The sequence below is a fragment of the Glycine max genome, chromosome 2, assembly GCF_000004515.6.
Source record: "Glycine max cultivar Williams 82 chromosome 2, Glycine_max_v4.0, whole genome shotgun sequence".
Taxonomy (NCBI): Eukaryota; Viridiplantae; Streptophyta; class Magnoliopsida; order Fabales; family Fabaceae; genus Glycine; species Glycine max.
The window spans coordinates 48,267,660-48,509,516 of NC_016089.4; the positions used below are offsets into that span (position 1 = coordinate 48,267,660).

General features: G+C 32.8%; 26 protein-coding genes, 1 long non-coding RNA gene, 1 other non-coding gene and 6 pseudogenes across 46 annotated transcripts; 21 read left to right on the forward strand and 13 right to left on the reverse strand.

Moving 5' to 3' along the window:
- Nucleotides 1-3,353: 3,353 nt before the first annotated feature.
- On the forward strand, nucleotides 3,354-6,498 carry LOC100781653 (uncharacterized; annotated as a pseudogene).
- A 5,621-nt stretch (nucleotides 6,499-12,119) lies between these two features.
- LOC100500122 (reticulon-like protein B8) lies at nucleotides 12,120-15,863 on the reverse strand. 2 transcript variants are annotated; one of them, XM_003519477.4, is made up of 6 exons: nucleotides 15,724-15,863; nucleotides 14,574-14,753; nucleotides 14,303-14,483; nucleotides 14,063-14,204; nucleotides 13,184-13,253; nucleotides 12,120-12,554 (listed from the first exon to the last, which is right to left on the reverse strand). In XM_003519477.4, the coding sequence occupies exons 2-6, from the start codon at nucleotides 14,746-14,748 to the stop codon at nucleotides 12,385-12,387; spliced, it is 738 nt and encodes a 245-aa protein (XP_003519525.1). In that variant the 5' UTR covers nucleotides 14,749-14,753; nucleotides 15,724-15,863; the 3' UTR covers nucleotides 12,120-12,384. The 2 variants fall into 2 exon arrangements, with proteins under 2 accessions (XP_003519525.1, XP_006575635.1); XM_006575572.3 differs by having other exon boundaries at nucleotides 14,574-14,761.
- A 2,927-nt stretch (nucleotides 15,864-18,790) lies between these two features.
- Nucleotides 18,791-21,154, forward strand: LOC100813388 (oxygen-evolving enhancer protein 2, chloroplastic). Its single transcript, XM_003519479.5, has 4 exons — nucleotides 18,791-19,226; nucleotides 20,101-20,333; nucleotides 20,675-20,725; nucleotides 20,813-21,154. The coding sequence occupies exons 1-4, from the start codon at nucleotides 18,995-18,997 to the stop codon at nucleotides 21,071-21,073; spliced, it is 777 nt and encodes a 258-aa protein (XP_003519527.1). The 5' UTR covers nucleotides 18,791-18,994; the 3' UTR covers nucleotides 21,074-21,154.
- A 2,518-nt stretch (nucleotides 21,155-23,672) lies between these two features.
- Nucleotides 23,673-27,859, forward strand: LOC100813925 (WD repeat-containing protein 26 homolog). The gene is made up of 5 exons (XM_003519480.5): nucleotides 23,673-23,850; nucleotides 24,464-25,350; nucleotides 25,774-25,875; nucleotides 26,217-26,846; nucleotides 27,548-27,859. The coding sequence occupies exons 2-5, from the start codon at nucleotides 24,577-24,579 to the stop codon at nucleotides 27,761-27,763; spliced, it is 1,722 nt and encodes a 573-aa protein (XP_003519528.1). The 5' UTR covers nucleotides 23,673-23,850; nucleotides 24,464-24,576; the 3' UTR covers nucleotides 27,764-27,859.
- A 2,812-nt stretch (nucleotides 27,860-30,671) lies between these two features.
- On the forward strand, nucleotides 30,672-39,055 carry LOC100782189 (DExH-box ATP-dependent RNA helicase DExH6). Its single transcript, XM_003518447.5, has 14 exons — nucleotides 30,672-30,911; nucleotides 31,212-31,302; nucleotides 31,454-31,766; nucleotides 32,587-32,661; nucleotides 32,908-32,952; nucleotides 33,378-33,468; nucleotides 33,595-33,653; nucleotides 34,109-34,258; nucleotides 34,917-34,969; nucleotides 35,313-35,346; nucleotides 35,444-35,533; nucleotides 35,618-36,622; nucleotides 37,421-38,506; nucleotides 38,611-39,055. The coding sequence occupies exons 1-14, from the start codon at nucleotides 30,776-30,778 to the stop codon at nucleotides 38,869-38,871; spliced, it is 3,489 nt and encodes a 1,162-aa protein (XP_003518495.1). The 5' UTR covers nucleotides 30,672-30,775; the 3' UTR covers nucleotides 38,872-39,055.
- An 87-nt stretch (nucleotides 39,056-39,142) lies between these two features.
- On the reverse strand, nucleotides 39,143-41,086 carry LOC100814992 (membrin-11-like; annotated as a pseudogene).
- A 5,239-nt stretch (nucleotides 41,087-46,325) lies between these two features.
- LOC102661690 (putative Myb family transcription factor At1g14600) lies at nucleotides 46,326-49,948 on the forward strand. Its single transcript, XM_006575573.3, has 5 exons — nucleotides 46,326-46,570; nucleotides 47,184-47,260; nucleotides 48,531-48,637; nucleotides 48,959-49,043; nucleotides 49,428-49,948. The coding sequence occupies exons 1-5, from the start codon at nucleotides 46,447-46,449 to the stop codon at nucleotides 49,674-49,676; spliced, it is 642 nt and encodes a 213-aa protein (XP_006575636.1). The 5' UTR covers nucleotides 46,326-46,446; the 3' UTR covers nucleotides 49,677-49,948.
- Nucleotides 49,949-52,232: 2,284 nt separating this feature from the next.
- Nucleotides 52,233-58,283, reverse strand: LOC100815525 (TLC domain-containing protein 4-B). 5 transcript variants are annotated; one of them, XM_014770394.3, is made up of 10 exons: nucleotides 58,003-58,282; nucleotides 56,536-56,739; nucleotides 56,320-56,408; nucleotides 56,090-56,228; nucleotides 54,637-54,711; nucleotides 54,339-54,460; nucleotides 54,189-54,264; nucleotides 53,982-54,041; nucleotides 52,909-52,991; nucleotides 52,383-52,601 (listed from the first exon to the last, which is right to left on the reverse strand). In XM_014770394.3, the coding sequence occupies exons 2-9, from the start codon at nucleotides 56,650-56,652 to the stop codon at nucleotides 52,941-52,943; spliced, it is 729 nt and encodes a 242-aa protein (XP_014625880.1). In that variant the 5' UTR covers nucleotides 56,653-56,739; nucleotides 58,003-58,282; the 3' UTR covers nucleotides 52,383-52,601; nucleotides 52,909-52,940. The 5 variants fall into 5 exon arrangements, with proteins under 5 accessions (XP_006575637.1, XP_040865344.1, XP_014625880.1 ...); XM_006575575.4 differs by having other exon boundaries at nucleotides 52,475-52,617; nucleotides 58,003-58,283; XM_006575574.4 differs by lacking the exon at nucleotides 52,909-52,991 and having other exon boundaries at nucleotides 52,233-52,601; nucleotides 58,003-58,283.
- A 10,798-nt stretch (nucleotides 58,284-69,081) lies between these two features.
- On the forward strand, nucleotides 69,082-73,483 carry LOC100816582 (BTB/POZ domain and ankyrin repeat-containing protein NPR1). Of its 3 annotated transcripts, none has more exons than XM_006575576.4 (5): nucleotides 69,082-69,495; nucleotides 69,587-70,416; nucleotides 70,952-71,705; nucleotides 72,011-72,208; nucleotides 72,937-73,483. In XM_006575576.4, exons 2-5 carry the CDS (start codon nucleotides 69,871-69,873, stop codon nucleotides 73,209-73,211), a joined length of 1,773 nt encoding a protein of 590 aa, XP_006575639.1. In that variant the 5' UTR covers nucleotides 69,082-69,495; nucleotides 69,587-69,870; the 3' UTR covers nucleotides 73,212-73,483. The 3 variants fall into 3 exon arrangements, with proteins under 3 accessions (XP_006575639.1, XP_003519533.1, XP_006575640.1); XM_006575577.4 differs by having other exon boundaries at nucleotides 69,091-69,480; XM_003519485.5 differs by having other exon boundaries at nucleotides 69,082-70,416.
- Nucleotides 73,484-77,545: 4,062 nt separating this feature from the next.
- Nucleotides 77,546-80,469, reverse strand: LOC100817119 (phytoene synthase 2, chloroplastic). The gene is made up of 5 exons (XM_003519486.5): nucleotides 79,833-80,469; nucleotides 79,268-79,318; nucleotides 78,999-79,171; nucleotides 78,360-78,595; nucleotides 77,546-77,969 (listed from the first exon to the last, which is right to left on the reverse strand). Exons 1-5 carry the CDS (start codon nucleotides 80,200-80,202, stop codon nucleotides 77,600-77,602), a joined length of 1,200 nt encoding a protein of 399 aa, XP_003519534.1. The 5' UTR covers nucleotides 80,203-80,469; the 3' UTR covers nucleotides 77,546-77,599.
- Nucleotides 80,470-85,773: 5,304 nt separating this feature from the next.
- LOC100817652 (coniferyl alcohol acyltransferase) lies at nucleotides 85,774-91,093 on the reverse strand. The gene is made up of 2 exons (XM_003519487.5): nucleotides 90,587-91,093; nucleotides 85,774-86,899 (listed from the first exon to the last, which is right to left on the reverse strand). Exons 1-2 carry the CDS (start codon nucleotides 91,013-91,015, stop codon nucleotides 85,913-85,915), a joined length of 1,416 nt encoding a protein of 471 aa, XP_003519535.1. The 5' UTR covers nucleotides 91,016-91,093; the 3' UTR covers nucleotides 85,774-85,912.
- A 5,905-nt stretch (nucleotides 91,094-96,998) lies between these two features.
- On the forward strand, nucleotides 96,999-102,083 carry LOC100818713 (protein JASON). 3 transcript variants are annotated; one of them, XM_014770412.3, is made up of 9 exons: nucleotides 97,000-97,344; nucleotides 97,833-97,868; nucleotides 97,946-98,801; nucleotides 98,892-98,937; nucleotides 99,027-99,097; nucleotides 99,727-99,974; nucleotides 100,361-101,027; nucleotides 101,113-101,195; nucleotides 101,638-102,083. In XM_014770412.3, exons 3-9 carry the CDS (start codon nucleotides 98,631-98,633, stop codon nucleotides 101,708-101,710), a joined length of 1,359 nt encoding a protein of 452 aa, XP_014625898.1. In that variant the 5' UTR covers nucleotides 97,000-97,344; nucleotides 97,833-97,868; nucleotides 97,946-98,630; the 3' UTR covers nucleotides 101,711-102,083. The 3 variants fall into 3 exon arrangements, with proteins under 3 accessions (XP_006575641.1, XP_014625898.1, XP_003519537.1); XM_006575578.4 differs by lacking the exon at nucleotides 97,833-97,868 and having other exon boundaries at nucleotides 96,999-97,344; nucleotides 99,030-99,097; XM_003519489.5 differs by lacking the exon at nucleotides 97,833-97,868.
- Nucleotides 102,084-103,242: 1,159 nt separating this feature from the next.
- Nucleotides 103,243-104,095, forward strand: LOC102666847 (glutathione S-transferase F9; annotated as a pseudogene).
- A 3,104-nt stretch (nucleotides 104,096-107,199) lies between these two features.
- On the forward strand, nucleotides 107,200-108,208 carry LOC100819783 (glutathione S-transferase F9-like). The gene is made up of 3 exons (NM_001317500.1): nucleotides 107,200-107,343; nucleotides 107,450-107,498; nucleotides 107,754-108,208. The coding sequence occupies exons 1-3, from the start codon at nucleotides 107,200-107,202 to the stop codon at nucleotides 108,206-108,208; spliced, it is 648 nt and encodes a 215-aa protein (NP_001304429.1).
- A 7,265-nt stretch (nucleotides 108,209-115,473) lies between these two features.
- On the forward strand, nucleotides 115,474-123,202 carry LOC121173506 (disease resistance protein RUN1). Its single transcript, XM_041009418.1, has 5 exons — nucleotides 115,474-116,088; nucleotides 116,625-117,729; nucleotides 117,841-118,113; nucleotides 118,541-119,404; nucleotides 120,999-123,202. The coding sequence occupies exons 1-5, from the start codon at nucleotides 115,592-115,594 to the stop codon at nucleotides 122,904-122,906; spliced, it is 4,647 nt and encodes a 1,548-aa protein (XP_040865352.1). The 5' UTR covers nucleotides 115,474-115,591; the 3' UTR covers nucleotides 122,907-123,202.
- A 2,701-nt stretch (nucleotides 123,203-125,903) lies between these two features.
- On the forward strand, nucleotides 125,904-140,831 carry LOC100783795 (TMV resistance protein N). 5 transcript variants are annotated; one of them, XM_041009426.1, is made up of 8 exons: nucleotides 125,904-126,496; nucleotides 127,450-128,557; nucleotides 128,662-128,934; nucleotides 129,076-129,936; nucleotides 130,380-133,024; nucleotides 133,587-133,785; nucleotides 133,864-133,942; nucleotides 140,021-140,831. In XM_041009426.1, exons 1-5 carry the CDS (start codon nucleotides 126,003-126,005, stop codon nucleotides 132,816-132,818), a joined length of 5,175 nt encoding a protein of 1,724 aa, XP_040865360.1. In that variant the 5' UTR covers nucleotides 125,904-126,002; the 3' UTR covers nucleotides 132,819-133,024; nucleotides 133,587-133,785; nucleotides 133,864-133,942; nucleotides 140,021-140,831. The 5 variants fall into 5 exon arrangements, with proteins under 5 accessions (XP_040865360.1, XP_040865357.1, XP_040865359.1 ...); XM_041009423.1 differs by having other exon boundaries at nucleotides 133,881-133,942; XM_041009425.1 differs by lacking the exon at nucleotides 140,021-140,831 and adding an exon at nucleotides 138,581-138,715.
- Nucleotides 140,832-142,809: 1,978 nt separating this feature from the next.
- NAC42-1 (transcription factor JUNGBRUNNEN 1) lies at nucleotides 142,810-146,257 on the forward strand. Of its 2 annotated transcripts, none has more exons than XM_006575583.4 (3): nucleotides 142,810-143,142; nucleotides 143,732-144,027; nucleotides 145,590-146,257. In XM_006575583.4, exons 1-3 carry the CDS (start codon nucleotides 142,941-142,943, stop codon nucleotides 146,049-146,051), a joined length of 960 nt encoding a protein of 319 aa, XP_006575646.1. In that variant the 5' UTR covers nucleotides 142,810-142,940; the 3' UTR covers nucleotides 146,052-146,257. The 2 variants fall into 2 exon arrangements, with proteins under 2 accessions (XP_006575646.1, XP_003518499.1); XM_003518451.5 differs by having other exon boundaries at nucleotides 142,813-143,142; nucleotides 143,729-144,027.
- Nucleotides 146,258-148,359: 2,102 nt separating this feature from the next.
- Nucleotides 148,360-152,801, reverse strand: LOC100820315 (switch-associated protein 70). The gene is made up of 10 exons (XM_003519492.4): nucleotides 152,642-152,801; nucleotides 152,438-152,545; nucleotides 152,117-152,178; nucleotides 151,935-152,018; nucleotides 151,782-151,813; nucleotides 151,590-151,671; nucleotides 150,768-150,996; nucleotides 149,643-149,870; nucleotides 149,180-149,472; nucleotides 148,360-148,921 (listed from the first exon to the last, which is right to left on the reverse strand). Exons 1-10 carry the CDS (start codon nucleotides 152,651-152,653, stop codon nucleotides 148,579-148,581), a joined length of 1,473 nt encoding a protein of 490 aa, XP_003519540.1. The 5' UTR covers nucleotides 152,654-152,801; the 3' UTR covers nucleotides 148,360-148,578.
- Nucleotides 152,802-154,593: 1,792 nt separating this feature from the next.
- On the forward strand, nucleotides 154,594-158,665 carry LOC100775410 (anaphase-promoting complex subunit 5). Its single transcript, XM_041013439.1, has 10 exons — nucleotides 154,594-154,644; nucleotides 154,754-154,764; nucleotides 155,332-155,391; nucleotides 155,526-155,593; nucleotides 155,930-156,035; nucleotides 156,129-156,270; nucleotides 156,631-156,729; nucleotides 157,025-157,289; nucleotides 157,544-157,611; nucleotides 158,276-158,665. Exons 1-10 carry the CDS (start codon nucleotides 154,594-154,596, stop codon nucleotides 158,435-158,437), a joined length of 1,032 nt encoding a protein of 343 aa, XP_040869373.1. The 3' UTR covers nucleotides 158,438-158,665.
- A 1,940-nt stretch (nucleotides 158,666-160,605) lies between these two features.
- On the forward strand, nucleotides 160,606-162,028 carry LOC100784856 (4-hydroxyphenylpyruvate dioxygenase-like; annotated as a pseudogene).
- On the reverse strand, nucleotides 161,818-161,889 carry TRNAE-UUC (transfer RNA glutamic acid (anticodon UUC)). Its single transcript has one exon. It is a non-coding gene; the product is annotated as a tRNA-Glu (tRNA).
- A 4,289-nt stretch (nucleotides 162,029-166,317) lies between the features above and the next one.
- Nucleotides 166,318-169,298, reverse strand: LOC100785386 (pentatricopeptide repeat-containing protein At3g29230-like; annotated as a pseudogene).
- A 192-nt stretch (nucleotides 169,299-169,490) lies between these two features.
- LOC121173507 (uncharacterized) lies at nucleotides 169,491-170,302 on the reverse strand. The gene is made up of 2 exons (XR_005888538.1): nucleotides 169,871-170,302; nucleotides 169,491-169,770 (listed from the first exon to the last, which is right to left on the reverse strand). It is a non-coding gene; the product is annotated as an uncharacterized lncRNA (long non-coding RNA).
- A 9,386-nt stretch (nucleotides 170,303-179,688) lies between these two features.
- On the forward strand, nucleotides 179,689-181,430 carry LOC100527007 (60S ribosomal protein L18a). The gene is made up of 4 exons (NM_001250278.2): nucleotides 179,689-179,754; nucleotides 179,845-179,960; nucleotides 180,115-180,178; nucleotides 180,875-181,430. The coding sequence occupies exons 1-4, from the start codon at nucleotides 179,740-179,742 to the stop codon at nucleotides 181,214-181,216; spliced, it is 537 nt and encodes a 178-aa protein (NP_001237207.2). The 5' UTR covers nucleotides 179,689-179,739; the 3' UTR covers nucleotides 181,217-181,430.
- Nucleotides 181,431-184,995: 3,565 nt separating this feature from the next.
- On the forward strand, nucleotides 184,996-187,376 carry LOC100786976 (cytochrome b561 domain-containing protein At4g18260). Its single transcript, XM_014770427.3, has 5 exons — nucleotides 184,996-185,374; nucleotides 185,493-185,700; nucleotides 185,835-185,996; nucleotides 186,479-186,627; nucleotides 186,858-187,376. Exons 2-5 carry the CDS (start codon nucleotides 185,563-185,565, stop codon nucleotides 187,093-187,095), a joined length of 687 nt encoding a protein of 228 aa, XP_014625913.1. The 5' UTR covers nucleotides 184,996-185,374; nucleotides 185,493-185,562; the 3' UTR covers nucleotides 187,096-187,376.
- Nucleotides 187,377-187,543: 167 nt separating this feature from the next.
- On the reverse strand, nucleotides 187,544-189,702 carry LOC100776849 (uncharacterized). The gene is made up of 3 exons (XM_003519495.5): nucleotides 189,447-189,702; nucleotides 188,936-189,007; nucleotides 187,544-187,903 (listed from the first exon to the last, which is right to left on the reverse strand). The coding sequence occupies exons 1-3, from the start codon at nucleotides 189,652-189,654 to the stop codon at nucleotides 187,608-187,610; spliced, it is 576 nt and encodes a 191-aa protein (XP_003519543.1). The 5' UTR covers nucleotides 189,655-189,702; the 3' UTR covers nucleotides 187,544-187,607.
- A 1,256-nt stretch (nucleotides 189,703-190,958) lies between these two features.
- On the forward strand, nucleotides 190,959-193,509 carry LOC100787518 (GDSL esterase/lipase At4g10955). The gene is made up of 2 exons (XM_003518456.5): nucleotides 190,959-191,240; nucleotides 192,383-193,509. The coding sequence occupies exons 1-2, from the start codon at nucleotides 191,134-191,136 to the stop codon at nucleotides 193,389-193,391; spliced, it is 1,116 nt and encodes a 371-aa protein (XP_003518504.1). The 5' UTR covers nucleotides 190,959-191,133; the 3' UTR covers nucleotides 193,392-193,509.
- A 6,899-nt stretch (nucleotides 193,510-200,408) lies between these two features.
- On the reverse strand, nucleotides 200,409-204,365 carry LOC100788044 (PLASMODESMATA CALLOSE-BINDING PROTEIN 5). Its single transcript, XM_006575586.4, has 4 exons — nucleotides 203,735-204,365; nucleotides 202,205-202,711; nucleotides 201,006-201,036; nucleotides 200,409-200,871 (listed from the first exon to the last, which is right to left on the reverse strand). Exons 1-4 carry the CDS (start codon nucleotides 203,793-203,795, stop codon nucleotides 200,694-200,696), a joined length of 777 nt encoding a protein of 258 aa, XP_006575649.1. The 5' UTR covers nucleotides 203,796-204,365; the 3' UTR covers nucleotides 200,409-200,693.
- Nucleotides 204,366-205,277: 912 nt separating this feature from the next.
- Nucleotides 205,278-207,439, forward strand: LOC102664830 (pentatricopeptide repeat-containing protein At2g42920, chloroplastic-like; annotated as a pseudogene).
- Nucleotides 207,440-207,591: 152 nt separating this feature from the next.
- Nucleotides 207,592-208,352, reverse strand: LOC100788581 (AT-hook motif nuclear-localized protein 16). Its single transcript, XM_041013445.1, has one exon. It carries the CDS (start codon nucleotides 208,350-208,352, stop codon nucleotides 207,606-207,608), a length of 747 nt encoding a protein of 248 aa, XP_040869379.1. The 3' UTR covers nucleotides 207,592-207,605.
- A 3,692-nt stretch (nucleotides 208,353-212,044) lies between these two features.
- LOC100789115 (uncharacterized) lies at nucleotides 212,045-217,235 on the forward strand. 4 transcript variants are annotated; one of them, XM_006575587.3, is made up of 8 exons: nucleotides 212,045-212,161; nucleotides 212,487-213,119; nucleotides 213,317-213,505; nucleotides 213,770-213,861; nucleotides 215,384-215,443; nucleotides 215,599-215,668; nucleotides 215,925-216,128; nucleotides 216,686-217,235. In XM_006575587.3, exons 2-8 carry the CDS (start codon nucleotides 212,505-212,507, stop codon nucleotides 217,082-217,084), a joined length of 1,629 nt encoding a protein of 542 aa, XP_006575650.1. In that variant the 5' UTR covers nucleotides 212,045-212,161; nucleotides 212,487-212,504; the 3' UTR covers nucleotides 217,085-217,235. The 4 variants fall into 4 exon arrangements, with proteins under 4 accessions (XP_006575650.1, XP_006575652.1, XP_014625935.1 ...); XM_006575589.4 differs by having other exon boundaries at nucleotides 216,849-216,998; XM_014770449.2 differs by lacking the exon at nucleotides 215,384-215,443.
- Nucleotides 217,236-217,823: 588 nt separating this feature from the next.
- LOC100777386 (uncharacterized) lies at nucleotides 217,824-223,681 on the reverse strand. Of its 2 annotated transcripts, XM_006575590.4 has the most exons (5): nucleotides 223,419-223,681; nucleotides 222,955-223,154; nucleotides 221,257-221,729; nucleotides 221,003-221,076; nucleotides 217,824-219,133 (listed from the first exon to the last, which is right to left on the reverse strand). In XM_006575590.4, the coding sequence occupies exons 1-4, from the start codon at nucleotides 223,588-223,590 to the stop codon at nucleotides 221,040-221,042; spliced, it is 882 nt and encodes a 293-aa protein (XP_006575653.1). In that variant the 5' UTR covers nucleotides 223,591-223,681; the 3' UTR covers nucleotides 217,824-219,133; nucleotides 221,003-221,039. The 2 variants fall into 2 exon arrangements, with proteins under 2 accessions (XP_006575653.1, XP_003519544.1); XM_003519496.5 differs by lacking the exon at nucleotides 217,824-219,133 and having other exon boundaries at nucleotides 220,601-221,076.
- Nucleotides 218,080-220,045, forward strand: LOC100789639 (two-pore potassium channel 3). Its single transcript, XM_003518460.5, has 2 exons — nucleotides 218,080-219,080; nucleotides 219,637-220,045. Exons 1-2 carry the CDS (start codon nucleotides 218,080-218,082, stop codon nucleotides 219,779-219,781), a joined length of 1,146 nt encoding a protein of 381 aa, XP_003518508.1. The 3' UTR covers nucleotides 219,782-220,045.
- Nucleotides 223,682-230,984: 7,303 nt separating the features above from the next.
- On the forward strand, nucleotides 230,985-233,680 carry LOC100790175 (WRKY transcription factor 71). Its single transcript, XM_003518461.5, has 3 exons — nucleotides 230,985-231,696; nucleotides 232,191-232,331; nucleotides 232,804-233,680. The coding sequence occupies exons 1-3, from the start codon at nucleotides 231,212-231,214 to the stop codon at nucleotides 233,189-233,191; spliced, it is 1,014 nt and encodes a 337-aa protein (XP_003518509.1). The 5' UTR covers nucleotides 230,985-231,211; the 3' UTR covers nucleotides 233,192-233,680.
- The last annotated feature ends 8,177 nt before the right edge of the window (nucleotides 233,681-241,857 follow it).

The window sequence follows — 241,857 nt, forward strand, 5'->3', positions numbered from 1 at the left end:
GGTTACAACAATGGTCCAAGAAGAAAACCGACCAACTCAGAAATTTTCATTATTAGTTCAAACGAGTGGAAGGATAATATAGAATCTGAATTCTCTCTTGATCTTAACTAGTATGACATAATAAGAGAAAGATATTTCTGTGTCTGTGTGTGAACTTGAATATATTTTGTGGCTAAAAGTTAGAGACCAATCTTTGGATCCGTTCAAGAGATTGAATTTTTTCGATAAATGGTTTTCTATACAAATGAACCTAAAGATTGAATTCTTAAGAATGCAGATGATACCAGATTTTTATATATGACTCATTATGTACTAGAAAGTATCCTTTTATGAGAGAGAATAGGATTACACTGAAAGCAAATAGCCTTTAGAAATTTTGTACCCAAAACCAAGTATTTCTAAAGAAATTTGGCAAGTCTTGAGTTAAGCTCATGATCAAAGTGTATAATTTAAACTTGTGAACTTTGGATAATATCATGCATGTGAATGATGTAATTATTTGGTTTTATCAGCAGGTCATTAGCATCACTTTCAAAAAAATCTAAAATAAGGTGGAATATAAAGATGAAAATAATTTGAACTTTTGATAATATTATGCATGTAAATGATATAATTATTTGGTTTTCTCCGCAAGTTGTTAGCATCACTACCAAAAAGAAATCTAAAATAACGATGGAATATAGAGATGAAAATAATTTGAACTTGTGAACTTTAGATAATATTATGCATGTGAATAATGTATATATTTGATTTTATCAATAGGTCCTTAGTATCACTATAAAAAAAATCTAAAATAACAACAGAATATAAAGACGGAAATTAGTCCGTCTATGACAAAGATGAAACTAACGAAGACAAAAGAAAAAATTAGTATTTTAGAGAAAATATTTAGAGATGGAATGATTTATTATGTCTCTAGATTCGTCTCAATATTATTTAGTTGTTGTCATGGACGGGTTTTGGAGACGGAGTTGGTCCGTGACAATAATGTTCAACTCTAAATTTGTCTTTGATAAAAATTATACACAATGTTAAATTTTATGTTCAGACTTGAGAAAATGGAGATGTTAGTAAAGTTGCATAACCTAAATTTGGTGAGGGACAGAAAATGGGGGTGAAACCTTGAGATCCAAATGACAAAGATAGTTCATAGCAAAGCAACCAGCCAACTTCTTCACCGCACCAAATAGGATAGGAACTGCTCTATTCACACGATCCAACCAACTCGAAATCAAATAGCAATTTAATGCCGACATTCAATGTTATTTGGCCTTTTTGGATATATACATGCAAATCACTCCCTTCATCCTTCACACTTGAATTTAATTAGTAGTAAAAATTAATTTTTTAGATAATTTTTTATTTATTTTTCAAAAATTAATAAAGTAAAGTATTATTTTTAAGAATAAGTAGGAATTATAAAATTGATTTAGTGGTGAAGGGAGAAGAGAGACCATGGGTTCACTCCTTCACTAACAATCAACAATTAGTATTTGTCTAATAAAAATAAATTTAATTAAATACACATTGAGTTTTATCAAAGTACTTATCAGCCCAAGGCCAAGTTCCAACTGGAAAGTCTTTTCACCTTCGAATCAAAATCACCCAACTTTACTTTAGTCTTTAGTGTAGCAGAATCCTGAAGTTATTTTTTTAACCCTGATTGAAAGTTTATATTTGAAAGGAAAACAAAGATAAAAACGAAAAAGTGTGAAGAATAATATAACAAAAATAATATGAATGTAATAATTAGAGCGGTTGAAAAAAGAAGATCAACCTTCAAGCATTCTTATCATATGAACTCTCGTGTTACTCACCACACTGAAAGGTGCTTATTACTTATAAGAAGATGAATAAAAAGAAAAAGACAAAGAAAAAGATAACCACACTAAGGGAGTAAATGTGTGTACGCGCATAATAGTAAAGGCCATGGGTAGAAAAACCACGACAAATAATGTTGCTATTAAAGTAAAACACAAATTCAAGGGAAGGACAAGTTCATGAAACAATTTTGAACATAAGTATAACGTGGAAAGGGTGAGGTAAGAACTAAGATCGAAGAAGTAGGAATCATATTCATAATTTAGTTAAATATTCTTTTAGTTTTCGTAGAATAAGCAAATTTTGATTTTGATCATGTATTTTTTTATCTCTCTTTTTTTTTCTTTTTCATCTTTTTAAAATCACTTTTAAAATTAAATTAAATTCTAAAAAATAATGAGTGGTATCATTGAAGAAAGACTTATAAATATATTTTTTGTCCCTATAAATAATATTTTTTTCATTTTCATCCTCACAAAATTATTATTTTTATTTTATTCATTACAAAATGTATTTATTTTATTTTTTATCCATAAAATACTTTAGATAACATTTTTCACTTTTTTAAAATATTTTTTTATTGTTGAAAGCGTTATCTAAAACGTCTTAAGGATGAAAAATAAAATGTACATTTTGTAAGGACTAAAATAAAAAAAAATAAGTTTGTTGGGACAAAAATGAAAAAAGTATTAAATCACAGGAATAAAAAATGTATTTAAACCTTAAAGAAAAAAACTAAGATGTGATACAAAAAGGAGCAAGCTGTTAGACATTGGGCTTGTGATATTCACAGGATTTGAATCCTACACTCCTATATGTGTATCCTACACTCTCATTTTAGTCTCAAAATACTAAACTACCTTAATGAGTTAGCACCTCTTTTCCCAACCCTAATACCTCCCTCATTCATAAACCATTCAATTTGTGACGACAACTCCCACCCGATGATGACTCTTCTCCCTGTCATGACAACTCATGTTCTTCTTGTGATGGCTCATCCTTATCTCGCGCTACCTCCTTCCCTTGACACCCTCCTTACTACGTCACAACTCCTATTCTTCTGCCTTTTAGAATAGTTGTTCCAGAAGAGTAAAAAAATTAGATTTCAGAATATGTGTTTCATAATAGTAAAATAGCTTTTAAAATAAGTGTTTCATAACAACAGAAAATAACTTTTATCTTCCAAAATAGGTGTTTCATAATTGTAAAAAAATAATTTGAAATAAATGTTTCATAACAGTAAACAATAGCTTCCGAAATAAATGTTGCATAAAAGTAAAAAATAGCTTTTGTCTTTCAGAATAAGTATTCTATAATAATAAAAAATAAGTGTTCCATGACAGAAAAAAAATAGCTTCCGAAATATTTGTTCCATAACAGTAAAAAATAGCTTCCGTAATGCTTATTCCAAAACTGTAAAAAATAATGGTTGAAAATAAAAAATATTTTATGTATTATGGAAAACTTATTCTCAAACTATATTTCAGAATGAATATTTCATAAGATTATTATATAGCTTTTAGAATGTGTCTTCAGAACAATAGTTGAAAATAAAAAAAATTATGGAATTATTCTTCCGGGATACAAAAGATTATGTTTTGAATTGCATTGTTACTTTCAATGGCGACAGGCAAAGGAAGGAGGTGGAGGAGGATGTTTTGTGGTGGTGCGACTGGTGAGGAGGAGGTCGTGTGACTGCTGTGAAGAAGGTGAAGTCATGGGAGAAGAAGTTGCCATGGCGGGAGTGGTTTGTACAAAGAGAAAGGTGTTAGGGTCGGAGAAGGATAGTTTGGTATTTTCAAGCAAAATGAGAGGTGTAAGATACACATATGAGAGTGCTCCATTCAAATCCGTTATTCACCTACTATCAATCCAGGCCCATAAAAAGAAGCAGTTCAGTTTTTCGGATTCGGATTCGGGTTGCGTTCTCATTTTGGATCTGAACTGAACCTCTCTCCGTTGCGTACGACGCATCATAGGCATAGCAATAGCATTGAAGCAACGGCGGCGGCAACCACCGTTCAACGCCGGAGATACCATCTATTTCTACTGTATTCTTCTCACTCTGATTTATTCTCTTCAGGTAATTAAGAACACTTTTCTTTCTCCGCTGTAAGGGGTTGAATTTTTAGAAACGGTTCTGGGAACTCTGTTTGATATATGTTAGCATTTACACTATAGTGTTGGAATTTGCGATTGTTCACTTCACAAACATGTACATGGCTAGGAAATAAAATGTCAAGGTAACTTTAGTCGAGAACAATATCTATACTGTTTTTCAGGTTCTGAATTGGAACTCTATTATTATCATTATTATTATTACCGGTAAAATTTGTTTTAGGTTCCTCAGTTTTCAATTAAAATTGGTCATGATTCTGGTATGGTATTTTTTATAATTTCTGAATTCTGGTAAATTTTCAACTTTAAAACTGGTTGAAATAGTTTCATTGATATTTTGGGTGTTTGATTGTGTTTATAATTGGGTTAGCTTGATCGGATAAGCTTTACTGATAATTTTTTTTTTCAGTTTGATACATAGTTACCTCTGTTTCTTTGCCTGATGAAGTTTGATTTATATATAATTTGTATAATTAGTGAACACTGTAGCTATGGGAATCAGTAAAACAGAAGTGAACTTAAGGAGGTTGCTTGGAGCTGCTCCTCAGCAGCAAAACCAGGCAAAACTTGTGCATGTGAGTCTGAAGATAAATCTTTTCTAATTTTATCGAAATATATGTTTTTATTAATTTAGTCATTTGTTAACTCTGGAAAACACGCACTTAATCATTTGTAGATTTTTGGATTTTGCAGTATGTTGCGTGAACAATTGGAACAATTGGCTGAAGAAAGGACACTGGAAGGCTTACCAAGGTATTGTGCGTTTCTTTATTTACCATCTGATACACATAGGTGTCATGCAATTATAAGTGAAACTACATAAGTGCATTCACTTGTGTGTGTATATATGCCCTACTCTGGTTATGCAGGATTTCAAAGGCTATGTTGAATGATTATTCAGAGAAGATTGAAGCCATTGCTTCCAAATTGGTTAATCATGTGGTGTGTATTTGTTACTCGTTTCTCTCTATTTCTCAGCTCTTCTGCTTGTGGGCTCATAACACATTTTCACTTTGGATCATAACTTTTGTTCAAAATCATTTTAATCTTTTAACACTGTCCTCTTTTTCCCACCTAATTAACCAAACTTTTAGGATTTATTACCACTGGAGATAATCATAATACATTCACTATATTTTTGTTATACAATGACAGTAATGAGATTGTAACCTAAGACATCATGCAAACTGTCTAAACTGTCACCAAGTGGTTTATAATATGTTCACTATAGCATGTGAAAAGTGTATGTAAACTATAAACATTTGATGGCTGTATTTTGTTGACTTGGTTGGAAATTTGGAATGCATGAAGTTGTAAGCTCCTTTTTGGTTTTTTCTTGCTATGTATTTTAGTTTTGGCCAAATCATTTAACCACAATTTTTTTAACCCAGATTGACGCACGAGTACCTGAGAAGGACTTCTAAAGGAATTTTGTTAAAGAAAACCATTCTGAAATTGAGGAAAGAAAGCAGATACTTGAGAAGAAGGCCTGTGTAAGCTAAAGTTAGCCTTTCTTACTACTGTGTATTTTGTAGGCTGTTTTACTGTTGCTCATCTGATTCATTGGACAGACCTGCCTCAAGTACGGAAGATAAAGCGCATGAGCTTGCTGAGACTGACCACACATCACCTATTAAACTGGATGCAACAGCACATGCACACATTGAAAAGCACAGGTACTGTTTACTTGATTTGTTATTTGAAGTTTATGTAATGGTGGGTCAATAGACTCAGTACTGCTTTGGTGAAGAGTCCATAACCTTCAGGCTATAATCCTTATGTTCGTGTACAAATTTGTCTAAAACAACAAAGTATATTTTTCTTCAGTACAAAGAAGCACTGATGCATTAAGGTTAATTGTTCATTGATACATACCTTACCAGTTACCATATTTTACTACTAGCTTTAATATGATTAGGATCATATATATTTGGAAGTTTATTCAGTCTTCATTGACTAGTCCTCAGGATGTTTCTGAATACCAATCATTTCTATTAAATTATGTGTGCAAATGTATTAGATCAATAATTTTTATAGTCATTTACTGTACTCTCTATATACTCTGCATTTATTGTGTATCACTATCACTTGTGTTTTCATTGTTCACTCAGTTGTTAAATTCTTTTAATTTAGAAAGCTTCAAGAAGATTTGACTGATGAGATGGTGGTTTTGGCAAAACAACTCAAAGAGAGTAGTCTCACGATGAGCCAGTCCCTGCAAAATACTGAAAAGGACTCGTCTCGAATCTCATATTTTCATTCAATCCTGCTTGTCTTACTGCTAAATGGTTATATGAATTGATTGTGGGTGGCTATGGCTTGCTTTGCAGATACTTGTTTCTACAGAGAAGGCTATTGAGCATAGCTTGGCAAGCACCGGTCGTGCCAACGTGCGAGCAACGGCAACTACTCGGATAGTTCTAAGACTTCTTGTTTAACATGGCTTGTCATGTTTGTCATGACATATGTATTTGTCATGGTTATTCTTCTAATCCGTGTCACAGTGTAAAAGAAATGACTTTCAATATAACTTATCCCATTAATAAGCTTTTACCATAATTTCTAATGAAGTTTATTAACTGTAATTTCTAATAAAAAGTTTCTATTTTTTCATTTCTTAATGAGTGTTCTTAGAGCACTCAATAAAAAGATCATCCTTCTCTACATATAAATGAAAAACTATCTGCTTGTTTAGGCTTTCTCACTTCTCTACTCACTCAACTTCATTTTTATTTGAATATTCTTCCTTTATGAAGCGGTGGATTTCACCCTAACATATGATATATTCTTTTATACTTTTAACTTCAATTTAACGATTTTACAAATTGTAACTGAATATTAAAAATCAATTTTAAATACATGTTATATTTGGCATATATTTAATTAAATCATTCCTATTATAGCAAAGCTTATATTATTTACTGATAGTTTGTTTGGTATCATTAAAATAATGGTTGGATTGTGTTAGATTAAAAAATAAAATAAAAGTGAAAGCTTTTGAATTAAAATTAAAAAATCTTAACTAATATTAAGGTTATGTTTCACCCAATTTTTTAAAATTCAAATTAAGGTTTAAAAATAAATTAAAAGTTGTATGAAAATTTTATTTTTTTGTTTTAAAATTCATTTTAAGTTAAAACTGTTTGGTAATTTTTTTAAAAAAAAGTTTAAATTTATTTAAAACTAACTGCCTTACTCAACAAAAGAACATATTGATAAAATAACAACGTTACCTATTTTTTTTTATCAAATTATGAAAAATTAACTAGTAATTTAGTTGTACAATCCACAAGGTAAATATTTATTTTATAAATTAAACATTGTAATTAAAAGGTGAAAAATTTCACAGTATTTTCTTCTCAATTTTATTATCCGGTTATACCACATCTAAATAAAAGGTTAAAAAGTATACTAATATATATCTTTAGATTTTCTTTCCATCCAGCATGAGCATGAATCTATAGGTTCATTGCTTATAGATAAGCAAATGGAAGATGATCTTCCTGAAAAGGTTGTTATGGACAAATTTGGTCTGGTTTCACAGTCAGAGATGAAGCTGATAAAACAGGAAACACGTATAATTACTATCTATATTAATTAATCCAATTTATTGTGAGAAGATATATTTGTGGAAGAATTATGTGGACTCAATTCCAAAGTGAATGAAGAAATTAAGACAAATAGCTTTTATGAGAGGTTGGAAATCATGATATATATATACCATTCATAAATTTAGAAACAGATTCAAATAGTGTTATGTTTTTATTTTTTATTTTTATGGAAACTCTATTATTACATTTGCTGTTACTATACAACTGTAACTTGGTTACTTTGTTGTTTTGGTGGACGGTGGACCCTTTTGCTTCTGCTGGAAATATATATATATATATATATATATATATATATATATATATCCTTTTGTGAATAACGCCAAATAATTCTATGGTGTCTCTTTGACCTTTTCAAGCAATACATAGCTTTTGGTGTAATGCGCTGATGAGGAGAAAATCCAGAAAACAATGAATTAATTAATTATATGATTAGAGAAAGCATATATGACGAGGATACTCTGAATCTCAAGATAGATCAATCACATTTGAAATATTTTATGTAAAAATTGCCATGCAAAGTGTAAAAAGGGCTTAGCTAGCGTCGCAATAAGTTGATTAAAGGAAACCATTTATAATTAGTTTATGCCAAATATATCAAATTTGCTTGCACCTCATTACAAGTACATTGCCAATTGCCATCAACACTATATATACAAAAACTATGATCAGATAATAGATTGTCAAAGACGATCGACAAGAAAATTATTGGGTCCGAGAGAGAGGAACTAAGCCATAATTACTAATATAAATTCTATTATGTCACACAAGCATAACACTATAACCTATATATTCCAAGAGTAAACACAAATGTAACTAAGCAAGACGACAGAATGAAGCTTACAGTGACTACTAAGCTAGCTACTATATCCCTCCTCCTCATCTATGCATGTTTTTCTGCCAAATTCTTCTATGCAGCTGGGGCCACATCGATGACGCCATTATCATCATCGTCATCATCACCTTCATTTGAGATGCAAAACTTGTGGCCAAATTCATGTGTTGCAGCCCAGCCATTGCTCAAGGGAACACCATATTCTTCCTTGCAAATAAAGACCACCATTGTTACACACACAGATATATATGACAGAATGAATTATACTATATAAAATAAAAGACTGCCTCGGTTGTGGCCTAGCTTGTGTTGTTGACTCAATGAGCTCATGAGTCTTCACATTTATATACACACACTAGAAATTTGTATTTTTTTTTAAATAAAATAAAATAAATGGTCCAACATAGGGTGGCTAGCTTTTAATATATTCCGAAATCCGAATGGGATAATTCTACACTTTACAACACATTTTTTTAATAACACTTTTCATAATTTATTTATTTATTTCTTAGCTCTTTCCATACCATTATAAATTTTATTTTGAATAATGATTGGTAGATATTTTTATTTATCTCTCTTTTTTTTACATCATATTTTTCTCATTTTCTTTCTTTAAGCTAAAGGTGTCTGCTAATTATTTTTGTATTATTTTATACTTTTTTATCTTTTCTTTCTCTCTCTCTTAAATTCCTGAAAAAAATGTGTGAGAATGGCATTAATTTCTCTTGGAGATTTTCTGAAAGATAAGTTTGCTTTCTTTGTTAACGAGGCACACTTTTGATTTTGTTTTCTCGTTAGAACCCATCGTTCTTTATGAGTGCAAAGGAGGCAATGGCTGAGGTGGTGAAGCTTCAGACCATACAAATTTCCATGGTGGACAAAACTTGAGGCAAGCTCATGGCTTCATGTTGCAAAATACATTCAACATGTGGAGTTAAGTGCTGCACACACGCTTGAGCTTCAGCGTCACATGCACTTGGATGACATGTATATGCCAAAAACAGCTCACAAAAGAAAGAAAAGGTGAATGTAAATGCCAAAGGGTAAGTAAGAACCTTTATAGGTTTTGGCTAAACGTGGTCTATGACAGAGGAAAAGGGACTTTTCAAACACATGTGTGCTTCATCATTCATTTCTCCCTCGTGACTTCTCAAATACATCACATTTGTGGCTTAAAGCCGATTGGGTTAGGTGCATATATTTTTATTTTTTATGAGTAGTAGTGGACATTTCTTCCCTCTAAATACATTGTTAACATTTATTATTTTTTTCTTTATATAACATTACATTATACTACATGCTATTTATGTTTTTCTTTTGTGAAGTGGAGATCCATATTAAATTTGAGTCATTTTTTTATTAAATTGAACTAAATTAAACTCATTAAAGTTGATTTTTTTTCTAACCTTATGAACAATATAAGTAATTCCAATTTGTTTGAATTTGATATAAACTTATATTTAAATGAGTATATATTCAACAGACTTGTAATTGAACAAATTTAAATATTATTAATAATACTAATATATTTCAAGTTATTTAAATGATAAATATTAAATAATATTTTATATTTTAAATTAATTTGGCATAAATTTAATTTAGTGTAAAAATAATATAAAATTGAAATTAATAAGAGTGTTCCATTTTTTAAAAATGAAAAACAGAAAAATTATAATTATTTATATTATGTAAGCAAGTTATATTTTATAATTTATAATATAGGAGTAAATAATAAATATTTTAAACATAAAAATATAGATGTATGATTAAATATATATTGAGGTGTATTAGGATGCAAAGATTTGAAAAATATATTTAATTTGTATTTTTTTATTTGAAATAAACATTAAAATAATTAATAAATTATTAATTAGTTAATAGTTTTAATTTATATAAATATAAATAAGTTATTCAAAAAATAAATTTAATTTACAAGTTAAGTAATCCGGAGGATGATGAGCTTGTGTGGGTGAATTCAAATAACAGAACCTTTAAAATGAAGTTGACATATACAACTATAGAAGTATGCTTGATCAATTAGGATATATATATATATATATATATATATATATATATATATATATATATATATATATATATATATATATATATATATATATATATATTTCAAACTCATTGCTCTTTTTTTTTTTTTTATGGAAATGTTAGGCCCATGAGAATGATTTTTTAGGCCGATCTTATTTCCACTCTTGTTATGAAGGTTTAATTGTAAATTTTACCATTAAACTTTTATTATTTATGAATTTTACCACTAAATTTTTTTCACGAATTTTACCATCAAACTTTCAATATTTCACAAATTGTACCCTCAAAATCTTCAACTTTTATACATTTTACCATTACATTCATAGCAAAATAATATAAGAAATCGTTTTTCTAGATTTTTATATATCGATTGTAGTTATAATTGATATAGAAATACAACTTTCTACATTAGTTGTGATTATAACTAATATAAAAAATCATTTTTATTGGTGATAATTACCGCCAATGTCAAAAGTTAAAATCATTCATCTTTCATCAATTGTGATGAAATATGCAAAAATTAAAAACTTGAGTGATAAAATTTACAAAAATAAAACTTGGGTGGTAAAATTTATAAAATAATAAAAGGTGGATGGTAAAATTTGTAATTAAGCCTATTACTAATACACTCCCATTTGTAATTTGTTTTACCAAAATACCATGTGCCCTAGAAACTAATATAATCCCCTTTTACCGAACGGTGCTTCTGTAAACCGTGTTGACATGGTTCATATGGTTAAAGTACGTGGTTGGGGTGATTTAATGATGGGGTGTCTCATATTATGATGTGTGGGATATGGCTTGTAGTATATATGTTAGTGAATTCTAAAAGGATGATTTATGCTAGATTTTTGCTACAGTGATTCGAGTTGATCGATTTGTAATTGTAGGACTCTTATTGTTGTGATCAATGGTTATGTTTATTATCAATAGGAGGTATTATCTATTCTTATGTAGTTAGTGGTTGTATGTTCTGTGTAAAACGAGGAAAAGGGGAAGAATTTTTTTTTTTTTTGTCTTGCTTTAATAAATCAAGTTTTTATATTCCCTTACTCCAATTTTGCTACCGAGTGGTAATGTGATATGCAGGTTTCAAATGGGGACACATAATTCAGTATGTTGACATGTCCATTTCGCAGAATCCTGTACCTAGAGGGAGGAGGCATAAGGGGAGTGTATTAGTTTTCAGAATTAAGGGTATTTTGGAGAATTTTTTATAGAAAAAAAAGAGTGTATTAGTAAAAGTATGGAGTGGATATAGAAAAAGCCTGAAAGTTGCTATTTCCACTCTTCCTTATTACTAATCCTCTCCCTTTTTTGGGTGGAAAATAGATAGAGGTGTACAGCCAACCAATATTAGTAAAAGTATGGAGTGGATATAGAAAAAGCCTGAAAGTTGCTATTTCCACTCTTCCTTATTACTAATCCTCTCCCTTTTTTGTGTGGAAAATAGATAGAGGTGTACAGCCAACCAATAGTTGTGCAAATATTGAGGTCTAGTCATGAACTAATACTCCATGTTTTAAGGGATTGTATCCTTGCATCTGAATTAAAAGGGATTTAGCGAAATTTTTTTTACACTAATTAATCCAAATTATCCTTAAAAATAACTTTATTTGATCATTTTAAACAAATAATAATAAATTTGTTTATTTCCCCTCCCCTTTTGAATCAAACAAAATACTTTCCTCTGTTAAAATAATAAATCTACTGTTGTAGTACCAAACGCCTTGTAAGTGGCTTCACAAGCCTGCAACAGTCATTAATGAAGTCTTGATGCCCAGTCAAATAATGAGATAAAACTTTTTTTTTTTTTGACAGAAGAGATACAACAAATTTTAAAGACCCCAACATAGATTTGTTCCCTAGTTACATCACATCCTTCAGCCTTTCCCAATTCCATCACAAGTGAGAGAAAGAGATATTGAAAATCAAACCATTTACAAAAGGAAGAGTCTATTCATACTTCTTTCCTTTGAGCTTTCCCTTGGGGATTTTGCTGAGCAAACCAGTATCCAGCTTCTGATAGTGATTTTGCATCTGATCAAAGACCTTGTACACAAAGTTGTCAACTTGATCCTCATACCTTTCATAGAGAACTGGGAGTGTATGTGCAGCAACAAAACCTTAAACATAACATAATAGAAGTTTTAGCAAATCAAGTATGACATAAAAAAGTCAAACTAGAAGGAAAAACATCATCGTTGAACTTCTAACAGTACCATATCATCCATTTGAACTTCAAGAAGAAAAAGATCCAGTATCCCACAAAATAATATACATCAACATACACTAATATTTGATTTCAAATAAGATTTGGTAATTGTGGAGGCATATTATCAGAAAACACTTAACAAGGTGTACATTTGTGTATGTGGATTGTGTTACACCATCCAAACTCCTGACTCCAGCATCTTAACAGGAATTTAAAATCTTTCAAATTGTTTCCTATGCTACACAGTTATGGCATAGACAGACAAATAACAAGCTTTTTAAAGTTAATATGCTGTTTTAATCATCCTTCATATCCATCATAGAAGCACAACATAAGGTTGGCTTTACCATCCCATAAATGCTAATATAATACAATTTCCATAATTTCAATAATTAACATTTTTCAGAGCAGACATTTGCAGGATTAGTTGGAATTTTGAATTATATTTTCAAACTTTGTCTGACTTACTAATTCAAGTAGATACTCTGATCAACACATTCTAATCTATATCAACAGATGAAACGAAAGCAGGTCTCTCACCAATATACATGACAGTCAAAAAATTGCACCAGCTCCCAATCACAGCACCAGCCCATAAGCTTACTACAACCTGGGGATGTTATAACCATTATGACAAATTCCACAAAAAGCATATATTTTTTCTTTGCAACAAAATATATAAATAAATATAATTTATCATATATAGTTAAAAACAAGTTATAAAATAACTGATCGCAAAGTAGGAAGTGCATCATCATGGTTGTGCATTTACAGATACTAAATACAACCACCCACGTTGATTATTTGTCATATAATACTACTCCAAATCATGTAAAACAACCTATATTGACCCAGGAAGCTTACAATTTAAAATCCTTGTTTCCCCAATTCAATTATATCATACCTCCTGCTGGATGTCAGTCTCCCCCACCCCACCCCCCACCAACCTACCCACACCCTTCCTGGGTGCCAACTCCTTATGTTTTTTACTCAGTAACGTTCAAATCTTTAGCAACAACAAAGTAATAAAATCAGGAATAACCACACAAGTAATTGACTGATTATTGCCATAACAAACAACTCAAGACCAAACGACTAGATAATGTTACATAAGGTTTAGTTGACTTGACAAGTTCCCACAAACTCAAGAAACTTATCCCTTACTACTTTTGAGTAGAAATTCAAAGAAGAAAAAAAGCAGTTGATAATTTCGATGAGAAATATCAATAACATGTCGCAAACCGAAGATGTTGTAGCAAACAAAGATAAATGGAATTGATTGAATAAAAAGTACTAAAGCAAATGCTGGCGTCAGAAACTGAAGAATGGTTTAACCTGGAAACTATGTTCTAACTTCTAAGCATGAACCTGGGTTGTAAATAACAATTACAATGAAAGCAAACATAAGAGTAAACGTACAATAAGAAATTGTTTTAGGCTTCCTCCACAAGAAACATCTTGGAGAAACCTCAAACCACGGTTAACCTCAGCACCAACTACAGTTGCAATATTCACGAAGATATCATCTGGGAGGACAAAACGGGGAACTTTAGATGGCTTCCTGTCACCCACAGAAAACAAAGCAGGTTTAAGCTGTAAAGTAGCATAATTTATTTACATAAAGTAAGACATCAAAAGAAGAGAAGATGCTTGGATAACCTGCTAAACAAGCCAGAAACATTTGTCCAAAGAAACTGTCCAAGCATACCAAGAGCCACAACAAAGAATAAAATAGTTATGAAATTATAATTAAGCCATTCAAAAAGCACCCATATAGCTGTTGCTGCCGATAAAACGCTAGCAGAGATCTTCTTGTTCCTCCATAACAAGACATCAGCAGCTACATCATTCAATGGAAACCCAAATAAAAAGTTTAAAAGTCAGGGCCAATATGGTAGATTTTACAGGAAATTATCTAGAACAACCATACATTTTCCACCCCCTAAAATATGGTGCACAGGTTTCTGGCGTCCAAACAGTCTGTTGAATTGGTAGCTCACTGAGCTTGACTTGTCTTCTTCAAAAAATGATCCAGATTTTTGCTTCTCAGTAAGTGTTTCCACAAGGGTGTTTAAAAGGTTTTCAGCTGTGATTTTCTCAGACATTGTTCCTGCACTTCTATAAGAAAAAGAACATCACAAAATGTTGCATGAAAGTAGCTATCATGCCTAAAACCACTGCAGCATCAATCACACCATTAATGACAATCACATATGAAATGAATATAAGGTACAATTTTCTTTTTCCCGTACCATTGACAAAAGAGAAGAACATACCACAGACATCAAGTCATACATTCACAAAGACAAAAACTTATCTCATCTAAAATGGAATAAATCTAATTGGTCTATGGTCATTAGAAGAAACATCTCTGGCAATTAATTAACTTATCCTGTCTGTATTTAAACTTCATCAAGTTTACTACTTCAACCGCATTAAGTCTTTTTAGTGTCTGTTGCTTTAGATTGTTATTGCTGCAAATTGGTCTTAACTTCATAGTGTCTTCAGTGAACTAATAGCTTTCTCGATCATTTTAATTATTATTTTTATGCCTTTTTCCATTACTGTCATAGTCATTACAAGGCCTGAATATGGGGTTGAAATTTAAAGGATTATATGGAGAGCACGGTGAGTCAGTGCACAATACTCTATAAAATATGTTATAATGAGTCTCTGAGTGATTGGGACACAACACAGACTAACACCTCAATTTACTATGTTTGTTAGGGTGGAAAAAAGCGACCAAAGAGAGAATTATTTGGATTTTTTTTCTTTCTAAAATGTAACTTTCTTTTCTCTTATGTTAAAAAATATAAACTGGGAAAGCAGAAAAGAAAAAAGGGGTAGCGCAAGTTTTTTTCAACCCAACTGAGAAGCATAAAAGACGCGCATTTGACATGCGAAGAAATTCAAAAGTTTAAGCACACGTGCAAATCCCTAACTAGTACAGAACTGTTCAGTGAATTCACCAAAACAGAGTAGAGAAACGAAAACAAGAAAAGCAAAACAGCCAGCATCAAAGCAGAAGCAGAAACATGAATTAATTAAAACAGAAAAAGGAATGGTTTTCGTGCACAAACCAGAGAATGGAATGGAGGGTAGAAGCGAAGTAGCTACCGAACAAAGTAGTAGTGAAAAGGCACAACACAGAGAGAGAGAGAGAGATGCTTATACGTTGGTATAATGAATGGCAGAAAGAAAGAAAGAAAGAAAGAGGAGAATGCAAAAGTTACTACTATAAATATTATTAAAAAAGCTACAATAAATAAAGTATTTGAAAAGAGTTTAATTTCTTTTATTTTAATTAATAAAAGTAGGAGCCAAGATAAATTTTATTATAAATATTTATTAAAAAAATTATAAGTTATAATTAATTTATATATAAATTAATTTTGACTTACAACAAAAGCTTGTTTCATTTTTTAAGAATTTTCTAAAAATATTTATAGTAAAATTTATCTAAGTAGACTTATATATAAGTAGCTACGTATTAATTGATTTTATTAACTATGTAATGTATGGTTAATATAATTTTTTTTATATTTTCAATCAGTTAAAATATTATTTGTATAACTTTTAATATAATCATTAAAAAAAATTATTGATGATAAATTGAATAACAATATAAATTTGATTAATAATATTATCGTATAGACTATTTTTTTCTTATTATTTTTATACTAGTTTAAATGGATTTTATGTTAATAAAATAATGATTTTTTTTTATTTCTTAAAGTAATGATTTAAAGATAGAAATGTAGTATCTGAATAAAGAATTAGTGATAATTGAGCAACCACTCTTGCTCAGCAGTGTTCTGAAAATCAAAAGAAAAAACACGTGAAGCTCCACTCCACGTCATTTCCCATTTCGGATTTTTGTAGTCTGAGCCACGGCGTAAAGAACAATGCACTTCACGTATATTACTAGTCTAATAGTCTTGACTTGAGCAATGAGCAATTCAGCACGCATCTCTAATCTTTGAATTTTGATCAATCCACTCATTACGTTTTTTAAATAAAGAATTATCTTCGTGGGTTCTACAATACTAGTACTGTATTATGTTAAATTTAAAATTTTTAACAAAAATCATTTTAATATTTAAAATTTTAACTGCATTTTTAATTCAACTTGGGTTTTATATATAATTAATCTCATACATTAATACTTCTATTTATATATTTTAGCTTCAACGACTATTGTTTTTATTTGCATTATAAATTTGAAATAATAAATATGTAAAAATAGAAAAATTAAATTATTTCCAAATTATTTTACTTATGATAATAAGTTAAAATAAAAAATGCATGAGTGTATTAATAAAAAAACAATTTTTGTTGTTCTTACATAAAAAAAAATATTTCATCAAATTATGCTTCACTGCTTAAAGGTGTCCATGAATTTGTTTTTCGCAAATATGGGCTCTCCTTGTATGTTGAAAAGTCAAGACGAGGATCAATCAATACTTGCATTGTTAAAATATCATTGTTTGTATGATCATATTCAAAATAACCAACATTAGCAATCATATTGCTGTATATGCATATATATGCTTAAGTGTATCCATGTGTTAAGAATACGTTGGACCATATATAAAATTGAAAATAAAATTGAAGTACTTCCGATACTTGTTACATATTCTTTTTTGTTGATTTTTAATCTTAGACCAAATAATTTTTTCTTTTCTCCTTACAACATTGGAATGATCTTAGACAAATTTATAAGTTCACTTGAGACAATTAACATACCTTAGATAATACCTCATATTATATGGGTTCTACTGTCCCAAGAAGTGGGAAATCAAAATGGCCTATTTTCAGTTTTTTTTAAACTGCTGCAAATTAATTAAATGGTTTTCTTATATATGGTTAGCATGAGTTCAGAGTTTAGAGAACCAAGTGTAAGATGGCAAGCTCATGCATCTAACAGATATGGAAGTGAAACATAAATGTAATCAAGCACTGGAACTTGGCGTTCCATTTGGCGAACTTTGTCAAGCTCTTGCATTGCTCGAATGATGTTATTATATGCCTTCAACTCTGCTCAAGTAAGTGCCCAACAACAATTAGTCAACACATAAGAATCATCATCCTGCGCATTAGGACCATAAATAAATCAAAGGATGTTCAAATTAATTATTGCATATGTGCCTATAATTAAATTGATAGTATAGCTTTGACGCCCATCACTTAGGGCTTAAATTAAAGGAATTCATGATCAAGAGTTTTATCCTATTAATTCCTCGATTAGTTAATTGTAACTTTATATTGGAAATAGTGTTTCAGATAAGCTAGTATATATGATTGTAAACATTAACAGAAATGAATTGCACAAACTTGACTACTTGAGTAAAGCAAAAGAATATTATAAGGATCGAGTTGATTACAGAATTGAAGAAGTGCTAATTTACAAAATTAGAACTAAAAAGATAATTGAAGTTACAGAAATATTAGTAACATATTTTCTAAGACATTTTTTTTACACTCTAAATAATAATAAATTTTGATGAATTTTACTTTTGATTTCAGGAATCTCTCTTTATTTTATAATTTAGAGTAAATTTTTATGAGGTTTTGAACTTTATAGAAAATTTAGAGTAAATTATACTCAATACTCCTTCATTTTTGAACTTTATAGAAAACTTCTTAATATTTTTACTTTCGTTACACTTTCTCTTTAAATTATAAACGTCGACCATCTTTTTAGGTGTAATAACGTTACACCAACTAGGGAAGCTCAATAATATAAAAAAAATAAAGGAATATCAAGTGTAATAAAAACAAATTTCAGAAAAATCAGTATAATTTTGTTTCTAATTTTTAATAAATAATATAACGAAGAACAGAAAAATAAAATATATTATTAGTAACTGTACCTATGTTCTTATACCTAATATCTAAAAAAAGTAACAAAATACTGATGCACCAGTGAAGTTACAACCTTTCAAAAGTATGTTAGACTTGCTTGTTCATCGGCACATCAATGTTTTATTACTTCATCCTAGTCAGACTCATATCTAAAGCACACAAAACGTTGGAAGTTAGTCTTTAATTTCTTGAACAAAAATATTAAAAACAAGTACTTGAACGGATACAAGACTATATACAATACAAGTTAATGAATATGACAGTCTCTTGCCAAAATGGGTGTGGCATGAGAATATGCATGTGATACGACGTGGCACCAATGAGAGTCTCTATTACCTTATCCCACATCGAGAATCTAATCCAGTTTTCCCAATCATCCTCTTCCAAATCCAAAATCATCTTTGCCACATAACACATTGAAACTAAACTCCAAGTTCCTACCATAGTGCTAGGAAAGTGAGTGAGAGAAAGAGATCACATAGCAGAATGGCTTCTACTCAATGTTTCTTGCACCACCATGCTCTTACCACCCCTGCCAGATCCCCATCACAACGCATCATGGTTAGCACCAAGCCTAACCAGCTTGTTTGCAAGGCACAGAAGCAAGAGGATATTGATGTCAGCCCAATCTCTCGCCGGTTAGCTCTAACCGTGCTCATTGGTGCTGCTGCTGTTGGCTCCAAAGTCCAACCTGCTGATGCAGCTTATGGGGAAGCTGGTATTTTACTCTCTCTCTTTATGATCATGTAATATAAAACTCAAATGATGGTAACAGCTCATTAGTCTTTGGATTTGAAGATGAAATACTCATTTGCATGATTATGATTTTTTTATACTGTCCACTGGTTGCAAAGATCATGCGATGCTTCAGGAAAAATATGTTATTTTTGGTGCCGTGAAACTCATGGACCACCCATATATGGCTGCAAATTGCTTTTCTTTGAACTGAATTTCAACATGCATAGTAACTAACGTGTATAATCTACTTTTGATTTTGTGGTTTTTGTGAATTTTCCACTCTTTACTACTTGGTAGAGTTTAAGATGAAATAAATTGAGTGATCATAAACCACCAATTATATGGATCAACTAAACTAGCAAGGGATTTTTCCAGATTAACTAGTGATCTAAAGTTCAAGGTCTGGGTGTGCAGTTGAGTTGAATATGCTAATTAAAAGAAAGCTTTACTGCTGATAATAGTCTTACCTCGCTTGAGCAGGATTGCCTTCTGCCGTAGATACCTGTTGTTTATACTAAAAAAATTGAGTGATCATAAGGGCACAATGCAAGCATAGGAATTTACATAGGTCTTGATGGTGGATGTTGATGACCAAATCAACTCAGATGCTTAGGCAATAGAAGTACACCCTTGCTCAAACCTTGTGCAGAAGTTATGATTGAAAGAACGGAATTGGCAAAGATTAGACTCTTAATTAAACTAACCATTTGGTGATAAAGTCTTGAATACCATGTCAAGGATCACCTTATCTCAAAAAGTTGTAGTATTCAGCTGAGGGCCCATAAATGAATTTGATCCCTCTAATAATGGAGATGACATGATTTATTTGAGCAACTTGGTTGTTTTGCTTGCAGCCAATGTGTTTGGAAAGCCAAAGACAGACACAGATTTCCTGCCATACAATGGAGATGGATTCAAACTATCGATTCCCTCAAAGTGGAACCCAAGCAAAGAGGTTGAGTACACAGGTCAGGTTGTTAGATATGAGGATAACTTTGATTCAACCACCAACGTGGTTGTCACCATCACTCCGACTGATAAGAAGTCTATCACTGACTATGGTTCACCCGAAGAGTTCCTCTCTAAGGTAAACCTGTTTTAAACTAGTAGTTCTGTTTTTTTTCTTATTAATATGGAACACTTGTAGCCCCATTAATGTACAGTTTTTATGTTTCAAGTTCCAACAAAATCAATGAAATAGTGACCAAATTTAGTTACTAAAAATTGTTGTTCTCTTGCTAATTCTGGCATCATAAGTTTTAGTGACAATTTTCTTATAAATTGCATAAAGATTATTCCTTTACTAATTTTAACATTTTTTAGTAAACATTCAAAAAGAAAAATGGTAATATATGAAAATTTTGAAGACAGTGACACCAGTTTCTACTTGCTGGCTGAAATTCAAGATTTGGTTTTTCCTCATTGCAGGTGGATTATTTACTAGGAAAACAGGCCTTCTTCGGCGAAACACAAGCCGAGGTAAGTGATTGACGATCAAAACACGAATGAATGCGCCAAATATCATCATTGCATGTCCTAACTAAAGTCTGAACTTGAATTTCTCAGGGTGGTTTTGATCCAAATGCGGTGGCCACGGCTAACATCTTAGAGACGGCAACACCTGTGATTGATGGGAAGCCGTACTATTTTCTGTCTGTGTTGACAAGGACTGCTGATGGAGATGAAGGTGGCAAGCACCACATAATTAGAGCAACTGTAAAAGATGGAAAACTGTTCATTTGCAAGGCTCAAGCTGGAGACAAGAGGTGGTTCAAGGGAGCAAGAAGATTTGTGGAGAGTGCAGCAAGTTCTTTCAGTGTTGCTTAAAAATCTTCAATAATAGCTGGTTATATATATCTGCTATGTGTAAATCTACCTTAAGTGCTATCTATGTTTGAAGTTGTCTAACCTCCCTTTTGTCCACGAGTTTCATAATTTTAAGGGACTTGGTTGGATTAAGTATCTGAATACTTGGTGCGCATGTTTGGATGGGTATTAAATACACTAATCGCGAATCAAGTTGAGGCAAAAAACAAAGTTGCTTTGCGTCACTGCATGGTTTTTGGACGTGGAAATATTAGAAAACATGGATAACAAACCCAGATCCAAACACACTATTAATGTTCCTGGCGTTGTAAACACAGCCATCCATCCCCTTTTCTTTCTGTGCTTAAGCTAGCATTTTAACTTGTCTCCTTTGGTAAGCTGCTACACAAGCCGCGCCATTTATAGGCATTATGCTTGACAGAAGGTTCAAGGAGCATGCATGTTCGTAAAATGGCTTAAATTTTGAAGAGAAACAATTATCTCAAATAGTGTAAAAAGTTGATTTTGAAACTTAGTTAATAGAAAGAGACCAAAGAAGAAAAAGAATAAGCATGAAGAACAATGGAGTCTTCTAACGTGGAGGGATTTCCGGATTTAGGTAAGCCATGGACTGCATAGGACAAAATAGAAATTGATTATTTATAAGGACAAAACTTTCTTAAGGGTGGTTGTAGCTGTTTTTCATTCAGAATTGGAGTTTTACATTAGTAATCTGCATTAAAGATCAATGCAGATTACTACGGTGAAACTGAAATTATGATTAGACAACCTAATGAACTGCATCTAAGTTTTTGTCTGTTATTATTCTGTGGTCAAATTGTGTTTTGCCCATTCCAATACCATGATTTGATCATTAGTCTTTCTACGGCATGGTCTAATGGTTTGATTATTGGGAGCCACTGAGCCAGTTTCGAGACAAGGCAAAATAGCTAAAAGTAGCCTCCAAACTAAAAATAGTTGTACAAAATAGCTAAAAGTAGCCTCCAAACTAAAATAGTTGTGCTCTCTTGCCATATCAGTGACCTCCATAAAACTTTTTTTTTTCTGGGTCTGAGATTAAGGATATTTTTTAATTCATTGATCAAAGATTAATCTGCCTGCAGCTCTCGTGACTGATACAAGAAAAGAAAATTTTGGATACTGTGATAATTAAACATAAATTCTACCGTTAAATTCATTGTTTTCACCATGTGTGCTTCCATGCATAAAACTTTAAAAAATTGTTTACAGAAAAATGTTAAATATATCTAAATATGATTGTTAATATTCATTCTAATTAATGATGACACTGAGGTGTAAGGAATTCAAATAAAGGAACAACAGAATTGAGAACATTATCCAAAATTTTAAATATTAATACAAGTGAGAAATTTTAAGAGATGCATAGACTTGACAAAATGGGTCCAACATGAACCGTCTATACATAAGACTGGGTCTGGTTCTTCAATTTAGTCCGAAGAGAATTGAGCCAATTTGATCTAGTTTGATGAATTAGATCAGATCTATGAAGTGTATGCTTGGAAATTACTGACTTATTTATAAAAGTTATGTAAATCAATTTCATTGGTTATAATGAATGCCACCTTACTGTTTGTATTGCATCCAACCTAACCTATCTGCGCAGTTGTTATTTTTCTTGTAAATTATCAGCCGACGAGTTTATATGAACTACATTGACGTAAAATGAGTAAAAAAAAAGTGTAAAAAACGAATGAGGTTATGCTGATTAATATTGTTATTATAGAGTTATAAACTATGTTATAGATTAAATATATATATATATATATATATATATATATATTTAAAAAAAGTTAATGTAATGTAAATTAGTAAACCTTTAGAATATCCATTTTATTATAACTAGTTATTTAAGTCAGTGGAAATGTCTGACATGACCATGACTCAATAATTTAAAATGTCCACGATTCTGATCCTCTTTACTGAATATAGATACATATATACATGATACACGTACGACTAAACGTGCCTTAATTATCCCAGTTACGTTTTCCCATTGTTTAGACACAGCAGGAAGATTATAATACTGAAATGAAATGAAGTTAGTTCCGTATGGAAAGAGAACTGGGAAGGGAAACGCGTGATGATTTAAGAAACAAGCAAGGTATATACCAATTACCAAACCATACAAGAGTTTATCTAGCTAAGGGTAGTGATTGTCATTTCACCAAACACAAGGGAAAGCTATAAAAGAGAAGACTAGAAAAAGAAAAAGAAAAAAAAAAAAAACAGAAATCAAGTAGAATTGGGTGTAAAATGTTATAAGTGCCAATTATTTGTCAATTTTATTAATTATTAATTTTTATCACATAAGTTTGGCTAATTATATTTCACTAATCAACATTTATTTTTTCATTAACTTGAATTCAAGACCCTCAAATTCATTCCGGACAACATATATATTAATATACTGGTTATGTAATCTCAGTACAAAATAACTGTATTTTATCATTAAAAATCAATAAATTTATCATTGTATAACTTATTTTCCCTATAGTAAAATAATCAATAATTTCTAAATCAATACAAATATTCATAGTTATAAAAAAAAATATAGTAATATTATATTTTACGTATATATGTTATCATTCTTTGCAGCACAAGTAGAAAAGGAGAAGGTTTGGGACTTAGAGCGTGTGTGGTTTTGGTTGGTAACTGAAGAGTGTGTGGAAGCAGAAGAAGAAGGAAGAAGGAATCGGCGGTGTTCGACTGACGATCGCATCTCAAAATTGGGTTCGGATCATTCCTTTGCTTGTTCGGTAAGTCGGTGGATGGATCATCACCGTCTTTATCTTCTTCTCAACTTATTGGATCTGCCACTTCTGATGCCGATTGTTCTATCTTATGTTATTTCTGTTACACTTCCAATTTTCTCTGTTTGTTTCCTCGGAAAATGCATATGTAGTTTGTTTGTTTATTTATTTATTTTGCAATTTTATCTGCTAGGCGTCACGCAATCACTCTTGTTTCGGTAGATGATTATAAATTTGGTAGAAACATTGTGCTTTCAAGTAGCTATTCTTGGATTCTTGCATTATTGTTATTATTTTTATTGTTGTTGTTTCAATTTGAGAAATCTGTTTTCTGTTTTAGCTTCTGTTTTTTCAGGACTCAGTTTTATTGTACTTACTGTTGTGGTTTCTGTTTTCTATGCATACATTTTTTTTAATCTGTTGTTTCAATTTGTTTGCTTGTGTTAATTAAGCTTGTATTACTTTCTATGCAGACAGTTTTAATTTCTACACACATTTTCTAAGCTTATGTTAATTTGTTGTTTCAATTTGAGGAATTTGTTTGCTGTTTTTAGCTTTTCTGTTTTTCAGGTCTCGGTTTTATTGTATTTACTGTTGTTGTTTGTGTTTTTCTATGCAGACAATTTTTTTTCGCTTGCGGTTTTTCGGAGGCATTTTCTTAGTTGAATTGTATGGTTGTTTGTGTTGTTTTCTCGCTGCTGAAATTATATATGGGCTGAGGGCACACTTTTCATGGGAGGTGTGGAAGATGAAGAACCATCCATGAAGCGAATGAAATTATCCTCTAAAGGATTAGTTGGCTTGTCTAACGGTTCTTCTAAAGAACCTGTTAGAGGCTTGTCCAGTGACTTGATGGCTCAGCCCCTACTATCCAAAGAGGACGAACATGTTGTTGGTTCCAAAGGGGTTATAAAGAAAGAGGAATTTGTAAGGATAATTGCAAAGGCATTATACTCTCTTGGTTATGGAAAGAGTGGAGCACATCTAGAGGAGGAGTCTGGAATACCTTTACAATCACCTGGGGTAAATCTGTTTAGGCAACAAATACTTGATGGAAATTGGGATGACAGTGTAGCCACATTGTATAAAATTGGTCTGGCAGATGAAAGTATGGTCAGGTCAGCCTCATTCTTAATATTGGAGCAGAAATTCTTTGAACTTCTAAATGGTGAAAAGGTCATGGAAGCATTGAAGACCTTGAGGACAGAGATTGCTCCACTTTGCATTAATAATAGTAGAATTCGGGAACTTTCTTCCTGCTTAGTTTCACCATCTCCTAGGCTAGATATTCTAAGGGTGAGGTCTCGATCAAAGCTTCTGGAGGAATTGCAGAAACTTCTTCCCCCTACAGTAATGATACCTGAAAAGAGGTTGGAGCATCTAGTTGAACAAGCCCTTATCTTGCAACATGAGGCATGCCCATTTCATAATTCATTGGATAAGGAGATGTCATTATATTCAGATCATCATTGTGGAAAAGATCAGATACCTTCCAGTACATTACAGGTTAGAAATGATGTGTCTAATAGAACTCTGTTTGTTAGCTTTTCTTTTGTGTTTTACTTTTTCTTGATTATAAAGTTATGTTTACTAGATTTGCGAATGCTAAATTGTGGCATCTTGGAAATGGATGTGAATCTCATGTGATTATTGTTAAAATGCAATTCCTTTCTTGTAAATGAGATTTATGTATCATTAGTTGGATTCAAGAGTAAATTTTGTACATAGGTTTAATATTTATAATCTGATTTCTTTCCAAAAAACAACCCCCAAAGCCAGGGAGGAAAATGAGAAAAGGTATAGAATTTGTCTTCAGTTTCGTTGGTACATTCTTTTGCTATTTCTTTACAATGACCACCCAGCCTTTACTTTCTATAGCATGAGTGGCATCTATATTCTGATGTTATTTTCTTATTAATATTGCAACAGATATTAGAAGCACATGATGATGAAGTCTGGTTTGTACAATTCTCGCATAATGGGAAATATTTAGCTTCAGCATCAAATGATCGAACTGCAATAATTTGGGTGGTAATATTTGATACTGATCTGAGAATTTACATTTTGTCTTCTGTTCTCTTTCATATATATATATATATATATATATATATATATATATATATATATATATATATATATTTTATTTTATTTTTTTTAAAATTTGCTGATAAATGTGTTTTCATAGCTTGTGCTTTGATTTTGTCATCATACCACCAATCCAGATCCTAGTTGTAATATTTTACTTCAGATATCAGACCCCTCCCCCCAACCCAATTGATCAAGACACAAGAATTGCACTCTTAACACACACAAATAAAATATAGCTTAATGCTATGAAATTAGGCCTCACTTTTTAATTTTTGTTTAAATAGGTTGGCATAAATGGTAGACTGACTGTTAAGCATAGATTATCTGGTCACCAGAAGCCTGTTTCTTCCGTTTCATGGAGTCCTAATGACCAAGAGATCCTCACATGTGGAGTGGATGAGGCTATTAGGCGTTGGGATGTCTCTACTGGCAAATGCCTCCAAATTTATGAAAAAGCTGGGGCCGGTCTAGTCTCCTGTTCATGGTTTCCATGTGGGAAATATATACTCTGTGGCTTAAGTGACAAGAGCATTTGCATGTGGGAATTAGATGGGAAAGAAGTGGAGTCTTGGAAAGGACAAAAAACCCTTAAGATATCTGATTTGGAAATAACAGATGACGGGGAAGAGATTCTAAGTATTTGTAAAGCCAATGTGGTACTGTTGTTCAATAGAGAAACAAAGGATGAGAGATTTATTGAAGAGTATGAAACAATAACCTCCTTTTCTTTATCAAAGGATAACAAATTCTTGTTGGTTAATCTTTTGAACCAAGAAATTCATCTATGGAACATTGAAGGTGATCCTAAGCTTGTTGGCAAGTACAAAGGTCATAAACGCGCCCGTTTTATTATCAGGTCTTGCTTTGGTGGCCTTAAGCAAGCTTTTATTGCTAGTGGAAGTGAGGATTCACAGGTATGAATCTTCAATCATCATTGATCAAAATGGGAAAATATTCGCCTGTGTAATTTTTTATAATTTGCAAATTGAAAGCCTTGATGTTTATATGTCTCTGTTAAATGTTTTTTATTTGCTAATTTTTTATTGCTGTCTCAATAATTTGTTAAAATAAGTTCAACATGCACTTGATGCATGCTATCGAGGATCACTAAAATATTGGCATAAAAGACCCATGAAATGGTTCTTTGTGGTCTGATTTACTGGACTTGAATGAATTGAACTACAAATTGTTATAATGTTCAAGAGTTACGGGCTTCTGCAATATTATTCTAGTTTATCTTGATAAAACTAGGAACATCTTGATTGATAATGCTGGAAGTCTGCTTGATATGGGACGTAGTTAAATCAGTTGGGGTTCCCTTTTGTATTCTTCTTGGCCATCAGTTTGTCAATATAACACCAAAGAAAATCCACACTAGTTTCTAGTTGTGGTGTTTAGTAGATTTTCCATGAGGAATATAGATACAAGATGTATCTTACATTGATAGAAATTTAGCAGCCGCTAAGCCTCTTTCTTTTGAATGTGAAACAATAATACTATACAGCATGTATGACCCCTGCAATGTTATTGGCACTAGTTACCAAACCTCTTATGATAGTAAATTCTATTGGATAAATTTGGACGACTATTAAACTTGCATTGGGTATCTTTGTAGGTTTACATATGGCACAGAAGCTCAGGGGAGCTAATAGAAGCATTGACTGGTCATTCAGGATCTGTTAATTGTGTGAGCTGGAATCCAGCAAACCCCCACATGTTAGCCTCGGCCAGTGATGACCGGACAATTAGGGTATGGGGCCTAAATTGTATGCACAACAAGTACCAAAATGTTCACAGCAATGGCATCCATTACTGCAATGGAGGAACTTAGCATGACAAACTCATTCCAATTGATTTCTCTTTCTTCTTATCATTGCAATTTTGTAAATACCATTACTATTACCACAAGTGAACCATTCATGTCAAACATGCATGTGACTTTTCATATATCTCATAATAAATCCGTTTTCCATTAATGTCAAACTGCGATGAGAATTTTGTCTTGTTTTAACAAGTATCACTGGCATACGAGGGTTTGCTATAATACCTTAGTGAGGATTTCTAGACAATGGGTGGTGGATAAATATGACAATTAAATCTAAATTCATAAATTCAACTAAATTCTGACAGAAAAAACTCCATATGACTGAGTTTGGGTTCTCTGTTTTCCGAGATTTGTAAAAGTGAACTCTTCTGGTTCAGATTCAAGTTTGCATTTGGGGTTGTAAGTACCTAGCCTCAAATTGGCCATTGTTTATATTAGAGAGAGGATTTTATTCTCACACTCTCATTTCCGAGTTTGATTAAAAGAAATATTGAAAGCAACAAGTAGATATATACTCTTATGTTTTCACTATTTTACATTTAGAAAAAGTTAGAATGTTAGATACTAAAAATAAGCATCCATACAAACACTCGGGAGGGTTTAAACCATTTGATCCTTCAAACAAAAAGTTTCAAATTCTTTTGTGCATTTTAACGAACTGGAATGGTTATAACTTTTCATGAACATGTTATAACAATTAAAGTAAAACTAGCAAACATCTACGATATTATAAGGATTTTTTTTAAAACTTTAAGTGAAAATATAAAAGTAATACCACTGTAAATTAAAGGAAAAAAAAAAGAACAAATTTCTTTAAAAAAATGAAAGAAAAAATCACTTGACATTAGGGGTGAGCATAAAATTGTGGACCGACCGCCTGAAGCTAAAAAATGAAAAACGGATAGTTTCGGTTGGATACTCGGATATGAACGGGTTAAAAATTTGATTTATTTTAATTACAACGGTTGATCTCCATTTTGAAAAATGAAACCCATTCTTAACCAAACAAACCGACTAAGTAAGTGACATAAAAAATTTAAGGGTAAATAATTATTTTTGTTTCTTAGCGTGAAGAGTAGTGAAAAATTTGTTTTTGAAATATGGAAATTCAAATTTTAGCATCCTCAAGTGAAAAAAGTGCGACAAATTTATTCATTCGTTATCTTCTGTCCGTTATCATTAATTAAAGAGTTTACCTGACACTGAGGAACAAAAATATCACAAAAATGATTGATTGCTAACATGATTGTTGAATAGATTGGACCAAAATGTCGGTAAGTTCCTATTAAATCAAATTGTCAGTGAGTTCCCATTGGACTAATTTGTCAGACCCTAATTTTTATTTCATTTAAGGGTAAAATATAATTTAATTTTTATCTTTTTATGATTATGTTTGTTCTAACTTATCTCTGCTTCCCTATTTTTTAAGTGTTTATTGTAATGTTATGCTTGTAATGATAAAAAAAGAAGGAAAAAGAGATGAAGATTAAATTATATTTTACCTTTAAATGAAACAAATTGTGGGGTCTGACAAATTAGTCCAATGGAAATTTACTGACACTTTGGTCCAATCTATTTAGCAGCCATGTTGACAATTATTTTTGTGACATTTTCGTTCCTATGTGTCACATAGGTTTTTTCATTAATGGTAACAAATAGAAGTTAACATATAGATGAATTTGTCGCACTTTTTTCACGGTAGATGACTAAAATTTGAATTTTTATCTTTCTGAAATAAATTTGTTAGTGCTCTACACATTTAAGGACGAAAATGACTATTTAGCCAATATATAAATTTGTCACACTTTTTTTATTTTTGAGGACTAAAATTTGAATTTTCATCTTTCAAAAATGAATTTATTAGCAGTCGGACGAAATGACTATTTATCATATATTAAATTAAAAGTCACTATTGTCTCTCAAAGGTCCATTCCTTTCTTTATGTCCTTTATTCCACCGTCATATCCTCCATTGAAGATTACTCCTCTGTCAAAGGGGGTTGTGGATAGGAACACTAGAGTGTAGGAAGTGTTGAAAAAAGCCTTCGTCATAGACGTAATTGTCTCCTAACTCAAGACAACTTGCATGCTTAGATATCAGAGTCGAGCTTCTACTAAGGAAGACGACTACTTCTTTGGTTTTCCTCTCTTGTAACAAGGTGTTACCACGCCAGTATCTACTTTCTTTTCATCTCAACTACCCGCATAATCCATCATCCGAAACATTATCAGTCAGCAGGTTTAAATGGATGTGGTATTTTGGGCCCGCTGCTTAGTCCTATTTGACATCTATCAAAGTTTAAAACTAATTTTTTTCTTCTTAATATCAAAGATTAAGTAAATTAGTAGTGTCTTTCAAACATTTTACTCGTTTACTTCCAGTTAAAAATTAAAATAGTTGCAAAAAGAACAAATACATATAAACAAGAAGGCATTTACCTAGCTTCCAAAAAGAAAAAATAGGCATTTACCTAAAATGGAAAACAAAAACAGAAAAATGGAACAGCTGAGAAAACACAAGTACTAGGTAGGGCATAACTTTTTGTTTGAATAACGGAAGTTTTTTTTTTTTTTTCCACAGTTAAATATTAATCTTTCGCTATATTATTTCTTTTATGAACTAAGGTTATTTTTTCCGGCCCAAAATTATATATTAATGCTAATACTATATACTATTAACATATAATTTTTTGACAGGAAGTATTAGTATATAATTTATAAATCATTAAAGAAGTTAATTTATTTTTAGAATGCATGTATTTTTTTATTGAAAATAATTTTATTCGAATATGATTATTATAAATAATACTTCTTTTCAAATATTTTAGGAGTTATTTTTATTTTTTGTTTTTTTTTTAAATTTTTTTAAGGAGTTAATATTTTTCGATAATCTTTATTTCATTCACACGAACGAACCTGGTTGCAATGCAAAGTGTATAAGGTTTAAAAATTGACGATTTAACAGAGCAAACAAAACACAGAAACAATAGCAGTAGCTGCACCCAGTTGGATTTGTTCAATGGAAACGACGACGAAGAACAAAAGAGAGAAGAAGAAAGGAGAGCCACTTTTCCGTCAAAACCCCAACGTTGATGAAGTCACCAGGATTCGCATTTCCCAGATTCTAGAACACTTCCGAGCTTCCAATGATGAAGGTTATTCAGTGCCCCCTTTTTTGATTTTTTCTTTCTTCTTCACCGTGTCATGCACAAAAAACACCACTTTAAGCATGTTTGATTTGCGGTTGCAAAATCACGTTTGACGCAAAAATAATTTCGCCAGGGATCAGGACCCTTGCTTTTGCGTTCATTTTACTTTTATCCATTGAGTTTACATTGGAATGCGTGCCATAATATTTCCAACTGCAAACCAAAGTTGGAAGGATTATGATTATTGCATATTTATATCCATTCATGAAATCTGATTTTTTTCTTAAAAAAATTGTTTTTGTGCAGTCTACAAGTTTGATGCTGATTTGTCCAACCAAGAGCGTGCTTTGGTGCATCAAATGGCCCTCAAAATGGGGTTTAGATCTAAAAGTTACGGGTGAGTGTTAAGGGCAGCACATGTAAATTTGCACTTTTAGTTGAATCTTTAAGAATTATTATTGTCACAATTCTTAAATGGAATAGTTGGTGATGGAATGAATGCTTTTGATTTGTGTTATTATTGATATTGGACATGTATTTTTGTGTAGGCTAGGGAAGGAAAGGAGAGTGTGTGTTCAAAAAATGAAAAAGAAGGTTGACACGGATAACGGGTTTGGAAGTCTTCCTCAATTCACATTTTCTGGAGAGGCAAAGTGGGTGCTGGGTGATTTGTTTGCTCATTATCCGCCTGGCGATGGAAACTCATGGGAGATGGTCGGAGAAAATAGTGACACTGCTACTGACAGAACAAAACAGAGGCCGGATGATATTTTCAGCAGGCCCTCTATGACCAAAGCTGAAATTGCTAGGAGATTGGAAGCTCTTACTTCTAGAATGAACAATGTCTCTAACTTGAAACAGGTCCACTTTCTGTCCCTCTCCTTTCAACTTCAGAAACCTACATGTATGATTTTTGTTGGTTATAGTTGACTTCAGAATAAGGGAACTGAATCTTATTTCACTAGCAATAAAATGGTGCAATGGCTAGTGTGTGTGTGTGTGTGTGTGTCTATATATATATATATATATATATGTATATATATATATATATAAAGAGAGAGAGAGAGAGAGAAACAAATTAGGTTGTGTCCTGTGCTAATGGCTGATTTATTGTCACATGACTTCATTGGAGTTTCATATTTTATTTTGAGTTCATCAAGTACAATTTTCATCCGTAATAACTCACAAACCCTTTGTCCATAGCTCAGAATTTTGCCTCAGCACTTAACCTTGCAACAATATTTTGCTTTTTTGCTTCTCCATATGACCAAATTACCATCCAAGACCATGCAATGCCCTGAGGTGGACCTTTTATCAATAGTGGATACTGGATACTACATAGTCTGCATCTGTGCACATCGCCATGAACAACTTTCCCTCTTTTATGATTAATCGGCCATTCCTGAACTATTCTTCAAATACTATAGAATTTTATTCATTGCCTATAAATGTTTGTCATGATTCATGAAGATCCATAGTTATCAATCTTGGATAGCGGCATGTAGTGGTTGTTTGCTGTATGTATGGCAAATCATTTGTCTGTACAAAGAATGAAAGCAATTTGTTAATCCTGCTACACATCAGAATGATGTTTTCTTATTATTCCTCTTCTGCCGTATTATAGAATTTGCAAAAGAATAGTCTTGTTATTGAATTATTTGTCTGATTCCCATTCTTCCAGATCATTGAAGGGAGATCTAAGCTTCCAATTGTGTCTTACAAGGATTCAATTACATCAACTGTTGAATCTCACCAGGTTAATTTAAAATTTTGCTTTGTAAAATAGCCTTTGGATATGCTTCTACTTGGTAGCTTGGGTGCTGATGATTGCACTATAATTAAGCTTATATGATTTACATTGACATGTTAAATATATCAAATAACATAGTTGAGTAAGATTTTAGTTTTAGTGCATTTCAACATGGCAATTAAATTGAATTTGCAGATTAAATTTTTTGCATGTGTTTTGGTCTTAATATTCCTTTCACTTGTTTCAAAGCAGGTTGTTCTAATATCTGGTGAGACTGGTTGTGGAAAGACCACGCAGGTCACTAATTCTTTGCTTTATCTTTATTATGGTACAGCTATATTTACGTATAATTTGTTTGTGACTGTTTCAAGATGATCATATTTTGGTTGTATGTTGATATTTTTATAATTGGTCCATTTAGTATGTATGCTTGTGATATTAATTTGCATCCGTATTTGATCTTTGTATTAATGCACTTGCTCTTTTTACCCTCAATATATAATAATTGGCTCAAGCTTTAATAATTGTGGACACTGATAATTTTTTGATGCTGTGATTTTGGGTTTCACGTTTTACTCATCTATACTTCCATCATTGTATGTGGACCAAGGCCTTTTAGTAATCTTTCTATGCTATGCAAAATTCTTATCTTTCTCTCTCTCTGTCTCTTTTTTTTTTTTTTTTATATTGTCCTGTTTAATTTTATATTAAACATGGTTCAGGTCCCACAATTTATTTTGGATCATATGTGGGGTAAGGGAGAGGTATGTAAAATAGTTTGCACTCAGCCTCGGCGGATCTCTGCAACTTCAGGCATGTAACTCTTTTGGACTTAATTATCAATGTTCCTTTTTTATTCTTAATTGGAATGTGTTTCTTGCAATGTTCCTTGTTTAGTCTTGATTGAAATTTCTTTCCTTTTGCCATTTCTATGTTTAGTTTCCGAGAGAATTGCTAGTGAGAGAGGAGAGACTATTGGAGAAAATGTGGGATATAAGGTAATTTTGTTTATGTATCTTTGGTGTAGTAATGGTACTGTGATCCTTTATTTGAATTTATTTTGTATAGAAATATTTATTTGCACATTGAGCATTGTTATCACACTCACACTAGTTTTTTTGCATTCGTGTGTTACACTCTCACAACACACCATGTTTTTATTGATACTGAGGAGGAGATCTATAAGATGTCATTAGTAACGAAGAAGCATGATTTTTCTCCTGTCATTGCTTCAATCCAAAAATATCTTTTCTATTTTCCCATATCACTTTCTTTCTTACATAGAATGATGACTTTTTGCCCTTCAACATCCAATATCCTATGTTGATTATGCCAGTCCCTTCCAAAGCACTGGTTTCCTTGCTTCTTATAGTAGCACATTGCTAGTTTTCCTAGTGGTTTACGTGTCATGAACATATAATTCTGTGGCTTACGTTTTAAACCAAAAATCCAGATACGGTTAGAAAGCAGAGGTGGAAGGCAATCATCAATTGTGCTATGTACTACTGGAGTGCTATTAAGGGTGCTGGTTTCCAAAGGTTCTCATTCGTCAAAGATTGGGCGTGTGAAGGATGAGATTTCTGGCATCACTCACATAATTATGGTACTTCTTGTAAATTATTTTTTATCTTCAGCTAGAGCATAAACTATGGTACTTAATATTTGTTAAATACTTTATGTTTTTGCTTATACTATACCTTATTTTTTTGAATTATTTGGATGGTAAAAAAAATTGGTTATTAGGTATGACTAGTAAATTCTCAGATAAATTGGTTAATTGAAAATTCAAATTGACTAGGAAAATCTTTTAGAATCTGAGACATTATTTTTTGAAACTGTTGTAAAATTAGGAGCTGTTTGGTTTCAGAAAATATTTTTGTTTTTACTTTTAATTACAAAAGTAGCACTTGTTTTACTTTGTTTCCTATTTTCAAAAGTTTGTATAGGAAACTGTGAAAACAGAACATAATAATTGGTTTTCAGATGGGTCTCTCCTGCAATATGGGTATTTGTAATACTTTGAGGGGAAGTGTACTTTGAAACTTTCATATTATTATTCTCTTAAGAGACTTTGGTGTGATGATTGAGAAGTGAATACAAATGTCTTCATATATTCCCTCTTCATGAATCTTGGAATATGAGGCATATCCTGCATATACTTTCCTTCGAAAGTATGCCTTGGCATTGTGAAGCATATCCTGTGCATCCTTTCCTTGGACAGTATGCATTGCAAACTAAGGTGACATTCATTTTTTGTTCAGGATGAAATTCATGAAAGGGATCGATACTCAGACTTCATGTTGGCAATCATCAGGTATACCATTGAAAGGAATCTATTGGCCTTTACTCTCTAGTGTGGTATAGTTAAATACAAATGTATAAATGCCTGTTGCATAAGTGAGGAGAACATTGGGCTGTAGGTTAAGCTTGCTCAAGATATTTTGCACCTAATAGCATAAGCTTTTTGGGTAGAGTTGAGTTGGTCCTTGATGAGTGCAAATGCCTCTTTTTTTTTTAACCTCAAGTATGTGGTAATAACTTCCTGTTATATTTAATCATCCCTCCCTAAGAAGAAATATTATACATAAGATTACTTGCGTAAGAGGTTTGTCTGGTTTTTGGACTAATATCTCTGATTTTTGGTAACTTATATGCAGAGACATGCTCCCTTTATATCCTCACCTATGTCTGGTCAGTTCAAACTTATTACATTTTGTATTTTTTTGTCTCTATTTCTCTATCCATTTTTAACCAATATTTTTAACCTTCTGGTGCTCTAATATTACAGATATTAATGAGTGCTACCATTGATGCTGCTAGATTTTCTCAATATTTTGGGGGCTGCCCAATCATCCATGTTCCGGGCTTCACATATCCGGTACCTATATAGTAGTAGATTGTAAATTAGCTAATACTTTGTCACATGTTACTTACGACCATTGTCTACCCAACCTTTCTTCAGGTCAAAACTTTCTATTTGGAGGATGTACTTTCTATTGTAAAATCCAGGCCTGATAATCATCTTGATAGTACCACATGTAGTATTCCAAAAACCACTTGTGAGCTAAGTGAAGAAGAGAAGCTTTCCATTGATGAAGCTATTAATTTGGCTTGGTCTAATGATGAGTGGGACCTGCTGTTAGAATTGGTTTCTTCGGAAGGAACCCCAGATCTATTTCATTACCAACATTCTTTAACTGGCCTTACTCCATTAATGGTGTTTGCTGGAAAAGGTAGAGTGGGTGATATGTGCATGCTCTTATCTTGTGGGGCAGATTGCCATTTAAGGGCCAAAGATGGAATGACTGCATTGGAGATTGCTGAAAGGGAAAACCAACCAGAAGCAGCCGAAATATTGAAGAAGCACATGGATAATGATTTTTCCAACTCCATAGAAGAGAAGAAATTACTTGATAAATACCTGGCAACAGTCAACCCAGAACTTGTTGATGATGTTTTGATAGAGCAGCTGATAAGAAAAATATGTATTGATTCAACAGATGGAGGGATCCTTGTTTTTCTTCCGGGCTGGGATGATATAAATAGAACACGTGAGAGATTGCTTGCATCACCTTTTTTCAAGAATTCCTCAATGTTTATGCTCATATCTCTGCATTCAATGGTTCCAAGCATGGAACAAAAGAAGGTTTTTAGGCACCCACCTCATGGTTGTCGCAAAATTGTACTATCTACCAATATTGCTGAAACAGCTATCACCATTGATGATATAGTGTATGTCATAGACACCGGACGAATGAAGGAAAAAAGTTATGATCCTTATAACAATGTGTCAACTCTTCAGTCATCTTGGATTTCAAAAGCAAGTGCTAAGCAGCGAGAGGGACGTGCTGGCCGTTGTCAACCTGGTATATGCTATCATCTATATTCAAGGACTCGAGCAGCTTCCTTGCCAGATTTTCAGATTCCGGAAATTAGGAGAATGCCTATTGAGGAGCTTTGTCTGCAGGTATTTGATCTTTCCTGATTGGTGACTCAGAATCTTGCTGCTTATTATATACTCAATATTCAAATGGTAAAAGCGTTCTCTAGCATCCCATTAGAGTGTAAATGTTAAAAGTTAGAAAATGGCAAAAGTTAATTACTTTGTAATGCTAAAATCAAACTTATAATTTTTTGATGAACTAATTTGCGTGATGCTATGTAATGTGGTTGATTATTGGTTTGTGCAAAGGAAACAACTTTCTTGTCAGGTTTTGGGAAGAGCAAATAGGGAAGGGCCTTATTGCATTGTTTGATGAAATTGGTGTCTATGATATTTGGTGCCTAAGGTTGAAAAGATACGTCTCAAGTTTTAAGAACAATTCTCCTCTGCATCATATATGATTTGGTTGTTACTTGTCAGATTAGATAAAGCAGTTCCGCTCATATATCTGAAGGTCAATAAGTACACTAACTCGATATTTCTGATATTAGAATCAGTTTGAATAATTTTTAAACCACACTGAACTTAATTTTGAACTAGTTTATTTTTATATAGGTTTGTGTTACCAGTTTCATCTTGTATCAATTTTTTTTTTTTTTGTATTATCATGTAATTTAAATTAGTTTTGAAAGTAGACAAACACCCTCATAATGCAATTTCTTATTCTATGCAATAAAAAACCAGCAGGGTGTTAATGTGTTTTTTTGGGGGATATACGCAGGGTATCAATGGACTGATTCTATATGATAATGAAAGTGATGAAACAAGACAATAATTTCCCCCTCATGTTAGATTTGGTTCTTACTCTCTCTCATGTGACAGGTAAAGTTGCTTGATCCAAGTTGCAAAGTAGAAGAATTTCTACGCAAGACATTAGATCCTCCAGTTTTTGAGTCCATAAGCAATGCTATTTTAGTTCTTCAAGATATTGGGGCTTTTTCAAATGATGAAAAACTCACCCATCTAGGGGAGAAGCTTGGTTCTCTTCCTGTTCACCCATTAATATGCAGGATGCTTTTTTTTGCTATATTGATGAACTGCCTTGATCCAGCTTTAACTCTTGCATGCGCATCTGATTATAGAGATCCATTTACACTTCCAATGTTACCTGAAGAAAAGAAGAGAGCTTCAGCTGCCAAATCTGAGCTTGCTTCTTTATATGGGGGTTGTAGTGATCAGTTTGCCGTATTGGCTGCATTTGAATGCTGGAATAATGCAAAGAAAATGGGTCTAGAAGCACGGTTTTGTTCTCAGTATTTTGTGTCTTCAAGCGCCATGAATATGTTATCAGGCATGCGCAGGCAACTCCAAGCAGAATTAATTCGAATTGGGTTTATTCATGAAGACGTGTCAGGTTACAGTGTGAATACACATGACCCTGGTGTGCTCCATGCGGTTTTGGTAGCAGGTTTGTATCCAAGGGTTGGGAGATTTCTAACAAATAAAGGTGGAAAAAGGGTTATAGTTGAAACAACAAGTGGAGATAAAGTTCGCCTGCACAATCATTCCACAAATTTTAAGTTGTCATTCAAGAAAAATTTAGATAACACTTTAATTGTGTACGATGAGATTACTCGCGGTGACGGGGGTATGAACATAAGGAACTGCACAGTTGTTGGACCACTTCCACTTTTGCTGCTTTCAACTGAGATTGCCGTTGCTCCAGCAGAAGAAAATGACGAGGGGGATGTGGATGATGCAGTAGGTAGTGAAGATGAAGCTGGAAGTGAAGATGGGATGGAGTTTGATGCCGAGTCCAGTGGAGGCCGTGAGGATAAGTTGATGTCTTCTCCTGATAATATGGTTAAAGTAATCATGGACCGTTGGCTTTATTTTCGTTCAACAGCAATTGATGTTGCTCAGCTATACTGCTTGAGAGAGCGATTATCAGCAGCAATTTTATACAAAGTAAATAACCAAATTTTACTTGTTTAGTTTTTCTAGTACCTTTCACTTTTGTGATTTATCCATGTCCTTCCTGTTATTCTTGACACATTGGTTTACATTTTTAGGTCACACATCCAAGGAATACACTTCCTCCCATCATGGCGGCATCTGTGCATGCTATAGCTTGTATTCTGTCATGTGATGGGTGCATTGGTGTGTCAGCAATGTTAGAAGGTGTGGACACACTAACCACTATGGTAAACGCAACGTCTTTGGGCAAGCCAGCAACAGGTACTAGGCGTTTTGGTAAGAGACCAAAAGGATCCCTTGCAGAGCTTTTAAATTACGACGGGCGCCAAAACTCTGGGCCTCATTTCAAAGCATAGGAAGTTCAAGTGGGATCAACCCCAAACCTGACCCTGCTTTCTCACCATAATGGTCTAAACGGAAGTTGATTGTATGCTCAGTTTTGAAAGAAGCTTATATAGAATACAAATCCTAACAGTGAAAGTTAAACTTGCGTTCAGCTTATATAGAGAACAAAATTCTGACAGTGAAAATTTTCAGTCAGAAGATTGCCTTTTTGTTCATTGTGCAAACAATGCCTTCTTGTTCTTGGTCAGCAGATGTTTGTGCCACAACTTCCAGGTGTGTGCGCGGTGAGATGAGATGATGGATTCTGGACACAATTGAGGGATCATTTAAGTGTGAACGTTTAATATGAAGAGTAGAATGTAGAATAGTTAATGAAATCTCATATTATAAAATCAGAAGAGGAATGAAATCTATGTGCTGTAGGCTTTGAGCTGATCATAATATAATATTTAGAGCGTCAACGATAACATGAGATTTATGAGCATCTTTCTGTCATGTCACAAGTCAAGATTTTTATTCTGGAAAAATTGCTCTGCTGGTCAGCCTGATAGACCCAAAATCTAATTTTATATACTTTCCACACTGGAACTTTTGAACAACTGGCCGTGTTAATGTCTCCACAAAACAAAAGCAATTAAGAAAATGATGGTCAATAGCTTCCCTGCATATTTGATCCATTGATCACCGCGGTTACGTCTTTCAATTAGCCTCAAAACAGAGTTTGATATCCCAACTGTGTTGAGGACATCCAATGCTTTCCTATGAGCACTCTGCACCAAGATATGAATAAAATAAAAAAAGTTATATCAGCAACAACACAAAGTGATATCGATAAACTGCTAATTATTACTAAATTAATTATTTTAAAAAATGATCTGTTATATGTGGAATGTACTCGAGAATTTTAAGAGTGAATAGTGGCAAGAATTATTTCAGTTAAGATGTCTATTATGGAACAGACCAAAATAGAATAAAAAGAACATCAGAGAGACAGGAAGCTGAGATATCACACCAGAACCATTAAATTGTCATTTTATAAATGCTCAGATTCTGAAACCTAACTATTTAAGCAATCACCATATACATTTTCAGGAAAAAGAAACCATTAACCCCCCAACCCCCAACATAAAATAGATATAATATATTGATAGAAATCAGGACCATGCTGAAGTAGATGCAGCAGTCCAGGAAGGAGATGCAACAGCCCAAGAAGGCAGGCCCAAGAGGAGCACTACCAGACCTGCATATCTCGTTGATTTTGTGTATTATATGCAGGAAGCACTAGCAGTGGTTATGTCTCAGGATAATGCCAAATTCTATTATAGGTTGTTAGTAGTGTTAGTGGAATATGAAAGCTGTTGTTAGTGGAGAATCAATTCGGTTAGGAGAAACTTGTTATCTCTATATAAACATGAGTGAATAAATAAATCAGGCAAGATGAATTTGAGTAAAAATAATTAGTGTAGTAAGGAGGCATCTTGTCCTCGAAATCAAGGACCCTTCCCTTTCCTTCTCCCTGTCTCTATCATATATGATCCACCATTCTCAACAGAAAAGTGATGACATAAAAGCTAAACCTAAAGGTTTGATTTTTTTTTTTTTTTTTGGATTGAAAAATGTTAGTTTGGTTAGAAATGTCAATTGGTGGATTCAAACCTGCAACCTCTCCCCCTTGTCTTCTTCCTTCTCCAATCACTGGACCAACCTTATATCTTCTACCTAAAGTGTTGATGACTGAAGGCAGAAGGGAAGATATACCTTCAAGCGGTCCCTTTGTCCATGTATTGTAGAGAGGATGGCTTCCCCAAGTGCATTAGCATTTTCCAGCTCCTCATCATATATAAATTCTCAAAACATGACTTGAATCCCCATTCTGCAACATGCAAGTTAGCAAAGCCAATGAAACAGTGAATCACTAAACCAAAATGTGAAAGCCAACAATGACACACAGCTCGTCCCAGAAGTTCCGCTCTCTCTTTCGCTTCCATCATCCGGAATTTCGAGTAGTGAATTTGATAATGTTGATTATTAACCTCTTCCAGAGATCGCGTTGGGATTTGGCAGCGACGGAGCCGCAGAGGGATTGGATCTGAGTGATGTCGTTTTTCACGGCCAACGAGAGATCGGAGGAGGACTGCTCCGACCGTTCCACGCGCTCGAGGTCGTCGCGTGTCGCTTCTTCGCGCTTTGGTAAACCTCCGATAACGTTGCTCCGCCTCTTTGCATGGCGGTAACAGAGAAAGAAACTGAAATGCTCACTCAACCTCAATTTCGAACACGTAAAGATGAAAAAAACCGGGTGCAAGGAAAAAGAATTAAAATTTGGAGATATTTTGTATAGGATAAAATATGTTTTACTTTATAGTCCTTCTAAAATTCTCTAAATTTAGTTTTAGCTTTTTTCTTAAAACAATATTCTATTTTAAATTTTTAATTTAAAAATATTTTACTTTGATTTTTGAAGTGGTTATAATTCATATTTAATGACAGTACAATAAAAGTATTTTGAAAACTAAAAATGAAGTATTTGTAAATTAAAAAGAATAAAATAGAAAAAAAGTATTATAAAAAACTAAAACCTAATTTAAAAATTCTTAGAAGGATAAAAATATATTTTACGTTGGAGATAGAGATAGTGAATTGGGTTAAGCTTTTCTGTCCACATTATTCTACCCGTATAAATTTTTTTACAGCACAGAATATAAGAAAAGTTGTATTTAAATTATCGTAGAAATGCATTATTGTTCCAGAATATAAAAAAAGTTTCATGTTGTTTAAGACTTGAGATGAAAAATAATTTATAAATAATTTATATTTGAGGTTCTTAATAAAAAATTGAATTGTATGCTGAGTTTTTTATACTTAAGTCTATTAAAATTTTTATTTTAAATTTTTATCATCGATTCATGATGATGTGTCACCATTCAGAATCATTGATATTATGATAGTGATATATTATCACTTAATTGAAGAAAGAAAATTTAAAATAACAAAAAATTCTTAATATATTGAAAATTTAACATAACAAAAAAAATTCTTGGAGACACAAAATAAAATTTTATCATTTACCAGAAATTTAAAGATATCTAATCCATAATTTTATTTTTTAACTCATTCGAACAGAGACAAGACGGTAAGATTCATACCTCATGAAGCATTAAAGGAACAATATTTCAATGCAAAAATCCTAATGATACAAACAAAGTTGAAATTTGGAATAATTAATTTTTAATATCAACTGTTTGTTTTTTATTTGTTAAAAAAACTGTTAGTTTTTTATTATAATGAATGATAAATATATAATAATAGCATAGTTTTTTAATTTCCACAATCATTTAATCATAATTTTTTATGAATTATAAATTTAATAACTTTTATAATAATTATTTTTAGTTGATAATATAATAACTTTCACATGAATTATAAGTTAAACTCTATTTTTTTTTAATTATTGGACAACAATTAGCTAGTAAGAGTATAAAACCAATTGAAAAAAATAGATGCATGCAGTCGTATTTAAAAGAACATAAGACAAACAAACAACATAGAACAAAGAAAGATGAAGGATCGAACCAACTCCAATTCCCCATTGGCCGTGTCTTGGAGCTGAAGAAAGTTCCAGAACACAAATCAACGACGTGCTTGATCGGTGTAAGATCGATGTTATATCGTCTTTGTTTAGGGTTTTAATTAGATATAAAGTTTATTGCCACGAGTATCAAAACATGAGTCAACAAGAAGCTTTACATAAAATGATACCTTCTTCTAATTCTAACCCCCAAAACAAAAACAGAAGACGCGGATATACAATTTGAAACTATTCATAAGGACCTAATAATCCACCTAATCATTCCTGAATCTACATTTTTAATTGAAGATTATTGGATTCAACTTTACCATATCAGTTGGTGCATGTGAAAAATACTTGATATATAAGATAAGAGTGAAGAGTGCAATTTTAATAATCACATTTAGGACCACTACACATAACGAATTACGACAATAATGACCGACTACTTTATATTGTTTTGGTAAACTACTCTAATATATATGGAACCATGGAATGATAAGTTATATATCCCTCTTTACGTTCCCTAAACTAAGGGCCTTGAATTAAAAGTTAACCTTGCTGGACCGAAAGCGATCGATGGTAGAAATCTATGCAATGCCGAAGGAAGTACATGCATAAGTCAAAACATTAATTGATGATGATGACCCATATCATTTGTGTTATATCTCAAACCACATCTTACCTATTTTCCATTCTAACATTCACACGCTATATGTCAGAGAAGCTGGGAATATGAAATGATTTTCGCCTGTGATTTACTCAATTTTATAATTTTTTTTCCGAACCTTCATAACATGATTTCAAAATTTTGACTAGCTAGCAATTAATATTGTAATATTAATGGTTCTGCAATTTATTCACGACAGTACAAATTAAACGAAATATTCATGGAATTGAAGCAGTTTGATGAGGAAGTTGAAAAATGGTTACTTGCTAGCTCATGGTAGGGTTCGCGGAAATGGAGCCATAAGAAACACAAAATCAAATAATGGCTTTCAGATTTGAGGATTAAAATTCCATTTGACTGAGCAGCAAGGAAAGTCCGTGTGCGTACGTGGTAGTACACAACGCCCACACGCTGTCGTTTAACAAAATTCATACTATTTTTGTTACTTTAAATTCTCAACCGAATAAGCAAAGGGAAACTTCCATTATTCTATTGATTCGTTCGTGTTGATTGTTTAGCTGATTTTCGTTTGGACATGAACTTAAGAAAACCGTAAATATTACTAAAAGCATTATGGAACACCAGTAGTAGTGTGAATGAAGAAAACGTACTTTCTCTTGCATGCACTATTTTCTACGATTTACGTGCATGGAATTGTACGTTGAACCGGGACCACCTTGAGATTAATCAAAGGGATATTTAAAGCATCGTGGGAATATAAAACCACGTGTGTGCATGGTGATCTATGACGGTCCATATTATGCCATGGACAGAGGTCCAGAGGAACTTGGTCGCATATATATATATATCATAAACCTTTTTAAGGAAATTCTTAATTGTAGTTCTAGATTCTCTTTCCATGATGTTTGAATTTTGAGGAAAGAGTAGTGTTGAACACGGCATAAGGAAGACATACAGATGGGTCCAAAAGTAGGCACCGTCTATTATTGACATGAAATTGATTGGCCAAAGGGAATTGAAGATTTGAAGACATTTTTTCTCCCTCTATTAACAACTATAAGTTATTTATAACTTCTCTTTTGGCAAAATCATTTTAAAATGTGTATCGTGCATATATTATAGCATAATACACAATTTAAATGTTCTTTTTTTTTTGACAAAAAATGTTCTTTTTTATTTAATTTGTTTTGGGGCGGATGCTAATCAAACACTATATATTAAGTACTAAATTAAATTCTCTTTTCATGAGAACATGTTGTATTATTAATTAAATAGAAAGAAAATGTTATATCGGTCGATCATGAAACATGACATTGATACGACTTGGCCAATCATATAGACCACCTAACATTGGGACAGCGTAAGCCGTGAACAACAGCCATAGCCTTTGTATTTGTTTTGACACTGTAAATACTTAATGGATTAATATTGTGATTGTTTTTCTTCTTGTGCATACTTTTTTGGTATGTGTGTTATAAAAGTAGAAAGAAAATGAATGTAAGACGAAATTCATCCAAGTTTGGCAGCACTTTAGTAATATACTGAAAATTTTGTGAAGATACAATTGGTTATCCCCTTTTGATTATTTTGATGGAGACAAGTTAAGGAAAGCATGGTATGTAATTCGCACACCAAGCAACATCTTATATTTCCATTTGGGGAATAAAATGATGTACCTTTTGATTTGAGATGTGCTTGTTAATTTATTATACGTGGATGAAAAAAAAAACATTAAAACCAAGAGAAAAATAAATATAGTAAATGTATGCGGTATATATGACATATATGTCATTTTTAGATGCTCAAATAGTATAACTTTTTTTCTGAATAAATAAAAAAGTTATAACATATAACATGAATCTAAAAAATGTTTTTAGATGCTCAAATAATATAACTCTTCTCGCCTTTTCATTTTTTTTAGTAAAATCAAACAAAGGAGGGTAAAAATCAACTTATAACATTTTTTTTATTTGTGAAAATAAAAAAGTATTAAAAAATTTACAAGAACTCACATCTTTACTCAACTAATTGAACAAGATCTCCTGACAATTAGCCTATAACATGAATTCGTGTCTTTATTAAAAATTATGCAATTATGTATTTTTTTATTATGTGGCATATGTATCCTAAAAAATTGATCTATATTCAACCAAATCAATATTTTTTACTTTTAATTAACTATTCAATCAAATAAAAGCTCTTTTTATCATTTTAATTGGTATTTGATTTTTTTAAACAACATTAATTAAGTATAATAACATATTTATAAATTTTTATCAAAATAATATTGCATTAATTAAAATAGATTTTAAGTCTTTTCAAAATTTAAAATTAGCTAGAATAATGTAAATAGATGAGTTGAGATGAAATAAAAATTAAAAAAGAAATTTATTAAGGTTTAAATTTGTAAAAGAAATCTTAGCATAAAAGAAAATCAATATGAATATCCTAATTAATTTGTGTTGAAAAATAAATACAGTACTTTTAAGTCTCATTTATCTTAATTAACGCGTGTCTTCATTCAGATAATAAGATCTACATATGCTTAGCTTTCTTATTTACATAATTGATTTTTGTTTTTCAAGTCATATGTTTTGAAAACTATAAATAAAGAAATGTGAAAGGAACAATTGCTGTCGGTGAATGCTAGCTAGTATTTTTTGGACCAATAATGCTATGCAAAGAAACATATTAACGAGTATTTACCTACCCAAAAAAGAAATGATGAACCTACCAAAAAATATTAACGAATATTTTAAGGATACTAAAATTTAAAAATAAATAAAATTTATTAAAAACTATGATAGAGTTACATTAAAAATGACTATATGTAGTTGATACCTTTTTAGTTTAATTTTAACACATTGTTAACGTAATTTTTTTATACTGTACGTCAACCGTTAAAAATGATTTTAAATTAATTATTATAAAAATAATAATTTTTAATTAATTGAAAATTCATAATTAGATTGTTAGTATATTACATTTAAATTCATAATTTTTAATCAATTCTTTGAGAATATTTAATTTGTCCTTTCCTATATTAAATAGGAACCGTGAAACGAGCCATTGGTCGAATCCAACAAATATCATCTTTTTAAAACACATTCCATCTCTTGTACTGTCAATTTTAAATGGAATGATCAATTGGAGAAGAAAAGCGATTTTGTTTTCTTTGAAAAATAGACAAAAAAAAAAAATATGCAATATACGCTTCAGCTTTTAAGAATCCATTTAATTCAATTTCTTGAAAAGTCATTGGCCTTGGACTTTTGGAGGTTGCTGCAGCATTCATATTGAAATATTGTGTATGCATGTGAGACCAGTCTTATTATTTGCGTTGAGGTAATTCACTAGTTGTACGTCACAATTGTGAAGCACAGAAAAATGAAAAATTCTGAGAGAAGCAGTGTAAGAAAGTACAACAAATCTGAACTTCCACGCCTGCGGTGGACACCTGAACTTCATCAACACTTTGTTGAAGCTATTCAAAGTCTAGGTGGATCACACAGTAAGTTTAATTTAATTTCCTTCATGTAGAGAAATATATAACATATTGTAATTCTAGCTAGGGTTTATAGCAAATTTTATGCATAGGATATTAAACATCCCAAAATCAGTTAATGAAAGCATATGTTAGATAGAAAAGTCACCGTTTGAACGAAGGAGTCCAGTGTTGATGCTTTCGATCAAATTCTTCCAATTTGATTTCTTCTAATCCAATCTTACTACCTTAAAATTGTCCTTGAGTACTCCTTAACTTGGTGCTTAATTTGTTGACTGACTTTTTTGCATGTCTGAGTTTCATTTCTAGATTTCTTTAATTTGATTTTGCTTGTCTTCTAATTCTTATTCCATAACCTCACACCGGGAGAAGATATCTGAGAAGAGGAAAATTAGTTTGTGCTTGCAATATGATTTATCTCATAGCCCGTATCAGAATTTTTTGTGTGCAAAATACAACATAGATATGTTTACTTCTCGTATCATGTCTTTCTTCTCTCTCTCTCTCGTGAGTGTGTGTGCCCCTGAAACATCAAAAATCAAATTAAGGTGGGAAGGAACTTTTTGTAAATCACTGAATTGGGAACTGCAAATAAAAATACAGCAAAATGGTTTTGCAGAGGCAACTCCAAAGCGAATTTTGCAGCAGATGCGTGTGAAAGGACTGAGGATCGCTCACATCAAAAGCCATCTTCAGGTATATACAGTTCACCCATGTGGTCTTTTTTTTTTAATTTTCCAATGAAATCTCAACGTGATATGATGGAAGGTGCAATATTAATATATATCAATAGTAGCGAATTAGGCATCAATTTCTTTTCTTTGAAAAGTAAAATAGATCTAAAAATATTCATATATGAAAAACATTCCTGATATGATATATTGTCCTACTTGTGCTTATAGATTAGCTCTCCTTTTTTTAGTCCTAAGGTCGCATCTCTCTTCCTTTAGTTTATATTAAATGGGACAATAAATAACTTAGACCTAATACATTGCCCGTTACTTCAATTATATATTTCTGAAAAACAAAACAATAAATATTTGAGCAGATAGAGCCTACTTTCTAAAAGATCATAATTGATGGAAAAGATGATAAGTCACTGCACAGTGCACTATATATATAGCTAGTATTACGCTGTTTATAAATATGCCTACGTTGATCACCAATTCACCATCAGGTAAACCAAAATTATGCAATATTAATTCACCCTATTTAATTTATGTAATTAAAATTTAAATAACTCAAAAGTTAAATATCTATCTTTAGGCAAACTAGTACTTTTTGCTGTGCAATTTTAAAACGTGTTTTATATTATACATGTGCAAGATAAATATATACGTAGCAATAAAAATTTTGATATACAACTATATATCTAGGTTAGGTTCATATCTACGAAAAGGAATATATAAAGAAAAGAGATGAATTCCTCTCCCTTCATTCCCGTCTCTGGTAAATTATAGAAGAAAATTTTTGTTTCATCGCGTAACAATTAATATATCAAAACAGCCAAATATGCAGTCTTATAAAGTTGTCAAATTCAATTCTCTCTTTCTCGTCTTGACAACAAAACGCACAATGTGTGTTCCAATATTCAAGTCATACTTAGTTACCTAATTAAAGACATAAATATAATAATCAAGCAGCCTCACTAGCTATCTTGATAAGCTCGATCAGAGACATTAGGCTGGCTAGTTATGTGTGTTTAATTTGGTTTCTATATATACATTATCTTGTTAATTATTTGAGAAGTGAGAAATTAAACAGATCGAAATCCTTTAAAAAAATATTTTTTATTGAGATCAAACACAAGACTAGCTACTGCTGGGGAATTATAATGTTATTTACGTGCATATTATATATTGATTTCCTTTCTTCTATATTATATAAATTAATTTTTGAATTAGTATAATTAATTCATGATTGAGTTTTCCTACATCCATCCAAGAGAAATTTTGGGTTTTGTTAGATGTACAGAAACATGAAAGGACATGCCATTGTTGCACCAGTGGATCAGTTGCTGGAAGGAAAGGCAAAAGATTTCAAAATATGCTCCAATATTTGTCCAACCGAAAGGTAACCCATTACTGATTTTCAAAGGATTTTCGGTTAAGATGTCTTAGCTTAGTTATGAGTATTGTCAAAATATTCTTTGTAGGATTTGGACAATTTTCTTGTTCTGAACTAGCTATTCAAAGTAAATATTGGCATGGTGTCCGATACTAATTTTCTATTTTTAACTTTTAACATAAATTTTAGTCTTCAGCCAATACAAAAAAAATGTCATTTGTATATGTTACAAGGCTTCAATAGGAAGCTGGGAACAACTTTTAAGATTTTTTTAAATATATATAAGAACTGCTTTATGACTATGATTTTATGAAAATATGAAAACAGGAATCTCAAGCGGGAACTTCATTTGTTAGACTACAAAGATGGGCTTTCACAAACCAGTGAAGAAACTGATTATGATCTAAACCAGGTACGACTATTTTAACTAATATTGATATCACTTGGCGTCTCCTTATTTTTTTGGGACTTTTCATTGATCAATGATCATCTTATGCTGTAAAAGCATCAAGCAATGTTTCAGAAAATGTGCATTTATTAGTTTATATTCCATGCGTGGCACAAAATTTTAAATTAAAAACTTAGTTTACTTCAAATTGGTAGCTATATAGGGCAGGCAGAATGTTTTTCGCTTGGCACATAAAATTTTAGTCCCAACGTAAAAATATAAGACTAATTTTAATACAGTGTATTAAATTTAGCATTTTTATTTAAAAAAAAAAACTAAAGACGCAGAATAGATGTTCATATTCATTACATACATGATAATTCATATATATATACTGGAACCTTGCAGGAACCACAGTCAAGTGCAGTACTCTTGCTTAGTGATGATGTGTCAAATGAAGAAGAAAATTTTGCTGATCTATCATTGATCTCCTTTAGCATGCCTCTAATTTCCATGATGCAAAGTGAGAATAACAAAGAGATAATGCGTTTTTCGTCATCGACTGCAGCTGCAGCTGCTAATCATTCCGTCGTTGATTCCAGTTCTTCTACGCCGTCTTTTGCAAACAATTACATAAACTTAGATCTAACAATCTGAATATGTTTATTAATTAGTAATTCTTTTTATTTACTTACACGTGCGCAACACTATAATTACATGTTAACTTTTTAGGCAAAGACTTATAATTATTAGTTAGCTAATTATTGTATTCTTTATTACAGTGTTAGGCTTGTTAGCAGTAATAAATGGTTCTCTTTCTTTTTTCTGTTTTTTGTTTTTATCGAAAAAAAAGTATATTCATATATATGTAATAGGTATAAGCTATACCCAAGGTCTACACAATCACAGTAGAAACCGTAACTGGAGCAATTTTCTTCTTCCTGATGATGATTGATCACTTGCACAAAGTTTATAAATGAAATATCATATTATGCATCTTTTCAATCATATTATGCATCTTAATTTACTGTAAACAACTCAGCACCATCATGATCATATGAATCTATTCACACGTCTTTTTTTTTTTTAAAGAACTATTCACACATGTCTTATTCTTAAAGATAAATGCATAATTCCTTTCTAGGAGTTTTCACACGCAGATTGTGGTCAATTTCAATACTAGACAACACGTTTGAAATTATTGATATACTTTGACGAAGTCTCAATTGTAGCAACTCCTTTACCCTACCTTGGTACCTTATTAATAAAGTCTCCGTTTGCAATTTTAATTATAGTTTTTTTAACTAATTATATATCCAGCTCTCTAAATTATGTACTTTCATCGATGGTCATGTGATGAGTATAATTAACCACCATGGCACTATCAATCATAACTCTGTGCTTATTATTGACTATAGAGCAACCAAAACCACTAGCAAAGGATCTTCTTTTTATTGTGTTATAGGGTTAGATTAGCTTATAAGGTGGAACGTTGTATTCTTGTTCAATAATTTTCTAAATAGCATCAAGATAAACTTCTATCGATCTGGCTATAACATTGACACATGATAAACTTTTTTTTTAAATATAATATCAGAAATTGTACGTAAGAGCTTGTAAGGAGTATATATATATATATGTGTATATATATGTATGTATGTTGGACACGTGCAGGAAAAAAATGTGGAATGATCCTTTGAACTGCATATTGTTTGACCTTTGTCTCCATTGAATCAATGTTAAATTGTTTAACCAAAGCTTTAGTTACCATTTATAACATGATTCAACCTATCATATTTAACTAGTATTTCAGCATGTGAATGATACAAGATAATAATCAAAATTTATAGTAAATATTTTTTTTGGTAAATAAATTATATTTTAAATTTATAAGGAATAACTTAAATTATGATATAAAATTATATTTAATAATTGATAATTTCTAAACAAATATTATAAAATAAAATAGACTGAAAATGATAGATAGTTAAAAAAGATTAAGTATGCAAATAAAAACAAAAAGAAAGATGGTTTAAGATAATTGAGAAAAAAATATTGAGTAGTTGCAGAGATAATAAGTGAAATACACATTTAAAAGATAGAAGAAAAAATATTTAAAATATTTAATTAAAAATTAAAGAAAATAAGAATTTCACTTTTTAAATTGTGTATTGTAATTTGTACTGATAGTAAATTATGTAAGACACAATAATGCTAAGTGCTAACTATCTAAAAAACTAAGATCCGTTTGTTGAAACTTAAAAAACAGTAATTTTAAAATTGTGTAAAAATTAATTTATTTTTAAAAATCTGATGTAACCATTTATTTTTAAAAAATGATTATAAAAACATTTTATTTTATAAATAGTTATAATTTTAAATTTTTCTAAAAAATACTAAACCTTTCTAAATAATCAAAAATATATTTTTCATATATAATTTTTTGAAAAATAACTTAAACAAACATACTAAAAATTTATAGAAATAATTTATTTTAAAAATAAAAGCAAATTTTTCATGAAAAAAAACTGACCCATTCCGATTTTAAAAGTAAAAGTGTGCAACTCATATTTGAAAATAATTGTTTAAATCATGTGTTTTAACTCCGAAAGCCATTCCTTAAAATAAAAATTCATTTATCAAGATCATTTCTTAAAATCAGGTGTAAAGTTCATTTTACCCCCCAAAAAAAACATTTTATTAATTGATCCTTTAAAAAGCAAACGAGTGTCTTCCTGCTCCTAAATCCTAATTATGCTAGGGAGAAAGAGGTCAAGTGTACTGCTAAGCAATGATGCATAAATGTAAATTCAACATAAATTAAAATACGAAGCAAAGCATATACAAGAGAGAACACAAACACGAAGAGGTGATTTGTTAGTGGATACAGAGTTACAGCTGGAAACTACTCTTGATGCAAATAAAGATTTTTCATTGTTTAACATTATTTCAATTGTTATCTTTATTCACTAACCTATTCTAATCATGATTCCTCATACGAAAAAATTTAATTTCACTCCTAATTACATCAAATAATTTGCTTTAAGAATAAAGATACATAATTAAGCTAAATAACACCATTATATCCCTAGACATTGATTACCTAAAAGCTCTTTTCAACTTCTTAAGGTGCAAACATTTTTCAATGAATAAATCCTATAACATACATGTGCATGATCAAACTATAAATAAGACAATAACTTAGAAAAGAAATAATAATATTGAAATAACATTGAATGGATAGTAAGAATCATTACATCAAGAGTGTTTGATTGTCAAACTCTTAACAACGGGTAAAACGTAATGGCACAATGGTCCCACTCTTTTTATCTTCAAAACGTTACACAATCATGTTTTTTGACATTGACTGTGTGCCAAGTCGACATGTGCGCACTCAACGCATATACAAAGTCCAGTTAACTTAGGTGACCACACACTAAGCCGCCAAATGTAGGCTCAGAGCGCCTGCATGTGACAGTTGGCTTCCAAGTTGACTTCTTGCACTGAGTGGGTGCTGTCACGTTGAACGTGCTGTTCCAGTTCTTCAACCATCTTCCAGGCCTTTTGCTGCTGTGTCACTTTCTACAAAAAAATATAACTAAAACACTATAAATTAACTAACTTTAACATCCATTGAATAAAAACTCGGCAAAATCTAAATTCCTAACTTTTTAACTAAAAAAGAAGCGTTAAAAGAGAAGAAAGTAAAAAATTAGGTGATTTAAATATACAAATTACATATACATAACAATTATCATGTACTTATTTGAATATTCATTATCCATCATTGCATAGTACACTTGCTAGTTGCTATCACATAGTATAATACTACATTTGTTCAAATTCCTCGACAAATTAGAAATTAAATTATTGTATGGTCTAAATTTACCGTGGTGTCCATGATCTTGCGTGACGTGAAGATTAGTTATATATCCCATGAAGATTGACCGCAATCATGGACACATCATATTCCTGAAACATATAATAATTTCTCTTGCCAAACAGATGGAACAAAATACTTTGCATTGAGCAATATATTAAAATTAAACTAATAAATGGCCAGGAAGAAAAAAGGCAGAATAAACATCTTTGTACAAGTTCGGATCCACAGGGGATCCAAACAATTTGTTTCTGTTCTGTTACATCTTTCACTACACATCATTGACCTGTAAATCATTTTTTCTAAATGAATATCACTAAGCAGAATTTTCACTGTCTCTTCGCCAACGTCTTCCTCAACCCTTTGATGATTTTGGAAAACCAAATCAAGTTCATAACTGATAGCGCCAGTGGCACAACAATGACTAGCATTTGTCCAAACACGTGCATCTGTTCAATCTGTTGAATAATTGAACAATGACGTGAGATCCTAAGCTTTATGAAGTAGACTTTGCTTGACCAGAAATTAGAAAGAAATAAACCATTTTTCAGATTGCCAAGCAAGACTTAAACATTTATTACAAAAGAGAAGACATTACAGTCCTCTTGACTATGCACGTAAATGCAACAGCCATTATTCACGACTCTCATACCCCATAATAAACCACTCCCTAATCCCTATCACATATAGGTGTATTTTTAACAATCTTCATATATGAACATTTCATGACTAAGTAGTTGACATGATGGATCTACTATGACAACATTTAGCTTAGCAAACAAGGGTGTCAAATTGTAAATTTATTGGAACAAGTTCTACCAATTCAGTCTTATTATGTAGAGGTAATGGTATGTATGTATGTACAAGTGTAAATGGACAGACTACCACACTAAACGCTGATCCTTGCACACAAAAACTCCCCTCCCCCTCCCACCCAAACACATACATGCAAGTTCAGAAAGTGATCTTGTTGGAAACAAAACATTATTACATCTTAAAAGGCCAAAAATTCAATATTAAGATCTGCTTGCAGCAAAGCACCACATACCAGACAATTCTTAAATTCAGTCAGTAGCTATTACCTGGTCAAAGTGCAGGTAGACATGGTAAAACATGTAAACGAACAAAAGTATTCTGGCAACCTGGAGAAAGACCATTTCAGTTAGCATGTCTAAGATGGCAAGGATGAGATTTCTATATGGTCAACATGATATGCAATTCACAATGATTCCACAAATAACACAATAAATGAGTGACAATATATTTCAAACTGCAATGACTTGACCCACCAGCCAAGCAATGAATATTACAACCCCATTGATGAGATAAGCATTTGACTTCTTCATTCCAGCTGCATCAAGATACCTTCACAAACACAATATGTGCATTAATAAATAAATTACATGACCTATAGAGTGCATATTTAAGTGCAAGATTACCATCTCAAGTTGATCCCAGGAGTAGTTGTCTCAGAGATCAGGACCATGTATGTGTATAGCTGACCCTCCCCAGTCAACATTGAAAATGATACTGCTACTAAAGAAAGCAAATGATGAATCACCTAAATCAATGTTATTATGAAGTCATGTTAAATCCATATTTACAACCAAATAGAGTGAACAAGGAAGGAAATCAAACTCTTGCCATAATCAAGTGGAATATCTAAAAATTGAATGAGTTCAGATGAACAAGGTTAGGTTGGTTTAAACTATGCAAGTCAAAAGATATGATCCTTACATACTCATATCCACCAAGAGAAGGAAAAAACCAAAATATCATCCCAAGGTCAGCGATGAAGTAACCGACAGACACCTGTCACATTGAAATTAAAACATAATACAAATTTCATGACCAGATAAAAACAAAAATGTGTTGCAGCTCATAATATGATCTATAAACATAAGATATATATTCTTTGTTATCATTGGATGCATCAGGGAAATTAAGGCAATACAAAGTTCAAATTTGATGTAAATCATTACTAGCAACATAAAGAATGAATTACTAAATAGAGATTGGCAGAAGATATAGATAGTAGATACTAAGAAAAATGAGAAGAGCGATTTAGTTAATATATTATGTCAATATTATTTGTTAACATGCTCAGACAACATAGTTACGCACACATAAAGAAATGTTGATAACATTTCGGTCTAACTTATTCAATCCAGGATCCAACCATTATGCCAATTGCATTAATCAAACATTCTCAATCAACATGTGGTTCACGCTAGTAAAAAAATGTCATTTATGTATTTTAGTTATCAAACAGTTTACATTACTCAAGGAAGTATACAGATCTGAAGAGCAATTGCAGCATGCTTTAAAGTTAAAAAGGTGGACAATGTAAAACATGGGATTATCTTGTTTTTCTTTCTTCAGCAAATCTTTCAGAATAAAAAAACAAATTATGAAAATCAAGCAGCAAGTTAAATGCAGCTGAAGGCAAATAGCATTTCATCACCAGTATCCTACTGATCAAGTCTTGGGTGTTTGCATACTTGATCATTATACAAAAAACCTTCCTAGTTGTGGCTTCTTAGAAACATTCTTAAAACCTTAAATTCCCATGCTGGATTCCATTATCACTTCATGCACTACAAAAGACAATCCTCTACTTCATGCAAGTTAACATTACCTACTGGCTTATCGTATATGCTTACTCATCAATGATTTTCTGAAAATATAATTTCTCTTTTACCCTGGCAGCCTATGTTTTCCTCTAGGTCTGTCTGTCTTGCTTTCATAACAAGGCACGGGTGTCCTCCAAATTTAACTTCCGGTATATCTAGGGATTCAGACTCAACGTACAACATCTTCATCATTAAAATGTCAAAACATGAAAAGCCCACCAAAATCTTCAAAATAAATCTTACATATATTACCTCATACTTTTTGGAACTCCACTACATCATGGCATTCACGATAATATCAATGGCAAAAAGTCAGTGATCAAGATGATGCTATGTTGCTAATAATAACTAACCCCACTTGGCAGAGTCATAGATTGAAATAAAAATGAACTCAATGATCCATCCCTTCATTCTATTGGTTAGATGACCAGATTTAATGACATGTCCTCCACGGTGAAGAGAGACAACTATATGTGGTTATTCATTATTGTTTATCATAAAGGTGACCTAGGAAGACAAAAGGGAAACAAATTGAAAAGAGTTCACATCATTCTTACCCCCAGAGCAAAGGTAGATGATGAAGAGCTTCGAAATGTAATAAGTTCGGACAACTGGTTGTCAGAATATAGATTTGAGCAAAACACCAAGTACAACGATATAGTTGTTATGAAAATAGCATGAATTGTTGACATAGAACTGCATAAATAATAGGAAAAAAATCATAAACATACTTATCTTGTCAGAAACAAATTAAGAAACATTCCACCAAATGAAAACATCGACTCACCGGTTATTCCACTCAACGCGTTGGATTCTAGTGAGGCTGGAATAGCTCTTAAAGTGAACAGTGCTAAAAAGCTGAGTAAGATCATAGACCTGGAAAACAGGAAATATTTAGAGATAAATGTAAAATAAAAATAATAAATAGCAGTAACCTTAAAGCTCTCAAGTCAGGTGAAATACTTTAGAAAATAGAATGACAATAAAATTTAATACAACATACCATCTTGCAAGCAAAAATACCACCAATTATAGAAGTATATGGAATCAAAGGGTCTGCTAACAAATATTCCTTCAAGAACAAATTAGCCTGGTTCTGGTAAGATTTGAATTTCACCATTTCTTTAGAAGCCAACTTTGCAACACCACCCCTTGAATGAGAAATCCTTCGAAGATTTTACAGCCTTTCAGCCTTTACACTTGTCTCCTGTTATATGAATAAATACAAGTTTTATGACAAGATGTTTCAAAAACTAAAAGCCAAAGATGAATCCTAATTTGGTTTCTCTATGAATATGACTCATGAGTTAAGGATAACAATAACTATAAAAGAAGTTACATGAATTGAGGGGAAGAACATAACATCAGTAAATGTCTATTGTGTGCCAAAAGGGACAAGGACATTAGATAACTAATCAAAACTTTCTTATGGACAAGCCAAAATGTTCATATATAAGGAAAGAAGAAATACGAGGAATTTGGAGGATAGAGTATCCTCCTTGCAGAAAAGGATAGTCACATCCAGAATTAAATAAAACTGTGCTAATATCTCTAATTGAAAGCAATCTTATGCCAAATCAACTCTAAAAGGTAAGAACATCCAACAGAAAATCCAAACATTCAGAATCCAACAAAGACACCAAAACATTTGTTCGCATACAAATCGAATTGCCATAACACTCCTCTTTACTCCATCCAAAACCTCTGAAATCAATCAACAAGACAAGAAATGCTTCATATCCTTGCACATACATACCCAAGTTTCACCCAAAACTCCCAAAGGTCCATTCCAATTTCCAAATGTTTCTGTCAAGCAATGTTAATAGCAACAACTAACAACATTACCCCAGATCCACCAACCAAACCAACATATGCTAAATTCAATTATTAATACTTACAGGACATAAATTATCAATCCGGAGAGGGTAAGAGAAAAATGATATACAAATACTCTTTAGACCTAAATACCACTAATCAACGGTTTATTCATTAATACCAACCTAACCAGTTACCACTCTAAATATCACTCGCCTGAAAATCAAATAAGTTACTACTCTTGAATATTCGTAACTACTAAAATTAATGTGAAGCTGACAAAAGACAGTAAAAAATAAAAAATGGGGAGAATCTTAAATCATTTAAGAGTTGAACTTCAACAACATGCAGTTCAGATAGGGTTCTAATTTCCCCACCAACCAGCACCCAACGGTTAATATAATTGCAACCACTTGATCAAGTGGGATTTGAAATCCTAGCAGGATCTTCAAAGAACCAACTATTTGTACTTTTTCCACACATAGAAATCACTGGCGTAAGTTCAGCAACAGCAACAAACAAATAAAAAAAAAAAATCACACCACACTTCAGAGAGTAAAATCTCTTCACGAACTAAAAATATAATAAAATAAAAAATAGCCGAATCGTTTAAGCTTTAGCAGCAGTGAAGACAAAAAGGAACGGAGTGAAGTACCGAAGAAGGGCGAACTGGCGTGTCTTTGGCGAAGGGAAGAAACGCGATCGGCTGGTTGGTGAGTGCGTTTGGAAGGAAATTTGGAGTCGAGAACGGTGAAGGTAGTGGAATCATGCTGCATGAGTTGCGTTGATTGAACAAATGGGAAGGAGACATTGGAACACTGAAAACCCTAACATGTTTGGATTGGATTTGGATTGGGATTGGAAGGGGTGAGGCTAAGGAGGAAGATGGCAGATAGGAAGAAAAAATATGGTTGGCACCCCGCGTCTTTTATACACTTTCTCAATTCTTCTTCTCCTTCTTTTTTTAAAAAAAATAATAATAAACAAAATGAAAAGAAAAATAGTTCCAACTAGTTGCTAACCCATTATCCAATCGCTTTCCTTAATCATTTCAATTATTATGTGTCAAATGGACTAGATCTTTTTTCAATTAAAGTAAATCCATCTCATTTATTATGCTGGTTCCAACTTTCAATTCCATGTTTTTAGCTTTCAATAAATAAAAACAAATGTGAGAAGTCCAGGTCAGAAAATTAGTATCCATATCCAAAAGAATTAAATTTGTGAAAATATATCAGGGTTGGAAAATTAAGGGTCATAATTTTGGTGATTATCAATAAATAAAAATATTTTTAAAATTTTAAAAATTGATAATTATTCAATCATTTATTTAATGAAGAAAACATTAAATATTTTTTTAGGTGTTAAACACATTTATTTTTCACACAAAGAAAGAGAAAAAAGATTACGCGCTAGTAGTGCAGCGCATCTGATTCAGGTTAAGGGGCGATGAGGGCAGGTCAGGGGTGAGTCGACCATAGGTATCATCCCGATGTTCATTGCTATATCATCATTTGCTCTGTTATACTCAATGGACGAGATACTAGTAGATCCCGTCATTCCTATCAAAGCTATTGGACATCAATGGTATCCGACTTATGAGTATTCAAATTATAACATTTTCGATGAATCGTCACTCTCCCTTACCTTCTGCCTGAACTAATAGAAGTTGGCTTGAATTTTATTTATCAAAATGGTATTGTTTTGTAAGTTTTTTCATATTGAATTGAGGTTGAAAAATCATTTTTGATTTGTCCATGAAAGCGTCTATTCAGGAAAGGATCATATGTTTTTGTTCATTTTTTAAATCATGACATGAATTTTATTTCCATAAATATGGATATAAAACAAAAAAAAAAAAAATCACTTTTTTTTTCTTCTTACCCTAGTGTATAAAGTTTTACACATTTATTTAATCATAATTTTTATCATATATGATAAGTTTGTTAATTTTTAAAATAATTATTTTAAAGTAATTTAAACAATAATATGAGATTCTCGTTGCATAAGCATTTAACTTTAAAAAAATACATTTAGCATTTAATAAAATGTGGGGAGAATTAATAAGAAGATATTGGGTACAAAATTAGTCTTATTTATAATAGGGCTGGTTTGGAGATATTTTCATTTTTTAAATAATAAAACGAAATATGATAGATTCGCTTCAAAGATTTTTCGAGTTTAATATCAACTTAAATTAAGAAGCCAGTTCTTGATTAATTGAATAAACTGACAGCTACTGATCTGTTTTAAGGTACGTACTACTATAAGAATTTAATTTTGATCAATTATCAGTATAAAATTACAATTTTTCCAGTCTAGCACTGAATTATTGGTTAAAGATTTTATTTACTATTCAGTAACCAACCGTTGTTGAAAGTGAGATATGTGTGACTGAAACTAAAAAAACTAGAGTTATGCTGGCATTGGTTAATGATATGGAAACGGATGCAACAGGGTGCTGAGTGCAGAAAACTCTTGAAAGTTGCGGAAAATGGGGGAATCTGTTGTTGCTGTTGGAAGAAAACGAGGGTTGTGAAGGGACAGGAGTTAATTTCATGCTTCCAAGGTGACAATACGTCGTGCTTATGCAAGGTATTTGCTATTGCTATACATAATAAAATGATAAATCAATTACCTTATCATGTGAACCAAGGAATAATGATCGATGCTCATGGTAATTTAGTCTACACGACATAAAAAAAAAACCCTCATGTCACGCTTTTTATTATTATTTGTACACAAAGTTTGCATGAATAAAGTTAATTTCACGTTGACATTGTAAAGTCATCATTCTATTCTATATATATGTGATATAAAAGAATGTTTCAAATCTGCCACTTCAAGCGGAACCCCGGTCTTCAAAACTACAAGCTTATCACCTAAAGTCAAAGTTAGCAATGAAATGAAGTCAAAAAAATTGGTGTTATAAACAACAGCCTGCATGCGATACTTCCTGTATATCATGAAGGAACTCATACATTAACCATTCTTGAACAGACTCTTTCAAAATTTCGTCACTGCGAATCTAAGAAAAATTATATTTTTATTCTTCTGATATTCTGATTGTGTAATTTTAGATTTTTAATTCTAATTGCGCTAATTAGGATCTTCAAGTTTTGTCCCATTCATAATCGGGTCCTTTTAAAGAATGCTTGATGGAAGGTTGAGGCACTCCAAGATTGTTCCTCAAAACCTTTGTTTGGAGTCAAAACCAACTCAAAAATCCATTTCAGAAACAAAAATTGTAACTAAACAAAGTGAAGACCAGTCCATTAGTCAGTCGCTTAGCATCAAGTCCAAGAGGCACCAAGACAATGTTGTAATTTTAATATTTATTTAAAAAGAATCTTTTTAAAAGATTTAATTAAATATACAATAAAAGTTATGATATTTAAATTTCAAAATTTGAAATTCAAATCTTTTACAATTAAGCAATCAATTATATTTCCTATTAATGTCAATAAAAGTGAAAATTAAGAGAGAGACAATCACAATTATAGACTTATAATTGGTGATAAAAAAGATTGGCTAACTGTATTTGAAAGTGATTTTAAAAGGTGATGAAACAATTGTTTTGTCTTTTCTCTTTGTTTCTATTAATCTCTTTCTTTCTTTACTCTTGGTTTTTCTTTGCTAGTTCCCCGTTAAGGTGTTCTTGTTGCATCATAGGAGGTGTGGGTTAAGACGTTCTTGTTGCATCTTGGGAGGTGTGAAATACTGTAGATAAACCTTATTAATCAGTGACCGTCATGCCTCAGAGAATTCAATCACGTACTCCACTTAATTTTTTTACTTCAGCAACAACATACAATAGTATCCAAGTCATTAATGTACATCATCAGCATTAATTAATCAAATCAAGGTTTTCTCCTATTTGGAGCTTGGGGAGCATATATTCCTGTTAATTATATATGAAGGATGGGCAAGAACAGTTTCACATTTGCTATAGAACAACAATCCAATACAGATAACATTCTCTCTAATAATAATTAATAAAGATCAAATTAACGCGAGGCACATAATCCATAAAATGTCTAAACCTCAAATATATTTGTTATTGCTTATTCAATGATTTTTCATTAGTTTCAATTTTGGTAGTATCAGCCATATGGTAAGGTAAACTTGAACAACATAATTATATACCAGAAGAGCTTAATTAAATGCTAACACAATTCAATGAAATTTGATTTGATAGAAATATACTACAGTAATTAGTCCCCTGCACATGCTTTAGCATGCCACAGAAGATGCTTGCAAACAACATTAAAGCTGGACATTTTACAAGCACTGAAAAAGAGATTTCGTGAGATCAATCTCACTTCTTGCCAGCCTCTATTCTGGATTCCCACTTTGCTCTCTTGAAATTGATAAGCACATGGGTAGCGAAGACAAAAGATGCTTTCACATGATCAAGCCCCATATCCTTTTAGCCAACTTGACATTTTCCACAAAATTTGAATGTTTCTTAAATGGGAACCCGGAGATGGAAGTTTGAGGCACACCAGAGTCTCCCAAAACATTAATGTTAGGAACCAAATTATCTATAACATTTAACATATTTCGAAGTTTAGACTTTAGAATACAAATACTTCTCCAACAACAGACTAAAGAGCACAAGTAGATATTCACTCTGCATTTTATTAGCTGGCTGCCTTATACCAACAAAAAAATTTATGATTTATTTATGGCATCAGATAAAATATTGTGCCCTGCACTATACCAACTTAGACTACTATAGTACACGTGCTTTAACGCATGTCATGTTTGTTGTTGTGAACATTTGAAAAACACTCTTACATACACAATTAATTAAAGTTATATACTAAGTTTGTTAGAGTTTGAAAAACACTCGTAGGACCCTAACTCAAGTAAAAATCTATTTTAAAAAATAAAATTAATAATTACTATCATAAAAGAAGTTAAAAGACTTAAAGATGATATGGGATTCCAAACAAACGATATTTGTTTTTAACTATTTATTTAATATTATTTTGATATTATTGTTTATCTCCTAAGAACGTGAAATGAACATCTAAATAATTCATGTCTAGAAATATAATGATATCATTTAGTCTTGTTTATGCATTTTTATTCTTAAAAAAGCAAATTATTTGATGTAGCTCTTAAGGGATTAAATGTGAAATGAGGTAATTTAGACTCTTTCAAATGAGGGATTATGGTTAGGGTAAGTTAGTGGATAAAGGTAATAATCAAAATAACTTTAAATAGTGGAAGATTCTTAATGTTGCATTAAGAGTAGTTTCAGTAAGCTTAGTCCCAACACATTCTGTAATAGTGCTTCAACCGACAGCTCATCCCGAGTGTGTGTGTTCTATCTCTTTGATGTTGTGTTCTGCTTAATTATTTTTATTTATGTTAAATTTTACATTTTCGTATCATTATTCGACCAATATCGAATTTAATTAATCAATTCTTTAAAATTAGACATATACAAACTCTGAGAACAATCAAAGTTTTTATGAACTCGATATTCGATCATATCATTTTAAAATATTACTTGGATGAATTAGTAGATTTGTCAAAGAGTTAACAAAAACTTATTTAAAAATAAAATTAATAATTATCATCATAAAAGAAGTAAAGACGGTATGAGAATTCAATCGAACGATATTTGTTTCTAAGAGACAAATGATATAAAGTGTAATTATAAAAAACTTTGCCAGCACAATATATTTAGTCTTGTATTTGGAAAGTATTTCTATCAAATTTATAATTAATCTATTATTTATTATTGTGATAACTTCTAATATTTTTTTATTCATAAAAATAGAAGATAATATTAAAAATTTATACAGAAATCACTCGGACACCTTAGTTTACCAACTAAGTTAAAAAAAAACTAAGTTAAATTCCTTTTACTTCCAACTTCTACCTAATACTAGGAAAAGAGAATAATGCAATTCCCAAATTTATAGCAATGCTGACTTTCTAATGACTATTAATAGAAGTGTTATCATCACATTTTTTTTTCTTTAGAATTACACTTGTAAACATATCTTAGCTTTTTTAATTCTAAGCTCTCAATATAGGTAGGTAGATAGCATATGGCTTTAGTATTTTACCATGAACATGGTATCATACAAAAAGTGTAATGACATGTACAAGAAGAATTTAAGTCAAAATAGCAGAAATTTTGCACTTCCAAAATCACGAAACTTAACTAGGTGAGTGAGATGATAGACCTATGGAACAAACATAAAACAGGTTTAGGTAAGATACTTTAATTAGTTAGTTTCTTTCAAAGCTGGAATGCATAAATTAATTTTAAGAGAAAAAACTCGATTTAATTTATTTTTATTTTGTTTTTTAGAAGAGATGTTTAGGAGGAGGTTAAATAGTTATCTTAAATTGTAGATCGTAAGACGGAGGAAATCTAAGTCTACTTATCTTTAATTTAATTTCTAGGGATTAAAAAATTAAAACTTGTTTACTTACCAAGTGAATCCCTTCCCCTTGATTAGCTAGCTAATTCTTAGGTACAAAATAGAAGAAATAGAAAGAGGAGGATAAGCATAAAAATGATGGAATTGGTGTGTGTGAAGGAAGAAATGGCAAAATTAGAGTCAGCAGTGATAATAGCGATGAAGGGACACCCAGGCAGCGGGAAAAGCACGTTGGCAAAGTCCATAGCCTCATCTCTCCGAATCCCTCTGTTAGACAAAGACGATGTCAAAGATTGCACCCAACCCTTGCTGCTAACCTCACCCGCCACACTCCTCAACGACCTCTCATACGACGCCATCTGGCACATCGCCTCCACGCAGCTCCGCCTCGGCCTCAGCGTCCTCCTCGACTCCCCGCTCTCCCGCCGCGCCCACCTCGATCGCCTCCTTCACCTCGCCGCCTCCGCCTCCGCCCGCCTCCTCGTCATCGAGTGCAGGCCCGGCAACCACCGCGAGTGGCGTCGGAGGCTGGAGGCGCGCGGTGGAGGTGGAGGTGGACACAAGCCTGGCACGTGGGAGGAACTGGAGACCCTTCTGGAAGGGTACGGAGGGTGCACGGAGTACGACGTGGGTGACGTGCCCAAGCTCGTGGTGGATACAACCGCCAATCTTCCTTTGGAAGAGATGTGTTCCGCTGCGCTGGACTTCATCTTCGCTCACGCTGCTAAGCCAACTCTGATTTAGCCACGTGGCTTTCATCGTTCCTTCTGATAATATCTTCTTTCTTCTAAGATCGCTCTGCTAGCATATATATACGATAGGATTGTAAACATAAATTCTGCTTGTTAAATTCTACTCCCTTATACTATTTGTTTATTGTTTTTTTACCATTTTTTATACAAAATATTTGATTGGTCGGTCACTTGCTAGATATCTTGTTGAGATTAAAACTTATTCTTTAGGAACTAATTATCTTTAGCACATGTTTAGTCCATAGAAGAAACAAAAGAAAATGAAATCAAATACGAAAGTGAGGGAAGAAAAAAAAATTTGGAAAATTTATGATTTTGTAAATTATTTGATAGGAAAGAAGTTAAAAGATGATTTTTTTTCTCTTCCTTAATTATGTAAAAAGTAAAGAAAAAAATAAAATGAATATATAAATGTTCTTAATAAAGAAAATAAATATAAAAAGTAAAAAGAATTTTAGTTATCCTTTTTCTCCTCCTTCCTCTCTTCCAAAATGGACAGATTATTATAACAGATTAACAGTGAATTTCACGTTCTTTTTATTCATCATTTCCTCTAAATACCAAACAAAAGAACAATTGAAATTGATGTCTTCTTTCACCATACCCGCATTTGTTTCTCTGGTTTTCACTTTATGCATCTATTCCAATTAATTTCTATCATTAGTTTAATTTTTTATTTATTTGTGATGAAATTATAAGAACTCATATACCACATATTTTAAGTTATCAAAATACTAAATGTGCTTTTATTTGTTTCAAATGATAATTAAGAAAACTTGAGGATGATGGTGCGCCATTTCTTTTTTATTCTTCAGAAAAATCCATACCAACCACCTTAATTATATTAGTGGTATGAAAAGTGACAGCAGCGACAGAAAATTTATGAAAAATAAGTACTTTACGCGTTACATGAATGTTCATAAACGTAGGAAAACTATATATAAAAGGAAGAATAAAACAATATTCATAAAAAAACTAAACTTAGAAATTATCTCAATTTTAAGAACCAAGATTCGAATTTAGTTAAAGCCTTCAAGGATATATCAAATATGTTTGACATATGTCTAGATTTTGTACGATCAATAATGATTAAATATTGTAAAAAAAAAAAAAGTTAATGTGAAAACTGAAATAATGCTCCTAGAATATGATACACCTAAATTCCAATCGATCGAACGATGGCATCTGCAAGGAATTAAATGTGTTCCTTGTGTGTTGGAGAATCTGCAATTTTTAATATTCATTTTTGAAATTGTTATTAGCAATTTAGCACGTTCATTTTAGGATGATCTGGAACGTAGAACTGCACCGAAATCTTTATCCGTCATAAAACAAACAAATTTACGTTGGACCCACTTGCTTTGAGAAAGTTGATAATGCCTACATGACTACAAATACTATGCCAAGTGAAAAACGTCAATACGTGTAGCAGTAACTAAAATTTTACTATCCCTTTAGCAGAGCGATTTCCTATTTTGGCCAATACAATATTAATTTCAAGCCCAAGCTAGGGTGCTTAATGAATGAAATTTGCGTCTATATCAATATTTCAAACAATAACAAATGAAAAAAAGGGAAAATCATAAGGAAGATGCAATTAGCACAAGATGCAATTAGCACATAGGAGACCCAAAGGCCAAAGTACATGCTTTTACTATCCAAGGCTTTCGACCACCACACACAATCAACCAACACCGAAACTCACCCTTTCAAATCCATGGTATCTGTCGATCTTAAATGTCATTAATTCAGAATGATTCTATTTCAAAGTGAACAAAACAGTCATCAAGTAAAATAAAGGATAATAACATCTTTTCAATTGGTTAATGGCAAAACAGTCACTCTCTGTTGAATCATTAAAATATTTAGCATTAAATAATTATTAATACCCAAAAAACTTACAACAACATGTAAATTTTCTTTTGTGCATTATACACAACGAAAAAAACCTTCTGCACCCAATATTTCAATATTCTGTCGCATCTTTCTTTTCAAACTTTGTTTCTATAATTTCGCACTCTCATACCTCGGAATATAGCACCATTTGCCGAAAGGAGAAAAAAGATAAATGCCGTTTATGTTCAACCCAATCCTTTGCGTCTGGTTGCAGGTGTACTGCATTAGAAAATTGGTAAAAAAAAACAAAGAAACTATCACAACATTTTCATCTTATTAAGAGGAGGCGGAGTAGCATCTTGAATATGATAAAATTCAAATGCAGTTTAATAAATAATTAGACATACTAAACTTGATGAACTTTTAAAATCCAACTCACATGTATTTTTATGAAAAACATACTTAAGTGTTGTTTTCAATTAAAATTTCATTATAAATAAATTTTTCATTAAATAAGATTATAAATGATTGAAATAAAACTTCAATTTTAAAAAATGTTAACACATGCTAACATAAATGATTGAAATAAAACTCCAATTCTAATAAATAAATAACACAAAAAATACATAAATTTGTCGTTTTGAATATGAACTACTTGAACAAACAAAGATATGTGAGAGATTAATAGAAAGAGAGTCAAGTCATTCACTAATGTACTAACTTTTTATGCTTAAATTTCCTAGCCACTTTTTCCTCCTCTTTTTTTTGGGAAAAATGTAAATTATATTAAACCCAAAATGATACAACAATAAACGGGACATAACCCGCAGTTAGAGAAAATCAAAAGTCTCCCTAATATAAGAAGGTCTATATCAAGATGTTAAAACAAATGCAACAGGTGCGTTTGTCTATACATAAGAAACTTAATCTTGCTAATAACATCTATTATAAAAAATTGATCATTTTCAAAAATCAGCTTGTTCCTAGACAGCTAGATGCAGTAAACTGTAATTGCTATAGCCAGACAACGAAATTTTCCTTGAACACCTGATGTGGATCTGCCCCTAATTAAAGAGTCAGTAATGCGCTGCAAATAAGTGAAACGCATGCGGAAATGAGCCAAATCACGAATGTGAGCCCAAACTTGGAGAGATTTCCTGCAAGAAAAGAACAAATGAGCATTTGACTCAGCCTCATTTGAACATAAAGGGCAGAGGGAACCCTTGTTAAAAAAAGTAGCTTTGTCAAGAGTAAGCAACCGGTTCCTTTTAGCAAGCCATATAATGAAAGACATCTTAGGGGAAATTGTTGGATTCCATATAACAGAACACCAACTAACAGTAGGCTTGACACCTCTAATGTATTAATAGACTTTACCAATAAACAATTGTTCATTGGTGCTCTAAGATTGAATCCTTTTTTTGACCTCTTCCGTACTTAGCTCTTTGGAAATAATAAAGTCCCTTATCTGAATGATTTTCTTTATCAGAACTGAATCTGATGAAGAAATATTGTAATTTCACACATCGCTCCCTCTGAAATAGTAATGGTGAACCCACCGAACTCATAGAGAATCTTTCTTACAATGAAAGTCTCACAGGATACGGGAAAGAAACGCAAGGTTGAGGCAAAGGAAAAATCTCCATCCAGAAATTCACAATTCCTTGAATAACTACTCTGATCAACTCTAGCTTACCTGCATAAGATAAAGACTTCCTGCTCCATCCCTGAATCAGGCCAGTAATCTTGGAAAGCAAGGGAGTATAGTGACATACATTTAATCTAGATGATAAAAGGGGAGCACCCAAGTATCTAAAAGGGAAGCCACCCAAGCTAAATCCAGTAAGCTGCTGAATATGAGAAAGCTCATGAGACCTAATATCGGCTGAGGATATGACAGATTTATCAGAGCTGATGGAAAGCCTTGAAACCCTACAGAAGTGCTGAAGCTTGGCAAACATAGTTGACACAGAAGGGATATCTCCTCTAGATAGAAACATAATATCATCTGCAAAAGCCAAATGAGATAGTTGAATACCTACATAGTTGGGATGAAATTTAAAATTGACATTATCCTTGAGGCTGCTCATATCTCTGGAAAAGTACTCCAAACAAAGCACAAACAGATAAGGGGAGAGATGATCCCCTTGTTTAAGACCCCGCTGCCCTTTGAAGTGGCCATAAATGGATCCATTGACTGCCACACTAAAGGAAGTGGAAGAAACACATTCCATGATCCAAGTACAAAACTGAGCTGGGAAGCCAATGGACTTAAGCATCCAATCCAAGAATTCCCAGGAAATGAAATCATAAGCTTTATGCAAGTCAATTTTCAGGAGACATATCGGAGAGGATCTTTTCCGTGCATATTTGCACAAAATCTCTTGAACTAGAAAGATGTTGTCCATCATCTTTCTGTTCTTAATGAAGACAGTTTGAGTTTCCTCAATATTAGTCTCAAGCATTAGGGCTATGCGGTTGACCAGAATTTTAGACATAATCTTGTATAACAAATTACAACAAGATATGGGTCTAAAATAATTAATCTGGGAGGCCTGATCATACTTAAGAATAAGCACAATAATAGCATGATTGATCTATTTTAAAATTTTAATCACATGTTTTTATATGCATTTATAGTCCTGCTAATAAACATGAAAACTAGCACTGTATACTAGTACTTGACATGGTCACAATATTTATTTATATATTAAAACCTTGGGTCATGCTAACCAGACAAGAGAAATTTGAGAGAGAATAATAAAAAGACAGAACAATCAACGTGTAGTTCGCGTTTTCTTTCCCTTTCAGGAACACAGGTAGTCTCGGTTACCGAGCATCATCTCTCTCTGTTTTTATCCCTATTATCTTCTCTTCCCATTTTTTGGTCAACCTTTGGTCGTTGGTTTTTTTCTCTCTTTCCATTCCATGTCTTCCTTTCTCTGGTTCAAATGACTTAGAGACCCTTAAGCACTCTAGAATATATGGCAAACTAGCCATCTTCTTCAGTTTTCTGTTTCTTTCTCTCTTTTTTTTGCAGCGTTTTGAAGCCTCTTCCAAGTGTCTCTTACTCAAGATTTCCCTCTGGTTCATTCTCTCAAGCTGCTGTTGAGTTCATCTTCCCTCTTAACTCAAAGGGTAACATAACACCCTGTATGTAATATTTATTCTTCTTTTGCTCTTCACGTCTTTCCCATGTTAGTTAAGTGCTAAAAGTTCAAACTTTTTTGTTCTCATGCCTCAGTTTATTTGATGGGCCATCCCCAGATGAAAAATCATCTCAGTTTTTGCTTCTGGGAATCTGAGTTTTGTTGCTTGACTTGCAAGTGACTTTGGTCTTGTGGTTGGGGAAACAGTGACCTTTCTCAATTTTGCTTATTTAATTTGGGCTTAGTTTGTTTAGTAATCGATTATGTCAGCTAGCTTTTCAATTGAGATGGGTACTTAAAGGGGTTTAATTTCTTCTTTTGCTTCTAAATTAAGTCAAACAGTCGTTTGACTCAATTGGAATCTTGTATATTTGGGGTCATGGATAACTCAAATGATTCATCATCATCCTTGAGTTTTGTATCATCTCGCCTTTCACATGGTTCTAGTAATCACAACGTGTCTTCCTCCACCAGCAATGAGCATGGGGCAAATATTGAAATTTTGAGTCTGAATAAGCTCAGTGGAAGCCTTGAGAAGCTATTGATTGAGACTGAGTATGATTATAGTGATGCTGAGATTCTTGTTGAAGACATCCCTGTGGGTATTCATCGCTGTATATTGGCGTCGCGTAGTCTGTTTTTCCATGAGCTTTTTAAGAAAGGGACTGATGGATCAGGCAAGGAAGGAAAGCCAAGGTATCTCATGTCAGATTTGGTGCCTTATGGCACAGTTGGATATGAAGCTTTCCAAGTGTTCTTGTACTATTTGTATACTGGAAGGTTAAAGGCTTCACCAACAGAAGTGACAACATGTGTCGATGAAACATGTACCCATGATGCATGCCGCCCTGCTATCAATTATGCCTTAGAGCTGATGTATGCTTCTGCCACTTTTCAGATGAAAGAGCTGGTTTTACTTTTTCAGGTATATTGTGTTTTTTATTGTGTCATTTCTAGTTCTTCTTCCTTTATCTTATTACTATTTTTGCATGTAAAGAGGAAATGTGACAAATTCCGAGCAATTCCACACAATCATTCTGGTCTGAATAACATAGAAATACTACCAGTTATCCCAATGTTTACCTAAGACTAAAAGCAGATAATTGTTGTACTTTTGGCAAGTTTTTGGAAATTATTTCCAATTTACATGTGTGCCTTTTGGAATGTGTTCAACACTTTATCTATGCTCCTAGTGAACAAATTTTGAAATAGATGTACACCTAGCCTACCTGCACACACACATGCACACTTGTGACTACACTATGTACCTTTGTCCACTAAGCTCTTCTGATTTTCCACTGCTGCTTTTAACTTCTAACATATATCTTGAAGATGATATTTAGTCATCCTATATTACATTCTCCGTTACTTCTATGCTTCTCTATTATTACAAAAAAAAAAAAAAAGACAGCTATCTTTTGCTTAACAAATCTAATGTAAATATCTCTTCACTGATGCAGCGGCATCTCCTAAATTTTGTTGAGAAGGCTCTTGTGGAAGATGTCATTCCTATTCTTATGGCTGCTTTCAACTGCCAACTAGACCAGCTTCTCTCTCAGTGCATTCGTAGAGTAGCAAGGTCTGACTTTGACAACACATCTTTGGAAAAAGAGCTCCCTCGTGAAGTTGTGACTGAAATCAAATTGCTCCGACTCCCATTTCAGCCAGAATCCACACCTAATGCAATGGAAGTGGAGTCCTTGAATGAAAAGAGTATAAGGAGAATCCACAAGGCATTGGACTCTGATGATGTTGAGCTACTGAAGCTTCTTCTAAATGAGTCTAGTGTCACTCTAGATGATGCACATGCCCTGCACTATGCTTGTGCCTATAGCGATTCTAAGGTTATTCAAGAAGTTCTTAGTCTAGGCATGGCTGATATTCTTCGTAGAAATTCCCGAGGATACACAGTTCTTCATGTGGCTGCAAGGCGAAAGGATCCATCCATTTTGGTAGCACTACTGAATAAAGGGGCGTGTGCATCAGATACCACTCCAGATGGACAAACTGCTCTTGCAATTTGTCAGAGGTTGACGAGATACAAGGATTATCAAGAGCAAACAGTCCAGTGTAAGGAATCTAACAAGGACAGGCTCTGTGTTGATGTCCTGGAGAGGGAGATGAGAAGAAATTCTATGACTGTGAATATGTCTGTTTCATCACAGCTAACAGCCAATGATTTGCACATGAGACTGGATTACCTTGAAGATAGAGGTAGGGCTTTCTCTTGTCTAGGTCACTTTGTTTCTATGCATATTGGGTTTTGGACCTTTTACTGGTTGAGCTGGAAAGTTGAAAGGGTAAAAATCTGCAATAAATATCTGTGCACAATCAAATCCTCCTAATTACTGTTATAATGGTAACTTATTAATTACAAATACATAGTTAATGCCAACAAGCTGTTATTTTACTTTAGGAATATGCATGCATCATAATCCCAACAAAACTATAGTTGCATGATGCTTTTAAATTTGGAAGTCTATGGACATCATCTAATTAAAATGCTCCATATGTTGCAGTTGCATTTGCTCGGCTGTTTTTTCCTGCTGAGGCTAGGGTAGCCATTGAGAATGCTGAAGCAGATTCATCGTCGATGTACGCAAACTCATCGGCTTTGAAGGGCACAAATGGCAACCTGAAACAAGTAGATCTAAATGAATCTCCCTCTGCTCATACCAGAAAACTTCAGTTAAGATTACATGCCCTTATGAAAACAGGTATGTCCAAGACAATTTTGAAATAGCATCCTATAGAGGTTATGCATCTGTGGAATGTGGATATGACTTGTTCTATTAACACCAAATCAAGCTTGCTTGTATGTTGCCTTGGTTGGAACATTCCAAAATTGTGAAAATCTCAGAATTACCCGATGCCAAGAAAAAAAGAAAAAATAAAAGTGACCACTTACACAGATGGAGTGTAGTAACTACTAATTAATAAAGAAACTTTTTATCACTTGTAGTACTCTTATTTTATTTTATATAAGCAAAGTTTATTTAAAAACAGGGTACAAGGGATACTCTAACTCATGTACAAGAGTCTTATAAGACCAAATCAGACGGATAAGAGACAAGTTATACTGTTATAGGATTAGTTGTCCAATCAGAAAAAGGAGCATTGAACACTACTTATTTTTCCTTAAAAGCATGTCTAGGATCTAAACTTAATGAATTCTAGTGTGCTAGTGAAGTTAAAAGGAAAAACCCGAAACAAAATATTGTTTCTCATAATCTAAGTAGACCATATCATAGCGTACCAAATAAGATATCAAATGGAACTCATTTTTTTCCTTCTTATGATAGAGTTAACCATGCAATTGTAGTACTTTATAACTTAACACAAATGGAAATGAATTTAGTGTAACTTGCAATTGTAGAGGAAAAAGAATGATGGTGGTTTAATGTTGTTACTAAAACTCTGTGAATGCTTTCTGAATTGTGTACAGTTGAGAATGGTAGGCGCTTCTTTCCCCATTGCTCTGAAGTGCTTGATAAGTTTCTGGAAGATGACGATATGCCAGATGTTTTCTTCCTAGAGAAGGGCAGTGAAGACGAGCAGAGAATCAAGAAAGCACGCTTCATGGAACTTAAAGATGATGTGCAGAAGGCATTTCACAAGGATATGGCTGAAAATAACCATTCTGGTTTTTCATCTACGGTGTCTTCCTCATCTTCCTCAACTCGTAGGGAAGGTCTTAACCATAGAGTGAGGAGAAAATGAAGCCCATGTTCTTCTAGAGTAGAGTGTTGCAACTTGCAAGTAGAAGCAGTGACATATTTGGCAAATAAGATGTTCTGTTAAATTAGGGGTTTTTGCTGATGAACATGGGAGATTTTTACTAGCTTGATTTAGTTTCTTATAGTTGTTGGACCAAGAGAAGAGAAGAAGGAAAGAATGGAAGACGAATTGGCTTAGTAATATCTTTGTTCCTTTTCCAAGACCCAAAAGTGTGTATTTTTTACTTTGTTATATGATCCTAGATTGTTATATAATTGAAAATCTCACCTCCTGTAATAATTACTTTAAAGATGACATGCAAGACTATTTAAAAGTCATTTCTAATTGATTATCCTTGCAAAATTGTATGTCCGTTGTACACCAAAATAATTGTATATATTGAAAACATATAAATACTAAACTCTTGTTTCAGTTGCAAGGAGTCACCCTTGTCTTCAACAAAGTAATGGAAGGTTTGATGTGGACTTATTGCTATAGTGAAGCTGGTTGAGTGTTGTTTAGATTTTTTATTTATTTTTAGAATTGATATATTACTATAAAACAAAATAATATATCGGGCATCTAAAAGGATTAGTGGGATGAATATCACCTTTACTGTTAAAGTCATTATTTGTAAATTGTAATGAAATGATAACTGTGATGTTACTCGTCAACCAACCAATTTAGAAGGTGAAATTACATTTTTTGCCTTTTCAACAAGACACGTGGGATTATGTTATCAGACATCAAGCCATAAACTATTTATATATTAAAGGATTAATGGATTCCAGCACAACTCACGGAGGGTGTCTCAATATTTTTAATTTTTTTTCCCTTATTTTAATCCTCTGAGTCACTTTCTTCATTTTTTTTTCTTCCTTTTCTTAACTTTTTTATTCGTATTGCTACTGGGCTACGGTCAAGAATCAAGAAACTTGTTGGTAGAAAGCCCAACAAAATAGATGTAGACATGGCAAGAAAATCGGTACCCGTCTAAATCAGTCCCGACCTTGACGGGTAATACCCGAGTTGACCAGTTATGGATTCAGGTTTGAATTTTCCCCGATAATCAAAAGTCGGGTATGGGTTCCACCCCGACCCCGAACCTGGACCCGCCCCGCCACTTAATTTTTAGAATTTTTGCATAATTTAATCAAAAGGCCTATAATTTTTATTACTAGTTAATTTTATTTTAGAATTTTTACATAATTTAACATTTTTTTCTTAACGATTTTTGTAGACACATGTGTTATAATAAATTTACTGATATATAAGTAATTAAAAATAAATGTTTAACAATCAATTTATTTTTTCTAAAATCAAATTTTTAATATTTTCTTTACAAAAAAAATTATTTTTCTAATTTGAATCGGGTACGGGACGGGGTCGGGGATATTTGATACCCAACGGGTACGGGGATGAGATAATAAATTTTAACCCTCAGGGTACGGGTATGGGGACATGTTAGGGAGTTGGGATCAGGGATTGGGGAGACAATACCCGTCCTCGTTCCGCCCCATTGCCATGTCTAAGCAAAAGTAAGTGGTAGAAAGCCCCCCAAAAAAAGGATGTCCTCTTAAGCTCACCACGCACATTAACTTGAGGGAGATACTATTGGCCCTTTCCCAATTTGCTCCTGGCTCCTACCCAATTGTGAAAAATCCCTTTTGCCCCCATTTCAAAAAAATCCCCCCACCCCATCACCCACCCACTTCATTTCTCTTTTCTTCTTCTTCTTCCCCAACCCTTCATCTCCTTCTTCTCCATAGTTCCTCTTCCTCCTCCCACCCCCTAACCCTTCCTTCTCCATAACCTCAACCCTTGTGGGGTTGACATGTGGCCTTATCTTCCGAAGAGGGTGTTGATGCTATGCCACCTAGGGGTCCTTAAGCTTGCACCCCTAACTAGCTATATTAGGTTTACAAGGTTTTTCACCCCTATGTCATTCTGCTAGTGGACAGATAACCATCATGTTTTCTTATGCATTTATCGCCTATCTCAGTATAGCTATTGTTTGGCTAACCACTAACAAACTATGTACTAGGTCGAAACTATTTTTGCTAGGTAAATCAAAATTGATTTTGTTCATTTTTTCCCCTAAATTGTCACTTCACAAATAGTAAATAAGTAAAATTGCTCTTGTAGGATCGATTCTAGATGATGTCAAACATTCGACAGAGCTTGCTGGATCTCAGAACTATGCCAAAAGGCATGAGTCATCATTAGACCATACAACAAGCTTTGTAATTGTTGCAAGAGAGCTTCAAAGTTGGGTTCAACCTAGATAAGCAAAGGAAGAAGGCAGCCTCAAGAAGGGTGACAAAAGCAGATGATTTTTTTTGTATTATTATAATTATTATTAACTTTTGATGTAGCATGCACAATTTTTTTTGTTTTGACATATTTATATTATGCTTAATTTACTTTTTTTGTGTTGGTCAATTGTTTAAACAACACACACCTAATAGTAACAACAACGGTCTCTTTAATTGATTAATAAAATAAGCATCAACAACTAAACAAACACAGATAATACAAACTTTTCTTAAAATAAAATAAAAAAACATCATATGATTTTTATAAAAATAAAGATATGACTACACAGATTTATCATGCATTAGAGCAATGATCTTATCAGCAAATCTTGGTTTCTTTAGTTTGCGCGATAGGATAAGGATTTCATCTAGAAATCGGTCAGAAGTTACATTCAACTCAATCAAACCTTTGTTCCGAAATTTTGAAAAGATAAAAAAAAAAAACATTTTTTCCACATCATTAGTGTATTTAAGCTTCACACCGACAATAAAAAAAGATCAAGTAAAATTCTACAACCTCCGATGGTTTTCCGTAAGGCATCGAGCGACATGTCCTCACTTATTGTGACGACTTTAGGACCAAAAAGACATTCAAACAATATCCCTTTAGTTGATGAAATAATATCACCATCGCAAAATACAACAACAGATACATTCTCCATGATTTAAACAATATGGTGAATATTAAGCAAGTATTGAGTTGCATCAAACTCCTACTGTTATTTGCATTATGAATTTATTGTTCTCTTGTGACCCATACCAAACCAACGTTTAAGATCGCATCAACAATATAAACGGTTGAGAACACATCTATATTTAATACAGTTGGTATACGTATTAGAAAAAAGTTACACAATAGAATCAAGATTTTGTTTTGATGTTGAAAAGTTACATAACAAAATCTTGATTTTGTTGTGTTAAGGGAGGTGCCAAAAGATATAACAACGGAATCATAATTCCATTGTTATATATGAAGCGGAAAAAAAATACAACGAAATCGTGATTCCGTTGAATACATATACAACAGAATTGTGATTTTGTTGTGATGTAGGGGGTGCGAAAACCATTTTACAATGAAATTATTGCATTTTGTTCAATGAAATCATGATTTAGTGGAAAAGGTATTTTTGAAATAAAAAAAATCCTAACCCCTTAGTAGGGGCCAAGAGCAATGAGAGTGGGGCCAATAGTAACTCCCTTAACTTGATAATAGAATTATTTAGGCAAAGGCACTTTCACTTTTAACATTGGTTAATTAATTACCAAATATTTTTGCATGTTTGAAATGTTTATCAAATGAGTTTAATAGTCATCCACTAACATACTAACATTTATACTGTCATTCAATCATAGTTCATCATTAATACAACTTTTAAAATAATTATTATAAAAGTTAACAAATTTATCATACATTGTGAGTTATTGTGAATTGTTATTAAATGACAATGTAAATTTTTTTTACATGTATAATATTTTTCTCTTATCAAATTAGCAAGCTTTTTTTGTTTTCCTCATTGCATGGGACCTTTTGCATACAAATAAAATATAAAAGTAGAGAATAAAAAAAATACTCATTCAATAATTTAAGGGGTTTTCTTAGTAATGAAAATAAAATAAAAAACATTTGTTTAAAACTTTTAGTTTAGAAAACTCTCAAAAGTATCTAATGTCAATTGAAGATTGTTTTCCAGGTAACTTGTAAATATCTAATGTCAATTAATTTGATTTAAACATTGATTAAGAAATTAAATATCATATTTATTGAGCAATTAATTAATTAAGGGCGGTTAACTTTTGATTTGATAAGAAATCTCTACGTCATATAACAGAAAATTAAAATAAGAAATGTAATTCAAAAGTAAAATGTTGTATCCCTTTGAAGAATGATATCTGAAATTTATGGTATACAAATGGATTGATACATTCTTCCTTCTTCTTTTTTACACATTTTAAAACTGATTACTAAGATATCTTGCAAATTGATTAAATGAATTGAATGGGTTGCTCATGCGCTTCAACACATGGTAAATTGAGATGTATACAACTCTAACTGAAAAGTATCACACATTGTAACAGTTATCTCCTAACCATTTTGGCAAACTTCTGAGGGCCTAGAAGTGAAAAACCATAGGCAGTAGGTAGTGATAATAGCTTCTTTACTTTTCCTACATATGCCCTTTTTGTGAAGTTATTATAATCATTGGCTTCAATGGAATCTAATATTTGCCTATACAACAACAATGATGCCCACACAGGCCACCTGCTAGCTGAGTTGAGGTCTGCAACTCCCCTCTCTGCTTCATCAAAAAACATCCTCGCCCTCTTTATTTGTCCCTTCATGAATTTCCGCCATTTGTCTGTAACTCTTCCGCTGAAAATGTCTTCATCTGAAAGGCCAGCTAGTGCCAATTCATCTTGTGGGAGATATACTCTTCCTCTTCTAGCACTATAATGATCAAGAACCATACCAAATTAGGCAAAACATAATTTGAATGACATGGAGACAGTTAAACTTAAGAGTTTAATTTTCAAGTATGTACATTAAAGGTTATACACTGTCAACTGATTGATTAAAAAAGTAACTATTACAAAAACCAGCAATCCTACCATACATGAGAATCTATAATTAAATTCTAAAATTGAATGTTATGGAGCATGGGCTTAGTTGATTGTATAAAACTAGAGTTAATTTTTTGTTTGTTGTTAATGTTGTTACTTTTGTCCATTCCTTGGAATGTTATGGGGTGAGATACCCTTGAGTGGCATGATTTCAAATGTCATTTCTTTACTTTTTTTGGTTTAATTGCATGACATTGAAGTGTTCAAAGAAACTTACTCCTCTCCAACATCTCTGAGTATGTTAGTAAGTTGATTTGCAATGCCTAGAGCCAATGCAGCATTATAAATGCTCTCTGTTGAAGCATTTGCTTCTGGTGCTATCCCCATTACTGGGACACTCATAAGGCCTACTGTCCCAGCAACATAGTAGCAATAAAGGTAGAGCTCATCAAAGTTATCGTATCTTGACTTTCTCAGGTCCATCCTCATCCCTTCGATCATGTCCTTGAATGGCTGTTCCAAAGAGACAATTCAATAGCATTAGCTTCAGTTTTAGCACATAAAAAGAAGGTTCAATCTAGTTTCATAATTTTGTTTCGTTAGAACTAATTAGTCCTCTATTTCGTATAAAATGACCAATTTAATTCTAGTTACTAATTTTAACATGTTATATCTAAAGGATAAATAAAACTTACATAAAGTTGCATAGGCGTTATCTGCATTGTTTTCGAATCAGAATTGAAGTTTTATTTTGACAATATGCGTAACAAAGGTTAGCATTAAATGCCAACATAGATTATAAAGGTGATACTCCAATTTTGATCAGAGATTAACATCAAAACCAACTAAAGAACTTCATGTAAGTTTGTTCTAAAAAGATGTAATTCTCAATCTTAGATTTGGCTATGTAAAGTACCTGAATATCAACTGGGTACTTTGAGACAGTATGTGAGAGGGCAGCATCATACATATCATAGGGTCGACCTTCAAAAACATCACTCAGTCGTTGCTCCCACCTGTCCAAGGCCCCGGGGGTGATGTGCGAAGCATTTGGGCCATCCACTAGCTCATCAGTTCTTCTGCACCACACTGCAATGCACAATGAATAATTGTCAATTCCAAAACAAGTCTCACTGGAGAAGCTGAAATAGCAGTGAGTGTGTAATCTAATCTAATCACACATACCATAAATTGCCCAAATAGCTTTTCGGCGCTCTGCAGTCATCAATTGTGTGCCTAAAATTTACAGTTTTCAAGATGAGTCAATTCAACAGCAAAATATACTATTAACAATTAGAATTTTAAAATCCATTAAAAATAGTAAAAATATTTTAATCTAGCTGCTAAGTAGCTTGCCTGTAGCACAACAAAACATAAGGCATATATAAGATGAATTGAACTTTGTAATTTGACTCCATAAGGTTTAGGAACAAAGAAACATTTCAATTAAAATAACATTGTAGTGGGTCAGGAGAAATTATTGCGTGGTCTGAGATGTCATTATTTCCAACCATCTCTGCATAACTCAAAATTGAATTTTATTAACTTTTTTTCGTAAATTGAAAAACTTGATTACATGTCATGGAAAGATTAACTAAGATCATGAACACGTAACTTGAACTAGTAATTTTTTTTTTTGACACGTAGAGACATTATTTAGTTATGATGTGGTAAAAGAAGAGGACAAAAATTCAATTTGAAACAGAAATAATGAATGAGATAAGGCTCAAATCAAAAGATAAACAAGTACCTAAGTAAAATGTCTTGGCATACTCAGCACAGACTTCACCACACCGATCATAAGCTGCATTCAACAGATCCACATTGGTGAAATCACCTTCAACGTCTTTGTCCAAATCTAGAGCTATCTTTGTACCCCTTTTGTTTTCTTTTACCAGAGCTGCTTGCTTCAGCACCACTTCATAGACCCTCTCCTCTGAGGATCTTAAAGTCTCAGCTGCCACTGCACTTGAAAAAGCAGAGGCACCACTTGCAAAACTGATTCCAGAAAACCTCTTTTGTGTTCTTTCACCACCACCACCACTCCTGCATGAAAAACTCACCAAGGAGTTGATGTTCTCTTTGGGTCCAGAACTCACCCAAAGAAGAACACCAGACATCTCAAGAACAAGGCAATTTCCACTGCTGTTGGTGCAGCTAGCTCCACAAGTGAAAGTGCACACCAATGAAAAGAGAGGGAAAGAAAGGATGAAATTAAACCTTTTGAGAATGAATGTACTTGTGTTAGCAAAACTATGATGAGGTCTGATTTTGTTTCTGAGGCTATCAAAAACTTTAGAACCTGTCCAAAGATATAGAGGAAATTGTGAATGTAATCCTATAGCCAACACATGTCGAAATGTATGGACAGTGGCCTTGTAATCCTTAACGTGATCAACTTGGGATCAACATGTTTGTCTTTAGTGCACGACCCTCTTCACTCTCAGCCACTATTTTATTTTTAGGCAGAATTTTGTGTGTTTTTTTTTTTTTTTATAGTGGCCCCAGAAAAAGGGCAACCTTACATTATATTTTACGTATTTGGTCCTATCTTTTGGTTTTGCTTGCGTAGTTGTTGAATGGATGGCTTAAATGTCTTTGAAATTGTTTTTGTATACTTTACGTTTGTCCAGATTCATAGTCATAGTCTTCCGTTTTTTTATTATGGTATTGGTTTCAATATGGTTTATTCCATATTCAAAAATTAATCAAAATTCAAACCACTTAATTAAGAAACACAAGTCATGATATTAATTGTCAACTATTGTTGGTTCTGTTAAGTCTTCATCACACATCTAAATGTCTTATCAAGTAGACTTTATTTTAATTGATATATATTATTTTCATGAAAGAAAAAAAAATGAAACATTTTATTTTACAATAATAGAGAAATTTTACTTATTATATTTTAATTACTTAGTACACTCACTTCCGTACGAATGAGAAAGTAGAAAGGGTCGAGAATGGAATCAATGCATCCAACACTAAAAAGAATTGATCCTCATACGAGATATGATAGACTAATAAAGTGAGTATAATTGATGGAATTGAATTACAAAGTATGGTTTGTAGTGCTTACATACAAGGTCAAACTAACTAACTTCATGCCCAAGCTAACTACTATAACTAACATAACATAATACTCAATTAACTTTTACATTATCTAATACTCTCTCATGTTGGAGAATAAATGTCTATGATTCCAAACTTGGGAATGAAATTGGTGAAAGGGGAAGTAGGAAGAGGCTTGGTGAATATGTTAGCTATTTGATGCTGAGTCTTGACATGAATCAACTTGAAGATGTTTGACTAAACAAGTTCTCGAATAAAGTAGCAATGTATGTCAATGTGTTTCGATCTCTCATGATGGGAAGGGTTGGAAGCCAAATGGATTGTTGACTTGTTATCACAAAATAGCATGGTTGATCTAATATCAACTTCAAAATGTCCTAGCAAACACTTGAGAAATACAACTTCACTAGCCATTGATGATAATGCTCACTAGCCATTTAAGATAGTACCTTGCTTCACAGACTTCCATGAAATCAGTGCATCACCAAGAAATACATAGAATCTAGTTGTAGACTTGCGAGTATTTAGACAGCTACCATAGTCTGCATCAGCATATGCTAGCAAGTGTATGGAATTCTGAGCAGGAAAGAAAAGGCCCTGTCCTAGAGCATATTTGAGGTATTGAAGCAAGTGGTAAACAACAGCCAAGTGAGTTGTCAAAGGGGTCTTCATGTATTGACTTAGCTTGTGTACTACAAAATTAATGTTTTAGGCCACGAAATGGTCAAGTACATGAGCCTACCAATGAATCTCCTACACAGAGAAGGATCAGGGATTAGATCACCATCAGTCAAGGTCGATTTCAGATTTGGATCCATAGGTAGTTGTGTTGGCTTACTACCAAGGTATCTTATATCATCTAGCAATGATAGTGTGTACTTTCTCTGAGAATCTGAAATTCCTTTACTAGATTTGGCAATTTCAATGCCTAAGAAATATTTCAAAGAGCCTAAAATCTTCAACTTGAACATGGATTGTAACTTGATTTGGATCTCAACAATACATGAAGAACTTGGGCAAACGAGTATAATGTCATCAACATCTACAAGAAGCACTACTAATGAGGATCCAGAGCCATAAGTGAAAAGAGAATAATCATTTTTGGATTAATGAAACCCTATTGTAATAGGGTAGAAGAAAACTTGCAAAACCATTGCCTTAAGGCTTGCCTAAGGCCATATAAGGACTTATTGAGTTTGCATACAAGACCAGAAGTAGTGGTTTTGTATCCTTGAGGCAAGTCCATATAAACTTCCTCAAAAAGATCTCCATTGAGGAAAGCATTGTTAACATCCAGTTGTTGTAAACACCAATTCCTAGCTACTACTACTATGGCTAGAAGTACTCTCACTGAGGTAAGCTTGGCAACAAGTGAAAAAATGTCTGAAAAATCTATTCCAACTTGTTGTGTGTAGCCTTTAGCTACTAACTGAGTGTTGTATATGTCCATTGTTCCATCAAGTTTATATTTGAGCTTTTGAGCTTGTAGACCCATCTACAGCCAATACACTACTTGTTAGCAGGTAAAGGGACTAGAGACCAAGTGTTATTTGCTTCTAATGTTTGAATTTCTTCAATCATAGTTTGTCTCCACTTAGAGTATGGAACTGCTTGATGATAATACTTTGGTTCATAAGTAGTGGAGATTTGATTGATGAAGTTGTGATAAGATAAGCTAAGTCGAGCCATGGAACAATAATGTTGTATTGGATATTGTTGAGAATATCTGAAGCATATTAAATCAGACAAGTAAACAGGTCTTTTTTTATGCTCTCTGGATGACCTTCTAGGAAGTTATTGTATTTGCTAGTGAAGTTGTATGGGTCAAGTGTTTGCTAGAACATTTTGAAGTTGATATTAGATCAATTATGTTGTTTTGTGATAACAAGTCATCAATCCATTCGCCTTCCAACCTTTCCCATCATGAAAGATCAAAACCCATTAACATAGATTGTCACTTTATTCAAGAACTTGTTTAGTCAAACATCTTTAAGTTGATTCATGTCAAGACTCAACATCAAATAGTTGACATATTCATCCAACCTCTTCTTGCTTTGTGTTTCCCCAATTTCATTCACAAGTTGGGAATCATAAATATTTATTCTTCAACTTGAGGGAAATATTAGAGAATGTAAAAGTTAGTTGAGTATTTTATTGTGTAAGTTAAAGTAGTTAACTTGGGCATGAAGTTAGTTAGTTAGTTTGGCCTTGCATATAAGCATCACAAATGATACTTTATAATTCTTTATAATTCAATTTCATCAATTATATATTCACTCTATCAGCTTATCATGGTATCAAAGAAAATGCAAAATAAAATTGATGGAATTGAATTACAAAATATAATTTATGATGGTTATATGCAAAATCAAACTAACTTTATTTCCAAACTAAGTACTTTAACTCATATAAAAAAGAATATTCAATTAACTTTTATATTCAATGATAAAATATCAAGTTAGATCGATCTAAATATATCATTATGAGGGTAAAGGGACAGCAACATATGCATGTAATAATTAATGTTATGGTTCATTATCAATTCCTCCAAGAATTGAAACCTAGCTTATTTAAATAGATCGAAGCAATGCTACTTGTAGATTATTTTATTCAATCTTTTACGTTTATAGTCCACCCCGGTTAACTATTTTGACTAAAGACACTATATATCTTAACATTTAACCAAAGCCAAGATAACAGGCTTAACACCACCTCATCACATGCATCCATCACATAACACATTAATTAAACTCTAAAACCGTAAAACGACAGCCGAAGGCATACAATTGGGGATTATTGATTTGAATTATTTGTAAAAGTTAATTATAACTAGAAATTTATTTTATGGACAAACTTAACCAAACAGATGATAATATCTGCCTCATTAATTGCTGAAAATAATGATAAATTAAAATAAACAAAAGCTTCAAATTCGTTTTTGTCATGAAACGCGAGACACGAAGACGTCACAGGAATATTCGACTTTCCAGCATCAATTAAGTTTCTACCTTGGCATGCAATATGAGTTGGGGCCTCATGTGTATGCGATAACATATTGAATCACACCACGTGCACTTCGTGTCAACATCATGGAGTTTATCTCCATAACGTACGAACGCTTCTGTTCTCTATCGTGGCAGAAATTGAACCAAACCTTAAACTTCCTAACAGTCTATCAAATGTAAAATATTTCTTAATTCTCATACCACATTTTTTTATTTATATATTTTTTCTTATTTATTAAATAAAGAAAAAACCAAATATATTTTGTATTTTAAAGACATCAAATATATTAATTTTTTATTTAATATTTGCTTTATAAAATACTAGTAATATACTAATAAGAGGTGCATGTGGCTGTGATGCTGCTCTTTCCTAAGAGGGTGCATGTGGCTGTGATGCTTCTCTTTCCTACCACAATTAACCTTAATGCCAATTCAGATGCATCAAATATTCTACATCGAATACGACAAGTTTGGAAGTTCACACGGTTGGTTTCTTCTTTTAATACCATCAACTCATCAAGTAAAACCAAACATAAAAAAAATGCTGACTATGTTGCACCTTAATTAAATGGAACTTGTAATTTTCCTTTGTTAATGATAAATAACTAATTCACGTAAGGATTGCAGTCAAAAATTAAATATATATGCCAAGACTTGAAATGTCCCTTTAACAAGCAAAGCAATGCAACTGCTATAATAATAATAATAATAATAATAATAAATAATCAACAGAATAAGATCCATAACTCAATCATGCATACTGCTGGCTAGGTAATTGCAGTAGATAAGAAATCAAATCGTAAGTCGGCACTTTCAAGTTTCTAGGTGTTCTCAGGAGCGTCTAGATTATTGGAGATGGTTTCATACGCTTCCTTAAAAAAAATTGAGCGTTAATTAAATAACTCTTTTTAAGTATTTATGAGGGATGGAATTTAGCGTAGTTTAATATTTTGAACGTTGGCGTCACATTGTCAACAAATTAAGCTGTTCTCTTCCTCCATGTTAAAGCTTCAAAGGGATATGCTATCATGAACTTTTCAAATCCCAAAAGGACTTTGTCTTTTTCTCACCATTTTTTTGGTGAATGTATGTGGACAACTAGCTAGCTAGGTGATCAAGAAAGGGCCACGCAAACCAATCAGAACCAGTTAATGGTGAGCTGTTAATATTGTCAAGCAATAAACAATAAGGAACTTGGTCAGAAAAAAAAACATTTTACATAGAGAACCCAATATAATGCTATAGATTTGTGGATAATATTGTCATGAGATTATTGAAATGGCTAATGATGATTAATTAGCTTTATCTTACAAAAAGTTATAATAGTGTGACAAGTTTATTGAAAATGTTTAATAAATATTAATTGTGCCTCAAAAGTAAATATAGTCACATAGCAATAATTATATATTCATTTATTAATTCTTAACTATTTGTGAAGTAAAATTAATTATATATTTACCCATATAATTAATCACATATGCTTCCAATGAATACGTTGATAATTACTTGTAATAACAAGAGCATTCATACAAAAATGACAAAAATGAATTTGGAATTAATTATTGGATGATAGAATAGATACATATACTGCAATGGCCACAATTCCACAAATACATGCAAAAATAAATACTAGCTAGCGTCACACCACTTCATACTATTTGTATGCATAAAATTCACACTAGAAATGATTTCCCGTAATACAAATCAACAAGTTGCATGACCGATGAAGAACAACACAAATAAACAAGCAAAGTCAATGACGATTGAAATGATAATCCCGAGAGAATGGCCAAAAAATTTGAGGAGCCCTAACCTCCATGAAATTCAAATGAGCCTCGAGAAGGTGCATGTAGACCAACCAATCACCATTCCCAGTAGAAGAAGGCATTGGCATGACATAGCCAGAATCTCCACCCCAAGGAAAATGGTACGATGCAAACACGGGCTTCCCCCACCCAAAATCAACCTTTGACTCCGGAAACCTTTGACCAGAAGAAACCACAAAACTTGGTCCTTCTTCCTTGCCATGCCCACAATAAATCCTAGACAAACCAGGAGCTGGTCGATGTACCTCAACCCAATCAACAAGTCCCAAAAAATGCTCTTCTGTCAGACCAATCTCCAAAAACTCATGAACTTTCTCCGCCACCCAACTCAATGGCTTTTCCATAAGCTCCTCCACCGGTTTCCCACCATAGGGAATAGAAACTACGTTACCAAAATACGAACCCATGATTGCTTCTTTGTTCTTGTCACCGTTACTTAACCTCTTCCTTCCATCAACCACAACACCCATCTTCGCAACGAGGTTTTTCTTACCCTTAACCTTAGCCGCTGCAGCTTCAGCAACCATCTTCCACAAGAAAGCAGAGAAAGACTCGAGCTTTGTGCGCTTCACACCGTTTGAGCTTGCCAGTTCCTGCATAAGGTTGAGGTTTTCACCTGTGACGTAGTATATGCGGTTAATGAGTGGCTCAGATTGGAACCCGGGTTTTGGATCTGACGGTCGAGGTAACGCCGAGATGGAGACGTACAAGTCGTGAAGTGAAGAATGGAAGGAAGGTGGATTTCGTGGGATGAAAAGGGACCGAGCAAAAGAGGGCTGGATTGAGATTATGGGCTTGTTGGACTGGGCTATCTCGGCCCATGACACCAGGAACATGTTTGCAGAGTAGGCATCTGCTATGCGATGGTCGAAAGTGCATGCCACTACTAAACTCCCACACTTAAGCTCAGTTGCCTGCAAAACTCACTTGTCTTATGACACAAATAAGACCAATTCAATTCTCAAAATCGTCTTACATGTAATAATATGTTTTCCCGCACTTAAAATTAATCCAAAAGTCACTCTCTATTCTCTTTTAAATTAGGTAAAATATTACTCTGATTCTTATTTATATTCTTTGTGGTTCTCTGTTCATGCATATTATTTCTTTCTTTTTTTTTTATTTGATTAGGTATGATTATTTTTTTTTTCAATATTTCTTATTTTACTTTTGATATGTGATTTGATTTTACTATTCTGATTCACATGTAAGATATTATACATGTTATTTTAATAATTCTTTTATCCATTTGACTAAATCATTTGAATTCTTTATGTTTTTTTTGTTTTTTGAAATACGATTGTAATTTTTATAATTTTCTTATAATCCAGTTTTGGTATTATTTTTGTATAATTGTTTGAAATTCTAAAATATTTTTGTTTTATATTTATTAGTTACAAAGTTCAAAGAGCATTGCAGTGAAGTACCTCAACTCAAATAAGTATATAAAATAATCCAAGTTGATAATCGAGTTTTATTATTCTAACATTTTTTTTTCATAATCTTGATTTATAGTTTTATTTATTTTTTATACATTAATTGTTTTATTTCAAAATGTCAACTCGAAAATTTAAATCTGCTTATTCAAAACTTAAAAAAAAAGAGTTTATGCTTTAATTGAACCACAAAAAGGTGCTCTAAATAGATTTATCAAAACAGATAAAATATAAATATAAAAATATAGGTGATTGCTCGTTAAATGAACAAGTTAACAATGTAGAAATTGATGAAAATGAAAATAAAGAAGAAGTATTAGTTAATAAACAACTTAATAATGTAGTAGTTAATGAAAATGAAGATAGTGAATAAGTATTATTTGTTAATGAACAATATTGTATTGATTCTCATACTTAAAATGAAAAAGAAGTAGAAATTAATAAATTAAAAAAATAACTATTAAAAATATATATGATCCAAGTCAATGGACAAATATTAGTACAAGTTTGAGAGATTTATTAGTAGAAAAAAGTCCTTTTAAAATTATTAATATAGATTTTCCTAAGGATGAATTCTTAAGACATTTTTCTTCATCATTTTACATTCAAAAGTTGTCTTATGGTGAATATCGTGAAAAAAATGACTAATTTATTCTTAAGTTTTAGATAAAGTCTTTTGTTTCTGTTGCAAATTGTTTAATATTTTTTCTAGTACAACTAAATTAGCTAGTGAAGGTAGTAGGGATTGGAGAAATATTAGTCATAAGTTGATGAATCATGAGATAAGTAATTAGCACATTGCCAATATGAGTTTGTGGATTGACTTAGAAACAAGATGACTAAAAAATAAAATAATTGACAAACATGTTCAAGAATAAATAAATAGAGATAGAGAACATTGGAGACATATTTTATTTAGAATTATTGCGGTTGTTAAAACTCTTGAAAAAAATAACTTAGCATTTCGTGGAATAGATGAAAGAATTGGCAAAGAAAGTAATGAAAACTTTTTAAGTATAATTAAAATGATTGCATAATTTGATCCTATAATGCAAGAACATATTTGTCAAATTAAAGATAATAAAATTCATAACCATTACCTTGGACATAGGATACAAGATAGATGAATTGATAAATTTGTTAGCAAGTGAAATTAAAACAAATATTATAAAAAATATTAAGAATGCAAAAATAGTTTTCAATCATACTCGATTGTACTCATGATATAAGTTATCAAGAACAAATGTCTTTTGTTATTGTGTGTACATATTTCTTCAACCCAAATACAAGTTTTTGAATATTTTTTAGAATTTTTAAAAATAGATGATACAATTGAAAAAGTCTATTTTGATGTGTTATTATGAATGAAACAATTAATATTGGACTTGATATTAGTAACTTAAGAGTACAAGATTATAATAAGGGATTAAATATGAAAGGAAAACATCAAGGGATGCAAAAAAAGAATTTTAAACATTAACTCTCGATCATTTTATACTCCATGTGATTGTCATAGTCTAAATTTGGTACTTCGTGATATGATTAACTCTTATCATAAAGTTACATCTTTTTTTTGGAATACTACAACACATATTTACAATATTTTCTTCTTCAACAAACACATGAAAATTTTTACAAGATCATATTCTTAACTTAACTCTCAAACCATTGTCACAACACGATAGGAAAATTGTATTGAAAATATAAAAGCTTTAAGATTTTAAACTCCACAAATAAGAGACGTTTTGTTAAAATTAGGTGAAATTAAAGATGATCTTAAAATAAAAAGTGAAGTTGATTTTTTAGCAACTTATTAGCTTGAAAATTTTGAGTTTTTGTTAAGTATGACTATTTGGTATCACATATTAATTGTTGTAAACTCTATTAGTAAAAAGTTACAATAAAAAGATATGGGTATGGATGTTGCTATAGAACAATTGAAAGGTATTATTTTTTTTTTTTGAAAAGTAGAGATGGATTTGAAAATAATATAATTTATGTCGAAGAAATTGTTAGTGTAATGGATGTAGAACCTAAGTTCGTGAAAAATGTGTTATGTGTAAAAAAATAATTTGATGAGAATATTGATAATGAAGTTGTAAAATCACCTAAATAATCATTTAAAATTGATTATTTCTTGTACATAATAGATCAAACAATTAATGCATTGAGAAATATATTTGAAAAATTTAAAATATATGAAAATATTTTTGGTTTTCTATTTAACATTAAGAAATTGAAGTCTTTGAATAGTAATAATTTAAAAGAATATTATTTTAACCATGAACGTTCATTAAAACACAATAATCACTGAGATATTGATGGATTAGATTCATTTAGAGAACTAGAAATTGTAAGAGAGATTATACAATAGGAAAATGATATATTGATTGACATAATTATATAAAAAAATGATTCTTTTTTGAATGCTTTTGTTACCTATAAAATAATGTTAATAATTATGGTAAGTGTTACTTTCACAGAAAAAAAAATTTCAAAATTAAAATTAATTAAATCTTATTTAAGATCAATAATGTCTCAAGAAAAATTAAATGAATTATCTTTAATATCAATTGAAAAAAAATTGTTAAAGAAAATCGATTATAATAAATTAATAAATAACTTTGCCTCCTTAAAAAATTCAAAAATAAATTTTCAAAAAAAATATTAATTTTTGTTCAAAAAAGTTATTAGACTAAAAAAGATATTTTTTTAAAATTCCCTTTAGGCCTCTAAATATGTTGAGCCGACCTTGTAGCTACCGGAGTGTACATGCCGAACCGGCATTCATCAATGAAGGAAATTTTTTTTTTATCACTATATTTTTGTTTTTAATATGTAATTTTTGCTTGACATGCATCATTCTTTTTCATATCCTTCATTGTGCAAAACGAGGTGTATATTTTACCTCTAAAATTTGTTAATCCAAGAAAAATGATATTTTTTAATGTTATTTTTGAGATCTTTATGATTCTTATGGAAAAATTGATCTTTCAATACAAAGATCTTTCATTTTTCCGTAGATCTTCACTAAAATTTGAGATGAAAATCCTACCATAAAGTTGCTCAAACAAAATATAAGAATTCTTCTGCTCTTGCACGGCCTACAGGCATGGCAAAGGAAGTAAAAAAAAAAAACAGTGGACCCATGGTTGTTAGTAGCACCTGAACAGCAAGCAAACCATGCTTCTTCCTTGGTACAAACTTCCCTTGAACAGTGTCATCAGGGTTGTACAAGTTGAGGCACTGGAGTTCAACCTCTGCCACAGCTTCAACAAAATCCGCCCCACGATTACTGCAAAAGAGCTCAGGCTCACCCATGGTGTTGGCCACCATTTCACCTGCAAAAGGGTAATAGTAAACCAGTGCCTGTGCTAGGGCATTTTTCAGTGACCCCACCATGGTTCCGAAGCAATAATATTTTTCAGGCAAAGGTTTTTTGTAGCAGAAGAATACACTAACATCCATTGGGGGAATGAGTAGATCAAGGTTAGATAGTGGCAGCCAGTGCTCATGCATTGGAATCTCTGGTACCACCACCTCCTCCTTGCTCACACTCACAATGAATTCTCCTTCTCCAACCTTAAAACTCATTTTAATTTCAGAAATATTAAAACTGTGTATCTAAGCTTCTTCACAAGTGCTTGATTAGCTTATTGATGCACAAGCTGCAAGGGTCGCATGAATTTATAGGCAGTACTGGCCTAGACAGATGCGAATTGAATGTGCAATGTTTGATAATAGGGAGTTGTTTGAGGCACCAGCTTTCTTTTGTCGTGCACTCAGCAACTTTCCAAAATACTGAAAATATCTTTAAAGATATTTTTGAAAATATCTTTAAAGATATTTTTGAAAATATCTTTAAAGATATTTTTGGTTACAAATAGTAGTTTTATTTTTTCATTTCTGTAATGCTATTTTTTCCCCGTAAATTTTTCCTAACTTAATGTCAGTTGCTTTCTTTAAGTGCGGTTTGGAAGTGTATTTGGTCTCCAATGATATGTGTGTATGTGAGGAGTATACGGTGAATTTTGATCGATTTCCGTCATTGGAAAATGAGAGGAGTTTCCAAAAAATATTAACGTAAGTACGGATTGACAATCCGTATGTACATAATTTTTTTTTTGCTTAATCCGGCCATTTTTTTTCTTTTAAATTATACAATGATAAAACAAATCAATTAAATTTTGCAATGATAAAAGAAAAACAATTTAAAAAATATTTTAATGATTAATTTTAATTCAGTTGTTACTTAAATTTAGTTATTAAATTTACTATAATAATTGGATAAATTTAACAATGATAAAAAATTCATTTATTCATTAATTAAAAATACTTATTTTCAAAAACATGACCATATTTTTTCAAAAATAATGGGATAATATTATACATGACAAAAAAACTATTAATGATAAGAATATTATTGCAACAAATTTAAAATCAACACATTATAAAACAATTATTATAAAACAACTAATATATAAATAAATTGTTCACAGTTAATTAAAATATGCATAAGATTAATTAAAAATACTTATTTTCAAAAACATGACCAAATTTTTTCAAAAATAATGGGATAATATTATACATGACAAAACAACTATTATGTATAAGAACATTGTTACAACAAATTTAAAATCAACACGTTATAAATAGATAATTATAAAACAACTAATATATAAATAAATTGTTCACAGTCAATTGAAATGTGCATAATAACAAAATTGTTCAAAGTAATAAAAATGTTCACAATCCTAAGGCATTCACAAACACGGCCAATAAAGAACGCGGTTAACATCGGGATTAATAAATTCGAAAACCATTTCCATGTCACGGGTGAGCGACAAGGTCTCGCATAAATGTTTCCATCTGACTTCAATTTTTAGTGTCTTCCTCCAATGATTGAACACGAGCCGGCATTCTGCAACGTCCTCCAAGTACAAATGAGTACAACCTTTGTCTTTTAAAAAATAATACATGATACTTGAAACGTCCTGACATATAAAGAAATGTTATGTCAATAATTTATGTTATGAAATTTAAAACTTGAAAAATAAAGAAATGAAATTAGGAAGTTGCTTACTAGACTGCTATAGGAAACTTTCTGCTCAGTGAGATAAACCTTAAAGGTCACAGAACATGACATTTGGTGATATAAAGAGTATCATCTTGGGAATGATATAGACAGACAAGAGGTCTTGAATATAGTAAGAAAAAAAATACACTCTTACCATAATGATGCAAGGATACTAGATGATCTCCGGTGAGCTGGTAAAAATCGCGCAGTGCTGTCCACCCTACTACAATGACTGGTTGGTCCAAATCTTGATTATATACAACGTTATGATAATTTCCGTCTTTATCAACCAAATGTCATACACTGTCAAGTACGTCCTTCCACTTGACAGCATATACCTTACCAACTTCACCGAAAAATCTACATGTCATATTACAAAATAAGGTTGGTTAGTTACACGAAATAACAGAAAAATCAAATGTTAATTAAATCAAAATGAACATGACCTGGTCCCTAGCGTTAGCAGTATGGAATAAAGCCTCTGGTGGAGCCATGACATCCTGCATCATCTTTGCCAATTCCTTCCATTCCCCATGCTCTTCAATTGTTAATTCTTACATGATTAACATTCAAGCAATTAACAGGCATTCAAGCACAAAACAAAATTAACATTCAAGTAATTATATGTTAATTCTTACTGGGCATATTGACAACAAGGTGTTCGAGTTCCTCATTCACGTTGGTCCAACGTGATGACGATGCACAAGAGCACGACATTATGAAATATATTTGACAAAAGAATATTTTAATTTTTTTATTCTACTTTTCCTGTTTCTAATCTAATGTTTGTGTTAAAAAACTAATATAATCTAATGTAAATTGTAATCTAATCCTACTAACATTTTCCTATTTCTAATTTAATGTTGTTTGTGTTAAAAAACTAATCTAATCTAAATTGTAATGTAATCCTACAAACATTTCTTAGATAACCTGACTAATAAATAAATCATTCATAAAATCAATAATAAACAAACTAAAATCAATATAAATATCCTTCATTTTTTCCTATTTTTTTCTAATAAAAAAATTTTAAAAATTAAAAAAAAAATTTAAAAAAAAGTCATATAGATTGACAATCTATATGACATAAAAATAGTTTTTTTTTAAAAAAAGCCAATCCGTATGTCGTAAAAAACATTTTTTTTTAAAGTCATAAGGATTGTCAACCCGTATGGTGTAAATTTTTTTTAAAAAAAGGCCATATGGATTGGTAATTCGTATGACGTAAACAACATTTTTTTTTTCAAAAGTCATACGAATTGCTAATATGTATGGCTGTTTTCCTTCAAATATATATTTTTTTAAAAATCATACGGATTAACAATCTGTAAGACTTAAAAATGTTTTTTTTAAAAAAAAAACCATTCGAATTGGCAATCCGTATGGCTTAAAACAGTTTTAAAAAAAAAACCATACGGATTGCCAATCCATATGACTATTTCAGTAAAAGAAAAATATTTTTTGAAAAAACCCATACGGATTGGCGGTTCATTTTCGCAGAACACCAAGAAAAAATGCACTGAAGGAGAAGACAAACACAATGAACACCAATAAATTTACCATCAATAAGGAAAACAAGCAATAACAACCACAAACAAACAACAACAACAAAAGAAGAAGGATAACTAACCTCGAAGGGGAAGAAGGAAGAAGCAGCTACAACACAACACTGTCACGGTCACGACGACAACAGCAGAACCACGAATGGCACGGACGACACAGTCACGAAGGAATGAGGAAGGAGAACGAAGGAAGGAGAGTGCAGAAAAAAAAATGAATAATGACTCATCCGTACGAGTCGTTATTTGGCTTTTATAGGAAAGGGTGAAGAGCATTTCCGCCCTTTCACCTGGATTGTTGGGTACTCCAGTAAAAAATGTTGAGTGTCAATGTTTTGACAAAAATGTTAGGTACCCCAACAAAAATGTTGACTTTTATAAGAAATGGCTAAAGACATTTTTATCCGTACCAATCACTATCAACCTTTTTTGTAACCGAAGAATACAATAACATCCATTGGGGGAATGAGTAGATCAAGGTTAGATAGTGGCAGCCAGTGCTCTTGCATTGGAATCTCTGGTACCACCACCTCCTCCTTGCTCACACTCACAATGAATTCTCCTTCTCCAACCTTAACACTCATTTTAATTTCAGAAATATTAAAACTGTGCATCTAAGCTTCTTCACAAGTGCTTGATTAGCTTATTGATGCACAAGCTGCAAGGGTTTGATTAGCTTATTGATGCACAAGCTGCAAGGGTTGCATGAATTTAAAGGCAGTGGCCGTACTGGCCTAGATAGACATGCGAATTGAATGTGCAATATAATGTTTGATAATAGTGGGGTCCTCTTCGAGTACCAGTGTACCATAAAGTCTCATCCCATAAAAATAAAAAAATTAAATATTATATAAATAAAAATAAAATTCATAAATTAAAATTTTTAAATTTTAAGTTAAAAGTGTAATATGAAGTTAGTGTTCATGATGATATAATTTTTTTATATTTAGCCCCGAGATTCCACAATTACATTGTCAATGTCTAGTTTTAGCTGAATCTCATATACCACAAAATTTGCATCATTAATTCAAAGCATCTGGTACATCCCGAACAATATAAACACGTTTCTTGTGTGCAAATATTACTGTATTTCTCATAAGAATATAACATTGTAAACTGGCCAATTAATTAAGTGTGGCGGTTGTTGATAACAGCCCACGTGCAGATATGTTTTGGGACTTTCTCAATTTAGTGGTTTTATATCCTCGAGAGGTATTTCACGATGGCCGAAAAGGACCTGTACGTGATGATATATCACATCACGAATATGACATCAATAAATTTGCACTCAATAATAGGGGTGAATAAGCATGTTCGATCCGTGTAAGCTTCGTCTGCATAAGTTCATATTAATAGTGAATTAGACCAGTCTATCCTGTTTTTTATACGGACTAAATAAATTGGTCTGTCCCCACCCGCTGATCCTGCGAGTCAAACGGGCCGGTTCGCGAGCCTAGTTTTAAAAGAATTTTAATTTTAATAAAAATATAACATAATCAAATTTAGTTCAATACAAATATAAATAAAATATTAATAATTAGTCAATTACATCAATAAAATAAATAATATCTTAACAAAAAAAAATCTAAGTAATAAATCTAAAACATGAAATTTAAACATCTCCAACAAATTACATATCTGAAGTAGCTTGAGTTTTCTCCATGTGAGTCACGTTTTGTTTTCCTTGTAAGGGAAAAAGTCGTATGACTTGTGCGATGTGCGTCACTCCGTGGTGGAGAAAAATCGTGAGAAGAAAAAGTGTTCTTAGTCTACTATAATGATAACGGCTAAATATGATTGAGTTATTTTTTATAATAAAAATATATTGAAATATCTTTAAAAATATTTATTTAACAATTATTTTTAGCTTAAATGATAAGAACTGATATTTTTATTATTTATGACTTACCGATACGAAAATGATAGATTAAAAGAAAAAAAGATCGAGAAAATATCAAAAAGAAATATTTTTAACATGTTATCACTTATCTTTTTTTTATCTTAATCTTTTATTTTTCTTATCTTATCCTTTTATCTTTATCATCTTTTAATTTAAATTTTTTATTTTTATCTTTAAATCTTTATCTTATCTAATATATTTTTTATCTGTTATTTAAAAAAAATTAAGTGAAAAAGAGAAAATCAAACCTAATATAACTAGGTCAGGGTCACACAAATCTAATGCGTGTTGCTGGCAACCCCCGGACCCTGCGGGCCAAACCCGTAATCCGTAATCCGTGCGAACCGCGGGTCTTGCGATTCAGTCCATGAACCTGAACCCGTTTATCCACCCCTATTTAATAGTGTTGGCGATTAATTATGTCACATATATTACTTCTTTATTTTCTAACTCTAAAAAATCATTGGACTAATAAATTAAAAAGCAATATATAAAACCGTCAATTTTTTTATTAGAAATAAAAGATAGTAGTACATGGGATCTTACCATATTTTCAACTCAAATTCAAAATTTTGAATAAACTAGAATAGCCTGGGAAGTTAATTTATATGTTTGGTGATTATATATATACATATATATTAAGTTACAAATTCTAAAAATGATAAAAATAAATGAATTCTTCATTTATTTTAAATAAACTAGAATAGTCTGAAAAGTTATTGTTTGTTTTTATCATTTATTTTTTTGTTTTTTCGATTTTTAAGATTAATTTTTGGTTATCATCATTAGTCATTAAATTTCAAAAAAATAAATAATAAAGATGAAGAGTAATTTTTCTTAGAACAACTTAGAATTATTTTTTATGTAAGTTAATGATTCCTCCTATATAATTCATTACGTTATATAGGGTGAGTATGGATAAATTTATTTTTAAAAATAAGTATGTATTGTAAAATTTAGTTTGTTTGTTTAAATTTTTTTTATAAAAATCAGAAGCTGAAAACTGCTTATTTTGAAAGCAAGAATTGAAAAAACACAGAAATGGGTTTATGAAAATTTTGAACGAGATTAGCCCTCCTTTTAAGAGAGGAAGCTTAGTTTACATATGGGTATAATGGTCATCCTCGTCCTCAGCCTTGGCTTCAAGTGGAGGTGCTCCTGCAAAGCTTCCAACACTGGTGGACATGCCAGCCAATGTCTCTGGCTGCGGCGACGGTGCTGGGAACCAGAGAAAATTTGATTTCAAATTCATTCGCATTTCCCTCTAAATTTCAGAGATTATCGTCCTCGTTATGGCTGAACATTGAAAGCCCTCATTTCATGACCTATCTCCTTTCTCATCATGACCTAGCTCCAGGCTTTGCTCCACGAAAGTGTTGTTGTTCAGGTGAGGTTTATGTTGTATCAAGTGATGGCAATTTCTCCTCTCCTTTCAATTTCAATTGTATGATTATGGGTCTTTGGGTTTATGTGTAAGGCATTAATTGGAGATTGTTTGGGTTTAGTTAGAAGAAAAGTATTTGAAATTGTGAGATGTTGTTGTTTCTTGCATAATTGACTTGCTCTGCGAGACGTTGTTGTGTGGATTTTAATCAAATTACTGTGAGTTTGTGCTTTCTTTTGTGCTCTTAGGTGGTTTGGAGTAAGGCACATGTGCTTCATTCTTAACTACTGGTTTTTAATAAATTTCATTTTGACTTCTCAAGTAAAAATAAAAAATCAAGATTCTGTGACTGAAATTAGAATTGAAAACAAAAAAGGATGGGTGACTGATATGAATTGTAGAACACCCCATCCAATCGCCTACGTTGAGACAATCATATGTATCTTTTGTTGTGCTAATTTGATCTAATAATGTTTTTGCTCTTAATGAAGTACCGTTAAAGACTCAAATATGAGGATGACTTCTTTGTAAGCTTCCCATTTGTTAGCTAAATTGAATTGTAAATATGAATTCATTGCTCTAACATTTTGTGTGAATGTTGCAGAAGCAAAAGAGAGTGACGGTCTAGATGTGCTTTCAATATGTCATTTTTGGAATTGATAATTTGCAAGTGTTCAATGAATGGAAACAAGGAGTTGGGAGTGCTGCACTTATATACTTCAAATGCTTGCTGGAAGATTGCAAAGCTCAATGTCAATTTTTTTTGTAGATAGTCAAGTAACTTTTATTAAAAGTGCTGGGAACATAGTAGCGGATTAGCAAAGCATGCTTTGGGTGAAAGATTATCCCATCAAATTGAATCTTCTATTCTATTGGATGTACAATGTATTGGATTATATGCAAATTTGTGATAAAAAAATCACTTATAAAATTGTCACACACAAACAAGTTAAAAATCACTTTTAATTAAAAAATTGTTATTTATAATTGTAACCAAACATGAAACAATTTTTGCTCATATATTAAAAATAAATCACTTTTTTTTTTTATAAGTACTTGTTTTAATCTTAAACGAATTTACCCACATAATCTTACCCAACGGGTTAGAAGAAAGACACCGTGGATATTTATCCAATTAATAATTCTAATTTAATTTCCCTCGCCGGGAGCCAATTCAAAATTCGAATTTGACTCTTCAGGGACGGAGGCACCTCACCGCGCACACACAGTTCACGACCTTTCTCTGTCTCTCTTTGTTCTCAATTGAATTCCAAGTTGGGGTTTCTGAAATGGGTTTTATAAATTTTCCTGATATGCTGAGGAGCGTGTTAGGGTTCATGATCCGTTTCTTCTTCCGAACCTTCACCAAAGCCATGGGCTGCTTCTTCGCGTGCTTCAGGATCAGAGAGAATCGCCGCACAAACACATCGCATTTGATTACCTCCTCCACTCGATCCACCGTAACATTTCGCATTTGTCTTTGCTGTTTTCACAAATTACTTTTTCTTTTTGTTTATAGTAAATATAATTTTCGCTGTGTGTAAACCCAGGGTGTTGTGGTGTCTCGAAATCGCTTGTCTTCTTTATTATCTGAAGGTATTTTTCTTTGTTTCTTCATTTTCTTTCTTTTCGCTTTTACATTTTCTTTTTATTTTTCCCGCTAATTTTGTGTTCTAGCCTTTTAGAAGAGAGAGATGATTCTGCGAGGATTGATGGTGTTGGGTTTCAGGGAGATTTCCAGGGGCTTAAGGATGAGGTATTTTCATAGTGCTATTAATATTGGTATTACACTATTACTGCAGCTGAAATGATTTTTCTCAGGTGTTTGGTTGTTTTAATTTTTGAATTTTTTGTTTGAACTAGTTAGGGCATTGAGTAGAATAAGGTTTAATTTTTATCTTCTAAATTCGCGTTAAGCTGGGCAAAATGGAATCTGCAAACTGACTTTGTTTAGGTTTCTTAGTTAATCTTGGACAGTTGTGAACTGTAAATTTTACGAACCTTCATGAATGTAGTATAAAGAAAAAATGTGGAACGCAACGGAGTGATTTCATAAACCTTTTCTGTAAAACATACTGGAATTGGAATCAATTGAATAATGACCACAATTAGGACCATTAGTTAGCTTTTTTCAATTTAGGCTTGTGAAAAATCAGTCATCTATCACTCTTTCTATGATCTGCTGTGTCCTCACGTTTTTCCTGTTTTGTATCCAATGCCTAGAGGATTATACATGCACCATGGTACATATCAAATTTCAAATACTTTCAAGTTACTCTTAGAATTTGTTTATTATTTTTTCTTCTCGCACTTTTTATGGGTTGTATTCATTTTGTTATTATCAATTGAATTTTGATGATCTCAATATATAAACTCTTTCTACAGGCTAAGTTTCTTAAAGCTTGTGGGACCTTAACAGGAACACCCGTTGAAATTCGTAAAGCATCTGAGAAATTGAAAGCATCACCCGCTCCTGATAAAGATTCAGAACATTCAAGATTTCATTGTTGGCTTCCTAACACGTCTGTGGAGAAACTGCAGCTGGATGTACAACCATTTGATCCACCAACTCCCATAAATCTTTGCCAAAAATTGGGAAATAGTATGGATTCATTTGAGCACACGCCAATCAGGTTATTCATGACTTGGATTTTTTTTTTTTTGGTTAATGTTCATATTGAATGATAATGAATTTAAACAAGTGATATTTTAGTCAATTTGCATGGTAGGTGAATCTTCGATTTTTACTCTCAATCTTTATAGTAAGCTTTAGATACATCCTCAATAGTTAGAGCTCTTGGTAGAGCAACTGCATTTTAACTAATATAGAATCAGACAATTTGCTTGGCTTTTAAAAAAGTGCCTTTCAAATGGTTCCTGCATCCTTTCTTTCATATTTTGTATTTTAGATAATTACTTAATTGTAGGATTGTTGGTTGGAACTTAGAATTGCCCATTGATAATTATATAGGAGGGAGGACCGGAACCTGATCAGATGTTAATTTCATTTCTTTTGCAGCTTTATCTCCAAAGCGCAAGATACTGAAGAAGACTCTGTTGACTATATGGAAAAAAGTTGGTCAGGGAACCTTCATACGGCAGATAGGTCTGAAAGGAATGCAGCTTTGGTTTCAGCTTTGCTAGCCACAAATACTCAGAGAAAGAACAAGTCTGTTCGTTTTGAAAGTGAAACTGACTTGGCAACCTATGGAAGCTCATCAGATAATCGGCATATGAAGGAAAACAAGTCACCAAATAACCAAAGTGCATATAAACCGTCTCCTTATCCTACCCCGTTGAAGTTATTTGATGAGATGCAAACACCAGGAACTGTGTATCCTGCATCATTAGAAGAGTTACATACAGGTAGGGCTCAAGTTCGGTCCCAGTTTGTCTATCCAACTAACAAACCAGGTGATAATGTCCTCCGGTGCAAAATACTCAAGGAGAGAGATTTTAACCCTGAAGAAGATTCAAGTGAGCTGAGTGATTTGGTTGAGAAAGCTCAAAATGGAACTCCTACCCCAGAAAAAGGGTCCAAGAGATTTTCAAATGAAAATGATGAGATCAAATCAAATTTGTCTTCTAGAATAAGTCCTGTATCAACCATCGAGGAGCATTCGCCTATGTCATTTAAGTGGTGGTATGACAATGGCATCCCGAATTCAACAACTAAGTACAAAGAGGTATGACCTGTAATCATTATCATTATTTGTTATAATAAGGTTTTTAAACGTATATACAGCATCTGATTAGTGTTCATTGTCCCAGGACCAGAAAGTAAAATGGCATGCAACCCCATTTGAAGAGAGGCTGGATAAGGCACTGTCTGAGGAGAATTTTATATCTCAAAGGTATCTCTAGTTAACAATTGATTGTAATTTGTTTACCTGATAAGAAGGATTAAATGAGCAAAAGAAGAAGAAATCTTTAAACTTGCAAAATTTCTGTTTACCTTGACAAAAGTGACAATTTCAGTTAGTGCACGTTATGCCTTTACATATATATAATGTGCTGAATGTTAGTAATGGTTCATTTTTGTTGACCATAGAAATTTCACTCGAGTTTAGCACATTTGAAGGATAAAAAATATTCCAAATGGTTGAAGAACACCCATTTGTTCGGCATGTCTAGTTGCATCTAATCTACTGTTTTTATAAATTATTTGTTTCATTTTGTTGGGGAATTTGCTGTTTTTATTTTGAAATAGCTGTGTTTTGTTGTTTTATTTCTAACTGATTGATTCTTAATATATGAATGTATAAATGTCCTTATAATTTGATATTTGATTTACAGGAAGCTTGTTTGTGGGAAACCAGTGGAATTTGATGAGATTGAAGAAAGTGATACTGCATCATCTCAGCTATAGTCAGAGACTCATTTGCTGTCTGTGGTGCCATTTTGATATCCGTATAATGTCCATCCCATCCCGTTGTAGTCACTTATATGGGAAGTAATTCAATATTCTAGAAACTAAGTACGAATAAGCATCATTCAGCATGCCGGTTGCTTTGTATCAGCAGTTGATTATACAAATTTTGCAGTACCATAGAACTATCTAGCTGTCCGTGATAATATAGAGTTTCATCCCTGCGTAAGCAGTGAGGAAAATTTTCATTCACCGGAGGAAAGTGATAGAACTGAATGGTTTGGTTAAGAACGTTGGAAGCTTAGATCTGTCCAGTCAGATTTCTTCTCTTGCGTAGCTGCTGATAATTCGGTGAATAAATTGATATTTGTTAGTCATGGATATAAAAAGGTGACATTGTTTTTTTGGGGTGAAAAAGTGTCTATATTTTTTTTTAAAATTAAGTTGAAAGACTTAAAGAACAATTGGCCAGTCTTTTGAGCGGTCAGTCTATATTGTTTCTCATTTTAATAAAGAGAAGATCATTATTCTTTCCTAGTGCATTTACAATGACAAGATTTCTTTCACAAATAGTGGTGCTGCAAGAGATCTTACCTAATTTCAGATTGAGTTGCATTTTTTTTAAATTTTGTAAAAACATAATCATTTTTAAATTTTTTGTATGTATATACATGTGTGTGTGTGTGTTAAAATTTGATTCAATAGACACATCTGATTTTCTTTAATCAAAGGCTTGGTTGAAGTTCTGTATACATATATAAAATGTTTCCAGTGAATGAGTTAATTCAGCATACTAAACGACAGTGACTCAAATAATATGAATTATAATTTGACATGTAAATTTATATAACTAAAAGAGATAGTGCTTGAGTTTGAGACGATAACTTCAATTCAATTAATGTCCTAAAATAAGATCGAATAACAAGAATTGCTGAAATGAAAGCACTGTTATTATCAAACTGAATTTCTCTTCATTCCCTATTTTGTCATCTGTGTCATTTAGTCATTAATGGCAGTAATAGTCGATTACTACCACTTTTATTTAAGACCACATGTGTGTTAGAAACACTAACACGCAGGAAAAGTTCCCAATGAAAAATATAGTTATGTACGTATTTTGAGTGCATGCATATCCTATCAATTAGTAACGTACACGAAGGGAAACTTGGCAATGACATGTTCTCGTTTCACACAAACCTGAAACCTCGCTATACTACCACAGGCTGCATTTCTTACACAAATTATTAATCCACTAACTAATGTTGTCGACGTTCAACGGTAATTGATTTAGAAATTATGCAAGTAAAATTAGACATTAATCCCCCTCCTCCATCTCACGTGGTGTCCCCTGATCTCACCCATCAACCTCAGTTTTGTTTGTGTTGATGTAGACTTTGTTTGACTATTTCGCATGCATGCATGTGGAGGCACCATAAGAAGTGTTACTAAGCAACAATGCACCCATCTAACCCAAATAAAAAGTGGTTCTTTCAATTCACTCTTGTTGAAGGATTTTTCAAGAGAAACAAACCATGGTAGTGAAGGTGTACGGTCCCAGCTGTGCTTCCACAAAACGGGTGCTAGTTTGTCTGGTTGAGAAGGAAATCGAATTTGAGGATATCCCTGTTGATATCTTCAAGGTGGAACAGAAAAATCCTGAGTTCCTCAAATTACAGGTTCAGCTCCTGCTCTTCTTTTTTCCTTTTCATTCTTGTTGAATATGATCGGAGTCTTCAAGATTATTTGATTCTGTATTTTCTGATTATAATGTTTCTTTATTCGTAATATCTGCGGCCCTTTGGATGTGTTCCTGTCATTAAAGATGGAGATTACACCTTATATGGCTACACTTTGAACTCATATTTTGTTGCTTCATGATTAATGTTTCCCCAGTTTAATTTTGTTTCTTCTCTTACTGGTACCAGCTAATTCGAGTGTTTTCATGTTTTTCTGCAGAATCTCGTGCTATAATGAGGTATTATGCAGAAAAATACAGATCTCAAGTGGTTGAGTTGCTGGGAAAGACAATAGAAGAGAGGGGTGTTGTGGAGCAATGGCTAGAAGTTGAGCACACAACTTTCACCCACCAGCCTACAACTCTTCATGTTTTGTTCAGATCCAAAGGTGATAGAGGAGAGTGAAGCAAAGCTGGTGCGGGTGTTGAACATTTATGAGGAGAGGCTATCAAAGACTAAGTATTTGGCTGGAGATTTCTTCAGCCTTGCTGACATGAGCCACCTTCCTTTTCTTGAGTATAATGTGAACAAACTTGAGAAAGCGTATTTGATAAAGGAGAGGAAGCATGTGACTGCATGGTGAAATGACATTAGCAATAGACCATCTTCCGGACTTCATGCATGGAAACTGAATTTTATATATATATAAGAGGTTAACAAGTTATGCGTCTCACGTTAATTAAAATAAAAAGCTTTAAAAAAAAGTAGAAGTTCTTCATTTAAAACATTTTATCCTGTTTAATAAAAGAATATTTATAAAACAAAATATTTTTTTAAAAAATGATAAAATTTACATATAATTATTTTGATAATAATAATATAAATATTTAAGACAATAATTTTAAAAAGTATAACACATAATTTAGGTATTACTTTTAAAATAAAATTTAATTACACTTTTAGATATTACGGCTGTGCAAGTTTAATATCTCATTTTAATTTAATTATGTTAATTGAGTATCTAAATTATCTTTAATTTTACAGTCAAATTTCTTCATTAAATATTAAATACTGTTATATATTTAATAGGTTTTATTAACATGACATATGATATTTTAATGTTAATATGATGTGATAATATTGATGATCGTGGACACATAGTGACATGCTATTGATAAAATAATGTATAGCTTACATGGTGATTAACATGACGTGATGATGTGATTGTTTAAATCTCATTTCCAACATTAAATTTGTTCCTCACTTCAGCATCCAACGTAAGCATCACGTTGTAGCATGTAAATGTCAATATCAAGTCAATATATATGTCAACAACAATATAAATAAAATATATTATATATGATGAATGATAGAGAGACTTGATTGGATAATTGAGAATAGTTGAGAGACTTAATTAGAGCAACAACACCATGAAAAAAAAATCCAAATCACATGATTGGGATACTTGAAGTTAATACAGAGAATTGGTTAGTTTCTTTACCTATTTATTTACTCGTGGATATTAAAAGGTGGCATTGAGTTTTTGACGAAAAGGTGTCTATATTTAGAAATTTTCAGTTGAGAGACTATAAAAGAAAATTTTGGTAAGTCTTTGGGCGGCTATTTTATTGTTTGTCTCATTTTAATAAAGAGAAGATCATCATTCTTTCTTAGTACGTACATTTACAATGACAACATTTCATACACAAATTGTGGTGGTGCAAGAGTCCTTCTAATTTCGGTTGGTGTTGCATGTTAGTTTGTTTGAATTTTTAAATTTTTCACCTAAAATTTCAACTATAAAAAATATAATTAAACATTTTACTACTTTATATCTTTATTTATACACTAACATTTATTGATTCAATTGATACATTTTGATTTTCTTTAATCATAAAAGGTTTGGTTGAAGTTTTGCATATAAAAAAGATTTCCACTAAGTTAGTTTCGTGTGCATTGGGATCTGTTTCATTACAAGATCATAGTCAACAAAGTAAACCAAATGTCACCACAAGGAGTAAGGTCTTGCTGTGTCATACATAGGAAAAATCCATGTCGCATATCCTTTACGACCGTGTATTAATTGGCTGCTGAAAAGGCAAAAGAAGAAGAAAAAATGAACATCTAATTGCTTGGAACCAAATAGAGATTGTACGGGCCGGTAAAATTTAATGCGAAACTTCAATTTTTGCAATTGCATCATTCTCTGTTATGTTGCAAGAGAAAGAGAAAAAAAGGGAGAAAGAAGAGAGTGGAGCTGAACATAGGGTGGAGCTGTTCGGTTTGACCATGGATTTTTTCTCTAAGTAAAAACCCATCAATAAAATATAATTTTAAACAAACTTCGAATGCATGTTATTGAGTTTTAAACGGTTAACAAATGTATTTTAGATTCTCACAAATTGAAAAGTTTATGGATGTCTTATTCAAACGAGCTAGAAAAATCTATTATTAGTATAATTTTCTAATGTATTTTAGATGTCACAAAATGAAAAACTTATAGATGTTGTATCCAATAAGTTAAAAAATCTGATATTTTTTTTTCAAGACTTATTTTGTACAATTTTTATTATATTTAAGTCTTTTTTATTTGAATGTCTGTTACATAATCATTATGAAAGTGAATTCAATCATATATTAAATTAATAAAAAACAATTCAAAATAGTACTCAAAACTAAAAAATAAAATGTATTCTTTGTCAAAAGAATCAATTTAATATCTCATTACATTTATACTTGAGAAACAATATTTAAAGAATTCATAATTTATGATCGATTTCTTTTAGATGTAAAATTCTTTTGCATTAGCGACCATTAATTATCATGAACGAAATTAATCTGATTCAATAACTTGATGAACATCCGTAGTCTCGAAAAAAAAAAAAAACTTAACTCCTTCCTTAGCAGTGACCCGGTGGAAACCATGAGTTACTTCCATTCTTATTTAAGACAACATGTAAGGTAGCAAATACTCATTAACACGTAAGAAAACTTCCCAATGAGAAAAGGATAATAGCATATTTATGATGAAACAACCAAATATTTTGCCAAAATAAGCGACCTGAATTATTGACCCAAGGGAGGAAATAAGATTACGACTTAGGACCGCCAAGAATTATTGACCCAAGGTCAGGAGAGAGGGAGGAGAAGAAAAAGAAAGAAAAAAAGAAAAAGAAAAAGAAAGTGTGACGATGGGAAAAGAAAGAAACAAGAAGAAAAAGGAAGAATGAAAGTTGGAGGAAGGAAGGCAGGAACCATGTACACATGTACACGATACACGATACACGATACAGTAACATTCAAAAAATTGAAAACGTTACGATCTTGATTTTTTTTTTGTATTAATGTTTTTATTACCTAATTTATGTATTTTTAATTTATTTAACATTTAGTCATAAATAAAAATTAAATTTATGTTTATTTTTATATTTTTTAGTATTTATAAATTTTTTTCTTTCATGATTCATTAAATTTAATTATTTAATTAAATAAATAATTAAATAAAATAATAAGTTCATCTGAGACCTACATAAAGTTATATAAGATAATGAGATTTATCTTTAAAGAAAAAAAATCTTTAGTGATACGTGAAACCATAAAATCCATGATCTAAGATTTCAAGTTACATTTATGAGGGACTTTCTTTCTCCCACGCTGCATTTCTGGTACATGTACTTTTGTATATGTTTGGTTTCTGCTTTGACTACTTCACATGTAGAGGCAAGCACTATAAGTGTGCTGATCAAACCTGAATAATATAAGTGGCTCTTCCATTTTCACTCTTGTTTAGAGATTGTTCAAGAGAAACAAACCATGGTAGTGAAGGTTTACGGTCCCCACTGTGCTTCCACAAAGCGGGTGCTGGTTTGTCTGGTTGAGAAGGAAGTCGAATTTGATGTTGTCCCTGTTGATGTCACTAAGGGGGAGCAGAAGGATCCTGAGTACCTCAAATTACAGGTTCTCCTCTTCTATTTTCCTTTCATTATTGTTGATTAAGATTAGTCTTCAACATTATTTTTTTCTTTATCTTCTCATTCATGTTCTTTATTCTTAATATCTGCAGCCCTTTGGAGTTGTTCCTGTCATCAAAGATGGAGACTATACCTTATATGGTTACACTTTGAACTCCTTCTTTTGCTTTTTCTACTCATATGTTAGTTCTTTTATGGCCACCAAATGTTAGTTATTATTAATTTGTTAGTGAAAGAGATTTGAACTCACGAACTCTTCTCGATCCTTTCAACCATCACACCAACAACTCAGATTCATATGTTATTGCTGTTTCTATTAGGCTTGTTTATCCAGTTTTTGTTACTTTTCTTACTGGTACCTGCTGCTAATTTGAGTGCTTTCATCTGTTTCTGCAGAATCTCGTGCTATAATAAGGTATTATGCAGAAAAATACAGATCTCAAGGGGCTGAGTTGCTGGGGAAGACAATAGAAGAAAGGGGTCTTGTGGAGCAATGGCTAGAAGTTGAAGCACACAACTTTCACCCACCAGCCTACAACTTGTGTCTTCATGGTTTGTTTGGTTCACTATTTGGTGTGACTCCAGATCCCAAGGTGATTGAGGAGAGTGAAGCAAAGCTGGTGCAGGTGTTGAACATTTATGAGGAGAGGCTGTCAAAGACTAAGTATTTGGCTGGGGATTTCTTCAGCATTGCTGATATTAGCCACCTTCCATTTCTTGATTATGTTGTGAACAATATGGAGAAAAAGTATTTGTTAAAGGAGAGGAAGCATGTGGGTGCCTGGTGGGATGACATAAGCAGTAGACCATCATGGAACAAGGTTCTCCAGCTTTACCGAGCCCCAATCTAGCTAATTGCTGAATGAATTTCAGGGAAACTGCTATTAGTATCATCTTTGAATATGTTAGTCAAGAATAAAATTACTTTCACCAAATTCCAATTAAAGGGAGGGATTGAGGAAGAAAGTGGGTAGTGTTCAACCTAATGGAATGTGTTGAATTTGTGCTTTCTTTCATTTTCAGTTGTTTGCTTGTTTTTAATTTGGATATTCCTTGTGGTCATGCTCTTAGCTTTCCTGTTGTTTATCCTCTAATTTTCTTTTTCTACTGAATAAAAGTTATATGTTTACTTCAATGTTTTTTGTTAGTGAAAAATTCAGGGAGCATTTATTTTTGGTATCTAGGGAACAAAGAAATTGCTCCTTTCCTTTTTGGTATCTTTTGAAGGGAGTATTCATTTTTATTGTTGACTCAAGGGCACTGATTGCCTCTTTATTTCTGCATTAATTTCTTGATTGTTGTTGGTTGGTGCCTTTGATTAGCCAATATTTACAAAACTCTCGTTAATACTTTTTTTTTTTACTGCACCTCTTGTTAATACCGGATAATCGTAGTGCTATAATTTAGCACTCTTCTCTTTTGACTTTGTAATGGTTTTGGACACCCTTTTGTGTTCTCTTTTCTTAGTAATATATTTCTTTTGCTAATTTTAAAAAACTAGTTTGTCAAATTCTCTGGTAATGGTTTTGGACACCCATTTGTGTTCTCTTAGTAATATATTTCTTTTGCTAATTTAAAAAAATAGTTTGTCAAATTCTCTAATATTATCAGGAAGGTGATAAATATTATATATTAATGTTATGGTCCCAAAAAACACAACACACTGCATGTGATTTTCATCGGTCCCGTACCCGAGAATGCATCAACGAGATAATAGATTATCATTACAAAAAAATTCGCGTTTGTAAAAAAAAAAAAAAAAGCTAGCTTGTGAGATTTAAGGGCAGAGCTTAATATTAATAAGCCATTGAAAAGCTATTCAAAGACCCTAAAAAAAAGACGCAAAGAGAACTATTTTGGAAGCCTTATTTTTTTTTATTATAAATTATAAATAAACTCATTTTTTTACTTAAGAACAAATGTTGTCCATGCTGCTTTTCTTATATCATTTTTATTAGAGAAATTATACTGTCCAAATTATATAACAAAATATACCAGAGAGAAAAAGAGAAAAAAAGACTTTGTTTGTACTTATATTAATGCAAATCCAGTTTAAAAGCAAAAGATAATAAATTTAAAATAACAGATAAATAAAATTAGAAGATAAAAGAATTAAAGATAAAATTAAAAGATAAAGAAAAAGATGAAAGATAAGAAAGATAAAAGGTTTAGATAAAAGATAAATTCAAGATAAGATAATGTTGGGAACTGACTTGCCTAGCCTACCTAGGATGTATGAGTTTATGATTTTTTTCTTTACCAATCCAGGTAATTCTATCCCACCCACATCTATTCATTTACTTGCCCTTGATGCCTCACGATGACAAGCCTATTTTACCTATCTATCCCCCAAATGTCTTTGCAAAGACTCAATAGATAAAATGCATCAATTCTAATTCTAAATGTTTGCTTTGACGCATGGGCATAATGCAATCACTCTATGCCTAGCAATGATTTTATTATGATATCTTTTCTTCTTGTTCTATTAGAAGTTATCCTCTCCCGAGCGTCTAACCCCTAGAACTAATGCATGCATATCTTCTTTAAATCTTATTTAGAAGTTACCCTCACCCGAGCATCTAACCCCTAACAAAATATAAAGATGATTATGCAAGGTAAAAACAGAAAAGAAAATAGCAAAGAAAAACCTGGTATTGCATTGATAAATAGTGAAGAGTACATCATACATCACATTGGCTTCTAGGCTTGCCAGACCCTAACTAGGGGTTTAGCCACTCATGACCATTGAGGGCTTTACAATGAGAAGGGGTGAAAGAAAGGGAGTAAATGAAACCCCTAGGAGAGGGGTTCTGTCGTGTTGTGTTCTTTCCTTTGGATTGACTCTCTATTTATAGCTGTTGAAGTGGGCTTTGGGCCTTCGTAGGCGCGCTCAGCGCGACACACCCTCACTCAGCGCGTGTAGATTGCGGGCTTAGCGCGCGTGTTGCAGGCTTAGCGCGTTCTTCTGTTGGATTGCAGGCTTAGCGCACATGTTGTAGGCTTAGCGCGCGCTTCTGTTGGATCACGGGCTTATCGCGTGACACGCGCTCAATGCGCGTATTGGGCTGGGCCTGCTTCAGATTTTCTTCTTTTTTTCAACTTTCTGGCTTTTTTGCTTGTTACATCTCCAATTTTTATATCTGCAGCCAAAATTCAACAAAACATCAATTATTTAATATTTAAGCGCAAATAACTGCTAAATAATTATTTTTAAAGATAATTTTACCTTATTTTCTATTATCAAAATACAATTATTTAGCAGTTATCAGCATAGCTTAATATTAATAAGCCATTGAAAAGCTATTCAAAGACCCTAAAAAAAAGACGCAAAGAGAACTATTTTGGAAGCCTTATTTTTTTTATTATAAATTATAAATAAACTCATTTTTTTACTTAAGAACAAATGTTGTCCATGCTGCTTTTCTTATATAATTTTTATTAGAGAAATTATACTGTCCAAATTATATAACAAAATATACCAGAGAGAAAAAGAGAAAAAAGGAAGATAAGTTTAAATTTAAAATGTAACAAATTATAGGATAAAAGAAAGAGATGAATATAAAATATAATATTATATAAATTGTATAATATATAAATGGTTGTATAATTTATTGTCCATGTATTACTTCTTTTTACTAATTTAAGAATTGTGAGTTAATTCTAGAACCTATTCCAAAATTTTAAAGATCACACTATTAAAGAGGAAACTTGATAAAGTTCTTAATTAAGTTTTACATAGAATTTTAGGACTAAAAAAATGAGTTAATTTCGGTCATAATTTTTAAAAATTAGACAGGTTGTTGACTTTGTCAATATACTACTATAAATGGATCACTCAAATCATTAAATCAATAGTTGAACCGCCCAAACTACTATAAATAAAATAAAATAAAGTAAAAGTATATAACTATATATAAACTAGTTGGATATCTCATATCTCCAACATCCTCTTCGGTACTTCATGGGAATTCAGTTGGTCATTTCTGACAGATTTCAGGTTTTGCTAGATGCAGGTCTAAGGCTGGTCTGTGGCAAATAATTTGGTGTGTCGTGTTATTCAGCATTTGGAAAAACAGGAATGATAATTAAGGTCTTCTTCAACAAGTGTAGTGGACTCATCTAAACTGGTGGAGGAGATTAAATTCCTGTCATGGTCTTGGCTTCATAATAAGCATTCAGGTTTCAACTTCCCTTTTGTGCTATGGTCGAGCTACCCAGAAGCTTGCATTCGAGGATGTTAATATAGTTTGTTGGTCGTGCTAATGTGTGGGATCAAAGCTTCAAATCATAGATAGCACTGGCAGAGTCCGAATTATAGGTGGGACAGTTGTTTTGTGGACTTTTTTTTTTTTATCAAAATGAGTTGAAAATGAAAATTAGGTAACACCTAGATGACATCCTATACTTTTGTTTGTCCTTTAACAATAGACATGATGCTAAAAAATTCAATGTTATTAAGTATTTAGCATCATCTTAACAAAGACTAACAAAACTCCATGTGAGTATGTGGAAGATTAGTAATAAGTGGGATATACAGTATGTTAGTTGGAAACAAAATTTTGGTAATTTTTCATACAAATATTGACGGTTCAAAGCAGTCAATATTATTTTAAAATTAAAATTATAACAAAAAACCCTAAGCAGAGGGTCATCTGCCACCCCTTTCTCAACTCTCTTTTTCCTCTTCGTCCTCAACTCTCTGTCTCTCTTCTTCCACTTCACCCATGGCACCAAACCCTCTCCTTCTACACACCCCAAACCTGACCCTCCTACGAAGCCTAGGCTTTGGGAACGACGTCACGCGCAGCCACAACCTTCTTTGTCTGCGAGAGCGGAGGAGGAGGAGGGTGGTTTTGGTGCTGGTGGCACTGCGAGACTCTCTGGAGCTCCATCTGCGAGGGAAGGAGTGTGCCAATGGTACTGGAGAGGATTGCCATGGCCACTGGGGATGAGGAGCTGCCTACGTGTCTTTGGGTTTTTGAATTGGATGTGTTCTGTCAAATACTATGGTGCAGGAGATTTTTAAATAATAATAATAAGTGACGGTTAAAAATCGTTATTATTTATAAATTAAAAATCCTGAAATTTATAAATCTCAGTGTGTCAAATATGTTTGAAGTCCTATTTTAATGATGAATATGCTTGAAGTCCTATTTGACTTTACCATAAAAAGTATGTCTTTTGTTAGTTTTGGAAACTTAAGCTGGATTGGCGTTGGGGACTTATGACAATCCAAACATATCTAAGCAAGACTAGTGAATTTTGTCAACAAAAGTTTGAACTAGAAAAAAAATATTTTCAATGCCTTTAAAAATTATCCGCATCCCTAGCTACATATCTAAGTAAGGCCAGTGAAGTTTTTTCAAAGAAGCATGCAGTAAATTAAATGCACCGTGATTGTTTTTGGCTGGCCCCTACAATCAGGCCATCATGTTGGACTAATTGAGCAGCATAATAAATCACAGAGGACCTTCCAATAAGCTTAATTGATGGTTTTAGTTTCTTGGTTCATTGATACTGGATAGTGTCCTTCCCGGTAATAAATGTATTTAAGTACAACACACTAACTCATCTACAGTTTTGTACCACTAATTAGGGTTTACTTCAATGCAAAATTGTTACGAACAGAAGTGATAATGTTGGGTTCGAGGCCAGCACCTCCAGAAATAAGGGGGGAGAAGAACAGAGAAAAGCAGAAAGGAGAGGAACTTTGCTATTTTCATTCATGCCTGATTTGGTTATTTACATAGGTATTTATAGAATTCTTGCTAACAGAATAGGATTGGATTACTTGCAAGAATATTCTGCACTAACAGAATTTGTCGTATTTGTCTAGCTATCGGGAACAATCCCAAATCAAGCTATATACGATATTGGTGGTGCTGCATATGCTGAAGATGAAATCCCCGAGCTGCCCTCAAGCATAGTCTCGAAGGTAAGCTGGTCTTGTGACTCTCCTATTGGGCTTTTCCTTGATCTGCACCCTTGTATGCTCTGCTTGGACCTCTGCTGATTGTTCTGTTTGCACCCTATCACTTTCCCTATCAAAAGTATTCTCACCTCTTGAACAAACTGATACCATCTATAGATTAATATGGAAAATGACATGCTGCAATATTAGTCTATACCGCCGGCTGTAGCCACCTTAACCATTTAGTATAATTGTTAATTTTATTGCTTACAATATTCTAGACCTAGTATAACTCATCATATACCTACTTGCATCTTGATTCCTTGGTATAGTTGTTTAATTTGTACGATGGCAAAACATGAGGAAGAGTCCCTTGGTTTCACCTATGATGTTTTCCTCTGTTTTAGAGGCGAAGATGTAAGGTACTTATTTATAGGACATCTTCGTAAAGAGTTGTGCAGCAAGAATATAAACACTTTCTGTGATGATGAGGACCTGAGGATGGGAGAAGGTATTGCACCTTCTCTATCCAAGGCCATTGAAGAATCTAAGATTTTAATCATTGTGTTTTCTGAGAACTACGCATCGCCCCCATGGTGCCTTGATGAACTTGTTAAGATCCTAGAAAGTGCAGGCTTGGAGGTCAGCTTTGTCTGAAGCATGTAACTTGCCAGGACAGCATATTATTACCGCTGGGTATGTACAAACAATTCCATATATATATATATATATATATATATATATATATATATATATATATATATATATATATATATTGTCAATCATATCGAATAAAAAGATTTTATTTAGCTTCTTTTATATGTTTCTAATTAATTAATTAACTTTTTTTATGATTAACATCTATTCCACCGATTATATTATTAACCTGAACATAATTTTGATTTTTTTATTTTACTTAATTTTTATTTTTTTTAATTTTAAAATAAAACTATTTGATCCTCTTATTTAAAAAAATTCATAATTTTTATTTAATTTTTAATTTTATCTATGTTTTATTTCTTTTATTTTGGTCTAATTGATTCTTAATCTTAATATGTTCATTAATTCAAGTAATATGCAATAAATGTTTTAGTTAATTAACATGATAAAAAAAATGTAAAAAAATTAAGCATCAGACCAAATTTGTGAATTTTGTTATTAGAGAAATTAAAATTATAGATTTAACAAAGTATGAAGAATAAAGTTATATTTAAACTTAATTAAATATATATGAAGTGTAAACAAGTATAATATATTAAATAAATATAATGACAAAAAAGTAATCGAACCATTTTGTAATATTTATTTGAAATAAAATTGATTTTGATTAATGTTTGTATGTTTTTATTCTAAAAGCTAATTAATTAGTGACAAAACATCCCTAGCTATCTATATGCTATTAGTCTATTACTAAAATGAATTTTGGACTTAGAGTTAAGTTTTTAACGTGAGATTAAATTGTGAATATTTACTTAGAATCATGTTTGACGATATATGTGTGAATCCAAACACATACTTAATAAATGTTGGGAACTGCATGCATCCAACTCAACGTTACATGCATATTGTAACTTATGCTTCAAGGTGAGTCAACACAGTTCTTTAACGCAACTCCAAACACTAATGTTAATTTTACTTCGTATCGTGGCACTTACCCCTCCGGATTTTAGGGTGATCATGTTGCTCAAATGTCCAGCTTTGGGTCAGGTTTTCTATAACTTTTCCTTCGTTTTTTTATGTCACGGGGGCTTACCATACTAAAGTAGTTTTCTTTTACTTATCTTACACTAAAAAAATGGGAGGGCAATATTATTAAAAAGTAAAGGGTAGGCAACATCGTGCAACCTTCATTTAGCGGTATAATCGAAATGAATCAGTAGAAAATGAATATGTATTAACTAGATATATACCAAACCCCACTTATATGAATTATGGCATTGGTTCATCATGTTTAATTGTTTATTCTCTCGATCGATGCACTCCGGCAGGCAGGAATTTTTTTTTAAAAAAAGTACGAGAGGAAGGCAATAAAAAAAAAATTGATCACCGTGTAGATTTTCTTGTAGAGCCTCATCCTAGGTATTATAATTATAATTTATAACAAATATCAAAGGACCATCCAAGAAACATCAATCATGGTATCTAGCTGTTGGTCACTGATACTTGATAGTAATAGTGTCTATCCGCGTAAGATATTGTATTTAAGTACAACGCATGATATTGAACATGGTAAATTCACTATTCCTCTTCTCTCCTTGTACTATAGTTAGCATACCCTCCACTTTCGTTCAGTAAACATTTCTCCACTGTAGTTGTTTTCCCCATGGCAAACCATAAGGATGAGTCCCTTGGTTTCACTTTCACCTATGATGTTTTCCTGAGTTTTAGAGGCGAAGATACAAGGCACAAATTTATAGGACATCTCCGTAAAGAGTTGTGCCAAAAGGGGATAAAGGTTTTCTCTGATGATAAGGACCTGAGGATAGGAGAAGGTATTTCACCTGCTCTATCCAGTGCCATTGAAAAATCTAAGATTTTAATCGTTGTGTTTTCTGAGAACTACGCAGAGTCCACATGGTGCCTTGATGAACTCGTTAAGATCCTAGAATGTACCAAGATCATCATCAGGGACAAGAAACAACTTGTTTTCCCAATATTTTACCATGTAGACCCCTCAGATATACGGCATCAGAAAAAAAGTTACGGTGAGCACATGCTGGAACACCAAAAAAGGTTTGGCAAAGACTCCCAGAGAGTGCAGGCATGGAGGTCAGCTTTGTCTGAAGCAAGTAACTTCCCTGGCCACCATATTAGCACAGGGTACGTACCAACAATTCCTTTCATGTATATATATATATATATATATACATACTTCGGCTGTTGAGTTTCCAGAACATTGATCTTCCTCACTTGCACTCCAATGAAATAGTAGTAATATGTTTTAGGTTTTTAGCAGTGCACCGCTACGTACAAAACATTAAAAACCTCTATATTCAAATTCTAATTTAACACAGACTAATTAAGCATCTCTTACCTTTTTAATGTTACAGAGCATTCTAAGAAGATTTCCAAAGCAAAAAAAAAAAAAAAATTGGAGACATTTTCAATGGTTGTTTCATCAAAACGAAAAGTTTAGAATTTGTTGAGATCGTTTCTTTAGGTTTTGGTGGGAAACACCGAGAGATTCCACGGTTAGCATGATTAGAGGGATAGAATCAAAGTTTACTATTTTTTTTTTCTTAACATTTTAATTTATTATTTTTTATGAGAAATAACACTTGTTTGGTGTGTGAGAAATAATCCTTCATATAATATAGTACTGTTGATAAAACAAATAATGTGTTGTGCTCCTACAGGTACGAAACCGAATTTATTGAAAAGATAGCTGACAAGGTCTATAAACACATAGCTCCTAATCCTTTACATACTGGTCAGAACCCTATTGGACTTTGGCCCCGCATGGAAGAGGTAATGTCACTCCTAGACATGAAGCCTTATGATGAAACTGTACGCATGTTGGGTGTATGGGGACTCCCTGGAGTCGGAAAAACAGAACTTGCCACAGCTTTGTATAACAACATTGTGAACCACTTTGATGCCGCAAGTTTTCTTTCCAATGTTAGAGAAAAATCAAACAAAATCAATGGCCTGGAAGATCTACAGAAGACACTTCTATCAGAGATGCGAGAGGAGCTAGATACTGACTTGGGCTGCGCAAATAAAGGAATGTCTGAAATAAAACGCAAGCTTGAAGGAAAGAAGGTTCTTTTGGTTCTTGATGATGTTGATGACAAAGACAAGTTAGAAAAGTTGGCAGGAGGACGTGATTGGTTTGGTTCTGGTAGTAGGATCATTATAACAACAAGGGACAAAGATGTGCTAATTGCTCATCAAGTTGATAACATTTATCAAATGGAAGAGCTCGATAAACACCATTCTCTTGAGCTCTTTTGTTGGAATGCCTTCAAACAAAGCCATCCTAAAACAGGCTTTGAAGACGTGTCTTTGCGTGCTATAGATGTTGCCAAGGGTCTTCCACTGGCTTTAAAAGTAATAGGCTCTGATTTGGCTACACTTGATGAAGAAAGTTTAGAAGATTGGAAATGTGCATTGGAAGAATACGAGAGGACTCCTCCTGAAAGAATTCTAGAGGTGCTCAAAAAAAGCTACGATAGATTGGGTAGCAAACCAAAACAGGTTTTCCTGGACATAGCTTGCTTCTTCAAAGGGGAGAAAAAAGAATATGTTGAAAATGTACTTGATGAGGACTTTGGTGCAAAATCCAACATCAAAGTACTTGTCAATAAATCTCTCCTAACAATTGAGGATGGGTGCTTGAAGATGCATGATCTAATACAAGATATGGGTAGAGATATTGTCAGGCAGGAGGCACCAAATCCAGGGGAATGCAGCAGAGTATGGTATCATGAGGATGTTATTGACATACTAACTGATGATTTGGTAAGAATCATCTACTTTTTTTGTTTTGTTTTTTCAATTTATACATTCTAGTAGTCTATTATATTAATGACAATATGCAATTGATGTTACTTGTTTGTACTTGTTTTAAAGGGAAGTGATAAAATTCAAGGGATAATGCTTGATCCCCCCCAACGAGAAGAAGTCGATTGGAATGGTACTGCCTTTGACAAAATGAAACGACTCAGAATTCTCATTGTTCGAAACACATCTTTTTTGTCTGAGCCTCAACATTTGCCAAATCATTTGAGGGTGCTCGACTGGGAAGAGTATCCTTCAAAATCTTTCCCATCAAAATTTCATCCGAAGAAAATCATTGTCATCAATTTACGTAGAAGCCATTTAACATTGGAAGAGCCATTTAAGGTACAAATTCAATAGCATGTTTCCTTTTTCTATTAACAAACACTTGCATAAATTAATTGTTACATTTAAAAAGATCAGTAAATAGATTATTCTCTTTTTAAACTGTCATGATGCAATAAAAAATTGTTATGTGCATGATAAGTTTATTCATTTTTAAATAGTTTTGTTCAAACTCATGCATACCTTAATTTTTCTGATTGGTTGATGATTCGATCACTTTGCCAAACAATCACAAATTGATATCTATTTTACAAAAGTTAACAGACTTTTATAGCAATTACTTTAAAAAGTCATATATGCCATCGTTTTTTTATTGGTTGACAGAATAAAACTTTTTATATTGATAATGCATAGAAACTAAACTTTTAAAAAAGATAACATAACTCAAACATTGCTAATCATTTTGTTGACCTTTTCTTTTTGGCAGAAATTTGCATGCTTGACTAACATGGATTTCTCATATAACCAATCTATCACTGAAATGCCTGATGCGTCAGAAGTTCAAAATCTTAGAGAACTGAGACTTGATCATTGTAGAAATCTAATAGCAATTCACCAAACCGTTGGATTTCTCAAAAGGCTTGCTCATTTAAGCGCTTCAAATTGCACCAAACTCAGAAATTTCCTGCAAACAATGTTTCTACCATCTCTAGAAGTCCTTGACCTTAACTTATGTGTAAGGCTTGAACACTTCCCAGAGATAATGAAGGAAATGAATAAGCCATTGAAGATTTATATGATAAATACTGCTATTAAGGAGCTGCCAGAATCCATTGGTAATCTTACTGGGCTTGTTTGTATAGAGATACCAAGTAGCAGGAAACTTAAATATCTACCAAGTAGCTTATTCATGTTGCCAAATGTTGTTGCCTTCAAAATTGGAGGATGTTCTCAACTTCGGGAATCCTTCAGAGGTTTCGTTCAGAGCCCTTCAGCAGCCAATGTTCGTCCAACATTACGAACATTGTATTTTGGAAATGGTGGTTTGTCAGATGAAGATCTTCTCGCAATTCTCTATTGTTTCCCAAAATTAGAAGAGTTAATTGCATCAGAGAACAATTTTGTATCTCTCCCTGAATGCATTAAAGAATGTGATCACTTAACAAGTCTCGATGTGAGCCTTTGCGGGGAGCTTCAAAAGATTCCTAAATGTACAAAATTGAGAATTCTTAATGTTCATCATTGTGTGAAACTTGAGCAAATCTCGGACTTGCCATCTACTGTCCAGAAAGTAGATGCAAGATATTGCTTCTCTTTAACTAGAGAGACGTCCGACATGTTATGGCTTCAGGTATCACTACTTATTTTAGCTAAATCTTATAGCTTTATTTTAGGAAAAATAGTATGAGTAAATTATACTGACCACTATTGAGATTTCATGAATTTATATAAACTTTTCCTATTTATTCTATCTCTACACTAATATTCCTTAATTGTTTTTTAAAAAAAACATTACACAAATATCTCTTATACAACATTATATTGATCCTCTTAGTTAGTGGCTGATCCAAAATCCTGGGTTAGTGGGGACAAAGAAGCTGACTTGCAGCTAGTGTTATTCGAGAGTGAGAAATAATAAAATAATGAGTTCTAATATAATAAATTAGAGGAAGCAAAATACAAAAATTTAAGCCATTTAGATGTAACTTATCAAATTCAGGGGTGCATTTGCACATCTTTAGATATAGTTAGAATTAGTGTTTATAAAAAATTCGTCAATGCTCTTAATTATTTGAAAAATATTATGTAAAGAAATGAGTGTTTATGCAATTTTGCACAACTTTAGATATAGTTAGAATTATCTACTCAAATAATATTTCACATATTGTTTTTTGTACTTCTCTTGTACGAGAGGAAAAAAGAGAGGAAAGCAAATGTTTTGAAATTAGGGGTTAAGAAAGGAGGCATTCAATTTGCGAACCCAATTTAATTATATTTTTGTAGGTTAGAGTCATTGGATTGAATTAGATTTTTTAATACATTTTAGTCTAAAAATGTATGTTAGGCTAAAAACATAAAAGATTAAACGTGTTTTACAGCTCACAATTAGTATTCATAAAACTTCTTTTGCAATTCATAATACTGAAAAGTCAAAACCGTAATTAATCATAAACAGTAGTCATAACAATATAGTCCCAAATACTTAATACATTTCCCAAACAGATAAACAACACTTCCTATTAAAAAAAAACAGATAAACAACACTAACAATTAAATACTTAAAGTCTAAAATAACATAACAAAGATGAAAAAACTAAAATAGTAAAACTTAATAAGTTTCAAACTCAATCAATATTATTTTTTATATATATTTATCTGTTGAGTTGGGTTGGGCTCATCTTATTTGAATCTCAAGAACTCATTATCCAATTCAATTTTAATTTGGTGTACTTAAAAAGGTTAAAAACACATTTTTAATTCTTTATGTTTTTTATTATATTTAATTTAGTTATTCATCTTCTAAAAAATTTAATTTAGTCCATTATGTTTTCAAAGTGATTTTGTTTGAATATCAGTTGTGTTCTATAAATTTTGTTGGGAACATGGGATAAAACTCCTAGAAGATCACGACTAAGTAGGTTACAAGCACACCACACTCAACCCAAGATCTTGAAGCATTATTAAGTTTGTGACTTTTTTTTACTTATATATTGTTTAACTTGTTCACCTTTATCTAATGTGAGATTTTATTTTCACACTTAAACTTCAATAATACTCTCAAGCGAGAGTTTCTTTCACATGTATCATTTCCCTAAACGAAAGTCTTTTTTCATAAGTATTACTTACCCTGTTGGTAACCCTTAGAGCTTAGACATTGGTGCCAATATATGTTCAAGATATACTTGCACCACCATATATACTGATGCGTTTATTATTTATGATAGGTGGCAAAAGGGATACGTGGATTAGAAGTGGTGATGCCCCAAACCGAGATTCCAGAATGGTTTGACTTGGTTGATAATATTAATGGAGGAAATCCTCGTTTCTGGGCCCGTGGCAAGTTTCCTATCATTGCACTAGCATTGGCCTTCCAAGATGTGAGTGAAAGGGCGAGACAATCTCGCCGTCAACTTGTTGAGCTACACCTACTTATCAACGGTCGATGTGTTCCTCGCAAAGGGTATTACAACTTCAAAATTGCAGCAGATCACGTCTTAATTTGTGACCTACGACTTCTATTCAGTGATAAGGAATGGCTTGGCCTTGATGCGTTTCTCGAGCACGAGTGGAACCTGGTGCGGGTTTCATACGAAGCCCCGTCCACCTTGACGCTAAGTGGTTGGGGAGTCTTTGTGTACGAAGAAGGAGCCAACATGGAAGATGTCCAATTCATGTGTCCCGATCCCAAGTATTCGGACATGTCTCCGACAAAATTAGTTCCAACGACGAAAGATCCTAGGCAGGAACGAAAAAAGATGATAGACAATTTATGCCTAGACGAAATGTTTGATGGGATGTTGATGGAAACCATGGACTACGAAGAAAGAGACGATTTTGCTGATAAAGATTTTGCAATAGAGCAAATGCATATTCTAATGGGAGGATTAAAGGACTTATCCACGCAAGCTAAGGATGAATTGGAATCCAATGGCTCAGCTTTACAAGATAATAATAAAAACTCCACCCTAACTTGGTTGCTAGATACAATCAAGAAAATAGATAATGGAGAAGCTGAGCCTCAAAGCTTTTACCATAAGGATCTCGCATTGATTGAACTAAAGGATAAAGTGAAGCCACCTATGGATGCAGCAGAAGAAGCTTCAACCTCTGGTCATCAGTTGCAAGAAATGATGAGAGAAATATTCTATGATGGAATAACTGATGGACTTCTTGAAGCACAGAATATATTTCCTTCTCTAGATATTGTTAAAATCAGAAGTGCTGCCATGAACAAGGGCAATAGGGTTGCATGGTCAGCCGAAGGGAATGTGATACTACCCACGGTTGAAATGAGGACATACACGAGTGGAGTTCTCGGTGGACTCGTTGAAGCAAAGGAGGTATGCTTTCCTGATTTGGACATATGGGCAACACTAAATACTGTGGTAAGTAGGAGAGGCATTCAAGCATCTTTCGCAGCACCACCTACGGTTCCACAATTGGATTGGACCACAATCGTACCTCCTTCGTCACGCTCTCAGGATCCTTTGTTGGAAGCATTCCTGATGATGAAGCCTGAAAGCTCAGAGTCTGAGGCCAAGAGTAAACTCTTCTGGAAGTTCAATGAGGAACACCAAGCTCTACGGAACAAATATGTACAACTTGAAAATGAAAATGCTGCTCCGGATAAAGATATAAGTGACACAGCCAGCAGCCCTTGGAAAAATCAATATGAAGAATTGATTCAGAAATTCAACACTCAATCCGATGATGAGTTTATTGCAAAGAAGCATGACATTATTGCCTGCAAATGTGACACAGAGTATGAGAAGGTGTGTGCTGTTTTGAAAGGAAGAGCTGAAGAATTAGGGAAGCTATACAATGCTGGGATTGAAGGCTTCCAGAACTCACAGGAGTTTCAGGATCTGATAAGTGCAATATACTTGAGTGGACTTAGGGATGGACTCCTTGAAGCACAAGCCGTCTTACTTGCTCTCAACATGGACAGAAAAACTCCAGTGTTTAAGGAGAAAGAGGAGGAACATGTTATTGATCATGATGTTGCCGTTAATGAAAGCGCCATTGTAGCGGATATTCCAATCCCTATAGGTCCAGATGTTGACAATCCCATTCGTGACACTGATAACCCTTCCAGCTCAAAGGATTTTTTCAATTGGCAGGAATTTATTTAAGAGATGTGGCAGATATAAAATGATGCTGTTAGATTGTACTATCTGTGTCACTTTCATAAGATTCGTGCCACCATTTGTTTTTAGTACTGTAATAATCCTTCACTGTACATTTAGTCTTTTCTAGTGTTATTATATAATAGTTAGTGTATGTTTCATGGTTTAAAATTGTGACTGCATCAAGGTATTTTGACACTCCACAATCACATCACGACCACAATTACGATTGCATCGCATTTTCCCGCAATTTAAACCATTATGTTTACTGTGGAATTTAATTGTTTCCATTATTTTTTTTAGTTTTGATTTGATTTCACATTTGAGAACTTAGAACCAAAATCTATTTGGATTCTAGTAAGCTAGTAGCGTTAAGTTTTCACTGATATGTATGAGTCAGAATTTAATATTTCAATTAAGACCTTGATGTGAAAATAAGTTATTATTATATGGGCTTACTGCAAGTATCCGCGCCATGTGTTCACATGGTTTGCACTTGTTTTAAAGTGAAGTGATAAGATTCAAGGGATAATGTTTGATCCCCCTCACCGAGAAGAAGTGAACTGGAGTGGTACTGAGTTTGAGAAAATGAAATGGCTAATCATTATTAACACCAGGTAGTCATCACATAATTGCAATTAATATAACTCTTGTTAACTATTTTTATTTAAGTAACCAGTTTCTATCATGGTGAATTCAATTCTTAATAACACCAGGTAGTCATCACATAATTAGAAACTCTTGAAAGTTTAATAATGTGTTGTTTTGGTTTTCTACTGAATTATTGGTTGGTTTTTAGGGAGGAAAATCATCTAGGATTTTCAATTGCGTCTAAGCCTTGAAATACTATAGTGAATGGAAAATGACCGGTGCAAATGGTGTGTAGAAATTTGGCATAAATCTCAAATCCACTGTCTCTGCAATGAGGAAAAACTCAGAGCCATTTACTAATTCCTTGTGATGGAATTCATTGATCAATGATAAATGTCCCACTTTTGCTCTTAATTCTGACGTTGAGTCTAATAAAATGGCAGGAAAACTTGGTTTATTTGCTTAGCTAAAAATAAAAGGAAAACTTGGTTTATTTTGACTTTTATACCTGCATTGGACTTGTCTAGTTGAACAGAAAGAATAAGTGATGAAATATTTTATTTCTATAATTGCAGTGCGGTTCCCATTCTTTGAGTATGCTTGTTCGTACAATTCTATCAGATAAGATGCCAGAAGTTCCAACGGTATGGGAATATGTAGTTCTATGTGTTTCGCAACTGAATTTCATCACACCATTAGAAATCAAGTTACACCTTATAGATTTTAAGTCTGATAGGTTACTTGAGACTCTCTGTATCTATTATGATAAAAAGCTTTTCAAAATTGTAGCATTATAATGAACGTCGGTATGAGCTGCTTCCACGCTGCTTAAATTAATGGGTGTAAGAAATTGTTGCTTCATGTAACTTTGGAAGGTGTGTCCATTCATTTAAACGGTAAACGAAACACACTATATAAGTCTGTTATGTTACTTCAGAGTCTGCCTCTATTATGATAGAAAGCTTTTGAAAATTATAGCATGGTCATGAAAGTTGCGGAATGTGCTTGTTTCCACGATGCTTAAACTTTAATGGGGGTAAGGATCAGAAAGTCAGCCCAGTCTTGGTGCATTCCTACTGGTTATGGACTAACATTACTAAAACAAAATACTTTTAACATAGATTATTTTAAATATTTAATTTTAATTTTAAATCGATATAAAAATTACTGACATTTAAAGTATCAACACTGTAATGAAAAAATTGATGTTAAAATATATAACATCTATTTTTACAAAAAAAAAATATCGATATTATATAATAAGAAATTTTTAAAAAAATGCAAAAATTACATAATGGTATATCATCCTAAAGAAAAACTGAGCATATGTCATGTGCCCTTGCTTTTGATTTGATCTGTGTCACGAAATGTCAAAACATCAATTCTATACTCTTCCAAATCTTGACTCTAGTTGTTTCTTTATTTATTTACTAGTTTTTTTTTTAATAATATGAACAATACTCGAGACTACCGGTATAAATTGACTTTATACTAATTATGGTCAATGCGCTTGTATTCTTTATAGTTTTAAACTAAATTGAATGAAATACAATTTATTTGCATATATATTTCTTTCTCGAACTTTTCTTTTAATTCAAGTTCTTTAATTTCGATGCGAATTTTACAGTTCTTTTAAATGCTTTTGAATGAAATGTTGTTTTTCTTTAAATTTCTGTATTTAGCTTAATTTTCAAGTTTCTTTTACGTTAATGAAGTTGCATGTTCTGATAAAAAAACATTAATGAAGTTACATTCTTTATTTGCGTTTACTATTTAATGTCTCATTGCATTCTTTTCAAGTTGATTAAATTTTCCATTTCTGCATATTTAGTTTTTTTTATATAAAAAAATGCGCATTTTTTACATTTTATTTTTAAATTGTTTCGTCCATCGATCCATTTAATCAAGTTGAATTCTATTATACTTTTCTTTCAAGTAGTATTTATGTTTTTTTGTTAAACACGTACTGCAAGGTGGTTTGCTTCATTGAAGCGATTACACAATGTACGGCATATTTGATTATTTATACTTGTTTGCAAAGACTTAGCACTTTGTTGATTCTTTCTTCCCCTTCAATGGTTACTCGTCGATTATCTTGTGTTGTGAATCTTCAAATTTCTTTGAATAGTTCTCAACTTGAAAAAGCCTTCTTAATTAGAACCATGGAAATATCTTAGAATCTTCTCACATAAAAATCAAATCAGCACTTGGAAAATTCCCAGCTAACACCACTATTCAACAGGGAGGTCCACATAATTAAAAGGAGTTATTAGGCTAGCTGCCAATTAAGCTGCTTTGGTCGTAGAAAGTGATAGTGTCTATCCGCGTTGATGTTCCGTTCAACATAAGAGACATTTTACTTGTAGGTTCATGCACTAAGACGCTATATTTAACACAACGCAACGCACTTATACCCCGTTTCTTCTTGTACCAGTTAATTAGCATCCATTCACTATTGTTCCGTAACACTTTTTCCGGCTCTCCGTATCCTTAAGTGTAGTTGTTTTACCCATGGCAAAACAACATGAGGAAGAGACCTTCGGTTTCACCTACGATGTTTTCATCAGTTTTAGAGGAGAGGATACAAGGAACAATTTTATAGGACATCTTCGTAAAGAGTTGTCCCGGAAAGGGATGAAAATTTTCTTTGATGATAGGGACCTGCCGGTGGGGAATGTTATTTCACCTTCTCTATCCAAGGCCATTGAAGAATCTAAGATTTTAATCATTGTGTTTTCTAAGAACTACGCATCCTCCACATGGTGCCTTGATGAACTTGTTAAGATCCTGGAGCAGTCCAAGATCAGTGAGATGAAACAACTTGTTTTCCCAGTTTTTTACCATGTAGATCCCTCAGATGTACGGAAGCAAACAGAGAGTTATGGTGAGCACATGACCAAACACGAAGAAAACTTTGGCAAAGCCTCCCAGAAACTGCAAGCTTGGAGGACAGCTTTGTTTGAAGCAAGTAACTTCCCTGGCCACCATATTACCACTCGCTCCGGGTATGTACCAACAATTCCTTTCATATTTTTTACTTGTTTTTTTTTTCTTGTTGAGTTTCTAAAACGTTTCGATCCATTGCTATAGAATGATTTCTTATTTTTATTTAAAATTGACTTAAATATGTTTTTGAGATTTATTATTCTTAATCTGATCTCCAAGATAAAATTTATATGTTTTTAGTCCCTCAAATTTTAAACATGTTATTTCTAGTGGTTCAATAATAAAAAAATATAAAAAAAAGTCAAGTTTAAACCATAAAAAAAAGTCAAAAAGAAACTTAAAAAGTATTTTACAAATTTAAGACCTCAAACTTGAGAAATTAAAAATATACTTAAGTCTTTAAAACTTAATGACCATGCATGGACCCTCTACAATGTTAAACAATAAAAAACTATTGTTGATATAATTTTTAAATTAAAATAATTATTATAAAAGAAAAAAACCTCCCTTGTATCTAAAAAAAAGAGTAAAAGAAATGATCATAGATTAGATAACTTGTGATTGGGAGTGTAAAAATATTTTATATTATTTATGCATAATCTATTTTTTATTTTATTTATTGATATACTGTATTTTTATTAGATGAATATTTTATTATATATATTTTTTATTTTTAGGATTAATACTTGTAATCTATATTTATAAATAATAAATGCATATAGTCAATTTATCTAATATTCTTAAATTGAATGAAATATCATTTTAGTTCTTCATGATCAAGGTGTATAATATTGTCTTATTAATCTTTGAAACTAAAATTTTCAAATAATTCCTTAATAATGTAATTTCTAAATCACTCGGTTATAGTAATTTGTTAATAAGGTATTTATAGTTGAAAGTGATTGATATATTATTATTCAATTTTTTTTTGTAATAACGGTTATTTCAGTGCTTAAAACTATAATGAAATAAATTATGCTATCGATCGAACAATGTGTTGTGCACCTTGCAGGTATGAGATCGATTTTATTGAGAAGATTGTTGAGAAGGTCCAGAAAAATATAGCTCCTAAACCATTATATACTGGTCAAAACCCTGTTGGACTTGGACCCCGCGTAGAAGAGGTAATGTCACTCCTAGACATGAAGCCTTATGATGAAACTGTACGCATGTTGGGTGTATGGGGACTTGGTGGAGTCGGAAAAACAGAACTTGCCAAAGCTTTGTATGACAACATTGTGCAAAGCTTTGATGCCGCAAGTTTTCTTGCCGATGTTAGAGAGAAGTTAAACAAAATCAATGGCCTGGAAGATCTACAGAAGACACTTCTATCAGAGATGCGAGAGGAGCTAGATACTGAATTGGGCAGTGCAATTAAAGGAATGTTTGAAATAAAACGCAAGCTTAAAGGAAAGAAAGTTCTTTTGGTTCTTGATGATGTTGATGACAAAGACAAGTTAGAAAAGTTGGCAGGAGGACGTGATTGGTTTGGTTCAGGTAGTAGGATCATTATAACAACAAGAGACAAAGATGTGCTAATTGCTCATCAAGTTGATAACATTTATCAAATGGAAGAGCTCGATAAACACCATTCTCTTGAGCTCTTTTGTTGGAATGCCTTCAAACAAAGCCATCCTAAAACAGGCTTTGAAGACGTGTCTTTGCGTGCTATATATGTTGCCAAGGGTCTTCCACTGGCTTTAAAAGTAATAGGCTCTGATTTGGCTACACTTGATGAAGAAAGTTTAGAAGATTGGAAATGTGCATTGGAAGAATACGAGAGGACTCCTCCTGAAAGAATTCTAGACGTGCTCAAAAAAAGCTACGATAGATTGGGTAGCAAACCAAAACAGGTTTTCCTGGACATAGCTTGCTTCTTCAAAGGGGAGAAAAAAGAATATGTTGAAAATATACTTGATGACATTGGTGCAATTACTTACAACATTAATGTACTTGTTAAAAAATCTCTCCTAACTATTGAGGATGGGTGCTTGAAGATGCATGATCTAATACAAGATATGGGTAGAGTGATTGTTAGGCAGGAAGAACCAGATAATCCTGGCGAACGTAGCAGACTATGGTACTATGAAGATGTTATTGAAATACTAACTGATGATTTGGTATGAATCCTCATCTACTCTTTTGTTTTCCAATTTATGCATTATAGTCTATCATATTAATGACAATATGCAATTGATGTTACTTGTTTGTACTTGTTTTAAAGGGAAGTAATAAGATTCAAGGAATAATGCTTGATCCACCCCAACGAGAAGAAGTAGATTGGAGTGGTACAGCCTTTGAGAAAATGAAACGACTCAGAATTCTTATTGTTCGAAACACATCTTTTTCATCTGAGCCTGAACATCTGCCAAATCATTTGAGGGTGCTTGACTGGATTGAGTATCCTTCAAAGTCTTTCCCATCAAAATTCTATCCAAAGAAAATTGTTGTCTTTAATTTTCCTAGAAGCCATTTAACATTGGAAGAGCCATTTAAGGTACAATTCTATACCATGTTTTCCTATTCTTTACGTATAGTTTTTTTCATTATCAAAAACTTCCATTGTTACATTAAAAAATCTCATATATATCTCAAACATGCTGCTAATCATTTTATTGACCATATTACCTTTTGGCAGAAATTTCCATGCCTGACTAACATGGATTTCTCGTATAACCAATCTATCACTGAAGTGCCTGATGTGTCCGGAGTTGAAAATCTAAGACAACTGAGACTTGATCAATGTAAAAACCTAACTACTGTTCATGAATCCGTTGGATTTCTCAAAAAGCTTGCCCATTTAAGCGCATCAGGATGCACCAATCTCAGAAATTTCCTGCTAAAGATGTTTCTACCATCTCTGAAAGTTCTTGACCTTAATCTATGCATAATGCTGGAACACTTCCCAGATATAATGAAAGAAATGAAAGAGCCATTGAAGATTTATATGATAAATACTGCTATTAAGGAGATGCCAGAATCCATAGGCAATCTTACTGGGCTTGTTTGCCTAGACATATCAAATAGCAAGGAACTTAAATATCTGCCAAGTAGCGTATTCATGTTGCCAAATGTTGTTGCCTTTAAAATTGGAGGATGTTCTCAACTTAAAAAATCCTTCAAAAGTTTGCAGAGCCCTTCAACGGCCAATGTTCGTCCAACATTACGAACATTACATATCGAGAATGGTGGTTTGTTAGATGAAGATCTTCTCGCAATTCTCAACTGTTTTCCGAAATTAGAGGTGTTAATTGCTTCAAAGAACAATTTTGTCTCTCTCCCTGCATGCATTAAGGAATGTGTTCACTTAACAAGTCTTGATGTAAGCGCTTGCTGGAAGCTCCAAAAGATTCCTGAGTGCACTAACTTGAGAATTCTTAATGTTAATGGTTGTAAGGGTCTTGAGCAAATTTCAGAGTTGCCATCTGCTATTCAAAAAGTAGATGCAAGATATTGCTTCAGCTTAACTAGAGAGACATCAGACATGTTATGCTTTCAGGTATTACTGCTCCAACATGTGGTGATCCCAAACTACGCATATAATTTCTACTCCATCAATGCCTATTATTCTCCTCTCTTTCAATCACATCATATTATCACTTATTGTGCTTACATTTAATGTCCACATTTGTTTTTTTCGTCATAAGAAAAAAGAAATGATACTAACTAGTGACAAGTAAGAAGTGTTTATTATCAATTTTACATTATGAGAAATGCTAAGAACACACTCGATCTTTCAACCACTCATTCTCTTATTGGTTGAAATTTATCAAAAATGATAAAATTTTATATGTTTCACATCATATTTAATGATTCTCTTTACTGATTTTATATTCATTACATATTTATATATATATATATTTTTTTTTGGTTACTTATCTTTTAAAATTTCAGTTTTAGTCTTTTATCTTTTTGAATGAACTCAAAATGATATTTTAACAGGCAAAGAAAGGTATTTGTGGATTAGAAGTGGTGATGCCTATGCCAAAAAAACAAGTGGTGATTCCAGAATGGTTTGACTTGGTTGGACATGGAGGGAATCCTCATTTCTGGGCTCGTGGCAAGTTCCCTATCTTATCTCTAGCGTTGCTCTTCCAGGATGTGAGAACAGGGCCAATAAAACGCTATGATGACCTTATTGAGCTGCAACTAGTTATCAACTGTCAATGTGTTCCTCGCAAAGGCTATTACAACTTCAGAGTTCCTCCAGATCACATCTTAATTTGTGATCTACGACTTTTATTCAGTGACAAGGAGTGGATTGGCCTTGATGCATTTCTCGACCGTGACTGGAATGAAGTACAGGTTGCTTATGTTGCTGCATCCACCATGACACTAAGTTGTTGGGGTGTTTATGTGTACGAAGGAGGAGCAAACAAGAAAGATGTCCAATTCGAGTGTCCCGATGCCAAGTATTCAGACATGTCACGGGCAGTAGTTCCTACAAAAGATACTAAGCTGGAACGAAGAAAGATGATAGAGAGGTATGGCGCAGGCCAAGCGTTTGATGCAATATCGACTACTTTGTTGGAGGTCTACGAAAATGTAAAGGATTTGCCAGAATATTCTCACCTTCCGTTGAAAGAGAAGTTGAGTACTATACTAGGATTTTATAAGGAGGTATCGAGGCAGGCTGAGGCTGAATTAGAATCCGGACGCTCAGATTTACAAGATAAACACTCTTTCCTCACGGCTTACCTAGAATATGAAATGAATGTCAAAGCATTGGAAGAAGAAGAAGCTTCAACCTCTGTCCATCAGGGCAGTAAGGAGGAGCTACTACACTCCATGCAACATGAATTCTATGATGGAGTGACGGATGGACTTGTTGAAGCACGGAAAAGGTTTCCTTCTCTGGATATTATTAAAATCAGAGGAGCTACCTTAAAGAAGAGGCCGGAGGGTACTTGTGTTGAATGGTTATTCGAAGTACTATTCCATGAAAGAAAGGCATACACTGAAGGAATAGTGAATGGACTCCTTGAAGCAAAGTTGAGCTTTCCAGAGCTGGACATGTGGGCAACAATACATATCGTATTATGTGCAAGAGGCATAGAAGGCTTTCGTGAGGGAATTCGCCCATCGATACAAGTAATTGATGAAGTGGAGGCAGCACCCGTGGATGTAGGAGAAGCTTCAACCTCTGGCCATCAGGGAAGTCAGAAGGAACAAGGCTACGATCCTCAGCAGCAAAAAAAAATATGGGAAATATTCTATTATGGAATTGTGGATGGACTTTTTCAGGCACAAAATAGCTTTCCCTATTTAGATGTTTTTAAAACTGCAAATGCTGCCTTCGACAAGAGGTTTGCATGGTCACCTGAAGGGAATCTCCAAGTACACACGTTGGAAATGAGGACGTACACGAATGGAATCATCAATGGACTCCATGAAGCAAAGCTGAGCTTTCCTGATTTAGACATTTGGGCAACACTAAATGTTGTGTTAAATAGGATAGGCATATATGAAACACCGGCACTTGAATTTGCTTCAAGGATCCTGGATGCAATCAATATAATGGAAGTAGGAGAAGCTCCAACCTCTGGCCTTCAGGAAAGTGATCAGGAGGAGAAGCAAGAAATAATGAGGAAAATAGAATGTGATGGAATGAAGGATGGACTTGTCGAAGCAAAGAAAATGTTTCCTTCTCTAGATGTTATTAAAACCAGAGCTGCTGCCTTCAACAATGGGACTAGGGTTGCATGGTTATTCGTACTACCTCAGGTTGAAATGAAGTTACACATTGAAGGAATTATGAATGGACTTCTTGAAGCAAAGTTGAGATTTCCTGATTTGGACATATGGACAACACTAAATATTGTGTTATGTAGGAGAGGCATGGAAGGCCTCCATGAGAGAATTCGCCCATTGATACGAGTAATGGATGTAGGAGAAGCTTCAACCTCTGGCCATCAAGGAAGTGAGGATGAAGAACAAGGCTACAATGCTAAGCTACAAAAACTAATGGAGACAATATTGTATCAAGGAATGATGGATGCACTTTATGCAGCTCACAATAACTGTCCTTCTCTGAATATTTTTACAACCAAAAGTGCAGCCTTACGTGCCTCAAAAAACCTTAAGTACTTGATTGGAGTTATAACCGATGATAATCCAGCATTACCCATGGTTATGGAGATCATGTACATAAATGGAATTATGAATGGACTCCGTGAAGCAAAGCTGAGCTTTCCTGATTTGGACATGTGGGCAACACTAACAACCGTGTTAAGTAAGATAGGCGTCTGTGAAACATCAATACTTCAATATGCTTCATGTTTCCTGGATACAAACAATACAAAAGAAGTAGGAGAAGCTTCAACCTCAAGCCATCAGGGAAGTGAGGAGGAACAATGCTGCGATTACTCAATCAAGGAATGAAGGATGCACTTTACGAAGCTCAGAATAGTTTTCCTTCTCTATATGTTTTTAAAACCTTATGTGTGGAAACCTCTCACTCTCTCCCTCTCCAAACATTTAATCCCTCCAGATCAGTCGGTGTAGCCACAAGAGGAATCTTCAACCTCTCATCACAACAAAATCGTCAAACCTGCGGAAGCCTGGAACCACAACTTGTGTCTTCCAAGGTATTTAGGCTTTTTCCTAATTTTTAAAACTTTGTTAGTTTAATCTGCCGCCCCAATCATGTTTCTTGTCTGCATTTTCTTAAACCACCTAGAGTTGTTTTGGATGAGAAATTTGAAGAATGCAATGATTCATTTTTCTAGTGAAATTAAAATGCTGTATAGTAAAATACTTTTCTTGGATAGTGTATTCAGAAAGAATTTAACATTCTAATATTTTGTACAGACCACCAACGTTGCATTGTACTTGTCTGCAACAGAAATTTAATATCTTAACCATTCGTGGCATTTGTGTAACAGTAAACTCTTCATGCCATCCTAATTTTCTGTGTTTTTTGTGTGTGTGGGAATGGCCTCTGTTTTGGAATTTTGGATGATAATAATAATAATAATAATAATAATAATAATAATAATAATAATAATAATAATAATAATAATAATAATAATAATAATAATAATAATGTGTAAAAATTCATCTTTTAACATGAAGTGTTTGTTTATCATATCTTTTTGTCTATAGTGGTTGCTTTGACTGAAATTTAATGAGTTTCAATTTGTTCTCAAGGAATAGGTATCTGGATTTGATCAGAAATCCAGAAATGGAAAAATCTTTACTATGCAGCATGATATGAAGCAGCGGGGTGGTTCTAAAGATTTGCTGGCGTAGCCCTGAGGGCACAGAGGAAGAGTTTTGGCTTGGTTTGAGAAGTAGGGTTATTCTCTGTAATGTTATTAATAAATTTGAATCTGGAGCTGTACCCAAGGTGAGTTAGATCATAATTTAGTTTAACTTGCAATTTTACAGGCTCAGGTTTTGGTTTTTCCGTTATTGTATGTTACAGTGTATTCTTCTTTCAAGGTCGTTGATAGCTCTGGATTTCGAGGTCCAGACCCTCCACAGAAGAGATGAGAAAGAAGAAGGTAATTAAGGGAAAATATCTTCTCATTCCTTATGCTTTATTTACATGATATTATATAGATGGTCTAGTAACAGAATTATGCTGAGCTGTCTTTCTGGAATAATTCTAGAATATGCATATAACAGAATTGCTTGTCATTATCCTTTGAATGAGTATATATATTCGTAATTTTCCTATTTGTTAGGCATAAGGCTGAGTATGATGAAGTATATTGTTCTGTTTCCCTCTTAAACATAATCTTTTAGATAATTGGGCTTGGTAACCTTCCTTTTGGGCTTTCCTTCTCTTTGCACCCCTCTATCCTCTTCTACCCTCTTACTCAGATCATCTTCTTCCTCCGTGTCTTCCTTCCCAAGCTCTGTGTCCTCTGTACTCGTATCATCCCTCGGCCCTTGCAGGATCACCTTGTCCTCAAGGTGATAATCCTGGCAAAGCTGATGCCAATCTTCCCATGACGTTTCCTCCGGTGGAAGACCCTGCCACTGGACCAAGACTTGCCACGGACTCTGGGGATCAGAGGTTTCCCGACGAAAATCCAGGATAGAGAGGGGAGAGACGAGTGGTTGATTTTCATGGAAAGTGGCTGGTAAAGGCAGAGGGGATGAGGAGTCTGGATCCCCGCGAAAGGGCTTAAGCTTCGAGCAATGAAACACGGGGTGGAGCCGGACCCCCTCTGGTAGCGCTAGACGATATGCCACGGGTCCGAGCTTAGCAACAACTTGAAAGGGACCATAGTAGCGACGGGCTAGTTTCTCATTCGTGTGGTGCGTATCTTTTGCAGAAAATTGTCGGTAAGGACGAAGGCGGACCAAGACCCAATCACCAACGGCGAACTGTACATCCCGACGATGTTGATCCGCATAAAGTTTCATCTTGCTCTGAGCTTTCAGCAACTTTTTGCGAACCAACTGGAAGGTATTGTCTCTATCAGTTAAGATGTCCTCCACTGCCTCAATTTTAGAAGAACCCGCAAGATAATCGGGAAAATTGAAGGGCCTCCGGCCGAAAGTAATCTCATAAGGGGTGGTGCCTGTGCTGGCCATCCAGGAGGTATTGTGCGACCACTCAACCCATGGTAATAATTTTCCCCAGCTTGACGGTTTCCTGTGGACAAACGCACGCAGATACTGCTCTACTACTCTATTTAAGACCTCCGTCTGCCCATCGCTTTGTGGATGATATGCCGAACTCATCCGAAGCTGGGTACCACTGGATTTAAATAATTCTTGCCATAGCTGACTAATGAAGAGAGGGTCACGGTCCGAAACGAGGCTCCGAGGAAAGCCGTGTATCTTCACCACTAAGTCCAAAAAGAGCCGAGCGACAGCAAGAGCGGTGTGGCTTTGAGGAAGCATGCCCAAGTGGATGCCTTTCGAGAAGCGATCCACGACAACGAGGATCGTCGTGTTGCCCCGATACGGTGGTAACCCACATATGAAATCCAAGGATAGGTCCGACCAAGGTTGAGTAGGGACAGGGAGAGGGCAGAGAAGTCCAGCTGTTTTCTTAGTCTCATATTTGGTGACCTGGCAGTCAACGCAGGTTGCAATGAAGCTCATGACGTCATCTCGTAGACCAGTCCAATAGAAATTGGTGGTGAGACGAGCTACCGTTTTCGCGACGCCGGCATGGCCCCCCGTAGGGGTGGCGTGGTACTCTGTGAGCAAGGTCTTAATGATTGGTATGTCCGACGGCAACCAGATGCGACCCTTATATAGCAAAAGCTTGTTGGCAATGGAGAAATCGGGGTGTTTGTCGGGGGTATCCCGTACCTCTTGGAAGAGATGTTGGAAAGAAGAATTCGCAGCAAGCTGGGTATGAAGCTCCTCCAGAAAGGTGAGACATGGAACAGAGAGGATGAGGAGGGCCTGAGAGGGGTTTTCCGGCAAACGGGATAGTGCGTCTGCGGCCTGATTGTGACTGCCGGAGCGGCATTGGATCTGGTAGTCGTAGCCCATTAACCTTGCAAGGTAAGTATGCTGTTCAGGTGTTTGAACAACCTGACTCATCAATTCTTTTAAGCTCCGATGGTCTGTTAAAATAATGAAGCTATGGCCAAGGAGGTATTGCCGCCACTTCTTCACGGCGGCCGTGATGGCAAACAGTTCCCTAACATAAGTTGAGGCTCGAAGCAACTTTGGACTAAAAGGCTTGCTAAAGTAAGCTATGGGATGGCCCCGTTGGGACAATACAGCCCCCATTCCGATTGCAGACGCATCAGTTTCAATTGTAAAAGGCAATTGAAAATCAGGGAGAGAAAGGACCGGAGCGGAGGTCAGAGCTTGTTTCAAAGTGTCAAAAGCTGCCTGAGTGGATGAGTTCCACTGGAGAGGTTCAACCGTGGTGGCCTTTACAAGCGGGGCGACAAGGGTGGCATAACCCCGAATGAACCTGCGGTAGAATCCGGCGAGGCCAAGAAAGCTCCGTAGAGCACGGACTAAACGTGGTATTGGCCACTGAGCAATGGCATCAAGCTTCGAAGTGACAGGTTGAACACCCCTGTGTGAAACCAGATGACCCAAATATTCGACTTCTGACTGTGCAAAGAGGCATTTGGAGAGCTTAAGCACAAAATGATTCTCATAGAGTATCTGAAATGTGGCCTGAAGATGACGTAAGTGATCGCTGAGGGAACCACTATAGATGAGAATGTCATCAAAGAACACGATGATGAATCGCCGGAGATACGGCCGGAAAAGAGTGTTCATGGTTGCCTGGAATGAAGAAGGCGCATTACATAAACCGAAGGGCATCACTTTGAATTCAAAGTGGCCGTGATGCGTCCTGAAGGCAGTTTTCAGAATGTCTTCCGGTTGCATGCGTATCTGGTGATACCCCTGCAACAAATCCAATTTGGAAAAGCAAGACGCACCGCCGAGTTCATCCAGAAGCTCATCGATCGTCGGAATCGGAAAACGATCTTTGACGGTCAGGGCATTCAATGCGCGATAGTCCACGCAGAAGCGCCATGTGTTATCAGACTTCTTTACCAATAATACCGGCGACGAGAAAGGGCTCTTGCTGGGTTGAATTAAGCCCCGTTGAAGCATAGTTTCCACCTGAGCTTCGATTTCGCGTTTCTGGTAATATGGGTACTTGTATGGTCGGACATTCACTGGGGTCGCATGTGGAAGAAGGTGAATTTGATGGTCCGTGTCTCTTGCCGGCGGAAGAGTGGTGGGGTCTTGAAAGAGAATGGCGAATTGATGAAGAAGATGTTGAACCTGAGGGTCAACGGGCTTGGTCAATGTTTGGGCGGAATCCTCCGGAAGCACTGTGATGTGGAAGTAGAGGCTCTGCGGTTGATGGCGGCAGACACGCCGGAATTGTGGGGATGATAAGAGTTCCCTGTGGGCGTCGGGGTCGCCGCGGAGCTCCACGAACCTGTCATCATGAAAGAATTGCATGGTGAGCTTTGTATAATCAGTTAAAACTGGGCCCAAGGACTGTAACCACTGGACACCCAATATAATGTTAGCGCCGGCAATGGGTAGGACATATAAGTCCATGGTGAACGAATGATGTTGAAGGACGAGGGTGGTGGAACTGCAAATCGTATGGCATTGCAGATGTTGCCCATTTCCTACCATGACCTTTAATGGGCTGGTTGATTGACAAGGAAGGCCCAATTGGTGAACGAGTGGCTCCTGGATGAAGTTGTGGGTGCTCCCACCGTCAATGAGCACCAGGACGGGAACGCCGGAGATGGTTCCGAGGAGTCTCAAGGTCTCGGGTGCAAGATGACCCGCCAAGGAGTTGATGCTGAGGTGGGCCGGTGAGTCGGGTCTATCCAATGGGCCGGGTAGCGGGTCGGGAGGGTCTGGGGGATTTAAATTAGAACCCGCGGGGTCAAGGGGGTCTTCATCATCGGCTATCAGGAGATGAACCCTAGGGGCGCATCTATGGCCCTTGTGAAATTTCTCATCACATGAGAAACACAGGCCGCGCTCACGGCGCGACGCCAGTTCCTCCGAGGTCAGGCGACGAAACATCGGTGGCGGTGGCGGGTTAGGACGTGACGGCAGAGGAAGCAAAGGGGGAAGGGTGGATGCGCGCGGAGGTGTGTAGGTTGGGAGCGGCGAAGTCGGCGGTGGGGTTACAGGGGGTAGCTGAAGAGGGCGAGGTCTGTTGGGCTGGCGGAAATCGAAGCGGAGGTCGCGCAACTTCTCCTCGTGGAGACGCGCAAGACCCGCCGCTTGGGCCACCGTAAGCGGTTGGTTGATCATCACCTCGCGACGAATCTCCGGCGCAAGGCCAGAAACGAAGCAGCTTAAAAGGAACGGAGCAGGGAGGCCGACGACCCTGTTCGCGAGCTCCTCGAACTCAGATAAGTATTCTGCAACTGTGGTCTTCTGAATGAGCTTGAATAGGGATCCTGAAGGATCCTCGTAATTGGACGGAGCAAACCTGGTCTGTAAGGCCTGTAGAAATACGGGCCAAGAGGTGAATTGGTCGTTGCTTGACATCCATTGGAACCAAGCAAGGGCCCTTCCCTCCATATAAAACGCAGCAATGGTAATACGATCAGAATCGGGTGTGCCGTGATACTCAAAGAATTGTGTAATTTTAAAAATCCAGCCCATAGGATCAGTTCCATCGAATCTCGGAACGTCTAATTTCATTCGATGTGTGTGTGCAGGAATCAGACTGCGAGGAGGAAAAGGGGGAGAAGCGGATGGAGTCACATGCTGCAAGAGGTCCTCAATGCGGGAAGTGAGGCGGTCTAAGGCGGCCTCAACTCGATCAGTACCGGAATCAGCCATGAAAGCGGAAGGTCAATGAAAGCACCAGTGATAGCTCTGGATTTCGAGGTCCAGACCCTCCACAGAAGAGATGAGAAAGAAGAAGGTAATTAAGGGAAAATATCTTCTCATTCCTTATGCTTTATTTACATGATATTATATAGATGGTCTAGTAACAGAATTATGCTGAGCTGTCTTTCTGGAATAATTCTAGAATATGCATATAACAGAATTGCTTGTCATTATCCTTTGAATGAGTATATATATTCGTAATTTTCCTATTTGTTAGGCATAAGGCTGAGTATGATGAAGTATATTGTTCTGTTTCCCTCTTAAACATAATCTTTTAGATAATTGGGCTTGGTAACCTTCCTTTTGGGCTTTCCTTCTCTTTGCACCCCTCTATCCTCTTCTACCCTCTTACTCAGATCATCTTCTTCCTCCGTGTCTTCCTTCCCAAGCTCTGTGTCCTCTGTACTCGTATCAGTCGTGGAGAGTCCTGTTGATTCTGCATTGAACCCTGATGGGTCACCATTAACGGCATATCAGTATTTTGAAAATATGAGGAATTTCCTGGTGCGCCTGTCCAAGAATTTGGACTTCCTTCCTTCCTTTGAGGCATCTGATCCGGAGCAAAGTAAATATAAATAAAGCATTAGATACTTGTTACTGTTTTTATTTAAGTTACCAATTTGTATCATGGTGAATTCAATTGTTAATAACACCCGGTAGTCAGCACTTAATTGTAAACTCTAAAGTTTAATAATATGTTGTTTGGTTTTCTACTAAATTATTGGTTATATTTTAGGGAGGAATATAGGATTGTCAATTGCATCTTGGCATTGAAATACTATAGTAAATGGAAAATGACCGGTGCAAATGGTGCGTAGAAATTTGGCAGAAATCTCAAATCCACTGTCTCTGCAATGAGTAAAAACTCAGAACCATTCTAGGACAAATTTTCAACGTGCTTGGAGAGTCCATTGATAATTTAGGTCCCGTAGATACTGGCCCAACATCTCCCATTCATAGATATGTGCCTGCCTTTATACAATTAGATACAAAATTAGCCATTTTTGAAACAGGAATAAAAGTAGTAGATGTTTTAGCTCCTTATAGTCGTGGAGGAAAAATAGGACATTTTACTAATTCCTTGTGATGGAATTCATCGATCAATGATAAATGTCTCACTTTTGCTCTTAATTCTGACGTTGAGTCTAATAAAATGGTAGGAAAACTTGGTTTATTTTGACTTTGATACTTGCTTTGGACTTGTCTAGTTGAACAGAAAGAATAAGTGATGATTTTTTTTTTATTTTATATTTCTATAATTTCAGTCTGGTTCCCATTCTTTGAGTACGCTTGTTTGTGCAATTCTATCAGATAAGAAGCCAGAAGAAGTTTCAACGGTATGGGAATATGTACCTCTATGTGTTTCACAGCTGAATTTCATCAAAACTTTAGTAATCAAGTTACACCTTATAGATTATAAGTCTGTTACATTACTTAAGAGTTGAGACTCTCTGCCTCTATTATGATAAAAAGCTTTTCAAAATTGTAGCGTTATCATGAAAGTTGGTATGGGCTCTTTTCAACGCTGCTTAAATTAATGGGTGTAAGGTTTGCTTATTGATGTCATGTGCCCCTTGCTTATGATTTGATTTGCATCACAAAATGTCAAAGATCAGTTCTATCACTCTTTCAAATCTTGGCTCTAGTTTTTCTTTCTTTATTTATGATGTCAAGTCATTGTCTAATTATGAAAAACGAGACAACAGATAATAGCTTATAGGATGTTGATTACTAACTAAATTAAGATATGTTAATATCCTATAGTTTAGCAGATTTAAAAGTGATAAAGCTTAACAGAGAGATCGGATTCGACCACAGAGAGAGGTCATCATCCAGACTTAGTTAGATGATTCTTTATTCCTGTTCAAAGCAGGCCAATTTATCCAAAAGTTGGAAACTCAGGACTAGGAGGACCAAACTTTCGGCAGTTGGACCACTTAAGAATTTTATCAATTTGCTTTAAATATTAGGATGCAATTATAATTTAGATATTCTAGTTCAGTTTAGCTCTATTGGTAGAGCACAGCAATAAAAAAACTTTAGTGATATTTGTGTAACATTTTTCTTTGTTCTCATATTAAGCTTTTTGCTCTTGGAAAAAACAATAGCTCCAAGCATTCATCATGATGAAGCAAGAAAGACTGGAATTTAAAACCAAGAGTAAACTCTTCTGGAAGTTTAAGGATGAACACAAAGCTATGTGCAACAAATTTGTACAAGAAGAAAATGAAAATGTTGCTCGGATAAAGATAGTGACACAACCAGCTCTTGGAAAAATTAATGTGATGAAATTGATTAAGAAATTCAACATTCAATCTGATGAGTTTATTTCAAAGAAAGCATCACGACCTTGATTGTACTAATGACTTAAACTCTGTTTCAAGTAGCACAAAGATATCTGCCTGCATATGATATGATACATTATTAAATTCTATACATACAATAGACAACAATTCTTGCCAGGATAAATTTCTTGATTACTAGGTAACACCCCAATCTTCGTTACTACATAACATAAAAAGGAAGAGCCTAAGCCACTAAATTGGACCCTAGTGATAAAGGAGTTTAGCGAATAGGTTATTATATTGTTATTAAACCAAAGAAGATAAAAAGGAGAACAAAAAGATTTAATATGTGTACTGAATTCGCTTTAATTAATTCAAATGTTGAAGAATTAGATAAGAGTGGTTTTAAGTCTCGTCTCAATGAATTGCAGAAACTAGAAGATAGATTGTTAATCTGAAGGCGCGTGATTCTATGATAAAGTCATGAGTTAGAGTTAAGCCAAAATTCCAAAAAAATTAAAGTGAATATTTGATTTGCAGTTAAAATTGTTGCGGTATACATTTTTATATAAATCCAATGGATAAAAATAAAAACAAGAATTCTGATCCACTTTTGTCTCGAAAATAATTTTTCACCTAATTTTCAATAAAACATTTTCAAAATTGGCCACTCCTTCTAGGGGTAATAGCAGAGAATATAAAAAAAAAATTACAAACCAACCATGCATATGCACAGGTTACTTTTTAGTTTCCGATTTTAATTATTATTACTATTCCTGTCTTGTGCTTATAGTTTGTTCCAGAACTTGAACAATCGTTTGTATTGACCTGGAAGATATTTTTTTCTTCATTACCAGTCTTCTACGCTGAACTAGAAAGATGGATATATATTATTGTAGGTTTTCGACTTTTCAGAAACAACTGTCTTCGGTTCTTCAGATCAATTACATATGTATAAAGACCTAATTAAAATTAAAAGTGACATCACCCAGGAGTCACTCCAGATAAAAGTTTTGAGGGACCTCATGTATTGTCACCTACGAATTATTGAGGATCAAAGCAAACATTTAAAACGAGAAGGGACGAAGAAAATTCATGCTTGCATATTTCTAATTTCTTGTTATCGTATGTATAAAAAGAATAATACTTCAAATTAGAATTAATTGGTTCAGGAAAAATATGAAAGTAATGCCATCATCCTTTGCAAATTGCTGGGCCGTGGATTGAATTTTATGACATTTATGAGAAATTGTCTTTTAGAAAGGCATAAATCATGCATATTTAGAGAGGGTCATTACTTTTTGAAGATATTGAGTACTAGACAGTGATTTTGGTGGATCTTAATTCCAGGCGCGAATCATCTTTTTTGTTAAAATTAGCTTTCGAAAATTCTCTTAAAAAATTATGTCTTTGAAATCTCTTTTGACCTTTTCCCTTCTTATATAATTGCAAATATCTGTCCCATTCCAATCCATATATGTATATAATAGTCAAAGTTGTGCCCACTCTGGTAGACTTTTACTCCGTTAATTGTTGCCCAAAAAGCTAACATCGATTCAAAATTCTTGTCATTGGCATTTCACCTTCCTCGATTAATTAATCTTTGTCCTTTGGAGGCCCCTAAATAAATTGATATGTATCATCAGGTCAAAAACTTGTAAGCTTTAATTTTATTTTTAATTAAGACATATTACATATATATATATATATATATATATATACACACACTTCATAATGGAAATATTAATTTGACTTGACTCTGGCAGCGAATGTTCAATTTACACAATGAGCTAGGTCACAGAAATTAATATAAATATATACATGGAAAGGAGGAAAATAATAATTTACACGCTATAAGAAGGTACCCAAAAGTTTTCGAAGTGTTTTACACAGACTAATAATGGATGTGGCCAAGTTACATAACTCTGATGATGATGATGACAAGAAAGAAGATGAAGATGTGCTTCCTGGGTTTAGATTCCATCCAACAGATGAAGAGCTTGTGGGGTTTTATCTGAGACGAAAGGTGGAGAATAAGCCTCTGAGAATTGAACTCATCAAACAGATTGACATCTACAAATATGATCCATGGGATCTTCCAAGTAAGATCACCTTCCTCTTGTAATCTATATATAATTACTGAAAGTGAAAACTACTTTTTAATTTGTTTTTGCTGCAGCAGATAAATTTCATGAATTTTGTTATGATTCTTTTCTTCATATATATTTCAATAATTAAGGACTAGAGTGTTTGATATATATAAATTGAACCAAACAGCAAGCTAGGATAATTAAGCTTAGTTAAAGAAAGCATATATTGTGTTGGAGAATATATAAACTTAATTAATTAGCAATTTTAATTATTAAATGGATAACAAAAGAGTAATTAAATGGTTTAATTGATACTTAACATTTTGCAAAGTTTTCATGTGAAGATGTGGAAACTCAAGCTTCAATAATGTGTAATTGGATAAAATATAAATTGAAAAGAAGATAGGGATTTGGTGTATATACTCATGATATGTAATGTGATTTTCAATTCTAGCTAGGCTAGCTAGCTAGGTGTGCAAGTAGCCACACGCCCACACCATTTTGATTTTATGATTTTATAGATTTATTGTATGGATTAACTCATGATCAATTTCTAATCTCAAGTCCTTTTTTGTATGCTGGTAATTAATGTATGAAGAAGTGAGTTCAGTGGGGGAGAAGGAATGGTACTTCTTTTGCATAAGAGGGAGAAAATACAGGAACAGCATAAGGCCTAATAGAGTGACAGGTTCTGGATTTTGGAAAGCCACAGGGATTGATAAACCTATATACTGTGTTAAAGAACCCCACGAATGCATTGGTCTAAAGAAATCATTGGTCTACTATCGTGGAAGTGCTGGTAAAGGCACCAAAACTGATTGGATGATGCACGAGTTTCGCCTCCCACCCAATGGAAAAACTAGCAATAATCCACAAGCTAATGATGCTCAAGAAGCTGTAAGTCAATTATATATGTTACTTCTTGTTTTGTTAATATCTATGCTTGTTAGTATAAAAATTTTATTCAGTTAATCAATTAAAAATATGGTGGATGACTTTTACAATATTATAAAAATAATTTATAACTCAACTGTTTACAAGACAGTGTCTTAATTATTATTTTTTTGGAAAGATAATTATATACTGATAGTATAAAAATAATGTTATATAATTATTTAATTATAATTTATTATTTATGATTAATTTGTTAACTTTTATAATAATTATATTAAAAATCGTATAAATAATTATTTATAATGAAATAATAATATAAAACTGTTTTACTGTATATAAGCCATCTAGAACCGTACCACATGGAAAGACAAATCTGAGATATCATAGTCAAACGACCACACCAGTTTCTAAGATTCGGGGTTAAAAGCTTGTTCATACTCAAGAGAAGACCGCAAGCAAACAACTGTACTTATAAATTATTCTAAAGTCAGAAGCACTTTTATTAGACCCCAAAAAGGAGAATTACATAGTATAGATTAAGACACACGAACCAATTTATTTACTAAATAATCACATTAACTCATCTAGGCTGAAATAATTTAGCTAAGAATGACAGACACTTTCAAATAAATAATTGTGTTGTATTGTAACTGTATATGTAACCATGTCGAATATTGTATAAATATTTTTAATTGCAATATTATAAATTTTATATAAAAAAATAAAATTAAACTTGTGTACTTACAACAACAATTAGATGATTTTTTGTATTGAAATATTTTTTTAATAATATATTATAAAGGAGTTTTAATTAAGCTAAAATTGTTAAACTTTCATTTATAGAATTTTTTTTGTTTGATAAATGTTAGTTATTAATTGTTAATTTTTTTTTGGCGAAGAAATCAAATGCATGAACTTTTATTTATAGAATTAAATAAATACAATTAACATATTAAAATACATAACATATATGTTGGTTGGTTTTAATATGTTCAGTCTAGTCTAATTTGTGTTTGATGACACCTTTCTTAGGACATTGGCTCGTGAGGATCTTTGGAATTGAACGAATGGGATTTAATAGTAATTAAAGAAAGGAGAAAACAGTGAAGTTAGTGTTACACTACCATTTAACCATATAACTTAAATTAATAAAAAAATGTAATTATCAGAACAACTTTTTGTAGAAAAATTAATAATCGTGTGTAAAAACCTTTATTATGAACTAGGGAACTACATATCAAATTAGTAATTTACATTATTGGTTTCCCACTCAACTATACCAAACATTGTATTAATGGAATTTGCTTCCTTGCCTTGCTTACCAACAGTACTTAAGTTAATTAACGATGGTTTACGAAACAAGAAATCTCGCAACTAATTAATTGTATACACCTCGAGAATTTTGTGGCTCTCATATCAGCGTTACATAAATTGCATTTATTTCAATTTGTGGCACTCACTTAATGCGACCGACCAAGTCAACTCTAGCATTATGTCCCTTTATTTGCAAGTTTTGAGGTGTCTTAATTTTTTTTTTTCTGTCTTTTTATTTATGGGATTCGCAGGAAGTGTGGACGCTATGCCGAATATTGAAACGATTCCCCTCTTACAAGAAGTACACACCAAATTTGAAAGACTCAGCAGCAGCACCAATAATGACGAAGCCAAATTACCCCACAAACTCTTCAAGTACTTCCAAAACATGCAGCTTAGAATCTGACAACGGCAAGCCATACTTGACTTTCACAAACTCATTATCACCATTACTCATTCAACAAAATGAAAGGAAACCGGCTATTAATGGACATGTTGACGTTGAACGTAACCACTTATTTCTAGGTCAATTAGGCATTAATGTAGCTCAGGCTCCAACATCCTTGTCTTACTCAAGTTTTTGGAATCGTCATCATCAGAATAATGTGGAATTTGCTAATGAGAATTGGGATGATCTCACGTCTGTGGTTCAGTTTGCTAATATTGATCCATCCCGGGTTTCTGATCATTGTAAAGAATTTAATAGATTTTAAGAGCATTTTGATGCTTAAACTATACTAATAACAGTAACATAGTTTCAATATCTCTCACCCTACTCTTTTCTTGGGTGCATGCGAGACAGTTTGACCAAATATATTATTTTTTCTTTGCTCCATTTGACAAAATATATTGTTGTATGAATAAGTTATAGTTTTGATAATATTTGTCATACACATGGTATACTCTATTTTTTTTTTTCATCAATCTCATTAGCGGACCATTCTTGCTCCTTTTTATTTGTGTGTCCAAATATAATTAATAAAGTACTGATTATTTGATTTAATTAACTTTACCCGTTGTGCATAATAACAACTGACAGTAGATATTAATAAAGTGATGCTTTAAATATTTCGATTATCCGTAAAAAAAAATTGATTAAGGGAATAAATCAAAAGATTTTATAATTAATACTAGTTAAAAAAAAACTTGAACTTTTTAAGATAATATACAACATAAAATTGGGTTGAAATAACACAAACTTGTCACAGAATTCATTGGGTATAATTTAACTTTTTTAGATATATAATGACAGAATAAAACAAAATTTTATTTTATTTTATTTCTCTCAAATTAATTAAAAAAAATGTAATAAAATTCACTAGTTTTCGTAATATTTCTTCCACATTTTACCAATTCTAAACGATATCCTTATATTTCATTTTCATCTAGATGCATACATAACTTCGACGTCAATACTTTTAACAACGCTCCGATAAATTCGGATTGGAAATCGGAAATGATGTGAACACTTAGGTGTGTTTGGTTTGCATTTTCATTTTCTGTTTTCATTTTCTGTTTCCATTTTCTGAAAACTGTTTTCATTTTCAAAAAATTTGAATTCTGAAAACATGTTTGGTTTGATTTCTTATTTTCTGTTTTCATGAAATAAAAATACTGAAAATTTATGATATATTGATTTATTGTCTTTTTGTATTTTTAGATTTGCTTAAAACTACATTCATTGTCACCACAATTTCATTTTAACCAAAATGAGGTTTCTGTACTCAACTGAAAACACTGAAAACGAAAATTTATTGTTTTCATTTTCTAGTTATTTCCTGTTTTCATTTTCACTGAAAATGTTTTCAGAAATCAAACCAAACACATTTTCATCACCGTTTTCTGTTTTCAGTGAAAATGAAAATAGAAAACAACCAAACCAAACACCCCCTTAGCTGTCCCATCAATGCATGTTAATACTTCCTTAACACAGAATAGCTGTCGATACAATAGTTATCCCATTAAAGGGCACAACTTGAGGAGGAGGTGAAAAGAGGGAGAGTCCGGTACTTAGATTGCCATGATCCTGAAGAAAGTCACGCACTGAAGTCCTACTTCGAAGTTATTCGCAAAACAGTACTTTTTACAACTAGTCAATTCTCAATATTTATGATACTCCATGAGGATTTGAATTCTGCATTCTCGTATGTAATCTTGTATCCTTCAATTTTTGTTTGAAAATATCAAATTATCCTTCTCCAATCTTAATATACTTTTTTTTCTCACGACTTCACTTTCTTTGAGTCACGAGTCAGGACATCCTAAAATATCCTTTTATTCCACTCGTCTTTGAAAGTAAGAATGTGGTATAGAACATGTCTTCTCGAACGACAATTTCGGATTATTTTTTTATTTTCAACCATTATTCTGGAAATCCGATTTCAAAAACTATATAATAGCCTTATAGGATGATTATTCTGAAATATAGATAAAGTTTCAAAATAGACTTTCTGAAATACATAAAATGTTTTTTTTTTATTTTCAATCTTTATTATTTACTATTATGAAAAAGACATTTCAGAAGCTATTTTTAATGTTATGGAACACCTAATTCAAAAATTATTTTTTACTGTTATAAAATATTTATTCCAAAAGCTATTTTTTACTATTATGAAATATCTAATTCTAAAGTTATTTTTTACTATTATGAAATACTTATTCTAAAAGGCGAAAGAAATGAAGTCATTGCATTGTGAGGAAGGTGTTGAGAAAAGGAGGTGGAACGGGACAAGGAGAAGCCACCGTGGGAAAGCAGAAGCTGTCACAGGTGGGAGGTGCATCATGAGTTGAATTATTTTTGAAGGAGAGAGGTGTTAGAGTTGAGAAAAAGAGATGCTATCATGCTAACTCATTAAGGGTAGTTTAACATTTTTGAAACTAAAATGGAGATACAAGATACGCAAATGAGAATACAGGATTCAAATCCCTACTACATCCCATGGGGCTCGAGAAGCTCGGTTGAGTTTAATTGTTGTTAAAGGTCCTCAATTCATTGTGGATAAAAAAAAAGGGCTCTATTGGTTGATCAAATGCTACATATCACATATGATTTACCGGTCAGCTCGTGTTGTATTACATTACATTTACATCAGAAAAAGGTATTCACTATCAGGGCAGGTCATAACACAGCGTGTTAAGGCAATGATAAAATGAAAACAATAAGGTTTACACGCGCATCCAACAAAATGGATGATTACATTGCCTAAAGTTGAAATTTGCTATATGTCGTGTACTTGTGAATCAGGGTTGATGGAAAGAGTTAGCTCCTTGTTCATGGTGATGATTGGTTCCCGGCTGGTTAACCACTGGAATATCCAAGCTGCTTCCATCAGTTTCAGGTGCTACTTCCCTTACATCAGCTATCCGTGCCTCCGTAGCCTGAATATCACTCCATTCGTTGTCTCCAACTGGCTGAATGTTCACCTGATCCGTTGCCATGTGGACTACATTCTCTGCAGGGACGGGGATGGCTCTAGAAACACTCAAGCATGCTTTATCAACATTTTCTTCAGTGGGGTCAACATGCTTTGTATCTGAGCATGACTCTGTCTTCTCAAAAACTTGAGTTGTATCAATGTGTTGCCTGTTGAAAAGAAAAATATCTGCTATGTCAACTTTGGTTTTATGAAGCTCCACATTTCGTAGCTGATATACATATTCAAACTCAATAAACTGGTAAAAAGACAAATAAACCATCAAAAGTCTCCTTCCATTTCCCTGTTTCACTAGGTATTGATATATATTTTTTCCATCTTTATGTTTAGGTGGGAAAACAGAAGTAGCCAACAAATCTAATTTAACAAAATAAAAAGCAAGGGAAAAAGAAAATAAGACGCTAGACCTTTGAAGTTGGGCTTTTAGTACATTCACATATGCAAGAAGCTCTTCCTTCTCTTTTAATGCTGCGGATTCTCTCTGAACAGCCTCCCTTATCCTAGTTTCAGCATTTGCTTCTGCAACCCTAACCTTTTCTTCTGCTCTTACTACAGCTGCTTCTAAGATCACATCATGCTCTCTAGCTTTTGCCAGTTCAGAACGCCACATATTTGCTTCCTGAATAGCAGCATCTCTCTGCCTGATTAATTGCTCTCTTTCTTTGCTTAAGCCCCCAATCTTTTCTTCAGACTCCTTCAGCTACAAAAAAAACAATTTAAGACAATATGAACATTCAAGATAATTTCATTGCAAGTAACACCAATACATAGTAATGGCTAAGGGTCAATTGTCGAAAGAAGTTTAATGACAATCACATGAATTTCCATCAGCCAAAAAATATTTACAAATGAACCAGAACAATGGCATACCTTCTGTGTAAACAGCTCTTGCTGCTTCTCAGAATCTTTATTCAAACGCTCAATTTCTGCACAAGCAATTCTCCGATGCTCATCCATAGTATAAGCAGCAGATGCTGCAGCCTCAGCAGCTTCAGCAGTCTCAGAGAGTTTATCTGCTATATCTTTTATAGTTGAATCACGTGCCCGAAGGTCTCGAGACAAATTCTGTAGCTCCTCATCCTTCACTCTTAGTGTTTCCTGTAGAGTGGAGTAGCATCTTCAGAACCGAAAATCCAAAGCTATAAAGAACCATAAAGGCCCAAGAAAACAATAAATACCTACATAAAAACATTCCTTGTCTAATTAAAAAACAAATCCTTTCTCTATTTATATCCACCATCCTCATTTCCTCTTCAAAATCTTGGCCACTACACCCCCACCCCCTTTAATAGATACTATAAGAGAAAAGTGATATCCCCCAATTTACTTTTTCTTTTTTTTTTTTTTGCTTTCGTTCCTTTTCCTTCTTTTTCTAAGCAAGTGAACATAAATCATAAGTCTGCAAATGTCAGTTAGCGAAGTAAACAGTGATGAAAAGGGTAGACCTCCCCTAACCCCAAAATTGAAAGATGTATTTCTTTGTTTAATACATGACAATTGCGTACAGAGAAGCCTTATCATAATTCAATTTAAGCCATATTGCGTATCTTGCCACAACCAGTATTGAATGCATTATATACAAAAGTATGACAATTAATTCATAGCATCACACAATCAAAATTCATAAAAAAAAAATGAAAATGTTCTAGCTAGTAACTATCTAGTTAAGGGTACATTAGGTTAAGCTTTGACAAAAAAAAAAACACTTTTATGATATCACTTTTCTTTTTACCTTCTAAGGATAGTACTAAAAAAAATTTCCTCGGAGTTTTAGCTTATTTTAAAAAAAATTAATTAAACTTTTTATCACTGTACATGACACACATGTTTAATCTAGTCCTTGCACAAAAAGAAAAGATTTCCAAATCAGTCCTTGTATATTAAGGCTACCAAAACAAATTAGTAGCTACAACTCTGCAGTTCTCTGCTGCACCATCACAAATGCTGAATTACAAATTTGAGCACAAGACAGAATGAACCAGAACTAGATTGTACCTTCATTATTGTTAAATCATCCATAGGACCATCAGTAGTCCTATTATTCATCATTCCCAGAGCATTTCGCAAAGAAATCTGCATTGCTGCTTCAATTTCTTTTGAACATTCCAAGGCTGTTGAATTGGCTGCAGCAACAACTGTTGCAACAGTTCCTAATTTTGTAGAGCCATTCCCACTTAAGGAATTCACAGCTTCTTTATGGGCTTTTAGAACCAACTGAGTTGCACTAATGTCAGATGATAAAATAAATCAGACAACAAAATAATTACAGCTATTAGATAGGAAATTAGAAATAGAAATGATCCGGCAATCATTCAAATTGATCCAGCGTAGCAGAAAGCAAGAACACCAGACAAATAATAATATAATAAATAATAAGATAAGGAACATAAATATAAAGGCTGAACTATGACATGGCATTAGTATTCTGCGGGTCTCCCTTTCCAAGCAAAAATGTCTATACCAATGATTATAAAAACACACTGCTCAAAAGAGTTAGAAAATTGTGAAGGACTGCAGTCATGACTCATGACTTATGAATCCTTAATAATTTGAAACATGACAAAGTAAACAAAGTTTTGTAAGGAACTAAAAAATAAATGATAAAACTCAAAGCAAATGCATTAGTACATTTGGGCTCAAGCATGCAGTATCTAATTTGCAAGCTACACCTCTATACATTTTGGAAATACAAAGGGATTATAACATTCATACTAATACATTCAACAACATAAAATAAAAAAAAAGGATAACATTATATTTCATGGAACTTGGATCATAGGGGAAAGGGAGAAAGAGGTGTGGGATTATAAAACTTACTGTAACGTTGACACCCACGCTCTAGCTGCACCAGGAGTCTCGGCACAGAGGAAGTAATCCTTTTTCTGTGGTGTCCCAATATCTAAAGAAGGCGATTAAGGTAACAAGCAGAGTGATTTTCATCAATTTGCTACCAACTGATGACTGATGATTCATAAGTACTAAATGTGATAAAAATGACAAAAAGGATACAGAAGCAGCACCCATCATACTTTGGAAGCCCGCTGTAATACACAGAAGTAAATAAACATCCATGTCATGCATAAAAAATTCATCCAACAAAACTTCATAAAACATATATGGAAACTAGGCAAAATAGGCTTGTGTTAAAAACACCATTCTTACTGGAAATTCACAGGAGATATGGTGATCGTGCTATTGGCGTCAAATATAATCGTTCCTTTAACAGAAGGTTCGTTTCTTCTTATCCTAAAGAAAGGAAAGCATTCAAAACAACACAGAAGATCAGTAATCAAAGTGATTTTCCGTTTCCCCACACAAACAGAAACCAATATGCATACACATACTTGTATTCCATTCTCCCCGTTGTCGGGTCCAAGATCACCCAACGCTCGTTCCATTTTCTCAGCTGTGAACACAAAAGCGACTCTTACATGAACTAGTTTTTTTTTTTTTCTAAAAGCATCAATCAATAATTGGCTATTCAAACGATTATAAAACACACAACAAAACAGAACGCATTTGAATTATAAGACGATCAGAACATCGAATATGAAATTAACAATTGGAAATTCGGAAAAGTAAAGAGAGTAAAGGCGAAAATAAAGTGAAATTGAAGTGAGAAATAGGAAATAGGTATTTGAGATAAAGGGGAGTGCGTGAATTACGGTTTCAGATCTCTTGAGAAGCGGTCCCTGCAACAGGTTTCTACCGGAAGCGGAAGCGAGCTGGCGCTTGATCTTCTCCAAGCTATTCTCTGTGTTTTCTGCAGCTCGCTGTGTCATTGCAAATTCAGCTCAGTGTTACCAACAACGTCTCAAAAAACACATAACGAGAGAAAGAGAGAGAGAAGGTGGCGATTGATGAGTTACCGGAGAAGCCATGAGCGTAGATCAAGACTTGTCGGAAGCTCAAACACAAGAAGGGTTTTTGGTGATATTCCCCCAGATTTGCGTTTTCGAGTGTTTTTTAGTTTTTTGAAGAATATTGAAAAGAAGAAAAAAAAATGTTTAGAAAATTAAATTATTTAATGGGAAAGACCGGTAGGTTATTTGGCATACTGACTTGCAGTTGTGCAGTTAGCTTGACTTTTCTTTTGTGTTGGTTAGGATTAATTTTAATAAAGATTAAAAATAATTTTTAAGAGGATTAAAATTAATTTTGAATTATGAAATACATTTAAGAATTTAATTACAGTGCTACCACAGTGTAAAGATTTCTTATACTTATATCCCATCATATTTTGTTGTATATTAGTTAAATTGGTTGATTTTTATAATAATTAATTTAAATTTTTACTTAAAATGATTTATAATGGAAAACTAAAAAAGGAATAAAGAAGTTTATAATGTAAGAAGCCTTTAACTAACCGTGTATCAAAATTAAACACAAATTTTATATTAAAACATAACTTTAAGTTTTTAAACATTTTCAATTACCCTGTTAATTAAAGTAAGAGTTTATAGTGACAATATCCATATTTTTACATCACTTGACACTTATTGTTCTCATTTTTGCATTCTACTTTATTTATAAAAAAAAATATAAAGATTTTTATATTATCAATAAACTAGTATTTTAACATGTGTGGAAAAAATGCCATTTCATACAACTAGTTTATAATAAATAATAGCTTTTAAATGTATAAATTATGTTATGTTATATGTTATAATTAAAATTCATAATTAATAAATAGTTTTAAACATATAAAGTATATTTTAAATTTATAATAAATGATTTACTTTTATGATATAGAGATATTTTTAATTATTAATAATCTGAAAAATTATTGAAGAAAAACTCCTAGAAACACTTTCAGAGAATTTGAAGAATAGAGCTTCCACCCATCATCCCCTTCACTTCCCACCAACCAAAGCATATTTTGGTTTTGGTAAAATTAAATTTTAGGAGAAGGAAAATGATGCTCCAATACAAGACACGAAATAGTTTTGTGCAGAAATAGAGAAAGAGAAGGAAAAAAATAGGGCATACACCTTTTAATGAATAAACAATCAATTTAGTTAAAAAAAACATTATTAACAATTTAACATTAAGGAACTAATTTGAAGAAATTTTCAATACACAAAGGACTATATAGGAACGAGCTCATCTGGAAAAACAAGTGTCCAAAAGCTTCCCAGCAAATTTTCAATGCTAAACAGTATTTGTGTGATTGGACTCAAGCAAAAGGTCACCATAATTCTGCAAATACTAATCAAGAGATTTAAACTCCCCAGGTCTATAGTATGACCCAAGATGTTTCTGATCCTGGTGCCAGTATTCGAGAGTGTAGATACATACTCCTGTTATTAAAACTATTTGATCAATAACATTGTGGTCGCTCATTCCCTTGCAAGGGTGGCAACTGATTAGCCTAGTCTCTCAAGTTTTGAAAGTATAGATCAATTACCTGTTATATTCAACAGTTGATCATTAATGAAAGTTCTTAACTTTGCTTTCGTAAGACTAATTGTATAATTTCATTAGTTTAAACACTATATAAGAGAGAGAGGATGATGTTTCAAAACACAAGTTAATAATTCATTGTGTTTTTATTTTCTTAATTTATCATGTGTACTTTTGAATTTAAAAATACAGAGTAGCATTTTTCAGTTGGCGCTTTTTCATTGTGCAAAACAAAATTCAAACCCTAGGCAAACACCCACTTCCAGTTTCAAATTCATTGACAGCAATACTGATCCAAGTCCTGCATTTTCATCCTTCGCTTCGCTAATCAGGCATCGAATCGAAGTGAACATCAGCGTACTCAAGTTACACAGTCAGCTAAGCATTTTGTCAAACAGAAAGCAGGCGAAGATAACTGATGGGTGGGATATTGAAGCAGCCAGGCGCGTTTGCAATCACGCCGCACAAAGTATCACTCTGCATACTTCTTAAGATCTACGCTCCGCCGGCTCAGATATCGGTCCCCTTCCCTTTCTCTTCCGTTGCACAGCACAATCGCCTTGGCTTGTTCTTGTTAGCCCTCACCAAGGTCTTTCTTTCATTCTGGATAAATGAAATTGCATTTCAATCAATTCTACCATTTTGAATTTGAATTTGAACTTTTCACTCTCTGGAAGGAGAAATTTTTGGCTTAGTTTGTATCGCAAGCAGGTTGTGCTAAACAGTGCTCGTTTTTTTATGCTTAGCTTCCCGCCTTGTCTGTTGTCTCTTACTGGGTTCTCAGTAAATACTTGTTGGAGAAGAAATTAAGAAAGTAAAATGAATTAAACTTTTCCCATGAGTTTAAATTATTATGCATGGGCTAAAGTTATAAAAGCTCTCCCATTTAGCTTCTCCAAAGTCCAAAAGCTAATAATTTTAACTTACGGATAAGCTAATTTTTATGGGAGAAGCTCTATTCATCTTACCTTCTTATTTTCTGATTATGGAAGAATCTAATTTTAATAGGGCCAAAACTTGGAATAAATATATAATAAAGTATGGATAAGTACAAGTGTTTCATATGCATATAATGCTAATTTTAGTGTTTTTTTAATATCTTGAAAGCTTGCTGTATGTATTTCACAATTTTGATTTTTTTTCCAATTGTTATTAGCTCACCGCTGTCTCGCATAAATGCGCTGGTGCATGCAACTTGCTTTGCTGATGCATCAAGGTAGAGCTTCTGAGCTGAACATATTAAAGAGATCACATTCCAAGTTGATATTATCACCTTTGTTTATTATGAAAAATTACTGTATCACCACCATTTTGTTAAATTTTTGTTGAATTATCTTTTGGTTTCCCCAGCTCATCAGATGCAGCATTAGCATATGTAAAGCTCATTCAACATTTAGCAGTATTTAAAGGATACAAAGGTCAGATTGGTTGCATAAAATTGAATAGAATTCCACCATTTTTGTAAATATTGTATGTTATTGTTTTCACATTTGCATTTGTTTTATCTTGTTTTTGTACTTTTGCTAACAGTTTGTAAGTTACCAGAGTAACCTTTTATGAAAAATAATATGATAAATTCAACTTAATGGCAATTATTTGCTGTGCAAATTGCCTTTTGTTAATACAGAGTTGTCTTTTTCTTCATCATGATTGTAGATAGTGGATAGAAATGTCCACTATCACCCATTCAAGTTCCTTCTCTTACCTTTTATCCTTCTTATTGTTCTGACATCTTCCTTTTTCTCTGTTTCTAGAGGCCTTTTTTGCCCTTAAAATAGCAGAAGAGAAGTTTCTATCTGTCTCAAAATCACAAATCTTACTGCTAAAGTTGCTGCTGCTTCATGAGCATGCTTTACATCGGTAAGTGGCCTAGTTCATTTGTTGTATTAAGAATCTTGAATTGTGTTAGCATTTGAGATGTCAGCTCACTTAACTTAATTGAGCATCATGTAGTGGACAATTAAAGCTAGCCCAGAAACTGTGTGATGAACTTGGTGTTTTGGCATCAAGAGTAACTCGTGTAGATATGGAACTAAAGACAGAAGCAAGCCTTCGCCATGCTCGTACATTGCTTGCTGCAAATCAATTCCGAGAGGTTTTTTTATTCTTCTATGTACTAAATATTAAACTATATACAGAAAATCAACCACGTTATTCACAGTTTGATTCTTGAATTTATAGTTCATATGTTACTATTGTTCTTTTGTTGGAAACATGGGATCGTACTCTTTAAATATATTCTGTTTTACAAGTGTCCTTGTACTGTATCATTTGACAACAGCATAGGATTTGTATTATGTATTAAAGTACAGTATGTGGGGATCTTAGCTTCCTTGCCCCATAAGGAGACAAAAAGGTGAAAAAATTAATGTTAACTAACAGTTGAGCAATTAAAAATTGACTGTTTTAAATCTGTATAGATTGTTTTTAATTTTCATATAAATGATTCTTTTAGGCAGCTGCTGTGGCACACTCCCTCTTCTGTATGTGCTACAAATACAATCTTCAAGTTGAGAATGCTTCGGTTCTTCTTTTACTTGCTGAGATTCACAAGGTAAATTATCATATTGTCTGACACACTTGTTAGTTTCATGTGGTGTGGATCAGCTATCAAACACTTTTTTGTTCTGATAATAAAAAATATGGATGAAGCCATCTTGACTCATTCTTTTTTATTTCATTCTGATTTATCTGCATAATCATTTTTTTTCTTTTCTTTTTAATGCTTGATCTATGTCTCATCCTAAATAACTGGCAATCTACTACATTGTCCCTACCCTAGCTTTCACATTGTTGTGTTCTCTACTGTTTGTTTACTTTTAAAGCCTTCATTCATTTGTTTTTACCAGAAATCAGGCAATGCCCATCTTGGTCTTCCATATGCTTTAGCAAGCCTCTCATTTTGCCTCTCATTTAACTTGGACCTTCTAAAAGCTTCAGCTACACTTACTCTAGCTGAGTTGTGGCTCTCTCTTGGATCAAGCCATGCAACAAGGGCTCTAAACCTTATCCATGGAGTTTTCCCAATGATTCTTGGTCATGGTGGTTTGGAACTCCGCTCACGTGCCTATATTGTTGAAGCAAAATGCTATCTGTGTGATTCAAACTTCAATGGTATGTCACTGTAAATAGTTGATGTTAGACTTTGCTCTTCAAATTTGTTGTCTATCTAGAAATATTTAAACATATGCTGTTTTTGCAAGTATTCCAATACCAATAGCCGAATTTCTGATTCTGTAAAAGATAATAATCAAATAGGGGGAAACTAGATTTTCCTCAATGGTTTTCTGAGGGTGTTGATCCTTTTTCTCTCCCTGTGTTGGGGCTTTAACTGAATCTTACTTTACTGATTTGAATTTCTTTTTCAGTCTTTGAAAATTATGAGATCGTGGTAGATTCATTGAGTCAAGCATCTGAAGAACTCCAACTTTTGGAGGTAAGCAAACTTTCTGCGTTTTAATCTTTTGTGTAATCCCTTGTGAGAGGGAGAAAAATGAGAGGTCATGTGAATGAATCCGTGTGTCTTGACTACACAGTGGAGGCTCTTATTTATAATTAGAACCGCAAATACAGTAGATAATGGTCATATAATTATACAACTCATAATATCCCTAATTTACAATACTTCTTTTACACAATATACTACAGAATTACAAGCTTCCAAGCGGTTTCATTGGTCCTTTTTCATTTGTAAGCCTTTTTGCTGCATCTCTGCTTCCCGTCAAAGTTCACTTGGACACATGATTGCATGCATGTGATAGATACTAGAATATTGTTTATGCGTAAAGCGTAAAATGAAGTAGGGATGACTGTTACAATGAAAAACCAGTACAAGCCAAAAGCAGAGGCATACATTATATTCGTGCATATAGATACTAGACAAATGTTTATCAAATTAATTTTATGGGGTCTTAATACATGCAAGATTCATATTTTGTGATGGTGAAAGCTCACTAGTCAACTAGTAAAAACATTTCATAGTAAAATTGACTTGTTTAACCCATTATTTTCCTGTTCCATCCTATTTTAAACAACTCTTCAACATCCAAATCTCTTTCTATTGCTTTTTATTTAAGATTTGATTTTCTTGTGCCCTGCAGTTTCATGAACTGGCATCTGAAGCTTTCTATCTGATGGCCATGGTATATGACAAACTAGGGCAATTAGAAGAAAGGGAAGAAGCCGCAGCTTCATTTCAGAAACATATTTTGGCTCTCCGCAATCCTCAAGATGAGGATGATCCTCTTGTTAGTGTATTTTGATTGTTTGTTATACCCAATTTTATCTACATAAGCTTATTAAATTAAATTTATGTACAATAGTGACCCCTGATCTTCTGTAGTTATCATTCAATAGTTGTTTATAGCTGTAGTCATCAAGATGTACAGTGGCATAAACCTTGGAGATATTTTGTTCTCTCTTCCCTTTATAGAGGACAACCGTTCATGTAATGGACACACTAATGACAATTAAATTATTTTTCATTTTAAAAGATTAGACATTTTTTTCTTAAATGTATTCCCTTGTTTTGAAATCCCCGCTACATGGAATGAAAATATTAATAGTGAAATCATAATATAGTTAATTAAATTTATATTTCTTTGAAATTAAGAGTATCTAATGATTTATTTTAAAATTCTTACAGAAAATTTCAAATAATTTATATTGAAAGGGAGAAACGATCCTGATCAATAATGTTAAGTTGCAAACACTTCTCAATAATTTTCAGTTGTTTTACTGTACGCTAGAGACATTTCACTGTTAAATTCAGTATTTAAATTGTTTTACTTGTATTTTTAAATTTTAAGTGCCTTGTTATTTTTTTTTACTGCAAGTGCCTTGCTGTAACGAATAGTTAGGGACTTGATATGAAATCTCAAAAGTGTTTGCGTTTTATACGAAAGCCAGATTAAAGTAAGCTACAGATCTGCATACTTTACGAGAATTTTATACATTTTAAAGTTTTAAACTATGGTCTTGATAGTTTCAGAAAGTCTTTCGTTTCGTTCCCAGAATTCAGGTTACCATCACGATCAATTGATCATACAGAGATTTACTTAGTAATATATAAATAAAAAATTACAAGGTTCTATTTATTTGTCATAGAAATCATTTAAATTTTTTCAAACGGAACTTGGAGTTATGGATTGATTAAACAAAAAATATTATTTCGTAAAGCTCTCCAACGAACGTTACCCACAATATACGACCAATTGTCACTTACTTTTAAGGATCTCATCTTGACTGTATTGTCCATTTGTCCTTCAAAGAAAAGTTTAGTAGGCATCTCTAATGGGAGTTTTATATTGATTTGAACAGTATTAGCATTTCAGTTTACAAATTTGTACCTTTAGAGAAAAACTGAGAGTCATTTGTTTATTATATTATTTATGCCAACTCTTTTAAATGTGGACTATGTTTCATGTAATAATAATAATATAAAATTACTTTGTTTTTTGTTTTTAATCACTGTTTCCTTTTTATTACCTTAGATTGCAATATATGTAAATATATATATATATATATATATATATATATATATATATATATATATATATATATATATATATATATATATATATCCCTTTGATTGCAATATCTTAATACACTTCATTATGCATTATTAACTGTAGATTGCATCACTTAAAAAAATAAATTAGATTGCAGTATTGCTTTGGGAATATGGAATTATAATGTTAAAATATATTTAACGATTTTTTTTCTGAATGCAATAATTTTAACTATGTGTAGCTTCAAGTTCAAGACAAAATTTTAACGTTATACGGTGCATTAATGTTTAAAATTTTAGTATATAAATAACGTATTTTGATAATATTTTTTACACAACAATCCTTTTAATTTTTCTAATCTTATTTCATTTAATTGTTCTCTTAAATTTTCTAATCTGTATTTCCTTTCTTTTAACACACAAATGAATCCCAATAAACATTGTTGAGATTTATTTTAGTTCTTAATTTTAGAAATAAAGTGACAGCAATATTATGTAAATTTAAAGAATCAATTGACTACTAAATTTGGTACTTACTAATAATAGTAATAAAACTAAACAATACAATTTTAACTAGTAGGAGTGAATCTTTATTTGCTGAAAAGAACATCAACACATTATTATTATTTTTTTCCTTAAAATGGCTCTCTTTCTATAAAGAGAATATATACTAATTCATTACATCTGTATATATTAATATACTTCAAAAAAATATAAATATAATTCATATTTCTTAATTTATTAATATTAAAAAAATTACAATGCTAAAGTGTTCTTTTTTTATGCATAATACTAAAGAGTTTAATAGATATGATGATATAGCAATGAAGCATTTGTCCGTATATGATTAAAACAAATGTGAACTCATAGGATTATAAAGATAAATTTGTTGATACGTGGTAGTAATTTTGGAAAAAGATAATGCAGGAAGAGGAGCGTGAGAGAAGAGAGTCCAGCAATGTCCAAACCGGGTTTAAGCTCGTTGGTTTCACAAACTTCGTCCGAACCAACCCTAAATCGGACCGCTTTCAAGTTAACCGCTTCCACCACATCGGCTTCTGGTGCACCGATGCTACCAACTCTTCCCGCCGATTCTCTTGGGGACTTGGAATGCCTATTGTGGCAAAATCCGATCTCTCCACCGGAAACCAAATCCACGCCTCCTACCTCCTCCGCTCCGGTGACCTCTCCTTCCTCTTCTCCGCTGCCACCGGAGGCGCCTCCACCGCCTCCCTTCCAACCTTCGACGCCGCCACCTGCCTCGCCTTCGCCGCCAAGCACGGCTTCGGCGTCCGTGCCATCGCTTTGGAGGTAGCCGACGCGGAAGCCGCCTTCAACGCCAGCGTCGCCAACGGCGCCGAGCCGGCGTCTCCACCGGCTCTCCTCGACGGCCGCACCGGCTTCGCGGAGGTACGCCTCTACGGCGACGTCGTGCTCCGCTACGTAAGCCACAAGGACGCCGCGCCGCGGGCGGATCCGTCGCGGTGGTTCCTGCCGGGATTCGAGGCCGCGTCGTGGTCGTTTCCGGAGCTGGACTACGGGATTCGGCGGCTGGACCACGCCGTCGGGAACGTGCCCGAACTGGCGCCGGCGGTCAGGTACCTGAAAGGCTTCAGCGGATTCCACGAGTTCGCGGAGTTCACCGCGGAGGACGTGGGAACGAGCGAGAGCGGGTTGAACTCGGTGTTTCTGGCGAACAACTCGGAGACGGTGTTGCTGGCGCTGAACGAGCCTGTTTACGGAACGAAACGGAAGAGCCAGATTGAGACTTATTTGGAACACAACGAAGGTGCTGGTGTGCAGCATCTTGCGCTTGTTACTCACGACATTTTCACCACTCTGAGAGAGATGAGGAAGCGAAGTTTCCTTGGTGGATTTGAGTTCACGCCTTCGCCTACTCCCACCTATTACGCCAACCTTCACAAGCGTGCCGGTGATGTGTTGACCACAGAGATGATCAGGGCACTCTGCTTCAGAGGATTGGGTGCATGGTGGAGGATGAGGAAGGGAAGGCGTACCAGAAGGGTGCATGTGGGGGTTTTGGGAAAGGCAATATTTCCCAACTTGAAGAATATGAGAAGACTTTGGAAGCTAAAAGAACTCAGAGTGATCTCAGCTCTCTGCTTAAAAAAGTTCCGTTGCCGGGAATCGAACCCGGGTCTCCTGGGTGAAAGCCAGATATCCTAACCGCTGGACGACAACGGATTTTTGAGACTTGTAGGTGAACTAAATCATAGATATTTTGTTATGTCTCATAAGCTAGTAGTCTATGACAGTGCAGCAGTATTTTCATAATCTTTTCCTCTTTCACGATAAATTATTTTATCGTTCATGACTAAATTTTTGTATTTATCTGCATAATTTTACCTCCTAGTCACTTGAATTCGCTTTTAAGATTTTTACTGCTTCTTTTAGAGAATATTAATATTGCAACCCAATAGAAAGGATTAGATTTGAAAATACGCTCATAAATATAAAATTTTAATCAGACATTTTTGTAATTTACCCAAAAATAATATCTTTACTTATACTACTGATATGTCAATTTATTGTGTATATTTAAATTATGTTTTTTTTTGTATATCAAAAGTACATCACCGTAATAATAATTTGTTTATGTTATCTATCCAAAAATGTTTTAATTAATCTTGCTAATATATAATAACAAATTATTATTTATAGTCAAGCTAATACTCAATCAAATTTAGTATTATCTTTGGTCTTTTATATAAGAAATAAATATAAGAAAGGGAAAAAGTTATGGATTTGAATTCTTTTTGTTAACAAGAATTAATAATATTAACGATTAAAATTTGTCATAAAAAAATAAAAATATAAACAAATAAGTACTATGCTTTAAGATATAATAATTGCTAGTTATGCCGTTTATTTTGTCAAATGGATCTACTAAAGAGACACTTACTCATGATGTATTTATTGGTCTATTAATATTATAAGTCATATTTATTGGTGAAAAATATCTCTACAATTAGGTGTAACCATCATGAAATATAACTACTACTTAAAGTCAATTAATTCAAAATGTATTTTTGGAATATATAAAATTTAAATTTATGATATTAATTAAAATTAATTAACTAGTTTAACTATTTTTATTGGTGTTAATAAATTGATTATTTATTTCTTATATAAAGTACAAAAGGAGTATTTTATATGCCGTTCATAAGGTTATCCTTTAAATAAGGTGTGGATTGGCATAGACTGTGGTAAGAAACTCGGTACTAGCTAGACTTGATGTTTACTCCCATATGCACATATTAGTTACTAGTACAAGAATATCCATGTCCTCCTAATCCTAGAGGCACCAAATTCCTTCTACTTAGCCCTAGGAGCCAGTCAACAACAAAAGACTTGTCAAGGTTTTTCCTTCGAATAGTTTTCTTAGCCTTCTCACCAATTGCATGTGTCTTAAGAAGACACAAAATGCCAACATTATATTTTCCTTCAGAACACCTGTCCTTAGACTAAAAAGCTTTATACCTCATGTACCATTACAATTCCAATGAAGGACCTTCATTGAGAAAAAAATGGTTACTAGAGGGTTTTAAACAATAAAGGAAGACTGAATAATATAGTACTGTTAAGGGCTTAAGGTCATGTGCCTACCCTTGTGTCTCTGGAATAGGAGGTTGCATGCCTTACGACAAATGAGTTCTCTTGGGATAAGCTGGAAGTACCCTAATGACCATTCTTGAGTTTCCTTGCTTTAATGAAAGCCCTTGTCTTTGCATGGTAAACACCACGTGAGTGATAAGATTTTGGTCCAATTTCTTGTTCCCACTTTTTTGGCTTTCGCGGATCCATTTTGTTGCATGCAATACACCAATAGCTTGCTCGTTTTCCTTTCTCACACACATGCAAGACATCAATAGTTTTCCACCGCGTTTTGTTTTGATTTCAATGTGGCCCCATTTTAGTCGTTACCTTTGGATCATAATTTTTTTAACACCCAACTGTTACCTAAGTAATCCTTTCCACGCGGCATTTGGGGGATGCTCCTCTATGACTGTTTCAAACTTTACCCACCATATGTGAATTAATTGTGGAATTATTCTGGCTATTATTTGCCATGAATACAAAATTATTATAGCTATCATTTGCAAAAAAAAATATTACATATTGTTTTCGATTCAATTTTGAATTTGGATCTAGTTCCCCATTTCGATATGTTTTTGTCAGGAACTTTCACATTAATGGCTTTAAAAACTTCAACATTGATTTTTGTATGGCCCTTGGCGTCTTAGACACATTTTTACCCTTTTTAACTATCATCCATGGACTGCATAATCTCAACTTATCTCGAACGAATTGATTAGCCACAATTTACGACTAATTAATTTGTTTAGGGCTAACATCAGCATGACTTTCCTTTTCTCCACCTTTCACAGCTTTCATGTTAACTTTCTGTTGGTGATTATGCGTTGGGGCATTTAATTTGTTTGCTCAATCCCTAACGTTGCTTCACTTCGTTGTGATTGTTTATGAGCGTACTTGCCATAATTAAAACATATTGAGTGAAGCCCTTCGTATTTCAATTTGAGAATCTAACCCAAGACATGGATTCACGATACTAGCTTTCTTCCTAGGTCAATTTCAACACTACAGATTCTGGCAAAACGCCTCCCTCTGGAGTGTATTAAAGTTAATTCAATGGAAAGACTTGGAATGTATATATATAAACATCTATTTTTTGCACCTCATTTGCCAACATTGAGAAGAAATTAAGGTCCCCAACTTTGGACCACACATAACGATCCATTATCATCCATGGTCCTTCAAATAGGGCATGCCACTAATCCTCCTTTACCAAGAACTGAACTTGGCAGTAGTCTTGTGACATATCAATTAATAATGCGTAAAGTTCACATTTTAGCCCGTTCCTTGTGTAGCTTGTGTTCAATCATAATTAAAACTAACTTTCTTCCCAACACATCAACAATATGAGCATTCTTCCAGGGGTCACACCATTCTTCAATTTTTTCCTTCGAGATAGGAATTGTTGGACATAGTTCTAGCTTTGTAGCATCATTATTATTGTCATATAAACCTTGTAACATCTATCCTATGAGTGTTCCATATCCTCTTCTGACTTCTGAGCAGTGGAAGTTTGCCACAGTCTCTTTTTCAGCCTCTATCAAGGTATCAAATAGGACTTTGGAACCCTACATATTGTCTTTGTCTCCCTCAGTAATAACCTCATCCATCATAATCAAACCTTTCTTAGTTTTAACCTTTTCGGTACTACAGTTAAAAGAGTCTTCCTCTTCCTGCTTAGAACTCTTAGCAAGAACCTTAGCAGAGCTCTTCACCTCCCTCAGTCTTATGCCTTATCTTTATGGTCTGTTTGATTTGAGAAAAATAGGGTGGGTGAAAAAAGAAATTAAGTAAAAATTATGTGAGACTCGTACCTTTCATACTTTACTTTAATTCAAAAATCTATATTCTATTTTCATCTTCACCATTTTTATGTTTTCTATCAAACGGGACCTAATATATATAGTTTGTATTGATGTTTTCTTGGCTTTCTTCTCTTTTTTAGATGTTTTATATAACCATATTCATGGCATAATTAAGATAAAAATCATTCTAACCATTTGATCATATATATTCCTTTTTAATGTGATATGGCTATTCCTCTAAAAAATGTGATGTGGCTATTAAAATTTTTTAGCAACAGTGCAACACATATTAATCACTGAGAGGAGGCGACACAAAAGGAAGAAAATTCATTGGTTAAGTTAGGGGAAACTGATGACTAAACAAAAGAAGATTGGTGACCTTGGTTTTAGATATGTTTGAGCCTTATTCTGAATGGTTTGTGAACCGAAAACTGCAGATTCACTATGCTAGTTCAGATGAGCCATTCAGCTTGCAGCAGAATTTTGTTTCACCAATGTGATTTTTGAATTTCATTGCCTTCAGCTTGTGAATAACAGGAATAGTTCAAATACAAATCACAAAAGTTATTTTGCAGGAATTGTTGCTGATTGCAAGTATTTTAGTAATAGTGTCTTCGCACAAACAGGATTAGTCATGGGATTTTTTTTATTTTGGAACTAGAGTTATTCTTAACATTTAGTTTACTATTTACATATTTTCGTATCGTATAATATATTAATATATAAAAAAAAAACAAGTTAAGTACAAAATTTAATTGATATAAAAGAACTATATATTACATGATACAAGAAAATATATATTAAAAATTTAAATAATAAAAATCCATATCTAAATATTATATATGAGTATTAATTTATTAATTTTAAAATATTTTAAGAACAAAAATTAAAAAAAAAAAGCATTAATAAAAGGTTCAAACTGATTTTCTTTATTTTTTTTAAAATAGATAATGTGAGCATTTAAAAATGTACTTCAAAATGTTAGTATAATTTTTTTTAATTGCATCAATCATCTTATGAGGTTACTTAACCCAATTTTACTTGAAATAAGTTATAATTCCCATTAAAATATAATCATGAAAGACAGTGAGATCTTCACTAAATAGGAGAAAGAAAAACATTCACGATAAACTTATCTACCATTATTAATGGTTGTTATTAAACAGAACTTTTATATTAGAATAGGAAGCCACACAAGTCATGAGGTGGGATATATTGCTGGAAAATCACATCCATATATAGACATACGTTGCACCAAACTAAGATGCCCAAAGAAACATGATATTCTAGTAAATGGGGCAATCAAACTCCCACCATGGCATAACAATTAGCAAGAAGACAACGACCACCACTCTCTATATGTATACCTATATTTTAGATATTGTTGGCCATATATTATTATTAGAGGCATCCTTTGCTTACCGTTAACAACGATACATGATCCAATCGAATACCCATTTAGAACTTCACGTAGACAATTTCAAGTCATGTAGGCCGAGACAACAGCTAATTGATAATGATGAATGTCAAGATGCTGTTGCCAATCTGGGACGCTACTAGTTCTTGTACAAGAGATTAACAGTAAAATTTTAAACCAGAAAACGTTACTCATCTCATCACAACATCAGTAAAAAAGAAAAAAAAAAATAAGCACCAATTGCTACTCAAGGAATCAGGAGTTTATTAGTCATCAATTGCGTAGCGGCAGAAAAACAAAAAATGACATTTGAAACTACTCTTAAAGATAATGCCGTGAAAGGCAAATGTTTATTTGCAGAGCAGTTAGTTCAGCATCTTATTCGGTATAATCTATCAATTCACAGCTTTGTATTCTTTTCTGAATCAAAACAAGGACTGTGTAACTAATACATTCTTCCAACGATAGCAAATGGCATGACTGTTAAATAGGAAAACGATGCAGTTCCCTAGTCTCAAGTTCAGGAGAACTCGTGAAGCCAAATGCTAATAATGGAGACATGGGAATGGAGAAGTGACCGTTGCCACATTGCCAGTTTAACTACTAAGTAATTGACATTTGATATATACCATAACTGATTCTGATCGAAAGCCGATGCAGGATAAAAGACTTGTTGATTTTGCCATTTCATTATTTCAAAGGCCTTAGAATTGATTTTCAAAACAGACCCAGAATTTAAAGAATTGATTTTGGCCTGTGGAATTGATCGGGTCTTTCGGATGGTGAGCCAGATCACAAAGAATTGATGACTATACTCACAATGCCTCCCACCTCATTCAGTTTGCATGAGCAACATCCACAAGATTTGGAACGTATCCATGCGATCTTAACAAAATAGTCAATCCCTGCAATGCCCTATATATACTATCTGTCTCAGGATGTCTCTCATCCAAGGAGTAGAACTCCACCACACTATCATTGCACCCAATAACACTACATCCCGGCACTTTCCTGAACCCGGTATCTCTCATCGCGACCTTCAACCGGGCAACATCTTGTGATCTTCCAAGATCCTTGTAAATGTTCGAGAGCATGACAAAGTTTCCGGGGTTATTGGGTTCAAGTTCAATGAGCCGCTGAAGTGCCAGCTCTGCCATTTCCACATTCTTGTACATCTACAGGCCCCAAGCAGTGCTGCCCAAATAACCACATCTGGCTCCATAGGCATCTTCCTCACGATATCCACAGCCTGGTTTATAAGACCAGCTCTTCCCAACAAATCCACCATGCATCCATAATGCTCAATCTGAGGCACAATCAAGTAATCATCAACCATTGATTGGAAATGCAAAAACCCGTTTCTCACCAACCCCATATGTGTGCAGGCCGACAAAATCCCAACAAAAGTAACACCGTCCGGCCTCTCTCCCGCCCTCTTCATCCCTTCAAACAAACTCAAAGCATCAGCCGCGTGCCATGCATGGCAAGGCTGTTAATTATAGTGTTCCAAGTTATTATATCCTTCACATCCAAGCCATCAAACACATCAAGAGCTTTCTCTATAACCCCACATTTCGCATACATGTCAATCAAAGCATTTCCAACAAACAAGTTCCCCTTATACCCAATACTATCCGCATAAACATGCACCCACTTACCTATCTCAAGGTCCCCCAATCTCGAACACGCGGACAAAACCGCCACAACGGTGTAATCATTAGGAACAACCACACCATCACTACCTTCTTTACCTTCACCTTCAACCAACACCAACATCCGTTTAAAACACTCCAAAGCCTCCTTAAATAGTCCATTCCGAACGTACCCTCCAATCAACCCATTCCAAGAATAAACATTCCTCGCAGGCATTTCCTCGAACACCTTCACGAACAATTCAACCTCGCCATTATTCGCGTAACCGCTCAACACGGTGTTCCACGACATCACGTCGCAGTCCGGCATTCTATCAAACAGCTCCCTCGCAGCCACCATGTCCCCCAACTCGATATACCCCGAAACGATCACGTTCCACAGCACCACGTCACACTGCGGCGCGAGGTCGAAGAGTCTCCGGGCGGAAACCATGTCGTGACACGCCACGTGTGCTGCAACAACAGCTGTCCAAGCGAACACATTCTTGTCGCGCATTTCAGCAAACACCTTGTAAGCATCAGCAACGAACACTCCCCCTCTCAATGAATACATGTGAATCAACGTGCACCCACAAACGTGTTCGACTTAAAGCCGCGTTTGGCTACAACGCAATGAACCTGTCGTCCTTCTTTCGCAGCGTTCGCAGTGGCACAAGACTTCACTACCATGGGGAACGTGAAGCAGTTGAGGGAAGCGCCAGCGCGGTGCATTCGCGCGAACAAAACGACGACGTCGAGGTGGCACTTGGCTTGGGCGTACCCTCGGAACATGGCGTTCCACGTGGCGCCGTTTGGTTGCGCCGTTTTGTCGAATTCCACCCAGGCGCGCGCATGCTGTGATGAAACTCGGGGTGACGTAATCGTTTCCCTCGAATCCGTGGGTCACTATCTGGGCTTGGATCTGGTGAAGCCGCACGCAGGTTCCGCATGTCCGTAACAGGGATATGAACTTGTCTTCCACCACTCAGTGCAGTGGCTTCACCGCTAGCTTCCCTATTTTGGTTTGCATGGTTGCATTTGTGGCCGTGGATACAGATCAACGGCTTGTGTAGCACCTGGGTTCTGGTGCGGTTCGACCCGACCTGACCCATGTATTTGTGATATGTGATTATCGTGTTCTTCCATTTGGATTTTCTTCTGGGCGCAGCGCAACGTTGGAACATGGTATGGTATATATATAGAAGGAAGCAAACGTTTGAATCTTCAACCGCAGGTTCTTTTCACATTTACCCTTCTCCTAAATGAGCCATTTTGATTACAAACAAAACATCCTTCACATGATTCCTAAAAAGAAGAATCCACTTATTGTTGTTAATAAAAAAAAATGTTAGCATGTTTATTCGAAAATCAAATTTCATCTCCCGGGTGACTATATCCAATTATCCACCTATCGTTTTTCAGGCAATGCAATTTAGGATAGAGTGCCAAGACAAGTCTACCAAAATATCTACAGAATCCAGACACAAACACACAATTGCTACCTGTCTCTGATCCTTGGAGAACAGTGCCACGCGTCATAGCAATCCCCCATCAGCACCCAGCTTCTCCACAGCAACTGTATCTCCTTTCTCTACATGAGCACTCAAAGCCATTACACCTAAAGCCAAAACCAACAATAGTAAGTAACCAACCAAATTCGTCACCATAAACAGCATAGAATTTGGCAATTGGAAAAGGTATCAGTACTATTCACTAACCTGAGCACCTCAGCACACTTCCTACTAACAATGACCTCCTTGGGAGGCGCATCGCCGTAATCGAACCCCAAACAAACACCACATAATCAAGTCCAGGAATCTCTAACTTGGAAAATGGAGCAGCATAAACCGCCACGCAGCTTTGAGGAAAATGGCAAGAGGGTGCGTAGCGCGTAGGTTAGCGCGGTGGAGATGCGAGAGAAGTAGTCGGCGCCGTAGGCTTTGAGGAAGTACTGGTGAACTTGAGGGTGTAGGAATGCGACATCGTTTGCTCACTGCTAACCAACAATTTCCTCCCTTTCTTCATTCAAAATACCACCGCCACTTAGAGCTTGTTTGATTCTCAGATGATAAAGAAAAAAAAGAGAAATAAGATGAAAATAAAAGTGATTTGATTGATCAGAAATAAATCACAATAGAATAGTTTTTCTTAATTAAAGTTAATTGTCAAATAATAAAATAAATATATCATTAAGTAAATGACTATTTTAACCCCGCTGATTTTCTTGACCAAACTAAGTACATGGATAAGTTATTGACCTTGATATATACTATATTGGATTTCTGTTTTCTTGAAATAGTTTTGAGTACTGACATTCTAATAACTGAAGTTGATGTCTTGATGTTCAAAGACGTCAATTCTCTGGGTCATGTGCCGTATACGAGAGTTAATTGAAACTATAGTCAAAGTTGGGCAATTCAAATTAATGATTGAAAGAAATGGAATCAAACAAGTATTTATCTCGTATTTATAGGATGAAAATGAATGGAAAGATTAAATTTTTTTTAGTTTGTTGACTAAATATAACTGCCCTAACTTTAGGGCATAAAGAGTTGATTGAATAGTAGAGGTAAATTACAATTGTGAAAAATTCGTCAAAAACGGTGAGAAGGGTGATAAATATTGTGTTGTCATGTGTTCTTCTGTTCCAGTTAAGCTGCTAAGCTGATGTATATGTTGATAAATTTTCCATGTATATGTTCAAAACGCCAGTTAATAGCGGATCCATTCAAATACGTGATAAGAATAAGATAGAGTAAAAAAAAAAAGACAGGCATTGATCGTGTTGTCTACACATACCTAAATAGAATGGCGATTTTCATAGTCCAAGCAAGATACAACGTGCTTTGACAAACGAGATCAGGTGATATTCATTATTAAATATTCATGTTGCAGATGTTTGATTCTCGATGAAGTTGGAGAATTAAGAACAAACCTTCTCTACTGTTTGTCAAAGTGTGAGAAGTTAGCATGTTTGTTAAAATTTATTACTCCTAGGTCACAATAAATATGTACTAGCTAGAAATGCACAATAAGTGAAAAGAGCGAATAGGGTTCGGCATGACAAATATATTTTTATCATAGTCAAAAAATAGATTGATATATATATATATATATATATATATATATATATATATATATATATATATATATATATATATATATATATATATATATATATATATATATATATATATATATATATATGTTAGTAGTATTTTTTATAGAAAAAATTTTGTTAAAAAAATATATAATCTAGCCTGCACTATTAATACAACACTACAACATTTAACCAAAAAAATAAAAAATACAACACTACAATTAGTACAAGTAATCTACAACAATAATAATCAACATGAAGTGGAAAGTAATTGGGTTGGGTGTGAACATGGTTTTGGCTAAAGGTTTTGACAAACCACTAATATCAATGCATGTTACAAGTAAAAAATTAGAGAAGACAATGGTCGTACAGTTAGGTTTATTTTGTTTAGTTCTTCACGGAAAGTGTCACTATTCACTAGTGAAATGATTTCGTGCATATTTTTCTTTCATTAAGTTTTTTGACACTCAAACTCACACAAGTCATGTTAGCGCACATCGATCGGATATATATGAAAAAACTTGGAAGTTATACAACATAAATATTTTTTTTCTGTATTCGGAGGGAGAAAGTATTATTAGAGATATAGATTACTAATTACTAGTATTACTAGCATTAGTTACTTTAATTAATTACTTTTGTAACTTATATAATAGTTTAGCGTTAATTATATAAAACTAAATATACTTATGTAAAAAATAGATTTTACTCATTTGAACATCATCCCAATATTAATTACTTTTTTTTCATTTTTTCTTTTTCTTCATTTTCTTTCTTCCAGCTTTCCATGAACTATAACAAATATCACGTAGAAGAAAGATTACAACATGCAAGAATGTATAAATGGAAGAGTTTATCACTTTTCAAAGTACCAAGTACTAACCTCTTTCCACCCCCGGAAAAGGAAAACAGACACTAATTTGATGTTGATTCTATGCACGTACGTAAGTTTGCATCAAATTTTGCACAATCACGTATTCACATGCTCCAACGAGACAACTGCCTCGGTGTGCAGCCACACGCATAGAAATATATATTTTTTCCGTATTTTTATCAATTCTAATTTCTAGACAACTAAAATTAGACACTCACCATCTACTACTCCTTGCTTTTACTTTTTTTTTCTCCTTTCTTTCATATCACATTAATTATTGCATGTGCATCTATATTTCCTTTAAAATTCTCTCTCTCTCTCTCTCTCTCATGATATGTTAGATAGACAACTTGTATAAAATAAAATTTGTAGAATATTTCTTTAAAAAATTTGTAGAATATTTTTTTCAAGTTGTGATAATAAAGATTTTAATAATTTAATGTTACACGAATTGATAATAATATAAAAATGTTAATAGTATATTGAAATTAAACTATATTTTTACCTATCTTTCAACTGATCTTTTTGAGAGAAACTTATTGTTACTAGAAATATTTTATTTTTAAATAAATTTTAATCCCTTTAAAAACTGTAATTATTATTATATATCTCTTACTTTAACTTTTCCTACATCTACCCTCAATAAAATATATTCTTTGGTAACAATAAATTTTCATTAATTTTCTATTTATTTTTCCCTTCAACCTTTTAAATATCACATTTTTCATTTCATTATTTTTAAATAATCAAATAAAAAAATCATGATATTTAAAAGCATTGAATGATAAACTTGCAATTTTTAAAAGAATAAAACAAAAACTATAACTTAATAGAAAATACTAACAAAAAAACAATAAAGGAGTCATTTAGTAAAAATCAATACTTAATTAAACTATTAACTTTTTAAATTGTTAGAATATTGTTGACGCCAGGATGGAGGGAGTGACCTGACAGGGGCCATGGTTACCTGGCCCCAATCTTTAAGTGAAATTAAATTTCCATAAAGAAAATTTTAGTCTTTCTAAAATATATGATAATTTTATCTATCTAATTTATAAACTTAATTTTTATATATTATCAATGTAAAATATTTGTATTGTAAATTAATTAAAAATCACTGTTTTATTATTATTATTTTTATCTATCTTATGTATTTTATTCCAACTGACCATCATAAGGTCAACCTTACTAGGTTATTAGAAATTACTATAAATACATTTTTTAAAGTAATTACTATTATAAAAATAGATAATTTTATCAGTAATTTATAATTGGATATAGTGTAAAAACATTTATATTATTAGTGTATTTAAATCAAATCTCTAGTTTATTGGTTTTCTCATGTATTACCTTTGTACTTCATATAGTTATGTATTTTTTTAATCATAAAAAATTTAGTTTATATCAATTGTTTTATATGTAAAAAAAAAAAAACAACTTAGCTAAGTAATGGTTTTTTTTCTTCCTTTGGGCCCCTCCCCTAATTCGCTTCTAGTTGGCACATTATTACCTATCCTTTTAAAATACAAATTCAAACACTTTCCAGCTCGTAAGTGGGGCTCCCTTCAACAAATTCTTTAGCAATTGTTTTTCATTATTTAAGTCACAAAGGTAGATGTGTCTTTCTCGGTGTTCCGTTCAATATAGCAAGACGACTGGTTCAAAACTCTGACCAGCCACCAGAGACTCTTACCATTGGGTCCCTAACAAACACACAATGTCTTTGACTTTTTCCTAGTTGCAGCCTTGTGAGGCAAGACTAATAATATCTGTGACACAATCACAAGCCAATGAAGCAGAGAGGAAAATCCCATCTAACATCATCATTTGAGACTGAGGATTAAAACTCTTTTAGTTATTTATTTTTAAGAATAGAAAAAAATATCAAAATTTATAACAACTCATTTATCCTATCCAATTAATTAAACACACTTTATTGGATCAATTGAGTTGTATCTCTTGATGTTTTTCTTAATGTATGTTTCACTCTTTTCCTTTTTTTTCAAAAATTACTTTTTAACACAACTTCATACTATTCAATAATAATTAATTTTTCATTCAAAATTTTTTAACTTTTAAAATCGGTTCTGAAAATTAGTATGAAATGAAAAGACACGGAAAAGATTGATGCACTGATGCACATCAGATACCTCTTAGGCCAAATCAAGTACACTGTATGTAGTCCTAACTCAGAAGGTGCAAATAGTTTGAAATTATGCTACAGTGCTACACGGTGATGATACATAGACTTCAAATAAGTATCCGTTTTCTTTAATTTTTAAACTAAGAATCGTTTTCGAAAATAAAAATCATACACAATCTCTTTCATTAGAAACTTTATAATTCATTTTAAGAGGTAACGAAATAGTAACACTTTATTGTGAATATAACCGCGTGGTCGGGCTCAACCTTTGACATTAGGCTTCCAAGTCTTTCTCATTGTTGTTACTAATAAAGTCACACCATTGAAAGCTCAGAGGCACACCACCTTACTTCTCAATCCTTCTTTCTTCCTTCTCTCACCGTCAAAAACAATTCCTCATCTGCCAAATCCAATGTTTTTGCCTCAAAACTCATAAGTTCACATTTTTTAAAATTTCCATTTACTTTGCCTATCCTCATCTTCATTCATTTTCCTCTTGTTTTAAGGTTTTGCTTCTGATTGATTGATTGATTGCCTTTGAGAGAAACTTGTGAACTCAGTTCTTTCTTTCTTTCACCCTCTTGGGTAAGCTCAGAAACTTCCATAAAGAAACAGAGTTTCTCCCTAAAATTCTGTTAGGTGTTTGATCTAGGATTTTCATTGGGTCCAAGAAGGAGGATATCATTGCTATGATTTTGAAGGTTTCTCTCATTGTGGTTCTCCTAGTGATATGCTCCTGTGTTGTGGAAGCCATTTCTAGGAATCACAATCAAAATCCCAACCACAACAATATCAACAAAAATGGATCTTCTCTGGCTGCAATAAAGTTTCCTGATTATCCAAGTTTCAATGATGTCTCTTCTTCAGGGGACGATTGCAGCTTCTCAAATTCTGAGCAACTCGGACATTCTGGACCTACCATGACATCGGGTGAAGAAACTGATGAAGAGAGTGAAGCTTTTCCAGCACAAAAACCACACCAGAATTTGGTGAAATTCCACTTGAAACACAGGTCAGGGAGCAAAGATGCTGAGCCGAAACAATCTGTGGTTGATTTCACACTAAGTGATTTGACCAGAATTCAGAACCTTCACAGAAGGGTCATAGAGAAGAAGAATCAAAACACCATTTCAAGGCTGCAGAAGTCACAGAAGGAGCAACCAAAGCAGTCCTACAAGCCGGTGGTTGCTGCTCCGGCAGCTTCACGGACAACAAGTCCAGTTTCCGGGCAGCTTGTGGCAACCTTGGAATCCGGGGTGAGTCTTGGCTCTGGAGAGTACTTCATGGATGTGTTTGTGGGGACACCCCCAAAGCATTTTTCTCTGATACTTGATACTGGTAGTGACCTTAATTGGATTCAATGTGTTCCATGCATTGCATGTTTTGAGCAAAGTGGGCCATATTATGACCCCAAAGATTCTAGCTCTTTTAGGAATATAAGCTGTCATGATCCCCGGTGCCAATTGGTTTCAGCCCCCGATCCACCTAAGCCTTGCAAGGCTGAGAATCAGAGTTGTCCATACTTTTATTGGTATGGTGATGGTTCCAACACAACTGGGGATTTTGCATTGGAAACTTTCACTGTTAATCTCACCACTCCTAATGGGACTTCCGAGTTGAAGCATGTGGAGAATGTGATGTTTGGATGTGGTCATTGGAATAGAGGCCTATTTCATGGTGCTGCTGGTTTGTTAGGATTAGGGAAAGGACCATTGTCATTTGCTTCTCAGATGCAATCTCTCTATGGTCAATCCTTTTCCTATTGTCTTGTGGATAGGAATAGCAATGCAAGTGTTAGCAGCAAATTGATTTTTGGTGAGGACAAGGAGCTGCTCAGCCACCCCAATTTGAATTTCACTTCTTTTGGTGGTGGGAAAGATGGTTCAGTTGACACATTTTACTATGTCCAGATAAAGTCTGTTATGGTTGATGATGAGGTGCTGAAGATACCTGAGGAGACTTGGCATTTGTCTTCAGAAGGTGCTGGTGGTACCATAATTGATTCTGGCACCACATTAACATATTTTGCAGAGCCTGCTTATGAGATTATCAAGGAGGCTTTTGTGAGGAAAATTAAGGGCTATCAGCTTGTTGAAGGCCTTCCTCCTCTAAAGCCATGTTACAATGTGTCTGGAATTGAAAAGATGGAGCTACCTGACTTTGGAATCTTGTTTGCTGATGAAGCAGTGTGGAATTTTCCAGTGGAGAATTATTTTATCTGGATTGATCCTGAGGTTGTTTGTTTGGCTATTTTGGGGAATCCTCGATCTGCCCTTTCAATAATTGGAAACTATCAGCAGCAGAATTTCCACATACTGTATGATATGAAGAAATCCAGACTTGGCTATGCACCAATGAAGTGTGCTGATGTTTAACATTTTTCTTGGGGTTGAAAGGTGTCTACTGTATAGTCTCATAATTGTAAACATGGTGAGTCAGGGGTAGATTTTTTAGGTTTTCCCTTAGGTGGAAATTGGAAAGTGATATACACAAAAAAATAAAACAAGGTTCCAGGTAATTACAGAAAACTGGATCATTACAAACATAAACATTTGTTTTGTACACATTTTAACTGCTTCAATTTTTCATTTAATTTTAATATTTTGTTCTTTCTATTCTATATATGATGTTCTGTCTTACTATCATTCTGGACATGTTATTGTTTTTTATATTCTCAAAGGAAAATTGCTCCGTGTATATATTATACAAGAAATAAAGAAACTTGGCAATGAAGTTCTGTATCCCGAGTCTCTAAGTCAAGGGCAATAACAGTTCGTGGTTTGCTGCAACATTGATACTATTCTACTTTCTTGTAGACTACATCCTTTAAAATCCATACTTTTTTTTTTTCTTTTAAAATATTTATAAATGAAAAAATAAATCAAATGGCACACGGACATGGTTGTTTCCCAGATGTCGCATCAATGTATTATTCAATGGCTTTTCTGTTAGGTACACTGCCAAATTTTTAAAAGAAAAAATGCATGGACTAAAGAATTGGTCAACTCTATTGTTGGCCTACGTACTTTGGCATTAATCTAAAGAATAATGCTACTTATACGTCAATTTTATATGATAAATTTTACAATTTACAAGAAAAGAGAAAAAGAGAGAAAAGTATTAGGGATCATAAATTCACAATCCTTTCTGTCTCTGCCAAGGATGTTTCTCTGTAACCAGAGTATTAAATAAGACAAGTTATGTGATAAAGAAAAACAAATTATAAAAAGTGTTATAAGCATTTATTGTAAGTGTGTTATTATTCTAATGTAGCTCTCTCTTTTTTTTTTTTTAATTTGTTTTCTTCTTTTTCAAAGGGTTGTCTTTTTTTATCTTTTTTGTTTTTTAACATTGTGAGACGTTTTTTCTTATCATGTCATTATAGTAAACGGTAATATTTATAAGAATTTTCAGTCTCCAAAGGAGGAAATAGATCCGCCAATATGGATTTAATAAGTTTCTCATAAGAAAAAAACATATATTTTATATTAAGCTTCTATTTAATAAGAATGACTACGAGTATTTGACTGTCGTCCTTTGCTGAATTGATCTGTATACTTTAACGTAAAATTTGCAGTTTGCCTATTTCCATAAAAAGTTTTGGTTACATTTTATTTGTTATTTTCATAATTCTGCATCAGCAACCAGTATGAACTATGAAGCCTATATTTAAGTTTTACAGAATAATCATCGTAGACTATTATTTAAGATTTATTTTCTTCCAAATTCCAAGCAACAGGACTATAGTTATTAGTTTATTCTGTTTTTGGTCCATATTCAAACCTAGGGTCGAGATATGAAGTGGATGTTATTTGTCAAGTTGAGAGCCGCGTTTTACCCTGAGCATATTGGTAGAGTGAGACATCAATTAGGTGAAAGAATTTTCAATGAAAATTTATGTACATTGTTAATATAGATTTGCTTAAGGAGTTTATTAGAGATTTAGAGTGGTCATAATATAACTGTAACAATTGTTGATGACAAAAAAAAGTGAGCGAATATATTAGTGTGTGTTTGAGTGAGCTATCTGCGAAAATATTTTTTTAATGAAGTTGATTTTACAAAATTACTTTGATGTCATGTGATTTTTTTTAGTGTTTTAAGTTTAAAAATAAGTTAGTAGTAAAACTTGGGTTGAATTTCTTGTTGATTCTTAAACTATTTGGGATTTTTAAGTAGATCTTTAAAAAATAAAATATTTTTGGTCTTAATCATGCAATTCTTTTAATTGAATCCTTAAGATGTTTAAAACTGTTATACATTATCAATTTTATGTCTGTACACTTTTTTAGTTCAAAGATTTTTTTTAGTTGTGATATACATACAACTCTTTTCATTGACAGATTCAAAAAAAAAATTTCAGCCAAGATAAAAAATAGTTTAATATTTTCTCAAACAAAAAAATATATAAATTTTATTAAAAATGATAAAAAAATTAAAAAACAGTAAAATTTAAAACGATAAAAGTAGGTAAAATTAGTAACAATTTATTTTTCTTTTTGTCTTTTACAATTATTTACACTTATCTTATTAAAAAATCATCTTGGACAAGATCTATTTTTTTATGAGAATAAAAAAAATATTTATTTAATATATTCAAGTAAAAAAATAGTTTGTGGGAACAATTATCCCCATTACCCTCCACATAGATCTGCCATTGACTCTCTCTGTGATATTATTTATTACATTTCACAGTTATTTATTCAATAACATATTTCACAATTCTTTCTCTTTCTCTATTGTATAATTTGTTGTACGAATTTTTGTACAAGTATGATTTCTCAATAAATAATAATGGATGGTGGATGTGACTCATGTGAGGTTGGGTGAGTCCACAAAATAAATTATAGGGGGAGGATTTAAAGTCCAGAGGAGGGAATAGCACCATCAAAAAAGATTTTGTAAGTTTCTCATAAAAAAATTATATTTAGCTTCTATTAAGGTTTAATATGACCTTCATAGTAACTTATTTAGTAACATATGAAGCACATTGTTTGGTTTGGATACTTTTTTAAAAAGAGATAGTATTTTTTTTAGAAATCCTTTATAGAAATTTTGTAAAAGATATGGTTTTATTTTTAAGATAAGCTGAACTTAAAATGACTTCTAATTGGCATAGTACATAAAATAAACGGTCAATCTCACAATGATATTTGTAAATTTAACTTGTGAAAAATATTGGATTGATTTTAGATTATAATTTTGTCTCCAATTTCTACGGATAATGATACATATGCTCCTAGAGACTAAAAAAAAATGCTTGAAATGGTTTGATGAAAGAAAGTAAAAAAAGAAAAAGGTTTACTGTTGAGAGTGTTAGTCAATAGTGAAAATGGGCCTGGGGCTTTTAGTTGGGCCCAGCTAAGGAAGGCACCGGTCCATTAGGGTTTTAGTTTATCATTATGATCCGTTGTTGGTTACTTCTTGGTCGTGTAACAGGAATTGACGGAGGCATTCGAAATCGGTGAAGATGGTTGCTATGAGGGTGAGTAATGTTAATGGTATTTGTGTTTGATTTTGTTTGGAGAGTGAGTTTGTGGATTTTAACGTGTGATTGTGATTATGGTTGAAGCAGTTTCATCAGTACCAGGTGGTGGGAAGGGCTCTTCCTACCGAATCCGATGAGCATCCTAAGATCTACCGCATGAAACTCTGGGCAACTAACGAGGTCCGTGCCAAATCCAAGTTCTGGTATGCTTTCTTCTTCTTCTTCTTCTTTTTTCAAATGTTTTTTATTCGTATTCGTACTGATTCAATAATATTTTTTTTATGATTTGTTCTATTCTGGAGACAAGACGGTTGTTCACTTTATTGTTATTATTATTGATAATTTTAATTTTTACAGGTATTTTTTGAGAAAATTGAAGAAGGTTAAGAAAAGCAATGGGCAAGTGCTAGCCATAAATGAGGTGTGCACTTCTCAATTTCACGAGTATTTTTTTTTTTGTCTCAGGAATATCAATTATTACACTAAAATGAATTAATTTTGAGCGTTAGTTACTTGTTAAAATGATTACAATTAGGCTAGATTTTTACACTGAAGAATTCTAGAGGTTTTTTTTTTTTATAAATATTATACTGCTGAGCTTAACTTGTGCATTTGGATCATCCTGAGAGGGGGAAAATAAATTTGTTAAAGTTATGTAGACATTTGAAGAAGGGAAGGTAAAATGCTATGCAGTCATGTAGAGACCCTGTTAGGTGTGGATTTGACCACGGGAAGTCATTTATGCTTAACTATCTGTTGGGTAGATCACATTATTTCTCCTTTTCCGTTTTTTTTTATTAACTATGGAAGCAAATAGTTTTCTTGTCAATTTTTGCCACGGGTATGACAGAATCTAGTGATGCACAGTTAGGATAAATGGAGTGTACTCGAGTCATATGGTGCATTATTTTTTATTAACAACCCAACATTAGCAGTGGCACACATAGGAAATGGTGAATGAGGTGAAAGGAATTGAAGCTTGGACTTTTGGTGAATTATGGTCTTGTGAAAGCACCTTTAGGAAAGAAATACTAGAACAAATATTTGTATTCTAGGTTCCAATTGCAGTCTTATTGGACAATGAACATGGAGGTTTGATTTTTTGTGCTGATTGCAGATTTTTGAGAGGAATCCTACCAAGATTAAGAATTATGGAATTTGGCTGCGGTATCAGAGTCGTACTGGGTATCACAATATGTACAAGGAATACCGAGATACTACTCTGAACGGTGCAGTTGAGCATATGTACACCGAAATGGCGTCTCGACATAGGGTGAGGCATCCATGCATCCAGATAATCAAGACTGCCACCATCCCAGCTAAGCTGTGCAAAAGGGAGAGCACCAAGCAGTTCCACAATTCTAAAATCAAGTTCCCATTGGTGTTCAAGAAGGTTAGGCCCCCAACTAGGAAGCTGAAGACAACATACAAGGCATCCAGGCCAAACCTGTTTATGTGATTCAGTTAATGGGATTTCCCTGTTTCTTGATTCATTTAAATAGGAAGAGCTTTAGAGGTGATCATGTAGTGACAAACTTTGTTTCCCTGAAGATTTTGTTTTTGAAAGATGGTGTTTTATTTAATTTTATATTTTTGCAGAGTTGTCTATTTTACTTATTCCGATGTATTTGATCAAGGTTGCTTTTGAATTTAGTGATTACTTTTTTTGTTTCGATTCTGGGTTTATCACTTGTTAGTTGATATTTTCTCTCTGATTTTTGGTAATAAATATTTTCCAACAAGCATGGCCAATGAAGGACAAAGAATGTATACAACCTTGAGTGTTTTTTGTGTTGTTTTTAAATCAATATGATCAAAACTGATTTATAAAAATATAAAGGTCAAATATAATTTTTGTCTTCTTATTCTTCTTTTTTTTTTAATTTGTATTTTTTAGTCTTATTATTTTTTAATTAAAATGTTTTATTTTTATCTTTAAAAAAATTACAATTTTAATTTTTTATTTTTTAAATGTGATATCTCTCACTTTTAAAATATAATTAGGGGACCCTGTGCTTTCGAAATCAGAGTCGAGATTGAAGTACTGATTTTGATCAAAGTAACGGTGGACAAAATGGTTGTCATTCAACTGCGCTTCTTTCTCTCTTTTTTCAGTTTTGTTGATCACGTTTTAATCGTTTGGGACATGTGTCCTTCCCAATTATGCTTTGCTTTGTTAGTAAGCAGATGCAAATTTAAATGGACTTCTGATTTTACTTTTTTTTTTTTTTTACTTTTGTATCTTTTTAAATAAATCTTTTTCACTTTGTTATCCTGTATCCAAATTTAAATTTTCAAATTTTTAAGTTTAAATTTATAAAAGTTTAAGAAATAGTATTTGGGACGAGTTAAATATAAAAATAAAAAATAAAATTGGAAAGTTGATAAAAAAGAATATATATTCTTTAAAGATGTTATCATTCAATAGTAGAAACTCAAATTTATAATAGGCTAAACACAACTTTCTGAAAAGGTTTGATTTGATATGGGTTTGATATAGTTAGATCGTAGGTGTTAAGTGATTTGGCCTATTTTTACCTCTAACCAAGAGTTAACTTGAGCAACTAGTAAATTTTAAAATTTATAATTTTATTTTAAAAGCACCGTAAAATTTTGAAAAAAAAATGTTATATTGTAAATTTGTGTGATGAAAAGAGAATTGGATAGCAAACATAAGTTTACCTTTGTTTTGTCTCAGAAGAGCTTTGTTTAAGAAATGGATGCTTGTTACTTGTTAAGTGAGAGCTGACTTTAAGTCAGCATGAAGATATACTAAATTAATTTGCGCGCTCTTGCAAATCCTATTTAAACAGGTTTACCTTCAACACTTTTTCATCGAGTTTCATTCCTATTTATGGAATCGACATTTAAGATCTTGTTAAGATATAAAAAATTATAACTTTTTATAATTTGGTATAAGTTTTTAATATAACAATCATTGTTTACAATTTTGTATAATGAGTTAAACTCCTTGGTAACCAAACTGAACATGCATGATATACGTGATCATTCAATCCAGCATATTCGAATATTTTAGTTTTCACATATGCACATCCTCTGTTTAAATATACCTAGATTCATCACAAAGTGTAGATTCCTGTCAATGTCGTAGAGAGTAAAACAAAGACTTGTCTAGCATGAAAAGAGCCAATCTCATAATAAAAGTTCTGCATAATGTATAGACAATTTCATTAATTGACCTTTCAAATTGATCATCCAAGAGCAAGATGAAGATGCTAGCAAGACTGTTGAGTCTCTTTTGGTCAAGTCAATGCCAGTAACTGGATTAGCAGAAACCACTCTCAGGCACTCATAGGGGTATATTGCCCGGTATTCTCACCATCCACATTTTCTATCCTTCTGAGGGAAACTCGTGATCTCATCAAATGAGTTCAATTCTGTTGCTGGAGAACCAGACTGTGGCATTGTTTTTTTTCTGGGATACAGAACCAACAGTGAGAAAAAATAGCAAGAAAAAGGATGAAAAATTGAATGAATATAAGAGAAATGGCATACTACTATATTATGACACTTCAGTAATCCACGTTCCTTTACATTTTTCAGTGGTTCAAATTTCAGCCTAAACTTTATTGAACAGGACCGAAATCTTCCAGAAAAATCAGTATAATAACTCTAATACTACCAAGGCAGTCACGTACCTCTAGAATTTTTGGTTTTCCTTTCAGAATTGCAAGCTTTCTCTCAAATGAGTTACCAACAATCTGTAACAATCCATTCAAAATAGTTTATAAGATGGGTGGCAAATATAATCAAGGCGTGAAATGCCAAATCCCCCTCAAAATCTCTTGTCATGATTTTATATCTATGTAGTACAGCAGCATGTTGAAAGAAAGGAAGGAGGAGGGAGGAAACAATCTTAAATATTCACATTATATACATTTCCAGCAGAAGAGCACAAATATGTGGTGGAATTTGTAAGAAACAGAAAGGGGAAAGGAAAACAAGATCAACGGGAATAGAGCTGAGTATCTAGCAACACTTGAACAACAGAGTAGGGTCATTTAAACTAATGATTTATTTGCCATCGTAGGATATAAAAAATTGAATTATATATGTGACATTTTCATCAAAAGTTTCCATGTCCTGAGTCAAATTTCAAACTTCCTCTTTTACAGTATATCCAATTCTTTGAATAAAGTTGTACATAATAAATGTAAAATTTTATCTACTTGCCAGAATATAAATTATCTAAGTTTAAAAAACAGGCATGCAGAAGAAAGCATTGTGTACATAAAAGAATAAATGAAAATGAAAACAGAAAACTACATTTATAGGTAAATCAACATCGGTATATATACCAAAAAATTCTTGCAGAGTTCGGCAATCAATCTGTATTTGTATACATTTGCTCACTAGTGTAATGGAAAAAAGCTTTTACTACTATCAGTTTATTTTCGTTTTTATTTTAAATGAAAAAAGCTCACTTGGTAACTTGAACTAAAAATGTTTATTACTTGCTGAGCAGGATTATCCTGTCGCTGGTAAGCAAATTTATATTTACTAAAGAAAGATCACAAACTGAAGAATGGTATTAATAGTAATAATTACTAAACTAATATAAGCTCGTAATAAAAAAAAAGTAAAAATAAACTAATATAATAAGCAACGGTGAAGCGTTAACATGAATGACCACGTGCATCTGCAATGCATTCTTCAACCTACCTTTTACGGTTCAGCATTAGCACTTGCCCATTCTCTACTTAATTATTCTATTCCCAGTGTGCAAGTTCGCATATAATTTTAACTCACAATCACAAATAGGTTGCATCTACTGTGTTTTCCATATCCTATAATCATATTTGTGACCTACCATTGTCACGCAGATGCAAGCATGAAATAAAAATATAGGAAAAAGAATACTGAAAAACTTTTAATATATTGCAGGTCTGGTAATAATTATTAGAGGGACACTACTGAAGTTTTGGCTACAAATTTTAAATAATGGGAAATATTTAGAGTAATCACAAAGAAAGTGATAATGTATAATTTCCTTGAGATGGATTAGTCGTTTAAAAAATCATGGAAAGATATTAACCTTGAAGCTGCATAAAAGAAATGTGATTTGATATGAACAAGTATGCCATGTCTAAAATTGCCAACATTTTTTTTTTCAGAAAGGAAATAAACTTGGTAGAATTTGATTTTATTCACTTACTTTAATTGTTTTGTTCAAGCATGTTATAATAATGTGTGTTGAGCAGTGGGAAACAGAAGATAGTGTTTTACCAGGAAAGTCTACCGTTACCCACTTTGTCTTTTAGAAATCTGACATGCTTTTATCTTTTTTTCTGAAACTCCACATTCTCCACCATAAACTTAAAAAGCTTGTGAAAGTTAACCCCACAACCACAAGTTTGAAATCTCATTTCATTATATATCCCCACACCCCACTTTCATAACCATCATTTTTCATGCAACAATCACTCCTATTAGCCCATTATATTCCAAGAGTTTCACTTTATGCTGAAATATATAATTAAGAAGGTTAAAAATCTATCTATTTTCGGCTCATTGATGAGTTCACTCTTGCTTCAAGTTGATATCATTGTCTCCTGATCTGGACTCAACTGTTTTGTTGTGCTATCTGAGAAGAAAGGTAAGAGTGCTATGAATCCTCAAGCACACATACAAATATAGTCATGTAAGTTACCTTAGCCAGCTTAAGGAGAAACACATAAAAATTTCAAAATCTCAATAGTTTTTCTGCCTTGAAGTCTTCTTCACTATCATTGAGGATAGAGTTTGGCATCAATCATCATCATATTTTCAACAAAAGAAGGAAGAATGGGAGATCAGCAAAAGCTCAGTGCTTTCCTCTTTCACGTAAGTATTGTTTTTGTCATGTTTCTCCTAGTTAGCGCCTCTCAAGAACACAAGAAAGCTAAAGGCGGACATTCAAGCAAAAAAGACCATAACATGAAGGTATTCCATTCTTGTATTGTATTGTTTCTAAATTTTTATCAATTAAGTTGGTATCGTCATTTTGTTTATTCTTCTCCTTGTCTACATTTTGTTTGTGAAGCTACCTTTTTTTTGTGGTTGTTTTATGTATGAAGATGAGTTCTAGACTTCAGTTCGAAATCACATTACATGGGTTTCTCTTGTGGGCTTCAATGGCGTTCTTGATGCCTGTTGGTATACTAGTCATTAGACTGTCCAACAGAGATGAGAATCGAAGAAGACTTAGAATTATATTCTATGTTCATGCAGTTTTGCAGGAAAGTTATCTAAACCTAAAACCTCTGTTACATTATAATTATAATTTTAAATTATAGATCCAAATGAATAGAGAATAGCAAGATTCCAATTTTACAATTAATTTATTTGTCCTAAAGCTTGTTAGTCCCTACATAAGGTCAAGCGAGGGTATTGCTTGCATCTTTGTTTATTGAAAAGGACAATAATGAATGCTTTGAAGACAAGAAATGAGCTTTAAGAAATAATCGTCTTGGTTATTGGAAGTTCCAAACTTTCTTTGTCTCATTTTTTATTAGAGCATGTGAAAAGAACCACGCAATTGTGCTGTTGTCTGTATCATTAACTAAGTTTTAGCTCAAGTTAGAAAAAGGCAAAGTGAATGTAGCTCTACTATTTGCAAAAGCAACTAGTTTTTCTTAATTTTTTTTAAAAGAAGCTTTATTGCATTGATCCGCTTGCCTTTTAATTAATAATATGCACTTTTTGTATTTCTGTTCAACAGAAGCTTGCCGTACTTCTTGCCACTGCAGGAGCAATCATGTCCATAAAAAATTTCAACAACTCCTTCAACAATAATCATCAAAGATTAGGGGTAGCATTATATGGTATTATCTGGCTGCAAGTTCTAGTTGGTATTTTTCGACCACAAAGGTGAACCAATGAATTTCCTTCTGTAGAGAAAATCCATGCAATCCATTATATTAGGCCAATTAGCCATAGCTAAAATACCAAACTTAGACAATACAATCACACTTTTCTTAACTTTTAAATTTATTTTTCATGTTCTATGTTCATATGTTCTAGAAAGCCACCTTTAGTAACTGCTACAATTTTTTGTATGCAAAGCATGATGATTAGAACTATTTTCTTGTTCTTCACAGGGGATCCAAAAGAAGAAGTCTGTGGTTCTTTGCACACTGGATAATGGGAACTGCAGTGTCATTACTGGGTGTGCTGAATGTATTTATTGGCTTACAAGCCTACCAAGAAAAAACATCCAAAAGCATAACAACTTGGAATATACTTTTCACTGTTCAGATATCTTTGATTGTGATCTTCTACCTTCTTCAAGAAAAATGGGTCTACATAAAAAACCAAGGAGTGATTTGGGACAACTAACTACTGATTCCTACTTATCAAGAAAAAAGCTAGTTCAGAGGACAAGAATACAGGCACGAAGGCCGAGTCTTGCTGAGAAAGATTAACCAATGCAATGCCTTGCCATGGATGCAAGTATTTGAAACACTGATGGACCTGAATTTCTTTCCCTGAGATAAAATATGTTTGTGTTGGTTTCTTTTTTCATAGAAGGTACAGTCATTGAAAACTTTGTAATATCTTCCCGCGAGACACATTTTTTGTTGTATTCTTATTTTTTTTTTCATACCTTGAAATGTGGATGCTGGAATACTTCATGGAAATAGATCAACATCTTATCCATGATGTTTTTCTCAATGTTTGAGGACATTGTCTGTCAGTGTTTATAAGCATTTCAAAAAAAAAAAAAAATTGCTAACCAAAGGGGAAAGACAGACACTCTATCCCTAAAACAGGAGAAAACAAATAATAAGGCAAGAAATTCTATTAATATCACATTGATATATCACTTAAGTATGGCTAACTATAGTATTTCAAGGAAAAAGCTGTACATAGCCGGTTAATATAGCTATTCCTAGAATTATAAAAGGTGGAAGAATCACAAATGCTCCAATGGTTGCAAAGAAAACAGAATCATTCCTTTGAGACACTTCATTGAGGTAAGTTTGTCTCCTGATATTTCTCTTTTGTGAAATGGTCAAGAACTTCGCACTCACTTTCTTCAAGTTTTTACCTAGGGGTATGGTGAAATCATCATCCCTTTCTCCAAACAACTGCACGAGCTGCTCTCGGATTGTAAGTTTGCGAGAGCTTCCATCACTTTCATAACCTATAAACCAGAAATGTTCAATCTTTGTAATCCTTTTCCCAATATTAAAGAAAAAAAGAACAAGCAAATACAAGAAAGAGGTTATAAACAGATATGGCTATAAAATTTCTATTCTTTCACATAACTCATGAGACAAACATCCATATCAAGAGTGATTTATAACACAGAGATAAAAGTCATGGGAGAATTTCAAAAGTTAGACAATGCAAGATGGGGAGAAATAGGCATATGATCATACCAAAAATATGGACTTTACTCTTCTAAAATGAGAAATTATATAAGGGTGCATTCACAATCTATGAAGCACGGACACTCCAGTCCCTTGTCGTGTCCGGTGTCCGACACGCATCCGTGTCAGTGTCCGACACCGACACGACACCCGTATTACGTTCTATATTTTGGACATTACAGGTGTCCACGTGTCCGTGTCCGTGTTGGTGTTTCATAGTTCACAATTGATTTGAGTCAAAATAACTTGTAAACATGAGCCACTCCAAACTAAGGATAAATACATCCTTACTTTCCCACTTCACATTTTTTCTCACCTTAGAGGAGTCGAATTTTTAGTCAATTTTCAAACTTTCATGCTAGCTATTTTCCACCCATACAACTACTACTGCTAAACACATTATCTTGGAGAAACAAATCATATTCCAACGTTATTGTTTCTACTCTAAATTTGTATACTGTGCGGTATAAGAGGGAAGGATAAGGTAACATCAAAGGCAAGCTCTTTCATAGTATCATTGGTATTTTAATGATGTGGCAGCAATATAATCACTTTGTAACTTGTGATTTCGAAGGCACTACTCTTGCTTTCAATTTTTTCCTTCAAGATTCTTTTTTTCATTAATAATATTAGAACAAGTACATTCTCCAGTGTATATCTTCGGCATATTTCATTTAAACTAACAAGTTAACAACAAAAACAGAGGAGGAGTTTTTAACAGTGATAAAATTGCACTACAAGGACAGAAGACAACTAATATGTCTCCCCTACACATATCATTGATTTAAAGAAATGTTACGTACCACTATTAGGTGAGCTTGTAGATGTAAGTTGCTCCAAAAGATCCAGCTGTGCACGAGAAGAAGATAAAGATCCTAACAGCAAAGGTTCCCAGAAGCCAAGTCAGACATGAACGAGAACTTCATATTGTAAAATTTGTAAGTATTTTATAGAAATTTAAACTGGCGAGATAAAAAAGAAAATTACAAGAAGGTTTGAAACAGTGAAGAAATTAAACACATAATTTTCCTGCAAATATTTCAAACTTAATAAAAGTTCTGATTCATTTTTTCCGCTTGTAACCACTTGGATGCAACAAATATTAAAATATAACTGACATAATTTCTAACTTTTCTAAATATTTGTGGACTGCCAATCATCAAAGAAAGAATATTTTTGTTTTTAATATATAAAAACCAACAACTAATATAGAAATTCATGGTTATCCCCATAAGGCCATATTTGAATTTAGTAATAATAAAAAGTATTAAAAAAAGAGTGGGTAGGAAATGTTGTTAGCATATATAACATTACCAGCAGAAGCATCATCTTTCTGTGTAACTCCAGTGTCAGTCCCATGTGTTTGAGCACATGTTGTGAGCAAAGAGGAAAAAGGATGATAGAATTTGATGAGGTTGTTGTGTTTATGAGTCAGAAAGGAAGGCTTAGAGTGAAGAGAAGCAGTGCTACTGAGATTGATGGCCATACAGTGAGGATTTTTAGAGTTAGTTGCTAATGCCATTCATTTTGGTTTTAGCTTTAATTTCCATTCTCAGGTCGGTATTTTAATTGGCCAAAGGCAGCACCTCTCTGCCACAAATATTATTTGTGGAGGATTCTAGTTCTATGTAGGACCACAAAAAAATCCCCACCGTTCAAAAATATTTTTCTTTAACTAAATAAAGACACAATGTTAATTAAGTTACTAGAGTCTTTGTAATGGCTTGCGAATCCTAAAGAGCCCACTACGAGAGTCTTCGTCTTATGGAATTATTATTATTTAGTCACTTATGTTTATTTTATATTTTATAAGATATAACATAGTCATTTTATGTATATTTATAGTTTTTTTTACTAATTTATTGCTTAATATGCTGTGCGCGGTTAATATATATATATATATATTGGATAAACCAAAGATATGTATTAATAGGTTACCAGAAGTACCGAATGTTACAATGAAAAACAATCATAATTATTACTAATTGAAGTACAATTTAATCATAATTAAGTTAGTAAATTTTGTATATAAAAAAATGTTAGTAAATTTTGAATCATACATTCTCCATTTTTTTTATAACGTCAAATGTATTTTTTTTATTGGATCATTCTTGTAAAATTTAATATATCTTTTTGAAAGTGATTTATTTAAGAAGTAATTAAATTGACTTTATAAAATAATTTAACATTGAAGATTGTGCTTACTGCTTAAAAAGTGATTGATTTACTTTTATATGGTCAATTTAATTATTCTTGTAGTCATTTTTATAAGATCCAAGTTAAAAAAGTTAAGTTTGATTTTTTTTCTTCATAAAAACCAATATAAAATATCTATTTTATTAAATTTTATAAATATATTTACGACGAAAGAGATTAAACGAATTAAAACTCAACAAAAAAAAAGATCAAAAGAATTAAAAGTAATAAAAATATTTTTAAAAAAATATGTCCCATTAATGTTAGAATAATTTTGAAAAAATATATATTTAAACCAAATTTAATGATAGTATTAATCACATAAATTAATTTTTTTTAATTTTGATGAATTATTTAATTAATTATATCTTAAAAAAAAAATCAAAGGAGTACTTCTTAAATGAATTACTTTTAAAAACTATATTAGTATATTTTTTAAGAATACACCAATAATACAAAAAAATGATGTGGAAGAATACAATGTCAGTGTTTCTTTTGAAGAGCATAAGTTCCAATTCCAGTGAAATAAAACAGCAGCATGTATTCTCTGTCAATTAGTTCCAATTCCAACCGTAAGTACTAAATACCGTATTTTAATTTAGAAAAGAAACAAAAAAGGTACGCGTAAAGTGCATTGAAATGAAAACTGATCGTTGATTGCCCTAGTTGGCACCTTTCCGTAAGAAGCACAAGTTCTCTCTTTTTCTTTCCACCGTCACCACTCACCATGCAATGCAAATAACCCAATTAAGAAACCAACCAACCAACGAGGCTTGTTCTGTTGTGTTGTTTGCTTAGTACGTTAATGGCAAACCAGGTGGTTCCTCGTGAATCTCACCCTTATGCCTTTCATGTCTCTGGCCCTCGCAAGTTCACTTCCCTTAATTGGAGGGACCTTATCATTTCCAGTTGGTCAGTACCTATTTCAATTCTCACTTCAATTTGGTCTTTCTTTCACTCTTGCAATGTTAGAACAAATGGGTTGGGGGTGTAAAGTTGTAAACTTTACCAAATGGGTTTACAAAGTTTATGAATTTACTGTTTGTGATTGAAGCAGCCATCATGAAATGGAAAAAGATAGCAAAATTTATCAAACTGGGTTTCATGTATCGTAATAAATAAGAGATGGGTTGTTTGGATTTTCGAGATTAAATGATAGAATTAACGGATTCCGAAATCTGCATAGGTCAATGATATGTGTTTGTTTTGGTTGCCTTATATATATGCTTATGATTCTCCTCCTTGCGCTGTCAGTCAGAACAGTTATTTTTTTTTCTTTTTAATTTCCAAGTTACAATTTTGGTAATTCTTGATTCAGTATATTTATCTGTTTATTGTTATCTTCATCATCATACCCAATAAAAAGTTACCTTAATTATTAAGCATTTGTAATAAAATTTTGGGGACTTAATATAGTATTCTCATTATGATTATTTTATACAGGGATTTGGCTTCGATAAAGATTGAACTAGATCACTTGATGACGTTATGAATAAGCTTAATTTGCTGTACCTCGGTTTATTCTAGGCTTATTTTAGAGAAATAAGAGCTTATTTTATCAGTTTTCTGAAAGAGACTTTAAAAAATAATAATAATAACTACTTCTCATAGATATAATATTTCATTCCCAAACCAAACATGTACACAACAGGACAAAGAAAGGAAAGCATTTACAGATTTGCATAGTGGATATTTTTTAAAATTAAAATAACTTCTACTGCTTGGATTGCCTTACTGGGTGTTTTGGACCGCAGGAAAAAATGTGTATCAATCCATACTGTAGCTCTGCATTAACGTGATTCCTGATGCAGTTCAAAACACACCTTAGAAGCCTTTTCTTTTTCACTTTTGAATCTGTTCCATGTCATCTTAAATTTGGATCTATACCATGGATCTTTCATTGTATGGATTTTGTTCTTGGCATTAACTTTAGCAAGAGCCATTTATCCTTCATCTGTCAAATCTGATGGAAAGGAAACCCATAGTTTTATTTTCGTTCGCATTTTTTTATTACATTACATGTATGAATGACGATGTTGTTTTTGTTAATACAGGAAGGATGCAAATTATAAGAGAACTGTCATTGCCTGCTTTATACAGGCAGTATACTTGCTTGAACTTGATAGACAGGAGAAGAGAACACAAGGAAATGCTCTTGCCCCAAATTGGTGGATTCCCTTCAAATACAAGCTTAAACAAACACTAATTGATGAAAGAGATGGATCCATTTTTGGCACAATTCTTGAATGGGATAGATCTGCTGCATTGGCTGACTTAATACCAATTAGACCAAGTGGTGCCCCCAGAGCTGTCTTAGCACTCAGAGGAACATTACTCAAAAGCCCTACAATGCGAAGAGATATCGAAGATGACCTACGTTTTGTTGCTTGGGAAAGCTTGAAGGGCTCTGTGAGGTTTAAAGCAGCTTTGGAGGTACTAAAATCGATTTGTGGTAAATACGGAAGCAACAACGTATGCATTGCAGGGCATTCCTTGGGGGCTGGTTTTGCTCTTCAAGTGGGAAAAGAACTAGCAAAAGAAGGGACTTATGTGGAGGCACATTTGTTTAATCCACCTTCTGTTTCACTAGCCATGAGTCTCAAAACTATTGGAGAAAAGGCTGAGTTTGTGTGGAATAGGCTTAAATCCATGCTTCCTTATAGTGGTGAGGCTCAAATCAGCAATGATGTAGACAAAACTTCTTCAAGTGTAGGATTGAAGAGTAGGATGCCTCAACTATCTGGTTCTGGTTTGAAAGATGCAAGTTTGGGGGTAGCAAAATGGGTTCCTTATTTGTATGTTAACAATGGTGACTATATCTGCTGCTATTACAATGATGGTGCTGGCACAAGCACAAAGGTGAATGTAGGAACTACAAATGGACAAGTTTCAGCAAAGTTGTTTGTTGTCTCTAAGGAGAAACAGAAGTTTCTTGAGGCTCATGGCCTGGAACAATGGTGGTCAAGTGATGCAGAACTTCAGCAGGTTATCCATAGTAGCAATCTCATAAGCAGGCAGCTTCGATCTTTGTACACTGCTGCTCCTTCCCAAGTAAACTTATAAGCAGGTGGTGAAATGTAATTTAAAATAAAATAAAAAAAACAAGATTTGTATTCCTACATGTTTTCACTGAAATTTGATATTTGTAGTATGTTGTAATTCATACTATTTTATTTTACCACCGAAGCATCTTATTTATCAACTACTAGTAATGAGTAGGTTATAAAAGTTGTCAAAATTGATGAATTGAAAATAATGCGCTATTTTGACCGATGTGTAAATCCGATCCTACACACTAGAGTTAAAGATGGAAATGGATCAGGTCGTCTATTATGGACTTTTAGCCTTTACTATTTAAGGTCTGACTTGTTTATTATAAAGATCATACTCGAATTTTTTGAAAAGTCTATTTAAATAAAAAGATCAGGCTTAAGTTAAAAAAAAAAACTGTTAGGTCTGTCACATTGATCTGTTTGATAAATCAATCTTTTAAAAAAAGAAATAAAATAAAATAAGACAAAATCTAAATAGCTTAGTCTAATTAAAGTGTTTTGGTTATAATTCTTACTTAAATCAATGTGATTAATGAATTTTAATCTTATAATAGAGTATTCTAATTAACTTTAACTTTTCTTTTTGTGCATAAATTAAAAGGGAAATATGTGTTTTTTTTATATTAAATTTAAAAAATACTATACAAATTTTCAAAGTTTAATCATTAAATTTTCTTCATATATAATATTTATTATAAAATAGATTTTTTAATAGGCTTACAAGGCAAGTCAAACTTTTAAATAAGCCAAGTCAATTCTATAACAAAAGCCTATGCGGCATTGCTACGTGCACTCAGAAAAATTACTGATACACCCAACAATTGCATGATTTTTCCATTTTATCCTTCCGTAAAAGGGATACAGATGGATTAATTCGTATGAGAATTAATTTGTTAATAAATTAAAAAAAACATATGAATTAATTAATCATATGAGTTATATTAAAATTAATTGTCACAAAATTTATTATTTAAATTTACATCCTCATCTTGTGTTAGGTATATGAGCAATTTCACTGGTGCGCAACACAATTACCTTATCATTATTATCATCGCAAAACACACAAACAAAATAAATATGTATACGATGTTGATAGATAGGTAGACACATTTATTTTATTGATTCAAGGATTTAATGAGCCATGGGCAGGATTTATGTAATTAGCCTTGTCTGCTGCAATTTGAGATAGTATTTGGATAGGGGTTTAATGTTGAGATATTAATTCTCTCTGCATAGTTTTTGTATTTTGTTATGTGAGAATAATTTTTGTAGACACTAGACAGTCTTTTAATTTTTTGTTGATACGGATTTAATTAATTTAACACTTATTATGTGGTGAATATTGCAAGACTTTTTTTTAATATTGAAAAATAGTCAAAATTAATTACTGAATATCTCTTTATGAAAAAATTGATTAATTATTTTTGGTACATAAACAAATTTGATTAATTTAACTCACCATAAATTTTTTCATGGTGTAAATTAAATTTTAAAAAGTTAAAAACGGTTTTTTATCAATATATGATGAAGGAATATTTATAAAATAGAAGAATTAAGAATTTAGTTTTTGTAAGACAGTTTTGTTATCGTTATTAGTTTGTTTTATCATCTTTAGGCATATTCAAGCATTGCGCTAGGTTTTGGGAAACTACCAACTAACCTAACAAGACTACCTAACTGAATCAATGTGAAGACAACGTTGCTTCCATGGGCCAAACTGAATCAATGTTCTAGTCAAAGTCAAGACTGTACTTGGGCTAAAAGATCTTACAAAAACCATGAAACAACCACACATTTTATGATGCAGTTATAAACTTTGTTAGTGAAGCATTTTTCTACTATGAAATAGAAAATAATTATGTATTTTTTTCTATAAAATTATTGTAAATAGGAAATCATAAATGGCGTTTTGATAATATTGGAGTACACGCACACACAATTGTCTTTTTCTCATTTATGAGATTAGTTTTATGCTATTAGCTAGTTAGTAGATCAAACAATTAGTTGTATGTTTAACTATCAAGTAGTCTATTATGTTGAGTGTGGTTGAGGGACCGGGTGAAATGAGATCTTTTAGTTTTCTTCCTTTCTCTTTTTAGCTTTAGTATATATATCATCCATTGATCCAATACTGTTTTCGTTATAAATTTTTTGTCACTTCATTTTTCAGATGTATGCAAAATGATTATTCAACTGATACTGGATGTTAATTTTAACAATGAAATTATATTTTTAAAATTTTTAGGATAAAATATGTTTGAGTCTCTCTAAAATTTAAAAAATATTAATTTTATTCTCATAAAATTTTTCTTATTAATTTTGTCCTTGTAAAAAAAATATTTTTTTTTACTTTCATTGATAACTCAGTTAGATGATTTCGTCATGTGACTAACAAACTTGTTTTTTTTTTCCTACCTTTCCAAGCATACTCATAAGACACCATAACCTATTTTTTTTTTATCTTTCCCCCTTAATCTCATAAAAAAGTGCAAGAAAATCATCTAGAAAGTGACGGAAAATTTCAATTAATGGGAGTGTTTAATTTATTTGTAATCTAATTACATGTGTAAATATAGTAGTCACGCTAGATTACCGTCCAATGAAATTATCATCGAGAACTAGAAAAAAATATATTTCATTTTTATAAGGATCAAATTAATACAAATTTTTTTATGAAGATGAAATTAATAATTTTTAAATTTTACGGTGATCCCAAACATATTTTATTCTAAATTTTATTATCAACATTTTAATTGTTATCAATTTTTAGAATTTTCTTATTCGTCTAATATTCAAATTATATTTTTTTCTCTTGCCTTTTCTTCTTTTCCCTTCTTATTTTATGTTAATTACTAATAAGTCAAAATTGCTATTCTCCTAAATTTATTTAGCCATGACCACTTGGATATTGATAGTTATGATATATTTCATGTTTGAATGTATTGAAAGAAGTGCTAAAAAATAATTTTCCATTACAAGTATTGAAATTTCTTTAAAAAATTAAGTTTTTTTTAAAATAATGCATTAGTTATAGAATATGGTTAACAATACTTAAAACTAATACATGCACTTAAAGATTTATTTTTCAAAATTAGAAATGTTGAAATCCTATTTGAGATTAATAATATTACAAGATGGATTCAATGAATTATCATACTAGCTTTTGAGAGTCAAATATCAAAATTAATTTACTGTAAAAGTTTAATTAATAATTTTGCAATTCAAAAAATAAAAAGTTGATGTTATATTAAGGCTCATACATAAACTTTGCACTAAGGTCTTGAATTATCTAAACACAATCTTACAAATGCCAAACTATATACAAACATTAAGAATTGAAAACAAATAAAATTGTTAAACCCTTAAATTCCAATTCATGTAGTTAATTTTTAACTGCTCTGTACTTTTTTTTAAAGGCTCTATACATCACTTTAGTTATTTTGGAAAATTTAGATCAATTTATTTTGTCCATTAAATTAATATAATTTGTAGAAGATCAAAATAATAATTTGATATTACTCGTGTCTCAAGGAGATTAAAATAAGTATTTTATTTTCTTAGTTTGAAAACTATTTTTGAAATTGAACAATCCTTTGATTTGGTTATCAAAGATGGAAAATAATATCTCAGCAGCATAGAAAAAAATGATACAATCACAATTTTTTGGTCATGAAATGGCGCTATTGTAACATCCCAATTTTTCGTAAATAAATTTAAAAAGCTTTTTAGTAAAAATAAATAAATAAATAAATATAGAGCAAATAATAGGCTGACGGTATAAATAGTTATGTTAAGTCAGCTGCCTACTTTTGGCCTCATTTTCGTTTTTCCTCTTCTCCTCTCAAAACCCTTTCTTCTTCCCGCAGCCCACCAAACCTGTCTTAGTTAAACGACGATCTCGAACTCGTTCACCGTTGGATCATCGTGAAATTTGAGTATCATGTTTGCAACCCAATTCCGAACATTCTCACAGTTGGTAATTTCAAAATCATATCTAAGCTTAGAGAAAAGCCCTTCGCATTGTAGCATTTTAATTTTCCGCAGAAACCCAAAACTGTCTCGGTAAAACCATGATCCCGGTTTCGTTAGCCGTTGGATTTTCATGAAATTTGGATATGTTGTTCGAAATTCAATTCCGCACGCTTCCACCGTTGGGATTTGCGAGAAAATATTCGTGGAGGAAGAAAAAGGAATCGCATGAAGACAGTACAAGTGGAGGTTTCAATCTCTTCTCCGTCTCTCTGACGTTTGGGAATTCTATCGGAGCAGTTAGAGGAATAATTGAAAGAATTTCAGGGAACCGCTAGAGATGTTGCTATCGCTGGCTGAAGACACGTGAGTCCGCTCAGAGGTAAGGGATGAGTTATTCACAATTGGGGATTAGTGAGAACATGTGTAGGGATCCTTAGAGGATTAAATTGAGGTTTTATTTTGAGATGTTTATTAAATTACAATTTTTCCTTTATGATTATAAATAAAATATTGATGTCCTAATGAAGATTGCTTGATAAATTGTGCTCTTGATATTTGTATGTTTCGACCTATGATTTTGATATAATTGTGTAATATTATTTGAGGGGTTTTAGTCCTCATGTTGTGATGATCTTTTATATAAATTGTTATATTGAGGATATGAAATGATGATTCAAATTGTGAGTATGTGATGAATTGTAGAATAACATGTTGCTTTGAGATTATAATATTGTTATTGAGGTTGAGTATAAGTGTAAAGTTGAACATGTGTTAATTTGTGAGATACGTGTAAACATGTGATGGTGGATTGTCACACTATGAGATGTGAAATTGTGAATGAGTTCTAGTTGTGGATAAGTGTGTAGTTAACACTTGATGTAAAATTACTTGTGTTGTAAGCTATGAATTATACAATAACCCGACCAGTGTTATCTTGAGAAAAGTGTAAATGCGCAGTGTTAAAGAGAAAATGTAGGTTTCCTATTTAGGAACCCGTGTTAAAGAGAAAGTGTAGGTTCCTATTTAGGAACCAGTGTTAAATTGTAGCGCAATATGTTGTACGTGCTTAAGACACGAGTGTGAGGTCGTGAGTATTGTATAATTCACTAGCAGTGTCTGTGTGCTAAAATGATTTTAGGGGTTGGACCTGAATCAGGAGGGAGAGACCCTGACGGACTCTTCGGAGTGTAGGCCTTGGGGGTCACCGGGTTTAAGTGCTCCTTTAAGCCTATGCTGATCCCATATGGTTGGAGCATTCTCGCAAAACATCGTGACCCTGACTGGTCTCCCTATGATCTTACTTAGTGAGAGTGACCTGACAAACCCATGGTGTGGTGTGTCTTGTTATGTACTCCTAAGCGCCCCATGGTGGTTTTTCACTGACATGGTACCACATTGCATATAGGATTGAGTCTTAGCATAACTATTGCATATGCTTGCTAATTGATGTGTTATTATATCTTAATCGAAGTGTGGGATTCTTGTGTAATGTGATTGATAATTGAAAAGTGAATTTTGAATGACGAAGTGATGAAGTTACGTGAGCTATGTTTAAGCAAGTGGTATCTCATTTATATAATATGTATATTTAATTGTCTTGTTTCTCTATTAGCTAGGAATGTGATAACTCACTCCCTGTGTGTTGTTGTGTTTGGATCCTGTGATGATCTTGAACTTGTGTTCGGGGGAGCAGATGAATAGGTGGATGACTATGAAGAACCTCATGCTAGAGGACACGGAAACACAACGCTCTGATAGGATGTGACATTAGGATATAGGTTCTATATTAATTGTATGAAGCTTAGACGACCTTGTTGAGTCGAGAATACTTTATTATTTATTTGGACAAGTTTGAATATGATGTAGAAGAAAATGAATGTGAGCCTTTTTCTCCTTTGAAAAACTTGTTTAAAAAAAAATGTTTTAAAAATACTTTTAATTAATATTTGAATTTTTTTTTATTCCTTATTAGTATATATGTGAGGGGTAGAGGATGTCACAGCTATCATGAATCCACATTTGGTCACCCAAAAAGAGAAGCCCAAATGAGAATTTCTGAGTCCACTCCTTCGTTTACCGTTTGATAGTGCAACCACAGAGAACCAACAAACCAGAGAGAGATACCAACTAAAGGGCTCATTATTTTCTTCAAAATTAACTAGGGGAAAACAGGCAGTGTCTAACTGTTTTTCCATGTTTTTTTAAATAAAAAAAATTAGTGGGTGATAGTAGAAAGTAGTTATATAAATAAAATAATAACTTATGAATATACTAATAGGAATAAAATACATATAAAAATATGTATACCAAAATATTTTGTTTTCTTTATATATAATCATCCCATATAAATTAAAGTTGTTGGTTTTTATAATAATTATTTAAAAAATTAAAATAATTTTTAATTAATTGACAATATAAAGTTATATATATATATATATATATATATATATATATATATATATATATATATATATATATATATATATCAGAGGGTTAGATTTTTTAAAATAAGTTAAAATGTATTTACTCTCCATTTGATTTAAAATGTACAATTATCTTTACTAGAAGGTGGTGAGTGACATGTTTCTAGGAGGTAGTGCAGTGCAGGTTATTGCGTGTGAAGGTAAAGTTGTTGGTTGTGTAGTGTAGTGACTGAAAAAGGTAACCCTAACCCCAGTGGTTGGAGGATGGCATGGGACATTGGTACTGTTTATCCTCTTCCTGCTCTCTGCATATGCATGCAGTTGAAGTTGAAGTTGAAGAAGATGTGGGAATTTACCAAACTCCAGCAAATCAATTTCAATTATTACTATGGCTACAAACACAATGAGTAGGGGACCTGTGCCCTGTGGCATATCAGTACATGCCATGTGAAAAAATTCCAATGGTTAAACGTACGGAAAAAATGTTTGTCTATGAGTTGGTCATTATATATCTATAAGAAATTTACATTTTTTAGTGTAATCCATTCTGTTAAAGATTAGATTAGATGTTAGAGCCTTAGCTTACACAACAAAATTGATCCTAGTTTATATAACTAAACAGATAAAGGGCATAAGGCAACTTTAAAGATATATTTATTTTTCCAAGTTCTAACAATTCAACAGAAAAAAAATGTGAGCAACACAAAGAAAATTAAATAAAAAAGGTATGTACAGTATATATATATATATATCTTTGCAAAATGTCCATCATCTTAAATTGCCTTTTCTTTCTACCATGTGTTTCTACCATTTATGTACTGTTGATGGTCATGTAGCTGTTGGCTTTTGTGTCTCTCAAAAAGTTTAAAGGGGCAAAAAAATTTGCTCAGAGCAGCAACTTCCAACTCTCAACCATTTTAGAGATAATTTCTTTGCAAAGTTGAAATTATCCACAAAATGACACAAATATCTGCAAAGCTATTTAGTGTGTCAGGTGCAGCAGCAGAGGAGGGAGAGGGGTTTGTGGGCACTGGCACTGAACCAAAAACGTTGGCACCGTTTGAGTTTGTTGTGTTCAAAACTGATGTACTAGTGCTGCAATTTTAGATACCAAGTAAGTTAATATGATATTTTCTGTTCCAATTGTTGCAACATGTAACAAATAAAAGCATAGTATATGTATATTAAAAAAAATGAAAGCATATATATGGTCAAGAAAGGGTTATTACCTAGTGGATGGATATTGGCATGCCCCAGTGCCTGCAAAACACGTAAATGCATTCATCATATGTTCTCAACCAAAAAATTATTAATAATGGAAGAGCATAGCGTGCTGTGCCCTGGAAATAAAACAAAATGTACCTCTAATCTTAATGTCCATGTTTGTACAACATAAAGGTGTTGTTGTGTTAAGCGATAAAAATTGTTATAAAAATGGACACGTGAGAGGTGATAGTGAATATTACAAATATATAATTGGTTAAATAAGCACGTCATTCAACTATGAGAAAAATAAACTAAAATAAGCATATATATATATCATTATTTTTTTATATAGTTTTTTAAGATATTTTTTAAAATAATTATTTTTCTGTGAATAATCCTAATCGACGAGTTCATAAATTTTGTACAAAAGAATTATGCATTTTGAATTCAAGTGGCTAATATTATTTTCCTCCATATATTCTTATGCTAGGTATATAAGCACAAGTAATGAAATTTTTTTGATGAATACCGATACTTATAGATACATTTGTTATAATAGATAAAGGAGGCTTTGGAGATGCTACTTCCAAAAAAGTTAAAAAAAGTTTGACTTTTGCATCACTTGGATGGCAGTTTTGTGGCTCCTGCATCCCCAACCCCAAGTCACAGTCTATAATCAATTCAAATATGCAATAAAAGTTTCTTCCTTTTCTAGTCTTTTTAAAATGGAAGGAACCCAACAATCATGCACAGGGATGTGTCTGATTACCAACCCAAGGGACCCTACCTTTGTGTATCAACTTGGCACACACTTCTACTACTAGTTTTGCAGACTCCTTTCCTTTTAGAATATCATCATCTACTAAACTTCAACTTCTATGTTTTGAGTTTAATTATATTTTTGTCCTATTTTTTAGTTTTACAAATTTTTTATTTTATTTTTTGTTTATTAGTGAATTTGACCTCTATTATTTTAATTATGCATTAGTTTATTTGTTAACTTAACAACTAATATTTAATAAAAATACTATGTGACAGTATAATAATAGAATGTTATGTCAATATGATAATATTAATGTGAGAATGTATTAGAGTGACATGTTAATATTTCTATTAAATATTAGATGTTAAGTAAACAGATAAATTAAAATGCCACAACTAAAATAATGGACTCAAATTCAAATAAAGAAAAAAAATTGAAGGATGACAGCAAAGGCCTTACTTGGGTTAGTGCTAATGATGACAGCAGTTCCACCAAAATTGCAGCTATTTGGAACAGGATTCTTTTGATAATACTTATTAAAGGCATAAGAAGCATGGTTCCTGATGGAATTTGGGTTGTAACAGCTTCCACCAGGTTGAATTGCTGAGCAATCAGCACCACCAAAGCCACAAGCATAGTCCAATGCAACTTGTAGAGTAGTCTGTGAGGCAGTTGGACTTGCAATACACCAACTTGCACCTGAGAACATTGGGGAATTCACAGTGGTTGGAGTGCTAAATGGGATTGTGGAGGCTGGAGAGACCGTGTCAGGGTTGGAATTAGGATTCAGGAATGGAGATGTTGAAATGGTGGGAGTGGTGGGAACTAAGTTTGGAATGGTGGTGATGGGAGTGGTAATATCCCTTTGGACTGTAGAAATTGAGGCAGTTAATTCTTGTTTCCTTTGATCATGTCCTAGTAGTACATTCACATGTCCAGGTACTTCCTTTTGTGTCCTAATTGAACCTGTGTTTGAAATGACAACTGAATTACTTTGTTCTGTACTATATGTCCAAAGTGAAGAGAGAAATAAAAAATATACATTTGAAATCAATTCAATGCATGACTTTTTCTTTTTCGAAGGGGGGCAAAAAAAGTGTAACTGGGTTCAAATTTTGCCTATAAGGCTATAACATTCAACCTGGTATGTAAAACAAAATCTGTTTTGCTATTCATTAAAAAAGTTGTAGAAATTTTGATTCAAACTAATTACTATAATTAAGCCCTTAGACCTCTCCATTATTTTAAAAGGCAACAACTTGGAATAGTGCATCTAGAAGGGAAGTTACGGACAGGTAGGGTATCCTATGCAGAGAGAGGCATATATGAGTCAAAGAAGTTGGGCCCTTTGTATCTTTTCAAGAAACGGTGGAATTGGAGAAAGGTTGGATGCAACCGTCCTATGCGAAACCCCATAAAAATTTGCAAGAAAAGGACTTGTTTAAATTTTTATATGGTGTGGCTCTATGATTGCTGGAACAAGTATTTAATGGAATAATATAAGAGACAATTTTTTTATCTAGGAAAATTATTATCCATAAACAAAAAAAGTGAAAAGCTTCTCAATTAGTAACCTATGTTCCAACAGAAAGAAGCCAGGATGGACTATCAAACTTTAAAAAAAAAAAAGTGATTTTCTCCCTATGAGTCCAACATGTATATCCATACTGATACTAGTAGAACTAAAAAACTAGAAGAGGATAAAGCAATTGAGATGCCAAACTTGAGAGAAGGAAAGATCTTTTTGTGATTTCAGAATTCAAAACATATTCAAGGGGTCCAAAAGAATATTAGTTAAAGAGAAAAGCACAAAATATGTGCAAAAGATAAAGAATAAGCACTTAAAAATTTGAAAACAGAAGGAAAATGAGAACCAAAGACAGTGAGAATTAAGAAACAATATCAGAATAGAACCATCAGAGCTAAACCAAAGATAAAAAAAAGGGGAAGATAGAAGAACTATAGAATAAACTAGAGAAAAGGGATTACCTGAACAGAGGAAATGACACATTAGGAGAAATATTACATAGTAAAATACACTCCTTTTCATCTTTAATCTCACTATTCAGCTTCTTCTTCTGTGGCACTTGCTTCTCCTCTCTCACTTCTTTTTCAATGTGGTTCCCCAGTAATAGTAGTTCTTCCTTTGATTCAATGAAAGAGAAAGGAAGATATGATGAACTAGAGAGGAAAAAAGGGAAGATGGTTGTTTTGTGGGCTAATCATGCAACTAAAAGTATATATAGTGGTAGTGGAAGACTATGTGCGGTTGTGAGAGACAAAGGAGAGGGTTTTAAGAAAGAAAAAAATGGGGTGTGGTGTGGGATAGTGCTGGAGGCAAGCAAGAGAAGGATCAAAAAGGAGGAAAAAGGTGGGGAAGAAGAAGGTTGAAAACGAAGTAAAGGAAGAATTGTTTGGAATATAGACTCGGTTTGTGGGCTTGTAAGTGATGATTGTAGTGATGGTGCTTATGTGTACATTTTGCCTTGCTCTTTTCTTTTTCTATTCTTCTTTTACTGTTGTTGACTTATTCTAATTCTTCTTCTTCTCTTCTTTTTCTCCTTTATTCTTAGCAGGATATAAAATGTATTGCAAATTTGCAATATGACAGTACTTTGTTGTGGAAGTCTTAATTTGATTATGTTCAAATGCCTAGTGGTTTATTTGCATTATGCCAATGGGAGAAAAGAAACATTGTATTCAATCTTCTTCCGAATATATCCTCTATATGAAAATTGTGTTTCTCATTTTCTCTGCTGTCTTTACACTGCTGTTATTATGTTCCTAAATCAATGGAAAATTAAAAGTATTCTTTTTAGTTAATGATATTTTTTTGTTTTCAATCAAGGTGTGACACGGTTGGGTTGTTATTTGACTGTGACTTCTACGTGCAGGAGCAAAAGTGTCATTACCTATTGCTGCCATTTGATTGTACTACCAGCTTTTTTCATAATTTTAACTTTAACAGATTCCATGTTTTTGCTGTAAAAGAACGGTGGTCATGATATTGCAGCCCAACCCATGTCCCATGTTTGTTCATCTGCATAAAGGTCAAACTTTATTGAAGTGAACTAACTAATTGTATCAAAGTCATTAATTCCCACTGTAAATTACTTAGATCATGTAATACAAGACCTTGCCAAGATTTCACAATTTCATATTGCTTTTAAGTAAAATAATGTGATTTGTTATCTGTTGAGTAACTTGTGCTTCTTGATTGGCATAATAATATATATATATATAATGATGATAGTAAAATTCTAACCTTTACCAGCATTCGAACCGGTGCAATATGAAATTGCATGCAACAATTGCCATGCACACCAGGAATGCCAGTCTATAAAATTATAACTTAAAATCTTTTATTACTTAAAATAATATACGTTGGCCAAAAAAATTTCTCCCGAAAACTAAAGTTATTGTTATAATTATACAATTAATTCGGAAAATAATTTATTGTCAAGAATTAATAACTCAATTATTTAAAATGCAAACAATCATAATTGATTTTTTTTAATTTGATTAACACCAACCTTAGATTTGAACGGTCATCATCATCATCACCCTCCGTATCAAAGTTCATCTCCGACCAACCATGTCTCACCATGCTCCAAACCCAATGCACCAACATGAAAGACCTCCAAAAGATCCACGCCCACATCATCAAAACTGGCCTTGCTCACCACACCGTCGCTGCTAGCCGCGTCCTCACTTTCTGCGCCTCTCCATCCGGTGACATCAACTATGCCTACTTGCTCTTCACCACTATTCCAACCCCAAATCTTTATTGCTGGAACAACATCATAAGAGGCTTCTCTCGTAGCTCAACTCCACACTTTGCAATTTCTCTTTTTGTTGATGTGTTGTGCTCTGAAGTTCAGCCACAACGCTTGACTTACCCTTCTGTTTTCAAGGCTTATGCTCAATTGGGTTCTGGCTATCATGGAGCTCAGCTTCATGGGAGGGTTGTTAAGTTGGGTCTTGAAAAAGATCAGTTTATTCAAAATACTATCATTTACATCTATGCTAATAGTGGGTTATTGAGTGAGGCTAGGAGACTGTTTGATGAACTTGTGGAACTTGATGTGGTGGCTTGCAATTCTATGATCATGGGGCTTGCTAAGTGTGGGGAGGTTGATAAATCTAGGAGGTTATTTGATAACATGCTTACAAGAACTAAAGTTACTTGGAATTCTATGATTAGTGGATATGTTAGGAATAAGAGGCTCATGGAGCATTGGAGCTTTTCCGCAAGATGCAGAGAGAAAGGGTTCAGCCTAGAGAATTTACAATGGTGAGTCTGTTAAGTGCTTGTGCTCACTTAGGAGCACTTCAACATTTTGAGTTGAATGTCATTGTTCTCACAGCAATTATTGACATGTACTGCAAGTGTGGAGCTATTTTAAAGGCTATTGAAGTGTTTGAGGCATCACCCACAACAAGAGGATTATCATGTTGGAACTCCATTATAATAGGACTTGCCATGAATGGCTATGAAAGAAAAGCGATCGAGTACTTCTCAAAGCTTGAAGCCTCAGACTTAAAGCCAGACCATGTAAGTTTCATTGGTGTTTTAACTTCTTGTAAATATATAGGAGCAGTAGAAAAAGCAAGGGATTATTTTGCACTGATGATGGATAAGTATGAGATCGAGCCATGGATAAAACACTATACTTGCATGGTTGAAGTGCTAGGTCAAGCTGGGCTCCTAGAAGAGGCAGAAGAACTAATAAATGGTATGCCTATAAGAGCAGATTTTATTATATGGGGATCTTTGCTCTCATCTTGTAGGAAGCATGGGAATGTAGAAATTGCGAAACGAGCTGCACAAAGAGTTTGTGAGTTAAATCCGAGTGATGTGCCAGTGGTTATTTACTTATGTCTAATGTTCAGGCTGCTTCCAACCAATTTGAAGAGGCAATGGAGCATAGAATCTTGATGAGACAAAGATTGGCAGAGAAGGAACCAGGATGCAGTTCAATAGAACTATAGGAAGAGGTTCATGAGTTCTTGGCAGGGGGGAGGATACATCTTAAAGCTCGAGAGATTTACTCTTTACTGAATGACTCCAGTTTTGCACTTCAAGATTGATTATCTCCGAAGTGATGAACTTGTGAAATTTAAAAATCAATCTGTATGTAAGGAAGTAGCTTTAATACATAGAAGAGTTACAATATATGAGGATCTCACAATTGAACCGAATATCCAATTTGCTTGTACATTGGAATTTATAGTCTGATTAGGGGAAAAAAGTACCTAAAGTAGAAAGAGAAAGATAGGGGCATAGGGCAACGACATGAAATTCAAATATGCAAAAATCCATTTCATTATTGTTATATTATGTCTTCCCAAATTATTCCAGTCATATTGGTAATTTAATTAGAAAATGTGGTATCTGTTAAATCTTGTATTAATTTGAATCTAGGTCTGTCTGCAGGGCTAACCCAAGTATAAGGTGACTCAAACCCTTGCTTTAGGCCTCCAGAAAAAAGCTATTTAGTATTAATATTTATACAACCTTTACTATTAGCTGGTTTAGTGTAGTGATAACTAAAGTATGCTTTTTTGTTAGTGAAAGTAGTTCAAACATTGCTAGACTTACTAATCTTAACTTCTGTGCTTCATGCATGTTTTGCTTTGAAGTTCTAATACCAAATGCTGCAATACGCAATATTAACTCTGAAAAGTAGATCTTATTGTATTGAAAATCAGTACACCTATTAGTTTGCTAAAATAATTCTTAATACATCAGAATAAGCATATCATCTTGTTTTGCAATGTCAACCTTGGAAGACCCCTGATAGCTACACTGCAGTGCATTTTGTGGATGTGAGACAACTAACAAATAGTATGCTAAGTTTCAGGTTTTTGACAAGTTCTGCCCTGGTGCCCAAGAGTATATCTCTGGGGGCATTGTACCATTCATGAGCAGGTTCTGTGGCATTGCATACAAGTCAGAAATATCAAGATGGTGGGTGCGTCCATTTTGGTAATGCTGATTCTGCATTGCAGCAGCAAGTTCATCATCTTCCAATGGAAGGCGATCAAAAGTAGCATGCATGAATGATGCAGCCATGATTACAAGAGGGCCTGAAGCAATCAAAGCACCAACCACAGCACCCCCCACAACTTGCCCTTGAGCACCTGCCAAGTAAATTGTGAGGCCTGTGATCCCTGGAGGGGCTGGTGGGGGAAGGATTGACCCCAGCAGTGAAAGAATCTCGAATCGACCGTGAAGTGTCACAATGGCACCAGATGAGCCTGGCTGGCACAACGTTACATTCGTTACACAGCCTGTTCCATTGAATATGTAAAGGCCACGTTGCTTTCTCCTTGCAAAGTTAGACAAACTTTCATTCACATCACAGCCAGAGCTCACTTCCATGGCATGAGCCTTCAGTGCATTAGCACTATCTCTGGTGACAATTATTGGTGGCTTAGGTTTGTTTTTGGAGCCGGCCGGCCGGCCACGTGGTCGCCTTAAGGTGTCCCCTTCTGCTGCAGAAGAAACTGGTGAAACTGCTTTTGGGACTTTGGGAGATATTAGAGCTACATCCGTGCCAGACATGTTTGAGTTTCCCTTGTCTTGTTCTTGTTTTCTATCCATTTCACCAAACATAAGACACTTTGAGGAAAATGTGCAGTAACAAAGGGCCAATCGCTCTCTTCGTCTTCATAGAAAAGCTTAAGTAGTTGAATTATGACAAAAAAATTTATAGGACCCAAAAGAATGATTGTTTTGTAGGATGGAGTTAAGTAATACCAACCAACCACAAATTATTGTTTTTTGCATTACTCTGCCTAACTCTGACTAACTTGGCTCATGTCAATTGCCTTCTCCAACAGATATCTCATGGCATATAATTATTACGCTTTACTTCACAATCTTAGCCACCTACACTTCCTTTCTCACATTATAATAATATAGAATTGCATGTCCCTATGTTCCTAACATGATATGCCTGTTCAGTTCTGCCTGATGCATTAACAATTGAACGCTCGCCCTCATATGAATGATAAAAAAGAAATCAAGTTAGTGCAGAGAAAGAAGAGCCAGGGAGAGGGAAAGAGAGGGAATTTTAAGGGAACATTGAGTGTGTAATTCTGTTCTGCCCAGTAACACTGCAATTATTCTGTTAGCTCTGCAACTAACACTACAAACAGCTTTTGCCACACAAGCAACTGGCATCTAATTATAAAAAATGACAGAAGAGTGATATGTAGAAAATAGAAGTAAACTGCTAGTGATTTCTTGACCGGTTTTGATGCTCAAGTCTTGCACTCTACCAGTCTTCCACTAGGGAACTTTGGATTAATGGACTTATTTGTGCTTTTGTATTCATGAGGGGACAAAGAGGAAGGGTGACCGAGAAGAATGTCTTCCAAGGCAATCAAGTTCTTCCTGGCCTCTGTTGGATGACAAATCTTGAAACTCTCCTTGCTGCTCGAGGTCTTGTTCCGTGTCTGCTGAGTCCTGAGATTTAAAGAACGTGGATGGAGAATGCAGGTTGAGGAACCATGCAAACTACCGGCTTTCATCAAGACCAGGGTAGGTTTTGAGACTCAAAAAACGCCTACAGAGATACTAACAGATTATCTCTCACCAAAGTTCTCACATCGACAATAGAATGAACTTATATATCCTAATGGAATATGAACTCAGTCCTTACCAACTGTACTAACCTTTGTTGGCATTCCCGACATGGTCTGAAGCCTTTTGTTTTACACTATTTCTAACAAACTCTCTGCACCTTTCTTATGTTATGCATAACTGTAGAAGACTGGGAGAATTGAAAGGCTCTGGTGCTTTTGGAATCTTGATATGATCCAAGTCTGGTCTTGTATTCCACAGTCTTACCTTTTTATTGTTTGTTAACTGTTTTTCAGCAACTGAAACAATGGTCTATGATCAATGGTCATATTGTTTACCGAAATGCTCCGGTGGTCTTATTTTGTTCATCTACCCTGTAGCTACTAGTCTAAGAAAACTAAACAAGTTATTGGTGCATTGCACAAATATTTTCAAAGTATAAGTAATTTTTTTTAAGAAAAATTAAAACATATAAGGTAAATATCATGTTAGTAAATGTGATAAATTTACACGTATGAAGAAGAAAAATATTAAAAGTGCCTTTAGTATTAAAATAGGTACTTCATTAATATATAGTAAATAAATTAAAGATATAAGATTATTAAATTTGAAGAAGGAATTATGGAAATAAATAATTTGTAACAATATCTCTGTGTATATTAATTTAATATGATATACACAAATTACATGTAAATTCAATTTTAATAAGGTGATAATAATCTTAGAAAAAAAAAATAAATCTAATCAATTCGATATATCTAGATTGTAGTTTTAAAATGCAAGTCAAATTTTTAATTAAAATTAAGTAAAAGTATTTCAAAGAATCCACGTTGGCTGATTTCCATTTGGAAGGTCTCCCTTAGAGATGCTAGAAAGGAATCCACGTTGAATGCTAGGTCACACGCTTTTTACTGTGTATTCAACATTTGAGATGCTATACTAGCATCTAATTTTGAGGTCTTCCCATATACTTTTAGTCTACTGTCTAAGACACCTGATTAGTGTTGGGTCCTAACATTTACATCAAGATTGCTTTTTCTAGTGTCAACAAAATTGGACTTTTTATGGTTGCAACCTGAAAAAAAAAAATTGAGAATTAAAACTAATGAAAATTGCATAAAAAATAATTTTTATGAACAATACAAAAAGAATATAATTATTAGATTTTAATTTTCTTATGACTAATAGCGAGACTTAATTTTCATGTAATTTTTATATTTTTTTATTCAAACTTAGTCGTTTCTAATAATTTTGTACATGAATCTAATAAGACATATTTTATGTATTGAATCAATAAAAAAAGATTCAAAATCATATAAGAAGATTCAAAATCGTATAAGAAAATAGTTTAAACTAATAAATATTAATTACTATTTATTAATTTTTATTAGTGAAAATAATCAAAATTGTTGAAACTATTTTAAGGGTTTACTTGAGAATAAATTAAATTGTTGAAGAAGGATCACATGTATATGACATGGCATGATCAAAATTAAATAAAAAACATGATTCTTTTGCCAAAACATTCTTAAATTTTATATAAAGCAAACAACAAACAAACTATATAGAATAAACTGGTATCACGTGACACCAGATTGCTTGAAAAACTCACCTATTTGTATGTTCCCCCATAACAGTGGCTTCTCCAGGTTCTGACATAAACTTTAAGTATTTGACAATATTGAAAGATAAAGCTACAGTGAAACCTACGTCAATATACATGTAACATTAAATAGAAAGGGGTGATATTAACTATTAAGGAATAAAATAAGATTACCATTAGAAGTTGCACGTAATGTGATCCTTTCTGCACAACACCAGCTTGTTCACTCTCAGTCTTGCCTTCTCCACTTGACCAAAGATCGTATTCCTTACCACTTGAAGTTAAACTTAAAACATTATTCTCATCGAATCATAAAAAGGCTTTTTCCATCAAATTGTTGTACGTAGTTTGCTTTTAGAACCACTATTTTAAATTAATTATGCGAGTTATTATTTGAATTATTTAAGTTATTTAATTATTTGAGTTACTATATTTACATTATTTCAGTTTCCAACCTAACTCACCATAGCTAACAAAAAATAGTAGAACAAGTACGAAAGAAAACATCAAATTAAAGATAAAAGAATTCTTATCTCTATCCACCGTAATCATTTTTAGCAAAATAAAATCAATCACAATCACTATTGTAAATCTTGACAATCTCTACTAATTAATTACTAGAATTTATTTTCAGCTTATTAACTAAATAGTTCGTTTGATTGTCAGTATAATAAGATAAAATATAATATGAGAGTAGAATAAGAATAAAATATGATAACGTAAAAAAGAAATATATGATAAGAGTACAATAAATTTTAATCTAATCAAATATTTGGTTTGCGACAGGCAACAAATCAATAATAAAGTAATATAGAAAAGATAAAATTATTGTTTCATTAAAATTACATATATTATGGAATATGAAATTATTAAAAAAATTATAACTAAATTATAGAAAATATATTTTGTTGGAGTAATATTCTTCAAAATATAAACAAATTATATAAGTTTTTAAAATTATAATTATTATTCAAATAATTTTCTTTAAAAATATTTGAATAAGTAATGATTTAATTTTTAATATTTTAATTAAGAATATAATTTAATTATTTTTCAAAATTATTCTCTCCCTATATATAAATTATTTTTCGTATATCAATGGCAATGGCACGTTGGCGTTACATGCAAAGAGGTTGAGTTGGTGACCATGACCATCATAGCGGTTCTTCTCGTCTTCTTCTCCTATAAACAAAATGCCTAGCTTCTCTTCTCTTTGCTTCCAGTATGCCTCTTTTTTCTCAATTCCCTCTCCATTTCAACTTTATTCAACAGTTAATTTGTGTTAATTGTTGCATGCGGTTTTTATTTTTGTGCTTTGCATGATTGCATCCAAATTGAAATCATCATCATCATAATAATACTAATACTTCTATTTGCATACATTGCATTAATGCTTGTGGCAAGGTAATAGTAAGTTAGGAACCTTGTGATTGATATATTGATTCAATTTGTCTAGTTTCTGGGGTTTTATGTTGTGAATCATCATCGTGATCAAGCTGACATTAATTGTTCATTTCTTGTGATGACGATGCTTTGATTTTAATTAGCATTTGACTCTCTCGTCAATGGTTGTGGAGGCTCTAGTTCCTCTTCTTGAGAGCAACATGCAAGCTATGAATGAAGACTATTCAGCTTCATTTACCAGTAAAATGAAGAAGGAGGGGAATCACAAAACCTATTCTTCCACCAGAGATAGTAACAATAACATGCAGCAGGGTGGGGAACTTTGGACTAATGGACTTATTTGTGCTTTTGAATTCATGAGGGGAAATGGACCTACCAAGAAGAAGGATTATTGCTTAGGGAGAATTGGAAACAGTTTGAATGAATCAGATTCACATGGAGATGATTTTCATTTGTATTGCAAAGAGGATCTTCCAAGGAGATACTGGAGACCAATTGGTTGGGATAGAATTTCTGAACTTGTTCAGGCAGTGCATAGTGGTGATGCACAGCCGTTTGATTTCACGGATGATGAGAGTGATGTTCCTGTTGCAGATGTAGCGACTCCTTACTGGGAACGCCCGGTGGGGCCCACGTGGTGGTGTCATTTGGATGCTGCTGATCCTTTTGTTACTGCCTGGTTTGGTAGTTCTCGCTGGTTGCATCCTGCCATCAGCATCGCTTTGCAAGAAGAAAGTAGATTAATAAGTGATAGAATGAAACACCTTCTGTACGAGGTAATTGAGACTGAAAGTCGAATTTGCTAATTTTTTTTATTTTTAAAAAATTCAATTTGCTGCAAATCGGGTGTCTTTAGAAAATGTCTTATTGGTTGTTGTGCTTCTTTCAGTAAAATCAATGACTCAATGAATAGGTGAAAAGGCTTTTTGATTTTATAAAATAAGCTTTTAATTATTAGTGTTTATTTTGATAGGTTCCAGTTCGAGTTGCTGGAGGATTATTATTTGAACTTCTAGGGCAGTCTGCTGGTGATCCATTTGCTGAGGAAGATGACATTCCCGTTGTCTTACGGGCATGGCAGGCACAAAACTTTTTGGTGACTGCTTTGCATGTTAAGGGCTCTGCTTCAAATATCAATGTGTTAGGTATTTTAGAAGTTCAGGTCAGTTAGTCTTTTTGCCCCCTCATTCATCACAAACAGATATGGATCCTCTGCTGTTGTGGATCTAATCTAACCATTGAAGTTTATTAAATTTAATTGGAAGATGTTAATTTATTATATAATGAAATAAATTGAATGAATGGGATTTATGCAGTTCTGAGAGTAATTCTAGAGGATTGAAATACTTAATCAAAGAATTATTCTGCCAGAAGCATAATTCTTTTATTATTTTTGTCCTTGGTTGCCTTCAACTATGTTATACAGGAACTGCTGGCTGCAGGAGGTGCTAAAAATCCATGCAGCATTCATGAGGTTGTAGCACACCTAGCTAGCCGACTTGCACGATGGGATGATAGGTCAATACTATTTACATCTTGTTACCATTTAGATTTGTATTGGTTTTGCTGTTGATGATTACTGTTTTCCCTTTAATTTATATTTTTTTTTTCTTCCACTGGTAATTCTATATATAACCTCCAAATATAAGATAAACATAATCTTGATTGAATCTGTTGGAGATGGTGTAATTAAATTCACACCTGAACTATGAATATCCAAATTGCTAAGAGGGTGTGTTTATTAGACAATGCTTTTTTTTTTATCAAGGTAAAGTGTAAACAAATTGCGATTCTTCAAATTAAATCTGCTATGTGGATACAATCTCATAAATACAAGCATATATGCATAGGTATACTATTTCTAGATTCTATTGCTAGTTAGATATGATTAAATTACACACAGAATGGAGAAAAAAAAATTGTAATGAATATTCGAGTAAAAGAGTATGTACAAAATTTGGGAGAATATATGAAATTGCTTTATCTCCTTGTCGTCAGAATTTTAAGGAACATGATAAAGGAATCTGGCGGATAACACATTAAGACCAAATGTATGAAGTTCAAAATATGATTTAGGTCTATTTGGGTTGTCTGATTGTTGCAACTGGGGCTTCAACAACTACTGTTTGCAGTTGGCTATTCCTTTCCATAGTCAGCAATCATATGCATATATGCTAAAGAGAAACATACCGCATGATGCAAGCCGCCATGTTCCATGTGAAGTGGAAATTCATGGTGTATGATAGTCATATATGGTTTTTTTCATCCTCTTCATGAAAGTGAAGATTATGAATACTGGAAGTCTTCATCATATTTTATATGACTTAAAAAAAATTAATCTCGTAGTAGATTTATTTATTCTTGGTTTTTGTTATCCAAGAAAAAATAATAAAGAGAAAATGAGTTACTTTTGATTGGAAGGAACACATTGCCCTCTTGAAAAACATGAATAGAGAGTGAAACTAGGTTTAAGAAATCCATGACTTTCAATAGAAAGAATAAAAAGAAAGGCATTGAACAGAGAAAGATAGAAACCCCCTTTTTGTTTTTTCTTATTACTGTCAAAAAGGTTCTGTTCAGTCACAAGGTTCAGTCACATGGCTATAGTTTAGTTCTTGTAACTCAATTAGAATTTCCCTCATAGATCCTGCTTTTACGGGAATCAAATTGGGTAGTGAGCGTAATGGCTTTAGCTCCAGTATTAATTAATGGACGTGTTTTGTTTTGTTTTTTATTTTTTATTTTGATATATCTAGACTGAATTTGGTTGTAATATCACCCTGTTTCCTTCTTTCTCTTGAATTTGTTGTTAACAATATTCTCTGAAACTGATAAATTTTCTATTCTTAAAATCTGATGCTGTTATTAGCATAGGCTATATTAATCAGTTTTCTTGGTGATAATTATAGAAGTTTTGGATCTTTGTGAATGGTTTACTTTTTAACATTCTATCGCAATCTAAAATCATACTTAGTTGGGATCACAATCTAATATGCAGTGTCATCATAATTATTTCTTACTAATGAACAAGATATCATAGGTTGTTTCGTAAACACATCTTTGGGGCTGCAGATGAAGTTGAATTGATGTTTATGAACAGGTGATTGCATGTGCTTTGGACCACTACATATAAGAACTTTTGTTTTTTTGAAAGAATATACAAGAACTTAAGAAGTGTAGCATTACTAGCATAGGTGCGCATTTTATCTTTTTTGTTTGTAACTTGGTTACACAATGTTCTTTCCTTCCTGGTAGGAGGAGCCATGAGGATCTGCATCTGTTCACTATAATACTGAACCAAGAAATTAGAAGATTATCAACCCAGGTAATTATGCAGATTACAACATGACTAATACTTTACTGGTAGAGTCTGCTATAAACTTGTAACTTTGTTAAATAAAAATAAGAAATGTTGTAGAGAGTGAAACTTTTACATATCGCACAATTTCATTGATTGCACTGCTCTAATCATTTATTTAAATAAGTAATTATGTAAAAATAAAATAAAATTTGGTACATAGGTAATTATGTAAATTGTGTACCCAAAATTTTATATCCTTATCTCTTGTATGACCTTACAGGTTATAAGAGTGAAATGGTCACTCCATGCAAGAGAGGAAATTGTTTTTGAACTTCTTAAACAGTTGAGAGGAAATGCAGCAAGAGCATTGCTGGAAGGAGTAATGAAGAGTACAAGGCAAATGATTGGGGAGCAAGAAGCAGTTCGAGGTCGCTTATTCATAATCCAGGATGTGACGCAAAGCACAGTCCGGGCATGGTTGCAGGTTTTTAATTTTTTACCAACTACTGTGCCATAATCTATAAATTAGTAAGCTACAAATGTTTCATTGAATTCATTTATGTACCTGAGTTCATACAGTAGCTCTATAACTATAAGTATGCAAAGAATTTATTTGGCATTATTACTGGTGCACGATATTTTGTATCCAATAAGATGAAAATGATAATGCACTTGAATTGGCCATTTATCTTTGGAGGACTATAGTAAGACTTTAATTTTTTAATCGAGTTAAAAAGTAATTCTTTTAATATATTCATTTAATTGGCTTTTATATCTCTGTAGCATTCATAATGCAAACTAAAATTTGTAGTACACTAGAAGAGTGTGTGTGCGCATACGTGTATCAGTTAGTTAGTGTATACAGGATACTTGATGAAATTGTATAATTATATATAGTACTATAGTCTTGATATATATATGTATTCCTCTGCATGTTGGTGTCAATCCAGTTTTTCATTTTATTTTTATTCAAATAAAGAAAATAGAGAGAATAGGGGACTTCATTATGTTAGTTAATTTCACTCTTCCTACTTATTTTAGGACAGAAGCCTCACAGTTACCCATAACTTGGGAATATTCGGGGGTTGTGGCCTTGTTCTTTCCATCATAACTGGACTATTTGGCATAAATGTGGATGGAATACCTGGATCTTCAGGAACTCCTTATGCCTTTCTTCTATTCACCATGATCCTCTTTGTGCTAGGGGTCGTGCTAATTGGAATTGGATTGCTTTACCTTGGCCTGAAAAAACCCATCATTGAAGAAAATGTTGCACTGAGAAAGCAAGAGCTTCAAGAGCTAGTCAGGATGTTTCAACATGAAGCAGAAACTCATGCACAAGTACGGAAAACGGTGCCTCACAAGGCTCAAACTGCAGCAGTTCGGCCACCAAATGGTGCAAATCATCGTTTCATAATGTCAAAGTTGTGCAGTCACTAGATTTTTGTAGGGCTATGGATATATGGCTCAAAAAATTATCATGCTGTCTTTGTTGTTAGCCTATTAGGTGATACCAATAAAAGATATGTTGAAATGTAAAACATATTTGTTTCCAAGGTTGATTTGGCTTAAGGAATTATTTATCTCTTGACATCTTTGGGTAATAACTTTTAGGTGGTTGGATGAAAATGATTACAAATGAATCTATAATGACCCTTTCTGTGTTTAATAATAATAATGATTTAATCACTGAAGTAACTAGTTTAAAAAAGAAACGGTAACATGGGTATTTCATGAGTTGTTTGTTGTCCTTTGATGAAGTCTATTATCAGCCACCTTACTGGAACTGATCCCAACTGTATCTGTTAACTTGGTTAAATATAAGGCAGCTATCCTCTGCAATCGGACGTACTCATTCCATGTACACCTTTATTGTACTACTTTACAGAGATATGAAATCAGTTTTTTCTCCTCATTCATAATCTATATAATCAATCAATCATTTACAGCATTACAATATCAGTACCACCAAGGAAAAGTAGATGTAACTAACTTTTTTCTCCGTTAGTGTCCACTGTAGCTTGTCATGGCTCAGTCCTGGACACAAAATGTTGGGGCATACAATCAAGGGGTTCGTGTTCCACGTAGTTGGGATCAATTGGAATATTTAATGGCAGCTATATGGAATTTAGTGATTCGGTTCTAGTTGGGGCATATAATACAACAAGACACTTCAATATTAGTAGTCCGTTAATTTAAATTAAAATTAAAAATGTTCACTTGCTCTCCTTATTAGAATAAAATTTGTGCAAGGAAACATATATTATTAAATAAACCTATGCATGAGCTCTCAGTTGAGAGAAGCTATATGAGTTATGACTCTCAGCTACAACATACATGTATCCCCCATTCCTCTCTGTGGTTTGACTAGTAGTTGAAAGAAGCTGTGATACTAGCTTGTAATCACCAGTCCTCAACTGCAATTTGAATGCACCATGCAGGAGTCCCTCCTGAGATCTTGCTCTAGGAAAGCAGACTCACCAAACAGATCATCACCTGGGGAACTATCTATCCATGATCTTGCTCTTGCCCTTGCCCCATCCCTGTTCCAATCTAGTTCTCATCATGTCACCAATGAAGCCAAGACTTCTATGCACCTCATAGCCAACTTGGCCTTCAAGAAAGGAAAGTTTATCCATCGCTCTCGCTCTGCACCATCTTTATTATTCACTGACATGGGATTAGATTTTCAAGAACCATCTGAACCACACAAGTCATCAACTTCAATAGTGAGGCTATCTTTTCTTGGTGTTTTCTTGTATGTGGCAATTGGGGTGACAGTGTACATGACTAGTGGGAGTTTCAGGGGCACTACCACTTTCAGGCCTGTAGATGCTGTGTACTTTACAATGGTAACTCTGTGCACTATTGGATATGGAGATATTGTTCCTGACTCCACGTTTACCAAGATCTTTACATGTGGTTTCATTTTGGTGGGTTTTGGATTTCTTGGTTTTCTGCTCAATGGATTGGTTGCATACATTTGTGATACACAAGAGGCATTCTTGTTGAGCATGATGGATGAGAATAGATATAAGAAAATTCTCAGGACTTATATGGTTGATGAAGAGAAAGGAAGAATGAGAATAAGAACCAAAGTTTGTCTGGCTTTGGCTGTTGTGATTGGCTGCATTGCTATAGGAACAGTCACAGTGCACTTAGTTGAGGACCTGAATTGGGATGACAGTATTTATCTCTCCATTACTTCGGTTACAACGGTTGGTTATGGGGATTTTTCTCTCAGAACAGTAACCGGAAGATGCTTTGCAATTATATGGCTTTTGGTAAGCACACTGGCAGTTGCCAGGGCCTTTATATACCTTACTGAATATAGTATTCACAAGAGAAATCGTAAGATGGCACAATGGGTTCTTCAGAAGAAGATAACCTTATCAGATTTAGCAGCTGCAGACCTTGATAATGATGGATCAATCAGGTATGCCTGAATGTTTGTAGTCTCATATAATATCTTTCCTTGTTGTTTTGTCGCTTGTATAATAAATGGATTAAAGCAGAATCAGTGCATTGGTTACAAAGAGAGTTATAAGAAGTCAAGGCCTAATTAAAAGCAAGAGTAAACAGAATATTACTAGAAGTTCGTGGCTAAAGCCTGTTTTAGTCACTTTGAAAATAAGAAATTGTAGGATAAATTAGCAAAGGGGAATCCCTGAGTATATCAGGTTCCTAGAACATTTCCTAGTTGTTTTAGCTTCACAAATCACAGTTAAAGAAGCAAGATGGGGACAGAAATCAAAAGACCATCATCATCTCAGACCAACCTTAAATCAAGAAATTATCATGTTTTGAAGAGGATAAATAATATATTTCACTCTTGTCCCAATGCTCTACTGTAAATTTGTAACTTCTTAATTAAAAGTCCTTGCACATCTCTCTTATGGCCATATGATTTCAGTTCAGTATAGAATACTGACTACTGAGTTATATTACTTTCATTCATTTTTTGTAACCATTTTTTAGTTTTGTTGGTGCAGCAAGTCTGACTTTGTCATATACAAGCTTAAGCAAATGGGGAAGATTACTGAGATAGACATTCTGCAAATAAGCAAACAATTTGATTCCTTGGAACATGGCATGTATGGCAAGATTACTCTTGCTGACCTCATGGATACTGTCTAATAAATCCAAACATATCTTCTAAAAGGGCAGAGCAGTAGTACACGAGACTGCCACTATTGTAGAGTGTCTCATGTTTGCAATCTTATCCCATGAATAGAGTGACTATTTCTTCTACTAAAACTAGAGACTATCATTCAGGCCACAAAGATAACCTTAGTGTTATCTCATCCTTTATTCTTTTTTTTGGGTCAAACGTTATAAGTGTATTGCACATCATTACCAAGCATTTGCCCATACGCATGAAATACGGATATTCAGTGAACAGAACTATAGAAGCATTGGCCTTTACTTGCACCAATACTTGTGAAAATTGAAAAGCATAAGGTCACGGGTGCCCATTATTATTTGTACTTCTTAGTGCTAGTTCTATTTGTTTCTTGATGTGATGTCATACTAATGTAAAAATAATACACAATATGGATTTTTGTGGTACTCTATTTTGAAAATCAGCAGCTAAAATAATAGCTATAATACTGAAACAAATTGTTTAGTCAGTCACTGATTAATAAATGAGTTAAACTGTAAACACTTATCATGGCTACTGTTAACAAAATTTACACGAGTCCAGAAACAGAAAATTTTCATCCGCAGTGGCAGAAGCTCCTGATATCATATAACGTGTGCATCATGGATTGTGTAAACTCAAACACATGATGGGGATTTATGGTATTGCATGAAACAAATATATTAAATACGTGAATCATGGAAGCCATATTTAAAACTAAAAAAAAAAAAACCCACACCTTTTAGCCTGCCTGATACAAAGTAGATGCATGATTTAATATCTAATTTCTTATGAGTCATGACAACAATAAGAACTTTAGGCGGTAACCTGCAGGGTAATTGACGCAACAGTACCTTACACACAAAGGACATCTCATGCAATCCTCCAAAAAAACTTCACTACTACGTACATTTATGAGACAGAATAAGGTAAAAAAAAAAACTTTGGAATGCAAGTTGAAGACAGGGACAAAGACAAGCAACTTCACTTGGCTATCCTTATTCCTTGGTCAAATTTCTCAATCTGTTGCTCCTCCATCACCAAACAGATGATTGTGGGTTGGAAAGAATAGTGGTACATCAACACCTCTTTTCATTTTAATAAACTAATAATAAGCATCTCAAATGTGTCTTTCCTGTTTCCACATTAAGTGATTAAGGGATACAAGAAAATTGTGGCATAGTTTTTTTTTTTTTACAAATGGTGTTAGTTCTCACCTGGAAGCAGAAGATGAGTTGAGCAAAACAAAATTGATTAGATCCTCAATTTTGCCTCCTTGGTACTTCTAATTCTGTAAATTTGGAAATTTGAAAGTGTTGCATTATTTTTCTTTATTATTTTCTCTTAATATGAATATATTCATAACAATAATTCAAAATCACTAGAGAGCACCTACTCTAAATTGATTTTTATAGCTAAATCTTCAAAGGAGGCAATAAGAATTATGCTTTAATAGATCGAAGGGCTATACCTCTGTCTAATGCCATGGATGCTCTCAAGGAGTTCAATTGTTTGTTGCAACCTAGAATTCTTTGGTCTCTCTTCATTATCCAGTACCAAGGTTGAGACATTCAAAACAGTAACTAGTTCGGCTTCAATTTCACTGAGTTTTTTATCTATATGTTCCATGAAATCCTCATAAGAGGATATTTCTGACAAGTTTCTGGCTATATATTCTTCATTTGAAGTGCTGATACTAAGGGATTCCAGAAGATTCTGAGTCTCCTTATCATCCAGTGGACTTCCTTCACTTTCGATAGAAAGTTGCACATCCTGAATATCACTAAATTCCATCGTATCAGGATCTGAGTCATCCTTAGTGACATCATTTTGAACTTCCTCCTTTGGAGAAATAATTCGAACTGGACTTGAAGCATCTTCTGTTGAGTCTTCAATGTTCACAGTAACATTTCCAATTAGCTGACTTTCTTTCAAAGATATTGCCTGAACCCACCATACGTTTCTTTCATTATACAGTTACTAAAATATGAACATTTTGAGTAAAAGCAACAGTAGCATACAGAGTGTGGGATACACATAGATGCAAAACAAACAAATCTTTTAAAATACATGAGACATTCAACACTAACAGTCTAGGTTGACAGGCATAGTTATGCCATCAGTCAGTGGAATATACCGAAATACAGATTTAAGAGAGAAAAATTGAGACAATCATTGCAGGTAGTCATTATTTATTTTTGAATCTCTAACATAAAGGTTATATACGGTTAAGTGGCCTACGTATTAACAGTATACTTTTAGAACTACAAGTTACATTGGTCTAAGAAGCTTGATTACCAAATGAGGATATATGAAATCCTAGTACATAATTTAACTTCTTATATGAGTTTTGCAGCAAATCCCAATTGTCTAATGTAAGCAGTGTATGCTTTTATGTATTTTGAACTAGTTAATAAATGCCATTGTACAAACTATTTAAGTCCATACAAACATTATATTGGAGTTTGACTATGAGACTCTCCATTTTCAGACTAAGCAGAACCAAGGAAAATTGATGCCTTTCAAATAATTTGTGACAGGTAAATTCAAAAGCAGTTTGGTTTTTTGCAATGTTGAAGTTAATGCCACCACATCCATCAATTGATTTCCCAGAGACTGATATTTAAACAATTTCGCGTGGTGCATACTATATATAACAGGATAGCAACAAATAAGGCTGAGGACATACACTGAATTGAAGGAAGGAACCCACTTTTCATCATCACTTTCTACAAAAGATGTTGATTGCAATTCTTTGACAGCAAATCTTTCTATTGAGATACAACCAATTCCAAAACAATTTTATACAAGAAAGGAAGAGTTTATATAGAAATAACTTATACAAACCAAATGAGAATCAGGAATCCTCCTCAAATGAGCATAGAGAACAAATTGATATATGCAGAGAGAAGAAAGCAATAGCTTGAGAGGGATACACAGTTCCTTCTGAAGGTGAGCATGCCTCTACTAGCAAATAAATCACGACTTATTCACAAACACTTAAAATAAATCCCTTCCTCAAACATATTTGCCATACATTACATTAAGAATCTAACAGAGCTGTTCTCCCTAAATGTATTAATATTGCCATAATTACAATAGAAATTAAAACTGAACAACAAGATACTACTATAGTACTGATGAATTCAATAATGAATATACACTTTACCTCACTTAGCTTGGTGGAAAGCTCATCGAGCAATTCAATGCGTCTTTTAGACTTGTCTAAAGCCTGCAACACTTTCTTCCTCTGAAAAAGCATTTCCCTTGCATAATTTTCCTGCCCCTTTTGAATGCTTATAGCTGCTTGTTTTTTAAGCTTCTCTGCAGCCTCTGACAGTCGCAGAAGCCTCAATCTAGCATTAGTTGCTGTTAACCATCACATACAATTATTTCACTATAAGCCTCAATCCTCAATCTTTACCTAACAAACCCTTTAGACAGCAGTCCAATTTCAATTCTTTTGGTGAGAATTGTAGTGGAAAAGTAAAAAAATTAAAACTTTAATCATATTCATGAGACTGGCTGTAATGGGTGTTGTCTAGGAAACATTGGTTGATTCAGATAGAGAAAGTAACTCAGAATGAAATAAGCATGAGCAAGAAGAATAAGAGAGATGGGTAAGAAGGGTACCCTTGGTTCTGGTGGCATCAGCTTCTGCATGAAGTTGATCAAGTTGAGAACGAAGTTGGTCTGTGTTGATGGTTGAAACTGAAGACGAAGAAGAAGCGCAGCAGCAGGTGGATCTCCACCTAGGAACAGCCATCATAGGCATAGCTGTCACTCTGACACAGTTCAATATCATCTCTTTCTCTTCTATGCTCCACAACGTTAGACTTAGACTGTTAGACACAACGCACAGACAACGCGCACAATTTCTGTTTCTCTTACATTGGCTAAGAATTTAGATACGAGGTTAATCTTTTTTTTTTTTTTAGAGGAGGTTAATAAACCTTAACATTTCTCTTATTAACTTATTATTGTTAGGGTCGAGACTGACTATTAATGAATTAATAAATAAATAAGTTCTTATTAAAAAAGTAATTGAATGTAATAAAAATCATAATAAGAATATGGTAAAATAAGTTTTTTTTCTGATTTATTATATAGATTTAATTTATTCTTTTAATTTTTTAAATTTATTTAGTCATTTAATTTTTAAAATTAATTTATTTTGATTTTTTAATTATTTTTTTTCAATTTGTTCTTTTAATTTTTTAAACTAATTCATTCCAGTGAAAAATATATATTTTGTAACGATTTAAAATAATTTTATAGTAATTTTAAACTGTAACAAAATATGATTTTTTATAATTTAGACTGAAAAATCAAATTAAATTAATTTAAAAATTAGATAATTAAATTAAATTTAAAAAAATTATATGACAAAATTAAATGTAAAAAATAAATTAAAAAACTAAAAAATTAATTCAACCAAAAAAATATGTCAATACTATTTTAAACAAAATACTTCCTTTTTTTTTCTTGTCACAGATCTTATTAATCATTGTCCGTAAAAAAAATTAAAAATATAACATTAAATGTTATAAATGCACTTTTAATGAGAGTTTTAATTAAAAATTCTGTTTACATATTTCTCAATCACTTCCCTTGGGTAACGATTGTATGGAGAATCTTTTGTTATGAACTAAATAACTTTTTTAAGATTTAAATTGTTAAAAATAGGATTCATGGAAATTTTATATAATATTTGTTGCTATTATCTAAATTTTTTGTGAATAATATGTTTATAATCAACTATCAGAAGAAAGTTAATAACTATATAATAAATTATTACAAAGTTTTTATTTTCATTTATTCATATTTTGAACTCATAGTCTATGTTTATAGTGACACGTTAAGCGCATTTACTAAAAGAGCTTAATCACACATTACATGTAGGGTAACAACACTACACCAATACTTACATAACTAACTACACATGATATCTTTCGGAGAATCTTTGAATCAGTGTCATTATCAATATTTAACTAATTTTATCGCTAATGATAAGTTCAAAAATACTATAAATACCTTGGGTCACCCTATGCAAAGTAAGTTATCACCTGATCTCTCCTCTCTTGATTCTAACCCACGCTAACTTGAGTGTTAGAATAATTATAGGTGACATTCAAAACACCACAAACTCACAGAAAACCAACATATTCCTACGAGGTTGTAAGGCTTGTGATTACTTTCCCTTAAGCAAAGCAATTTCATCATTTCCTCGGGACATATCGCACCACCCCTTAATCCGCAACAAATGAAAGTCCTTTTACAATCATATATAGGATAGAATTATATATCCCTGTGGATATATGAGTGCCTAACTTCATGACAAGCTATGTACATCCTTTATTCATAATGACTAGCTCTAGAAGAGAGAAAAAAATGAACTTGTTAGAAGAAAGGAGAAGGGTGGTTGCCATCAAGGAAGACACGATGACATAAATTAAAGGTCAAGCTTTAAATACAATTCACATATGATTTTATGAAAATTTCACACGATAGACTTTGTATTTAGAAGTAGAGGTGACCACAAATTCAAACCAATCTAATAATTTAGTAAACTCAATCAATTCAAACCAAAAAAATTTGATTGGTTTAGACCATTGGTTTAAATTGGATTGAAGATGCAAATTTGATTATTTTGGGTAGGATCTCAAATTTTGATTTTGATAATCCAATCTATTTCGTATTTAATCCACCCAATTACTTATCATATTTTATTATATATATATATATTAAAACTTTTAGAGTTCGGGCCTTTTGGCCTAGCTAGTCCAATTTTTTTTACCCTAAATTCAAGATAAAATAACATTAAAATAATCAAATAAAATATAATAATCAAACCACAATCTTAAAGAAGAAGAAAAAAAAACTAGGTAACTTAATTATGTAATTTTTTAATTACAAACGTAAGAGTGGTATTACCCTTTGCGAAGCTCAAATTTTTTCAAAGTTAACCATTTTATATTCAAAAAAAAAAAAAAACTTCCCTTTTTAAAGAAATAAAAATCATACAAGATTCTAAACTAGAATTATACATCCTTTTTCTTAAATAAATAGATAAACTTTCTTCTTTATTCTTTTCACATGCAAAAACAAAATCATAATTATTTTACACATTTGGTTAAGAGTAACTATTCTTTTAAAACGTCCATCATAGGATATTATCACTTTACTTGTGTATTTAGCTCATAAATCCAAACTTCAATTCTGAAGACATTTTTTTTTCTTTTAAAAGGGGCTTCATCAATGTTATTTCTAAATTAAATAAATTTTGGTGATAAGTCTCATTTGTTATTATCTCATTTTAAAGTTTTATTCGCCTCCATCATGCTCCTGATTACGATAAATAACATTTTAAAAAAAATACCTAATACCTTCTTGTTGACATGAATTTTTTACATTTTTCATTGAAAACTTAGATTATAAATCTAGATACAGAGAAGAGAATCACATCCTCGATCTGAATTTTTTTGCTTTTAGCATTGAAATTAACATATATTGTACGGGGGGATGAATGTCACAAGTCGGGTTGAAGTTACCAAGTCTAATCCAACATAAAAGCACTCAAATATGTTAACAATTTCATGCTCCTCGTAAAGAGTTTTCCATTCTCAAAGAAAGAAGGATAATGATGAACCCAGGAAATCTTGCTTGCCATCCATTTCTTTTGATTTTTTTGGTCAACACAACATATATATTAAAGAAAATTAACTTTGATATAATGTAAGATTATTTAATAAATAATCACAACAAAACAAAAAAATCACTTTAATTAAAATTTTAATTTTTTTAACATAAGTGAATAGAATATAATTTATTGATAATTTAAAATTATATGTTTTAAACAATTTAATCTAGTATTCTTATTTGAGCTTAATTAACTCATGTAGTTAAACTAAAAATTTCAGCTTGTAATAAAATCATGTGGTTCGTGGTCAGGCGAAGTCAAGGGACAGGCAATGCAATGATGCTACGACCTCTAAATCCTCTAAATTTTAGTTTTTTTTTTCTTTATCTCTAATATATATGAATACTTTATATTGACTTTGTACCAAAAATACTTAATAAATACTTGACTAATAAAAATATATTTATTGATTATTCATAAAATTCCGACTCTTCTTATTAATGATATAATTATAAATTACTATATATTATGATATCATCATACTCTAGAGACTATGCTATCACGTAAATAAAATTCTCGCTAACTATTTTATGCTTTAAAATACTTCATCATTTATGTTTTTGTTCAATTAATATAAAAATCTATAAAACTCGATCGACGAGAAATGAAATCAACCGCTAAATATAAATATTTGAAACTCCCGCGTCAAATATTCTTAAAAGAATTAATTGGACACCACGAAAATATAAATATTTGAAACTCCCGCTAAATATAAAAATCATGAACTATGTTTTTTCATTTTTGTCATAATAAACCTTATGTAATATGACTCTCATACGTTGATTAGCCAAAATATAAAAATTATATCAGGCGTGACACGTTCTAATATACTAGTAACATGTAAAATTAAAAAATAAATAAATAAATAAATACATGAATCCTAATTCTCTGAAACAATGAAAACAATAATTAAAAGGCGTTGATCCTCGTTTTATCAACGTTCCTTTCAGCTTGGTTTGGTGGGGTCATTTAGGATGTGTTGAATGGGCGGTGCTCTGATTGTTGGGTTTGCATCCACCAAACAGAAGAAAAGTCTTTTCTTCTCAGAATTAACTGTGATGGAAATTGGGAATTGAGAAGGAGCAGACATATTATTCAACGGTTTGTCTACAAAAGGGAACCTTTTCAATTAAAAATAGCTCTCAACTCTCATGTTTGTAACAAACAGCTTTAGCTTTAGGTTGAGGGTCTGTTCATCAGTGAACATCCCAGGATTCAATCGAGGTTTTTGTTTTCAGCTTTACTATACATGCGAAAGAATGGATGTCAGAAAGTTGAATTATATTCAACGATTGAATTTGACTTATTTACCTGTAAAAAGCTAAAACTTTGTTATGTTAATTTTTTTTTTCCGATTATATTTTGCTACTGTCACTTGTTAACAATTTAAGAAGTAAGTATTTTGGTTTGTTTTGTAAAAATATTCGCTTTTAAAATGAGTCTATTATATTTTAATCAGATTAATTAACTTATATTCAAATATATATATATATATATATATATATATATATATATATATATATTACAATCAAAATCTAATCAAATAATCTATTTTTTTAGTTTAAGTTATATGTTATTGTAAAATATTTTTACACAAATATACAATAGGAATTTACCCAATCACCACATATATTAATTAAAAGAATGGTGTGGTAAAATTAACGCTAACAATATATATATATATATATATATATATATATATATATATATATATATATATATATATATATATATATATATATATATATATATATATATATATATACACACACACACAAATTAAGTTATTTATTTTCTTAAAAAACTTAAGCAAATAAAGAAATAGTGAGTCCTTTTGACATCATAGTAGTTACACTGCCTCCTTTACAAAGACAAGACAGAATAAGAATTGCACCAATATAGGCTTGATGATTATTTTTTTTAGAAGAATATAGGCTTGATAATAAACTTTACAGTCTATATCTTATATATATGGTGGCAGATTAATTGTCAATATATATATTATTATCTCAAAAATTGCTATTTTAGAGTCTCCTAGTCCTAGTCTACACTGATGACATGGGGAAAAAACAGTCTTTAATTTCTAATGTGAATTGAAAAAGAAAATAAAAGAAGGATAAGTAGCCATGCATCTACAAAAGATATCAGACCAAAATTAAATTAAAGGCGTTTTCTACTTTTTATCATATAACCTAGAAATTATTCGATGCTAGATTTCTTTTCCATCGTAAATTCCGGTTAGGAGACACTTGAAGGGGGGCAATATATATCATGGAAGAGTGTGAATGAATAACAAAATATAAAGACCTAAATAACGTATTAAGGATCTAATTAATTCGACAAATGGTAGGCTTTGATTCGTCTTATGAGACGCCTGAAGTTAATTAATAATTCATTAATTAGCAGATTGATCTCCTCTTTACCTCTATTCTTTAGATTGAATTTTTTGACTTGTACATCTAATTAATTTAAATAGGATCGAAACTTTATGGAGCTAAAGTCTTAAAGTTCATACATAAACAACTAATGCTTACACACAGATTGATATGCTTCATATATATATATATATATATAGTTATCTTGCACATACGTAAACATAAATTTGTTTGGATCTGCAGACTTATTCTCTTGCTAATAGTTAATTAAAAACAGTGTATGCAACTATACGAGACAAGTGAGAAGTTTATCATTAATACAGAAGAGTGGGGGAATGGGGTTGGAGTACGTTGAATACATCACATTTTGACCATCAAATTTTCCTCTTTTGATTTGACGTGAATGTGATAGTGTGATGAGCATATGATAAGGCATAAGGGAGGGAAAGGGAACCAGATGCGTGCCACAAACTTCGGGCAGCAAGAAAGGGAAAAAGGGAATGTGACGTGAAAACCCACTCAGCAACACATATTTAGCCATATATAGTCATAGACATAGGCGTGATGAGGAACGGCATAGAAGTTTTTTATTTTTCCTTCTATCTTGTTATAGAAAGAATACAAATCCGCATTATTAAATCTATGCTATTTATACATTATTTTTAACTATAATTTTAATATTATTATATCTAAATGAATTACTGTATTTAATTAATATATATTTTTATTATTATTATAATATTGACGTACAATATTCATTAATTTTGCTGATGATTAATTTTGGTAAAGGAACATGAGTGATAAATATTACTCCACTCGTTTTAGTTAATGTATATACAACTATATATTGTTTTTTCTTACTTTTTAAATACCGAAGAATATTTGCGTTGGAGCTGAACAATCAACAATAGCAGCGAACGAATCTCTCGTACGTGCCACTCTCCGGTCAAATGCCGATGCCCAATCGCATGACACGTGTGAGAATTAACCTCCAAAATGCGTATAGTCGGAATTCTTGACTAACTCCACTCCCTTGTTAACAACGTGACTACGACCCCCCATGTCACTTCCCATCTCTCTCAAAATATATCTTATTTAACAATGATACTAATCATAATAATGTATATGAATACATATTTATATTCATTTGTTTATCTAATAGTACATATTAATTATTTGTATTTAGAAATGTAATAATACTAAAAGGTATTGTGCCTTGTCAACATACTAATGCAACGACCCGGATAATCAATCATACTATCATATAAGATCCTACCAAACCAAACCACATACGTGGAGCTCAAATGAACACAAAATGTAAATCTGAGATTGAGGTTTTAAATTAATTTTTCTTCTCAAAACATTACAAAGCAAGCTAAAACCTTCAATAAATATATACATAGCATTGTTGCCTTAACATCCATTATCTTTTATTATATAAAAAGATAAACATCTCAGCATGCAAGCATTATTCAACTTGTTATTTTTCTTTCTCTTTTGATTAGATTCAAAACGATCAAAAAAATTAATAGAGTGCTTTAATTAATTAAGAAGTCGCTATCAACTATATAGGTAATAAATCTTTCAACCAACCTGACTAATAATTCTCGAATCGATTGCCTTTTGAGGATTGAAATATTTGCCTCATGTCAATTATTTTATATACTTTTTTTTACACCCTTTAAAATATGTCAAATTGCATAATATATGGACAGACAAAATAAAAATAAATAGAGCGACTTACTATTTTTAAGATTTGAACTCCAAACCTTAAAGTCATGAGACGACAACTTTAATGTTCTCATAAGACAATATATATATATATATATATATATATATATATATATATATATATATATATATATATATATATATATATAAAGAATTCTTTTTCAACACTAATTGCAGTGTGTGTTAAACAAGTGGTGTAAAATATGATTAGATGTTGTTTGAGAATATACGGTGTATTACTATTAAATCAAGAAATCACGCCACAAGCACAAGCAGGTATATATAAACAATTGTTCCTTTATTTATTTTTTTTTTTAAAAAATTGATTTGCTTTAGAAAAAAAATGAACCACACACTGACTTTAGAAAGATTAAGATAGAGAAACACTCCCCAATTAGCTCCAAACACTAAAGTGAGAGGGTGCAAAAGTAGAAAGGAATAAAAGCAAGAAGAAAAACAAAGTCCTAAACCAAAAAGCTCACTTTCCCATAACAAGCAACCACATCGAATTTAAGTCTTAGCTGAAATATCATTCTCAAAGCTACCTTTTGTTTTTTGATCTGGCCCTTCCTCCTCCAATAACCTTCTGCTTCTCCAATTCTCTTCAATTTCTCTCTTCCATGGCGAATGAGAAGGACCGTTTTTATGATCCCTTTCATTACAACAACCACCATGATCAGCAACTCAACCACTCATCATCAAGCTTTCCATTATTCTTTAGGGACAACAACAACAATTCTGCACCAATTAGCTCACAAAACTTTCAAGGGTTTGATGATCATAATAATAACTCTTCTTCTGATCATCATCACACCACTTTCACTGACTGCTTACATGGTTCCATGGATTACAACACCCTCTCTAGAGTCTTTGACATGTCTTGTTCATCTTCTGAAGTGATCTCCTCCATTGATGAAAACCCCAAGAAGCCTAGTGCAGGAGGAGACTCTGTGGGGGTCAGGGGGAACCAATCAACACCTAATTCATCTGTCTCTTCGCCATCCAATGAAGCTGAAGCAATTATAGAAGAAGACTCAACCAAGAGCCAGAAAGATAAGCAGCCAAAAGCGTGTGAAGCTGATGGAGATGAAAAGCCTAAGAAAGAGTATGTTTAATTAAAATTCTTCTTCTTTTGCCCCCTCTTTCTTTGTGATTTCTGATAGATCAATGGAGGGTAAGAAGATTTTTCCTCTCACAGACTTTCTCTTTTTCTTCCTTTAACAATTCATGAATAGGATCTGATTATCTTATCAATTAGCAACTGTTCTTTTCTAGAGGGTATGTAGAATTTTGAATTTTCTTCTTTGAATTACTATTTAGTAGTATTTACTAATGCAATTATAGTATGCCCATATATCATTTCGTGTCTTTCCAGTTGTTTATGACTTTCAGTGCCTTTTATGAAATGAATCTGGTCAATCTGTCTCTATTCGATCACTTATACTATATACAGTGTGTGTAGGTTTTGTGTGTATGACTAAAATGGTGTAGTGTGGAACAATGAAAGGCACTTAACCCTAAAATAATTGTTATTGGTTTGGTGAGTTTTATCTGCCATATTCTTGCGGTGAATTTGACTGATGTTTTGGAGCGTTTCAGGAACAAACCCAAAAAGAAAGAGAAAAAGCCAAGGGAGCCTCGTTTTGCCTTCTTGACTAAAAGTGAGATCGATCATCTTGAAGATGGATACAGATGGAGAAAATATGGACAGAAAGCGGTCAAGAATAGTCCATACCCAAGGTTAATTATTTTTTCCAATTTTGGTATTTCTTAGCTAGTTACGTGTACATTATTAACCTTTCAAGGCAAAAATGATGAAGGTTTGTATTTGTATTAGCCGAAAAAAATGATTAAGGGTTGTGGAATGTTGGGGTGTGCCAAAATCATCATATATTGACACACAAAGTCTTCTATTTATTTATTTATTTGTTTGTCATATCGATGTAATGATTCATATTCTTTCTTGTCATACTAAGGTTGTGTAACGGCTTATTTCTAAGTACTTATTAATAAAGCTTGTTTTTGTTATCAACTCTCTAATGATGAAATTTGAGACATATCACATAATAAAAAACTAACAATGATCATAATATTGCACGTATAGATACTCAACAATAGCAAGAAATTATTAGTTCATGAAATGATATAATTTATCATCAATTCACTTTTCACGTATGAATGTAATTAACATGACTCTTTATTTATAATGCAGGAGCTATTATAGATGCACGAGTCAGAAGTGCGGTGTAAAGAAAAGGGTGGAGAGGTCATTCCAGGACCCAACAATTGTGATCACAACATACGAAGGGCAACACAACCATCACTGTCCAGCAACTCTGAGGGGCAGTGCTGCAAGCATGTTGTCATCACCTTCCTTTTTTGGTTCCTCTTATATGGCGTCAAGCTTACCCCAAGATTTTCTTGCTCAGTTGGTTCCAAGTTATAGCCAAATTAATGATCACCAAAGTCCAATGTTTCACCAAAACCTTTCCCATAATCTCCATCCACAGCCTCAACAGCAGCACCAGTTCCAACTCTCTCATGACCATGGTTTGTTGCAAGACCTACTACCATCATTCCCTGGCAAACACGAGCCATGAACTCACTAAAAACCTAGTGCATGTTTTGATTTATTTATTTTAGGAAAAATAATGGTTTTATATTTCATCACTACTAGAAAAATTAAAATTAGTAACGGAATAATCTATGTAGGTTTTTTAAAAAATCCGTTACTAAAATTTGGTGATCTGATCTCAAATTAATTAGTGAAGGAAAATTAATTTTCTATCACTAATTTTGATCACCAATTTATTGATTTTTAGAAGTATTTCTAGGAGTTTTTAAAAGAAAAAACAATTGCTTTTTCAAGATAAACCAGAATCAAACATGCACTTAACCCATTTCTATTAGCGTATGGTGGAGCTTGCAGTGTATTGCACACTGTCTATATATAAGTATGTGTAGTAATTAAGTAGTAGTAGATTCCCTCTTGGTTAATTACCTCCTCTCTTTAAGTCACATGTATGTACCTAGATTTGTATGGAAATGAAAAACATTGATTATTCTTAAATGAGTATTTAGAATTACTTCAGATGGCATTGATTATTCTTATATATATATATATATATATATATATATATATATATATATATATATATATATATATATAGTTTGGTAAGTTTTGTCAAAAATGTCAGAGATGGGCGGTGTGTTTTTCATTTGAGTACTTTGCAAGTTGCGAATATGTATTGGAGAAGGATGGTTTTGACAAGACGATTAACGTACCGTATTTATATGATTGATATTTCTCAGTGAAAGGTATTGATAGGACTACTTGGTGATGGCTTCTTGGATCACTAGCTTGCTAACACAGTTAAAAGAGTGATCAAGGAGTATGCTACTAGAAATAGAAGTTTTCATCAATAACTATGACAGCGTAGCTATTGATTAATTCCTATTTATGGTCCTTTTTTTTTGCACTGTTAAATTGATATATATGTCAATCATTTTACAGTTTTTATATTAGAAATTATGGAGGGATTAATCAAGAACCTATACAGGTACATGGAATTAAGACCGTATATATATATTTCGACTTATCAGTTATAGTGTATGTGCTTTCGTGTGTAACTATACTTTTGGTTGTGGACAAATACCTAACTTTTAAGATTGATATGATATGATCTTAAGCTACTGTTCTATTATTTATCTTTTTTTTTTGTCTGTTTCGTCGTGAAACCAAATGGAGGAAACAATATAGCTATGATTCAAATGCAAGCCGAAATTAGCAATAAACCTTTCCCACCTAAACCATTTGTGTACCAGGGTCTACTAATTCGAAATGAAGTTATTTAGAATGACCTATTTTGCTTTAAGAAGAATAAACAATAAAAAAAACAGTGGTATCACTGCACTCTCATTAATTATTAGATCCATATGATTTAAAAACTAGACAGGAAGGAAATAGGAATTGAAGGTTTTATTTCTCCCGTTCTTTCTCTCAATTCTCAAAGAACCTATTTTTGCTCTCTAAATTAGGGTGAAAGTGGGAATTACATATATATATATATATATATATATATATATATATATATATATATATATATATATATATATATATATATATAATATAGAATTAAGAAGTACAATAATTATGTTTCATTTCTTTATAAAATGCAACTTGGAAACAAGGGTAATGGTAATATAGTTTCCTTTCGCTGACTTATATTAATCTTTCAAATGAAAGTAATTTTATTCTATTCGTTTTTCCCTCTGGTACGTCCATAATTGTTATTCATATATTTTAAGAATCCAAACATATCATGAAAATTATTTTTTATACTTAAAGAAATTTAGACTCTTTAAAATAATAATCATGTTGTGCCATATTCATATATGAACACTTTGAAATTGTTTTTTTCCTTGTTTTAAAAAAATATTATACCAATAATATATAGATTATAATATCAAAACTATAATCCGAACAAATCATGAAATATAGACACTTTAAAATAATAATCATGTCGTGCCATATTCGTATATAAACACATGAAATTGTTTTTGACATTTTTTTAAAATATATTATACCAATGTAGATGGTAATATCATAATAATTAGATAAGTTATACTATTTTGTTTTGCTCCTTTTTAAAATACTAATTGCTCTTTTTAATCAAAGATTTATATTTTGTACTAATTTTTGTATTTTAAAAATTTGTCGTATCTCTATATTTGTGCGTATTGAAGTTTTAACTCATGCTCGTGTGCATGTGCACTTTCTATGTTATACTAATATTCTCTTTTCTATTTGATTTAGAATTTCGTTATTCAGAATTCACTTTAACTAATTTTAATTAAGTCAGATGATTTACTAAAAAGGACAATTTTTTCGAAACTTTACTTAAACAACTTAAACTAACACATATATATCAATAGGCTAGATTAACACTCTCTATGTTAAGGCTTTTTAATACACTTAAAGTAATACGAAGACAATAAAAAAATAAACGCAAACTAAAGCCAGAAAATATATAATGGGAAAAAAAGCAAGAAAATGAGACCATTTTTCTTCTTAAGAACAATATATGTTGCAGGCGTCTTCACGAATCTTGTTTCTCTATTTGTTTGTTTTTCACTATTGCAACAAATTTATGCTCTAAAACTTTCAATATTGAGGAGCATTCTTATTTTATATTTCTAAAACTAATATGATTCGATTAATTTTCCTATTTTTTTTTTAAAAAAAACTTCATTCACGAGCTTTATCTTTATATGAGTGACCTATAATTAAATTCATTAATATGTCAGATTTTCTGATTGAAACATGTTGGCTGAAATTTATATATTTTTTACTAGAATAAATATTACAAAGACCATTAATGAGGTTAAAAGAATATGAAGTCAGGTTTTAGAAATACTACGATAAGTAGTCAAGATGTCTGTTACCCTTCCATCTGTCCTCATGCACTCTAGATCTAAATGGGGTGTAGTTACCCTTAACCTTTTCATGTACATTATTAAACAATTGTTTGACGTTTACCAATTACTTTCATAATTACTTAATTTGTATCCTGTTTAATTGATTGCGATGAATTAATGATAATCCAACTAGCCATACAACTATCCAAGTTGAGAATTTGACCAGAATAATGCATTGGATCCAGAAATGCACGCATGTTCTAGGGTACGTGATGTCCATAAAATCATTTACTGGTTATAACCTATAAATATATATATGACTAAATATAATTATAATGGGCATGTTTTATTTATTTATTTTCTACTTAAAAATTGAATATGATTTTTTTTTTTGTTTTGTGTGTGTGTGTGTGCAACTATTCAAACACGGGGGGCTAAATGCATGTTTTCCGTAGATCAAATCATACTTAAAAAGGAAAAAGCAAGTTGCTTAAAATTTCAGTGCTCTCATTTGTCTCGCTCTTACCTTTTTTGAGATGAGTTACGGTGGTGTTAATTATTTTTCTGCGATGTTTTACTAACTTGTGTTTATAGTTTTATTATTTGAACATAAAAGAATAAATATTAGATATACTATCATCTATAATTATTCTTATCTCTTATTTTAATTTTATTTGTATATATGTATTCTAAAAATGCACCATATATTAAAAGACATTTTTTGTTATTTGAAATTTGTATTCAAAAGACAATAAAGTCTTGATGCCTACAACGCTTCAATAAAGTTATGAGTAATTTCTATTTTTATATATGGGATTTAATTTTAATAGTTGATATCATTTCTTAATTAGTCATGTGCAATTATATATTTTTTCAAAATAATTTAAAATAGTTATCATTTCTTTCAAAAGCAATATTTTATATTTTTAGTGTAACCATATACGTACATATAGTACAAAACTTGACATTATAATTTTTCAAAGTTCTCTTTTTTATCCAATTATTTAATATGAAAATTTATAATTTCTATTGTATTTTAATTTTAAAAATATAATTTCTTTGCTTTTTTTTAAGTCAATTTCTTTGCTTATATCTTAAAATACTGAACAACTAGACCATGTTAAATTCTTAATAGAATGTTGCTTTGAAATTTGTCACACGTAACATCAACGAGGGTGGTGTTATATGGCATAGAAAGTCAAAGCAGGTGGAGCTAACGGGGCTGGGTATAGCTGAGGGCTGCTCCAAGGTTTAAAACATTTTAATATATAATCATTGAAAATAAATGAAAAATGATAATTTACTGTTAATTTCATTTCGATAATCGATAACTTTAAGAAAATGAGCAAAAGTATTCCATAGGAAAATTCTAATTGCTCACAAGACAAATAAAAAGTGGCAAAACTGATTTATTTATTCTGCAGGTTAAACATTATATCACAAAACTTTTGTAGATTGCAGAAGTCCAAATCATTATGGCTATAAATTCGGTTTACCATAATTAACGGAACTAATTAACAAACTATTTACCATCCAAACCGTCTTAATTAATTCCATGAATGAATCATTGAGTGCCTCCATTATTGATTTATTGTTTGCTCTGCCGCCATAGAAGCTTTTTAAATGAGCTTCACCTTTCTCGCGACTAACAGTTTGTCTGTCTCGTGTGCTTTTAGTTTATCCTAAATTTATCAACGATTAGTCAACACAAAGTTACCATCTCAACTTCAAAATATTTTCTGCTTTAAAAACACATCAAAATATATGCTACTTTAGAAAATCAAGATCAATTATATTTATTTTAATAATATTTTTGTTTATTTTCTTAGTATAGACTATATATATCTTTAATCAGAACATTATGAAGTATGGAGGATAAAATTTTAGCTTTGAATCTTTAACACATTTACATATCCAAAAATATATTCATTATTGGTATCTTATGTGAAATATTTTATTAATTTACAATATTATACTGTAACTCCTTTAATGAAAATATTTTAATAAAAGAACATGAGACCAGCTTATTAAAAATTAAAAAATGGAAACTTATCACACTTAACCAAGCTAGTCAAAACAAATATTATCGATACACACATAGGAAATTGCCATAAAAAATTAAGTCTAATGAAAGAGATTAATTTCTCACAATATGACAAAATAAGGTTCTGATCTCCATTGAAAAAATGTATTCATATTTAGTGTCAGAATTATGTTTTAGACTAGATTATCTTTGAAAGAAAAACTTCTAGAAAAAAAAATCATACATTCATTCATACCAAATTTTGTCAAGTGAAAATTTCAAGAAAATAGATGCTTATATATAATTTTGTTTGCTCAATGAAATCAACATTCTTACAATATTTTTTCAGATAAAGTTATTTTGAGGGACTCTTTTTAATTTATTAATATATAGAGACTAATTTAAAACTGTAGTTCACTTGATCTCAAGATGCCTATTGAAAAATGAAGGCAGATTGATCAGGGTTAATTTTACAAATAAGGTATTGAAATAAAGTTCTTTTAAAATATTTTATCAAACTAAGACAATCAGTTTAACTAGACACTTTAACTAGTGTCACATAATTTATTTATTACTGTAACATGAGATACTGCAATATTAGTATAGTGTCCCACATGAGCACCACATGACATTGATAAATCAAAATTTTAAAATATTACTTGACACTTTATTGGAGTTTTCTGGTGTTTACCGTCACAATTTGATAAAATATTTCAAAAGAGATCTACTTAAATATATTTTTGTAAAATTAACCCCTTTTAACCCATCAACCAAAAATGAAAAGATAGTCCAGCTATATAATGCAACACTTGTCCAACTTGTTTACAGTAGCGGCTTTTCATTTGTCTGCACATACGGATACAAACAAAGTTGTTGCCCAATAAAAGTTTGAGTGGCATGCAAGGCATATCTTGATACAAAAAGGAAAATGTTTCATTAATGTGGAACAGTAAAAATTATCCTATTTTGTAGAAATAAATTCATTACTGAAGTAGTATTTCACGTACGATTTTCTTTTTTATTTTTTTATGAATACAAAATATATTAAAAAAATTCAAGTAAATTTTACATTGCAGTGAAAGTTTTTAAAAACGTATTATAAATGACTGTGCAAGATTTAAAGCTAATTCATTATAAAAAAAATAAAATTTAAACCCTCGATAAACTATAATATCTTCATACTAATTATTTTACTTGTATGTACATTGAATTTTTTTTATCATGTTAACTATAAATGAGTGTCTAATGATTTTACCAATAATCAACTTTTATTGAAAAATGCAGTTGACCGTCTCTAATGGAGTCTGATCTCTAAACTAGTGAACAGTTTATTTTTTAAACATTAAATATACATAGTTATTTTTATTCAATATTTTCTTTATAAAATATTGAAACTATTTGTTATGGTATATAACATTAGTCTTATCAAAGAAAGTCTAGATTAATTGATTAAATAGAATATATGAATTCTGATATTATTTTCGATTCATACGAATAAACAAATAATTTGCCAAAATTATCAGTTTGAGTTGAAATTATACATGCAGACAGAAGAAGTGCTGCATCTATCTGGCAAGAGTCCCTCTACTTCCGTGGTTGAAAAAGTGACATGCTTGTGGTTGTGGCTGTTGCTTGTAGAAATGGACTTGTTTTGTCTGACTTGCAAGTTCCAACCTCAAAGCAATGCCTTAAAACGGCATTAGTTTCCATCACATTCCAGTTGCATAATTAACGTGACTTGAATATTGCCAACTTGTTATAGCCAGTTTGGAATTGGAACCACGTTAACCAAAAGTAAGAGTAAAGATGGTGGATTTACATTTTCTAATTCCATGTTAGAACTAGGGTCCAAACACGCTAATTTATAAGAAACAGCTGGTTACACATGTATATAAAATAATTTGCTTAATGAGAAGTGAGGGAAAGGAAAGAATTACAGTGATTGTATATATACAATCAGAAGTTCATACTGGACATGAACAATTTTTGGTTGTGATCATGTTACATATACTTTTCTATCAATATTTTTTTAATTTGTTCATAAAAATTGAAAATATTATTAAAAAATTTATAATAATTCATGTACTTGTTCAATTAACTTAAGTTAAATTACTTTAATCTCGTCTAATCAGATTTGAAATAAATATACTCATTACTATGGAAATTAGCAAAAATTATATCTATATATATATATAGATATATTCTGTTTTAGAAGTCCAAATACGTATGCGAGTAATAAATTAAATAGATAAAATTATGTGAAAAACTGTTGTATTTGGTAAAGAGAAAGGAAATAGAGGGAGTATAAATAAGTAAATAAAAAAAGAAAAAAGGAAAATAGATAAGATTTTTTTTAATTAGCCAAAAACAGAAATAGATAAGATATAAAGTGACAAAATAATAGTTGTTTTGTTTGAGAGAAATAGAAGGGAAATTGAATGAAAATAAGATCTAAACACACTTTATGTTGAATACATAATTGATTATGTTGGAGATCGAACACCAGAGCTTGTGAGGAAGAAAACACCAACAACACGAGATCGAAAGCTAGAGCAAAAGAGGAAGAAAACATGAGGACTGTAAAAGAAAAAGCTGCCTCAAGTTTTTCACTCAAATCTTCTCTGTAAAGAGTGGAAGTTAATGACTGTGGACTCCACCAATTTTTTTTATAAATATTTCTCATTTATTTCATGTGTACCAAACGAGGGAAGTCGTACACTTCTTTGCATTTCTATTCCCTTCACTTCTATTTAATATTTCACATGTACTAGACAGAGCCTTATTAATGAAAATTGTATGTACAAGCAGAATTTTGCTTACATGCAGGTTATTCGTAGATTTCTATATTATCTCTGAAGATAATAGAGATAGCTGATAGCTTCCACATCTTTCAAAAAATAGATGCGTTTATTTTCTTCTGCTCCTATAACGTGTTTCCAAACATACTTATATATCATTGCTTGTATAGAAGTAGTAAATGTATGTATAATTTATAAATACCCTATGTTAACATATTGAAGAAAAAAAAAAAGACCACTGAGTTTTCAATAAAATAAATACTAATATAAAAAAGTTAATATAATCAACTAAAAAAAACATTATACATGCAGTAAACAACACGTTTATAAAAGGGAGGAAGGAGAAGTCAAAAGCTGTGGCAAATATGGGCCAACTTGCCCCATTCCCCATGGAGCTTGTAAAGTGGTAGCAGAAGAGAAAGATAGTTATCAAGAAGCCTAGATGCTAGTCCGTGAAAATAGGCCTACTTTATCAGAATATTGAATTATTATGTATTCCACTTCCACCGTTTGAAACCTTCAACTTGAATCATTTGTTTGACTGTCTACCTAATAAGTGCTTCCTCAAGAAACTCCCATCTATGGATTCCTTTTCCGTTTGGGGTGAAATTAGAGAATCAACAAGGATTGCAATAACAATTGCAAAGTTAACAGTTTTTCCCTTCTCATTTTCACTAAGAAGTAAGATCCACAAAAATGTTAGTACAATTTAATTTATTTATGGAAGATAAGATTCCTTTATGACACTAGCATCAATGGAATGGAACAAAAATTATGTTGAAAAGAATCAAAAGACAATCATAACTAGCTTCGCCCGCCATTCACAATTTTAGTGCATGAACCAACAATGTGCTGGGAAGGAAAGCAACCACTTTTACAAATTATTGGGGTACTGCACCGTTCGGTGCTGGCATCTTGAAATGGAAACCTGATTAACTGTTAAAAATGAAAAAATGTTTAGGGCCCATTTCTTGTCAGATGATTTATGCAAGTGACTGTATAGACAAACCTTAGCTATATCTAACCA

What these genes read in the sequence shown, in the direction of transcription:
- LOC100500122 (XM_003519477.4), bottom strand. Translation starts at nt 14,748, where the DNA reads ATGTCTGAGAAAATCACAGCTGAAAACCTTTTAAACACCCTTGTGGAA. An exon ending in TATTTTAGGGGGTGGAAAAT is followed by an intron (nt 14,484 to 14,573) that starts GTATGGTTGTTC and finishes TGAATGATGTAG; the next exon opens with CTGCTGATGTCTTGTTATGG. An exon ending in TTTGACTGTCATGTATATTG is followed by an intron (nt 12,555 to 13,183) that starts GTGAGAGACCTG and finishes GTTATGTTTAAG; the next exon opens with GTTTTGTTGCTGCACATACA.
- LOC100813388 (XM_003519479.5), top strand. Translation starts at nt 18,995, where the DNA reads ATGGCTTCTACTCAATGTTTCTTGCACCACCATGCTCTTACCACCCCT. An exon ending in TGCAGCTTATGGGGAAGCTG is followed by an intron (nt 19,227 to 20,100) that starts GTATTTTACTCT and finishes TTTTGCTTGCAG; the next exon opens with CCAATGTGTTTGGAAAGCCA. An exon ending in CCGAAGAGTTCCTCTCTAAG is followed by an intron (nt 20,334 to 20,674) that starts GTAAACCTGTTT and finishes TCCTCATTGCAG; the next exon opens with GTGGATTATTTACTAGGAAA.
- LOC100813925 (XM_003519480.5), top strand. Translation starts at nt 24,577, where the DNA reads ATGGGAGGTGTGGAAGATGAAGAACCATCCATGAAGCGAATGAAATTA. An exon ending in TACCTTCCAGTACATTACAG is followed by an intron (nt 25,351 to 25,773) that starts GTTAGAAATGAT and finishes ATATTGCAACAG; the next exon opens with ATATTAGAAGCACATGATGA. An exon ending in GTGGAAGTGAGGATTCACAG is followed by an intron (nt 26,847 to 27,547) that starts GTATGAATCTTC and finishes GTATCTTTGTAG; the next exon opens with GTTTACATATGGCACAGAAG.
- LOC100782189 (XM_003518447.5), top strand. Translation starts at nt 30,776, where the DNA reads ATGGAAACGACGACGAAGAACAAAAGAGAGAAGAAGAAAGGAGAGCCA. An exon ending in CCGAGCTTCCAATGATGAAG is followed by an intron (nt 30,912 to 31,211) that starts GTTATTCAGTGC and finishes GTTTTTGTGCAG; the next exon opens with TCTACAAGTTTGATGCTGAT. An exon ending in TTGAGGAGCTTTGTCTGCAG is followed by an intron (nt 36,623 to 37,420) that starts GTATTTGATCTT and finishes CTCATGTGACAG; the next exon opens with GTAAAGTTGCTTGATCCAAG.
- LOC102661690 (XM_006575573.3), top strand. Translation starts at nt 46,447, where the DNA reads ATGAAAAATTCTGAGAGAAGCAGTGTAAGAAAGTACAACAAATCTGAA. An exon ending in AAGTCTAGGTGGATCACACA is followed by an intron (nt 46,571 to 47,183) that starts GTAAGTTTAATT and finishes ATGGTTTTGCAG; the next exon opens with AGGCAACTCCAAAGCGAATT. An exon ending in AATATTTGTCCAACCGAAAG is followed by an intron (nt 48,638 to 48,958) that starts GTAACCCATTAC and finishes ATATGAAAACAG; the next exon opens with GAATCTCAAGCGGGAACTTC.
- LOC100815525 (XM_041009407.1), bottom strand. Translation starts at nt 56,652, where the DNA reads ATGGTGAAATTCAAATCTTACCAGAACCAGGCTAATTTGTTCTTGAAG. An exon ending in CATCTACCTTTGCTCTGGGG is followed by an intron (nt 54,712 to 56,089) that starts GTAAGAATGATG and finishes TCAATGTGACAG; the next exon opens with GTGTCTGTCGGTTACTTCAT. An exon ending in CTCTTGGTGGATATGAGTAT is followed by an intron (nt 54,461 to 54,636) that starts GTAAGGATCATA and finishes ACATTGATTTAG; the next exon opens with GTGATTCATCATTTGCTTTC.
- LOC100816582 (XM_003519485.5), top strand. Translation starts at nt 69,871, where the DNA reads ATGGATAACTCAAATGATTCATCATCATCCTTGAGTTTTGTATCATCT. An exon ending in AGCTGGTTTTACTTTTTCAG is followed by an intron (nt 70,417 to 70,951) that starts GTATATTGTGTT and finishes TCACTGATGCAG; the next exon opens with CGGCATCTCCTAAATTTTGT. An exon ending in GGATTACCTTGAAGATAGAG is followed by an intron (nt 71,706 to 72,010) that starts GTAGGGCTTTCT and finishes CATATGTTGCAG; the next exon opens with TTGCATTTGCTCGGCTGTTT.
- LOC100817119 (XM_003519486.5), bottom strand. Translation starts at nt 80,202, where the DNA reads ATGTCTGGTGTTCTTCTTTGGGTGAGTTCTGGACCCAAAGAGAACATC. An exon ending in AGCTATTTGGGCAATTTATG is followed by an intron (nt 79,172 to 79,267) that starts GTATGTGTGATT and finishes TGTGCATTGCAG; the next exon opens with TGTGGTGCAGAAGAACTGAT. An exon ending in AGTACCCAGTTGATATTCAG is followed by an intron (nt 78,596 to 78,998) that starts GTACTTTACATA and finishes TCTTTGGAACAG; the next exon opens with CCATTCAAGGACATGATCGA.
- LOC100817652 (XM_003519487.5), bottom strand. Translation starts at nt 91,015, where the DNA reads ATGAGTTTTAAGGTTGGAGAAGGAGAATTCATTGTGAGTGTGAGCAAG. An exon ending in ATGGTTTGCTTGCTGTTCAG is followed by an intron (nt 86,900 to 90,586) that starts GTGCTACTAACA and finishes TGAGTTTTGCAG; the next exon opens with GCAACTGAGCTTAAGTGTGG.
- LOC100818713 (XM_014770412.3), top strand. Translation starts at nt 98,631, where the DNA reads ATGGGTTTTATAAATTTTCCTGATATGCTGAGGAGCGTGTTAGGGTTC. An exon ending in CCTCCTCCACTCGATCCACC is followed by an intron (nt 98,802 to 98,891) that starts GTAACATTTCGC and finishes GTGTAAACCCAG; the next exon opens with GGTGTTGTGGTGTCTCGAAA. An exon ending in TCCAGGGGCTTAAGGATGAG is followed by an intron (nt 99,098 to 99,726) that starts GTATTTTCATAG and finishes CTCTTTCTACAG; the next exon opens with GCTAAGTTTCTTAAAGCTTG.
- LOC100819783 (NM_001317500.1), top strand. Translation starts at nt 107,200, where the DNA reads ATGGTAGTGAAGGTTTACGGTCCCCACTGTGCTTCCACAAAGCGGGTG. An exon ending in CTGAGTACCTCAAATTACAG is followed by an intron (nt 107,344 to 107,449) that starts GTTCTCCTCTTC and finishes TAATATCTGCAG; the next exon opens with CCCTTTGGAGTTGTTCCTGT. An exon ending in TGGAGACTATACCTTATATG is followed by an intron (nt 107,499 to 107,753) that starts GTTACACTTTGA and finishes CTGTTTCTGCAG; the next exon opens with AATCTCGTGCTATAATAAGG.
- LOC121173506 (XM_041009418.1), top strand. Translation starts at nt 115,592, where the DNA reads ATGGCAAACCATAAGGATGAGTCCCTTGGTTTCACTTTCACCTATGAT. An exon ending in GGCCACCATATTAGCACAGG is followed by an intron (nt 116,089 to 116,624) that starts GTACGTACCAAC and finishes GTGCTCCTACAG; the next exon opens with GTACGAAACCGAATTTATTG. An exon ending in ACATACTAACTGATGATTTG is followed by an intron (nt 117,730 to 117,840) that starts GTAAGAATCATC and finishes CTTGTTTTAAAG; the next exon opens with GGAAGTGATAAAATTCAAGG.
- LOC100783795 (XM_041009426.1), top strand. Translation starts at nt 126,003, where the DNA reads ATGGCAAAACAACATGAGGAAGAGACCTTCGGTTTCACCTACGATGTT. An exon ending in CATATTACCACTCGCTCCGG is followed by an intron (nt 126,497 to 127,449) that starts GTATGTACCAAC and finishes TGCACCTTGCAG; the next exon opens with GTATGAGATCGATTTTATTG. An exon ending in CAGACATGTTATGCTTTCAG is followed by an intron (nt 129,937 to 130,379) that starts GTATTACTGCTC and finishes ATATTTTAACAG; the next exon opens with GCAAAGAAAGGTATTTGTGG.
- NAC42-1 (XM_003518451.5), top strand. Translation starts at nt 142,941, where the DNA reads ATGGATGTGGCCAAGTTACATAACTCTGATGATGATGATGACAAGAAA. An exon ending in TGATCCATGGGATCTTCCAA is followed by an intron (nt 143,143 to 143,728) that starts GTAAGATCACCT and finishes TAATGTATGAAG; the next exon opens with AAGTGAGTTCAGTGGGGGAG. An exon ending in CTAATGATGCTCAAGAAGCT is followed by an intron (nt 144,028 to 145,589) that starts GTAAGTCAATTA and finishes TGGGATTCGCAG; the next exon opens with GAAGTGTGGACGCTATGCCG.
- LOC100820315 (XM_003519492.4), bottom strand. An exon ending in ACGGGGAGAATGGAATACAA is followed by an intron (nt 152,019 to 152,116) that starts GTATGTGTATGC and finishes TCCTTTCTTTAG; the next exon opens with GATAAGAAGAAACGAACCTT. An exon ending in ATGATTTAACAATAATGAAG is followed by an intron (nt 149,871 to 150,767) that starts GTACAATCTAGT and finishes TCCACTCTACAG; the next exon opens with GAAACACTAAGAGTGAAGGA.
- LOC100775410 (XM_041013439.1), top strand. Translation starts at nt 154,594, where the DNA reads ATGGGTGGGATATTGAAGCAGCCAGGCGCGTTTGCAATCACGCCGCAC. An exon ending in TGCTTTGCTGATGCATCAAG is followed by an intron (nt 155,392 to 155,525) that starts GTAGAGCTTCTG and finishes TGGTTTCCCCAG; the next exon opens with CTCATCAGATGCAGCATTAG. An exon ending in CTGCAAATCAATTCCGAGAG is followed by an intron (nt 156,271 to 156,630) that starts GTTTTTTTATTC and finishes TGATTCTTTTAG; the next exon opens with GCAGCTGCTGTGGCACACTC.
- LOC100527007 (NM_001250278.2), top strand. An exon ending in CGTGCCAAATCCAAGTTCTG is followed by an intron (nt 179,961 to 180,114) that starts GTATGCTTTCTT and finishes TAATTTTTACAG; the next exon opens with GTATTTTTTGAGAAAATTGA. An exon ending in AAGTGCTAGCCATAAATGAG is followed by an intron (nt 180,179 to 180,874) that starts GTGTGCACTTCT and finishes TGCTGATTGCAG; the next exon opens with ATTTTTGAGAGGAATCCTAC.
- LOC100786976 (XM_014770427.3), top strand. Translation starts at nt 185,563, where the DNA reads ATGGGAGATCAGCAAAAGCTCAGTGCTTTCCTCTTTCACGTAAGTATT. An exon ending in AAAAAGACCATAACATGAAG is followed by an intron (nt 185,701 to 185,834) that starts GTATTCCATTCT and finishes TTATGTATGAAG; the next exon opens with ATGAGTTCTAGACTTCAGTT. An exon ending in ATGTTCATGCAGTTTTGCAG is followed by an intron (nt 185,997 to 186,478) that starts GAAAGTTATCTA and finishes TCTGTTCAACAG; the next exon opens with AAGCTTGCCGTACTTCTTGC.
- LOC100776849 (XM_003519495.5), bottom strand. Translation starts at nt 189,654, where the DNA reads ATGGCATTAGCAACTAACTCTAAAAATCCTCACTGTATGGCCATCAAT. An exon ending in GAAAGATGATGCTTCTGCTG is followed by an intron (nt 189,008 to 189,446) that starts GTAATGTTATAT and finishes CTTTGCTGTTAG; the next exon opens with GATCTTTATCTTCTTCTCGT. An exon ending in TACAAGCTCACCTAATAGTG is followed by an intron (nt 187,904 to 188,935) that starts GTACGTAACATT and finishes TCTGGTTTATAG; the next exon opens with GTTATGAAAGTGATGGAAGC.
- LOC100787518 (XM_003518456.5), top strand. Translation starts at nt 191,134, where the DNA reads ATGGCAAACCAGGTGGTTCCTCGTGAATCTCACCCTTATGCCTTTCAT. An exon ending in GACCTTATCATTTCCAGTTG is followed by an intron (nt 191,241 to 192,382) that starts GTCAGTACCTAT and finishes TTGTTAATACAG; the next exon opens with GAAGGATGCAAATTATAAGA.
- LOC100788044 (XM_006575586.4), bottom strand. Translation starts at nt 203,795, where the DNA reads ATGAAAAGGAGTGTATTTTACTATGTAATATTTCTCCTAATGTGTCAT. An exon ending in CATCATTAGCACTAACCCAA is followed by an intron (nt 201,037 to 202,204) that starts GTAAGGCCTTTG and finishes CGTGTTTTGCAG; the next exon opens with GCACTGGGGCATGCCAATAT. An exon ending in TGCCAATATCCATCCACTAG is followed by an intron (nt 200,872 to 201,005) that starts GTAATAACCCTT and finishes CTAAAATTGCAG; the next exon opens with CACTAGTACATCAGTTTTGA.
- LOC100788581 (XM_041013445.1), bottom strand. Translation starts at nt 208,352, where the DNA reads ATGGATAGAAAACAAGAACAAGACAAGGGAAACTCAAACATGTCTGGC.
- LOC100789115 (XM_006575587.3), top strand. Translation starts at nt 212,505, where the DNA reads ATGGTTGTGGAGGCTCTAGTTCCTCTTCTTGAGAGCAACATGCAAGCT. An exon ending in TGAAACACCTTCTGTACGAG is followed by an intron (nt 213,120 to 213,316) that starts GTAATTGAGACT and finishes TTATTTTGATAG; the next exon opens with GTTCCAGTTCGAGTTGCTGG. An exon ending in CTTGCACGATGGGATGATAG is followed by an intron (nt 213,862 to 215,383) that starts GTCAATACTATT and finishes AAGATATCATAG; the next exon opens with GTTGTTTCGTAAACACATCT.
- LOC100789639 (XM_003518460.5), top strand. Translation starts at nt 218,080, where the DNA reads ATGCAGGAGTCCCTCCTGAGATCTTGCTCTAGGAAAGCAGACTCACCA. An exon ending in GATAATGATGGATCAATCAG is followed by an intron (nt 219,081 to 219,636) that starts GTATGCCTGAAT and finishes TTGTTGGTGCAG; the next exon opens with CAAGTCTGACTTTGTCATAT.
- LOC100777386 (XM_006575590.4), bottom strand. Translation starts at nt 223,590, where the DNA reads ATGATATTGAACTGTGTCAGAGTGACAGCTATGCCTATGATGGCTGTT. An exon ending in TGATGCCACCAGAACCAAGG is followed by an intron (nt 223,155 to 223,418) that starts GTACCCTTCTTA and finishes GATGGTTAACAG; the next exon opens with CAACTAATGCTAGATTGAGG. An exon ending in ATCCATGGCATTAGACAGAG is followed by an intron (nt 221,077 to 221,256) that starts GTATAGCCCTTC and finishes CCAAATTTACAG; the next exon opens with AATTAGAAGTACCAAGGAGG.
- LOC100790175 (XM_003518461.5), top strand. Translation starts at nt 231,212, where the DNA reads ATGGCGAATGAGAAGGACCGTTTTTATGATCCCTTTCATTACAACAAC. An exon ending in GATGAAAAGCCTAAGAAAGA is followed by an intron (nt 231,697 to 232,190) that starts GTATGTTTAATT and finishes GGAGCGTTTCAG; the next exon opens with GAACAAACCCAAAAAGAAAG. An exon ending in AAGAATAGTCCATACCCAAG is followed by an intron (nt 232,332 to 232,803) that starts GTTAATTATTTT and finishes TTTATAATGCAG; the next exon opens with GAGCTATTATAGATGCACGA.